Source organism: Leucoraja erinacea, chromosome 28, assembly GCF_028641065.1.
Source record: "Leucoraja erinacea ecotype New England chromosome 28, Leri_hhj_1, whole genome shotgun sequence".
Classification (NCBI taxonomy): domain Eukaryota; kingdom Metazoa; phylum Chordata; class Chondrichthyes; order Rajiformes; family Rajidae; genus Leucoraja; species Leucoraja erinaceus.
The window spans coordinates 31,966,544-32,172,956 of record NC_073404.1 but is presented as its reverse complement, the minus strand read 5'-3'; the positions used below and the strand labels follow the sequence as shown (position 1 = coordinate 32,172,956).

The 206,413-nt window shown below is 44.7% G+C and overlaps 2 protein-coding genes across 3 annotated transcripts; both read right to left on the bottom strand.

Moving 5' to 3' along the window:
- Positions 1-561: 561 nt before the first annotated feature.
- Positions 562-113,865, bottom strand: LOC129710483 (nuclear pore membrane glycoprotein 210-like). The gene is made up of 40 exons (XM_055657437.1): positions 113,462-113,865; positions 112,044-112,180; positions 103,720-103,851; positions 95,877-95,973; positions 94,940-95,090; positions 85,101-85,233; positions 78,291-78,449; positions 75,315-75,383; positions 74,222-74,328; positions 71,831-71,971; positions 68,268-68,390; positions 61,400-61,555; positions 60,379-60,577; positions 57,004-57,149; positions 51,999-52,220; positions 49,843-50,016; positions 44,764-44,966; positions 42,922-43,051; positions 38,166-38,273; positions 35,614-35,715; positions 35,409-35,537; positions 34,889-35,016; positions 29,577-29,709; positions 27,360-27,422; positions 25,896-26,075; positions 24,966-25,046; positions 23,130-23,261; positions 20,250-20,408; positions 18,844-18,935; positions 17,912-18,086; positions 16,707-16,882; positions 12,002-12,222; positions 10,246-10,382; positions 8,848-8,974; positions 7,882-8,028; positions 6,575-6,828; positions 5,471-5,681; positions 3,932-4,039; positions 2,229-2,297; positions 562-1,558 (listed from the first exon to the last, which is right to left on the bottom strand). The coding sequence occupies exons 1-40, from the start codon at positions 113,611-113,613 to the stop codon at positions 1,485-1,487; spliced, it is 5,637 nt and encodes a 1,878-aa protein (XP_055513412.1). The 5' UTR covers positions 113,614-113,865; the 3' UTR covers positions 562-1,484.
- Positions 113,866-117,798: 3,933 nt separating this feature from the next.
- tlcd1 (TLC domain containing 1) lies at positions 117,799-164,955 on the bottom strand. Of its 2 annotated transcripts, XM_055658194.1 has the most exons (4): positions 164,628-164,879; positions 154,220-154,302; positions 144,453-144,535; positions 117,799-123,181 (listed from the first exon to the last, which is right to left on the bottom strand). In XM_055658194.1, exons 1-4 carry the CDS (start codon positions 164,813-164,815, stop codon positions 122,789-122,791), a joined length of 747 nt encoding a protein of 248 aa, XP_055514169.1. In that variant the 5' UTR covers positions 164,816-164,879; the 3' UTR covers positions 117,799-122,788. The 2 variants fall into 2 exon arrangements, with proteins under 2 accessions (XP_055514169.1, XP_055514168.1); XM_055658193.1 differs by lacking the exon at positions 154,220-154,302 and having other exon boundaries at positions 164,628-164,955.
- Between the last annotated feature and the right edge of the window lie 41,458 nt (positions 164,956-206,413).

The following is a 206,413-nucleotide window of genomic DNA, read 5'->3' as shown; positions in this document are numbered from 1 at the left end:
CAATAAACTAACCGAACGTCTGCGTTTGGCCCATATCCCTCCAAGCCTGTCCTATAAATGTACCTGTCTAACTGTTTCTTAAATGTTGGATTGTCCCTGCCTCAACTATCTCCTTTGGCAGCTTGTTCCACACACCCACCACCTTTTGTGTGGAAAAAGTTACCCCTCAGATTGCTATTAAATCTTTACCCCTTCACCTGAAACCTATGTCCTCTGATTCTCGATTCACCTACTCTGGGCAAGTGACTCTGTGCATGTACCCGATCAATTCCTCTCATCATTTTATACAAGATTTTCTATAAGATCACCCCTCATCCTCCTGCGCTCTAAGGAATAGATTCCCAGCTCTCAATCTCTCCCAAAAGTTACCCCTTATTAAATCTTTCCTCTCTCACCTTGAACGATGTTCTCTGGTCCTCGATTCCCTTGCTCTCGGTCAAATACATCTTAAAATCATCCTTTCAAATGGATCTTTCAGTGAGCTGGATTTATTCTCAGCGATGTGTAAAATATATTTATTGAATCACTACATACACATAAATCTGCTACATTGTAAGTTGGAATCATTTGAAATTAAAATAACCTTTTTATTCCCAATGTATGAAGCCAAGTAAACTGAATCACAAAGATTCAGTACCAAACTCCACATTCTAAATGTAACCATACATGTTGTTCATTTCCCTCTGAATTTTATTGCACCTAAATTAAAGACATTCAACTTTAAACTACCTACCACAATAAACATGCTCGGTTTTATAACAATCAAGATTGAATGACTAATGTTACTACAAGGTCAAATGATCACAAGATAGCAATATTTAAATGATGCAACTTCCAAACAACAACTTAGGATAGATTCAGAAGTACAATTAACAGAGAGATGAGGAATAAATAATTGCTTTGCCAGACATGTAACGCTATATAAAATACAACAATGAACAACATTTTGTAGCCAGTGGATAGCACTATGTTTCTATACAGGGTACGATGATTATTCATTTGTCACTCATGAAGCCATCACCTAAATGTTTGATATAAAAATAACAACCAATGCTGTATAACTTTTCTTTGGCTGATTTTCTTACGTGAGAAATGACGTTCTCCACAGTACGCAGTAATTACACTCCTGAAATTCATGCTCGTTATACGTATTTATGCCACCAGATATTAACAAAGTACATTTCCTCCCAAGGCAGATTACAAATCAAATTGAAGAGGTAATGAGACCATATTGCTGGATAATGTCTGGGATTACAGTGAAACTGATAGTGTGTCTCAATGTACCCTGAAGTTACAATCTTTAACGTGATGTTGTAAATGCACTCAGTGTCATAATTTAGATGTCTGCTTTGAACAAAAGCTTTAATGAAGACAAGATTAAATTTGCTTGAATTTTAAACACAACTGACAAAATGCAATCATATTTTACAAAAGTAATTCTTACTGCTAACTAATTGCACTGGTTCTTTCTCCACAACAGCTTGTCAACGAACACTCCACAGCCAAGACTGCAGATATCGCCTCCGTGGGTTACTACAATGAGGTGCTGAAGTGTAACCTAAACAACAAAGAGAAATATGAAAGTAAACCTTTGATATCTTATAAATCGTTTGTATCAAAATACAACTACATGACATATTTTGTCAGAATGGGTTTTCAGTATTAAATAAAATAAAGTGCTGGAGGAAGTCAGTGGGTCAGGCAGCGTGTGTGGAGGAAATGGACAAACAAAGTTTTGGGTCAGGACACTTCAGACTGATTAGAGTCGGGGGGGGGGAGGGGGGAGGGGGATGACTGGAAAAGTGAGGTGTGGACGGAACAAATCCTGGCAAATGATAGTAGGATACAGGTGAGGGCTAGATTGATTGGCAGATGAGAGATGTGATAAAGGCTAAGTGAAATGTAAAGCTGGAGGAGTAATGTGGGTGGAAAGATTTGGGGGAAAGAGGGGAAAGAGAGAAATGGGGGACCCGGGATTGGGAGATGTGTACAAAGGAGAGGAAACGAGCAGGGTGACTTGGAGAGGGGGGAGCTGTGGGAAATGGTGGAGAGATGGGAGCACAGCAGGGTGGTGTTGGGGGACATGGGAAAGAAAGCGGAGTTACAGGGTTACAACAGGAGAAACTGTACCCTCTTGTTAAGTAATTTCTGCAGTGGGCATAGTTACATTTGATTACTAACCAAGACCCAACAGTAAACAGTATGACTGTGGCAAAGTCCTTCTTTACCTGCTTGCTGTGGTGCTGAAACATAAATTACAGGAATAGTCTGTATCCTTGTCAAGAAGGCGTTGTAAGCTACAATAAGAATATAAGTGATTACCATTTATTTTCTTGCACAACACAGTACCAGTTTACAACACAGTTAGTTTAATTTTCACTACTGTAGCTCACATCAACTTAAAAGGTTATTCCCTTAATTTCCTTTAGGTAAAAATCGCTAACAGAAAACAATACAATATAACCAACTCGCTCACTAGAAGTTCAAACATCAACATGGAATTTAAAGGCCACATATGTTGGAACTGTATCAACTATTTCCATGATTGAATAAGCTGTGGCGTTGAGTATAAGAGGAGGTCATGTTGCACCTGCACAAGATGTTGGCGTTTTGTGTAGGGTTCTACTCATCATGTGGGTGTGAGAGAAAGTGCAGGAGAGATTCACCAAGATGTTGTCTGGAATGGAGGCTAAGTGGTGACCAGAGGGGCAATGATATTTGGCAAGTTTATAATATGTTTAATGCAAGAGCTTATATACCGGGAGAGTTTTTTGAGAAAAGAGGCCAACATAGTGAAGGCAACTTTAAGGTCGTACTAGGAGAGGCAATAAATAATTTAGGAAGTGTTTAGATTGTAAAGCATGCTAGCTGGAGTAAAGATAAAGATAGGCAGTTGTAAACCAGGTTGAGGGCAATAACAATAACAATGAGCAGGAAGTAACAGAAGTCCTTTATTGCAACCATTTGTCAGACAAATGGGACGATGGTATTCTAAATAGGGATCATAAGGTTGAAGATAATTCTGGGAAAAACCAACGATGAAATACAGAAGAGCACTGTTTATTGATGAATTATTCCAAAAATGTTAAATTTGCATATAACCATTGTGTAGGAAGGAACTACAGATGCTGGTGTAAACCGAAGATAGACACAAAATGCTGGAGTAACTCAGCGGGACAGGCTGCATCTCGGGAGAGAAGGAATGGGTGACGTTTTGGGTCAAGACTATCTTTGTTATAACCATTGTGTAAGAAGTGTGTAAAAAGCCTGTGATGCAGTGAATCATTGAAACACTTTGTTTTCTCCTAGAGCAGTTCCCAGTGTACACTGTAAGGCCTTGAATCAACCTTGTTTGAGAAAATCATCACAGATCTACAGGATTTATTTTTTATGTGCTGTCCATCCAGGTCAAACAAACAATTCCCTCCATCAGGCACAGATAGGATGGTGGCTCTAGATAATAAAGGTGTAGAGGGATGTGGGCCAAACGCAGACAGTTGGGAGTAGCATAGATGGGACATCTTGGTCGGTATGGGCAAGGTGCGCTGAGAGGCCTGTTTCCATGCTCTATGCTTCTATGACTCAATAGGGCATAGCTTTAACGTCAGAGGGGGAAAGTTTAATGATGTTTGGGGCAAATTTTATTTTATTTTAGAGAGGGTGGTTAGTTGCCAGGGGTGGTGGTGGAGGCAGATACGATAGTGGTGTTTGGGAGGCTTTTTGATAGGCACATAGATATGGAGGAACTAGAGGGATATGGATCACATGTAGGCTCAGGAGATTAGTGTAACTTGGCAGCATGTCCGGCACATATATTGTGACCAACAGGCCTGCTCCCATGCTGTACAGGCCTAATGTCCAAGTTTAGAGGAACAAGAGGACATCTCTAATTGCACATGATGCACTGAAAGTAACAACAGATGGTCTTTACCAATAAAAATTACAGCTGTTGTAGCCAGGACTGCAAACAAGGTGAACATCAGCACCTGGTAGGATTCCACGAGCTGGTCAAAGAAAGTAGGTTCCTCAAAGGACAAATCTATGTAACATACAAAAAAATGTCATCTGATAGGCCAAAGTTATCAACTGTCATATTGTGATTCTAAATAATATGCTACACTTGGTTCAGTCACATTGTTGTAATGTAAATTGAATAGTTTTGAATCTGTACAAAAATGGGACTTACAAAATGCATATCACACACAGCTTTTTTGACTGTGTGCAATGCCTATGGAATGACTATACCCTTAAAATGCCTGCCATTGGGAAAAGGCAATGTTTTCATTTCCATTGCAAAGATAGTGTTATTGGATATTCTTTTAAAATTCAACTAATAAAGAATTTTAAACAGCATTAACTCCACTTTGATATTAATAAATTTAGTTTGATTATTGCTAAATATGTGAAATAATTGGGCAGTGGTGTTGGAGGAGTTCCCAACCAATGTGTGAATAAATTAATGTAAATACACAATATGCTTATACTGTCGAATGCTGATATATATATATATATATATATATATATATATATATATATATACTGGGGTAGTGTTACCAGCATCACTCTCCAATATCTTTATGAGAATTTATGTTTAATCAAATATATATTTTGATTATTAAAGAATTAGTTACAATGATCACAATTTTCGTTAACCAACCAGGGTGAGTGAATATAATTGTTTTAATTTAGAATAGGGTGAAAGTAAAAATCATATCAGTCACTGAAGAAATAGTGACCAAAGGAAGGGAACTTTGAAAGTGCAATTATATTGCGAGAGTCCCCCCCCAGCTCACCAGAGACCGATACAGAAGTGTTGGAAGATAGATATAACAATGAGGTGGAAATAGATGTTCTGGGCCAATGGTATTATCTTGGGCATTTGAATGACAGGGTCAATAGGTAACCACGTATATTAGTTTGGGAATTTATATGAAGCGACAGTTTAGAGGAGGGCTCAGACATAATGTTCATAGAGAGCATGTACTGAATGTTGTTATGCCGAGATAAGACGTCTCTGGCCGTGATGACTGAGGAAGGAAAGCAGTGAGGTTGATTAGTTGAGCCTGCAAGATGATCATTCACCGACCCCTGGTGATTTACCCTCTCTAGTGTAAGCATCTAGAGGCAGACTCAGATAGCCAGGAAGGTAAAGCCTCTGGAAATCCCAAGTGTGATGCAACAGAGGGGTTTTACAAGTCCGATTCCTTCACCTTATTTTGCTGTTCCACGATTGGAGAACACAACATCTCCATGCACAGAGCAGAAGACATTCCACCATAACAACTTCTATGACATTCATTACTCACAGATCATGGTTCTGGGAAAGATGGTTTTGAATAGAGGATAACCGTTTTTAAATGTTTGAGAAATGCAGTTCTAAAACTGAAAGTATGAACTAAATACATTTGTGAAGAAACTTTCACTTGACAGAGCTCTACAAAGACGGTTGAAAGGAGGTGCTGAATCTTGCCTCGTGTTCCGCTGCTGGATCCAGTGCGCAGCACTGTGACGGCCACATGCATCACCTGCCGTGTCAGAGGGCTGGACACGCTGATATTGGTGCATGACATGCCCTGCTGGAGAAGGCTGACATTGGCAGGGCTCAGTGTGTAAACAATATTGGGTACTGCAAGTAGTTTGATGGGCTCACTCACTACAATGGCAGATGATTGAGATTGGACCTAAGATTTAAATTAAATAAGGTAATACAAATGCAATTAAACATATACAATTTCAAACACAAAATTGAAGATAACTATGATGACTAGCATAACACATTCTGGTTAGAGTTCATTGATGCAATGTGCACAATAATCTGACATCATTGCAAACAATATATACCTGACCTGAGAGTCACAAGTTATGAACAGGAAAGCTCGGTAAAGATCCTGTCTCTGATCACTATGTGATAATAGTTGTTGATTACTTATTAGTGAGGTCTCACAGTTAAAAAGGCTTTCTACTATTCACATGAGTAAGATGTCAGATATTAGTGTGGCTGGTACTGGAACAATTAAATCCCAATATTAGGTAAATGTTTATGTAAACAAGGAGGAGAGGGAGAGAAAGGGTAAATATAAATAAATAAAATATATTAAATCATATATTTTACTATATTATTATTTTTGTAAAATGTTTTAAGGTTATTCAGCTATATACCAAAATGTGGTTATTTTGCCTCCACAATTACCAAGTTACCTCAATGCATAGATGATGAAGCTCCAGTAAGCACCTAGTGAATTCCCTACTAAATCCCAAAGTAGAAGTATACTTTGAAGCAATTATCTAGCTATTCATTCCTTTTAACGTGAAAAAAATATTTTCATGCAAATTAGTAGGCTGGGAATTTCCTTGCATCCAATGACAATCTGATGCAGAAAGTGCTCAAAGTAAGTGGTGTCAAGAGGGTTTCTTTCCCTCATGTTTCAGTTGAAGTTGTAACTCAGCAACTTTCCACTCATGGCCGAGGAGAAAGTTGATATTTGTAATGCTGTCAAATTGACATTGCAATCCCAAGACTTTCTTCATGAATTCTATAGCAATCAGGTTGAACTTAACAGTACTTTGTGCTTACCTCCAGTTCATTCAACACTCTATCTATGCCAAAAATAGTGATGTTTATTAGTGGTTCTTTATGGCTGAGAGAAACAGCTGATTGGTTCATATAAAATCCAGGGATGAAAGGAATCTCTGTTCTTCCCACTTGGCCCGCGTAATGTCCTCCGAGAACAGAGGCTTTGACAGAGACATAGGTGTCCCCACCTGTGCTCAACTCCCGAAACACAGCATCTGGTAGTTCTTTTATCATGACTGTACAGCTGTACTGACCTACAATTAGAAAGGCTCTTTGTAAACATGATAACAAAAGGCACCTATTATAGATGTCAACATAGTAAACCCTCGTTTAATGGACCTCAGTTATAGATGATCAAATCTGTTGTGGACCAAGTTTGCCGTTTCATGGAATAACCACTAGGTGGATGGAGTTTAGTTTAGGAAATAAACTATTATCCTATTCCTAATATTAGGTTAATGTGTAAGATAGAACTAGTGTACTGGAGCCACCTGGAGGAAACACATGTGGTCACAGGGAGCACCTGAGGTCAGGATTGAACCCATCTTTGGCGCTGTGCAGCAGTGGCTCTTACCAGCAATTCACAGAAGCCAAAGAAACTACAAATTTACAATGTGGGAGGAAACCCATGCTGTTGCAGGGGAGCACCTAGGGTCAGGATCGAACTGGGGTCTCCGGTACTGTAAGGTAGCAACTCTACCATGGCGCCACTGTGCCGTTTCGAGGCATTGTGTATTTTGTGTTCTTTATTGTTTATTGTGTAGTGTGTGTTTATCGGCTGTTCTACATATTAACCCTCTTATTCGGTTATACCGAACAATCGACAATAACGGATACCATCTCCTCCGTGAGGACCGTTATGGCAAGGATTTACTGTAATTTCAGATTGTAATTGTGGCAAATTTTAAATCCATTCTGATATTGATTTATTTTTATAAATGCACTGGTTTTTCATTATATTTTCCACAATCTTGTTGAAATATCTTTAAGGAATACAAAGATGTAAATTAACCGGTGATATCCAATCATCAGCATTTTCAATTCCAATCACAGCTTCTCAACAAAGGAACCCGTGAATATTGATATGCATCAAGAGTTGGCAATCTGCAGGCATAAATCTGTAAGAGGCAGCTAATCCTGTCACTCCTCATGAGGTTATAGGCATGGGAAATCAATGCTGGCCTTGCTAGTAAAGGTAACATCTGGAGAAAATTACATTATTTCTGGCAATAATTATTTTAACATTAAAATTGGCGTAGAACAGTGAACGATCATATAATTCTAGAAAAGCTTTTAGACTAATTTACCTGTATCTGCAATGAATTCAGGTTCCACAGAGAAAACAGAGCCTGCAAAGACTTGTAATACAATATTATTAAATCGCACAGAACAGGCAAGGTTTGATTCTGGCTTTAGTTTTGATGTAGCTTTAATCTGAGCAAAACTGCAGTCCCCTGGGCAAATAAAAAGGCATTATATCATTAACGTACAATGGACTACATTTACTTTGAGATAATTTGCTAACAAAATGCTGTCAGCCAGACCCAATTCAACATGAGCTCCTGACTTCAACCAACCAGTAGGGGTGGGGAGAGGAACAGGAAAAGAGGTAGAATGATAATTAAGTTTAACGTAAGCTGTCTGTACTCCTTCATGTGAAGAAAATCCTTCCAATATTGGTGTTAGCATTACTATCCAAGTAGTCTGTTCTTCAAATTCCACCATTTCATACGTGATAGGAGTAGAATTAAGCTATTCGGCCCATCAAGTCTACTGCTCCATTCAATCATGGCTTGTCTATCTTTCCCTCTCAACCCCATTCTCCTGCCTTCTCTCCAAAACCTCTGAAATTTTTTCTTCAGGATTAACCATTTCTATATTAATTAGAATGTTATGCTCTCAGTCACCAACAAATATTTTACTCAATAATGCACGATCACATTTATTACTCAATCTCCTTCACATGGAAGTTGAGAAGTCAGTGTGTGGTGAAACAGGAGTACACAGTGGAGAATGATTTCACTAGGATGTGCTGACAGGATGTAAATCACTTCCCTTCTAAATCATATATTGCCACTATTATAAATCTGAAAGTGAAAATGTAGAATGTGAATGTTGCAGATAAAACTGTTGGCTGTGACAAAGCCCTGGTTCGTTCTTCTGATGGGCAAGTATAATTAGTGTCATTGAAATATAGCCCTAGTCTCTTAAGGGTTAAGTCTCTCTACACAATTGTAGTTTCCCATTTGTGGATAGAAAGAATGAGCACTCACCCCTCAGGCTGCTATCTTTGTTCATTGTAGTCACAATAAATCTGTACACATTAAACTTAGGAAGGCCGACAATATGTTTGAAACCGTGAATGGAAATGGAGGCTTTTCCTACACCAGTAACTGTGAGCTGAAATGGAGATGGGAGAATTATTGCACAAAATGCACTAACAAATCCAAGGCATAGTTCTTATCTGAAAATAGTGCATGCAATTTATGTTGAAATGCTGAAGGCTTCAGTACACTTACATTTTTACGAGTTTCTGTTTTAGTTTGACAATTAGTAATATAAGCACAATGTGAACTATGTAATGAGAATTTATGACTCATTTCTAAGATGACAGATGGGTTGAAGGAGGAAAGAGATCATTCTAGGCTCTTACTATTTTTTGAAACTCAGCGGGTGAGGCAGCATCTATAGAGCGAAGGAAATAGGCGACGTTTCGGGTCTGAAGAAGGGTCTCGACCCGAAACGTCGCCTATTTTCTTCGTTCCATAGATGCTGCCTCACCCGCTGAGTTTCTCCAGCATTTTTGTCAAGCTAAAAGGTAAATAGTTTTCCCTTAACTTGTTACAGTAGCTCTCAATTAATTACTTATCTCTATCAGACACGGTTATCCAAAAGTAAAATGATGATTTTATTTTTTATTTTTGTCTTGTTAAATGTATGTCTTGAGTTAGTTTTTATTAATTTTTTTTAGCTGTGTACATGTGGGGGTGGTGGGGGGGCTGTGGGGGAAACCGTTTAAATCTCTTCCCTGTGCGGGGACCCGACTATTCCCTGTCGTTGGGCCTAACATCATGGAGCCGGCGGCGACCTCCGGCCGGGACTAACATGGGGGCTCCAGTTGCAGAGCCTGCGGAACTGACATCGCTGCGGAGCTGGCCAACTTCGGAGCGGGAAGAGTTGTGGTGGCGTGCGGCTGCGACCCGACTTTTGGAGTTCGGAGGCACTGGCCGCAGACCCGGTGGACGGGAACATCGGGAGCTCCAAGTCCTTGGTGGGAGACCGTTTTTCCGAGCTCCGCAATAGCGACTTCTCCCGCTGGAATTGCGGGTTTAAGGACATGGAGCTGGGGCCTAACATCGCCCGGCGTGGCTTAAACGGCCTCAGGACTTACCATCGCCCGCTGGGGGCTTTAACATCGGAGCCCCAGTTCGCCTCGACACTGCAGTTGGACTGCTGGACCACGGGAGAAGGAACAAAGGGAAGAGATATAGACTTTGCCTTCCATCACAGTGAGGAGATGTTGGAGACTCACTGTGATGGATGTTTATGTAAACTGTGTTAAGTGTGGGTCTTGGATTGTTTTGTAATGTAAAAAAACTGTAGAAATAATATTTCGTTCAAACCTAGGTTTGAATGACAATAAATTGCATTCTATTCTATGATAGCCTTACCTCTCTGTAGGTTTTCACAATTCCTGGAATTTCGTAATAGACAGTGGTCGACCCAGTGCCCCTGGTAACTCCCAATCCTGTGCCACTATCGATCTGCAGAACTTCATTTGATAAGACATACCAGTTCCCAGGCTCACCTAAATTAATGGTTCAGTATGTAAGTAGCTTTGAAAAGATTCAGCAAAAACACTCATTCAGCATTCTGGCAGACCACTCGGAACACATCAGTCACAGAAACAATTTCAACTGTAATATTCCGCGTTTGTTAAAAATTATAAGCAAAGGAAAGGTAATGGAAAATATTTATGTTGAAGTCAAAGTCCTTCAACATGCTATTATAAAAAAGTTACATTTTACCACTCCAATGTGTGTGGCATTTAGTGTTCCAAACAATCCGTTGGACCCACAGATAAGAATGTTTTCTTCCTCGAGCAGCTATGGGGATTATAAATACTGCAAATTATAATTATTGGACAAAGCAGGCAACCACAAAGTAAAGTGCAGCACCATAACACATGTAGATAGATCCGATTTACCATGACTATGGTACATACATAGGGAGAAACAGTTTGTGAAATTTCTATGATTATCAGGTAGTTCAGCAATAATTAACCAACTGCAATACATAGAACAGTACAACACAGTAACGGGTCCTTCGGCCCACCATGTCCGCACCAACATCCGCCCATACGTGGTCTATATCTCTCCATTTCCCGCCTGTTCATGTGTCCATCTACATACATCAGTCATAAGCATTACCCTAAGCAAGCTACTGGCCTGCTGAGAGCTTCCAGGATTTTCTGCCGTTATTAGCAGTAATAGAATCCTTGTTTCTGAGAATGTTGAGAGTTCAAGTGTCTCTCAAGACTTGAACATTTAACATGGGATGACATTCCAGTGCCATGGAGAGGGGTAATGACTATTCTAGTTGCAGTCATTTGGATGAGATGGTAAATTGCTCTTTGCCCTCTCATGATTTTGGGGGTTGGAGGGAAGCTAGCCAAGGAAAATTTACCTTACGTTGAAGAGTTGAGAAGTCATAGAAAGACACAGAGTCATCCAGCACAGAAACACTCTTCGGCCCAACTGGTCCACGCCGACCAAGATAGCACATCTGACGTAGTCCCATTTGCCTGCATTTGTCCGTATCCTTCTAAACTGTTCTACCCATGTACCTGTCCAAGTGTCTTTTAAATGTTACCATTGTACCTACCTCAACTACCTCCTCTGGCAGATCATTCCATACACCCACCAACCTCTGAGTGAAAAAGTTGTCCCTCAAGTTCCTATTAAATCTTCTACCTCTCACCTTAAACCATGTCCTCTGGTTATTGAATCTTCTACACTGGATAAAGAATTCCCCTCAACATTTTATACACCTTTATAAGATCATCTCTTAGCCTCCTGCGCTCCAAGGAATAAAGTCTTAGACTTAGCTTTGGCCCTCGAGTCCTGGCAAAATCTTCGTAAAACTTCTCTGCACTCTTTCCGGGTTATCGACATCCTTCTTACAGGAGGGTGACCACAACTGAAGACAATACTTCAAATGCAGCCTCACCAATGTCTTGTACAACTGTAACACAACATCTCAATTTCTATACTCAATACCCTAAAAGTTGGCCAAGTGTGTCGGAAAATCAATCAAAACAGAATACTTTGTTGATAGATTGTAAATATTCCAGAAAACCATGGGCTGTGCTATTTGAAGCCTTCAACCCAATTAGATTAAATTCTTCTTTTCAGACAGATGACTAACCTTCCTGATTCACCAGGACGCTGGAGAAACATATGACATCACTCAATACCACGTGTTCTGATATGTTGGGCCAGATGGCGTACTGGATAGGTATGGGGATGTAGTCAGCAATGCCAGGATGCTTGTTGTCCCAAACTGCCAGTATGGTCAATCCTACATTGGCAGCTTGAGCCACATAGGTGTTATTACTGGTGCCCGGTCCAATCAACAGCAGATCATCCCTACATTGATTTTGAACAAACACATTAACATTTCAGGCAATGTTTATAAAATTGTTACTTTCAAATTTTATTCCTGTCACATTTTCACTTTAATCAAATGTAATTAAACATGTAAATATGAATGGTGAACTGTGGAATTAGGTTGACAACTTTGCCAAAGGAAATCCATTTGGTAATGATAACTTCAGGCTGATCTGCATTATGTAGTGGAATCATAATCTGCCTGTCACCGTGTTGGGCTCTGTACAATCAGTTAAGGCAGTGATTCACCTCACAAAGTAAATCAACATTTGTCATAAATAAGCACCTTCCATAACTTTGTTCTAGGAAAAAAATCATATCACTTTGGTACCCAGAGCAACACAATAAAGATTCAGCAGATAAGTTTGAACCATCTTCAGGCATTGTATTGAATTTATTGTAATTATCTCACATTTTGTTGTCTCTAATATGAGATAATGACAATAAATTGAATACAATACAATACAAAAATGGGTGAGAAATCTATGGGCTCCAGTGTACTCCTGCTATAACTCCAGTGTACTGCTGTAACTCCAATGGATGAGTGAAAATGGCCTACTCCTGCACCTATTGTCTAAAATGATGCCAGTGATGTGGAGTGTAAGGGGCCATTTATTTTTTAGATGCCACTGCCAGCAGCACCATCATCTCCAGGGATCAGCGTGTGTCAGCAGGACATTCCTGACCCTGCAGTGCGGAAGATGCTTCTCTCCATCCCACTTGCTTTAGTACAAACTAAATAGTTTCTACAACTTCAGAAAGCTGAACTGACAGCAGTCGAGTTTCCCAGGATGCATTCTGGGTGAGAACGAAGGATTATTAGACAAGAGGATGTTGGCCTCCAACCAGGGGCGGAAGGCCAGAGGGGACACGTCCCCCCCCATGTTTTGTAGGCGAGTTCCGCTCTTGCCTACAACCATTATCATCAACGATTCTTGTGTAAACCATTTACAAGTTAATGTCAATGCATTCATTGGTCAATCTGGATCTCACCTCAAGTCTGCATAGCAAATGTTTCAACTCAAACAAAATGTACAACTTTGCTCAGTGATCGTGTTTCTCCTCTATTCCACACTCTTTATACCATAGGGGCACAGCAAATACATATAACTTAGAAGATGCAGTTCTAATATAAATGGTAGTATGCTCTGCCAAAGACATTGTGGAATGCAGGTGCCAAGTTCAATCAGTGTTTGATTTGGTGAATGAGAAATCTCAAATGACCTTGTGCAACCTGACTGGGACAGTAAAGATTGGGCAGAGAGTACATTTAATATACCAACCCCCCCAACAAAAATATCCTGGTTGTTAACAATCAACAATGTTAACAATGAAGTAACTAAAACAAATCAGCAATTGTGCAAGTTTAATCTCAACGAGGAACCAGCAAGATTGTGTAAGAAAGAACTGCAGATGCTGGTTTAAATCAAAGGTAGACACAAAATGCTGGAGTAACTCAGTGGGTGAAGCAGCATCTCTGGAGAGAAGGAATGGGCGACGTTTCACAAGGACATGGCAGACCAATTGAATAACTACTTTGGTTCTGTCTTCACTAAGGAAAATATAAATAATCTGCAGGGGAAATAGCAGGGGACCGGGGGTCAAATGAGATGGAGGAACTGAGTGAAATCAAGGTTAGTCGGGAAGTGGTGTTAGGTAAATTGAATAGATAAATCTCCAGGACCAGATAGGCTGCATCCCAGGGTGCTTAAGGAAGTAGCCCCAGAAATAGTGGATGCATTAGTGATAATTTTTCAAAACTCTTTAGATTCTGGAGTAGTTCCTGAGGATTGGAGGGTAGCTAATGTAACCCCACTTTTTAAAAAGGGAGGGCGAGTGAAAACGGGGAATTACAGACCAGTTAGTCTAAGATCGGTAGTGGGGAAAATGTTAGTCAGTTATTAAAGATTTGGAAAGTGGTGAAATGATTGGACAAAGTCAGCATGGATTTATGAAAGGTAAATCATGTCTGACGAATCTTACAGAATTTTTCGAGGATGTAACTAGTAGAGTGGATAAGGGAGAACCAGAGGATGTGTTATATCTGGACTTTCAGAAGGATTTTGACGAAGTCCCACATAAGACATTAGTTTGCAAACTTAAAGCACACGGTATTGGGGGTTCAGTATTGATGTGGATAGAGAACTGGCTGGCAGACAGGAAGCAAAGAGTAGGAGTAAATGGGTCCTTTTCACAATGGCAGGCAGTGACTAGTGGGGTACCGCAAGGCTCAGTGCTGGGACCCCAGCTATTTGCAATATATATTAATGAATTGAATGAAACATCTCCAAGTTTGCAGATGACACGAAGATGTCGGGGCAGTGTTAGCTGTGATGAGGATGCTAGGAGGCTGCAAGGTGACTTGGATAGGTTGGGTGAGTGGGCAAATGCATGGCAGATGCAGTATAATGTGGATAAATGTGAGGTTATCCACTTTGGTGGCAAGAACAGGAAAGTAGACTATTATATGAATGGCGGCCGATTAGGAAAAGGAGATGCAACGAGACCTGGGTGTCATGGTACACCAGTCATTGAGAGCAGGCATGCAGGTGCAGCAGGCAGTGAAGAAAGCAAATGGTATGTTAGCATTCATAGCAAAAGGATTTGAGTATAGGAGCAGGGAGGTTCTACTGCAGTTGTACAGGGTCTTGGTGAGACCACACCTGGAGTATTGCGTATAGTTTTGGTCTCCTAATATGAGGAAAGACATTCTTGCCATAGAGGGAGTACAGAGAAGGTTCACCAGACTGATTCCTGGGATGGCAGGACTTTCATATGAAGAAAGACTGGATAGACTCAGCTTGTACTCGCTGGAATTTAGAAGATTGAGGGACGATCTTATAGAAACTTACAAATTTCTTAAGGGGCTGGACAGGCTAGATGCAGGAAGATTGTTCCCGATGTTGGGGAAGTCCAGAACAAGGGGTCACAGATTAAGGATAAGGGGGAAGTCTTTTAGGACCGAGATTAGATTTTTTTTTTTCACACAGAGAGTGGTGAGTCTGTGGAATTCTCTGCCACATAAAGCAGTTGAGGCCAGTTCATTGGCTATGTTTAAGAGGGAGTTGGATGTGGCCCTTGTGGCAAAAGGGATCAGGGGGTATGGAGAGAAGACAGGTACAGGATACTGAGTTAGATGATCAGCCATGGTCATATTGAATGGCGGTGCAGGCTCGAAGGGCCGAATGGCCTACTCCTGCACCTGTTTTCTATGTTTCTATGTTGAGACCCTTCTGTCCAAAGAAGGGTCTCGACCCGAAATGTCACCCATTCCTTCTCTCCAGAGATGCTACCTCACCCGCTGAGTTACTCCAGCTATAGATTGTACCTAGATAAGGAGAAACTAATCATATACAGAAAAAGTAAACCAAAAAGGTAAACCAAAGAAAAATATTAATCACGCACTCTTAAAATGCTTTATATTATTACTGGCGAAATGTGGGAAAAGACATGTCTTTTGGGTTATAAGTTAACAAACAGCCCCGCCTGGAGTGAGTTTGAATGGAAAACTAGAATGAGAGTATTTAAGACTCCTCTTATGTTAGCAAGATACAGCAACACCTCAGATTTATGCTGGAGAAAATGCGGGAAGATTGGCGATCATACTCATATTTTTGGGGATTGTCCCAAATTGTATCAATATTGGAGAGACATTCAGGCGGAGATCAAGCTAATCTTGGGGTGGATCTACCTCTGGAGCCGGCATGTTTCATACTAGGAGAGACTCCAGAAAATATAGATATCAAAAATCAGACATACTTGCTTGGGGTGTTGCTGTTGATTGCAAAGATGATGATTAGTGTCATGGAGAAATGTAAAGCCACCAAATGTTCAACAGTGGAGGGAAAGACTGAAAAGTGTATATTTGATGGAAAGTGTAACAGCTAAACTCCAGTTAAGGACGGATGCTTTCAACATTATTACTACAACTGCCAACAGTATTACTTAAACTGCCAAGACTGATTAAGGACACGAATTCTCCATAGCCGCAGTGGAGGGGAGGAGTTCGACTGGTAATGTATACGTGTATTTGGAACCATATGTACAGTCATGATTGTGACTGTGTATAAGTACGCACAATGACAAAATAAGTTCTTCAAGTGGCATACAAGTGTCTGGTTTAACATAACGGGTGATTATATATTAAGTAGGATTAAATATGATGAGCTTGCGTGGGTGCCTGTGAATGTGATGCTTCTGTGACAGAACTCTAGGATGATCTGATGTGATGCTGACAGCTGCTGTGTGATTTGTATATCTTGCTTGTACGTGTACTTTGTCTTGTTAATAAATGTTGAGTGCAAAAAAAACCCCCAAAAAATGCTTTCTACTTAGCTCTAATCAAATGAAGTTAATCAGATTTTTTAAAAACATAAAAGCATTATATTTAGATAGATTTTATAAAATAACTGGTTCCTTTAATCTTTCATTTAAGATAACAATATCAGTCATTTCTTGCTCACCTGTTAAGAGCTAAATATAATTCTGTATTGTGTGCATGAAACTGGTCTCCACTGAGATCATAAAAGTTGACTGTGAAAGTCAATGTCATTCCAAGAGGAAGGGCAGTCAGTTCTTCATTCTTGGTTATGTACAACATTGGACTGGTCACAATACTGAGGTATGCCACTGGAGCCACCTAATATTACAATGGTAATTAATATCAATAACTGCATGTGAAAAAGTATTTAAAATTACCGTAAATCTTGATTAATATCTGTTAAATACATCAACTTTTCACAACCTTTTTGGTAGGTACTCCGACTCCGATGAGAATGTATTTATTCATTATCTATTTATATTACTAAAACTCTGTTCTTGACCGGTTTTGGCTTTCTGTGCTGCGGTTTCCGAGAGAACGCCGCCACCCAAGGCCGTCATTTTTGGCCACCTCGCTCCGAGCCCCCCTCCGCCGTATGTGTGCCGAGGATTTTTCCCGTCGATGAAAATTGACAGAGATATTAATGTTTTTACAACATTCCCCATTCTCTCTGCTGCCCCTGCTAGAGGGAGGGGGAAGGACTATAAAACCAGGAAGTGGTGTGCCTCAATCAGTCTCTGCAAGTGGTGTGCCTCAATCAGAGCTTTGAATGACACTGACAAATGTCTACAGCACTGTGAGTACCCTTAATTTGGTTTGAAAATGAAAATATGGTTAGAGGTAAAAAAGCACTGCCTGCAAATGGTTGTTTGGGTTTGGGTTGAAGTAAAAAGGCACTCTCTCTCCCCTCCCCCCTATCCCTAATCAGCCTTAGGCTATCCAACTGCATATATATCTTATCCCTCAGAATCCTCTACAGTAACACAGATGTTAGACTCACTGGTCTATATTTCACAGGCTTTCCTTGCATTCCTTTGTCGAGGCACAATATTAACCACCCTCCAGTCACCTGGCACCTCACTCATGTCTAACGATGACTCATATCTCCATCAAGACTCCTGTAATTTATTTTACTCATCTGTGTTATTAAAAACTCCATCTCCATTTTGTCTATTGATATTACTTACTGTTGTGATCAGGACTTTGCTGTACACATTATCAAACTTCATTTTTGGATGCCATCAAAGAGTTTCACTGAATAAATCCATTTTTAATTTCACGTCAGAAACTAAGGATCATTTTACTCGGGTTATAATTAATTGCATAATGAAATAGTAAAAAGCTTACCCTCACTCCAGTTACAATGGTTTGGTTCAATCCAAAGTATTCGCGCGATGTTACTGTCAGGGCAGAAGAACCAGTTCTGTGTCCGGACATCAAAAGTCCATGCCCATCCTCCATAATCACAGACTTATTATTTGGACATTTGCGTACTTCATAGCTCACAAGAGCTTTCCCATCCCTGTTCATTTCAGACAGAGAGCTTTAGAAGTACCTGACTCTGTGATATACTTTAAACCTTATCCATTAAAAGAAACGGTTTCAAGAAAGCAAGAAACAGCAATTTTCATAATTTCACACATTTAAATATTATTTCCTGAGGAGCAGGTCGGTGCAACACATTATATGTCAGCCTTCAACTCTTAAAACTCGGCTCCATCAGCCTAGTTTATTCTGATGAAAACTTTCCATATTTGCTGTCCGCATGGCCGGATTGTGATATCAGGTAGTTACGGAAGATAGACACAAAATGCATGACTAACTCAGCATCATTTGGTGTGAGCAAGTTCATGCAAAATTACCACAACTTCAGAATTAAATTGGCCGAACTAAAGGGAAAATGATGAAAGTGAATATTATGTTTGTCATAAATGCATCACCGGATCACCGGATAACACCTTCCATTTATATACTGGGTACTTGTTTGACATTCAATTTAGAATGTTGGCATTGGTGTTTGAAATGGATGTTTTATTTTCTATGATGAAAGCAAAGGTTTAAAAAGAAGCAACTTGGATTTTACACTTTGTTTCCATTGCCAAGTTAATGAGTAAACAGCAATCTGTCACTGACACACTGACACACTGAGTGGAAGCTGAGGAGGGTTTGAGCAGCATTGTTATGGGCACAATTACTGCCCCGGGTGAGAAGTTGGTGCTGCTCACCTTCCTACACTTGTACTCCTTGGGCAATGTGAGTCCAAGAAAGAAGAGACTCACCGAGACGTTTGTAACTTCAATTGGGAATTTGGTGACATGAGGACTTCCTCTGCTGGCAGAGAGAGAGGTAAGAGTTGTAGTATTCCAAACACCTGCATCAAGGAGAATATGTTGTCATTAATCTAGGTGCTGGTATTATTATGTCACAAACTTGAAAAAAGCAAATATAAAACTCCTATTATTTTTCAGTTTTTGGAAAGATGCTTTCCAGCTGTATTTTTCAGGAGTAACTACCTGGATTCAATCAGATCAAAATGATAGGAATTATATTTCATAATAACTAATTTACCATGATTACACTTCCTGTTGTAGAAAGTACACAGATTTTATTCAATTATTATTCTCATAATATTATAATTCTACGAATAATTTAGATATACAGGGACTGGATTCTCAATTGTGCATATTGTACGTCAGAAATGAACAATTTTATCATATAATATTTAAAAACTGTTGGAAAATGAACTGAATTCAGAGACAAATGGCATGGCCCTTCAGCCCAGCTTGCCCACACCAACCAAGATACCCCATCTATTCTAGTCCCACCTGCCCACTTAGGGGCCATATTCCTCTAAACCTTTCTTATCCATGCACCCAGTTCATCAGTCATAAGAGCAGAATCAGGCCATTCGATCCACTGAGTCTACTCCGCCATTCAATCATGGCTGATCTATCTTTCCCTCTCAACCCCATTCTCCTGCCTTCTCCCTGTAACCTTTGACACCCTAACTACTCAAGAATCTGTCAATCTCCATTTTAAAAATACCAATGATGACGTCTGTGGCAATTAATTCCACAGATTCATCACCCTCTGACCAAAGACATTACTCTTCTTCTCCTTTAGTAAAGGCACATTATTTTATTCTAAGGCTGTGCCCTCTGGTCCTAGACTCTCCCACCAGTGGAAACAGTCTCTCCACATCCACTCTATCCAGGCCTTTCACTATTCAGTTTCAATGAGGTCCCTCCTCAACCTTCTAAACTCCAGCGAGTACAGGCCCAGTGCCATCAAACGCTCATCATATGTTAACCCAATCATCCCTTGGATCATTCTCATAAACCTCCTCTGGACCCTCACCAAAGCCAGCACATCCCTCCTCAGATATGGGGCCCAAAACTGCTTGAATTCACAAAGTGCTGTTTACCAATGCCTCATAGCCTTAGCATTACCCTGCGTTTGTATTCTGGTCCTCTCAAAATAAATGCTAACATTGCATTTTCCACTTTTACTACCGATTCAACTTGCAATTTAATCCGTTGGAAGAAACTGCAGATGCTGGTTTAAACCAAAGATAAACACATGAAGCTGGAGTAACTCAGCGGGTCAACTGATCTAACACATTTCAGAGTTCATTCTAAACTGGCTCCAATTATTATTAAATTACACCCAAAAACATTTGACGTACCATAATCTGAATCTCATCAGAAAACATGTCAACGTATTTTTCAAACTGTCCTGCAGATGGATCCTTTGCGTTTACCATGACCTTCAAACCCGTTTTCCCTTGTGCTCGGCAGTGCAGCAACATGGCAAAATTATACTCTGCGGAGAGCTCCAAGGAAATCTATAAATGAAGCATAAAACATACAGAAGTATTATTCACATGCAGCTAGTGTTTTAAAATCTATTCACTATTATTAAAGTTAGCCCATAAGCCTGCTTGTAGCTCAAAGGGATGGTTGGGTTTTCCCTGGTCTCAGTAGAATTGGTCAGTCTAAACATGCCAAGTGGGAGGAGGCATTTTATAATTAAAAATAAAATCTTCAATTCTAGCCTTGCATATCCTCCAAAACCTCAATTAATTGTATGATGTTCTAATGCAGAAGAGCAGGAATTTCAGCACAATGACAAGAAAGTCAAGAGTAGAAACAGAGAACTGCAGATGCTGGTCAATACACAAAGTGCACACAAAGTATGCACAGATCAGAGTGCTGGAGTAACTTAGCAGGTCAGGCAGCATCTGTGGAGAACATGGATAGGTGGCGTTTCACAGAGTGCTGGAGTAACTTAGCAGGTCAGGCAGCATCTGTGGAGAACATGGATAGGTGACATTTCTGGTTGAGACCCTTCTTCAGACTATGGGATGGGGGGCAGAAGAAAGCTGGAAAACAGGAGAGGCAGAACAAAGCTAGTCAGGTGGACACAGGCGAGGGGATCTTTGATAGGCAGATGGTTGGAACAAAGGCCAGAGATAAGAGCAGAAAATATGAGCAGGTTTGAAGAGTTGTGGATGTGAAGTCAGACGGACGAGAGTAGGGGGATGGGGAGGAGAAATAGGTGAGAGTTCAGGTGGGGTATAGGGGAGGCGGTGTGGGGGATGTGGGTCAAGAGTGTTTAATTTTCATATGTACTGACAACAAAACAACTAAATTCTCACCTGCAATTGCTTAATGGGCTCATAAATACAATACACACAAATAAGATAATTTTAATAATTAATAACCATATTTGTGGTGCAAAAACCAAAGTCCGTAGTGCAACGAGAGACACTGTCCGTAGAAGATCACAGTTGCTGATACTTGCTGGGAAGAAGCTGTTCTTGAACCTGGAGATCACAGTTTTCAGGCTCCTGTACCTTCTTCCTGATGTCAGCAGCAAGATGAGAGCATGGCCAGGGTGGTGTGGGTCTTTGATGATATTGACTGCCTTTTTGAGGCAGTACCTCCCATTGATCTTGTAGATGGTGGGGAGATCAGTATCTGTAATACTCTGGGCTGAAGCAGTACCTCCCATAGATCTCGTTGATGGTGGAGTGGTCAGTATCTGTAATACACTGGGCAATTATACACCGCTCCCTGTAATCTCCTTTGTTCCTGGGCATTCAAGTTGCCGGAAGACATGGAGTCTGCAATAGTCATGACTACAACTTGTTGGTATTCATTGATGTTACACAATGAATATGCCACAACCTTTGGGAATTCAAAGCATAGATACTTTAATATGAAAATACTGAAGTTGCTGTTAGTGATTCAGAATTTCAATGCAAAACAGGCTTTTTGTAGTCTTCCCCAACATGCGAAGGAAATCAACGAAGGGATGAAAATGTCACGTTTGTACAAACAAGTTTTGCTGCATTGCATAAAGTCCAAGGAACAGTAATTTCCTGGTTTAAATATTACAATGTACATGGAATATAATTGCTTGGATAAATACTTCAAAATATAAAGGTGTATTTTATTTAAATATTGCAATGCAGCCATAATCTGAATGTCAACCTTATCCTGTTTATGGTAAAATATTAATTATTACAAATTTTGCTTTTTTCTTCCTGGTTTGCCATATGTGAAAATTCTTGAACATAATAGACAATAGACAATAGGTGCAGGAGTAGGCCATTCGGCCCTTCGAGCCAACACCGCCATTCACTATGATCATGGCTGATCATCCACAATCAGTACCCCGTTCCTGCCTTCTCGCCATACCCCCTGACTCCGCTATCTTTAAGAACTGTATCCAACTCTCTCTTGAAAGCATCCAAAGAATTGGCCTCCACTGCCTACAGATGCTCAGCAAGCCTATGACATGACTGTTTCTGAATGGCTGGAGTTTCACTGAACAAATACTGTAGTCAGAAAAGAAGTTCAGAGATGATGGGATATTACTGGGCATCAATCTTCATATTAAAAAAAAATCAAAGAAGGTAATATTTCCCAGGTTAGTTATGTCCACCACTAGAGGGCATAGCTATAAGGTGAGAGGGGGAAACGTTTCATGGAGATGTGTGGAAAGCTTTTCATGCTGAGAATAGTGGAACACACTGTCAGATGTGGTGGCAGAGAACGATATGGTAGTGGTGTTTAAGAGGCTTTTAGATAGGCACACAGAAGTATGGTTCATGTACAAGCACAGGAGATCAGTTTAACTTGGCATCATGTTTGGCATGGACATTGTGGACCGTGTACTGTTCTATGTTCTGAAGATTCACCCAGGCTGCTGTTGTATGTGTGGAAGTACTGAGGGAGAAATTAAGTATATTTATAAACGAAGAAAGAAAGATAAGAAAAAAAATCACTTTTCACATAAAATAAAGTAAAAGCTGCAAGATCCCCAGTCTAAAAAGATGACTATTACATTGTTCCCTTACACTGTTTCCAAACTAATGTTTCTCAAATATTTAGTTAGCTTAATCACCAAAAATCATCTATAGAAATGTTAAAAAAGAAATTAGAATTGAAGAAGGTCGCTATTTGAAGTACTTGAACACTGGACGGTAAATTAACACATGTACTTGGCTGAGCATTTAAGCATGGATATCGGCTCTACATGTGAGGAAATAACACCTTACTTCGGAATGTCGGGTGACAATCTCGATAACCTCCCGTTTTGTTGTCGTCCAGTGAAAGGTTAGGCCAGGAACCCCATTACCAAAGGAAAATGGAGTCTGGGAACTGGTGATTCCTGTCACATACACCGGCACCTGAAGAGTTAAAATGTGACAATGTTTACAGCTCGTGTATCACGTCTAACAAATAAATCAGACATTCAACTAGCTACTTATCCCTAATGTTCTGAATACAGAACTTGTTATGCAATAAAAGCTAAAACAAATGTTTAACATTTTAAAAGGCAATTAAAGCTAACAAAATATAATCAAAATGTAATTCAAAAGTCTTATCTATGAAGATTTTATTGATCAAAGCAAAACAGATGGGATTAAATTATTTCCACATTTTGCAGACTACAGGTGCACAACCTTTTATCCGAAAGCCTTGGGACCAGACACTTGTCGGATTTCGGACATTTTTGGATTTCAGAATGGAAGATTTTTAGCGTAGATTAGGTAGGTAGCGCGGGCGGCTTGAAAAGTCTGGAGCAGCTGCCTCCTCCCCGGAGACCGGGAGAATCATTGCATAAATGTTAGTCAGTTAGTTTGGAGGGATTTTATGTGGTGGTGGTGGAGTAGGGGTGAAGGGGGAAACTTTAATTCTTAGTCCCCTACCTGGTCGGTGACTCCCAACCTCGCGGAGCTGGGGGCTCCGTCCGGCCGCGGGCGGCGCCGGTTGTACCTCCGACCCCGGCAACTCTACCCCTGGCTGCGAGGCGCTCCAAATCCAGCGCGGCCCGCGGCCGGACGTCCCAGCTCCGGGAATGTCGGGAGTCGGCGGCGTCGCAGCGCTGGGATACCAGCGGGGAGCGGGCAATGCCTTACCGGGTCGCCGTGCGGCAAGCTCCGGAGCGCTGTGGCCGCCGACTCCCAACATTCGCGGAGCGTCGCTGGATTTGGAGCCGCGGAGCTGGGGGCTCCGTCCGGCCGCGGGCGGCGCCGGTTGGAGCTCCGACCCCGGCAACTCTACCCCTGGCTGCGCGGCTCCAAATCCAGCGACGCTCCGCGATGTTGTGTGTCGGCGGCCACAGCGCTCCGGAGCTTGCCGCACGGCGACCCGGTAAGGCATTGCCCGCTCCCCGCTGGTATCCCAGCGCTGCGACGCCGCCGACTCCCGACATTCGCGGAGCTGGGGCGTCCGGCCGCGGGCCACGCTGGATTTGGAGCGCCTCGCAGCCAGGGGTAGAGTTGCCGGGTCGGAGCTACAACCGGCGCCGCCCGCAGCCCCACCGGCCACAGCGCTGCGGAGCTTACTGCACGGCGACCCGGCAAGGCATTGACCGCTCCCCGCCTCTCCGACCAGGTAGGGGACTAAGAATTAAAGTTTACCCCTTCACATAAAAGCCCTCCAAACTAACTGACTAACATTTAAGCAATGATTTACAGATGTTTAAGCGTCTCCCGGTCTCCAGGGAGGAGGCAGCCGCTACAGTAGTACAGACCTGGGTTGACCGTGGGTCGTTTTGGGTCAAGTTTGGCGCCAAACGCGATCTTTGGTGCGCAGACGACATCTGGAAAAAATGGCCGGTTTTCGGAGCTTTTCGGTTTCTGGAACTCCGGATAAAAGGTTGTGCACCTGTATAAAGATTCTACAATTCATTCCATCAGGACACATTGTGTCTTTCGTTGGTTTAAACCAATCTGCAGTTCCTTCCGACCCACCATGAATCATTTTGATACAAAAAATAAATTTCTCTTTAAAATCTGTCTCTTCATGTTCTTGATACATTTCAACATCCACCATGTCACATTCCATTAGGATCTCATGTATTTCTATAAGATCATAACACACTATACCTGAGTTCCAGTCCTCAGTCTAGTTACTGGAGCATGGATCTTTATCCCTTTTAGCCGAATCACCTCTACGGTCACTTCATCCTTTTTATCAGAAAAGCTTGAGTTATTCTCAAAAGTTAATCTTACATTAGTGCAGCTTGTTGGAATCTGCCGGTTGATCTGAGCATTTGTCCAAACCACCGTAAAATGACATTCTCACCCACTTCAATACAAAATACATTGGCTGAGATTGACAACACCTCCCCATCTCTAACACAGGAGGCTGCCTGCCTGCCATAGTTGAATGTACAAAGTGATAGTTACTGCACGTGCAAGCAGTATGATTTCATCAGTGACGGTGGTGAGGATTTTGGAAAGACCAAGGTAATAATCTGTTAACTCTGTTGTATTTCCAGCAGCTTATTGAACGAGCAGTCTTCAGGTTAAGAGCCTTTGTTATAAAAGTAATGCTGCTCACTGTCTGATATATTGTGCTTATATAATATATGAGAAAGGAATACTGACTGCACGGGGTGGGAGATTGCAACCTTCACGTGGTCCGCCCAGTTTCGACAAATGCAATCCCCGTGCACAATCAAATAAGATCAAATACAACACGTTGTCCTACAACTTTAGGCTGTGCACGCCATACGCAAGAAGAAGAAGACTGCACCATCAGGCCTCCCAGTTGCCACCATAAGTGTTGCATGATAAAAAACAAACGATTTAAAGAAATTTATCTTTCAGGAACTCTCTTGTTTTACTCCAAATGATTTTGTCAAATTAGATGCTGCATTTACTGTGTCAATATACTAATCTGTAGTTAACAAGAATAACCTATTCATCAAACACCCATATAGCACAGAAACAGGCCCATTGGCCCAATTTGAAAGCTGGGTCTCTGGGCAGAAACACGTTTGTAGAGAATTCAAAGGCAAAAAGTAGCATTACCTGAGAGAAAACAACCACTCTTCCTGTGTCATCGTCAACAGCCTGGACAATACCAGTCATTTTTGCTGTTCCAACCACCAAGGCAGTAAGCTGCCCTAATTTATTTACCTTGGCAATAGTGTGATTATTAATAGAGAAATAAATATTGGACTGTGGTTGTGGACCACCTTCAGACATCACCTGCAATTGATTGCAACAAAATTAGTAAATGTGCAATACTGTAAACTGTTGAACTATTTTTAGGAAAACAATTAGAAAAGTATTTTTTCTCCGTTTTCTTCACAAAGCTAGTTTCCTGTCTTTGTGTAAGAAAGAACTGCAGATACTGGTTTAAATCAAAGGTAGACACAATAAGTGGAGATGGGAGGATGTGGCCAGTAGTGGGATCCCATTGGAGGTGGCGAAAATGTTGGAGGATTATATGCATATATCTTCCCATCTCCACCCCTTTCTGCTTTCCAGAGACAGTTCCCTCTGAAACTCCCTGGTCAACTCATCCCCTCCCACCCAAACCACCCCCTCCTCATCTACTGTATCCACTGTTCCAGGTGTCAACTTCTCTACATCGGCGAGACCAAGTACAGGCTCCATTCAGTCCACCTTAACCAACCTGATCTCCCGGTTGCTCAGCACTTCAATTTCCCCTCCCATTCCCAATCTGACCTTTCTGTGCTGAGCCTCCTCCATTGACAGAGTGAGGCCCAGCGCAAATTGGAGGAACAGCACCTCATATTTAGCTTGGGTAGTTTACCCCCCAGTGTTATGAACATTGACTTCTCTAACTTCAGATAGCCCTTCTCTCTCTCCATCCCCTTCCCCTTCCCAGTTCTTCCACTAGTCTTACTGTCTCTGACTACATTCTATCTTTGTCCCGGCCCCTCCCCTGACATCAGTCTGAAGAAGGGTCTCCACCCGAAACATCGTCCATGAGACCCGAGGGGCAACTTCTTCACATAGAGGGTGTGTGTATATGCAACGTGCTGCCAGAGGATGCTTTAGAGAGGGGTAGAATGGTGCCTTTTAAAATACATTTAGACTGGTATATGGGTAGGACAGGTTTAGAGGGGTAGGGGCCTAATGCAGGCAAATGGAACCAGCTCAGTTATGGAAGAGTTGAGATTCCATGCTTCACGACACAATGAGCAGTGAAGTGTCCAGTTTATCAGCTTCATTGATGTCTGCCATAATTGGCATGGACTATGAATGTTTTGGTTTCGCCACCAAGAAGAACCATGACTGGTTTTGATGATAATGACGAGGATATCATGGAGTTAGTTGATCATGAAAGTTCCAAGCACCACTTCTTCATCCATTACGATTCTCAACTGTTCTAAATCTACATTGGCTCTCAATTCTTTGCATGCTACATATTGTGCTCTTGTTTAGAAAGCATTTGTTTCCCTGTCACCACTGGATATGCTTGGAGTTTATATCCATGCAATAAATAAGCTTGATTCTGCCTACCTGTATCATACCACCAATGATCAATGTCACTCTTCGTGGGATTAGTCTGAATGGTGGGAATACCTGGTGCCAAAGAAAAGTGTGGGTTATACATGGGATATATATTACAAAAGCTAATTTTTAATCCATGAAAATATAAAGTATACAATTCATGCAAGTGTACATTCAGCCTTGTCATTGATATGAAAACAACATTGCTTTTTGATATGAAGATCAAAGGGACAATTGTCAAGTAGGTGCCTCAGTCTACCAAATCTACCAAAATTCAACAGCATAACAAAAGCATATCCTCTCTTACCTCAGCAATAGCTACTTTAAAAATCTGACTAGCTTCTCTTTTCCCATGTACTATTTTAATCAACACCGTTACAAATTATAACTGCAATACTTTCATGAAGCATGTTTTTTTTTCAGGCAACCATAGTGTCATCGCTAGGTTTCAATGTATTCTGCATGCATATTAAACAAATAAAAATCTGCAATTAAAACAGAAAACTCTGGAAGTAGTCAAGTCGGGTAGTGACTTGGTTGATGGTTCTACATCTGGACTGAGTGTTCTCACTAAGTACAGCAGTTGGTACAGAGTGCGTTATTTTCCTTTCTGACACCTCCATGCCTTTACACATTTTAAAAATGTGTTACATCTCAGATATTCGCAGGCTATGATGCATGGCCTGCATGTGGTTGGAACCTGACCGGCAAATACCTCCAGCATTCTTTGCTTTTATTTATTGTCGAATGATATTTTGAGCAGGATTCCTCTCCGTGTACTGAAGAGTACTGGGTTGGGAGGTTTATGAGCTGTAAACCCAGTCAACGTTCTCCCTCGGGCTCATTTAATTATACAGGACGGCAACATTACTGCAAGACTGAAGACACTGCTGCAAACAGGGCAACATGCAATGAGCACCACAATCACATTACTCTTGAAATACCAAAGGTATATCTACTCTTAGAAGGGAGCAAGCAACACAACAAAATAATTTCTTAAAAAATAATACGGACAGGATCCATAAGAGAAAAGGCGAGAGAGATAAGTCCAGTATTAAAGTCCCATTCTTCAAACATGCTCCAACAAGCGCAAATTGGAGGAACAGCACCTCATATTTCGCTTGGGTAGCTTACACCGCAGTGGTATGAACATTGACTTCTCTAACTTCAAATAGCCCTTGCTTTCCCTCTCTCCACCCCCTCCCCCTTCCCCCACCAGTCTTACTGTCTCCGACTACATTTTATCTCTGTCCCGCCCACTCCCCTGACATCAGTCTGAAGAAGGGTCTCTACCCGAAACGTCACCCATTCCTTCTCTCCAGAGATGCTGCCTGTCCTGCTGAGTTACTCCAACATATTGTGTCTGCCTTTGATTTAAACCAGCATCTGCAGTTCTTTCCTACACTTAAGGTTAGTCCAGGACCTATCCTAGCATCCTATACTTGAGTAAAAACTGATCATGACTCTTGTATCTTGTATCTTGTATATTGTGTCCCATCATTATCTACAGGACTCAAGACATTGATGGAGCAGCTAGCGGTTTGTAGTTCAGGAGAGAGAAAAAATGTATTCAAGCTTGTATATCCCCAAGTCCTGTTAATAATGCTTTTGTTCCCCCCCACCCCCTAATTTGTGGTGGAAAATGGGGGTAAATCCATGCCTAAATCCATGCTTTGGCTTCAGAAGTAAGTTTGCTCCATTAGCACAAGCGTTAACCTATATAAAGGCTTTGCTACTTTGTTATACAAAGAAAGTGACCAGATTGGGTAGATGCACAGAATCTCTTGCCCAAAGTAGTGGAATCGAGGACCAGAGGACATCGGTTTAAGGTGAAGGGGTAAGGAACTGAGGGGTAACTTTCACACAAAGGGTGGTGGGGATATGGAACAAGCTGCAAGAGGAGGTAGTTGAGGCATGGACTATCCCAACATTTAAGAAACAGTTAGACAGGTACATGGATAGGACAGGTCCAGAGGGATATGGGCCAAACGCAGGCAGGTGGGATGAGTGTAGCTGGGACATGTTGGCCGGTGTGGGCAAGTTAGGCCGAAGGGCCTGTTTCCATGCTATGTCGCTCCAGGTCTCTCTGAGCCTCCTGTTGGAACTCTGCACAACATTCTCAGCAGGAACCATTACTTTCTGTTCAATGGCTAAAGCAGATGCGTGTATGAATGCTAATGCTAGCAAACGTACATGCATAAGAACCTGCCAGACGGACACACTCACCTCTATCTGACGTGGAGAGGAGCTCAGCTTGCGACAATTCTTGTCTTTGACAGTTGCAACTAGCGTTGTTTGGCCCAGGGTCACAGCTCTCATCATGTAACTTGCAGCATGTTTATCCAAGTTAGAAATTGCTCTGAAAAAAAGGTTTTAAAATTATGAAAATAGTCATACTGCACAGAAATAGGCCCTTTGGCCCAACTTGCCCATGCTGACCAAGAAACCCTATCTATATTGGTCCTGCCCGCGTTTGTGCATATCCCTCTAAATCATTCGTATCCAAGTACCTGTCCAAATGTTGCTGTAGTTCCTGCCTCAACTACCTCCTATAGGAGCTCGGTCCATATACTCACCACCCGCTGTGTGGAAAAAGTTGCTTCTCAGGTTCTATTAGATCTTTCCCTGCTCACCTATGTCCTTTGATTCTTGATTGCCCTGCCCTGGGTAAAGGACTGGGTGAAATCACCCGATCTATTCCCCTAATGTTATGTACCTCTATAAGACCATCCCTCAGCCTCCTGCCCTCCAAAGAATGGTTCTAGCTTGCCCAATGCATCACTATAGCTCAGGCCCTCAAATCCTGGGAATCTCCTCTCCTAATCATGTATAGCCTATTGTAATCATGCCATTTTGATGATTGGATAGCATGTAACAACAAGGCTTTTCACTGTGCCTTGGAATGACAATGATAATAATGTTTCTCGGGGTATCTAAATCTAAATTCTATTAGTTATTTAAGTTATGACATTGGATGGAAGCTGCAAACCCAAATCTCGTTGCACTTATGTGGACTGACAATAAAAGATATTATTATTATTATTATAAACTAAACTAAATCTTCACTGCACTCTTTCCTACACCGCTCTGCTACACCTTGCCTTCTTTTTATTAGCTGCTCAATTGGCCAATTTTGCCCATCTAACTAATCCAACTGCCTTTTGAAATCTCCGGTCACCAGCGAAGTTAAGAACATCAGAACGAATATTCCCTCCCATCCGTGACCTAGCTATCTCATTGGTCTGTTCTTCAAAATTAGACGGTTTCCAACCCCTTATGCTACCCTCCCTTGTAAAGCTGGTCTCCTCTATGAACCCTGCTACCTGCCCCCTCGACGTTTTCTCCACTGGCCTTCTGAAGGATGTCATTACAATAGCCAGTCCCAGCATCCTCGCTATCATCAACAGTTGTCTGGCCACTGGCACTGTTCCTACCTGCTTCAAGTACACGGTGGTCCAGCCCCTCCTGAAAAAACCTAACTTAGACCCCACCTTGCCTAGCAACTACAGACCTATTTCCAAACTGCCTTTCCATTCAAAAGTCCTTGAAAAGGTAATTTAAAATCAACTAATGCCTTACCTGTAGATGACATATGCATGTGACCCTTAATATAGTTACCTCATCACTACTAACCACTCCCCATATCACAAGTATAATTACAACCTCCCCACCCACATATCGCCCTCTAGTTTCCGTGACAGACCACGTACAGCCAGTGCTCTCTGTAATGCCACAGTATGAATGTAATAAAGAAGTAAAGTCACAGTGTGTCGATAACACCTCTTTACATTACCTACACCAAAATACCATCCTGGAAATTTTCCAATCAGGTTTCAGGGCCCACCACAGCACAAAGTCTGCCTTGAAGGTACATAACGACCTGCTTCTCACCATTGACTCCGGCGACTGCAATCCTGCTCCTTCTCGACCTCAGCGCAGCATTTGATACAGTGGACCACACCATCCTAATTGACCGTCTCCGATACGGGGTTGGTATTGATGGCACTGCCCTGAGCTGGTTCATCTCCTACCTCATAGATAAGAGTTTCTCTACAAACATAGGCAACTCATTCTCCTCCCCAGCTAGCCTTAGCTGCGGGATTCCACAAGGCTCCATCCTAGGCCCCATTCTCTTCTCCCTGTATATGCTCCCCTTAGGCCAAGTCATTCAAAGGCACAGCATTTCCTTCCACTGCAATGCAGACGATACACAACTCTACCTCCCCCGAAACCCAACAACCGATCAAATCTACTCAGCCTTATCCACTGCCTCGAGGATATACAGTGTTGGATGGCCCAGAACTTCCTCCAACTAAACGAGAGTAAGTCTGAGGTCATCCTACTCGGCCCCTCGGACTCCATAGCAGGCAGCTTTGGAAGCCTTACCCCATTACTCAAACCTCACGTCAAAAACCTTGGCGTGATATTTGACTCCGCGTTGAAATTTGACAAACAAGTCAATGCTGTGGTAAAAGCTAGCTTCTTCCAGCTTCGGACGATAGCTAAATTAAAACCTTTCCTCCAATTTGACGACCTTGAAAAGATCATCCACTCATTTATCTCCTCCCGCCTTGATTACTGCAACTTCCCTTACACTGGCATAAGCCAATCATTTGAATTTAAATTTGAATTTGATTCCTTTATTGTCATTCAGACCTTTCTGTCTGAACGAAATTACATTGCCTGCAGTCATACACAGTAACAATAAATAACAAAACATACAATAAACACAAATTAACATCCACCACAGTGAGTTCACCAAGCACCTCCTCACTGTGATGGAGGCAAAAGTCTTAGTCTCTGTCTCTTCCCTCCTTGTTCTCCCTCTGCGCTGAGGCGATCGATCCAGGTCGAAGATGCCGCTCTCCAGTCCAGCGGACCTCTATGGTGATGTCGCCGCTGCCGAAATCCGGAACGCCGTCTCCGCTCCGAGTCGGCCCGCCACAACTTCAGCGCCGAGTCCCGCTGCATCAGCTCCGAGTCCCGCAGCCTCAGCTCCGAGTCCCGCAGCCTCAGCTCCGAGTCCCGCAGCCTCAGCTCCGAGTCCCGCAGCCTCAGCTCCGAGTCCCGCTGCCTCAGCTCCAAGTCCCGCTGCATCAGCTCCGAGTCCCGCAGCCTCAGCTGCCCCAGCTCCGAGTCCCGCTTCCCCAGCTCCGAGTCCCGCAGCCTCAGCTCCGAGTCCCGCTGCCCCAGTTCCGAGTCCCGCTGCCCCAGTTCCGAGTCCCGCTGCATCAGCTCCGTGTCCCGCTGTTTCAGCTCCGGGCCGCTGCCGAAAGCTGGAACGCCGCATCAGCGAGTCGGGCCACTGCTGCCTCGGCCCCGAAGATGGCCAGCCTCGCGTTGGTAAGTCCTGGCTGGCTCTGACTCCGGAGCCTCGAGGTCGGTCGCAGGTTGGAGACCGCCAGCTCCGCCATTAGACCTCAGCGCAGACGGAGGCAGAGAAGGGGGATACGACAAGAAAAACTCACATTCCCCCGAACGGAGAGTCAAAAAAAAAAAAAATGTTTCACCCCCCCCCCCCCCCCCATAACACAACCTAATAAACCAAAACTTAGCCAAAACAAGACAAAAAAAAAACAACACAAAGTAAAGACAGACGGACTGCAGGCGAGCCGCAGCTGTTAACAGCGCCGCCACTTCCGGACTTCCTGTCCCACATCCATGTCCCACCTGCAATTGGTCCAAAACGCCGCAGCGAGACTTCTGACGGGCACCCGAGAAAGGGACCATATCACCCGATTCTGTCCTCTCTTCACTGGCTCCCGGTGCGGTTCCGAATGAATTTCAAGCTCCTTTTTGTTATCAAAGCCATTAACGGGCTTGCCCCCAGCTACATCTGCTTACCCACCATACCACCTCCAGGTCCCTCAGATCGGCCGACGGAGTTACTGACCATCCCGCGGTCCAGGCATAAGCTCAGGGGCGACCGCGCATTTGCGGTTGCAGCACCTAGACTATGGAACAGCATCCCTCTTCCCATCAGAACTGCCCCCTCCCCCTAGACTTAAAACTTATTTCTACTCTCAAGCCTTTCTTGAGGTCCTCTGAGGGAGCGCTGTACGTATGTATTTATATATGTATTGTTGATCTATGTACCACTGTTTGTAGCACGTTAGTACCTGCACTAATGTAAAGCACTTTGGTCAACGAGAGTTGTTTTTAAATGTGCTATAGAAATAAAATTGACTTGACGACTTGCTGTGCCACTGAAATAGACTCACTCGCTCAACCAATCCACCAGCTGCCTTTGTATATTTGTCATTTACAACATATTTAACCATGTTCCAAAAATAACTACAAGGAAACACATCCCAGTACAATTATTCAATGGACACTATAAACAAGTGCATCGCCCCACATTTCCTGTTAGTACAATTAAAATTAAATTGGAAAACTATGTCTAACCTTTTAAGAGGCACGTACAAACCTCCTAATGCTCATTGTAAATTGTTAACATTTATACGTTGTTGTAACTAACAAACTTTCACGATTGCACATTACTAAACAGTTACTACATTGTACCCCAAGCAAGAAAAAACATTATTGATCATGCATATTGCAATTAAGCACATTGATAACATTACAATGTGAAATCCCCAATGACATGATCCATTTGAAAACATACTCATATATTAGAAACATAGAAAATAGGTGCAGGAGTAGGCCATTCAATATGATCATGGCTGATCATCCAACTCAGTATCCTGTACCTGCCTTCTCTCCATACCCCCTGACCCCTTTAGCCACAAGGACCACATCTAACTCCCTCTTAAATATAGTCAATAAACTGGCCTCAACTACCTTCTGCGGGAGGGAATTCCAGAGATTCACCACTCTCTGTGTGAAAAATGTTTTCCTCATCTCGGTCCTAAAAGATTTCCCCCTTATTTCCCCCTATTATTAGCATTCTCGCTCATTAACCATGTTCCCTCTATCTCTCGCTCCATTATCCTAGATTTCTCTTCGTTTTGACTTCCATTGTCCACTATATTTTTGACTTTCACTCTTGTCCAATTTCTCCTTCTTTACTTCCTACATTGTATTTCTCCCCCACTTTTCATATTCCTTTTAGTCTTTGTCTTTCTCATCTGAAATGTGTGGAACAGTGGTGCAGGTGGTGGAGTACTGCCTCAGTTTGACAGTGGTGCAGGTGGTGGAGTGCTGCCTCAGTATGGCAGTATGCAGGTGGTGCAGTGGTGGTGGAACAGTGGTGCAGGTGGTGGAGTACTGCCTCAGTTTGTGGAAGCCAATTAACCGATGAATTTGTATGTCTTGTTGTGAAGTTCAAGATTAAATGGCAGACTTAGGATCGGGTTAACAAGTAGAGGATATGTGTCCAAAGGCTTGTGAACCCTAAACTAAGTAAGTAGTGAAAATTATATCAAAATATACATCGGCTTGACCTGAAAGTGAAGATATTAGTGGCAATAAAGAGATCAATACAGCTTTTGAAAGAAATATGTATTATGTTTCTGATCTATTTTGGTGGTCTACCTAAAGTGGTAAACTGCAACTTTGGAACCTTGCTCTGTACTTACTCTAAGGTGACAATTGGGGAGGCTGCCTGCAGGCTTATATTCATGCAGTGAAAGTATCTGTTCAAAAAGGGTTGCTTGAAGAAATCCAGGATTCTCACATTTACTGCAACAGACTTTCCAACTTCAATCTGAGGAAAAATGACGCAATGAAATAACGTACTTATTTACTGCTTCCTCTGCATTTGTCAAACACATTCTCGTTTAGATTCTTCAGATCATCCCTGAGCCCCTTCCTTCAGACTCAAAGTTCTACTGATCTGGTATCAGAAGTTCATGTTCAGCAGTAATTACTACAATAGATGTTTTCATTAACAATACGTTGAACGGTCTCTTGTGCTGTCAGGTTTCTTTGTGACTGTGCAGAAAATGAACAGTATAAATTGCATGCATCTTTAATGTTTGAAACTTTAGGTATGAGAAAATGACTTTTATTTGGTCAACAAAATGACCAAGTGTTCAGAGAAAGTAGGAGTTTAGTATTATACATTTCACAGCACTTACACATTCTCATTTTGCTTACCTTATGAATAAGGTCCAGCTCAAAATCCAATATATCCGATACATGGATCTCAGCTCTGGCAGGACCTTTGCAGGTCAGGCAAAGGTCATAAGCTTTCAGTGTCACTATTCCCGGTTGCAGTGGCTTTACCTGCGGCAACAAGTGCTTTCAGTATTAACATCGTCACTAAAGATGTAAATAACATTTTTCATAACCAGATACTAACTTGGATATAATTTTTGGCTTCCATATATGTGCTGGTTAAAACCTCAGCGTCTGTCGTATTAACAAAAAAATATCCAGAGCCTTCAGTTAAATAGATTACTTCCTAAAGAAAAAGAAAATGTAAATTACTGGGTTTGTTTCATTCATAAAATGTACAGGTTAAGCTATAATTTGCTCACAAAGAAGGGAATAAACACACAATATTTTGCAATATCATATTACAAGAAATGTTCAAAGTGATTGTTTTGACAAGAGATGGATCTTGCTGCAATAGGACTATTATTTATGTGTAGGAAGGAACAGCAGATGCTGATTTACATCAAAGAGACACACAATTCTGGAGTAACTCAGCGTGTCAGGCAGCATCTCTGGAGAAAAGGAATAGGTGACATTTTGGGTCGAAATATTTCTTTAGACTGTGAGTTAGTGAGATAACTGAAATGTCACCTATTACTTTTCTGCCAAGATGCTGACCCGCTGAGTTACTCCGTTTTGTGTCTTTCTTAGGGCTATTATTTAGTTCTGTGTCTCCTCACACTTCCACACTCTTCAACTGCAGCAGCTGAGCAGAGATACAAAGTGTGCCTCACACATAGAAACAATCCACTCGTATCCTGCAGTCCAGCTGCACTGAATACAACATATAACAATGAATGATTCCCTAACCTTATACCCTAAATGGTGATGGTAAAAATATACATTTCTGATAGAACACACAGGGTTGTAGTGGAAGGACAATATTAGGCTGGAGGTCTCTGCCAAGTGAAGTTCTGCAGGGATCTGTGTTGGGACCTCAACGCATTGTAAAATACATAAATGACTTGGACGTAAATTTAGATATGTTTTCAGTAAATTTGCAGATGATACCAAAATTGCTGGGGTTGCGAACTGTGAGAATGGCAGTCAAAGGTATACAGTAGGGTATAGATCAGCTGTAGAAATGGGCAGAGTAATGGAAGATGGGGTTTAATGAATGGTGTAAATATATGATCAATAGCATGAGTCTGATGTACAGAGAATCTTGAGGTCCAAGTTCATAACTCCCTGAAAGTGGCAACACAGGTAGAAAGAGTGGAAAAGGCGTGAGTGGTATACTTGCTTTCTAATTTGAGGCATTAAGAGTCAGGAAGTCACATTGTAGCTTTATAGGACTTTGCATAGGCTGCATTTAGTATTGTGTACTGTCCTGAACAGCCCAAAATAGGCTTGGAAAGAGTACAGAGGATGTTTACCAGAATGATGCCAGGATTCGGGAGTATTAGCTACAGTGAGAGGTTGGACAGCCTTGGACTGGATCGCCGAGGGAGGGGAGAGACCCGATGGAAGTATATCAAATTGTGAGGCATAGATGGGGTAGACAGACGGAAGCTTTTTCAAGGATCCATTGCAAGGATGGAAAAATCATAAACAAAGGGGAATAGCTTTAAGGTGATAGGGGCAAAGTTTAACGGAGATGTAGGGGCAATTTATTTTACACACTGACAGTGGTGAGTGCCAGGAACATGCTGCTGGGATGGTGGTCGAGGCAGATACCATAAGTTCATAGAAACATAGAAAATAGGTGCAGGAGTAGGCCATTCGGCCCTTCGAGCCTGCACTGCCATTCGATATGATCATGACTGGTCATCCAACTCAGTATCCCATCCCTGCCTTCTCTCCATACCCCCTGATCCCTTTAGCCACAAGGGCCACATCTAACTCCCTCTTAAACATAGGCAATGAACTGGCCTCAAGTTCATAAGTCATAGGAGCAGAACTGGGCCATTAAGCCCAGAGTGTACTCCGCCCATCAATCATGGATGAGAGAGGCATTTAAGAGTCTTTTTAATAAGCATTTGGATTTGCATGAAATGGAGGGATTATGTGCAGGCTGATAAGAATCAGTCTTGGTATCATGATTGACACAGACATTGTGGGCCAAAGGGCTTGTTCTTGTGCTATACTCCTTTATATTGTATCTTGCTTCTATAGGAATGACTTCTGCACACGTGTAAATCCTGGAGATTCTTTACTCTACAGGTTCACTATGGAACTGAATGATCCCATCAGGCCCTGGGGACATACACCTTGAAGTTCTTCAAGAGTCTCAGCACCACCTCCTTCTCGATCTCAACCTGCCCTGGGATATTTGTATTGTCCTCACTGATCTCGCTGTCCTCCATGTCCTTCTCATCAATGAATACAGATGTCAAGCTCTCATTTATCACCTCAACTACATCCTCAGACTCCAAACATAGATTCTCTCCATATCCTTGTGAATTAACTTACTCCCAGGTTTATCTGCCTAGTTTCAGATGGAAAGGTACAAGGTAAAGCTAGTAGGACTCCAGCCCACGGTTCAAATAGCAACCAACAACCATACAGCATTCCCCTTGTACCTCACTATAATTCCTAGGGTTATTGCTTAGAATTAAGTCACAGATTTATCACGGCCAGTTTATCAAATTAAATTTGAATGAGATTTGTGAATTTACATCACTATTTTGTGGACTGTGTCCCTATACTCTATTAATTTTATTGTAAAAGAAACCTTGAATTAAATGCGTGTCCTACCAATATATCGGGATGGTTGTACACAGTGAGGTTTCTGGGGACCAAGGACACATCATCCACCAGTAATAAATCAATGCTGGCCGTTATTGGCACAAACAAGCTATTCACCTGCAGAAAATATATTTGGACAATGGATTAGATTACTAAATAAAGAGGCACAACTGTATACTTCAGTGCTTAACTCAAAGTGCAGATAACGACAGATTGAGATTGTAATGATGCAACTGGACTGGCCCAATTACACCTGGTGCAGAAAGCACACAGAATTAATATTTATTCCCCTTATTATCATGATTTCAGTTCCCAATCAGCTCAAACAATGCTGGCTATTAACTTGTGTGGGAAGGAACTGCAGATGCTGATTTAAACCGAAGATAGACACAAAATGCTGCAGTAACTCAGCGGGACAGGCAGCATCTCTGGAGAGAAGGAATGCGTGAAGATAGGTTGGGTGAGTGGGCAAATGCATGGCAGATGCAGTATAATGTGGATAAATGTGAGGTTATCCACTTTGGTGGCAAAAACAGGAAAGTAGACTATTATCTGAATGGTGGCCGATTAGGAAAAGGGGAGATGCAATGAGACTTGGGTGTCATGGTACACCAGTCATTGAAAGTAGGCATGCAGGTGCAGCAGGCAGTGAAGAAGGCGAATGGTATGTTAGCATTCATAGCAAAAGGATTTGAGTATAGGAGCAGGGAGGTTCTGATGCTCAGACCACACCTGGAGTATTGCATACCGTTTTGGTCTCCTAATCTGAGGAAAGACATTCTTGCCATAGAGGGAGTACAGAGAAGGTTCACCAGACTGATTCCTGGGGTGGCAGGACTTTCATATGAAGAAAGATTGGATAGACTCAGCTTGTACTCGCGGGAATTTAGAAGATTGAGTCAAGAGTCAAGAGTCAAGAGTCAATTTAATTGTCATTTGGACCCCTGGAGGTCCAAACGAAATGCCGTTTCTGCAGCCATACATTACACACAAATAGACCCCAGACACAACATAATTACATTTTACATAAACATCCATCACATAGCTGTGATGGAAGGCCAAATAAACTTATCTCTCCACTGCACTCTCCCCCCCCCCCGATGTCAGAGTCAAAGTCATAGCCCCCGGCTGGCGATGGCGATTGTCCCGCGGCCATTAAAGCCACGCCGGGTGGTGCGAGGTCGCACACCGGGTCTTGATGTTAGAGCCCCCGGTGTGCGCTCGCAGAGTCCGCGGCCATTCCAGCCGCGCGGGGCAGTGATGTAGGCCCCGCTCCAGGAGCTCTTCAACCCCGCAACTCGGGCGGGAGAATTCGCCGTTGCAGGAGCCCCGAAAAGCGGTCTCCCTCCAGGGAGCCGCGGGCTCCCGGTGCCGCCGTCCACAGACCTGTCGTTGGAGCCTCCGACTCTCCGGTAGCAGCAGCAGCAGCAGCAGCAGCGCTCCTCCACCGCTCCACCCGCTCCGGACTCGGCCAGCTCCGCGACGGTGAGGTGAGTCGGCACCAGAGTCCCCGGCTTCTTCCTGTTGGAGGCCGCTCCTCGTTGCGGCCTCAACGACACCTGAGACCCGACGAGAAAAGGTCGGGTCTCCAGTGCAGGGAGAGATTCAAAAAGTTTCCCCCCCCCCCCACCCCACCCCCCCCCCCCCCCCCACACACACACCCCAACATAAAATAACAAAAACTACATAAAAACACAGACAAAAAATAATAAAAACGCGGACAGACTGCAGAGGCCGCTGCTGGCCAGAGCCGCGCCGCCTACCGGAGGGGGGATCTTATAGAAACTTACAAAATTCTTAAGGGTTTGGACAGGCTAGATGCAGGAAGATTGTTCCTGATGTTAGGGAAGTCTAGAATAAGGGGTCACAGTTTAAGGATAAGGGGGAAGTCTTTTAGGACCGAGATGAGAAAAACATTTTTCACACAGAGAGTGGTGAATCTCTGGAATTCTCTGCCACAGAAGGTAGTTGAAGCCAGTTCATTGGCTATATTTAAGAGGGAGTTAGATGTGGCCCTTGTGGCTAAGGGGATCAGGGGGTATGGAGAGAAGGCAGGTACGGTTATACTGAGTTGGATGATCATATTGAATGGCGGTGCAGGCTCGAAGGGCCGAATGGCCTACTCCTGCACCTATTTTCTATGTTTCTATGAAGGGTCTCGGCCAGAAACATCACCCATCTTTCTCGGCCAGAAACATCACCCATTCCTTCTATCTAGAAATGCTGCCTGTCCCGCTGAGTTACTCCAGCGTTTTGCATCTATCTTCTGGCTATTACTTTACTGTGGGTCCAGGGCATCTAATGTAGTAATTAACGAGCACCAGTTGAAGCTGGCCAGTGCTGATTGATGCCATGCCTCCAGTTTGTAAAAGGGAAGAGTTCTGTTGCAAACTGATGCAGTCATCGCTGAAGCTTTGGCAAGTGGGTGGTTTATGAGCAACCTGATGGTCATTAACAGCCCCAACTCTGACAGGTCCCATCGGCAATCAGTTATCAGTGTTTGGGAAGACAGATATTTATCAACTCTGTGTCCTCAGTCAGGCACAAAGGACAGGAGACAACCAGCTCAAAGAATAAAGAGTGGGTTCACCTTCTTGAGGAAAAAACTAAAAGAGGAACACTCTCATCCATTCAGAATAACTAGTCTACCAAAGATAGACACAAAACGCTGGAGTAACTCTGCCAGTCAGGCAGCATCTCTGGAGAAAAAGGATAGGTGATGTTTTGGGTCGGGACACATCTTCAAACTGAAAGTAGGGGGTGAGGTGAAGCGCTGGAGGCGAGAAAAGAACCTGGACCAATCAGGGCTTCAGCCACAAATGTGCCAAGCAGGGCCCACTGTTGGCTAGGGAAGGTGTGATCTCAAGAGGGATACAATCGGGTGAACTGTGGAACTGGTTAAATGACTAGGGTGAAGGGACGGGGTGGGGAGTTTAGGTAGAAGTTACTTAAAATTCAACGCTCATACCACTTGGTAAGCTGCCCAAGCGAAATATGAGATGCTGTTCCTCCAATTTGCATGCGGCCTCACTTTGGCAATGAAGGAGGCCCAGGACAGAAAGGTCAGGATGGGATGGGGAGTTGAAATGGTTGGCACCCAGGAGGTCCCATAGCCTTGGTGGACTGATGCCATTTGGCCCATCATCTGCTCCGCCATTCAATCATGGCTGATCTATCTCTCCTTCCTAATCCCATTCTCCAGCCTTCTCCCCATAACCCTACACCCGTACTGATCAATAATCTATCTATCTCTGCCTTAAATATATCCATTAAAGTGGCCTCCACAGCCTTCTGTGGCAAAGAATTCCAGAGATTCACCATCCTCTGACTAAAGAAATTCTTCCTGCAAGAATGTCCTTTAATTCTGAGGCTATTACCTCTAGTCCTAGACTCTCCCACTGGTGCAAACATAAGTTTCTGAGCATGTGTTCAGTGGGAAAGAGAATTAGGATGGACTTTTGGTCAGTAGTTCCTGGGGGTGCAGATCAGTCTGCACCTGGTCACAAAACATCGCATCACTAGTTAAGAGAGCGCAGCAGCGGTTGCACTTTCTGCGCCGGATGAGAAGAGCTCACCTCCCCCATCCCGTCCTCACCACTTTCTACAGGGGCACCATAGAGAGCATTTTGACCAGCTGCATCTCTGTCTGGTTTGGGGACTAAAGCCTCCGACTGGAAGTCTGTGCAGAGAGTGGTGAGGACGGCTGAAAAAATCATTGGGACTTCTCTTCCTTCAATCCGTGCTAACGTTGCCTGCCCAAGGCCAACAGTATTATAAAAGACCCCACACATCTCCATCATGGTCTGTTCACTCTGCTGCCCTCGGGCAAAAGGTATTGCCGTATAAGGAGCAGAACGGCCAGGTTCTGCAACAGCTTCTTCCCCCGAGCCATCAGACTCTTGAATTCAGACTCTTGAATTCTATATAATGTGCCGCCACTATTATCTATTTTATCTTTTTATCGATTTTATCCTTTTGTTATTTTATGTTGCACAGTGAGCCAGATGAAACTAAATTTCGTTCAGATCTGCATTTGTTGGTATATTTTTGAATGACAATAAAGTCTTTGATTAATTTTGGCAGTGGGATATGGGCCAAACACAGGCAAGTGGGACTAGTGTAGATGGTACATGTTGGCCAGACTAGTGTAGATGGTACATGTTGGTTGGTGTGGGCCGAAGGGCCTGTTTCCACACTCTATGACACTGGACAAACTCCGCACAGACAGCACCCGTAGTCAGGATGGAACCTGGGTCTGGCGTTGTGAGGCAACAACTCTACCGCTGCACCAGTGTGCCGACCCTTGCCTCTATCTGGCTCACTTCTATATGCCGGCCATCATTCCCTATATAATCTCACTCCTCATGCAGGACATCAACCCAAAATGTCGACCTCCGCCTTCCCCTACCATTGTTGAATTTTTCCAGAAGTTTGTTATTCATTCCAGATTCCACAATCTGCAGTCAATATCATTTAGGAGGTTGGTCAAGTTTTATAATTGAAGAATTACACAGAAATGTTCAAAGAAAATGTAAATAAGAATATGTGATAGTATATTTCCCAAATGAAATCTAAGTCCTAGATGTTGCTATAAAAGGTAGAGAAAAGTTCATCTCATATTCTACCAATTTATTTATTACAGGATTGACAATATAATCTAGATCTTTGACAACTTGGTTGGAAATAGTTTTAAACTGTGTACACAAGACAGAAATGTAAAGGCATAAATGAATTTGCATAACTCAAAGCTATACTGTTAACTTACTTCGGGGAAGAAGTCAGGCTGAGTCTTTTGATACCCAACCAAATATACTGAAATGGACACAGTTCCTTTCTTCCTGTAAACTGTAACCATTCTATGACCTGTTTTTAAAAATGAAAATATAATATATATACTCAGTGAAAATTACAAGAAAATGTTTTAGCAAAACAAAAGTACAGCACAAAACGGGCTCTTCAACCAACTGAGTTTGTGTCGACGGCCCACCACCCATTTATCTTAATCCTAAGTGAATCCCACTATCCTCCTTGCATCCTCAACAACTCCCTCCAGATTTAACCACTCATCTTTACTCGAGGTTTTGTACAGAGGCCAATATATCCTATCGACCTGCACATCTCTGGGATGTGGCAGGAAACCAAAGCACCCCGAAGAAACCCCCCAGTCACAGGGAGAATGTGCAACTCCACAGGCAGCACCAAGATGAGGACTGAACCCCATGAGGCAGCGGGCGGGTCTATGAGCTGCATCACCCTGCCACCACCCATGCTGGTCTATGAGCTGCATCACCCTCTATGGTCTAGCTGCATCACCCTGCCACCACCCATGCTGGTCTATGAGCTGCATCACCCTGCCACCACGGCATGTTGGTCTACGTGCTGCATCACCCTGCCACCACCCATGTTGGTCTACGTGCTGCATCACCCTGCCACCACCCATGTTGGTCTATGAGCTGCATCACCCTGCCACCACCCATGCTGGTCTATGAGCTGCATCACCCTGCCACCACCCATGCTGGTCTATGAGCTGCATCACCCCGCCACCACCCATGCTGGTCTATGAGCTGCATCACCCTGCCACCACCCATGCTGGTCTATGAGCTGCATCACCCTGCCACCACTGCCCACCACGGCATGTTGGTCTATGAGCTGCATCACCCTGCCACTACCCATGTTGGTCTACGTGCTGCATCACCCTGCCACTACCCATGCTGGTCTATGAGCTGCATCACCCTGCCACCACCCATGCTGGTCTATGAGCTGCATCACCCTGCCACCACCCATGCTGGTCTATGAGCTGCATCACCCTGCCACCACCCATGCTGGTCTATGAGCTGCATCATGCCACCACCCATGCTGGTCTACAAGCTGCATCACCACCCATGCTGGTCTATGAGCTGCATCACCCTGCCACCACGGCATGTTGGTCTACGTGCTGCATCACCCTGCCACCACGGCATGTTGGTCTATGAGCTGCATTACCCTGCCACCACCCATGTTGGTCTATGAGCTGCATTACCCTGCTGCCACATACATGCTGCAGACCTGTACATCACCCTGCCACCACGGCATGTTGGTCTATGAGCTGCATCACCCTGCCACCACCCATGTTGGTCTATGAGCTGCATTACCCTGCTGCCACATATTGGTCTATGCGCTGCATCACCCTGCTGCCACATACATGCTGCAGACCTGTACATCACCCTGCCAACACCGCATGTTGGTCTACGCGCTGCATCACCCTGCCGACCTGTACATCACCTGGCGCCGCCACATGTTTAGTTTCATTAATTTTCTAGACTGACCTTCTACAAGACCTAGACATACCAGTTTATATTCTTCAACTCACTACACCTTGATGGAGATATCGTCTTGCTCAAAGATCATAGAGCAGAGCCCCTGATCTTTGGTCTTGCTTCTACAGGGAAGAATTCCTGGAATTTAGGTCAGTAGTTCTGTTTACCAGATTTCATCCTTTGAAATAGCTACTTTAACTTGCTTTTGTATTATACAGATCAGACCCTGGCATTTAAAATAATATTCTTAGACAATCTGTTCTCCCACTGTAGCTTTTTGCAATATATTAAGGTGCTTGTGCTCAGCTCACAATACATTACCATGTAGCCTCTTCTGTCCACTTCCGTCATCTCTTAAAATCATTTCCATGAGTAATGTAGGATGAAGACTGCCCAGAGAAGAGTTGGATGATTTCCAGTTAATGAACAGAGAGGTAAAGTTATCAAACTTCCGTCCATATTGGTCATATGCAGTTAGTTCCAAAATGGTGTTTCTGCAGAAAGAAACGGGTACCTGCTCAAACAAAAAGACATAAAATTATAATTAAAAGTAACAAATACAAAACATGAAACTTTAATATATATATTGAAACAAGCAGTATTAAGACAATGCTTAAGAAAAGCACACTTTTCACAAGGATAAGAAATTGTAAATTTCAGATTAATATTAAAACAGCAGTTCTTTAAAATCATATAAGCAAACAATTTTAATTTTTGAGAGTCTAAATTAACAGATTTTTGATTAAGTGATAAAGTGAACAAACGTTTGAGAGACCAGCGAGATGGATTTGCCGGCTGCTGCAGGGCTGCAGGCAACAAAATAAATTCAATGCTAGCATTTATTTCAAGAGGACTTGTATACAAAAACAGGGATGTGATGCTGAAGCTCGATAGGGCACTGGTAAGGGCTCATTTGGAATATTGTGAGCAATTATGGGCATCATATCCGAGGAAGGATGGGCTGGTACTGGAGAGGGTCCAGAGGAGGTTTTCAAGAATGATCCCAGGAATTAGTAGTTTAACGTATAATGAGGGTTTGTCGGCACTGGGCCTGTACTCGCCGGAGTTTAGAAGAACTTCATTGAAGCATATAGAATACTGAAAGGCTTGGATAGAGTGGATTTGGAGAGGATGTTTCCACAAGTGGGAGAGTCTAAGACAAGAGGCCATAGCCTTAGAATGAAAGGACGTTCTTTAAAAAGGAGATGAAGAGAATTTTGTTTAGTCAGAGGGTCGTGAATCTGTGGAATTCTACCACAGAAGGCTGTAGAGGCCAAGTCAGTGGATAATTTTAAGGCAGAGATAGATAGAATATTGATTAGAATAGGGTGTCAGAGGTTATGGGGAGATGGTATGGGAATGAGTTTAGGAGGGAGAGATAGATCAGCCATGATTGAATGGCGGAGTAGACTTGATGGGATGAAAGGCCTAATTCTATTCATGTGGCTTATGAACATCGACCATGTGGGTACATTGTGTGTGGTTGCATTTCTGATTTGTGAACTGGTCATGCCATGAATAGTTCTCGGGAACAAACCCTGCTATAACCATATAACAATTACAGCACGGAAACAGGCCATCTCGGCCCTACAAGTCCATGCCGAACAAATTTTTTTCCCCTTAGTCCCACCTGCCTGCACTCATATCATAACCCTCCATTCCCTTCTCATCCATATGCCTATCCAATTTATTTTTAAATTATACCAATGAACCTGCCTCCACCACTTCCACTGGGAGCTCATTCCACACCGCTACCACTCTCTGCGTAAAGAAGTTCCCCCTCATATTACCCCTAAACTTCTGTCCCTTAATTCTGAAGTCATGTCCTCTTGTTTGAATCTTCCCTATTCTCAAAGGGAAAAGCTTGTCCACATCAACTCTGTCTATCCCTCTCATCATTTTAAAGACCTCTATCAGGTCCCCCCTTAACCTTCTGCTCTCCAGAGAATAAAGACCTAACTTATTCAACCTATCTCTGTAACTTAGTTGTTGAAACCCAGGCAACATTCTAGTAAATCTCCTCTGTACTCTCTCTATTTTGTTGACATCCTTCCTATAATTGGGCGACCAAAATTGTACACCATACTCCAGATTTGGTCTCACCAATGCCTTGTACAATTTTAACATTACATCCCAGCTTCTATACTCAATGCTCTGATTTATAAAGGCTAGCATACCAAAAGCTTTCTTTACCACCCTATCTATATGAGATTCCACCTTCAAGGAACTATGCACGGTTATACCCAGATCCCTCTGTTCAACTGTATTCTTCAATTCCCTACCATTTACCATGTACGTCCTATTTTGATTTGTCCTGCCAAGGTGTAGCACCTCACATTTATCAGCATTAAACTCCATCTGCCATCTTTCAGCCCATTTTTCCAAATGGCCTAAATCACTCTGTAGACTTTGGAAATCCTCTTCATTATCCACAACACCCCCTATCTTGGTATCATCTGCATACTTACTAATCCAATTTACCACACACCTTCATCCAGATCATTGATGTACATGACAAACAACAAAGGACCCAACACAGATCCCTGAGGCACCCCACTAGTCACCTGCCTCCAACCCGATAAACAGCCATCCACCATTACCCTCTGGCTTCTCCCATTCAGCCACTGTTGAATCCATCTTGCTATTCCTGCATTTATACCCAACAGTTGAACCTTCTTAACCAACCTTCCATGAGGAACCTTGTCAAAGGCCTTACTAAAGTCCATATAGACAACATCCACTGCTTTACCCTCGTCAATTTCCCTAGTAACCTCTTCAAAAAATTCAAGAAGATTAGTCAAACATGACCTTCCAGGCACAAATCCATGTTGACTGTTCCTAATCAGACCCTGTTTATCTAGATGCTTATATATATTATCTCTAAGTATCATTTTCAATTAATTTGCCCACCACTGAAGTCAAACTAACAGGTCTATAATTGCTAGATTTACTCTTAGAACCCTTTTTAAACAATGGAACAACATGCGCAGTACGCCAATCCTCGGGGACTATTCCCGTTTCTAATGACATTTGAAATATTTCTGTCATAGCCCCGGCTATTTCTACACTAACTTCCCTCAATGTCCTAGGGAATATCCTGTCAGGACCTGGAGACTTATCCACTTTTATATTTTTCAAAAGTGTCAGTACTTCTTTTACTTTGAACCTCATAGTATCCATAGCTACTCTACTAGTTTCCCTTACCTCACATAATTCAATATCCTTCTCCTTGGTGAATACCGAAGAAAAAAAATTGTTCAATATCTCCCCCATCTCTTTTGGCTCTGCAGATAGCTGTCCACTCTGTCTCTCCAATGGACCAATTTTATCCCTCGTTATCCTTTTGCTATTAATATAGCTGTAGAAACCCTTTGGATTTACTTTCACCTTACTTGCCAAAGCAACCTCATATCTTCTTTTAGCTTTTCTAATTTCTTTCTTAAGATTCTTTTTACATTCCTTATACTCCTCAAGCACCTCATTTACTTCATGCTGCCTATAATTATTGTAGATCTCCCTCTTTTTCCGAACAAGATGTCCAATTTCCCTTGAAAACCAGGGCTCTTTCCAATTTTTACTGTTTCCTTTCAACCGAACAGGAACATAAAGATTCTGTACTCTTAAAAATTTCCCCTTTAAATGTCCTCCATTTCTCTTCTACATCTTTCCCATAAAACAAAATGTCCCAGTTCACTCCTTTTAAATCATCTCGCATCGCATCAAAGTTAGCCTTTCTCCAATCAAAAATCTCAACCCTAGGTCCAGTTCTGACCCTCTCCATAATTATATTGAAACTAATGGTATTGTGATCACTGGACCCGAAGTGCTCCCCAACGCATACCTCCGCCATCTGTCCCGTCTCATTTCCTAACAGGAGGTCCAGCACTGCCCCTCCTCTAGTCGGTACCTCTATGTACCTACTAGAGGAGCTGCAAAAAACTATCCTGCACACATTTTACAAACTCCAACCCATCCAGCCCATTTACAGAATGTGTTTCCCAGTCTATGTGTGGAAAGTTGAAATCTCCCACAATCACTACCTTGTGCTTACTACTAATCTCTGCTATCTCCTTACATATTTGCTCTTCCAATTCTCGTTCCCCGTTTGGCGGTCTATAATACACCCCTATAAGTGTTGCTACACCTTTCCCACTTCTCAATTCCAGCCAAATAGCCTCCCTAGATGAGCCCTCCAATCTATCCTGCCAAAGCACTGCTGTAATATCTTCCCTGACTAGCAATGCAACACCTCCACCTCTTGCCCCTCCAATTCTATCACACCTGAAGCAACCCAAGGAGGATCTGAAGCACATAGATGGGTTTGACTTAGAACAAACAACAGTACCACACAGGAACAGGCCGTTATGACCAACTCTTATCTGCCTGCATATAATCCATATCCCTCTATTCCCTGCACATCCATGTACCCATTCGATGTCCCTTCAATGAAACTTCTCTCCCAATCCATATTGCAATGCGTGGAGATTAAACCAGCTCCTGACATGCAAATGGGAATACTGAATATCAGTTTGGAATATCAGTTAAGTGATAAAGTTTAATCATAATTTCAGTTTGTTGTAAATCTTTCCAATCTGATGTTATAAACTGTCCAAATGAAAATTGTGGATTTACAGGTTGAATATTTAGCTTTACAGAAATGTTTGTACAATGATCAGACAAAATTCTTAAAATATTAGGATCTCTAAAACTTTGGATTGAATGGCTGATCTGTGCTTAAATTCGACATTATGCTGAGAATGTCTCCTTTCCATGATTTCAGTGACAGTCTACCAGTTTTATTATGGACCACTGTATTTCTTCAGCAAATTAGTTCGTTATCTCATTTGAAACCAGACATCACACGCCACAATAGCCTTTAAAAATTGATAATGTTATTATTTTAGAAAGAAGGAACTGCAGATGTTGGAAAATTGAAGGTAGACAGAAATGCTGGAGAAACTCAGCGGGTGCAGCAGCATCTATGGAGCGAAGGAAATAGGCAGTGTTTTGGGCCGAAACCCTTCTTCAGACTCAAATGACAGATGCTAGTTTATAAAAAAGACACAAAGTGCTGGAGTAACACAGTGGGTTGGGCAGCATCTCTGGAGAACATGGGTAGGTGACGTTGCAGGTCAGGACCCTTCTTCAGACTCTGATTAATTTTCTCTGCACGGACTCTGCCGTAAGGCTCGGTTTGGAGCTCATCAGCTGACCCAACTCCTGGAGCCAGAAGCCTGGCACCCTTCAGGTGCATAATTAAAGGCTTGCATGATGGTGAAATATCTTCTTAGCAATGATACAGATACATTTTGTGTTTTGTAAAATTTCTTGCCTATGTATTGCATAATTACACATCAATATGACGTGGGCTAACAAACCTTGAACCTTACCAATTGCTTGTTGTGTTGCAGCAGAGGGCATGGAAGACCACGTTCTCGTGACTTATACACAGGAGCCAATGTCACGCTGGTGGGAACAGCACAGACCAACTTCACTTTTACATCTTCAACGGCAGGGTTGAGATTCAGCAAGCTTGGCTGGTTGCCAACTTTAAATGTCAAAAACTACCATGCAAAGATTCAAACGTTTATTTCAAGGACCACAAAAGCAAGATTTATTTTAATCTCTAAAATAGTAACTTTACATTCAAAATATTTACTAATGTTAATTCTAAATAGCTCAGTAAAATGGTTTGTTTCATTCATACTTTTTCTTGATATTCAAAACTGAAACTTTTGTTGAAAAGGACCTTCAATCCATTAAAACTAATGGATTGATGTCTGAGGAAAGGTTTCAACCTGAAACGTCACCCATCCTTTTTCTCCAGAGATGCTGCCTGACCTGTTGAGTTACACCAGCATTTTGTATCTATCTTCCATTAAAACTAATTTTGAATGGGTGCAATGAATACAAGGCAGAATTAAGATGGCGGGAATCTCACAACAGGGACATAATGGACAGTATTATGTATCATCAGATTATTATCCACAGATGTGCTACCACTCCCTGGCAGACAACTGCTAAAGGATTTGTGGCCCAATGGGGTTGAGAATCAGACATGTAGAAACAGGGAACCGCAGACAGTAAACATAGACAATAGGTGCAGGAGTAGGCCATTCGGCCCTTCTGGCCTGCACCGCCATTCAATATGATCATGGCTTATCATCCAACTCAGTATCCTGTACCTGCCTTCTCTCCATACCCCCTGATCCCTTTAGCCACAAGGGGCACATCTAACTCCCTCTTAAATATAGCCAATGAACTGGCCTCAACTACCTTCTGTGGCAGAGAATTCCATAGATTCACCACTCTCTGTGTGAAAAATGTTTTTCTCATCTCGGTCCTAAAAGACTTCCCCCTTATCCTTAAACTGTGACCCCTTGTTCTGGACTTCCCCAACATCGGGAATAATCTTCCTGCATCTTGCCTGTATAACCCCTTAAGAATTTTGTACGTTTCTATAAGATCCCCCCTCAATCTTCTAAATTCTAGCGAGTACAAGCCGAGTCTATTCAGTCATTCTTCATATGAAAGTCCTGACATCCCAGGAATCAGTCTGGTGAACATTCTCTGTACTCCCTCTATGGCAAGAATGTCTTTCCTCAGATTAGAAGACCAAAACTGTATGCAATACTCCAGGTGTGGTCTCACCAAGACCCTAGGGTCTAGGTAGGATGGTTTACACAAAAGAACACAGTCAATTGTCACCAGTGTGCAGGATAGTGCTAGTGTACGGGGTGATCGCTGGTTGACATGGCCTCGGTGGGCCGAAGGAACTGTTTTGCCTGTAAAGTCTAAAGACACAAATTACTGGAGTAACTCAGCGAGTCAGGCAGCCTCTCTGGAGAACATGGATAGGTGACGTTTCGGGTTGGGTCCCTTCTTCGGACTAACGAGTATCAGACATACTAATGGACCAGGAAGGTACAAAAATCATAAATGGTTTTGCAATACATAGAAAATGTTGAAAACATTGTGAAGGTTGAACTGTAGTTGAAAGGCAAAAGAGAATCTTGTTTAGATCATCTGTTGAAGATCTCAGTGACATTATCTTCACGTCTTCAAGCGTTATCATAACCTCCTTGCTTTAAAGACCATATTTTAACAAGCCTAATTTATTTAAATACTATTCATCTTTGATTTTACTTTTAAATTTTATTTTTCAAAAACTAGGGAATGTCATTCCTTCTACTCCTGAAGCAACCTAACAGAGCCCCTAGATCAATGAAGCTGTCACTATGCCTTCAAATAACATCTGGTAGGAAGGAACTGCATATGCTGCTTTAAAGTGAAGATAGACAGAAAAAGCTGGAGTAACTCAGTGGGACTGGGAGCATCTCTGGAGAGATGGTATGGGTGACGTTTTAAAAAAAAAATCTGGCTACTCTCCACTGCAACAATTTTTCAAATTCTATAAATTAATACCACATTTCTCTTTGTCAAATTTAGAGAATGGTATAATCAATCTCTGTTCAGAAAATTACAAGGTTTCAGAATTGTGGAAAATTGGGATTGAAATGACATTTGCATGTAATCTCTTTCTTACCTGTTCTCCTAAGGCTACACAGGTGACTCTAAACCCATGATGACTTTTCTTTTTCATGGACGGAGCCCATTGTTGTTCAATGGTTATCTTATTCTTCTTTTCACCAGTCAGATCCATGAAGAATCCTGATGGCTCCAGTACCCAAGGCCTGGGACCTCCTTCAAACAGCATTTCTTTTGAAGAGGTTAGAGTGACTATTGCAACAGCAACTGGATCAATAGCCTGACATTAGGAGCAGAATAATAAATGTCTTGGAATCATTCTCCTGAGATGAAATCTAAAGTATTAATAAAAATAGGCTCATGGTTCTTGTTTGTGATGTTATTAAAGTGAAGGGGGAGATGTGATGTATATGTAATGTAATATGTAATGTAAATGCCACTGCGCTGCCCCGGACCATCACCCACGCCCAAAGATCTGAGCCCACAGCTGCCGCCATGTTCGAGAGTCTCTAGAGTTTGAGGTTAAAGTGAAAAACTCTTAATTGAGTCTAGTGTAAATCCTTATGTGGATATTAGGGGGAGATGTGATGTATATGTAACGTAATATGTAATGTAAATGCCAGTGCCCCTTGAGGCCAAAAGCAGAAGCTGGCAAATGTACCTGTGCCTCGTGACTGAGGTCAGGTGACCTTCTGGAAGTTTCAGTCATTGCAGATTAAACCTTTCCTACAAGATGTCGGACATGTATTCATTGTGCTAGTCTAAGGTCATACAGAAGACATTACATTGTTAATAGAATCTTTATATTGTTAAAATATAAATTCATTTATGTGATTCGGATGAGATCATATTTGGTATTTGGTATGTTATGGAAACACATGTTATCATTGACCTATCTGCATTTAAATCAATGGGAAGCTGTATATCGATTGTTCTTGACCAAGACATGCATCAAAGAGGAATTTTGAGAAAGTTTTAATTGTGAGACTAAAACAGCTACTTCCCTCATCATAGCTCGGAAGATAATCATAACACACAATCACAATCTTAAATCAGAGGGGAGGAGCCATCTTGGAGGAACGACTGCTAACCAGCAGCCGTCCATTAAACTCGCTTTTAAAAAAAAAGTTTTTAGTTAGTCCTGTCTCGTCCGTTTGGAGAAATGGACTTTTTAATGTGGGGGGTAGGGGGCAATTTTATTTCTAGGTCCCTACCTGGTCGGTGAGGCAGCTTTTTCTCCGGGCTGCCCGTCGACCCGTCCTCGCGGCCTACCAGCGGGCTTGGAGCGCCGTTTCCTGGCGGGGACCGCCCAGCACCCCGGCCTCGGTGGCGGCACAGCGCTGGAGCGCTATCATGGAGTGGAGCGGGCGATGCCTTGCCTGGGTCGCCGCGCTGGAGCGACGCGCTGGAGCTCCAGTGAGCTGGACCACCGAGAGCAACACCTCTAGGGCTGCGGGTCTGCGGAGCAGTGCGGGCAGCGCCGATTTCAACATCGGGAGCCTGGGAGCTCCATCCGGCGGCCTTGTCAGCTCCGGTAGCCGCGGTCTGCAGCTTGGAAGCGGCCGTTCCAGGTGGCCCAGCCGCTGAGAGGACTCTCCCTACGCCGGGGCAAGACCACCCGGTGGGAATGGCCAGGAACATCGGGCCTCTGTAGAGGCAACTGCGGTGGCAGGCCTGACTTTGGGTGAACTTGGGGTTGGGGATTTGACATTGCGCCTTCCCCCACAGTGGCAACCATTGTGGGGGGGATGATTATCTGTCTCTACATAATCCTGTTAGTCTTTGTCCAAGATGGCTGCCGTGAAGGGAGAGTGGACGCTGGCGCGCTTTAGCTGCCGCTGCTCTCTCTTCACATTGTGTTTTTGATTTTTTGTTTTCGGACTGAATTATGTTTTTAATTTGTGTTTCTGTGATGTCTTTATTATTTATTTTATTCTGATTATATGTTTTTTATTCCAGTCAATCTTTGCAAGGTGTCCTTGAGATGTCTGAAAGGCACCCAAAAATAAAATTTATTATTATTATTATTATTAAATCGTTTTCACTCTGACTGCTATGTTAAATTTTAACCCGAGCAATCTGGTAGAAGTTGTAGCTGTCATGACTTTGCCACAGGAGTCGGGGGAAGTAGATCTCAGGCTGAAAGGAACTCTCTCCATGGTGGCCTCAGTACAATAGCTTAAAGGATGCCAGACATGTGAGTGCACGTTGTGGAAGGGAGGGGAGGGAGGAAATGTGTCTACATGTGTGTTGTTTCATCACGCCTCTCCACCTATAATCGACAACGCATGTAGTTCCAAACAACCAGTGGCATAGACAAATCACTGCAGATCTGCTATGCCAAGCAACAAGTGTGCCTCCTTGGTGCAGCAGGTAGTGCTGCTGCATAGGCTCCAGGCTTCATCATGATGTTACATGTTGTTTGTGTGGAGTTTGCTGGTAGCACATTCTTTATGTGGCTACAAGGATTTCCTCCACTTCCCAAAGACTTGCTGGTTGGTTAATTGGCTGCTGTAAATGACCACTGGTGTGGCGGGTGCCGAAAAAGTGGAAAATTGTTGAGCACTTTAGACAATGGATTGCATAGACATGGTGGTTGAAGTGGCTCCATCTGTGTGGTAAGAAGATATGAAATTGACACTGGTCATGATACATGAAATGTGCACAGGGGGTCATTACAAGGAGGGTATGTGATGCGCATTTGATCAAGTGTGAATAAATAGGCTTTAAAGGCGTAAAACAAGCTGCTGGAAGAACTCAGCGGTTCAAGCAGTACCTGTGGAGACAAAGGGATGGTCAAGGCAACAGGACTGAAGGGGTAGAGGGAAGGTAGTCAGCAAATAGAAAGATGGATGGGTGAGACAGAGGCTGACAGAGAAGGTGATAGGTGCAAGCAGGTGGGAGTGGGAGGGGGATTGGGATTGGGAATGGGAGGGGGAGTGGGAGGGTGAGGTGGGAGGTGGAGGGGGTGTATTGGGTCTGAGGCTGGAAGGTGATAAGTAGAACCAGCATATTTACTCTCATTAGGTTTGTTACAAAACTTACCTTCAGCGGCGCTGCAGTTCTGCCACTGGCCGTGTGCGCTATTTTGGCACCTTTGAGGGGGGGGGGGGCGGGGTTAAAATGCCGTTTCACGTACCTGTCCTGGATTATATTTTGTTGGAGTGCAAGCTTTTGCTGAATAATTGTTCCGACGGGCGTTTTGTGACATTTTATTTATTTATTTATTTTTTAAATCGCTTGACAAGTTCAGCGCTGGAGTAATTTAAAAATCAGTTTCTAAAGCCGTCAATGCCGACAACGGGGACGGATTTCACGTAGGGGACAGGTAAAGGAAAGCCGTTTATTTTATGTATAAAAGTGCTCCTTAAGATGTCTTTAATTCACATTTTACGTTGCGAAACGGTGATTTATTCCCCCATACGAACTGGCAGTATTTTTTCCTGCCAATATGGGGTTTAAATTCACCACAACCGCAATGTTCCAAATGATCGCATTCCAGAAAAACCCACTCGCAAGATGATTTAAATGGCCATTCATTTGCAGGTATTAAACACTAAATTCCTTCCATTTGGCCTATAAATCCATGACAATGAAATTTAAAAATCATGTTATATTGTGAATTCTTGTGTGTATGTTATTTGGACACTTATGCCCCTGTCCCACTTAGGAAACCTGAACGGAAACCTCTGGAGACTTTAATAATAATAATAAATTTTATTTTCGGGTGCCTTTCAAATCTCAAGGTCACCTTACAAAGATTAAACAGAAGAGAAAAAAAAAAACATATAGTCGGAGAAAAATAAATAATAAGGACATCATCAATACACAAATTAAAGATAGGAATCGCTCCAAAGACACAAAATCAAAAAAAACCAATGTGAAGAGGGAGCAGGGGCAGCTAAAGAGCGCCAGCGTCCATTCTCTCTTCCGACAGCCATCTTGGACACAGACTAACAAAGTACCTTACACACAGAAAAATCATCGCCCCACAGTGGTTACCACTGTGGGGGAAGGCACAAAAGGCCAGTCCCCAACCCCAGTTCTCCCAAAAGTCAGGCCTATTAAGGCCACCGCTGTTGCCTCAACGGAGGCCCGATGTTCTTGGCCGTTCTAGCCGGGTGGTCTTGCCCCGGCGTCGGGAGAGTCCTCACAACGGCTGGCCCACCTGGAACGGCCGTTTCCTAGCAGGGGATTGTCGGCTTCCGAAGCCGACAAGGATGCACCGAGTTGGAGCTCCCAGGCTACCGATGTTAATGTCGGCGCCGCCCGCTCCGCTCCGCAGACCCGCAGCCCAGAGGTGTTGCTCTCGGCGGTCCAGCTCACCGGAGCTCCAGCACTTCGATCCAGCGCGGCGACCCTGCCAAGGTTTCCGTGCAGTTCCCGGAGGTTTTTGTCAGTCTCCCTACCTGCTTCCACTACCTGCAACCTCCGGGAACCGCACAGAAACCTTGGGTGGGGCGCAAAGTCTCCAGAGGTTTCCGTTCAGGTTTCCTAAGTGGGACAGGGGCATTAGGCTATTTAAAAATGTTGATCTTTTCTTAAGAAATGGATAGATGTTTAGATCAAGTAATTGAATTATATAATTAGCTACAATTGGGTAACTAACTAATTATATGCTTTAATTTCAGGTCATCCAAGTAAATTGTTTCATATTTGTTTCAGAATGCTTCAACCTATAAGAACTGAAAATTTCTTTCAGTTCTCTTAATTTTTAAGAAAGTTATGGGCTTTTGACTGTCCTCGATCACAGCTTTTGCGTTAAGTCAATGGAAAAGCAATAGGGAATAAGATGCTAATTTCCGAGTATGAAAATGGCCATAACTGTTTTAATACTGACGATATGAAAGTGAATTAGGTTTCAAATTAAACTTCTTTTTGTGCTTTATCTGATGGGATAAATTGCAGACTTGATTTTTTAAATCTCAAAATGTTGTAACATTGCTACTCTCATGTCTCCAGTCCACTTAAAGATATTAGGAATCATTCTCATATAAGATTTGGATCTCTAGAAGCTTTATTTCTGAATCTGTGCTAAGCATCAATATATCATAAATACTTACTCTAAGTCGATGGTAAGAGGCAATGCTTATGCTGCTGCTAAAATGGACCTCCAGAAATGCAGCACTTGCTGTTAGTAATGTGTGGCCTGGTGTCTCTGCCTGTACAGATATCCCAGTGCAATGAGTAGCATCTGCCTCTAATTTCCCTGGTGGGAAAAAAAGAAAAAATAGATTGGTCATAAAACTGTTATTTAGTAGAAGAATACAAGTCCTACAATACTCGACACAATTAATTTGGAATGTTTTTATTATATAGGGTGCATTGAAAATATTATTGCCAGCCATCACTGTATCAAACTGTTCTATTATCAATGTTTGGTTATTAGAGATTAAAGTTTAATTAGCTTCACGTTTTCGATTTAAAAATCCTTCATATTTGGCACAAACATTCCTTAACTGCAAATATATTTTAATTGTCTTGTTTAAGTTCTTCACAACAGACATTACCTTTGTAAATGTTCTGACTTTTATAAGGGCAGATTTATGCAACATGTGTTCTGAGAAGGTAGATAAGGTAGTATCTATAAATGTTATTTAAATTAACCTCAAGGTATTTGGTGAAGTGATTTGGAGCAAAATGTAACATATTATGAAATTAATTGAGAAAATGTTAGGTAGATAGTGGGAGTAATAGATTATGCATTCTATTTGACAACATATAGTCAAGAGTATCAGTATAGTGCAGGGATTCTTTACTGGAGATTAGCTATCTACTATTTCAGAAATGTCTTAGATGAAGAAAAAGAAACCTACATTTGATAAGGATACCGAGTTAGGTCGCACATAGAAACATAGAAAATAGGTGCAGGAGGAGGCCATTCGGCCCTTCGAGCCAGCACCGCCATTCATTGTGATCATGGCTGATCGTCCCCTATCAATAACCCGTGCCTCCCTTCTTCCCATATCCCTTGACTCCACTAGCCCCTAGAGCTCTATCTAACTCTCTCTTAAATCCATTCAGTGACTTGGCCTCTAAGAACATAAAGAAGAACATTGATTTAAAGGCCAGCAATAGTCTAAAGAAATGTGTGGAGAACTGCATCCCAACAAAAACCTTCCAAGTGTTTCCTAACCAGAAGCCTTGGATGAACCATGAGATCGGGGTCGGGGATCATGCCAGCAAGCAGCTCAAGAGCGGGTCAGCGGGCGATGGATAAGAGGACAGTGAGCGATGGAGCTTACTTCATGTGTCAGTGCGAGTAACCTCAATTAGTCCCTTGTTCACGCCGACACAGAAGCAAGCTCCACTGCCCTGTATCCATCGCCCACTGACCCCCTCCGCTCTATGATCTTTGCTCTTGAGCTGGACCCCTCACTGTTCAGATGGAGAGCACTGCCAGAGGTGAGTGGACCGGCAGAAGGTGCTGAGGTCCCGGTAGCCACAGCATGCCACCACAGCTCCTCCCACTCCGAACTCGGCCAGCTCCGCAATGGTGGGTAAGTCCGCAGGCTCAGCGGCTGGAGCCCCAGGTCGTTCCAGTTGGAGGCCGCTCCATGGTGCTAGGCCTCAACGACAACGGAGACCCGACAGAGAAAAGGTCGGGTCCACTGTACAGGGAAAAGTTTTTAAAGTTTCCCCACCCACACATACCCAGTTAAAAAACCACTGGAAACTACACTCAAACGAGACAAGAAAAGGGTGGTTAATTAATTTTCTCACAATCTCATGTTTTTTTATCACCATTACTGATTATATCTAATCTTATAGAGCTGTACAAAATCATGAGAGGAACTGATCGGGTAGATACATAGAGTCTCTTGCCCAGAGTAGGGGGATTGAGGACCAGAGGACGTAGGTTCAAAGTGAAGGGGAAAAGATAGAATAGGAATCCGAGGGATAACTTTTTCACATAAAGGGTGGTGGGTGTATGGAACAAGCTGCCAGATGACAAGGCTGGGACTATCCCAACTTTTAAGAAACAGTTGGACAGGTACATGGATAGGATAGGTTTGTAGGGATGTGGACCAAGCGCAGGTAGGTGGGACTATAGCAGCTGGGACATGTTGGCAAGTTGGACCGGAGGGCCTGTTTCTGCACTGTATCACTCTATGACTAGATATTTATTAAATTCCAGATTTATTCAGTGGTTGAATTATAATTATCAGCTGCCACTCTGTAATTTGAACATATCTCAAAGCTATTATCCAATGAGTCTATCTTTTTGCCTTCTTTTGTTATGGTTTTGGATGCCAGTGTGCAGTTATTTCCCTGATCACGGGTAGGCAGTAATATTTCCAGCAGCAGGTGACAGATCCTTGCTGTGAGTCACTGCGAGCACTGAAGTACTGAAGAGGGAACAATAGATTCAGGAGAAACTCAGTGGGTGAGGCAGCATCTATGGAGCGAAGGAAATAGGCAACGCTTCGGGCCGAAACCCTTCTTCAGACATTTTGGCCTGAAATGGTGCCTATTTCCTTCTTTGCATAGATGCTGCCTCACCCGCTGAGTTTCTCCAGCATTTTTGTCTACCTTCGATTTTTACATCATCTGCAGTTCCTTCTTAAACAATCGATTCAGGAAAAGGATCTGCAAATCACACAAGTTGTACAAATAGCATCTGTGGATCACAGCAACAGTGACTGAGTGGAGAGAAGAAGGGTGGACCTTGCAGAAATCTGTTCAAATGGTCTGTGTAAGTATGGTATTATATTTTAAAAGAGAGCAATTTAATAAATCAACGAAATATTAACTTCACTTACTTAGTGAATAAATAAGTGTGGGTATTAAAGCTGTCCCTCATTACCTGCATTATATCAAGGTTGCACTATATTACATAGGGCGGCATGGTGGTGCAGGGGTAGAGTTGCTGCCTCACAGAGCCAGAAACCCGGGTACGATCCTGACTACGGATACTGTCTATACGGAGTTTGTACGTTGGGTTTCCTCCGGCATCTCCGGATTCCTTCCACACTCTAAAGACATGCAGGTTTGTAAGTTAATTGGCTTGGTAACATTTGTAAATTGTCCCTAGTGTATAGGATAGCGTTAGTGTACGGTGATTGCATGGTCGGCGCAGACTCGGTGAGCTGAAGGGCCCGTTTCCATGTTGGATCTCTAAACTAAACTAAAAAACTGATAATTGCCAACATTTTCCATAGACCTTGCAGAGTTATGTTAATCAGCTGCTACATGGTGTGAAAATCACAATTTTGATTTGGAAATTCAGTAGCATTCAAGGCCCAAAGGGCCCACCTACTTACGGAAATGTTGAATTATCTATTTAATGTAGAGAAAAGGTGCTGTTGGAAAAACAGTTGCATCTTGTTCTGAAGATATGAAATACAGCAAAAACTAAAACAAAGAGATGTTTAATAAAAACAAAATATCTTATTTTTAGCAGCTAACCATAAAATTGAATGATGATTTTGATGTACCTTGTATGACTTTGAACACCCCTTGCTTGTCCATATCCACCGCCAAGTTCATTAGTGAGCAGTCATTCACTGGAACTGTTTCCATGTCATCCGTCTCCTTGAGTCCATAGACCATAATCCACAAGTAAAGATACTGAGCAACCTCAGCCTCTACTCGGGATTGGACAAACTCTATACTGACTGGCCTGAGCACATTGACCTACAATTAAACAAATGATCAATTCATTTTTAAATCCATGTTAAATAATTCCAAGATAATGTATTCACGTGGTCAATAAGGATGGAGCAAAAGTAAGTTAATTTCCACAATGAACACCAGAAATATGTTGGCCTCCCAACAGAAATAGTAGAGTAACACATGATCTACATAATCTACACAGTGGACCAAGGGTTCTCAACCTGGGGTAATGTTACCCCCAGGGGGTACATTTGTTGATTCTGGATTTGTACATATTTTTCTCATTGACTGACTGTGTTAGGTTCTGGTATATCTGTTCATCATTAGTTGTTCATAAATAAGTGAAATAACTTTGTTATGCGCTATTAAAGTTGCCAGGGGTAAACAGGACGAAAAAGGTTGGGAACCCCTGCAGTAGACTATGTGTAGAATCATGAAAGGCCCGTTTACCTGCACGATTCATGCAGGAAAAGGCTATTTTAAATTTCAATAAAGCACAAATCTGAAATGGGTTAGTGTGTCACTGTACAATGTATTGTGCCTCCCACTGTGTACTGTGTTTACATGTTCTGTGCTGCAGCAAGTAAGAATTGCATTGTCCTATCTGGGCATATGACAATAAAACACTCTTGACAACTTGAAAGCCATTTACAAGGGCAAGAATAGATAATAAATACAATTTAAATGAAAATTGAGTGAGCAAGGGCTCAGACCTTTCCACTGATATTGTTTCACACCAATAGATTTATTTTAAATTGGTTACATATTAAAGCAAAAAAATGGAGCTTAGAAAGCACGATCATTGGTGTTAGATATTTAAGGAAGTCACTATTTACGACTTACTTGCATTTCGCCGAAGTGAATAGCATTTTCCACATCCCTCGCCCGTATAATGCTGAAGCCTCGGCTGTCACCAGTTGCTATCAAACCTTTAACTGTCACCAGAGCAACAGTTTCATTACTTGATGACCATGTAAAGTTCCCACTTCCTCCTATAACCTGCAGAATAAAAATGCAGTCAGTTTATGATATTTTATAATACTCATTTAAGAGTTTGCTGCCTGAAAACAACAAGGGACCATTTTAGGACAATGTGGTCCAGATGTTGCACTGGTTCTGTTGGGTACCCCAGGTGTGACGTACTAATTCCATGTGCACTACATTGTGGCTGTACACTACATTATACTTGCTCATCTCTAACTATTGAGCTAATGTTTGTGACAAGTGAGTTACCCTATTTACAGCAGGAGACTGAGAAGCATGCTAGCAATTTTACTTCGGAGTCACGTGAGTGATTCCGTGAAGACCCCAGCCCAGTGCGCAGTTGCGGCATTATCGCACAGCTGTGCACACGCGGCCAGCGGGAGTCGGCGCTCCCGCAACCAAGGAACGTGAGGTAAGTACTTACCTTAATCGGGCCTTGTGGTTTTTGCTCCAGGGTGAGCAAAGCAGCAGAGGAAGCGGCCCCCGTTCGACTACAGCGAAGAAGCCGACAGTGGAGGGGGATAGGCGCAAACGGGACCGCACACGCTGCGGACCGCTGACAGGGAGCTGCGCTGATGCCGGTCCGCTGAACAGCTGTTTGGTAACAGCAGCGGGTCGGAGGGAAATTTAAAAACCCGACCGGCAGCCCTGCAGACTCCTGACAAGGAGAATCGCCGCCCGGGAACCGCTACAATGCCGCCTAAAAAACGGCAGGCAGCCTCTAACTACACGTAAGACAAAACCTTACTAAAACTACAGGTTCTATAGGAATCAACTTTCCTCCAACACTGGAACAGGTGGAGACAGCAAAAATAAGTATATCTGTCTCCCCAAGCCAGAGGAGGTCATGGAGTTCAAAACCTCCAGGAAAAACGAGGGGTCACTGGCTGAATGCCAAGGGAGCTGACACTCCTACCCCAGAGCTATTGCACTAGCCATCTCCCTTGTCGAGGGATTGATGCAACAACGGAGTTTGAGCTATGCCTCCTCCAATTTACAGCACACCCTTTTGCTCCCTCTTTTGAGGCTAGCTAAGGAGGCCAGGGCTGGGCTGGCTTAAACGCTGGGCAGGCGGACGAGAACAGCAGTATGCCAGGGGAGCAGGATCAGGAAGGAAGAGCTGCTGGGTGTCATGGGCCACTACATGGCTCCTCCACGCGACCATCTTCCCAAACAAAGCCCTGCAGGAGTAGGCCTTTCTAGAGGCAAATCTGCAGGCAGCTGGGTCAGCAGACTCGCAGACAAGAGCTAAAAGCAGCGAACTTTGAAGCTCCTAACAGAGGGTCAAGATGTCACCGCCTTTGCTCGTTTTTTCCACGGATCATACTCACCTGGCAGGCGAGACGCCATGATCACCAAGGTGGTTCTCCCAGGATGAGACTATCCCGTTGCACTACGAGTGTGCTGACGCCTAAGATGTGCCCAAATTTGGGATACTCGACTGACATTTGTGCATATAAGACCTGCCCTCAACCCCAAATATACGGGGCTATGCAACCGCTGCTGCGGGAAGAGAGGCAGCTAAACCTGTGCGCCTCATGAGGGCAGGCCATGGAACGAGCAGGACATCGCATCCAACACCCAGCTGGCAGCACCCCTCGGCATCCACCAGCAAATATCGAACAAGGACTGGTAAAAGCCTGGCGAGCGCTTCACATTACCCCCAAAGTTCTTTTTAGACAGGGGCCCAGAGCGGAGCTGTGGGAAAATGCGCCGCCCCACCGACAGCACCAGCATACCAGCAAAACTAAGCCTTCATGAAAAAACAATGAACATGGAGGTAGGTAGTCTGGTTCCTCCCAGTTTACACAAAATAAGGGTGTTCTACTAACTGCGGGGGGGGGGCATTTACACTTGTTGATAAAAGCATGGGGTGCTGTCACAAATAACTAATATATACTCAACAGTATTAGTGGATAAAAACTTGAATTCAAATTGGGCATATTACTGCCAGTTCAGCAATGCGCCCAAAGGGCATTTTCTCCCTCTAAGAAAGAGAAGCGAGAAGGTCAAGCTGAACTAGAAAGGCTCATTACTAAACGGATCATGGGAATAAACATGAACCGTTGGAATTTGTATCGAATATATTCACTAAAACTACAAAAGATGGTGAATGTAGCATCATCATTGATCTAATATCACTAAATAAATCTGTTGAGTATATACACTTTAAGATGGAGACGGGGTTTTTGTCACTGCCAGACATCTGATCTCCAAAGGATACCTTATGGCAAGCATTGATATGGAAGATGCAAACTATCTTATACCCATACACTAGGATCATTGTAGATACCTTTAAAAAAAAAAAAAAAAAAAAAAAAAAAATTTACCTGGATAATGGATATCCCGGTTAGGGCAACTATGGGAGTATAGAGCATTCCCAATGGTCTAACCTCAGCCCTAAACTATTATAAATGTTAAAAATGGCCATGAAAATATTAAGAAAACAAGCATAATCATGGCATATATTGGATGATATCCTCATATTAGGGAAAACAAAGGAATTAGCTGTGGCAGCAGTTCTAGCTACGAAACAGCTCCCTAAAGCACTGAGGTTCATCCCACGCCCAGATAAACCAGAATTGAAGCCGTTAACTACCATGGATTATCTGGGCTTCAATATCAATTCCATCCATATGACTGTCACTTTGCCAAGGTACTTGGGTCACTATAATCAAATCATGAATGTACCCACTGAAGCTATATCACAATTACAGTGGTGGGCAGACATATGTTTGGCATAGTTTTCAGCCCTATTATTATCACCAATCCCAACTTGGTTATTTAAAAAACCGATGCCAGTACTTTAGGCTGGGGAGCAACTAAACTCCATATCCAGCACAGGTAACAGATGGACCAATTCAGAATCATCGTTACTACACACACCGGGCATCAACTATTTGGGATTGGTGATCGCCTATTGGGCTAAAAAGCATATGCATTTCAAATGCAGCACGTACGTATGCGGTTACGGATTGATAATACTATGGTGGTGGCTTATATCAACCATATGGGGAGCATAAAATCATTATCGTGCAACAAATTGGTCAAACAGATCTGGCAATGGTGTGTCAAAAGACATTTTAACTATCAGCTGCCTATTTCCTAGGAAGCTAGAACACAGTGGGAGACACCACGTCACGGGTAAAAAGTTATGACAACATTGAATAGATGTCAAACCCAAAATATCTGCTAAAGGTATTAAGCAGTTTGAAAGCCAGATATCAATTTGGTTGCACAAGACGGAATCACCAGTAACCTATGTATGTGACTTAGGAACCAGATCAGAGGCAGCAGCGATAGATGCCTACACGCTGGAAGCGGGAATTCCAGCTTTGCCTTCCTCCCTTCTGCCTCATCAGTCGGGCACTTCGCAATACAGATGGAATCTGTCTCCGAGATATTGAACGTGCCCGACCGGCCTACACAGCCATGGTTCCCAGTTCATCACGACATGGTGGGCGAGTCACCTATGGATTTCCCTAGTGGACCATGGTTGCTGACTCAACCCAGTATCAGGCATAAGCCACCCATGCCAGAAAAACATCAAACTCCTGGGTGCAGGTTTTGAATAGACCTTACCAGGGACTGGGATTATCCAAAGGAACCATTACCACCATGTCGGCATCCCTGCGAACAGTCACCAAGAGCTAACATGGGTAAAATACTGCCACGACGCAGGGACAACATACCAAACTATTCAACCACTGACGTATTGGAGTTCCTGGAACATCTACACCATGACTAAAAGGTGAGTTACAGTGCCGTAAATACAGCATGGAGCGCCTTGTCTGCTTATCTAAAACAGCAGGACAGCAGAGCATGGGATCCCATCCACTGAAGATAAACTTATGAAGGGCAACTATAATAATAAGCCCCAAAAACCCAGGTATACCCATGTATGGGATATCGGTGTGATATTGACATATCTCAGAGAATGGCACCAGCCAGATCCCTCAGTCTTGCTCAATCTATGTTAAAAACGCTCATGCTTATGGCTCTTGTATACGCTCACAGAGTCCAGTCACTCCATAAAACTAGACTGGATAACATGGTGATTACCCCAGACGCATCACGTTCATCATTCTAGGTCTGGTAAAAACCTAACTCGCAGGTATATGGGACTAGGCGAGATTATGAGTTCGGCACGGACTAGTAGGGTCGAGATGGCCTGTGTTTTCCGTGCTGCAATTGTTATATGGTTATATGGACCAGGAACGCCCAATTCACTGGTGGGATTCCGGGCCTACCCACCAGAGTCCAGGTTGAGTGTGGTGACCCATCTACTACAATATATAGACACAACCCACAATCTTAGAGGGAGAGGAAAGCCTATGGGTCAACCACAGAAACCCCAAGACGGGGTACGAGCCAAACCACTCCAAGGTGGCTCAAACAGGTACTGAAAGCTGCCGGAATAGATAATAATACATTTTAATCCCATTCCACTAGGGCAGCATTGATATCAGCGGCTGAACGAATGGACATCCCGGTTGACCACATTCTCAATACGGCAGGATGGTCAAGGGAAACGACGTTCAGAACATTTTTTATTGTAAACCGTTGATAAGCCTGATTTAATTGCAGAGAGAATATTACAAACTGCAATATTAATTTAAGCTCAGGGGAGCTATTTATGTTGTTATTGTTAACAAATACCTTTCTGTTTCTTGTGAAAGCAGATCCATTGGTTGATTACGATAACACTTCCTCCCTCAAAAACTTTGGCAGTGAGTGAAATAAAAACTGTTACACGGTTTGAAATCACAGACCTTTGAAGTCTTCACGGAATCACTCATGTGACTCCGAAGTAAAATAGTAAGATTAAACGAGTACTTACCAGTATGAAGTTTGATCTGTATTTTATGAGGAGTTACGATGAGGGATTACGTGCCCTCCGCTCCCACCCTCAATATATAGATCAAACTAATAAACTGATGTCTCATGATCTTTACTATCTTACTTCAAATATTGTGTCTATCCTGTGATTTCACACCGCTGCTTCGAAGTATGCCACAACTGCGCACTGGGCTGGGGTCTTCACGTAATCCCCCATCGTAACTCCTCATAAAATACAGATCAAACTTCATACTGGTAAGTACTCGTTTAATCTTACTATTAGAGAGCAGCATTTGTATCTGGGCAGTCTAGAATGTTATCCAATGTCTACTTTCCATTTGTTTTTAAATAACAGTTTGAGTAGCTTCATAAAACGATATGGGAAAAGACAGTTGGGCAAAAAATACTCCTGGGGCATAAAAGGAAGCTGTAGGAGGGCGATGTTTCAGATCAAGACCCTTACTGTGGACTGGTCAGTCATCAACCCAAAATGTCATCTGTCCATTCCCTCTGCAGATGTTGTCTGACCCGCTGAGTTCCTTCTGCAGTTTGTTTTTTGCTCCGGATTCCAACATCTGCAGCATTTTGTGTCTCCATTTAACTCATCATGTCTATGTGGCACTTTGAAATGGACTTCCAAATTGTCCCTCTCTTCTGCTCTTTGCCCCTAGCTCTGCAAAATTCAAATGTTTTCATATTCTTTCAGAGATTTGCTTTCAAGATACAGGTAGTTCTACTACAGCACATGTTTCCATAACACGAATTGAATATAACACAAATAATGAACTAGGGAACATTATTTGCTGAATTTTGATTGGGACCTAGAGAGAAACACTTAAAAGTTACTTTGGAAATTGACAAGTAGAAAAAAGCTTGGATTTATGTTCATAGTGACAGGAGCAGACTAAAGCCATTCCTCCTCATCTCTTTAAGGAGCGTCCTTTAATTCTGGGGGGAAAAAAATCTGTTTTTTATTAAACTGCCCTACAGTAATCAGACACTATTGTCTCTTAAGAACACAGACTATTGCTATAACTCGGATTGGCCACTGAAAATTGACAAGCAAGCAGTTCTCACTTCTACTGACACTTAAGCAACAATACTCTGTTAAGCAATTTAATGTACAGCCTTTAATAACTTTAGTTTGCAATAACAAAACTAAACTTACTGCTATTGAAAATACTTTTATTTTTGATAATCCTAGTCCTGTAAAAAAATAACTTTGTTATTGCAAGACTGAACCTCTCTAATCCCTAAACCCAGTTCCTCAATTGACACAATTTGTCTTTATAACATGATTTTCTATAACGCAGCTATACTACCCGTGCTGAATTCCAGATCAAAACTCATTGCTCAAAAGAATATTCTATTTTTTACTCAAGAACATTTTAATTTAATTTCATTAAATGTTATTAATTTTATTAAATCGGCATCCATTAGTTTCAGGCTCTTAGCAATTTCTTGATACAAATCTTTCTTATTTTGAACATCTGCAATAAAAGAATCCATGAAGCACGTTATCAATGGCTTCAAACTTGGGATGCTGAGGAGACGCACTCATGAGTCTTCCATATTTAGCACCAGAATTATTATTGAAAACAATGTTACAAACCTCTACAAAGATCTTTTTATTTAGGGTGTAAGGGTGTAAAAAGCTCAGGTTTAAATTGTCATCTCTATTTTATTCACCACCCATCCCAATTTGCATTACTTGAAAATGACATTTCAATCCATCATAATAGAAACATAGAAAATGCAGGAGGAGGCCATTTGGCCCTTCGAGCCTCCACTACCATTCATTGTGATCATGGCTGATCATCAACAATTGTGTTTTCTAAATTCAGTTTTCACTTTGTCTATATTGTGAAAATCAAAAGTCTCATACTACCTTAATGATATGTCGATAACATCGAGGCTTGGGGTGCCAAGGGAAGACAAGAATACTTGGCTCCAGTATTATTGAGTTATAAATAATTACTGCTTGGCTGTTGGTAATAGGTGTAGTCAGATACTATAAGATAAAAAAAGTTACATAAGTAAATAAATCAAAATGTAATACTTGAACTCCTTCCAAATCAAGTTTGTAAGGATATGGCAGATGAACCAAGTTGATCCTCTATAGCTGGGTGTGCTCCTGTGAAACAGGAATCAAGCAGCAACTAGGATTCGTTTGGAAGATCCTGAGGCCCTGTCCTTAGTCTGAAGAAAGGTCCTGGCCCGAAACATCACCTGTCCATTCCCTCCAGAGATGCAGCCTAACCTGGTGGGCCATGCGGCAGGATGGAAGTACTGGCGGACGGTGACCCGTAGAGGGCAGCCACCAAGCCCAGCACCTGCCCGTCCACTGAGGACCGGAGAACCAGTGAGGAGGAACCTATCAATGGCGGACGCAAGAGCTAGGGCTGGTAAGAGCATGAACCTTCTGCCCCATCAAGTCGGCTGCGGGAGGCTCCCCTGAGGCACAAAGGCAGTATTGCAGTTAGCTGGACTCAGAGAGGGATGACGGCTCACTGGACGATCTGGACTGGAGGCCTTGCGGCAGCCTGGGACCTGCTTAGATTGGGGGCCGCTCCAGGTGACCGAGCACATGGACCTGACAGTACTTTGAAAATGGCGCCAAAACCTGCCGACTCTTGCACGCGGTCTCAGTGGACTAATTCTATGCACATAGAACTAATCAGGGATTGTGCTTATGGCAATACTCACTGAACTATAGGCAGAATAAGAATTTCACTGTATGTCTGTACATGTGATAATAAAGAACCACTGAACCATTGACCTCTTGCAGATCCTCCAGCACTCTGTGTTTTACCCTGTCCCTTAGACATTGTCTTGTCAGTTTCCAGCTCTTCAAGTCATTTGAAATATTCTTTAACAATTCTGATAACCATAAACTTTCAATATTCTAATTGTTGTTAAATAACTAAATTAAAATACAAAGACATTTAATTAAAAACACTTAAAAAACTTATAGTATCTATATTACTAAAATGCTGATCTTGACCGCTTTTGGCTCGCTGTGCTGCGATTTCCGAGAGAATGCCGTGACCTACAGCCGTCATTTTTGGCCACCTCGCTCAGAGCCCTCCTCTCCCTTCCGGGACTAGAGGATTTTTCCCATCGATGACAAATCAGAGAGATATTAATGTTTTTTTTTAAATCACCATTCTCTCTGCTGCCCCTGCTGGAGGGAGGGACTATAAAACCAGGAAGTGGTGTGCCTCACTCAGTCTCTGCAAGATGGATGAAGCCAAAGGGTCACGTCTCTCTGAGCTCTGAATAACTGAACAAATGTATACTCAACTGTGAGTCCCCTTAATGTGGTTTGAAAATGAAAATATGGTTTGTTTGAAGTAAAAAGACACTGCCTGCAAATGGTTATTTGGGTGCTTTGGCTTGAAGTTAAAAGGACTACTTACTGCAAATGGTCTCTTGTGTGCTTTGGCTTGAAGTAAAAAGGCACTACTTACTGCAAATGGTGGCTTGGGTGCTTTGGCTTGAAGTTGAAAGGCACTACTTACTGCAAATGGTGGCTTGGGTGCTTTGGCTTGAAGTTGAAAGGCACTACTTACTGCAAATGGTGGCTTGGGTGCTTTGACTTGAAGTTGAAAGGCACTACTTCCTGCAAATGGTGGCTTGGGTGCTTTGGCTTGAAGTTAAAAGGCACTACTGCAAATGCACTTACTTCCTGTTTGCACTGTATATTGATTTTAGATAAAACGCTACCACTTACGGCTGTGATTTTTGGCCATCTTACTCAGTCCTCCTCCACTGAGCAGGTGCAGAGAATTCTTCCCATCAATGAAAAATAAAAGTGTTATTAGTGTTTAAAAAATGTTGAGAATCTCTCTCCTGTCAATCACGCCATGAAGGCCATATCTTTTCCGGTGGGAGGGGGACGGGTTATAAAACCCGGAAGTGTGGGTGTGGCTCAGTCTCTGCATGATGGGGGAGGGAAAGGTCACGACTCTGTCGGAGCTGTGAATCAACTGAACACACTGAATGTCTACTGAACTGTGAGTTTGGTATTTTGTGTGGTTTTATGGTGCTTTCACCCTGCATGAAATGGTATGAAACTGCATTTGAATTCGGTGGCCTTGCACCCTGCTTCAAATGGAATGAAACTGCATTTGAATTTGGTGGCCTTGCACCCTGCTTGAAGTGGTTGGAAACCACACTTGAATTTGGTGGCCTTGCACCCTGCTTGAAGTGGTAGGAAACTGCACTTGAGTTTGGTGGCCTTGCACCCTGCTCAAAGTGGTAAGAAACTGCACTTGAATTTGGTGGCCTTGCACCCTGCTTGAAATGGAATTTCAAGGAATAGCCATGAGTCAACTGCCAGCCCACCAGCTGTGAGGTGCCAGCAGATCAGGCTTGAGGGACTGAGCTGCCACCCCAAGAACCCATACCAGCGCTCCAGACAGCCCCCCCCCCCCCCACTGGCCACCAATATTGGAGTAGGTGGGGAGGTGGAATATTGCGTCGGGGGCCCAGCCCTCCCTTGTGAACATGGGACCCAATGGGTCCCACTTAGTCTAGTAATTAAATAAAGAGAAAGAAACACACCTCTTAATTGCACGTACCTTTTTAAACAAAGTCAACGACTCCAAAGACATTGCAAATGCAGAAAGTCTAATTTGGTCTAATATCACAAATCTATTTTCAATTTAAAATTCATCCGCGCAATGCAAGTATTCTACAAGTGAAATCATGTTAAAATGTGTTGACTGATTTTGCATTTGTTGGGAGAAATACGAATCATTAATAACATAAGGACTCATTGGTGCAAGATGTTTGTGTTTTTGACGGCTGTTTATACAGATGGACAAAACTAAAACAATATAAATTTTGGCCCCAAATTTCACTTCCCCATTGTGTTCCATAAACCACAATTCTCCTTAACTTTAAAAATCTTGCTACAAATAATCACGTTTTAGCATTTTCTTACCAACTTTTACTAAGTACTATTCATATTTACAAAATAATTACTGATCAAACCATTTGAAAAATGTAAACAATGGTCAAGCAATTTTAACTAAGTACAGGAAAAGGTTTCATTCTTGCAAACCTGATGTTTCCATGAAATTCAATAGAACCTGTAATAATTTTATGAATGGCAGTTATACGAAAAGAGAAAAAAACACTATTAGATTCATCATTACTTGCTGAGGAGCTGTGAACTACTTGCTGAGGAGCTGTGACGAAAATTGTTGAGTAAAAAGTCAATTCATCAAATTTGCTTTAGTGCATATTATAAAAATGCCATCTATTTCTTAATGCGATTTGGAATAGCGTTACTAAAAAAATAAGCAAATAGGGATAAAATATGCCAGATGGAGCACATTTGCAGAATTACACTCTGTGTTTCTCATAACATTGCTAAACAATTCCATGGTTTTTCTTGTCATATTTTGTGCATGATATCTATTCATTTAAGTATTTTATCCTTACCTGCCCAACCACTCCAAAGAGTGTTGCCTTAATTTCTGTGTGGCCAGCCAACATAACATCCACATAATGATAAGACCCATTCCTCGTTGTTTTCAGAGTTTGGAAATGTGATTGTGGAAGGGCAGTGGCAATATTTAGATTCTAGAAGAAAACAGAAAATTCTAGTCTTACGATTATTTTCCACTTCCAACAACAGGTTTCCTTCACATTTCTAATTTTGTATGCAATATGATTTTTCAAATACAGTGGTTCTATGAATGGAATAAATTATAGTTGCAGCAGCTAAATTTTTCTGTCCAGAAATATAGTGCATTCAGAAAGTATTCAGACCCCTTCACTTTTTCCACATTTTGTTACGTTACAGCCTTATTCTAAAATGGATTAAATTCATTTTTTAATCTTCAATCTACAGACAATACCCCATAATTAAAAAACAAAAATGTTTAGAAATTTTTGCAAAGTAATTAAAAAAATATATCTGAAATATCACATTTACATAAGTATTCACACCCTTTACTCAGTACTTTGTTGAGGCACATTTTGCAGCGATTACAGCTTCAAGTCTTCTTAGGTATGACACTACAAGCTTGGCACATCTGTATTTGGGTAATTTCTCCCATTCTTCTCTGCAGATCCTCTCAAGCTTTGTCAGGTTGGATGGGGAGCGTCGATGCACAGTTATTTTCAGGTCCTTCCAGAGATGTTCAATCGGGTTCAAGCTCTGGCTGGACCTCTCAAGAACATTCACAGACAATCCACTCCTGCATTGTCTTGGCTGTGTGCTTTGGGTCGTTGTCCTGTTGGAAGGTAAACCTCCACCCCAGGCTGAGGTCCAGAACGCTCTGGAGCAGGTTTTCAACACGGATCTCTCTGTACTTTGCTCCGTTCATCTTTCCCTTGATCCTGACTAGTCTCCCAGTTCCTGCCACTGAAAAACATCCCCACAGCATGATACTGCCACCACCATGCTTCACTGTTGGTATGGTATTGGCCAGGTGATGAGCAGTGCCTGGTTTCCTCTAGACGTGATGTTTGGCATTCAGGCCAAAGAATTCAATCTTGGTTTCATCAGACCAGAGAATCTTGTTTCTCATGCCTTTTGGAAAACTCCAAGCAGGCTGTCATGTGCCTTTTACTGCGGAGTGGCTTCGGTCTGGCCACTCTACCATAAAGACCTGATTGGTGGAGTGCTGCAGATATAGTTGTCCTTCTGGAAGGTTCTCCCATCTCCACAGAGGAGCGCTGGAGCTCTGTCAGAGTAACCATTGGGTTCTTGGTCACCTTCCTGACCAAGGCCCTTCTCCCCCGATTGCTGAGTTTGGCCGGGCGGCTAGCTCTATGAAGAGTCCTGGTGGTTCCAAAGTTCTTCCATTTAAGAATGACGGAGGCTACTGTGCTCTTCGGGACCTGCAATTCTGCAGAAATTCTTTCCCAGATCTGTGTCTCGATACAATCCTGTCTCTGAGGTCTACGGACAATTCCTTCGTCTTCATGGCTTGGTTTTTGCTCTGACATGCACTGTCAACTGTGGGACCTTATATAGACAGGTGTGTGCCTTTCCAAATCATGTCCAATCAATTTAATTTACCACTGGTGGACTCCAATCAAGTTGTAGAAACATCTGAACAGGTACTTTGGATCCGTCTTCACTAAGGAGGACACAAACAATCTTCCTGATATAGTGGTGGCCAGAGGATCTGGGGTGAGTGACGGTGGAACTAAAGGAAATCCATATTAGGCAGGAAATGGTGTTGGGTAGACTGATGGGACTGAAGGCTGATAAATCCCCAGGGCCTGGGTCTGCATCCCAGGGTACTTAAGGAAGTGGTTCTAGAAATCGTGGATGCATTGGTGATAATTTTCCAATGTCCTATGGACTCTGGATCAGTTCCTGTGGATTGAAGGGTAGCTATTATTATCCCACTTTTTAAGAAAGGCGGAAGAGAGAAAACAGGGAATTATAGACCAGTTAACCTGACATCGGTGGTGGGGAAGATGCTAGAGTCAATTATAAAAGGTGAAATAGCTGCACATTTGGATAGCAATAACAGGATCAGTCTGAGTCAGCATGGATTGCTTCCTGCACCTATTGTCAATCATTATTTTCTTCCCTGTTTCGTGATTATTTTTCTACATATTAATGTTGAAATCCTTTAAAGGATGGAAGTTGCAATTGTTTAAAACTGCTTAATGCGTGCAAAGACATGGTAGGCGAGAGGGGCTTCTCTGCAAATAAATCTTGGTGTTCCTTCATATGCTGTTAATTTATAAATGAGAAAGTGCAGTATCGCCTAAAATTTGAAAACGATAAGTATTTCAATTTTATTCTCAAGAACATAAACACAGAAAAAAGTTCCAAAAGTGACACAAATGAGTTATGAAATAACTTACATCAGATAAATAAACTTTATTACTCCTTTTGTCATAGATTTCCACTGTAAATTCATACTTTCGTTCTACTTCCAGCACCCATCTTTCTCCAGGCAAGATGAAAAAGCCTGGATGAACCAAAGGACCAATGTTAACAAAATTTCAAGCATCCACTGTAAAATAAATCTCCAGAATAATTGTCCATTAAGATAAAAGCATTTCAAGTGATATTTAAGTGGGAAATTCTTGGTTGTACACAAGGCCAAATAGAAAAATTAAACAGCTCTATATTTGTTTTGGGTGCACAAAAATGCTGGAGAAACTCAGCGGGTGCAGCAGCATCTATGGAGCGAAGGAAATAAGTAACGTTTTGGGCCGAAACCCTTCTTCAGACTGATCTCTCTATATTTGTTTTGCTTTCTTATTATTGATGTGAGCAGTTTGGGAAAAATAAATAATTATTATAAAAAGTTCAGACATCCTATCTTCAGAGCACTTTAAATGGTTCATACCTGGCAGAGAGGCTGTGTAATTAGTCTTGAGACCAAATATTTCCATATTTAACCAATTTAGGTGATATTATGTGAATGCTTCTTTCAAAACAAAGAAAACAAAAAGTAACTAGTTTGAAGATTACTGTGGACAGCTTTATATTTTCTAGTAATGGACAAATTGGGGTCCATGTGCCCTCGGCACAGGCCGGCTCAATAACAGTTCAGGTCTGAATTTACTTTTGGAATCTTTCCACTCTAACACTTATTGGACACTGATGCTTGATCTGAAGCTGTTAAGCTCCACTGTGGAGCAGCAGGTCTTGAAAGAGTACCCCACAAACTGTCACACAGATCGACTTCCATCTGTCCACATTACATGGCAATAATCTCCTATATGATTATTATGCAAGGGAATTTACCTCTTGGAAAGTGGAAAGACAGGGAAGAGTATTACTGCAGAATTAGACACAATAAAGTAGACCTAATTTAAGCAAATCTAAACACATTTAATATGGATAATGCTTTAGTTTAATCAATTTTTAATGAAGCAATTTAACACTTTATCTCTCAGTTAATTGAACATTCTGCCTACATAATAGCCAAAATAATATGATACTAACCTAGAAAGCCAACTTCCACAACAAATATTGTACTGTTAGGTAAATGAGAAAGTGCTTGCATATGAATGTCTACATTTTAGTTAAAGTCATCACAATATTTAAATAATTGCAGATGTATAAATAATTAGTAGTTATTCGTGAATTATTGCAGGTTCTATGTCTAACTAGACTAAGGGGGACCTGTTGAGTCCCATGTTCACACGGGAGGGCTGGTCCCCCAACGCAATATTCCACCTCTCCACCAATTCCAATATTGGTGGTCTGTGGGGTGGGGGGGGACATCCTGGAGCGCTAGTATGGGTGTTGTGGGCTGAAGGGACTGGTTTCCAGAGGGCTAGTATGGACATTGTGGGCCGAATGGATTCTTGGGCTGGCAGCTCAAGCCTGGTGTGCTGGCAGCTCACTCACTCAGGGCTGGCAGTTGACTCAAGGCCATTCTTTGAAATTCCATTTCAAGCAGAGTGCAGGCCACCAAATTCAAATGCAGTTTCCTACCATTTCAAGCTGGGGGCAAGGCCACAAAGGTGACTTCTCCTCCCCCATGTTGCAGAGACTGAGCCACACCCACACTTCCGGGTTTTATAGCCCCTCCCCTCCCCTCCCACTGGAAGAGGTCAAGTCAAGTCAAGTCAAGTTTATTTGTCACATACACATACGAGATGTGCAGTGAAATGAAAGTGGCAATGCTCGCGGAACAACAAAACAACCAAACAAATTATAAACACAATCACAAGGTGTGGCCTTCATGGCGTGATTGACAGGAGAGAGAATCTCAACATTTTTAAAACATTAATAAGTCTTTTATTTTTCATCGATGGGAAAAATCCTCTTGTCCTGCGCAGCGGAAGGGAGCTCCGAGTAAGATGACCAAAAATCACTGCCAGAAGTGGTAGCGTTTTTTCTAAAATCAATATGAAGTGCAAACAGGAAGTGGTCAAAATGAGACTTTTAATTATATAGATGTCTTCCAACATACAATACTCCATTAAGAAATAGAAAATATTTTTAATATCATACCCACTACCATTAAAAACCCAGTAGAGGGTTAGGGGCTAGAGAGTTTGAGACTCATAATATCAAATTATTTATATATAGAACATTGAAGAGTACAGCACAGGATGGGCCTTCGGCCCAATGTTTGAACCAATCATGATGCCAAGTTAGACTGCTCTCATCTGCCTGTACATGATTCATACTCCATTTCCTGAACTTCCATGTGCTTATCTAAAAGCCTTTTAAAAACCACTATCGTATCTGCCTCCACCATCACCCTTGGCAATGCGTCCCAGGCCCTCACAACTCTGTGTGTCCCATACATCTCCATTAAACACTCTCCATCTCACCTTATAGCTATACCCTCCATTGTTGGACATTTCCACCCTGGGGAAATGGTTCTGGCTGTCTACCTTGTCTATGCCTCTTATAATTTTATATAACTACTTTTTATATCTCCCCTCAACCTCTGACGTTTCAGAGAAAACAATCTGTCTATGCAACCTCTCCTTGCAGTTGCAGCTGAAACATTCCAATCCCAACAGCATTCTGGTTAACCTCCTCTACACCCTCTCCAAAGACTCCACATCCTTCCTGAAATGGGGCGAACAAACAGAACGGCACAAAATGCTCCTAATGTGGCCTAAACAAAGTCTTATAGAACAGCATTATGACTTCCTGATTCTTGTACTCAATGCCCCCAGCAATGAAGGCAAGCATACCATACGCCTTCTTAACCACCCTATCTATTTATGTTGCCACCTTCAGTGAGCCATGAACTTAGGCTCTAAGATTCCTCTGCAAATCAAATGCTGTTAAGGGTCGTTCCATAACTGGATACTCTCTCCTTATATTCAACCTTCCAAAGTGCAACACCTCACACTTGCTAATGAGGGTTAAACCCCATCTGCCATTGTTCCGCCCATTTCTGCAGCTGATCTGTATACCGCTGTGTTCTGACAGTCCTCCTCACTGTCTGCAACTCCTCCAATTTCCTTAAATGTCGTCAACAAACTTAGTCACCAACCCATCTACATTTACATCCAAGTTATCACAAACAGCAGAGGTGCAAGCACAGATTCCTGCGGAATTCCTCTGGTCACAGACCTCCAGCCTGAATATCTTTGTGCCACCACAAACCTCTGATCAATTTCCCTCTGGGGATGAATAAAGTTTTATCATATCGTATAAGCGAGTTCTGAATCCAAATAACCAAGTCACTGTAAATCCCGAGCATTGTATTCTTCTAGATCAGTGCAGTATTGCTGCAGTATTTTCAAAAATCAACTTATTTTCAAGAGCAATAAGTTTATTTCTGTTGCTGCAAGCCAAAAATACTAAAACTGTATGCTTATTATTTAATAGTTTAAATATCAATTGAAGCAATTGCCTGTCATATTCAATAAACACCCATGGTGAAACTGACAGGTTGTATTAGACAATAGACAATAGGTGCAGGAGTAGGCCATTCGGCCCTTCGAGCCAGCACTACACAGCACAATGGTGTCTGATTACTACAGGGTGGTTACATAGAAACAGCTTCCCCCAATACCAATCCAAGACAATTTTGTTTCCGCTTGTCAATTTCCAAAGTAAATGTAAGTGATTCTCTAGTTCCAAATCAAAATCGCATTACGACCAATTCAGCAACATAATGCAAAGTTGGCATAATACAGAAATAAAAATTAAATGTTCATCTTGCGACAACAGTACAGGATTTCCTTGTGAGCACATCTGGAATAAACCATAAAGCTTTAATTTCTTTACACCTGCCTAACTGGTGGGGCAGATATGGTTTACGGGATCCTTATATTGTTAATGATGGAATTAGAGATTAAACATAGCTATCTATTTTCAACCTTACAATTTGCAATAATAAAATGTAATATTAGGATAGTGCCTATTGAATAAGATGAAACACCATTGGAACAAAATGATCTGCAGATTACTATCATGGACAGTATGTTTATGGGGAAAGGATACTCTTGTAGGTCAGAACTAAGTTGGCCCGTCCTGTGTGTACTGCTGTGACAATGGAGGAGTCAGAATCCAGTTTAGCAACAGTTGCATTTCCCTCTCCATCAGAGCGCATCTTATCGCTGTGTAACTCCAATCTATACTGTTCAGATGGCATGTTAACCTCTGCAAGAGTAAAGACATTATACACAGGCAAGTTGGAATGTGGGGTAATTCATGAAAACGAGACAAAAAATGTCTCAATGCAGAAATATTAATACTTACATTTGAACTTGGTGCCCTATTAATTCTATGAAATTATTTGCAATAAATGAACATTCACCATTTTCGACGAATTATTGCCAGGATGTGTGTCATGCTGAAATTATCCTCTACCTACCTTTAGTTACCCTGGGAAACTATTGAGGGCTGCACCTATATTTGGTGATCCATTTGCATTATAGGATGCTCTATGAAGAGAATCAACCATGTTTAATGTTGCCCAAGCCTCATATGTGCACCGTGTTCCCTTCCTGGCAGAGATTAAATGTACATCTCGGGCTTCTAATGGCAAGCCAGCATTTCCATGGCCATTTTTTATATCTGCTTGAGCAATTGAGACAAAAGCTTGATAGCAGGTACCACCAGATTAAGGGCAGCTTCTTGCCCTCTCCTCTGGTACGCTAGGGATGAATTCTCCGTTTTCCAATCTATCTCATTGTGACTTTTGCACATTGTTTCACTGTACTTTTCCTTTAGCTATTGACTCTATTCTGCCCTCTATTTATTTTCTATATTGCACTAAATCAGGAACTCAAACATATCACCTGCCTGGATAGCACGCAAAACAGAGATTTTCACTGTATCTCGGCACACGTGACAATCATAAACCAATACCGTTGCACTTAATAATAACCTATCACTATTTCCACCACCTTCCTTCCACAGGATTCCACAACCAGACAAATCATCCCATCCCATCCTAGCATTCCAAAGGGACTATTCAATTTGCAATTCTGAGGTCCACATCCAGTTCCATCAATCGCTCCCTTCGTGGTACTTTCCCATGCAACATCATCTTTTAGCTCATCTCATCTCGGCACGGTGGCGCGGCGGTAAAGTTGCTGCCTCGCATGCCAGAGACCGAGATTTAATCCTGAGTATGGGTGGTGTCTGTATGGAGTTTGTACGTTCTCTCCGTGACCTGCATGGGTTTTCTCAGGGAACTCTGGTTTCCTCCCACACTCCAAAGATGTACAGGTTTGCATAATTGTAAATCGTCCCTATTGTGTGTAAGATAATATTAATGTGCAGGAATCGCATGTCGGTGCAGACACAGTGGGACGCAGGGCCTGTTTCCACATTGTATCTCTAAACTAAACCTTCCTGCCATCCAAGGATCTAAATATTAATTCCAGATGGAACAGAGATTTATTTGTACTTAGTAGAAAATAGGCGAGTTGAACATAGCTTAGTTAAACTAAACACAATTAAACTCGAACTTAACATAGAACAGTACAGCTCAGGAACAGGCCCTTCGGCCTACAATGTTTGTGCCGTACTTGATGCTTAGCTGCACTGATCTCATCTGCCTGCACATGAGCTATATTCATCTATTCATTGCCACTATTGTACCTGCCTCCACCACCATGTCCGGCTGCACATTCCAGGCCCTCACCACTGACTGTGTAAACAAACGTGTCTGGCACATCCCTATTAAAGTTCCCCCATTTCACCTTTTAGCTATGTTCTCAAGTGTTGGACGTTTCCACCCTGGGATAAAAGGTTCTGACTGTCTACCCTAACTATGCCTCTCATCATTTTATGTACTTAAATCAAGTCTCCCTTCAACCTCTGACGTCCCAGAGAAAACAATCCAAGTCTATCTAACCTCTCCCTGTAGATGAAACTACAGAATGCAGCATTCTGGTAAACCTCCTCTGCACCCTCTCCAAAGTTTCCACATCTTTCTTGTAATGGGTTTGTAAGAGTCAATGGAGACATGCTGAATTTCCTCTGTTGAAGTTGACCCCCATTACTTCCGCATTGAATGGTCTGCTTTCCCAGTCAATAACCATGTTGTTTTTTTCTGTGCTTGCTGACTGCTCTGGCTCCTGGTTATGCAGCATGTGAATTTTCACATTTTAATTATATTCATCAGAGACATCCTTGGCTTCACCATCCTTATCTTTGCAACCTTTTCTAACTACTTGCATCTTAATTGTTCGACCATTGGTAGAGAGGCCAGCAATTGTAATCGGCCTGTCCCACTTAGGCGATTTTTTAGGCGACTGTCGGCGAATAAGACACCGAAGTCAGCAACGGCAACAACCTACATCACCTGGCGACAGCCTACATCACCTGGCAACAACCTACATCACCTGGCAACAGCCTACATCACCTGGCAACAACCTACATCACCTGGCAACAGCCTACATCACCTGGCAACAACCTACATCACCTGGCAACAACCTATGTTAACCTGGCAACAACCTACATCACCTGGCAACAACCTATGTTAACCTGGCAACAACCTACATCACCTGGCGACAGACTATGTTACGACTAAAGGTGCTACAGAAATACATGCTGTTGCTGATAAACAACAGAATGCTTCCAAAGCATTTGCTTTGTGCTTTTCGGAAAAGGCCCCAGCCTTCAAACTTGCCAGCCACTTGAACTGTCAGGCACCTCTTGCTGCATCTGTGGAAGAGAATGTGGGTTCCACATTAGCCTCATCAGTCATCTGTGAATGCACAGAACTGGAGTTGAGGCAAGTCACCCTCAATTCCAAGATTGAACGAAGATATATAATAACTTATCAAACGACAATTGATTTATCACTCTTGCTCAGTAATGACAGCACAACTACGTGGAGTGCAGAGATTAGAAATGATGTAATACACCAAGGACACATTGTGAGCAGCTGAATTTCTTTTTCATGGTAACCTAACAAGCCTAGTCTCGCCTAGTCCGCTGTTTATATCACTTGAAAATGCCGTGAAATACTTCACAAATAACAACAGAAAATGTTAAAAAAAATACTCAGCAGGTTAGGTGCCATTGGTGGGAAAAAAGAGTTGACATTTCAGGTCATAAGAAAACTCATTAGTTTAATCTGCAGAGAGAAAGGGGAGAGATGGATAGGAGAAAGGACAAATCTCTGACAGTGTGGGTCCTGCATTGCTGCAAAGATATATTGTTGAAGGTATCTGGTTGATAGATTAATGGGGAGGTGAAAGATGTGAGAAGGAGCTAGAAAATGCCGTGAAATATAGATCAGAGATGTGGGAAATACCCAGTTGATCAGACGGTGTCAGTGGAGAGAGAATTTTACAGATGAGTTACTTTCAACAAAACTGGACAGTTCTGGCCAGGCAGAGAGTTATATATGTAGCCCAGTCCATCACACAGACCGGACCTCCCACCATGGACTCCATAGTAGACCAGGCTGCCTCGGAAAAGCAGCCGACATAATCAGACTTGTCCCACCCCAATCATTCCGTCTTCTCCCTGCTCCCGCCTAGCATAATGAATAGAAGCTTGAAAGCATGCATTACCAAACTCAGTAACAGCTTCTTCCCCTCTGTTACCAGGCTTCTGGACAGTCCTCACATAAGCTAGGGCACTGTTGAATTCAATTCTACCCCATTGAGGACATTGGACTTTGTCTAAGATACTGATGCGCTACAATGTGCTACAATGCCGAGAACTATATTCTGTACTACCCTTTGTTCTATCTATTCTACTAGAGTTTGAACTGATTGTATCTATGTCAAGTATATCTGATCTGCCTGGATAGCACTCAAAACAAAGCTTTTCACTATACCTCAGTACACATGCCAATAATAAATCTGAATCTGCCAATTATTAAAAGTGCACTATGATATCATTCTATTAGGACGGGCATTTTATATACATCATCATTTGCAATTTACTTGTAGGGTGTATTATGCAGAAATATTTAAATGTGATGTTTCAAAGGAAATGGACAAATATTTGAAAAGAAGTAACAGAGTAAAGTGTAAACAGTGTTAAAAAGGAATAGGATTAGGTGGATAGAGTCAGAATGGACCCAATGGGCCAGCAGCCTACTCCTGTGCTGTCGGCATGGCTGCTCATCCTCAACAAGTGACAGAATGGTCTGAAGAAGGGTCTCGACCCGAAACGTCACCTATTCTTTTTCTCCAGAGATGCTGCCTGACCCTGTGGACCCTGACCTGACTAGTGGGGTACCGCAAGGCTCAGTGCTGGGACCCCAGCTATTTACGATATATATCAATGATTTGCACGAGGGAATTGAATGCAACATCTCCAAGTTTGCGGATGACACGAAGCTGGGGGGCAGTGTTAGCTGTGTGGAGGATGCTAGGAGGCTGCAAGGTGGACAGGCTGGGTGAGTGGGCAAATGCATGGCAGATGCAGTATAATGTGGATAAATGTGAGGTTATCCACTTTGGTGGCAAAAACAGGAAAGTAGACTATTATCTGAATGGTGGCCGATTAGGAAAGGGGGAGATGCAACGAGACCTGGGTGTCATGGTACTCCAGTCATTAAAAGTAGGCATGCAGGTGCAGCAGGCAGTGAAGAAGGTGAATGGTATGTGAGCATTCATAACAAAAGGATTTGAGTATAAGAATAGGGAGGTTCTACTGCAGTTGTACAGGGTCTTGGTGAGACCACACCTGGAGTATTGCGTACAGTTTTAGTCTCCTAATCTGAGGAAAGACATTCTTGCCATAGAGGTAGTACAGAGAAGGTTCACCAGACTGATCCCTGGGATGTCAGGACTTTCATATGAAGAAAGACTGGATAGACTTGGCTTGTACACGCTAAGAGAATTTAGAAGATTGAGGGGGAATCTTATAGAAACTTACAAAATTCTTAAGGGGTTAGACAGGCTAGACGCAGGAAGATTGTTCCCGATGTTGGGGAAGTCCAGAACAAGGGGTCACAGTTTAAAGATAAGGGGGAAATCCTTTAGGACCGAGATGAGGAAAACATTTTTCACACAGAGAGTGGTAAATCTCTGGAATTTTCTGCCACAGAAGGTAGTTGAGGCCAGTTCATTGGCTATATTTAAGAGGGAGTTAGATGGGGCCCTTGTGGCTAAAGGGATCAGGGGGTATGGAGAAAAGGCAGGTACAGGATACTGTTGGATGATCAGCTATGATCATATTGAATGGCGGTGCAGGCTCAAAGGGCCGAATGGCCTACTCCTGCACCTATTTTCTATGTTTCTATGACCCATTGAGTTACTCCAGCATTTTGTGTCTATCTTCAGTGTAAACTATCATCTGCAGTTCCTTCCTACACTAGTGACAGAATGTGTCCCAGTTGTCAGAATGGAATTGAGATAATTGGCAGGCATTATTCTGTAGATGTGAAGATGTTGAGAACTGACAAGGAAGCAAATTGTTAAGAGGAATGCCTACTATATTCTGTTGTGCTGAAGCAAAGTAAGAATTACATTGTCCTATCTGGGACACATGACAATAAACTCTCTTTAATCTCTTGAAACTTGAATCTTAATGATTGTCGAGCCAACCGATCATTGATTTTACAACTGTGAAGCTACACCAAATTTAATCCACTCATAGGAAGACTATCTGTTTCTAAAAGTCCTGCGAGGCATTTCTTCTCAATTAATGCATTAAATGACATTGAAAAAAATACAAGGCCACCTATATTAAGTTATTTTGTTCCTTTACCCTCTCCAATTCTTTTGTTAGTATTAACTTATAAAACAAATAACCATAGCTAAAGATGATGAGGTAAAATGTGAGGTAGTGGTATCATGGTGCTAAAAGTAATATGCGAGCAGTGTATGCTGTGAAATGCACTACATATGAAGCCTGTATCCAGACCTCCCATGACATGTACTGCCAAAGCTCAAATGTAAGCCAGCTGGGGGTTCTTTAAATCATTGACTTTACATGACAGCTTATTTTCTTGCAGCATTCCCCTCATGTAAATTAACATTGTTCTAAAGATGAACATTGTTGAAAGCCTTGTCCTACGTTTCTGTATTGCATTTAAAGTTCAGGTGGTGGGGAATATATGAAATATTACCGTTTCTGTATAAAGGATAGTTTTTATGACATATTATCATAACATTAAAGAAACATGCACTTTGTTCATGATCTCAATTCATTGCTAAATACACATTAAGATGCATTAGCCTCTTGGGAGAGGCTAGTCGGGAGCTCCAACAACGCAGAAGGTTCGACCAACCCCGACGTGGGGTTCGATCGCCCGGTGCGGGGGAGCCGACATCCCCCCAATGCAGGAGCTGATCGCCCCGATGTGAACGGCCTAAATGCCGTGGGCTACGGGAGTTAAGATCGTCTCGTCAACAGAAGGCTTGAGGCCCCTGACTGCGGGAGAGAAAGGAAGGGAGGAGATTGAAATTTTTTGCGCCTTCCATCACAGTGAGGAATGTGGAGGAGTCACTGTGTGGATGTTTATGTTAAATGTATTTTGTATGTTTTGTTGCTTTTTATTTGTATGACTGACTTGGCAAATTAAATTCCTCCTATGTTGCAAAACATACTTGGCTAATAAAGTATTATTGTGATTGTGATTTAATTGGAATATGTTTCTTTAATAGCTCAACTGTTACAGTATCTATTGACACTCTATCTGACAACATTTTAAGTAATTCTATGTCAAACAATCCTAAAATAGAGCTGGGTTTCATAGCAGGACACTGAAGAAATCGTTTGTTCTAATCTATTTTGTTTTCATGCTAATCAGAAAGAACATATTACATTACATGCAAATTCAACAAACTCATTATTGGCAGTTTTCAACTTGGTCATTTAATAGTAATTTACCTGTCATTATCCCATTTACTATTTTAGTAACTCTGTAGTGAATAAAAGCTCCCACCAATAGGTAAATATCATGGGCTGGGCTTAAAATAATGTTTTCCAGAATAATGAGGCGTATTGTTGCAGCAGGAACACGCTAGAGAGAAACAAAAACGACAAGTTAGAATAAGTCAATGTGCCACCACTGATGGGGCCATCGTCCAGCTACATCAGAAATACATCCATTAAGGAAGTTCAATTCTCACCCTGCAGAAACATTAATCCAATGTTCTCCATGGCAACAAGATTATAATAGCCGAACATTTGATCAAAGTAAAGGATCAAACAAATGTTACCTAACCCCATGACAAGTACTCTGATGATCCAAATTAATTAACAAGTTAACTAAATTGAACACAAATTAACAGTGAAACAATCTATCTGGTTTTAGTGTAAATCAGTGATTGATGCAAACTCGGTGGGCTGAAGGGTGCATTTCTGTGTTGAATCTTGCAATAACAAATTGACTGCAAAATTATGAATCTGATTTTAATATCTGCTATGTTGTATTAAATAGATATTGCAGTATAGAGATGGACAGATCTGGGTAGACAGATCTGTTCGTGTGGCCTTGAATGCTCGTACCGCTGCCTACAACTCGGGCTTGGCATCAGGAAACATGGACGTCTACAAGGCAGAGTCCTACCGAATGTGAAGGGCGGTGAAGGACGCAAAGAGAAGGTACAGGGACAAGATGGAGTTACAGATGGAGCAGCAGGACACCAGAAGCCTGTGGCAGGGGCTACGGATTGTAACCAACTACCGAAGCACCGCTCCCTCACCCGCATGTGCCGGCACCTCCCTAGCTGACGACCTGAACTCCTTCTACGCTCGTTTCGAGAGGGGCAACACCACTCCAGGTCTGCCGACTATCGACAATACCGACAGCTGGCTGCCTACCGAAGCTGAAGGGAGGAATATGCACACATTCTCGCTGTCCGAGCACGGCGTGAGGAGGGCACTGACACGGGTGAACACAAGAAAAGCTGCAGGCCCCGATGGCATCTTGGGGCGAGTACTCAAGTCCTGTGCTACGCAGCTAGCTCCGGTGCTCACTACAATATTCAACCTCTCCCTGGACAAGTCCGTGGTCCCTGCCTGCTTCAAAAAATCCATCATTGTACCGGTACCAAAAAATGCCTCCCCAGCCTGCCTGAATGACTACCGTCCGGTGGCCCTTACCTCGGTAGTCATGAAATGCTTTGAGAGGCTGGTGAAGAATCACATCTGCGCCTTCCTCCCTCGGAACATGGACCCGTTGCAGTTCGCATACCGTCCGAACAGATCCACGGACGATGCGGTCTCCCAGGTTTTGCACACCGCTCTCTCCCATCTGGACAGCCAGAAGGGGGGCTACGTGAGGATGCTGTTCATAGACTACAGTTCAGCCTTCAACACGATAGTCCCCACCAGACTGGCCGGGAAGCTACGGGAATTGGGGCTCAACACCTCCCTGTGTGCCTGGGTCCTGGACTTTCTCACCGCCAGGCCCCAGGTAGTCAAGATGGGAGGGAATACATCGAAGTCCCTCACCCTGAGCACAGGATCGCCCCAGGGTTGCGTCCTCAGCCCCCTATTGTACTCCCTGTACACACATGACTGTGTGGCTAGGTTCAGCTCCAATTCAATAATTAAGTTTGCTGATGACACTGTGGTGGTGGGCCTGATCTCAGACAATGATGAGAGGGCCTACCGGGAAGAGGTGGCTGATCTAGCACTCTGGTGCCAGGAGAACAGCCTCCTCTTGAACATCAAAAAAACGAAGGAGCTGATCATGGACTTTAGGAGGGCACATCATCCGAGGACGTACACTCCATTGAGTATAAATGGGGATCCTGTGGATAGGGTGAACTGTTTTAAATATCTGGGAGTCCACATCTCTGAGGATATGACATGGTCATCACACGCCTCAGCACTGGTGAGTAAGGCAAGGCAGCGCCTTTACCACCTCAGGCAATTGAGGAAATTCAGAGTGTCTCCGAGGATCCTCCAGTGCTTCTACGCAGCGGCGGTGGAAAGCATCTTGTCCGGGAACATTACCATCTGGTTCGGGAATTGCTCTGCCAAGGACAAGAAGGCTCTGCAGAGAGTAGTGCGTTCGGCCGAACGCACTATGGGAACTTCACTCACCCCCCTGCAGGAACTATACAACAGGAGGTGCAACTCCAGAGCAAACAAAATCATGAGAGACCTCTTCCACCCCTGCAACAGACTGTTCCAGCCGCTATGGTCAGGCAAACGCCTCCGTTGCCATGCAGTGAGAACGGAGAGGTTGAAAAGGAGTTTCTTCCCAGAGGCAATTCGGACTGTAAACGCCTTTCTCACCAGGGACTAACTGTACAGAACGTTTTTCCTTCTATTATTTATTATGTAAAATAATATGTGTGTTATGATTGTGTTTATAAATTGTTTGGTTGGTTTGTTGTTCCGCGAGCATTGCCACTTTCATTTCACTGCACATCTCGTATGTGTATGTGACAAATAAACTTGACTTGACTTGACTTGACAATAGTTGGTGTTGTCAGGAAGGGTGGAGAATTTGGTTTTAAATTCTCAAAAGCAAACCGAATAGTTTGGTAATATAATACATTTTTTTTATATCTGCAGAATGATAATCGACCATAGAAATGTGTTAATAAATAGTAAGATTAAACGAGTACTTACCAGTATGAAGTTTGATCTGTATTTTATGAGGAGTTACGATGAGGGATTACGTGAAGACCCCAGCCCAGTGCGCAGGTGCGGCATACTTCGAAGCAGCGGTGTGAAATCACAGGATAGACACAATATTTGAAGTAAGATAGTAAAGATCATGAGACATCAGTTTATTAGTTTGATCTATATATTGAGGGTGGGAGCGGAGGGCACGTAATCCCTCATCGTAACTCCTCATAAAATACAGATCAAACTTCATACTGGTAAGTACTCGTTTAATCTTACTATTTTACTTCGGAGTCACGTGAGTGATTCCGTGAAGACTTCAAAGGTCTGTGATTTCAAACCGTGTAACAGTTTTTATTTCACTCACTGCCGAAGTTTTTGAGGGAGGAAGTGTTATCGTAATCAACCAATGGATCTGCTTTCACAAGAAACAGAAAGGTATTTGTTAACAATAACAACATAAATAGCTCCCCTGAGCTTAAATTAATATTGCAGTTTGTAATATTCTCTCTGCAATTAAATCAGGCTTATCAACGGTTTACAATAAAAAATGTTCTGAACGTCGTTCCCTTGACCATTCTGCCGTATTGAGAATGTGGTCAACCGGGATGTCCATTCGTTCAGCCGCTGATATCAATGCTGCCCTAGTGGAATGGGATTAAAATGTATTATTATCTATTCCGGCAGCTTTCAGTACCTGTTTGAGCCACCTTGGAGTGGTTTGGCTCGTACCCCGTCTTGGGGTTTCTGTGGTTGACCCATAGGCTTTCCTCTCCCTCTAAGATTGTGGGTTGTGTCTATATATTGTAGTAGATGGGTCACCACACTCAACCTGGACTCTGGTGGGTAGGCCCGGAATCCCACCAGTGAATTGGGCGTTCCTGGTCCATATAACCATATAACAATTGCAGCACGGAAAACACAGGCCATCTCGACCCTACTAGTCCGTGCCGAACTCATAATCTCGCCTAGTCCCATATACCTGCGAGTTAGGTTTTTACCAGACCTAGAATGATGAACGTGATGCGTCTGGGGTAATCACCATGTTATCCAGTCTAGTTTTATGGAGTGACTGGACTCTGTGAGCGTATACAAGAGCCATAAGCATGAGCGTTTTTAACATAGATTGAGCAAGACTGAGGGATCTGGCTGGTGCCATTCTCTGAGATATGTCAATATCACACCGATATCCCATACATGGGTATACCTGGGTTTTTGGGGCTTATTATTATAGTTGCCCTTCATAAGTTTATCTTCAGTGGATGGGATCCCATGCTCTGCTGTCCTGCTGTTTTTAGATAAGCAGACAAGGCGCTCCATGCTGTATTTACGGCACTGTAACTCACCTTTTAGTCATGGTGTAGATGTTCCAGGAACTCCAATACGTCAATGGTTGAATAGTTTGGTATGTTGTCCCTGCGTCGTGGCAGTATTTTACCCATGTTAGCTCTTGGTGACTGTTCGCAGGGATGCCGACATGGTGGTAATGGTTCCTTTGGATAATCCCAGTCCCTGGTAAGGTCTATTCAAAACCTGCACCCAGGAGTTTGATGTTTTTCTGGCATGGGTGGCTTATGCCTGATACTGGGTTGAGTCAGCAACCATGGTCCACTAGGGAAATCCATAGGTGACTCGCCCACCATGTCGTGATGAACTGGGAACCATGGCTGTGTAGGCCGGTCGGGCACGTTCAATATCTCGGAGACAGATTCCATCTGTATTGCGAAGTGCCCGACTGATGAGGCAGAAGGGAGGAAGGCAAAGCAGAAATTCCCCCTTCCAGCGTGTAGGCATTTATCGCTGCTGCCTCTGATCTGGTTCCTAAGTCACATACATAGGTTACTGGTGATTCCGTCTTGTGCAACCAAATTGATATCTGGCTTTCAAACTGCTTAATACCTTTAGCAGATATTTTGGGTTTGACATCTATTCAATGTTATCATAAATTTTTACCCGTGACGTGGTGTCTCCCACTGTGTTCTAGCTTCCTAGGAAATAGGCAGCTGATAGTTAAAATGTCTTTTGACACACCATTGCCAGATCTGTTTGACCAATTTGTTGCACAATAATGATTTTATGCTCCCCATATGGTTGATATAAGCCACCACCATAGTATTATCAATCCGTAACCACATATATACGTGCTGCATTTGAAATGCATATGCTTTTTAGCCCAATAGGCGATCACCAATCCCAAGTAGTTGATGCCCGGTGTGTGTAGTAACGATGATTCTGAATTGGTCCATCTGTTACCTGTGCTGGATATGGAGTTTAGTTGCTCCCCAGCCTAAAGTACTGGCATCGGTTTTTAATAACCAAGTTGGGATTGGTGATGATAATAGGGCTGAAAACTATGCCAAATATATGTCTGCCCACCACTGTAATTGTGATATAGCTTCAGTGGGTACATTCATGATTTGATTATAGTGACCCAAGTACCTTGGCAAAGTAACAGTCATATGGATGGAATTGATATTGAAGCCCAGATAATCCATGGTAGTTAACGGCTTCAATTCTGGTTTATCTGGGCGTGGGGTGAACCTCAGAGCTTTAGGGAGCTGTTTCGTAGCTAGAACTGCTGCCACAGCTAATTCCTTTGTTTTCCCTAATATGAGGATATCATCCAATATATGCCATGATTATGCTTGTTTTCTTAATATTTTCATGGCCATTTTTAACATTTATAATAGTTTAGGGCTGAGGTTAGACCATTGGGAATGCTCTATACTCCCATAGTTGCCCTAACCGGGATATCCATTATCCAGGTAAAAATTTTTAGGTATCTACAATGATCCTAGCGTATGGGTATAAGATAGTTAGCATCTTCCATATCAATGCTCGCCATAAGGTATCCTTTGGAGATCAGATGTCTGGCAGTGACAAAAACCCCGTCTCCATCTTAAAGTGTATATACTCAACAGATTTATTTAGTGATATTAGATCAATGATGATGCTACATTCACCATCTTTTGTAGTTTTGGTGAATATATTCGATACAAATTCCAATGGTTCATGTTTATTCCCATGATCCGTTTAGTAATGAGCCTTTTTTAGTTCAGCTTGACCTTCTCACTTCTCTTTTTTAGAGGGAGAAAATGCCCTTTGGGCACATTGCTGAACTGGCGGTAATATGCCCAATTTGAATTGAAGTTTTTATCCACTAATACTGTTGAGTATATATTAGTTATTGTGACAGCACCCCATGCTTTATCAACAAGTGTAAATGCCCCCCCCCCCCCCCCCCCCCCCCCCGCAGTTAGTAGAACACCCTTATTTAGTGTAAACTGGGAGGAACCAGACTACCTACCTCCATGTTTATTGTTTTTTCATGAAGGCTTAGTTTTGCTGGTATGCTGGTGCTGTCGGTGGGGCGGCGCATTTTCCCACGGCTCCGCTCTGGGCCCCTGTCTAAAAAGAACTTTGGGGGTAATGTGAAGCGGTCGCCAGGCTTTCACCGGTCCTTGTTCGATATTTGCTGGTGGATGCCGAGGGGTGCTGCCAGCTGGATGTTGGATGCGATGTCCTGCTCGTTCCATGGCCTGCCCTCATGAGGCGCACAGGTTTAGCTGCCTCTCTTCCCGCAGCAGCGGTTTGCATAGCCCCGTATATTTGGGGTTGCGGGCAGGTCTTATATGCACAAATGTCAGTCGAGTATCCCAAATTTGGGAACATCTTAGGCGTCAGCACACTCGTAGTGCAACGGGATAGTCTCATCCTGGGAGAGCCACCTTGGTGATCATGGCGTCTCGCCTGCCAGGTGAGCATGATCCGTGGAAAAAACGAGCAAAGGCGGTGACATCTTGACCCTCTGTTAGGAGCTTCAAAGTTCGCTGCTTTTAGCTCCTGTCTGCGAGTCTGCTGACCCTGCTGCCTGCGGATTTGCTTCTAGAAAGGCCTACTCCTGCAGGGCTTTGTTTGGGAAGATGGTCGCGTGGAGGAGCCATGTAGTGGCCCACGACACCCAGTAGCTCTTCCTGATCCTGCTCCCCTGGCATACTGCTGTTCTCGTCCGCCTGCCCAGCGTTTAAGCCAGCCCAGCCCTGGCCTCCTTAGCTAGCCTCAAAAGAGGGAGCAAAAGGGTGTGCTATAAATTGGAGGAGGCATAGCTCAAACTCCGTTGTTGCATCAATCCCTCGACAAGGGAGATGGCTAGTGCAATAGCACTGGGGTAGGAGTGTCAGCTCCCTTGGCATTCAGCCAGTGACCCCTCGTTTTTCCTGGAGGTTTTGAACTCCATGACCTCCTCTGGCTTGGGGAGACAGACATACTTATTTTTGCTGTCTCCAGCCTGTTCCAGTATTGGAGGAAGTTGATTCCTGTAGAACCTGTAATTTTGGTAAGATTTTTGTCTTACGTGTAGTTAGAGGCTGCCTGCCGTTTTTCAGGCGGCATTGTAGCGGTTCCCGGGCGGCGATTCTCCTTGTCAGGAGTCTGCAGGGCTGCCGGTCGGGTTTTTAAATTTCCCTCCGGTCCGCTGCTGTTAACCAAACAGCTGTTCAGCGGACCGGCATCAGCGCAGCTCCCTGTCAGCGGTCCGCAGCGTGTGCGGTCCCGTTTGCGCCTATCCCCCTCCACTGTCGGCTCCTTTGCTGGAGTCGAACGGGGGCCGCTTCCTCTGCTGCTTTGCTCCCCCTGGAGCAAAAACCACAAGGCCCGATTAAGGTAAGTACTTACCTCACGTTCCTTGGTTGCGGGAGCGCCCGACTCCCGCTGGCCGCGTGTGCACAGCTGTGCGATTATGCCGCACCTGCGCACTGGGCTGGGGTCTTCACGGAATCACTCACGTGACTCCGAAGTAAAATTAACTAATCATTTTGATATCAATATGCAGTAGTCACTCAGTTTCTAGTTACATGTTCAAATAGATGTCATGAAACTACAGAGAAGTGTGAGGTGTTGCATTTTGGGACGTCTAAGAGCAGAACCTACACAGAGAATGGTAGACCTTTGGGGAGTGTGGTAGAGCAGAGGGATCTAGGAGTACAGGTGCATGGTTCCTTGAAGGTCGAGTCGCAGGTAGATAAGGTGGTCAAAAAGGCTTTTGGCACATTGGCCTTCATCAGTCTGAGTATTGAGTATAGATGTTGGGAGGTCATGTTGCAGTTGTATAAGACGTTGGTGAGACCGCATTTGGAATATTGTGTTCAGTTCTGGGCAACATGTTATAGAAAGATATTGTCAAGCTTGAAAGGGTTCAAAGAAGAATTACGAGGATGTTGCCAGGACTAGAGGGTGTGAGCTATATAGGGATATGTTGAGTAGATCTATGAGGAATAGATCGGGTAGATGCACAGAGTCTCTTGCCCAGAGTATGGGAATCGAGGACTAGAGAACATAGATTCAAGGTGAAGGAGAAAAGATTTAATTGGAATCTGAGGGGTAACTATTTCACACAAAGGATGGTGGGTGTATGAAACAAGCTGCCAGAGGATGTAGTTGAGGCCGAGACTATCTCAATGTTTAAGAAACAGTTAGACAGGTACATGGATAGGACAGGTTTGGAGGGATATGGACCAAGTGCAGGCAGGTGGGACTAGTGCAGCTGGCAGATGTTGGCTGGTGTGGGCGTTGGGCCAAAGGGACTGTTTCCACACTGTTTCACTCCATGACTCTAACTCCTAGGCCAATTCTGTTTCAGAATTAATCAGAAAGAAATAGCAAATGTTATATGATTTAGAACCACAACATACCTCCCCCCTTGACTCCATTCAAGGACCCAAGCAGTCGTTCCAGGTGCGACAGAGGTTTACCTGCATCTCCTCCAACCTCATCTATTGCATCCGCTGCTCTAGATGTCAGCTGATCTACATTGGTGAAACCAAACGTAGGCTTGGCAATCGCTTCGCCGAACACCTCCGCTCGGTTCGCAATAACCAACCTGATCTCCCGGAGGCTCAGCACTTCAACTCCCCCTCCCATTCCGAATTCGATCCTTCTGTCCTGGGCCTCCTCCACAGCCAGAGTGAGGACCACCGGAAATTGGGGGAGCAGCACCTCATATTACGCTTGGGCAGGTTGTACAGTATGAACATTGACCTCTCTCCAGGTAGTCCTCACTGTTTCCTCCCCTTCTCAGCCCTCCCTCAGCCCTCTGGCTTCTCCTCTTCCTTTCTTATTTCCCGCCCCCCCCCCCCCCCCCCCCCCCCCCACCCTACATCAGTCTGAAGAAGGGTTTTGGCCCGAAATGTTACCTATTTCCTTTGCTCCATAGATGCTGCTGCACCCGCTGAGTTTCTCCAGCATTTTTGTCTACCATTAGTCAAATAGAAACGGCTAATTGAAAATAAGCTGGATGGACATCTCAACTAAGCATATTTAATGATGAGTATGAACAAGGTTAATGCCCTCATGAAATTAGCTTAGGCCCCTTTGAAAATATATATATTGAAAGAAGTTAACAGACAACAAAAGGCCACCTAAAGCTGCAGAAGAAAAAATGCAAGTCAGAATAAGCAATAATTAATAATGTTCTGCTTAATAACTGCTCACTTTTATGTCTATAGAAGTCTTTTCAGCCAGGGCTTCTGCAATTTCCTTTTTAATTTTCCGATAAAATCTGATATATCTGATCAGGCCCGGGTGATTTGTCTACCTTCAATCTCAACAAAACCTTCATCACCTCTTCGACCGTAATACTGACTGCTCTCAAGACACTTCCATTGACTACCCCAAATTCCTCAATCCTCCTGTCTTTCTCCATGGTAAAAACAGAGGAAAAATACTCTGAGTATTACTCATTGCCCATCTCATGTGGCTCCGCACAGAGTTGACCGCTTTGATTCCTCAGCTGTCCCACTCTCTCTAGTTTCCCTTTTACCCTTTATGTACATATAAAATCTCTTGGGATTATTCTTAATACTACCTCAGAGCTATCTCCTGTCCGCTTTTTGCCCTTCTGATTTCCTTCTATAGTTTACTCTTTAGTTCCCAAAACTCCTCCAGGGATACACTTGATCCCAGTTGCTTATACCTGTCCCATGCCTCCTTCTTACCCTTGACCAAAACTTCAATTTCCCTTGTCATCAAAGCCTTACGTTTGCCTGCCGTGCCCTTCACTCTAACACTCTAATATTAAAAAGAGCTAAATAACTTTTTAAATAATTGGTTTTGTGCTAAACTAAAATTAGCAAAATAACCAGTACCTTATATATAGTTTCATGCAGTCGTGCATTCAGGTTAGCAGTACCAGTCATTAACCCAGATACGAGAATAATGTCTCCTTGCTTTCCTTCTCTTTCCATTTTTTCTATGTGTGCAGATGGTAAGTAGGGGGATTCCGAAAACTTCAGTATTCTGACCAAAATTGTGAAAATATACAATATTTATAAGATGAATTTGATATGTATCAAACTAAGAGACCTAAAAACTAGATTGGATTTAAAAAAATTTGAATTAAATATCCTGCAACAAAGAAGTGAGAGCCATGACGAAATATCTCCCAACAGAAAAGTCACCATGAATTCAAACAAAATTATATATAATTAAGTTTCTAAGTAACAAGTTGAATTTATTTCACATCGCTCAAACAACAGCAAAACATCTTGTTAACAAGAAAATATACCAGGACGCAAATTCAACCCTCCTTTGCTTTTATATCCAGTTTTGCATCACTGCATTCAGGTTAGCAGTACCAGTATAACCCAGATACGAAAGAATTGCTTTCCTTCTCTTTCCATTTTTTCTATGTGTGCAGATGGTAAGTAGGGGGATTCCGAAAACTTCAGTATTCTGACCAAAATTGTGAAAATATACAATATTTATAAGATGAATTTGATATGTATCAAACTAAGAGACCTAAAAACTAGATTGGATTTAAAAAAATTTGAATTAAATATCCTGCAACAAAGAAGTGAGAGCCATGACGAAATATCTCCCAACAGAAAAGTCACCATGAATTCAAACAAAATTATATATAATTAAGACTTCTAAGTATGACAAGTCAGAATTTATTTCACATCGACAAACAACAACAGCAAATATACCCACAGCAACAACCTCTTGCTTGCTTTTAATCCCTTTATTGTCAATCGATATGAAAGAATTGATTAGTATTTTGTTAGATTTCCAGTTGCTGCCTACCGAATTTTACGTGGCGACTCAGCGTTATTATCCGAGTTTTCATTCTTCACAATGCTCCAAACGAAAATAAATCCTTCCAAGCTGCTAAATGTATTTCCTATAAAAAACATTCCACATTATTTCTACGTTCATTTTCAGGATTGTGGTGTTGGTGGCAATTCAGCATTTAGTACCCATCACCAATGACCCCAGGAGGTGATGGCAAGCCTCCTTGCCTCTGGATTGTCAGCCTGTTACCTTAAGTACTAAACCACCATCTGAAGACGGGTTTCGACCCAAAACGTTGCCTATTTTCTTCGCTCCATAGATGCTGCCTCACCCACTGAGTTTCTCCAGCACTTTTGTAAACCACCATTAAGTTTAGTTTAGTTTTGAGATACAGAGGGGAAACAGGCCCTTCGCCCCATCGAGTCCGCACAGACCAGTGATCTCCCCGTACACTAGCACTATCCTACACACTAGGGACAATTTACAAAAGACAAACAAGCTGCAAACCCGCACATCTTTGGAGCGTTGGAGGAAACATAGAAACATGGAAAATAGGTGCAGGAGTAGGCAATTCGGCCCTTCGAGCCTGCACCGCCATTCAATATGATCATGGCTGATCATCCAACTGAGTACCCTGTACCTGCTTTCTCTCCATACCCCCTGATCCCTTTAGCCACAAGGGCCACATCTAACTCCCTCTTAAATATAGCCAATGAACTGGCCTCAACTACATTCCGTGGCAGAGAATTCCACAGATTCACCACTCTCTGTGTAAAAAATGTTTTTCTCATCTCAGTCCTAAAAGATTTCCCCTTTATCCTTAAACTGTGACCCCTTGTTTTGGACTTCCCCAACATCGGGAACAATCTTCGTGCATCCAGCCTGTCCAACCCTTCAAGAATTTTGTAAGTTTCTATAACATCCCCCCTCAATCTTCTAAATTCTAGCGAGTACAAGCCGAGTCTATCCAGTCTTTCTTGATATGAAAGTCCTGACATCCCAGGAATCAGTCTGGTGAACCTTCTCTGTACTCCCACTATTGCAAGAATGTCCTTCCTCAGATTAGACCAAAACTGTACGCAATACTCCAGGTGTGGTCTCACCAAAATCTTGTACAACTGCAGTAGAACCTCCCTGCTCCTATCCTCAAATCCTTTCGCTATGAATGCTAACATACCATTCTCTTTCTTCACTGCCTGCTGCACCTGCATGCTTACTTTCAATGACTGTTGTACCATGACACCCAGGTCTTGTTGCATCTCCCCTTTTCCTAATCTGCCACCATTCAGGTAATAGTCTACTTTCCTGTTTTTGCCACCAAAGTGGATAACCTCACATTTATCGACATTATACTGCATCTGCCATGCATTTGCCCACTCACCCAGCCTATCCAAGTCATCTTGCAGCCTCCTAGCATCTTCCTCACAGCTAACACTGCCCCCCAGCTTCGTGTCATCCGCAAACTTGGAAATGTTGCATTCAATTCCCTCGTCCAAATCATTAATATATTTTGTAAATAGCTGGGGTCCCAGCACTGAGCCTTGCGGTACCCCACTAGTCACTGCCTGCCATTCTGATAAGGACCCATTAACTCCTACTCTTTGCTTCCTGTCTGCCAGCCAGTTCTCTATCCACATCAATACTGAACCCCCAATGCCGTGTGCTTTAAGTTTGTATACTAATCTCTTATGTGGGACCTTGTCGAAAGCCTTCTGAAAGTCCAGATATAACACATCCACTGGTTCTCCCTTATCCACTACTAGTTACATCCTCGAAAAATTCTATAAGATTCGTCACTCATGATTTACATTTCATAAATCCATGCTGACTTTGTCCAATTATTTCACCACTTTCCAAATGTGCTGCTATCCCATCTTTAATAACTGACTCTAGCAGTTTCCCAACTACCGATGTTAGACTAACTGGTCTGTAATTCCCGTTTTCTCTCCCTACCTTTTTTAAAAAGTGGGGTTACATTAGCTACCCTCCAATCCTCAGGAACTACTCCAGAATCTAAAGAGTTTTGAAAAATTATCACTAATGCATCCACTATTTCTGGGGCTACTTCCTTAGGTACTCTGGGATGCAGCCTATCTGGCCCTGGGGATTTATCGGCCTTTAATCCATTCAATTCACCTAACACCACTTCCCGGCTAACCTGGATTTCACACAGTTCCTCCATCTCATTTGACCCCTGGTCCCCTGCTATTTCCGGCAGATTATTTATGTCTTCCTTAGTAAAGACAGAACCAAAGTAGTTATTCAATTTGTCTGCCATGTCCTTGTTTCGCATGATCAATTCACCTGTTTTTGACTGCAAGGGACCTACATTTGTTTTAACTAATCTTTTTCTCTTCACATATCTATAAAAACTTTTGCAGTCAGTTTTTATGTTCCCTCCAGTTTTCTTTCATAATCATTTTCCCTTTCCTAATTAAGCCCTTTGTCCTCCTCTGCTGGACTCTGAATTTCTCCCACTCCTCTGGTAGGCTACTTTTTCTGGCTAATTTGTATGCTTCATCTTTTGTTTTGATGCTATCCCTGATTTCCCTTGTTATCCACGGATGCACTACCTTCCCTGATTTATTCTTTTGCCAAACTGGGATGAACAATTGTTGTAGTTCATCCATGCAGCCTTTAAATGCCTTCCATTGCATATCTACCGTCAACCCTTTAAGAATCAATTGCCAGTCAATCTTGGCCAATTCACGTCTCATACCCTCAAAGTTACCTTTCTTTAAGTTCAGAACCCTTGTTTCTGAATTAATTATGTCTCACTCCATCCTAAACTGGAGAACTGGGAGAAAATCCACGCGGTCACAGGGAAAACGTACAAACTCCGCACAGATAACACCCATAGTAAAGATTGAGCCTGGGTCCCTGGAGCTGTAAGGCAGCAACTCTACCTGGGAAAAAGATTCTGACTGTCTACCCTATCTATGCCTCTTATAATTTTACATACTTCTATCAAGTCTCCCCTCAACCTCCAACAATCCAAAGAAAACAATAATTTTACCCAACCTCTCCCTGTTGTTGAAACCCTCTAAACAAGGCCACATTTGGTAAACCTCCTTTTTGGCATTTTCATAACATTTTGCCATAATAGCTGGTGAGCCTGGGGTTACCCTTGGTTACTGGGTAACATTGTTTACCATTGGGGTAATTGATTGGTTGCCAAAGCCATTCAGAGTGGAGATGGCCATTTATGGTCTAAAAGGCCCTATCTTGTTGATCAGCTTGGTGCTGATCTCCCACAGAATATTGAGCCCCGGATACACAGGCCAAGATGATTTGCTTGTTATTAAAAAATCTAGCCGGATAAAGATAAGCTGGATAAAGAGATTGGGAATAGACGATTATATTTACATCCTTTCATGAGGTAGGATGGGATTAAAGATTGTATACGATAGCAGAGTCCCCATCTTAAATCCCTTCATGATCTCGCACCATTCTATTCCTGCCACTTCCTTGCTTCTTCCTAATCTCCTCCATTGCTGGCCTCTTGAGCACCTGAAGTTACTTGCTCGACCACTGGTATTGTGGCATAGGCTACCAAAAAAACAAGCTCTGTAATTCTCTTCCTTATATCTTTTATCTCTCTTTTATGTTGATGATTGAGTAAAAACTCTTTCTTTGCCCGACCTTTTGGTGAACTTCTCTAATATTGCTTCCAAATTTATCTTCGATAATACAACAAAGAAGTGCATTGGAACATTTCTGCTATGTTAAAATAATACAAATAGATTTTCCTGCTGAAAGATTGTGCCTTTTCATAATTGTCACATAAGCACAATGGACCAGGAAAGTACTTAGTCCAATCCTGAGCCTCTCTGAAATTAGCTGCTCTTTGCCAGAAGGGCTGTAGCACTCCAATTGGCCTCAATAGTTTCACAGTACAACAATGGAGACAAAAATCCAAGATATCCCACTTCTGTGATACAGCAATCTCTGATATCTACAGTTACATTCCCAGCAGAAAAACGTGGGCCTGACATCAGTTGCGATGTCCATTGAAGAGCGTCTCCCTCAGGAGCTCCATTCCCGAGAACTGTGTTATAAGCAGAACTGTTTATGAATTGGAAATGGGAGGTCATGGTGTCGGATGGTCCTCCAGACGTCCACATCTGCACCAGGTGCAGCAAGATGGGGCTTCTAAGGGGCCGTATTAGGATCCTGGAGCAGCAGCTCGATGACCTCTGTCTGGTCAGGGAGAGTGAGGAGGTCATAGAGGGGAGTTATAGGGAGGTGGTCACTCCAAAACCACGGGAGAGAAACATGTGGGTCACGCTAAGGAAGGGCAAGGGGCAGAGGCAGGGACGAGTGAGTACTCCAATGTCGGTACACCTTGCAAATAAGTACTCCTGTTTGAGTACGGATGGGGGTGACAGCCTGCCCGGGGGTAGCGAGAGCGGACGGGCCTCCAGCACAGAGACCGGCCTCGTTACTCCTGAAGGTAGGGACAAAAAGAAGAGGGCAATAGTAATTGGGGACTCTATTGTTAGGGGCTCGGATAGGCGATTCTGTGGACTCAGTCGGGAGACCAGGATGGTGGTCTGCCTCCCTGGTGCCAAGGTCTCGGACTTGTCTCAACATGTCCAAGATATCCTGAAATCAGAAGGAGAAGAGGCTGAGGTCGTGGTACATATAGGTACCAATGACATAGGTAAAAAAAGGGAAGAGGTCCTGAAGGGAGGATTTGGGGAGTTGGGAGGAGAGTTAAGGAAAAGGACCAAAAAGGTAACAATCTCAGGATTACTGCCTGTGCCATGCGACAGTGAGAGTAGGAATGGTGCGAGGTGGAGGATAAATGCGTGGCTGAAAGACTGGTGCAGAGGGCAGGGATTCAAGTTTCTGGATCAGTGGGACTTATTTTGGGGAAGGTGGGACCTGTACAGAAAGGATGGGTTGCACTTGAACCCGAGGGGGACCAATATCCTAGCGGGGAAATTTGCAAAGGCTACTGGGGAGACTTTAAACTAGAATGGTTGATGCGAGGGACTCAAATAGAGAAAGCTAGTAGACAGAATGGGAGGCAGGAAGCAGAAAAGGGAAGCACTCGGGCACAAGAGGAGAAAGAAAAAAAAGGAAATAAACAGAGAATAAGAGGCGGGGGGTTTCTTAAATGTGTATATTTTAATGCTAGGAGCATTGTAAGAAAGGTGGATGAGCTTAGAGTCTAGATAGACACCTGGAAGTATGATGTTGTGGCGATCAGTGAAACATGGTTGCAAGAGGGCTGTGATTGGAAACTAAATATTCCAGGATTTCGTTGCTTCAGGTGTGATAGAATTGGACGGGCAAGAGGTGGAGGTGTTGCATTACTAGTCAGGGAAGATATTACAGCAGTGCTTTGGCAGGATAGATTGGAGGGCTCATCTAGGGAGGCTATTTGGGTGGAATTGAGAAGTGGGAAAGGGGTAGCAACACTTATAGGGGTGTATTATAGACCGCCAAATGGGGATCGAGAATTAGAAGAGCAAATATGTAAGGAGATAGCAGATATTAGTAGTAAGCACAAAGTAGTGATTGTGGGAGATTTCAACTTTCCACACATAGACTGGGAAACACATTCGGTAAATGGGCTGGATGGTTTGGAGTTTGTAAAATGTGTGCAGGATAGTTTTTTGCAGCAATACATAGAGGTACCTACTAGAGGAGGGGCAGTGTTGGACCTCCTGTTAGGAAATGAGACGGGACAGGTGGCGGAGGTATGCGTTGGGGGGCACTTCGGGTCCAGTGATCACAATACCATTAGTTTCAATATAATTATGGAGAGGGTCAGAACTGGACCTAGGGTTGAGATTTTTGATTGGAGAAAGGCGAACTTTGATGAGATGCGAAATGATTTAAAAGGAGTGAACTGGGACATTTTGTTTTATGGGAAGGGTGTAGAAGAGAAATGGAGGACATTTAAAGGGGACATTTTAAGAGTACAGAATCTTTATGTTCCTGTTCGGTTGAAAGGAAACAGTAAAAAGTGAAAAGAGCCCTGGTTTTCAAGGGAAATTGGAAATCTTGTTCGGAAAAAGAGGGAGATCTACAATAATTATAGGCAGCATGAAGTAAATGAGGTGCTTGAGGAGTATAAGGAATGTAAAAAGAATCTTAAGAAAGAAATTAGAAAAGCTAAAAGAAGACATGAGGTTGCTTTGGCAAGTAAGGTGAAAGTAAATCCAAAGGGTTTCTACAGCTATATTAATAGCAAAAGGATAACGAGGGATAACATTGATCCATTGGAGAGACAGAGTGGACAGCTATCTGCAGAGCCAAAAGAGATGGGGGAGATATTGAACAATTTCTTTTCTTCGGTATTCACCAAGGAGAAGGATATTGAATTATGTGAGGTAAGGGAAACTAGTAGAGTAGCTATGGATACTATGAGTTTCAAAGTAAAAGAAGTACTGACACTTTTGAGAAATATAAAAGTGGATAAGTCTCCAGGTCCTGACAGGATATTCCCTAGGACATTGAGGGAAGTTAGTGTAGAAATAGCCGGGGCTATGACAGAAATATTTCAAATGTCAAACGGGAATAGTCCCCGAGGATTGGCGTACTGCGCATGTTGTTCCATTGTTTAAAAAGGGTTCTAAGAGTAAACCTAGCAATTATAGGCCTGTTAGTTTGACTTCAGTGGTGGGCAAATTAATGGAAAAGATACTTAGAGATAATATATATAAGCATCTGGATAAACAGGGTCTGATTAGGAACAGTCAGCATGGATTTGTGCCTGGAAGGTCATGTTTGACTAATCTTCTTGAATTTTTTGAAGAGGTTACTAGGGAAATTGACGAGGGTAAAGCAGTGGATGTTGTCTATATGGACTTTAGTAAGGCCTTTGACAAGGTTCCTCATGGAAGGTTGGTTAAGAAGGTTCAACCGTTGGGTATAAATGCAGGAGTAGCAAGATGGGTTCAACAGTGGCTGAATGGGAGAAGCCAGAGGGTAATGGTGGATGGTTGTTTGTCGGGTTGGAGGCAGGTGACTAGTGGGGTGCTTCAGGGATCTGTGTTGGGTCCTTTGTTGTTTGTCATGTACATCAATGATCTGGATGAAGGTGTGGTAAATTGGATTAGTAAGTATGCAGATGATACCAAGATAGGGGGGGTTGTGGATAATGAAGAGGATTTCCAAAGTCTACAGAGTGATTTAGGCCATTTGGAAGAATGGGCTGAAAGATGGCAGATGGAGTTTAATGCTGATAAATGTGAGGTGCTACACCTTGGCAGGACAAATCAAAATAGGACGTACATGGTAAATGGTAGGGAATTGAAGAATACAGTTGAACAGAGGGATCTGGGAATAACCGTGCATAGTTCCTTGAAGGTGGAATCTCATATAGATAGGGTGATAAAGAAAGCTTTTGGTATGCTAGCCTTTATAAATCAGAGCATTGAGTATAGAAGCTGGGATGTAATGTTAAAATTGTACAAGGCATTGGTGAGACCAAATCTGGAGTATGGTGTACAATTTTGGTCGCCCAATTATAGGAAGAACAATCGGTTGTTGCAATTCAGGTGGGGAATAGAAATGCCCCATTCCCACACAGCAGAAGGTCCTTGCAACCTGGCAGCATCCTGTCAGTCTCCCAAATGGTTGTTTGTATGTACAGGTTGTCCATAAGTCAGGCATTCATAACAATGACGGATTTGCAGATGATGAATGACTACTGAAAAATAATGATTGGTACTGAGAGTCAGATAAATCGTCAGATAAAACAGAAGAAATCTTCCTGGGAAATGAGTTTAGGAGAAAATTACATTCTGCAATCAGTAGATCAGGCATGGGAAATTATAAACAAGACAACAGTAAATAAATAAGATAGATATATCTCTAGAGTATGAGAAAGCAACCATACCTTCTTCATCCAAGGCTCTAACTGTTAATTTTAACAGTGAGTCATCCACGTACAACTCCCGAGTTGTTGATAAAATTTCAATTTGATTTATTTTGTCCACCATTACATCACAGCGCAACACCTGTCCTGTCACTGAAATAAAAACACATTACTGCTTTACACATCATTTTCAATTGTTTATCCAAGATTCTTTCATTATATTGAAAATATTGTGAGGTTCATTACTTTAAAAAAAATCACCAATCCATTAAAGATAAACTTTATGTCCCTAAATTCATCTAACCACAAAATAGAAATGTGATTATTTACTTTCCTTTGCCCCTAAGAATCACACAGCATCTGTAAGTAAGAAGATAAGAAGAGTCTAGTCAAGAGAGTTTATTGTCATGTGTCCCAGATAGGACAATGAAATTCTTACTTTTGCTTCAACACAACAGAACATAGTAGGCATGAATATAGAATAGATCAGTGTGTCCATATACCATTATATAAATATATACACACATGATTAGGTAAACGGATAAAGTGCAAATAAACAGATAATGGTCTATTAACGTTGCTTAATATTGCTTAATTTACGACTCAATCAGGCCATTTCTTTTTCAGCCTTTTTCCTTTTGTTTTATCATGCCAATTATATTCCGCTTGTAACACATCCCAATTCTTGGGTATACCATCCTTTTTAATCTTTTCTGCCTTTTTAACAGGTATACATTCCATATTCTTCCAACTGGCCAAGATTCATCTCACAAACGTTTGGTTAGCTTATAATTTAATATTCTATAGTCTTTGTAACTTTTAGGATTCAAATACACGTGTTGGATGGGCGTTCCCCCGTAATTCTTATCCTAATTATTCCCCATAGTCGCGAGTTTCTCTCTGCCCGGCAACTTCTACCTAATCTAGCCCTACCTAACCTAGCCGCAAGGTTTCTCAGCCCGGCTACTTCTACTTAACCTTGCCCCAAGTGTCTCAACGCGGCTGACTTCTCAACCGAATCGCCCCGCGTATCTCAACTCGGCAGACTTAAAAAATACATACACAAAATCTGGCCCGCGTTTCTCTCAACCCGCTGATTTAATAAAAATAATTTTAAAAATACACACAATTGGGCTGTATCTAAGAACCCTCGGCTGGTAAGCATATCAACTTCAGATGAAGGATCACATATGTTCCTGGGAGTTTCTATGGAAGTCGGTCTCAAAAGGTCCGATAGAGCTCAGTTTCCAATCCCTTCCAACCCCGGTAACTTCTTTTTTTTTTTAATTTTATTTTTATTAGCAGTACAGTAAATCACATTAATACATCGCATATATCTTATTACATTATGTTGTACCACTTCATTTTTTGAGCTTTAAAAGAGAAAGAAATAAAAGAAGTAAGAAAAGTAAGCAAGAATTGTGAAGGTGCAGGAAAATGTTGGGAGAAAAGAACCCCTTAGGGAAAGAATTAGAGAAGGAAGCAAAGAAAATAATTAAGACCCTAGAAAGAAAGGAAAAAAAAGGAAAAAAGGAAAATCCGTCGCTCTATTGTAACACAAAACTCCGCAAAAAAGGATCTACCAACCATGTTTTTATAAAAAATGTATTTTATACCCCCCATTACCCGGTCCTGGTAGCCTTTATATTTTAACTTATTATTGCACCTTAGCTTGTAATAGTTCCATAAATGCAGACCACGTCTTTTGGAAGTGATCTGCTTTACCTGCTAGGAGGAGTCTCATCTCTTCCAAGTGTAATGTTTCGAACATGTTTGAAATCCACATTTTTGTTGTTGGTATTGGAGCATTTTTCCAAAATTTAAGTATAAGCTTTTTTCCGATTATTAGCCCATAATTAAGTAAGTTCTTTTGAAACATATTTAATTCAGGGTTAGCTTCCGATATTCCAAAAATGATCCATTCTACTCTAGGTAGAAGTTTTGTTTTAAATAATTTTGTAAAGATTTCAAATATTTCGTTCCAGAATTTTTGAATTTTTGTACAGAAAACAAAAGAGTGCGCTATGTTAGCTTCTTGTACCTGACATTTATCACAAATGGGTGAGACATTGGGGAAGACTTTATTTATTTTAGATTTTGAATAATATAGTCTGTGTAATGTTTTATATTGGATTAGAGTATGTCGTACGTTGATCGAGCATTTATGCACATATCTTAAACGTTTATCCCAGCTCTCTTTTTTAATTTTTATAGCTAATTCTTGTTCCCAATCTCTTCTAATATTATCTGTTGTAGGTATTTCTATATTCAATATAATATTATATAAGTATGATATTAGATTTGCTGATTCAGCCTTTATCTTCATGGCTTCATCTAATAAGTCTGGGGGCATATTATAATAGTCTTTTGTATATTTTTTCAGATAATCACGAATTTGAAGATATTTAAAATATTGATTATTTTTCAAGTTATATTTCAGTTGTAATTGTTGAAATGGTAATAATTTCCCTAATTCATACAGGTCTCGAGCGTTTTGATTCCTGTTCTTTCCCATTGTGTAAATGATTTATCTATAATTGAGGGTTTAAACGAAGGATTATTGGCTATTGGCATTAGCAGAGATAGATTTCTTAATTTTAAGTTCTGTTTTATTTGTTTCAGATTCAGATTCAGATTCAATTTTAATTGTCATTGTCAGTGTACAGTACAGAGACAACGAAATGCATTTCTGATTCCAAGTTCTGATTGTACTATGTATCATTGGATTTTTATTATAATATTTGTTATTCAAATTCGTTGGTGAGAGGAGAGTCGCGCCTGTATTACCAGGAGCGCAGTTCTCTCTCTCCATTATAATCCAGTCCACCTGCTGGGCAGAGTTTTCCGGTAACTTCTGTTACCTCTTGCACATTCATCTGTTGACTGTCAAGTCAAGTCAAGTTTATTCGTCACATACATATTCGAGATGTGCAGTGAAATGAAAAGTGGCAATGCTCGCAGAGTTTGTGCAAAAAACAAACAAATAAACAACCAAACAAACAGAATGGAACAGCATCACATATTCTTTTACATATTAAATATTGTGGGCGGAAGGAAAAAGGGAAATAAAAACAGCAATTTAAAAGAAAGCAGTAGAGTGGTACAGTAAAGTCAGTCCCTGGTGAGATAGGAGTTTACAGTCCTAATGGCCTCTGGGAAGAAACTCCTTCTCAACCTCTCCATTCTCACAGCATGGCAACGGAGGCGTTTGCCTGACCGTAGCAGCAGGAACAGTCCGTTGCAGGGGTGGAAGGGGTCTCCCATGATCTTATTGGCTCTGGAGTTGCACCTCCTGATGTATAGTTCCTGCAGGGGGGCGAGTGAAGCTCCCATAGTCCTCGGATGATGTGCCCTCCTAAAGTCCATGATCAGCTCCTTAGTTTTTTTGATGTTCAAGAGGAGGCTGTTGTCCTGACACCAGTTCCAGATCAGCCACCTCCTCCCGGTAGGCCTTCTCATCATTGTCTGAGATCAGGCCCACCACCACAGTTTCATCAGCAAACTTGATTATCGAGTTGGAGCTGAACCTAGTCACACAGTCATGTGTGTACAGGGAGTACAATAGGGGGCTGAGGACGCAACCCTGGGGGGATCCTGTGCTCAGAGTGAGGGACTTTGATGTATTCCCTCCCATCTTGACTACCTGGGGCCTGGCAGTGAGAAAGTCCAGGACCCAGGCACACAGGGAGGTGTTGAGCCCCAATTCCAGTAGCTTCTCGGCCAGTCTGGTGGGGGACTATCATGTTGAAGGCTGAACTGAAGTCTATGAACAGCATCCTCACGTAGCTCCCCTTCTGGCTGTCGAGATGAGAGAGCGGTGTGCAAAACCTGGGAGACTGCATCGTCCATGGATCTGTTCGGACGGTATGCAAATTTAACGGGTCCATGTTGTGAGGGAGGAAGGCGCAGATGTGTTTCTTCACCAGCCTCTCAAAGCATTTCATGACTACCGAGGTGAGGGCCACCGGATGGTAGTCATTCAGGCAGGCTGGGGAGGCATTTTTAGGTACCGGTACAATGATGGATTTTTTGAAGCAGGCAGGGCCCACGGACTTGTCCAGGGAGAGGTTGAATATTGTAGTGAGCACCGGAGCTAGCTGTGTAGCATAGGACTTAAGTACTCGTCCTGAGATGCCATCGGGGCCTGCAGCTTTCCCCGTGTTCACCCGTGTCAGAGCCCTCCTCACATCGTGCTCGGACAACGAGAAAGTGTGCACATTCATCCCTTCAGCTTCGTTATCCAGCCCGCTGGCGGTATTGTCGATATTGTCCCAGCGAGGCCTGCCGACTATTCGACAATAAAAAAGTTCACTTCTTAAAAACAGACAACTCACAAAACTCAAACTTTACTAATTATCGGCCGATGGAAGTGGCGAGGATTACACCATCCAGGTAAGCAACATAGGCACTTGACTCTCCTCGTGTCACCACTTCTATGAACAAAGAATTACATGGTATTTTATACTGTTTTTTTTTGTCACCTAAGCACATTCCAAAGATGTTAGTCATGGTCAGAGGTAAAGTCAATACACATTTACCACAGGATGCGTCTGAGTTTGTCTCTTGTCAATCAGCAGTTGCATATCAAAGGCATCCTATCAGTTAGTACTTTCAAGATAAGACATTTCAAAGGCATCGGTCATTGTCTCAATACACTTCACTGGGACGTCTGGGCCTCTCTCTCTCTCATCAATTAGTAGACGCATTTCAAAGTCACCGGTCATTGCACATTTCAAAGGCATCAGACATTGTCTCAATACCCCACACTGGGCTTCTCTCTCTGGGCTTCTCTCTCTCTCTCTCTCTCTCTCTCTCTCTCTCATCAATCTACTAGAGAAAGCCTGCTTGAGGAGAAATATAAGTTATAATAGTCAGGGCCAGATTTACGTATAAGCTAGACAAGCTTAAACTTAGGGCCTCGAGATCTAGGGCGGCCTACTCACCTCATTGCCTCACCGGACCCATCAAACCTCGCCGCCCCACCGACCATCTGCCCACCGGGACCTCCTACTCTTTGCCCGCTGACCCTGGCCATTCCACCGCCCTCCAACAGCCCGCAGCCGTCGCCTTACCTGCAGCCTGGACTCAGCACCGGGCCTGAAGTTTCCACGGTGCAGACTAGGCAGAGGAGGAGGGAAGAGACTGCAGACCTAAGACTTTTGCCTCCATCACAGTGAGGAGGTGCTAGGTGGATTCACTGTGGTGGATGTTAATATGTGTTTATTGTTGAGGTTTTTTTAATTGTATTGTATGTATGTATGACTGCAGGCACGAATATCCGTTCAGACTTCGGTCTGAATGACAATAAAGGAAACCTGTACCTGTATAACCTGTATAACTACCACTCCCCTGACCTCCCCCTCTCAGTTACCGAACAGTCTGTCCTCAGCTGAGGCCTCACCTTTGTCTCCCTCCATCCCCACCTCAATGAGTTCCGCGCCCGCTGCGATTTGGAGCTCTTCTTCCGTCGCCTCCGCCTCACATCGTTCTTCCATGGGAACGAGTTCTCGCCCCCATTGATGATACCTTTTCCCGTCTCCAACGGACCCCTTCCTCTTGGACCCCCCCTCATGGCCATTGGTACAATGAAATTTGTGAGGTCACCATCCGACGTCGGAACGGGAGAACATTCTCAGCGGCTTGGACTTCCGAATCGGCCACTTCTTACCGGAGACCGCTGCTCCTGAAGTCCACAGGCTGAACTGGGTGGAGATTCACGCTGGCAGCCCTCGGCAAAGGGTTCCCAGGACACCAGCGATGTTGAAATCAGTGCGGCCCGAGGCTGGGAGCTCCGCAAACCATAGCTGATGTTGAAGCAGCAGGCCCAACACTCCAGAGCTTCAAACGGAGATAGGTAAGGCATCGCCTGCTGCACGGTGAATCCAATATGTATTTTAAAACCAACTGTTTAATGACAACATACTGTAGGATCTAAAAGTGTCACACTGTCACTGTCGGGTAGTCATGGTCCTCTCAGTTACCGAACAGCCTGTCCTCAGCTGAGGGGGTGGGGGATTGGGAGGGGGGGGGCTCACAAGTGAAATTGCTTAGCTTCTCTAATAGACATTTTTTGCAAGCTTTAGAAAACCAATAGACATTTTTTGCAAGCTTTAGAACCAATAGACATTTTTTTGCAAGCTTTAGAACCAATAGACATTTTTTTTTGCAAGCTTTAGAACCAATAGACATTTTTTGCAAGCTTTAGAACCAATAGACATTTTTTTGCAAGCTTTAGAACCAATAGAGCCACTTTTTGCAAGCTTTAGAACCAATATACACTTTTTGCAAGCTTTAGAACCAATAGACATTTTTTGCAAGCTTTAGAATCAATAGACATTTTTTTGCAAGCTTTAGAACCAACAGACATTTTTTGCAAGCTTTAGAACCAACAGACATTTTTTTTGCAAGCTTTAGAACCAATAGAGACACTTTTTGCAAGCTTTAGAACCAATAGAGACACGTTTTGCAAGCTTTAGAACCAATAGACATTTTTTTGCAAGCTTTAGAACCAATAGACATTTTTGCCAGCTTTAGAACCAATAGACATTTTTTTGCCAGCTTTAGAACCAATAGACATTTTTTTGCAAGCTTTAGAACGAATAGACATTTTTTTGCAAGCTTTAGAACCAATAGACATTTTTTTGCAAGCTTTAGAACCAATAGACACATTCTGCAAGCATTTTAGAACCACTAAGGGCACTTACATTTGAGTAGACATGTGTTCAGTGTTATTCACAGCTCAGAGAAACGTGACCCTCTGCCTTCCTCCATCTTGAAGAGACTGTGAGGCACACCACTTCCTGGTTTTACAGTCCCTCCCCCACTCCGCCAGCAGGGGCAGCAGAGAGAATGGGGAATTTGTAAAAACATTAATATCTCTGTCATTTTTCATCGACGGGAAATGCGGCGGAGGGGGGCTCTGAGCAAGGTGGCCAAAAATGACGGCCGTAGGTGGTGCCGTTCTCTCGGAAATCCCAGCACAGGTGGCCAAAACCGGTCAAGAACAGACTTTTAGTAATATATATATATATATATATAAGATAGATAGAGGATATTTAAAAGCATTTGACCTTTTCACTAGCGTGTCTAAACCCTTAATAATCTTATATGTTTCAATAAGATCCCCTCTCATCCATCTAAATTCCGGAGCATACAAGCCCAGCTGCTCCATTCTATCAACATATGACAGTCCTGCAATCCCGGGAATTAACCTTGTGTACCTACGCTGCACTCCCTCAATAGCAAGAATGTCCTTCCTCAAATATGGAGACGAAAACTGCACACAATACTCCAGGTGTGGTCTCACTAGGGCCCTGTACAACTGCAGAAGGACCTCTTTGCTCCTATACTCAACTCCTCGTGTTGTGAAGGCCAACATGCCATTTGCTATTCATTCAAATATACTAGTGGTGACACCAGTGGCTTCCTGGAAAATGATCCATGTCACAATTTCCCTAACGGCATACTTTAAAAAATGGAAATTGAATTTTGTGTTTGTTTCAAACTGTTTCACACACCTTGGGCGCCTCCTCTCAAATAAGGCGGAAAGTGCTCATGAAATTCAGTCACCTTCTGTGCACTAACATGGCCTTTGCTGTTCTAAAAATAAGTATTTTGAGAGTTAAAGTCTGCTGGGAAGAAATTATCCACATGTGGCTCTGAATTATTGACTACCCACAGTAGATACCTCAAAGCACTGGAAATAACTCCACAAACTCTTTCAAATTCACTGGTAGGATAAGCAAACCAACATAGTATCCCCCCCCCCACCAGATCAACTTTCTAGAATTCTGGTCATAATTATACTCAGTTAGCACGGAATGCTAATCTTTACCTGTCCAATCCTCAACTCAAAAACAAAAAAAACACTGTCAATGGTGGTTACAAGTTGGAAAACAGAAACATTTAAGAATTCTCTTACAGCTTACTTGAAAATGGTCACCATTTCCACCGACTCATGAGGATCATTAACCCATGATTACTTAAGCGAGAGTGGTATTGGGATGACATTGGCAATCACAAATCCATTCTTCAAGAGACCACAAAAAAAGGTAGGTGTATAGCACCTAACAAACCACCCACTCACTCTCTTATCAAACACCTCCGTCCCCATGCACGTGTACAAATCTCACATTTCAGCTACCTCAGAATCTATCGAATTGTAGTGACAACAAGACATCCTTCATCCTGAGGAATTGTCTACAAAGGATTTGAAATATCTATTTTAGATGATTAATGTCAAATGTCCATTTCAACAATGACCACATACCAGATTTGTCTTCTGAGTTATATTTTCATTTCATGTCAGCCCAATAAAGTAATTATTATAATAATTCGATATTTACCAGTTTCCTCTGCTATGATTATGCTGGTGAGGCGAGTACGCTGAGTAGAGCGAGCAGATATCACCGCTGAATTGGAACAGTCAGTATTATTCTGATACACAGGTTCAATGGTTGCTATATCTGGTCGGGTTGAAAACCTGTCATGAAAAAGAACTATTCAGTTCTCTGACTTTTACTCACACATTATTGCTTAAGGTATTCAATTTACTAAGTGGGTTTAGCTCAAAATGTGTTAACTGAAATAATTTTTTTATACATACAATGTGAATTTCTACCAAATGTATAATTTATCAGTGGGGTGTGTGTGGAATTCTCAGCCTCAGAGGGTGGTGGAGGCAGGTTCTCTGAATGCTTTCAAGAGAGAGCTAGATAGGGCTCTTAAAAATAGCGTAGTCAGGGGATATGGGGAGAAGGCAGGAACGGGGTACTGATTAGGGATGATCAGCCATGATCACATTGAATGGGGGTGCTGGCCAAATGGCCTACTTCTGCACTTATTGTCTATTATAAATACTATAGGTTAAAATATGAGTTGCATGAATTTACTCTTAATAAGCATGTCAGCTCTAATTAATTCAAAGACAATATATATCTGGACTTGTCCTTCTCAATAGAATTTACACCCTTTCAAAGTAAGAACAGTTGAACTACCTAAAGTCAAGATTGTTTGTCATAGGTCCTGAAACAGAACAATTAAGTTCTTACTTGCAGCAGCAACAAGATTACTTATTGTATGTGACGGCCGGTGGGGTGAAAGGTGAGGACAATGAACACAATGAATGGTGGTGCTGTCTCGAAGGGCCGAATGGTCTCCTCCTGCACCTATTTTCTATGTATTAGATAGGCACATGGATATGCAGGGAATGGAGGGATTATGGATTGTGTGCAAGGAGTAGTTTAAATTGGTACCATGGTCAGCACAGACATTGTACCATGGTCAGCCGGTTCCTGTGTTGTGCTGTATTGTTCTACGTTACATTTCTTGATTGTCTTATAAATTGTTTGTCTACTTTTGCCTGATGTTGTCTACCCAAAATTGAACTAATTATTTCCCCAATGTCAGGCGTTAGCGAACTGGACTATAGCTTGCTACTTTCTGTCTCCCTCTTTTTTTTAGAGTGGTTTCACATTGGGTGTAGGAAGGAACTGCAGATGCTGGTTAAAACGAAAGATAGACATAAAATGCTGGAGTAACTCAGCGGGACAGGCAGCATCTGTGGAGAGAAGGAATGGATGACATTTCGGGTCGAGACCCTTCTTCAGACTGATGTTGGGGGCAGTTCTTCATTTCTCTGGTTGCTCCGGATCAGTGTGACAGCTGTCAGGCAGTGATGTTCGCTCCGGAGCACTGGGCCTCCCCTTGCCCGGTGCCCATTCGCAGTCCCCGGCCCGCGGCGTCGGCCTGAAGCGCAGCTCACCATCCATAGCACCCTTCGTCCGCCTGCAGGGTGAAGTTGACCTTCACGGTGCTGGAGTAGGGCAGTAACACCTTGGGGACATTGAGTTTGGCTCCGGACATGTGACGGGGAAGCAGCGCCATGAGCAGCAGCGGGGCCCAGCCCATCGCCATGGCAACGCCGCCTCGCAGCGTCGAGTGGAGCCGCCAAACGGGCGGGTAAGTGAGGAATGCAGCTCTACTCGAGGCCAGCCGGGATCCCCTCCACGATCACCGCCTGGGTGTGGCAGGGAAGCGGGCCGGGGACTGAGGGGGCGGTGAGGGAGGGAGCTGTACTCGGGGTCGGGCCAGGCCGGGCCGGGCTCACCACGATGGCGCCGCCATGTGCAGCACGTGACCCTGGAGCCGCCCCGCCCGGCGGGTCACGTGCTCTGGCGGAGTTTCATCCCGCGCCTGCGCGTTGGCGGGAAGGAGAAGGCGGGAGATCGCCCTTTGCTCTCAAGGGGGGCGGGGCCAGACTAACGGCGCCTGTTCATGTGTCCACTCCGCAGGTAATGGGGCCGGACTGACCACGTCCCCAGACTGACCACGTCCCCAGACTGACCACGTCCCCAGACTGACCACGTCCCCAGACTGACCACGTCCCCAGACTGACCACGTCCCCAGACTGACCACGTCCCCAGACTGACCACGTCCCCAGATTGACCACGTCTCCAGATTGACCACGTCTCCAGACATAGATACACAAAGCTGCAGTAACTCAGTGGGACAGGCAGCATCTCTGGAGAGAAGGAATGGGTGACGTTTCGGGTCGCGATCCTTCTACAGACTGCTCAGGTTTAGACCTTGAATGTAGTTACAATTGTGTTTATTACGGGATATCTTGTAAATATAATTAATGACTATCTGAACAATGTAGTAACTTCATCATAGTTATAGATTGGCATTATACCAGTACATGATGGAACCAGATTAACCATGTCCCCAGAGATGATCGAGCTGAACTATTGGCCTGTCCATATCTCCAGAGATGCTGCTCGGCCAGCTGTGTCTTTCAGACTCCAGCATGTTCCAAGGAGGAACATCTGACTCTGCAATGGGTGTAAGATTGAGAACCCCTGCTTAGCTTGCAAATGTTCACCTAAAATGAATGTCCCCAAAATGTAAAGTAGCTGACTGACCAGAAGACAATTTGGAGAGACAAAAGGATTGATTTCACTATAACCACGTACAATAAGACTCACTGAACATGTTTTTTTATGACCGGCTGCAAACTGTCATGTCCCCAGACTGACCACGTCCCCAGATTGACCACGTCCCCAGATTGACCACGTCCCCAGATTGACCATGTCTCCAGACATAGATACACAAAGCTGCAGTAACTCAGTGGGTCAGGCAGCATCTCTGGAGAGAAGGAATGGGTGACGTTTCGGGTCGCGATCCTTCTACAGACTGCTCAGGTTTAGACCTTGAATGTAGTTACAATTGTGTTTATTACGGGATATCTTGTAAATATAATTAATGACTATCTGAACAATGTAGTAACTTCATCATAGTTATAGATTGGCATTATACCAGTACATGATGGAACCAGATTAACCATGTCCCCAGAGATGATCGAGCTGAACTATTGGCCTGTCCATATCTCCAGAGATGCTGCTCGGCCAGCTGTGTCTTTCAGACTCCAGCATGTTCCAAGGAGGAACATCTGACTCTGCAATGGGTGTAAGATTGAGAACCCCTGCTTAGCTTGCAAATGTTCACCTAAAATAATGTTTAAAATGTAAAGTAGCTATAAGAAGACAATTTGGAGAACAAAAGGATTGATTTCACTATAAACATACAATAAGACTCACTAACATGTTTTTTTATGACCGGCTGCAAACTGTCATGTGAACTCAGATATCACAGGATTTTTTAAACCAGCATAAAGTCACAAGGAATCACTGCAGCAATAATCAAGAAGATAGTCTGTTCAACTTTCATAATTTTCTATTCATGGAAACGTAGTGAAATTATTTATTTCACTTTGGAAAACAAAAGGCATACATTTTACATCAAAGCTTGACATGGAAATCAGAGCTTTATAAAATGATTCCACCCAGTTGAATTCTCTGATCACAGTATTTTGCTCTTGTGAAAACAGATTGTATTTACTGTGTAGCGGGGACTCGCAGGAGTCCAGCTAGAAGCACAAGTTGTGTGCACTAGATGTGTTTATTCTCTCCAACACAGCTCCCTACTCCTTGCAGGACACGGGCGTTGCCCGGCCTTAAATACCAACTCAGGTACCAACCCCGTGTCTAGCGCCTCCCACACCAAGACGCTGCCTTCTAGAGCCGATGATTTGTTGTGCCCTTGGGTTGCCACCAGGAGCCGCCACATGAACCCCACCCTCCGAACCAGAGGCACCGAACCGGACGGGACGCCGAACGAGGCGGCCCGAACACGTAGAAATAATCCCATGCCCCGGGGGCATGCTGAGTTTGGAAGGTCCAAGTGTGCTGGATTCAAACGAGCCACAGACACAGTTTCACTAATAGATTTATTCTGCTATAATTTTTAGAGTTACAGTATGACTTTTTATAGGGAGGTTGAATGGCAGTCGGGTCACGACCCGTGACCCATACTGTTGCTACACTACATCAACTGGAGTACATGCGATGAACTGCAGGTAAGCATTGGCCATTGTTTTCAGCGTAGCGGGCCCGTTAAAACCTGCCGAAATGGTCAATTTTTGCGCTGTAAATAATTATGGAAATCGGCATAAGCATGAGAGACATTTATCCTACTTCAGAATTCAAAAAGTGAGGAGAAATGACGCTAGATAGAAGCGAGAGCTGAAAGGACACCAACAGCCAAAGTGCTTGGCGAACATTGACCGTGCAGGTATCGAGATTTAAAATACAGGGAATTATCGCGTTTGCTCACTGCTTTCATCAACAGGAAGGCATTATTTGTGTTTTTTATTGATTCCTTTGGCATCTAAAAAGTTTCAGAAGTGATAAATCTGGCTGTAAAATGTTAAAATTGTCCATGGTTCTTAAGTGGGTTTTTACATACAAAAAGAAACCGCCTCTGAAACAAAATTTCTCATTAAAAAAAAAAATTGCAAACCATACATGAATTTTGAATTACATTTTACTCAGATGCAAGCCAAGGAATGGCATAATAGTTAGCTGTTAATTGGACATAATCAACCTCAGCAAATTGACAATATCCTATTGAAAGGGAGTGGGTGTTTAAGCTGTCAGAACATTTTATTATTTGCCAATATATACATCTCAATAGCATAATGATAGAAAACTTACTTTTCCACACACCACTCGTAAGTCTGGAGATTTTTCAGAAACATTTTCTTTTTACATGTAAAAACCCACTTCAGAACCATGAGCGATTTTAACATTTTACAGCCAGATTTATCACTTCTGAAACTTTTTAGATACCAAGTGAATAAAGGAAAAACATACATAATGCCTTACTGTTGATGAAATGCCGTGAGCAAATGCGATATTTCCCAATATTTTCCAATTTGATATCTGCACAGCCAATGTTCGCCAACCACTTTAGCTGTTGTTGACCCTTCAGCTCTCGCTTCTCTTTACCTTCATTTCTCTTCACTTTCGGAATTCTGAAATAGGATAGATGTCTCTCACGCTTACCCCGACTTCCACAATTTTTTACAGTGGAAAAATTCACCATTTTGGCGGTTTTTAACAGGTAGGAAGGTACAAGTTTTGTGTATTAACAACATATACTGGAAGCTGCGATGTCCTCCAAATGGATTGAGCGGTTCCATGCGTCAAGCCCTTTGATCCGGTGACCTTACGTGCAACCCCCTATATCCATGCATTTTTTAAGCAGCAAGATGAAACAGTTGGGACGATTTTTTAAAAATCCGTATTTTACAAAGCAAAACCGTACATCCGTATTCTTATCGCATTTCCGTAAAAAATACGGAAAATCCGTACTACTTGGCAGCTCTGCTGCTCCCATGTACCCTCCCGAGCTTCTGCCTAAAAATGTGGAAGTTTACCTGGCTCCAGTTTAGTACCTACCCACAAGTTCCAGCATTCTCCCTATTCAAAACAATCTTCAAATTTATGAACTTGTGGTCTCAAAATGCTCTTCCACTGTAGCACCAGTCACGTGTCCAGGCTCATTTCCCAACACAAGGTCCAGTATGTTCCCTTCTAGGGTTAGACTATCCACATGCTGTTTCAAGAAACCCTCTTGGGTACATTTCACAAATTCTGCCTTGCCTAAGCCTTTGGCACTGAGTAATACCTGAAATATTTACAATTCCTGTGACCAATGCTCATTTCACAAGGTCACGTATGAAATAATAATGTATTGAAGTTAATAGAATGCAATTTTATTTGTCAAAGATTGTGAAAAACATAGAAAATTTTACATTTTGTCTCTTTTTACACAAGGCAACAAATCCTGTTGGTTGCACCAAAGAATTTAATGAAAGTAGACTCCTCCAGTACATCTATATCCGTAATATTCCAACACTCGCTCAGCACACAGATTAATTAAAAAGGTAAAATTTGTTTCTCACTTGCAAACTAGATTGAAGTGTAACAGTGATGATCATCAGATGGACGATATCCTGTTGATGGGATCATTCATTGATAATCTCATCTGACTGATAGCTTTCGTCTATTTAACCTTTAGTTTTTTTTGATGTACAGTGAATGCAGTCTCTTTAAAATTAGATTTTCCATGATTTACAATAAAGTGAAATCCCAAACAATTACAGATTATAATTAAATGCAATTTTTTATCATAAATCATGAATTTTGTCAAGCTATCATAATGTGCCGTGATTTGCAGCAATCATTTAATATCAATCGGTTATATATGGTCTCAGGGAGAACAGAGTCTGTCCACTTTTATCCATTGGATATCACTGCCTGTCGCATGATAACTAAAAACGATTATCTTGTTTTCAACCAAGAGGATTGGGTGCTGGGCAATCAAAGAGTGAATTAAAAATTGATATGTACACACATGTACACATACAAAGGTAGAAACTGAAACACGCCTAAAAAGATATTTTCATTTCAAAACCATTGAATTTACAAATAGTTATGCTGACAAATCAGACGACACATATAAAATTAGAGTTTCAGGGTTAGAAGGGAGTTTGTGGCTTAGTACACCGTTAAGAGTTTAGCTGCATTTCATTCAACAAGGCGTAGATTTCACACAAAGATAGTTCATCAAATCTTTGATTTGCTATGGCAAAGGTATCAACAGCAGCCCCATGGAGCGGCAATGTCAGGTCCCGTGGAGGAGCTGGGTATAACGCTCGGCAACATCCCGTTACTACACTTCATTCATGCACGTGTGGTAGCATCACTTTCATGGCATGTGGCAAACTGATAGTAGCATCATCCAACCACAAAACCCTGCAGTGTTTGATATAGTTTTAGATTTAGTTTTAGAGATAAAGCGTAGAAACAGGACCTTCTGCTCACTGTCAATGTCAACAATCACCCACACACTAGATCTAGTCCGACACACTAGGGACAATTTACATAAGCCGATGAACTACAAACCTGAGTGTCTTTGGAATGTGGGAGGAAACTGGAGCTCCAGGAGAAAACCCACGTGGTCACAGGTGGAATATACCCGTAGTCAGGATTGAACACAAGTCTTTGTTGCTGTAAGGCAGCAACTCTACTGCTGTGCCGTCAACATATAAAGTGAGGATGTGTCATAAAAATAGTAGTCTTCATTATTATTGAGAATGTTTCTTTGCCATTTGGAGAGAGTGGTTTTGTAACAGATGTTAGATTTAATGTTAACAAAATGGAAGACTTGTGTGTGGGAGCAATTCACCAGAGACCTGAAACACATTTATAAAAAACAGCCAGAGGCTACAGGCAATAATGGAGGGCTGTTCCCCCAGGACAAAGCCCCCAGGGTACCACCACCACCACAGAGGTGTTCCAAGAGCAGTACAAATCCTGCAGCAAACAGTTAACTCAGATTCCCCTCCCAGTTCTTCTTGCTTTATCCAGCTTACTCTTATTGGCAGCCACGTGTCTTCAGGAATGTTTGGCTGCTGAGGCAGAAATTTACTGTTTAGAAAATTTTGGAACAGCAAGAGAGTGCTGATGAAATCCAACCCTGCTGACACTGAGAACACATTTGTCTGCAAATTTGGAAACTACAAAATATAAATTCTGTCCATCTGTTTTATTTCTACAAGATGTAATTGTGAAACAGTAACATTGTGTTTCTGCTGTGATATATGATATCAGTAGGGCTGCCTCAATAACAAACAAGAAATTACCAACCATGCAGCACCTTCTCAATCAACTTGCAACATACTAGAAATGGCTTTAAACCACGGGCTGGAGAATTACACACACTCCTGCTTTCATTCTCAGCACAAATAGGACTGTAGCCCGTTTGCCAAATTAGTACACAAACTGATTGAATATTCTGGTGCTCTCCATTGAAATGTCTCCTAATGCAAGTAATATAAATGTTATCAATTTTAAATTGTAATAGTGCCATTAACACCAAAAGCACTTAATATAATATGATGTTATGAGGTCCTCTGCAGAAGGACAGCAACCACAGAATGGAATTTCATTGGTGAATAAACCAGAAGTTGACAGCAGTTGACATTTCACTGTTGACATACACTTTTTTTCTTAAGTTGTGGGATGTTTTATCAAAGTTTATAAAATGAGTTAGAAGCCGCTGCTAATTTATGAGTAGCACTCCTAACCATCCCCTGCTGGAAGACGCACTCGGGCTTTGAACATTGGCAAATTTATTATTATTGCCATAAATAGGTATGAATAAATTGCTCAGTGGATTTCCTACCATTATATTGCTCACAATCCTGGAATGTATCGATGTTTTAGTTAATCCAACCAGCTTTACAACGGATAGCTAGCAGTGATTTTAATGCTAAAGAATAAGAAATGTCTAGCCAATGGCAAAACAGTTATGTGCACAAAGACACTTCTCAAAGCCAATTTTTAACTTTAATTTAAAAAATTGAATAATCTTCCATTTCCATTCTCAACATCCTTTCCGGGCAGAGTCTGTCCAAAGTTCTGCTGAATACTCAAATCTGAAAATTGACAAGTGTCATTGGAGCTGTGATGTGCTCCTCCCTCGCCAAAGCCTTGCTATCCAGGGTCCACATCTGCAGCCATACGGAGGGGCCACAGTGTGGGCATATTAATTGATGCAAGCTGCCCCAAACCTGCTGTACATTTGACACACACCATTACTGGATAGCTATCATCAGTGTTACTTTGCTGCCTTAAACCAGGAATGCAATGAATCCCCAACATCACAGTAGAGATTGGTCCAGAGATTGGGTACCAGATCAAAATTCCTTATTGATTTACCAGATAAAAGGTGTTTTAACTTTCAGAGGAACTCAATGAGACCTCTTTAAATGTATTATTGCACTCTTTTACTTCCCATGTTACTGTGAATTATATGAAAACATTCACGTAACGTTTAACCTAACAATTACAGCACAAAGTGTTTTTTTCGTTAAAGTTCCTACCCAATCTAGCCATATTGGCTAACAAAGAATAATACATAGTCAGTAGTCACCCTGGCTGTGTTATGTTCTCCTTTTCTGGAGTAGCCATGTCATTGCCTTTACATACATCACATTAAAATGCAACCTTGTACAAACGCCAATGTTAACATGTAAGTAATTTTACTCCAGTACTTATAATTTATTTATTTGCCTCTGTACTCCACAATTTGAGATTTGTAATTGAAATAATCACATGTGGGTAAAGTGCACATTGTCAGATTTTATTAAAGTGTATTTTTATACATTTTGGTTTCACCATGTAGAAATTACTGCTGTGTTTATACATAGTTCCCCCCCATTTCAGGGCATCATAATGTTTGGGACACATGGCTTCACAGGTGTTCAGGTGTGTTTAATTGCCTCCATAATGCAGGTATAAGAGAGCTCTCAGCACCTAGTCTTTCCATCACCTTGGGAAACTTTTATTGCTGTTTATCAACATGAGGCTAAAGTTGTACCAATGAAAGTCAAAGAAGCCATTATGAGACAGAGAAAGCCAACCCTTACGCTTACAAAATCAACTGTTTGGAACATCATTAAGAAGATAGAGAGCACTGGTGAGCTTACTAATCGCAAAGAGACTGGCAGGCCAAGGAAGACCTCCACAGCTGATGACAGAAGAATTCTCTCTTTAATTAAGAAAAATCTCCAAACACCTGTCGGACAGATCAGAAACACTCTTCAGGTGTGGATTTGTCAATGACCACTGCCCACAGAAGACTTCATGAACAGAAATACAGAGGCTGCACTGCAAGATGCAAACCACTGGATAGCTGCAAAAATAGGATGGCCAAGTTACAGTTTGCCAAGAAGTATTTAAAAGAGCAACCACAATTCTGGAAAAAGGCCGTGTGGACAAATGAGACGAAGATTAACATTTCAGAGTAATCGCAAGAGCAAGGTATGGAGGAGAGAAGGAACTGTCCAAGATCCAAAGCATACCACCTCATCTGTGTAACATGGTGGTGGGCATGTATGGCGTGGGCATGTATGGTTGCTGAAGGTACTGGCTCACTTATCTTCATTGATGATACAACTACTGATGGTAGTAGCATAATGAATTCTGAAGTGTATAGATACATCCTATCTGCTCAAGTTCAAACAAATGCCTCAAAACTCATTGGCCGGCAGTTCATTCTACAGCAAGACAATGGCCACAAACATACTGCTAAAGCACCAAAGGAGTTTTTCAATGCTAAAATATTAACATTTCTTGAGTGGCCAAGTCAATCACCCGATCTGAACCCAATTGAGCATGCCTTTTATATGCTGAAGAGAAAACTGAAGGGGACTAGCCCCCAAAACAAGCATAACATAAACTAAAGATGGCTGCAATGCAGGCCTGGCAGAGCATCACCAGAGAAGACACCCAGCAACTGGTGATGTCCATGAATCGCAGACTTCAGGCAGTCATTGCATGCAAAGGATATGCAACAAAATACTAAACATAACTATTTTCATTTACATGACATTATTGTGTCCCAAAATTATGGTGCCTGAAATGGGGGGACTATGTATAAACACTGCTGTCATTTCTACATGGTGAAACCAAAATGAGTAATAATACCCTAAAAATACCCTCTGACAATGTGCACTTTAACCACATGTGATTTTTTTTCCATTACGAATTGTGGAGTACAGAGGCAAATAAATAAATGATAGGTCTTTGTTCGAAACATTATGGAGGGCACTGTAGTTCACACAGATTAATTCAACAATTTTGTTTTTGTTGCAAACCTTGGTTTCAAAAGCTGGGGTCTTTTAATCATCCACAAACTTTGTGTTATTGTTTCCATTCTGTAAGCAGTGTTTCGGCTTACTGAAGAAATCTGTACGGATCAGGCGACAGAAGTAAACCAGGATCATGATGTTGACCGAATTCAAGGACAGATTGATGTAGGCGGCATGCGGGAGGGCTCCAAGACTCTTCAGCATAAACCAAGTGAGGTAAAACTGGGGTGAGAGTCGAAAAACAATGTAGGTGAAAACATTGATATACTTATTGTAGTGGTAGAGCAGAGAGCCCTGTGCATTTGCCAGCTTCAGGAGCAGTCGGGCATGGAGGAAGATACTGTTTACTTCAACAAACAAGGCAATGACAGCTCCAGCCACGTAGCGTTGGGTCAGGACTATATACAGGAAGGTGGAAATCACCTGGGGAGCAAAGAAAAATCATCGTTAGATGCCAGCTGATGTATTTTTGCACATTTCAGGTCATCAGGTTCAAATAATTTCCATCAATTCAACAACTTGGAACATTAACTGCTTTCCTCTGCACAAAATAACTCAGAATGTGTGTCTGTAGTTAGGATCTATACTATTTATACTATTTATACTACTATACACCTGTACCAATCCGGGCTATTTTATTACAATTTTTGAGTGGAGGTCAAATAAATAGCGATATCTTCACAAATTATATACCTAGGATTATAATTTACATTTCACACACATCCTGTTCCATTGAAGAGCCTGATATATAATTGTAAGCAGGAAGAACAATTATACACAACATTTAGTTTGTTATTTACATTTAAAAGGTTTATTGTCAGTAATAGGCTTCAGAGGCAACTGAATTGATACTAATAATATTTTTGATATTCCTCTTCAGCACCTCAGATTTGCTTCATCGGTAACAAGTCCTCTAGGATTCAATATAAAATACTCAAATCTGTAAAGTCAAAATTACTTAATCAAAATGATCCAACCTATCATTACGTATTCAAATTGCAATTCTGTTACATCATTTGCATTTTCAAAAATTAACCTGAGGTAGTTAAATTTTTTGCCCCAAAATACAAATTGTCAGTTATCTTTCCACAACACAAATTTGAAAAGATCGTTCGAGTATAAAAATATTAATTACATTGCTGTCTGCGTTCACAGTTCAAATGCACACACACATGAATTTCACACACCAACTATAATGTGATTTATAACATAATTTATGTGAAATCATTCACTGAGCTGGAAGTCAGTTATTTTGCTCGGCAGGAGTATCACAATCGTGCAGTCCTTTTAATCCACGAACAATACCCTGGCATATCTTTACCGTGGTTTAACTCTACATTGTGAGCACATACTCTCCATCTTCTCACATTCTTCCCTTCCCTCCATTGACGAACTGTACACTACAAGGGCTAGGAAGCGAGCGGGCAAGATCATCTCTGACCCCTCTCACCCTGGCCACCAACTCTTTGAATTACTTCCCTCTGGAAGGCCACTCCGGACTGTCAAAGCTGCCACAGCCAGACATAAAAACAATTTTTATCCACGAGTAGTTGCTCTACTCAACAGCCAAAAATCTGTAGCCTCCCTTTGATCGGTTATTTTCTTGGTTCACATGCTTGATCAATGGTGTTTTATCATTAATATTTTATTATTATTAATGTTTAGTGTTTTCTGAGTCATTCATAACTGTCACTGTATGTCATGTTGTTATTTGTGGGCGGAGCACCAAGGCAAATTCCGTGTATGTGAATACTTGGCCAATAAACTTACTTACTTACTTCTCATGTGACATAGGAAGAGGACATTTGGCCCATCTGGTGTTTGCAAGCTCTCAGACTAATCCTATCAATCTCATTCCCTAACTTATTTATCTGCAATCAACCCTAGGCCCATAAATGACCCCAACACTTCCCACCTACACTAGAAGCAATTCACAGTAGTCACTAACCCAGCTACTGGATGCCAGGGTGGGGGGGGGGGTGGGGGGGGGATGCTCACAGAGTCACAGAATGTGTAAGTACCCAGTGCTCAAGGCCAATCGGACCAGGTGGATGGAATTGTGAGGCAGCAGTACAAACTGCTGTGCCACCATGCCACCCATACACATTCAATTATGCTCAGAGTTCTGCATAACTCTGCGTATAATTCTGTGTTAAAAGCTCTCTTGAAACGTTAGGATAATGTTCATAATGAGATGAAAAATTCCAATGCTTCTATTTTTCAACAGTAAAATCTCTGGAGATTGTTGGAGAATATTTTACTGGATTGTTTACACAGCAGCATAGGTCTGATCTGCAACAAATTGTGATTACATCAGCGGCAACTTGTGTTTGATATTTACTGCTGCCTGTCAGTCTGAAGAAGGGTCTTCTTATAAATGTGAGGTTATCCATTTTGGTGGCAAAAACAGGAAAGCAGACTATTATCTAAATGGTGGCCGATTGGGAAAGGGGGAGATGCAGCGAGACCTGGGTGTAATGGTACACCAGTCATTGAAGGTAGGCATGCAGGTGCAGCAGGCAGTAAAGAAAGCGAATGGTATGTTAGCTTTCATTGCAAAAGGATTTGAGTATAGGAGCAGAGAGGTTCTAATGCAGTTGTACAGGGTCTTGGTGAGACCACACCTGGAGTATTGCGTACAGTTTTGGTCTCCAAATCTGAGGAAGGACATTATTGCCATAGAGGGAGTGCAGAGACGGTTCACCAGACTGATTCCTGGGATGTCAGGACTGTCTTATGAAGAAAGACTGGATAGACTTGGTTTATACTCTCTAGAATTTAGAAGATTGAGAGGGGATCTTATAGAAACTTACAAAATTCTTAAGGGGTTGGACAGGCTAGATGCAGGAAGATTGTTCCCGATGTTAGGAAAGTCCAGGACAAGGGGTCACAGCTTAAGGATAAAGGGGAAATCCTTTAAAACCGAGATGAGAAGAACTTTTTTCACGCAGAGAGTGGTGAATCTCTGGAACTCTCTGCCACAGAGGGTAGTTGAGGCCAGTTCATTGGCTATATTTAAGAGGGAGTTAGATGTGGCCCTTGTGGCTAAAGGGATCAGGGGGTATGGAGAGAAGGCAGGTACGGGATACTGAGTTGGATGTTCAGCCATGATCATATTGAATGGCAATCAGGCTCGAAGGGCCGAATGGCCTACTCCTGCACCTAATTTCTATGTTTCTATGTTTCTATGGTCTCAATCCGAAACGTCTCCTATTCCCTTCCTCCAGAGATGCTGTCTGACTCGCTGATTCCTCCAACTTTTTGTGTCTATCTTCGATGAGAGCTGGAGCTGGGTTTGAACTGGGACGTCAACACCTGGAGTGGCTGGAGGAGTGCTCAACTGGCCTCTCTGGAAGAAGCATTTATATTCCCACCTGTGACACTGATTGTGATCAGGTGCTTATATCTGGAGTAAAGACCAAGCCCTGCGCAAGCCCCTCAGAGTTACAGACAAGAAACATAAAATTGCGAAAGTAATGCTGAATTACTACTTAATGCCTAACTTGCAAACATTAATGGGCACAGGAGTCTCATGGTATGAGGGTAACTTTTTAAATGACACAAACTCTTTTCTCACACTTTGAAAACATTTTGTATCTGCTGATATTTTTATCAAATAAACATCTATCCTGAAGCAACTGTAACAGAAGGTTTTAGCTGATTGACATAGAGCACTGACATGAAAAAAACCTGGGGACAGCACAGGTGTGGGTGCACACAGGTACACAAATATTGAGCCTTTGTTCCCCTGGGGTGTGGCAAGGCAGTTCCTGCAGCAATAAGTGTTTTGCTTCCTCTGAGCAAATCTTGCCACCAGCAGATCAGGGAGGAATGACACAGGGGTTGGGTTTGATCTGGAGGAACCTTGGCTTTTCCTGACAGTAATCATTCCAGTTGTCCACCAGGTGATTTCTACTTACATCAGTCTGAAGAAGGGTCTCGACGTCACCTATTCCTTCGCTCCATAGATGCTGCCTCACCCGCTCAGTTTCTCCAACATTTTTATCTACCTTCTACTTACATCAGGACATTTCTCATGCCTTCATCATTTTGACAACTTAGAAATGCGTGGTCCCAACAGGATCATCTTTACTTTTTTATCTTTGTCTACATACCTCCAACTCCCATTCTTGAATGAAGACCCAACCAGTTCTCAACTAACATTCCCTTCGCTGACAGAACTTGCTATTATCATCAACGAGGGGTTGGTCGGGCTACCAGTATTGCAGCAAGCGAGTAGGGGTGCTGAAGGTGGCCCGGGGGGCTTGCAGGGCAGTGCTGCTCCCCACCATCATCACCACCAGGACAGCATGCTGCCCGAGGTTGATGCGCTGTGGGGCCACACGTACGGAGACTGCAGCCGGTCCAAAAGCGGCTCCACCAGCCGTGGGCAGCTCTGGAAGGGGGGGGGGGGGGGGGAGTTAGGGTTAAGGTTAGCATTTTCCTGTCAGTGGAAGATGCCTTAGCCTTCCCCCAGCCTAGCACTGCCCCAGTCCAACTTTGGCCATGACCCCCACTCAGCACACTGCGACAGTCTCATTAAAAATAAAAACCTCACAATTATATTCATTATATTATTTGTATATAATATAATTATACATAAATATATATGATTAGTCATATTCACGAGTCATGTATATATATCTATATATCTATCTATCTATTAATATATAAAACTCTCGTGCCATCCGACCGGTTGCCGTCCGGCTGCCTTTCTGCCTTTTGATTCGTTCCATCGTGTGATGTCACAATGCCCAATGCTTGCAGATGTCCAATTGGAATGGCCGATGCTCGCAGATGTCCAATCGGAATGGATCCATTTACATGTACGGTTGCCGGCTGCATTTCTTCCTTTGATTCCTTGCCACGCCGAATCCAGATGCACAATCGCCGAGATCTTTTCCATTTCGGTAGAGATTTCACTTTTCTTTCTAAGTATCCGCTCCTCATTACATTTCGTCGTGTTTAAGTACACGCTTTTAATCAAATCCTTCTCCCCCACCCGCCAATATTTCAAAAACTGGCTTCTCACCCATAGAAGCAGCCATTTGGGTAGACATTTCACTTTTCATTCCAACTATCCACTCCTCATTAGATTTTGTTATGTTTATGTCCACATTTTTCATTAAATCCTTCTCCCCCCCCCCCCAACTCACTAATTTTGTCGCCTCCTGCTGGCCAGCAACCATAACGGCTGCTGGCGCCCGCATCTCGCCTCAAAGACGCCATTTAAAACCAGCCGCACTGCTCATTCCTGAGCCGCTTGAGTTGGAGGACCACGTCTCCCATGGGGGCTACGGGTAGGGAACGGCTGCGTTTGGGGAGCAGACCCAACGGGTCTGCCCTTGGTCTAGTATATCTATAAAACTCTGTGCCTGACGTCTGGCTGCCTTTCTGCCTTTTGATTCATGCCCAATACTCGCAGATGTCCAATCGGAACGGCCGCTGCTCGCAGATGTCCAATCGGAACGGCCACTGCTCGCAGATGTCCAATCGGAATGGCCGATGCTCGCAGATGTCCAATCGGAATGGATCCTTTTACTTTCTTCCTTTGATTCACTGCCACGCCGAATCCAGACGCTCAATCTCCCAGATCTTTTCCATTTTGGTGGAGATTTCGCTTTTCTTTCTAAGTATCCGCTCCTCATTACATTTCGTCGCCTTTAAGTACACGTTTTTAATCAAATCCTTCCCCCCCCCCCCCCACTCACTCATTTTGTCGCCTCCTGCTGGCCAGCGACCATAACGGCTGCTGGCGCCCGCATTTCAACCTCAAGAGACGCCATTTAATTCGGCCTTTCAAGAACGGCTTCAGTTCAAGGACCACGTCTCCCGTGGGGGCTGCGGGTAGGGAACGGCTACGGGTAGGGAATGACTGCGTTGGAGGAGCAGACCCAACGGGTCTGCCATTGGTCTAGTATGGTATAATAATATATGGTTTAAAGAGACTGCAACACGGAAATAGGCTCCCCATGGTGTAATATGGGCATTGGACACCAGATGGCGCTTACTTTTTCGATCTCATTTGCTGATTAGTTTAATTAATTAATGTGCAACTTTTGGCACTGACGAGTTATGACTTCCTTCTCGATTATATTTTATCTAAATCTGTGCAAAATTTCATGTAGTTCCGAGACATGGGTCACGAAAGTTGATTTCTAGACACATTTTTGATGCTCGGCCCACAGCCTAGAAAGCCAATGGCATGTTGGCCTTCATTGTGAGAGGTTTTGAGATTAGGTGCAAGGAGGTCCCACTGCAGTTGTACAGGGCCCTGGTGAGACCGCATTTGGAGTATTGTGTGCAATTTTGGTCACCTAATTTAAGGAAGGACATTCTTGCTATTGAGGGAGTGCAGCGTAGGTTCACCAGGTTAATTCCCGGGTTGGCGGGACTGACATATGATGAAAGAATGGGTCGACTGGGCTTGTATTCACTGGAAGTTAGAAGGATGTAAAGGGATCTTATGGAAACATATAAAATTCTTAGAGGATTGGACAGGGTAGATGCAGGAAAAATGTTCCCGATGTTGGGGGAGTCCAGAACCAGGGGTCACAGTTTAAGAATAAGGGGTTCACAACTCTCACCCATCTGTAAATGTGAAATTCTCTGCCACAGAATGCAGCGGAGGCCAATTCACTGGATGTTTTCAAGAGAGTTAGATTTAGCTATTAGGGCTAACGGAACCAAGGGATATATGGGGAAAAAGCGGAACTCATTTTGGATGATCAGCCATGATCAGATTGAATGGCTGTGCTGGCTCAAAGGGACGAATGGCCTACTTCTCCACCCATTCTCTATGTTTCTATTCAAATGAACAGGCGACATCTGTAAAATGTCATGCAAGATAGACTGAATAGTTGTCTTTTAAGCACATTTACCAATTTATCGACTGCCGAGCAGCGAGAAGTTGCTGCGTGAGGTGTCCTGACAACAGAGTAACTCGGGTTCACTGGAGGCTGAACAATGGAGTCAGTGTGAAAGTACCGAGAACAATTTAAAGCTGTAGTACCAAGGACGGTGCAATTCTGTACCAGCGAGCTATTCATTTGTGCAGCCTTGGGTAAGTCACGCAGCTGGGTCCACAGGAACACAATTCACTTAAATTAAATGCTGTGGGTGGAGTGACATTTGAAACACCCTGCTGTTTATTTTCTCCACTTTAACTCTGCCTCCTTCAGTACATTCTCATTAGTAAATTTAGCGGGTATTTGGATTTGCAGTACGTGTCTGGGAATCATCTTTGCCCTTACAAATATTTATCACATGCTTTGGTTTGGTCCAAATTATTCTAAATCGTATGGAGAAACATGTATTAACATCTCTAGCAATTTGCAATCCTTGCTTTTGTTTGTTAGTGTGGGAGGTTTGGGTGAAGGTCTTACATTATATGAATGTGAATATGTATATTTTTAAAAGCAATAATTCCATAATTAAGCACTGAAAAGATATAGTTTTGTTTTAAATTGGGAATATTCATTTTGTAGATGTTCCTTTCTGGGCATCAGTCATGAATGCCGATTACCATGTACATTATTCTGAGAATCTAAATACATCTTATGATTGGTGCTAGCTTCATACGTAATTCACGCAAGCCTTCACAGCTTGGAGCTCGAAACTCCATGGCATCTGCACAATCTTAGAACCCAATATATTTTACACTTTGTGACTGGCACTCAGACTTGTCTAGAAATTCACCACTTGGTGGTTGCACTGGGATAGAAGTGGAATGTGTTTGACAGAGTCCAAGTGGGAACACCACCACTAGAAGTGGAGTGTGTTTGACATGCAAGGTCCATGTGTCAACACCGCCATAGAACATATTTAGCACCACTGAGTGAATTACCAGGCAATACAGTTTCAAACCCTATAAATAGTATTTCCATTTCCTTTAACTCAATCTCAAAATACCCAATGAATCTTAGAAACAAACACATGAATGGTGGGGGTTCTTCAAACATACGTGGCTGTGTTGTAAAATTCAATTAAGCACAATGAATGGATGGATGAGTGGAATTGGCATTTCTATGGAGGGATACAGTGTGGAAACAGACCCTTCAGCCCATCTTGCCCACACCGGCCAACATGTCTCAGCTGCACTAATCCCACCCGCCTGTGTTTGGTCCATATCCCTCCAAATCTGTCCTTTTCATGTGCCTGTCTAACTGTTTCTTAAAACATTGGGATAGACCCAGCCTCAACTACCTCCTCTAGCAGCTTGTTCCATACACCCACCATCTTTTGTGTGAAAAAGTTACCCTTCAGATTCCTATTAAATAATTCCCCTTCACCTTAAGCCTATGTCCCCTGGTCCTCAATTCACCTACTCTGGGCAAGAGACTATGTGCATCTACCCGATCTATTCCTCTCATGATTTTATATACCTCTATAAGATCACCCCTCATCCTCCTGTGTTCCAGGGAATAGTGTCCCAGCCAACTCAACCTCTCCCTACAGCTCACTTCCTCTCGTCCTGACAACACTCTCGTAAATATTCTTTGTATCCTTTCCAGCTTGACAACATTTTTCCTATAACATCGTTCCCAGAACTGAACACAGTAGTCTAGTTGCGATCTCACCAAGGTCTTATACATCTGCAGCATGACCTCCCAACCTCAATACTCAACATTCTGACTGATGAGGGCCAATGTAGCAATGTCACCTTTGGGAACTTTTAAACATCATTAAGAAGAAAGAGAGCACTGGTGAGCTTACTAATTGCAAAGGGACTGGCATGTCAAGGAAGACCTCCACAGCTGATGACAGATGAATTGATGATACTACTGATGGTAGTAGCATAATAAAGTCTGAAGTGTATAGATACATCCTATCTGTTCAAGTTTAAACAAATGCCTCAAAACTCATTGGCCGGCGGTTCATTCTACAGCAAGGCAATAATCCCAAACATACTGCTAAAGCAACAAATCTAAAAAATGGTCAATTCTTGAGTGGCCAAGTCAATCACCTGATCTGAACCCAATTGAGCATGCCTTTTACATGCTGAAGAGGAAACTGAAGGGGACTAGCCTCCAAAACAAGCATAATCTAAAGATGGCTGCAATACAGGCCTGGCAGAGCATCACCAGAGAAGACACCTAGCAACTGGTAATGTCCATGAATCACAGACTTCAAGCAGTCATTGCATGCAAAGGATATGCAACAAAATACTAAACATGACTACGTTCATTTACATGACATTGCTGTCCCCCAAATATTATGGTGCCCTGAAATGGGGGGACTATGTATAAACACAGCTGTAATTTCTACATGGTGAAACCAAAATGTATAAAAATGGCCTTTATTAAAATCTGACAATGTGCACTTTAACCACATTTGATTTTTTCTATTACAAATCTCAAATTGTGGAGTACAGGGGCAAATAAATAAATGATGGGTCTTTGTCCCAAACATTATGGAGGGCACTGTTTGTTTTCATCCAAATCATTGATGTATATGACAAACAATAACAGGCCCAGCACCGAACCCTGAAGCACACCATATGTCACAGGCCTCCAGTCTGAGAAGCAACCTTCCACCATCACCCTCTGCTTCCTTCCAAAAAGCCAATCTTCCATCCACTCAGCTGCCCTCCTTGTATCCCATACGATCTAACCTTCCAGAGCGGCCTACCATGCGGAACCTTGCGATTGGAAAATTGCCAATATCACCCCACTGTACAAGAAGGGAGAAAAGCAGAAGAGCAGAAAATATAGGCAGGTTAGCCTGACTTCGGTGGTTGGTAAGAATTTAGAGTCAATTATAAAGGATGAGGTTACGCAGTACTATGGAAATTCACGATAAAATAGGCCGAAGTCCTGCCTGACATTGTTTGAGGAAGTTAAGAGCAGAACAGACAGAGGGGAGGCTGTAGATGTTGTTTACCTAGATTTTCAGATGGCCTTTCAATAAGGTGCCGTGAGCTAGGCTGCTAGGGAAGATGAGAGCCCATGGTATTAAAGAGAAGATACTAGCATGGATAGAGGGTCAGCTGCCAGTGACTAGTGGAGTTCCGCAAGGGTTGGTGCTGGGGCCGCTTCTCTTCACATTGAATATTAATGATTTGGATAAGCGGATTGCAGGCTGTGACCAAATTTGTAGATGATGCTCAGACAGGTGGAGGGCAGGCAATGTAGAGGCAGCAAGGACTACAGAATATAGAGAGAATCCAGAAATCGGAAGTGCAAAGGAACTTGGGAGCGCTGGTGCAGGACTCTCAAAAAGTTAATTTGCAAGTCGAATCGGTAGTAAGGAAGGCAAATTCAATGCTGGCATTTACATCAAGAAAACTGGAATACAAAATCAGGGATGTAATGCTTAGACTCTTTAAGGCACTGGTCAGGCCACATTTGTAGTACTGTGAGCAAAATTGGGCCCCATATCTGAGGAAGGATGTGCTGGCTCTGGAGAGGGTCCAGAGGAGGTTTACAAGAAAGATTCCAGGAATGAGTGGGTTAGCATATGATGAGCACTGGGCCTGTACTCGCTGGAAGGTTGAGGGGTGAGGGGTGACCTCATTGAAACTTATAGAATGATGAAAGGCCTGGATAAAGTGGATGTGGAAAGGATGTTTCCACTGATGGGAGAGTCTAGGTCATAGTCTCGGAATTAAAGGACGTTCTTTTAGAAAGGAGGTGAGGTGGAACTTCTTCAGTGAGAGGGTTGTTAATCTGTGGAACACATTGCCACAGAAGGCTGTGGAGGCCAAATCAGTAGATATTTTTAAGGCAGAGATAGACAAATTCTTGATTAGAACAGGTGTCAAGGGTTATGGGGAGAAGGCAGGAAAATGGGGTTAGGAGGCAGAGATCAGCCATGATTGAATGGCGCAGTGGACTCGATGGGTCGAATGTCCTAATTCTACTCCTATAACTTGTGAACCTTGTCGAATGTCTCACTGAAATCCATGTATATAACATCTACAGTTCCGCCCTTATGGAACTTTTTGATCACATCTTTAAAAAACAATCAGATTTGTGAGACACGACCTCTCACGTACAAAACCATACTGACTATCCCTAATCAGCCCTTGTCCATCCAAATGCCTGTATAACCTATCCCTCAGAATACTCTGTAGTAAGTTTCCAACTACAGATGTTAAGCTCACTGGCCTATAGTTCCCAGCATTTTCCCTGCAGCTCAATTAAAGACGACGTGTATATTTCAACCAGGGCTTCCGCAATTTTCTCTCTAGTTTCCCGCAATGTCCTTGGATATCTGATTAGGCCCTGGAGATTTGTCTACCTTCATACACAATAGTACCTTCAACACCTCTATGATCTAATGCTTGAAACCATCATGCACAGCTCCCTATCAATGGTGTAATCAGTCCTGCTGAAATGACATCTGCATTTCAGACTGAAACTCGGGGCACAGGATCAGAGTCGGTCATTTAGCCCTTCATCCCCATTCTAACATTTAATGTAACCATGGCTGACCCATTTCCTGACTCCATCCACTTACTGGCTTCAACCATTCATTATAGAACTGCTACTTTGAAATTTAGGACAAAAAGGAGAAGATAAGTTAAAGCAAATGTAGGTCCCTTGCAGTCAGAATCAGGTGAGTTGATCATGGGGAACAAGGATATGGCGGACCAATTGAATAACTACTTTGGTTCCGTCTTCACTAAGGAAGACATAAATAATTTGCTGGAAATAGCAGGGGACCGCGGGTCAAAGGAGTTGGAGGAATTGAGTGAAATCCAGGTTAGCCGGGAAGTGGTGTTGGGTAAATTGAATGGATTAAAGGCCGATAAATTCCCAGGGCCAGATAGGCTGCATCCCAGAGTACTTAAGGAAGTAGCTCCAGAAATAGTGGATGCATTAGTAATAATCTTTCAAAACTCTTTAGATTCTGGAGTAGTTCCTGAAGATTGGCGGATAGCAAACGTAACCCCACTTTTTAAGAAGGGAGGGAGAGAGAAAATGGGGAATTACAGACCAGTTAGTCTAACATCGGTAGTGGGGAAACTGCTAGAGTCAGTTATTAAAGATGGGATAGCAGCACATTTGGAAAGTGGTGAAATCATTGGACAAAGTCAGCATGGATTTACGAAAGGTAAATCATGTCTGACGAATCTTACAGAATTTTTCGAGGATGTAACTAGTAGCGTGGATAGGGGAGAACCAGTGGATGTGGTGTATCTGGACTTCCAGAAGACTTTCGACAAGGTCCCACATAAGAGATTAGTATACAAACTTAAAGTACACGGCATTGGGGGTTCAGTATTGATGTGGATAGAGAACTGGCTGGCAAACAGGAAGCAAAGAGTAGGAGTAAACGGGTCCTTTTCACAATGGCGGGCAGTGACTAGTGGGGTACCGCAAGGCTCAGTGCTGGGACCCCAGCTATTTACAATATATATTAATGATCTGGATGAGGGAATTGAAGGCAATATCTCCAAGTTTGCAGATGACACTAAGCTGGGGGGCAGTGTTAGCTGTGAGGAGGATGCTAGGTGAATTGGATAGGCTGGGTGAGTGGGCAAATGTTTGGCAGATGCAGTATAATGTGGATAAATGTGAGGTTATCCATTTTGGTGGCAAAAACAGGAAAGCAGACTATTATCTAAATGGTGGCCGATTAGGAAAAGGGGAGATGCAGCGAGACCTGGGTGTCATGGTACACCAGTCATTGAAAGTAGGCATGCAGGTGCAGCAGGCAGTGAAGAAAGCGAATGGTATGTTAGCTTTCATAGCAAAAGGATTTGAGTATAGGAGCAGGGAGGTTCTACTGCAGTTGTACAGGGTCTTGGTGAGACCACACCTGGAGTATTGCGTACAGTTTTGGTCTCCAAATCTGAGGAAGGACATTATTGCTATAGAGGGAGTGCAGAGAAGGTTCACCAGACTGCTTCCTGGGATGTCAGGACTGTCTTATGAAGAAAGACTGGATAGACTTGGTTTTTATACTCTCTAGAATTTAGGAGATTGAGAGGGGATCTTATAGAAACTTACAAAATTCTTAAGGGGTTGGACAGGCTAGATGCAGGAAGATTGTTCCCGATGTTGGGGAAGTCCAGAACTAGGGGTCACAGCTTAAGGATAAGGGGGAAATCCTTTAAAACCGAGATGAGAAGAACTTTTTTCACACAGAGAGTGGTGAATCTCTGGAACTCTCTGCCGCAGAGGGTAGTTGAGGCCAGTTCATTGGCTATATTTAAGAGGGAGTTAGATGTGGCCCTTGTGGCTAAGGGGATCAGAGGGTATGGAGAGAAGGCAGGTACGGGATACTGAGTTGGATGATCAGCGTGATCATATTGAATGGCGGTGCAGGCTCGAACGGCCGAATGGCCTACTCCTGCACCTAATTTCTATGTTTCTATAAAGTCCTTTAATATTAAAATACAATTTTAGTTGCTCTGAAGAACAACAGCCTTTAACATCTTTATTATACATTGCAAATTTTACCCTGCAAAACATCCTCCTAAATGATTGCAGTTAATTACATCAGGCCCAGCTGCATGAAGCAAGCAAAGCAAACAGTCCACAATCAACGTCCCTCACCCTCAGCCAGCCAGGCACGTAGGCCAAACCTGCCCTAGTGCTACAGTGCGAAAATAATGGAGAAAACATTCAGCAAAGGCCCTGGATCATCCAAGACTAGCTAATGCTTAATACACAACAATAGATGTGTCTGGAGCTTTGATGATTGCCATCTGGTTGAACTTGTTGGCCTCCCGTCCCCACAAGAATAAGCAACATATCCAGAATGTTGGCACAGTATTCACAATAATCCACAGATCACTTAGTGGTGTTATCATCTTTGGAACTGTTTAAATTGTGTGTTATTTCTAATTCCAAAGAAACATTGGAAAAATAGCAAGGACTCTAATATTTTATGTCATTTTTCAAAATAACTACAATCTTATAATAACCGAAGAAGGGTTTCGGCCCGAAACGTTGCCTATTTACTTCGCTCCATAGATGCTGCTGCACCCGCTGAGTTTCTCCAGCTTTTTTGTGTACCTTATAATAACCCAACTTGATGTGTTCTTTTTTTAATTCTTTACCTTCTGAGCTGCCAACATGTTAATTCTAAACGGATTCCTCAATTATTGGACCAAATGGTTCAACAACTTGCACAACAAAATCATTGCAGAATGTTGTAGGGTGCAGAGACAACAAAAGAGACATAACATAATCCTCCGAATTTTCCGCCACCTCCAATGGGATCCCACCACCAGCCACATTTTCCCAACTACACTTCTTTCCTCCTTCCACGGAGACCGTTCCCTCCGCAACTCCCTGGTTAACTCATCCCTTCCCTGCAAAACCATCCTCTCCCCATGTACCTTCCCCTGGAACCGCAGGAGATGCAACACCTGTCGCTCTATCTCCTCCCTCAACTCTGTCCAGGGACCCCGACAGTCCTTCCAGGTTAGGCAGAGGTTCACTTGCACCTCCTCCAACCTCATCTAATCTATCCGTTGTTCAGGATGTAGACTCTTGTACATGGGCGAGACCAAACGTAGACTGGGTGATCGTTTCACTGAACACCTTCGTTCAGCCCGCATGAACTAACCTGATCTCCCGGTTGCTGGACACTTTAATTCTCCTTCCCATTCCTACACAGACCTTTCTGTCTCCTCCATTGTCAGAGTGAGGCTAAATGCAAATTGGTGGTAAAACATCTCATATTTCGCTTGGGCAACTTACAGCCCAGTGGTATGAATATTGATTTCTCTCACTTCAGGTAGCCCCGGCATTCCCTCTCTCTCTATCCCTCCTCCACCCAAGTCGCACTAGCTTCTCGTTTTCACCCTACAAACAGCTAACAATGGCCTATTTCCTTTAACCGTTACTTTTTTGCATATCTTTCATTCATTGTTCTTTATCCACATCACTGTCAGTATTTCTCGTTTCTCTTATCCTTAACCAGTCTGAAGAAGGGTCTCGACCCAAAACGCCACCCATTCCTTCTCTCCACAGATGCTGCCTGTCCCACTGAGTTACACCAGTTTTTTGTGTCTATCTTCGGTTTAAACCAACATCTGCAGTTCCTTCTTACACAAAAGAGACTGCCAGTGGTAGACATTTGTTTTGGAGAGCAGGTTTGAATCAAGGGTGTAGCGTGAATACATCTCCAATATTGTGCTCTAGGGAGAATAATTAAAAATTCACACTGCAAGCCTCATCCAATTTTTATTTTAAATACATTTTGGAGAACTCTTCACAGGCCCTTCCCAGAACCTCTGAGCTGTGTTGTCAAGAACAAGACTAGGCACTATATCTAGATAGCAGAATTCTGAGAGCTAATGGCACCAGTCTACGCATTTCACCCCCAATACCATTATAAGTTGCTGCATTTACATTAGCCATTTTCCACTTCTGATAATAACAGAAATGGCACTGTTCATAGTTCCACTGGTATCACAAGGGTGTGTGTATTAAACAGTCTTCACATTGGGTTCAGGACGAACAATGATTTCACTGATCTCTTGTGATTTCTTTAATGTCTTGTTGCGGGCTGATTGTCATTATGTAAATTTATCTGCTGCCTGGCTGATCTGTAAGATTCCAAACTGCTGTGATCTTATGATTAACCCACATACTAATGTTAAAATTTACATGACAGATTGTCAGCAACTTAATCAGACATAGACTAAAAATAAACTTGAAGGCGCTGTTTATTCCAACAGTGAAATGCTAACATCATTATACTACCCTGTAGATCTCATGATTAAGATGCTAATATTTTCAACACTGAAAGTCTTTCCTGCTGCTCTATTTTATTCATTTGTAAAGAATAAATCTTTGCCATGTGGGTTTGTACTAAGTTTATCTTTGTCATCTTAATAAGAAAATGTAAAAGTAAAGGTACACAAAAATGCTGGAGAAACTCAGCGGGTGCAGCAGAATCTATGGAGCGAAGGAAATAGGCAACGTTTCGGGCCAAAACCCTTCTTCAGACTGATGTGGGGGGGGTGGTGGGGAGAAGAAAGAAAAAAGGAGGAGGAGGAGCCTGAGGGCTGAGGGAGAGATAGGAAGGGGAGGAGACAGCAAGGGCTAACAAAATTGGGAGAATTCAATGCTCATGCCCCCAGGATGCAAACTCCCCATATGAGGTGCTGTTCCTCCAATTTCCGGTGCTGCTCGCTCTGGCCATGGAGGAGACCCAGGACAGAGAGGTCGGATACGGAATGGGAGGGGGAATTGAAGTGCTGAGCCACTGGGAGGTCAGGTTGGTTAATGCGGACCGAGCGGAGGTGTACGGCGAAACGATCGCCAACTTAGTCTCACTTAGTCAGCTGACATCTAGAGCAGCGGATGCAATAGATGAGGTTGGAGGAGATGCAGGTGAACCTCTGTCGCACCTGGAACGACTGCTTGGGTCCTTGAATGGAGTTGAGGGGGGAGGTAAAGCGACAAGTGTAGCATCTCTTGCGGTTGCAAGGGAAAGTGCCCGGGGAGGGGGTGGTACGGGAGGGAAGGGAAGAATTGACAAGGGAGTTGCGGAGGGAGCGGTCTTTGCGGAAGGCAGACATGGGGGAGATGGGAAGATGTGGCGAGTGGTGGGGTCACGTTGGAGGTGGCGAAACTGACGCAGGATTACTTGTTGTATGTGACGGCTGGTGGGGTGAAAGGTGAGGACTAGGGGGACACTGCCCTTGTTGCGAGTAGGGGGATGGGGAGAGAGAGCAGTGTTATGGGGTATGGAAGAGACCCTGGTGCGAGCCTCATCTATGGTGGAGGAGGGGAACCCCCGTTCCCTGAAGAATGAGGACATTTCAGATGCCCTGGTGTGGAATGCCTCATCCTGGGAGCAGATGCGGCGTAGACGGAGGAATTGGGAGTAGGGGATGGAGTCCTTATAGGAAGCAGGGTGGGAAGAAGTGTAGTCTAGATAGCCATGGGAGTCAGTGGGTTTATAGTGGATGTCAGTCAAAAGTCTATCACCTCCGATGGAGATAGTGAGGTCAAGGAATGGTAGGGAAATGGTCCAGGTGTATTTGATTGATGGATGGAAGTTAGTGGTGAAGCGGATGAAGTCAGTCAGTTGTGTGTCGGTGCAGGAGGTGGCCCCAAAGCAGTCGTCAATGTAAAAGTAAAACAGACCACATAAGATTACTGATTTCGAACCACTGGCCCTCTTTCAGTCCCAGGGTATATCCCACCCAGTTTGTTCAAATAATAGGTCACTGACTTGAAACATTAAAGTTTCTCCTTCCATAGGAGCTGGCTAACCCACGATTACCAGCATTGCTGATTTAATTTCAGATATTCTTTTGTATTAGGTCTTCACAACATTTAGGTTTCCTATGTAGAAACAATGAAATACAGATGCTGCTTTTCCAAGGAAAGACACAGAGTGCTGGAGTAACTCAGTGGGTCAGGCAGCATCTCTGGAGAGCATGGATAGATGAAGTTTCGGGTTGGGAACCTATTTAGGATTAGGGTTCCTATCCATATTTTGCTTATCAAGAGGAAGGAAAATAATTATTTATTCTCTATTCATTTTTAGTGTACTGGAGTTTGGCCAGTGTATTGGAATTTGACCATAGTGTATTGGAGTTTGGCCATAGTGTATTGGAGTTTGACCAGTGTATTGGAGTTTGGCCATAGTGTATTGGAGTTTGGCCATAGTGTATTGGAGTTTGACCATAGTGTATTGGAGTTTGACCATAGTGTATTGGAGTTTGGCCATAGTGTATTGAAGTTTGACCAGTGTATTGGAGTTTGGCCAGTGTACTGGAGTTTGACCATAGTGTATTGAAGTTTGACCAGTGTATTGGAGTTTGGCCAGTGTACTGGAGTTTGACCATAGTGTATTGGAGTTTGGCCAGTGTACTGGAGTTTGACCATAGTGTATTGGAGTTTGACCAGTGTATTGGAGTTTGACCATAGTGTATTGGAGTTTGGCCATAGTGTATTGAAGTTTGACCAGTGTATTGGAGTTTGGCCAGTGTACTGGAGTTTGACCATAGTGTATTGGAGTTTGACCAGTGTATTGGAGTTTGGCCATAGTGTATTGGAGTTTGGCCATAGTGTATTGAAGTTTGACCAGTGTACTGGAGTTTGGCCATAGTGTATTGGAGTTTGGCCATAGTGTATTGGAGTTTGACCAGTGTAGATTGGAGTTCATTGAACAGGTGATATGTGGATAAAGGTGGGTGTACTGCATTTTGATATTCTGAAGGCATTTGAAATAATACTATTTCCAAGTATATTGAAGAAAATTAAAATCTGTTGTATGAAATAATATATTAGTATGGATTGGCTTACTAGCCGGAAACAGAAAGGAGATAAAAACAATTCTGTTTGGCAAGGCGTATGTTGTTTAAATCCCAGACTTGAGCGGGCAAGCGACTTACTCCTTTTCCCGATTCATACACTTGTATCTTCTGGATGGTATTAGGTTTTTTGAGAGTTACTGAGACTACCTCATCCCAGCAAGGGGCAGGTGCACCATCAGGCTTCTGACTTGCAGCCTGTCGATGGTGGGAAGGTATTGGGCTTCAGGAGCTTAGTCAACTGCAACAGATACCGAGCCTGCTCTCAATGCCATGTTGCTGGTGTAGCTGAGTTGACAGTCAATGGTGATACCATTGATGTTGATGGTAATGCCACTCAATACCGAGGGAGGTCTTGTTGGAGTTCGCCAGTGGTGCACCATTTATGAAGCAAAGATTATTTGCCGTTTATCTACTGATGTCTGAATGTTGCCTTCATACGGGCTGTCCCCTCTGCTGAGGAGCGGGAAATGGAATCAAATGTTACAGAAGCAGCAGCGCACATCTGACACTTAATGGTCTGAAGAAGGGTTTCGGCCCGAAACGTCGCCTATTTTCTTCACTCCATAGATGCTGCTGCACCCGCTGAGTTTCTCCAGCAATTTTGTGTACCTTCGACCTTCCAGCATCTGCAGTTCCTTCTTGAAAACTTTGACACTTAATGGTTGCAGGATTTACCAGAAACATTGAGGCATTTAGTTTCCTGATATGAGAACCTGTGAGGAGCTCCCCTGAACCAGTCTACATGATGGTGGTTACATCCCACCTCCATAAAGGGACTGCAAACTCTGCAGGTGTAGGTCAGACAGATGTGTGGATGTGCTCCCTCAGTTCTTCCTGGCTAATTATCTCACATGAGGTGTCTGCCTCCCGTCCCATCCACACACCAGTGCTAGTGACACCATCTCAGCAAGGAGATCAAAGGGGCATAGAAGGTGGCAGAGTGGTGTGGCATGACAGTGCAGGAGTTGGCGGTGTTACCACATCATTCCCGTGGTTTCAACCCCCACACTGGCTGCTGATTGTGTGGAGTTCACATGGTTCATCCTGTGTCTCTGTGGGTTTCCGCCCACATCCCAAAGGCACTGTGCAGGTCCCTGGTCTCATGACCACGTACTGTATGAAGCCAGTGGGTGGGAAACTTCTTTACTCTTGCTATTTTCTTCACTGTTCAATTTGTTGATGATCCAGATCTTTGAATATGCATACTGTTTTTCTAGCCATCTGTGGCTTTTAAAATATGTTTTAGCATGCTGTCAGGTTAAATGGTTACAGTAGCATCCCCAAGTGAAGGTGGACAACAGGAGAATGAGGAGATGAGTGTGAGCAAAGAACAAGGAAATGAGCTGACAGCCAGTAGAGACTTAGTGGACCAAATGGCCTCCTCCCATACAGAAAGAAAATACGAGAGATAATCTGGTAGAAGGGAAAGGAGTGGGACCATGCTGATGGGGAGAGGTACCAATCCCTGGTGAGGGCAGACATCAGAGACGAGGAGGAGGAGGAACAGAAATAAGTGAATAGATTGGCTCCAGTTAACAAACTCATGCCCATAGTGTCAGAGTGGGCCATCATACATCCACGGCCCTCAGCCTCAGTACCGGAATAGATTGGCTCCAGTTAACAAACTCATGCCCATAGTGTCAGAGTGGGCCATCATACATCCACGGCCCTCAGCCTCAGTACCGGCTCTCCACAGGGCTGTGTACTGAGCCCCCTGCTCTACACCATCTACACACATGACTGCACCCCCGCCCACCACAGCAACACCATTGTCAAATTTGCGGATGACACTACGGTGGTGGGACTCATCTCCGGGGGGGACGAGTACGCCTACCGGGATGAGGTGGAGCAGCTGACGGTGTGGCCTGTCTGTCTTTTTTATTTTTTGTCTAGTTAAATGTAGTGTTGGTGTTTTTTTAATACTAGTTTTAAATGTGTATATGTGTGGGGGGGCGGGGGGGGAGGGGGAAACCGTTTAAAATCTCTTCCCTGTTCGGGAGACCCGTTTAAAACCTTTTCCCTGTCGGTCTCCGTTGTCGTTGGGGCCTAGCACCGTGGAGCGGCCTCCAACCTGAACGACCCGGGGGCTCGGGAGACTGCAGAGCTGCGGACTACTCACCATGGTGGGGCTGGCCGGCCTCGGAGCGTGGAGAGCGGTGGTGACTCGCTGCTGCAACGCGACTCCTGGGGCTCGGAGGCTCCAGCAACGCAGCCGCAGGTCCGGTGGACTGGGGCATCGGGAGCTCGCGGGTCCGGGGGGAGAGAGAGACCGCTTCCCGGAGCTCCCGCAACGCGACTTATCCAGCCCGTGTCGCGGGGTTGGAACGACCCGGAGCGGGGACGTACATCGCCCGGCATGGCTTCATGGCCGTGGGACATTCCAGCGCCTGCCGGGGGCTCCAACTTTGTGACATTTAGACCGGGAGCGGGGCCGTAAATCGCCCGGCACGGCCTAAAATGGTCGTGGGACTTATCATCGCCCACCTGGGGCTTGGATATCGGGAGAGACATGGAGAACAGGGGAGAGAAAAGACTTTGCCTTCCATCATGGATGGATGTTTGTGTGAATTAAATTGTGTGTATGTCTAGGAAATTGTCTTTGTTTGTATGGCTGTGGAAACAGAATTTCGTTTGAGCCTCACTGGGGCTCAAATGACAATAAATTGTATTGTATTGTATTGTATTGTATTGGTTTCCATCCTAGCAGACATTCCAATGCTCACAACTTGAGTCTGTAGAAAGGTGTCGACCCGAAACGTCACCCATCCCTTCTCTCCAGAGATGCTGCCTGTCCCGCTGAGTTACTCCAGCACTTTGTGTCTATCTTCAGTTTAAACCAGCATCTGCAGTTCATTCTTACACATCACTCACAACATATGTTCTAACTTTTTTTCCAGCTTTGATACACGGTTATCTTTCACTTTCCAGATCCTACCGACTGCTGAGTATTCCCAGCATCTGCCATGTTATTTCTGAAGATGAGTTGTTGTATTGAGATATAACAGACTGTGCAGTGGGCTGAGTGGCTACAGTCGTGCACCACATCATCAGGAGTTCTGGGTACGTGATTTCATCAAACAAAGCTCCCTGCTGACACCGTGACTCATAAAATTACACCCTGTGATACAACAGCAGATAACACTGACCGTTGCTATGACTACTGATGCATTCTCAGTGTAGTACTTGACTAGGCTGGGGAGAGAAAGTTTTTACAACCCACAACCCAATTCACTTTGTTCAAGAAGGAAATGCAGATGCTGGAAAAACGAAGGTACATAAAAATGCTGGAGAAACTCAGCGGGTGCAGCAGCATCTATGGAGCGGAGGTGACGTTTCGGGCCGAAACCCTTCTTCAGACTGATCCATGCGACCCAATTCGACCCAATTCACTTTAACCCCTTTAATGCTACAAGCTGATTTGAAATGCCGTCTAATTCCTGAGCTCAAGGGCATAAATACCAGGAGATGGTGTAAAAGGAATTCCCAGGAAGCTCGAGACTGTCCATTCAGGATGATATCAGCCACGTCTTGGAGAAAATAGCCTGATGACAAAGAACAGAACAAGAAGCTATTAACGCATCATTTAAAAGCCACAGGTAGACAGAAATGCTGGAGAAACTCACCGGATGAGGCAGCATCTCTGGAGCGAAGGAAATAGGCAACGTTTTGGGCCGAAACCCTTCAGCCCGAAACGTTGCCTATTTCCTTCGCTCCATAGATTTCTCCAGCATTTTTGTCTACGTTTGATTTTCCAGCATCTGCAGTTCCTTCTTAAACATTTAAAAGCCACAGATGACTGGAAAAATAATATACTTATTCAAAGAGCTGGATCATCAACAGTTGAGAAAATAGCAAAAATAAACAAGTTTCCCATTCACTGACTTCTTGCGTGGTCATGCGAGCAGGGACCACACAGTTCCATCAGGGATTTAGCCAGAGATTGCTGCTCATATTGTCTTCACGCTGCGTAGGCCAAGGCTGATGCTTCTTCTTGCTACTTAGCTGTCAAATTCACAGAATCACACAGAATGAATACAGTCCCTTTGGCCCATCAAGTCCACACTGACCAGCAAGCGCACATTCATACGGAGTCGTATCGACCCGAAACATCACCCATTCCTTCTCTCCAGAGATGCTGCCTGACCCGCTGAGTTACTCCAGCACTCTGTGAAACGTCACCTATCCATGTTCTCCACAGATGCTGCCTGACCCACTGAGTTACTCCAGCTTTTTGTGTCACTCATTCTTACCGATCTGTTTATTCTATCCCCTTTCCTATTAACTTCCCCTGGATGCTTCCACTCACCTGTACTAGACACCTGTACTACACACCTGTATTAAACACCTGTAATAGACACCTACACGGTTGCCAATGATCATACCGGCATCTTTGGAAAGTGAGGTGACCTCGTGAGGAAACCCACGCAGTCCTTGGTAATGCAGGTTTATGGGAAGAATATTGTCCAGTATTTTCAGAACTATTTAAAAATATAGTAGCAAAGGATCTATCTGTCTACTGAATTGGCAGAAGATGGCTCAGTTAGTTGAAGAGTCATAGTTGTATAGAATATAGAACAGTACAGCACTGGAACAGACCCTTCGGCCCACAATGTCTGTGCCCTCCATTCCCTGCATATCCATGCGGTATCCATGCGCTTCTCCAAAAGCCTCAACATATGCAGCACGGAACCGGCCCTTTGCCCCAACTTGTCCGTACAGAGAGGTGGCCTAACTGAGCCAGTCCCACTTGCATCATCTCTGTTAATGCCAAACAGCCCCTGTCCTCTCAGGTGGAGGTGACAGTTCCCACAGCACTTTCTTAAAGACAATCAGGCACCTTATTCCTGGCAGCTTGGCCAGCATATGCAGTTCACTAACAGCATATCTGATCATTAATAAATTGAGATTCATGGGAATACATTATAATACCGATTATGCTTGAAATGTTCTTAATTGGCCATGTAGCACTTTGCAACTTCTTGAGATAACTAATAGCATTATATGTCTTGTTCTTTAATTTAGCACTGAAATATTTCCTTTGTCTATATTTCTGGTCAAAATGTAATGTGTTTTTGAACAGAGTGACTACAGGACAGAGCTAGATACTCCACATTCAATAATCTTCTTGCATTAACTACAGAAACAACAGCAATGTTTAATGGTGCTAAAGTGAGTATTGTGACACATTTGATTTGTTCAGCAATGATCAATAACTCTGCAATAGCAGCTCAGGGTAAAAACAATCTTGTTTCATGCATAGTTTTGTGGAAATATTTTTATATCTTGGTGCAGAGAGTTATTATTTGGCTGAGTAAGTTACACATTTACTGAAGAAGTTTGGAATTTGACATCTTTGTTCTCGTCTGCTCTTAGTCTGTACTATAAAGCACACACGTTCAGTGCTCAGTTGTAACTGACCTTCCAGATGTTTCCACTGGTGGGTCAGTGGGCCATGGAATATTACCGTCAATAACTATCAGGATCAGCACACATTCATTAGATGTCTGCTTATTGTGAGGAAGCACAGATACTCTTCCCCAATACTGCACTCGTGAGGGTTAGGGTTAACTGCATTCGAGCATCATACTTCCCGATCTCCTCTGTCCGCCACATGTGATGCTTGGCTTGTTGGCCGATACAGCAGCTTGGATCGTAAGATCATAAGTGATAGGAGCAGAATTAGGCCATTCGGCCCATCGTCTACTCCGCTATTCAATCATGGCTGACCTATCTCTCCCTCCATTCTCCTTTCCTCTCCCCATAACCCCTGACACCCGCACTAATCAAGAATCAATCTATCTCTGCCTTAAAAATTTCCACTGACTTGGCCTTCACAACCGTTTGTGGTAAAGAATTCCACAGATTCACCACCCACTTATATGCTGTGTATCAGTGGTGTTGCATATATTTCCCTTCTCTCGCCTCCTTTTAATTATCATTGTCTAATTAGTTCTCCACTAACTAATGTGTCTGCCTCTGCCTTTTATTTCACTACCAATGTTCAATCAAGAGCTTTGCTCCACAATAGCCAGGACAGACTCACTAGCATGCACTCAAGAGTTATTACACCACAAAAGGCAGCCATTTGGCCCATTGAGTCCGTGCTGGCTCCCACAACAATCCATTTCCTCACTCTTTCCACAATGCTCTGTAAATTATTCTTTCTCAAACACACATCCAGTTCTGTTTTGAAGCCTTTGATTGATTTTGTTTCCATCACTTTCACATGCAGGGACTTTCTCCATAAATGCCGGGCATGAGTGGGTTAACATATGATGAGCATTTCATGGCACTGGGAAACCTCATTGAAACTTAACGAATAATGAAAGGCCTGAATAGAGTGGATGTGGAGAGGATGTTTCCACTAGTGTGAGAAACTTGGACCAGAGGTCATGCCTCAGAATTAAAGGATGTTCCTTTAGGAAGGAGATGAGGAGGAATTTCTTTAGTCAGAGGGTGGTGAATCTGTGGTATTAATTACCAAAGAAGGCTGTGGAGGCAAGTCAATGGATATATTTAAGGCAGAGATAGATTCTTGATTAGTGCTGGTGTCAGAGGTTATAGGGAGAAGGCAGGAGAATGGGGTTAGAGGGAGAGATGGATCAGCCATGATTGAAGGATGGAGTAGACTTGATGGTCTGAATGGCCTAATTCTGCTCCTATCACTTCTATCTGAGTGGAAAGGTTTTCCCAAAGTTTCCCTTTAATCTCTGCCCCCAAACATCAGTATTTGTTCACGGTGTATACAGACCTCCAGCAACTACAGCGTCTCTGTACAACCACAGTCTGTGGAATCAGGAGTCACACCTGGCCAGCAAATCTTCCCTGTGTCATACCTGTCAACCCCTAGGGCCCTCAAACACCATCATACGGCAAATATGTATTGTACATGTTTGATTTCAAACAAATGTTGTCATTTGGATATAAACTCTCTACCTGTGCTGGTGGAACCCAGGCCCAGATCCTGGGTTGACAGTACAGGTCAGATACATACCCACTGTCATATCAGATATGCGGTCTTTGACTGGATCAGTCAGGCTCCTCAATACACTTCAACCAATCTTCCCTCAACCTTCTTTGCAGCTTAGTGTCTCCAGTTTAAACTTATAGCTGAAATCTGTCATCCGTGGAACGATGTTAATCGAATGCACCCACATTAGGACAATCACAACCAGCTGTAAGTGTGTTGATCAGATACTCCATTTGTAACTGAAGTTTATCAAAACTTCTTCAGAATCGCATCTATTGTACTGGTACCCAAAGAGACTACCGTCTGATAGTACTTACATCAATTGTAACAAAGTACTTCAAGAGGTTGGTTACGGCAGAAATCAACTCCCGCCTCACAAATAACCTGGATCCATTTCAATCTGCCTATCATCGCAACAGTAGATAATCTCACTGGCTCTCCATTCTGTTCTGCATCCTCGACATAACAGGAATACATACATCAGCCTGCTGTTCATTGTTTACAGAGAGTAGTGAACTCAGCCCGGACCATCACAGGCACAGTCTTCCCCACCAATGAAACCGTCTACACAAGGGAGCTGCCTCAAGAAGGTGACATTTATGTATTTTTTGTCTGCTTTTGTTCTAAATGTGTGGGTTTGTTGGTTGTTGGCTTCTGGACATCTGAATGTCCCTGAGGGGATCAATAAAGTATTTATTATTATTATTATTAACTTAAGGAACAGCTCTTACATAGAGAGGTACAGCACAGATTCAGGCCTTCAACCCACAGAATCTTGGTGGGTCGAATATCTGACATTTTCTCCCCCATATATACACAGTTACAAACTTAGTCTGTAACTTTTATCTCAAAAGTGAACCTTCGCTGAAACTGTATGTCCAATTATTGTGGTTATGTCTTAAAACTGAAGGTTATCTGACATCCTGACCTTACCTCTCTGTTGATTTGCTGTTGGTTATGTCCACTCCTGGAATAAATTACACATCACAGATCTCTCCAGTATCTTCTGGTTCATCTCTTTGTGTAATCACTTGGCCCATCAGGGACACTCACCACATGTCCTCCAATTTGTACTAAGCATCCTCTGATCCCAACTCAATGTACCAGTGTATTAGTTCCAGCACTCCACTGCACCTTGCAACACAAAGGCCTTCTTTTTGTCAATTCCCCACTGAGTTATTGAGATGCGATTACTACACTTGCATTTGTTTGAATGGCTGACCCTCCACTCCCTTGTCCGTGGCAAGGCTGCATTAAAGTCGCACTTTACATGGATAGGATAGGTTTAGGGGGATATGGGGCAAACACAGGTAGATGGGACTGGTGTAGATGGCACATGTTGGGTAGGTTGGGCCAAAGGGCCTGTTTTCACGCTGTAAGATTCTACCACTTTAAGTCAAGTCCATTTGAGATCGACGGCAGGTGAACAGTTCTGCTGGGATGATTCCTATACTGGAACGCTGCTCTGTGTAATACCTACATAGAAAGCTATCTCGATGATGATGGTGAAGATTACTGATGCTCCTTCTTTAGTGTTCAGATGTGATGTGACAAGGACAATTGTCTAATACACCTTCTTCAGGTATGCCACAAGTTGTAAAAAATGATCACTACCCATCTTCCATGTTGAAATTAGATGTTAGAAATCTTTATCATAGCTGAGAAATGGATAAATCCCCATGTTGTGCAGGCATGGTCTGAGAAAGGCTGTAGTGAGACTTGACTTCTCACAGACCGAGGGATGTGTGTTTCTGCCCCACTTGAGACATCTGCAAACAATGATGTCTTCCGTTTATAGTAAAATAATTGTAAATCCACATTTGAATATTTATCAGTTGATCCAACCTTTGCTGATAATTGTCGTAATAATTTATCTGCCGTGAATGAAAAGTCATCTTCCATAAGTTGTATGGCAGGTAGACACAAAATGCTGAAGTAACTCAGCAGGTGAGGCAGCATCTATGGAGAGAAGGAATGCGGTATGGCAGGACTGTGTCGATTTTGCATTAATATCGTCATGTGGCTAATCATATTCCTCGTATGTTGCAAAACATATTTGGCTAATAAAGTACTATTATGATGATGATGTTTGCCTTCAGTGATCACATCTTCCCAATTGATGCCTCATTCCGTTATTGTTCCTTGCCAAGTAATGGCAGTTGTTCTATGTACGTGGCCACCATCATTGAAAAGCACTATGCCAACCACGTTCTCTTTGTGCCTTTGCCCCTTACCAGTGTATGTCTGGAGACAAGAGGAGTTTTCCTCTTGGTCAAAGTGCCTTCATCATTATGCAAAAGTCATTTTGTCCTTCTACATTTCTACTGACTAACAGTTGATCTACACTGTAACTGTAAAGCCTTCTTGGTTCCTGTCATTTAGACTCATAGACTAACACTCTGCAAGTCTTGCTCTTTTGTGTCTGGTTCCATTTCACGTTATGAGAACTCCATCACTATTCTTGTTCTAAAGCCCTCCCCTCTGTGATGAGATGGCACTGGTACCTTGCTGCAATCTGTTACTGTGGGCTTGGATTTAAATGCCACCATCATGTCCATTCTATGGACTGTGATGTAGGGTTGCATCAGTTTATACATACATGCCAACTAAATCCACGTGACCTGACGTTGGTTTGGGGAATGGAGCTTATGCTGATTCTGCTGACTAAACAAGTCAGGTTTGTGTCTGGATGAAGTTCTTTCCATCAAGTTTGCAATTTGAGAAGCCAGGTCAAATGCAAGGCTCTGTGTGCTGAGCATCTGTCACCAAATCCCTCATAATTCAGGCCGTGTACAGAATTATTCCATGGGCATTGTTTAAGGAATCACCAAAGTTGCACTGCCTTGATTAATCCTTTAAAACAAGCAAACTTGAGAACACATTCTACCTGTTTCAGGAACAGCTTCTTCCTCACAGTTATCTGACTACTGAACGGTCTTCCCATAAACTAGGATAGAGCCGCTCTTCCAACCTACCTCAATGCAGACCTTGGATTTTTTCTCTGTAACTATAATGCTACAACACAGTAACACTATTCTCTGCACTCTGGTATTTCTCTTTGCACTACCTGTTATACTTGTATATGGCATGAGTGGCCTCGACAGGTCATAGGTAACGAGATCCACTGGTTCACCATCCTCTCAATTAAGATATTTCTCCTCCTCTCAACTCCAAATCTATTGCCTTGTGACCTGAAACTATTTTTTGATTGAGATCCCACACCCCTCCTCTGCCAAGGAACACACTATTTCCTTCGCTCCATAGTTTCTCCAGCACTTTTGTCTACCTTCGATCTTCCAGCATCTGCAGTTCTTTCTTAAACACTTTGTCAACTCCACTGCGATATCTCAAGGTATGCCTACTTTGAAGAAGTTCTCCACCTCCCTCCGAAGACAGTTTAACAACCTCCTCTCTCACTGCCCCCCCTCTGTGATTCCCCCTTCCCTCCAACTCAATGACCACATCCGTTACCACAGCCTCATTTGCTTCCTCGGCACTTGCCTGCGCCTCCATCTTGTACCTCATGGCTTCAGTTTCCTACCTCCCAGTTCGGACCCAAGCCGGACTATCGATACCGACTAACTATCTGCCACCATACTCAACAATTCTACTTCGGGGCACTGAGATCTACCCTGGCTGCGATGCGCCGGCACCAGCAGGACCTCGCTTTGATTCTCCCGAAACTTCAGGCCTCACTCACCCAGACCTGCATCGGACCCCAATTCTACTTCATCCTCCGGAAGATCCACGTCGTCAATCAATCGTTCCTGGCCCACCTTAACTCCACCAAGGACCTAAAACTAGCCCACCTCCAGGCTTCTCCTGCCACCGACACTCCGTGACTTGACCGCCTGCAGGCCCCAGGCCACTACACTGGCCCACGCTGCCTGCCCGAGTCCAGCTACGCCATCCTGCCCACGAGGAGCAGCACCAGCACTCACTAGGTCGCTGCCTTCGCCGACGCTGCCACCGACCTTCACCAGCCTATCGATGACGCCGAGCCTCGCTGCCTCACCGGTAACTCTATCTCCCCCTCCCCGATTCCTCCGACTATCGCCACCATAACGTGACCGCCAAACCTCGCCACCGCACCAGGGCCTACTCACATCGCCGCTACGCCGGGCCCACCGAACATCGCTGCTGCAACGGGCCCACCGAACATCGCTGCAGCACCGGGTCCACCAGACATCGCCTCGGCCTCAGTCCACTCACCTGCCTTCCTCCGGCCCTAACCCCCATCCTTGCCATGTGTTCACCATCCCCCCTGGCCTCCCCCTCTCAGATACCAAACGGTCTGTCCTCAACAGAGACCTCACCTTCATTCCCCTCCATCCCCACCTCAATGAGTTACGCGCCCGCCACGACTTGGAGCTCTTCTACCGTCGCCTCCGCCTTACTATCCGTCACAGACAACAAATAATCCTCCGTCATTTTTGCCACCTCCAACGTGACCCCACCACTCGCCACATCTTCACATCTCCTCCCTGTCTGCTTTCCGCAAAGACCACTCCCTCCATAACTCCCTGGTCAATTCGTCCCTTCCCACCCGTACCACCCCCTCCCCGGGCATTTTCCATTGCAACCGCAAGAAATGCTACACTTGTCGTTTTACCTCCCCCCTCCATTCAAGGACCCAAGCAGTCGTTCCAGGTGTGACAGAGGTTCACCTGTATCTCTTCCAAGCTGATCTACATCGGTGAGACCAAGCGTAGGCTTGGCGCTCGCTTCGCCGAACACCTACGCTCGGTCTGCAATAACCAACCTGATCTCCCGGTGGCTCAGCATTTCAACTCCCCCTCCCATTCCGAATCTGACCTTTCTGTCCTGGGCCTCCTCCATGGCCAGAGTGAGGACCACCATATTTCGCTTGGGCAGTTTATACCCCAGCGGCATGAACATTGACTTCTCCAATTTCAGGTAGCCCTGTCTCCTCCCCTTCTCAGCTCTCCCTAAGCCCTCTGGCGCCTCCTCTTCCTTTCTTCTTTCCGGCCCTCACATCAGTCTGAAGAAGGGTTTAGGCCCGAAACGTTGCCTAGTTCCTTCGCTCTATAATACTGCCTCACCCGCTGACTTTCTCCAGCACTTTTATCTACCTTCCACATCTAATCTTCAGCCCCGACAAAATGTTGTGAGATTCAATTAGATCCCGTCTCACTCTTCCAAATTCCAGTGAGTGGACTTGAAATGCAATAGAGAAAAAAACCCACAGGTGCATTGCGTAAAATAACACATTTTCCAATGTAAATTTGAAAACGTTGTTGATGCTATGACCAGAACAGGATTGGATCAATGATAATGAATTCTCTGGAGAGAAGGAATGGGTGACGTTTCGGGTCGAGGCTCTTCTTCAGACTGAGAGTCAGGGGAGAGGGAGACACAGAGATATGGAAGGGTAAGGTGTGAAAATGAGACATCAAAGGGGACATAGATCAAGGAAAATGTACATAGATCATTGTTAGCTAGGGGATGGTGACAACAAAGTATACCTAGTTCTCCCACAGTCTGACTGTCCTCCTGATTACATTTTATGCTTCGTTGTCACTTTCCCCAGCTAATAATGATCTATTCTACATTTTCCCAAATCTACATCCCTTGATATCTCATTTTCACATCTTACCCTTCCATATCTCTGTGTCTCCCTTTCAGTCGAAACGTCATCCAGTCTTTCTATCCATTGATGCTGCTTGTCCCGCTGAGTAACTCCAGCATTTTGTGTCTATCTTCGGTGTAAACCAGCACCTGCAGTTCCTTCCTACACATATTGAACTCTTCATTTTGCAGTGAAATGAGTTTCATTAGAGGCTCATTCATCCAGATGTGACAGTGACACTTATATCTCTGGCAGATCACCATGGGCATTGGGAACAGTATACATCACACAGATATGGCACCGCCTTCTCCCCATAACCCCCGACACCCATGCTAATCAACAATCTATCTATCTTTGCCTTAGAAATACCCATTGAGTTGGTCTCCACAGCCGTCTATGGCAATGAATTCCACAGATTCACCACCCTCTGACTAAAGAAATTCCTCCTCACCTCATTCCTAAAGGATTGTCCTTTTATTCTGCGGCTAAGCTATGACCTCTGGTCCTAGACTCTTCCACTGGTGGAAACATCCTCTCCACATCCACTCTAACCTGGCTTTCTGCTAGCTGGGACATTTGTCTGAGTTTAATGTCAGGAAGAACCTCTGAATATGGCCATTATTTGTTTACACTGTTCATGACATTCCCATTGACAGAGATTCTCACCTGTGGAAAAACAGACAAGCGAGTACGAAAAGGAACTTTGGAACGCAAAAATGTCAGTTAACATTTCAGGCGCGTTGTAAACACTGCAAGAGAGGAGAAAGAGACATGTTACTGAACTGTGCTTTACATAAGGTGATACAGTACACAGTATTAGACTCAAGACGAATAACGTAGATTGCTGCATAGCATCAACAAAAGGAATTTATTATCCTTATTATCTCTATTTTTGGGTGTACGATTGTGCAAGCTGTTTACTATGGGATTGGAATTAATTGCTATGTTTTGTCAGCAGCGTGTGAAATTGCAACGTAGTCCACCCTATTTTGACGAATGCAAGCAACTTGCCGTGCACAAACAGAAGATCAAACAGAGCAAGTTGTCTTACAACTTCAGGCTGTGCACGCCATATGCAAGAAGAAGACGTTTTGTCAGCAATTCGTCTCAGCCAAAGATTCACAGGTAGGTGAAACCAAACAGGAATGTCACTGAACCAGTTAGCTTTGGTGGCATTCTGATAGTTTTCATTCCCCCTACTTTCTACTGTCATCCCACAATCTTTGGGATTTATGGAACCTAATTAGCTAACGGAGAAATAGGAATTCCCAAATCACTATTGCTGGTCACCTGTCACAGCAGATGCTCAGGAAGTTTCCATGGGAAGATCATGGTTAACGTTACACGTGTATTCACAAAGATGATTCATTTCTCCTTTGCTGTGTTGCTTCTCTTGGTGTTGCCCATGTGAAAGTTCTTGTTATTCTCAAACATGACTCTGGTTTATATGGCCATGAAATCAGCAAACAGTGGTTATCTATTGGGGGACAGAATTAAACAGTAGTAGAACTTACATTAACTGCTTTAAGGGCCTGTCCCACTTAGGCGATTATCTCTGCTACTGCCAGCAATTGCCACGGTCATAACACGTCGTCGATAAAGCGTCGACTGGAACCCACTTAGACAATGTCTACGACAAGCTACGACAATCTACCACCTAGTCGACGTCAAACTACGGCAAGCTACCGACAACTGGCGACCCATTAGGACATCCACCTACGACCACACAGGCGACAACCTACGTCCACCCGCGACAAGCTACAACAAGCAACGACCATGTCGGCAACAACGGAAGACAATTCAGTCGCCGATACCTGTCGCCGGTCGACGTAGGTTGACGTAGGTAGTCGCCAATGGAATTCACCAAAGTCAGTACCCGGTGACAACCTACATCACCTGGCGACAACCTACATCACCTACATCATCTGGCGACAACCTACATCACCCGGTGACAACCTACATCATCTGGCGACAACCTACATCACCCGGTGACAACCTACATCACCCGGTGACAACCTACATCACCTGGTGACAACCTACATCACCCGGTGACAACCTACATCATCTGGCGACAACCTACATCACCCGGTGACAACCTACATCACCTGGTGACAACCTACATCACCCGGTGACAACCTACATCACCCGGTGACAACCTACATCACCCGGTGACAACTTACATCACCTGGTGACAACCTACATCACCCGGTGACAACCTACATCACCCGGCGACAACCTACATCACCCGGCGACAACCTACATCACCTGGTGACAACCTACATCACCTGGTGACAACCTACATCACCTGGTGACAACCTACATCACCTGGTGACAACCTACATCACCTGGTGACAACCTACATCACCTGGTGACAACCTACATTAACCTGGTGACAACCTACATCACCTGGTGACAACTTACATCACCTGGTGACAACCTACATTAACCTGGTGACAACCTACATCACCTGGTGACAACCTACGACAGGCGAAGACAAGCTACGTCAAGCCCACATTCGCCGAAACGTTTTGAAAATCTCAAAATCCAGTGGCGACCAGAAAATGGTTACGACTCGTTAGGCGACTTGAGGAGACTACTCACAACCATCCAGGCATCACCCCACGACCATGTGGCAACAGCCTAGTTGCCTGTAGTCGCTGAAGAAAATTGCCTAACTGGGATAGGGGCTTTAGGAAACATGGTCAGATCCTGCATGGAGCACTGTGAAGAAACCTGGTTTCCACATCATAAGAAAGGATGCAGAAAAAGAACATCACCAGAGACTGATTCCATGAATCAGGAAAGATCAAACAGGATGGAGCTCTTCCATTAGAAATTATAAACGTCTTCTTAATTTCAAAGGATTGTATTGTTATCAGAATTATAATCTGAGGGGGACCAACATTCTGGCAGGCAGGTTTGCTAGTACTACACATGTGGGTTTAAACTAAATAGCGGGGGGGGGGGGGGGGGAGTTGACAAATTGGGAGTATATGGATAGAGTTAAAAGGAAAGAGTATATAGGAAAAGAAGGACACCCGAATTAATGGGACGGAAAGTTCAAGGGATAAGAGTAAGGTCAGGTGAAATAGGAACTGGTGTGAGAGGGGAGGTGAATACCGAATTAAAAGTGTTATAAGTGAATGCGTGAAGTGTAAGAAATAAAGTGGATGAGCTTGAGGCTCAGTTAGCGATTGGTAGATATGATGTTGTGGGAATTACAGAGACGGCTGCAAGAGGGTCAGGGGCTGGGAACTGAATATTTAGGGGTATACGTCGTATTGGGGGGGGGGGCAACTAAAGTAATGTGTACTGTGTACTTTGTTACATGTATTCGCACTGTGTTAGCACATCTCTGGTGCTTCTGGTCTTCCCGATAGCAATGACTGCGTACGTTGCTCCCATGGTAACCTGCTTGCTCCGACCCCTCACATGTTCACTTAAACAATGGGCGTGCTGTTATGCAACGCCTTTTATATCCTCAGTAATATTCATTCTTTCATGTTGAATAAGGTACTTGTTGTAAAGAGAAGTCACTCTGGCAAATCATCACAGCTGACATGGACATGGCATAAACCCAGAGATTACCAAGAAGCTAAATGACCAGATAAATCACCTTGCTCAGGTCACGAACAGGAACCCATGTTTTTCTGTGAACAGTCCTTTAGGAACTCCATTCACACTTCCTGGGTGTCTCCATGCAGCATGTCTGAAACAATATGGCACGCGATGGGAGGTGTCACAAAAGACAACAACCATCTTCAACAAGGGAGTCCCCACGCCCATTGTTAACACTCAGATAATAATAATAATAAATTTTATTTATGGGGGCCTTTCAAGAGTCTCAAGGACACCTTACAAAATAAAAATTAAAAAAAATCATGTCATCGAGTCCTCCATCGCCCATCAGATATAGAGGACCAGCCATGGACTAGACACTAGACTGCTACAAGAGAGGGTTTGTTCTATTGACCTGTTGCACCTTCTGCAAGTATTGCCTGGCCTGGTGAGTGCGTCCAGCATGATCTGCTTTTACAGGGAACTGATTTTTTTGTCACTGAACTGCGTGACGATTCCTACAAAATCTACATGGCACTGGTCAAGAGCAAAATACTCGTCACTTGCCTAGAGTGAGTGCAGTTACGACACTCAAATCAGTCAGTTTTCCAAGGCAAAGCCGTTGCCTTGGCTGGTAATCCATCCATCTCCTTACATCCTCCATCATTGAAGCACAGTAGTTGTAACTTGCTACATATCCAAAAGGCACCACATTTGCTCACCAAGGTCATGGAGCTGGTCCAAGCTTTTCTTTGGATCCACACACAATCCTGTCTTGGAAACATATCCACTCCCCATTGATGCAGAGTCTGAATGGCCTCCCTCCCCAACCACATCAATGGGCCTGCACTGTCTCTCAAGTGTAACTGGGGCTGGCACCAATGCTTCCATCGTCAATCAGATCCCCCATTGCACTCAAACTGAGAGGTACAGGGCTTAAGAAATCATTCTAAACATTATCTAGGATTAGGGTTAGGTTACCTGATAATAATGGAAATTAGATAGACAGACATGTCAAATCATGCCTTTCAGGAAGACCCAGACTATTTAATTGACAATTAGCTGTTTCAGATGTAATGTTAATCTGTTCACTGCCAAGATTTTTTTTCACTATTGGGAGTGGCCTTATTGAGGTGAAGTGCCTTGGGAGGTAAAGTGTGAGTCTTCGGCGAGGAGGCTACACTTGAATCGGTTCTGCGTGTGTCCGATATTTATACTTGTGACATTGCAGTGCAGGAGGCTATTGGCAGCAGAGATGGGAATAGGTTTCACTCAACTCTGAGTCTCATTTGTAATTTGTGATTTTGTCCACTGAAGTAATGACAGGCAAGTTGTTACAGTGTCTCTCCTGCAGGATGTGGGCTGTCAGGGACACTGCTGGTGCCTCTGGCAACTACACCTGCAGAAATTGCAGAACAGCTGAATGACCTCAGGATCATCCGGGAAACTGGATAAGAATCTCACTGTAGGTCTTGGGCCACCCTCTTGGGAGCTGTCGGAGCGGACGACACGACAAGATTAAGTGGCAGCCAGGACTGTGACTCCAACGCTGGAGCTGAGGCACAATGGGGAAGAGTGACGTCAGGCTGGGCCATAGTGTTCGGGGACTCAATAGTCAGAGGTGCAGCTGCCAGCGAGACCCTATAATGGTGTATTGCCTCCCTGGTGCCAGGGACCAGGACGTCTCGGAGCGGCTGCCTGGCATCCTCAAGAATGAGGGGGAGCAGCCGGATGCATGTTGGCACAAATGATATAGGTCGGGAGTGGAAGGAGGTTCTGCAACACGAGTTTACGAAATTGGGTAAAAGACTGAAAAGCAGGACCTGCAGTGTAGTGATGTCAGGATTGCTTCCAGTACATCGTGCAAGTGAAGATAAGAACAGGAAGATAGGGGAAATGAATGTGTGGCTGAGGAGTTGGTGCAGCAGGCAGGGTTTAGATTTCTGGATCATTGGGATCTCTTCTGGGGCGGGGTGACCTGTACAAAGGGGACGGGTTGCATCTTAACTGGAGGGGGACTAACATCCTAGCGGAAGGTTTGCTAATGCAACGCGGGAGGGTTTAAACTAGATTCGCAGGAGGGTGGGATCTCGTGCAGGATGTGTGAGAGGCTAGACGTTGGTATGGAGGGTGGTGTGGGAAAGGCTAGTGGACAGAATAGGCAGGTGAAAGGGAGAGCGAGGAAGGAGGGTTGGTTTAAACTGCACATATTTTAATGCAGGGGGCTTGACGGGTAAGGCAGATGAGCTTAGTGCATGGATAGCTACGAGTGACTGGGACATTGTAGCTATGACTGAAACCTGGTTAAGGGAGGGGCAGGACTAGCCCCCAGAAGATTTGTCAATCATGATTTCTCTTCATAAATCCATGCTGACTTGAACCAAACCTGTTACTCCTATTCAAATGTGCCGCTATTACATCTTTGATAATCGATTCTAGCATCTTCCATACCACCGATGTCAGGCTAACTGGTATAAAATTCCCTGCTTTCTCTCTCCTTCCTGTCTTGAAAATTGGAATAACATTAGCTACCCTCCAATCCACAGGAACATTTCCAGAATCTATAGAACATTGGAAAATGATCACCAATGTGTCCACGATTTCTAGAGCCACCTCCTTGAGTACCCTGGGATGCAGATCATCAGGCCCTGGGGATTTATCAGTTAATTATATCAAGATTATCAAGTTAATGAAGTGTTTGTAGAGGAGCCTTTTGAGACCAGTGATCACAGTTGGATTAGGTTTAAATTAGTTATGGATAGGGATGGACAGGGGCCACGTGTTAAAATGTTCAACTGGGGTAAGGCCAACTTTGAGGGTATGAGTCAAGTCAAGTCACATTTATTTATATAGCACATTTAAAAAACAACTCTGGTTGGCCAAAGTGCTTTACATTTGTTATAAGAATAGTATAAACAAACTACATACATATATACATATAACCCTCGTTCAGTGGACGTCAGGAAAGGCTTGGGAGTATAGATAAGATTTTAGTCTTGACTTAAAGGAGTCGATGGAGGGGGCAGTTCTGATGGGAAGGGGGATGCTGTTCCACAGTCTAGGAGCTGCAACCGCAAAGGCGCGGTCACCCCTGACCATATGCCTAGACCGCGGGATATTCAGCAGCCCCAAGTCGACCGATCTGAGGGACCTGGAGGTGGATTGGTGGGTGAGAATACTTTTAATGTAGGAGGGGGCAAGCCCATTGAGGGCTTTGTAGACATAGAGGAGGGTCTTGAAATGTATACGGAACCGCACAGGGAGCTAGTGGAGAGAGGCCAGGATCGGGGTGATGTGGTCCCTTTTTCGGGTGCCCGTCAGGAGTCTCGCTGCGGCGTTTTGGACCAGTTGCAGGCGGGACAGGGAAGATTGGCTGATGCCAGTGTAAAGAGAGTTGCAGTAATCTAGGCGGGAGGAGATAAATGTGTGGATGATCTTTTCAAGGTCATCAAACTGGAGGAATTGTTTTATTTTAGCTATCGTCTGAAGCTGGAAGAAGCTAGCTTTTACCACAGCATTGACTTGTTTGTCAAATTTTAGTGCTGAGTCAAATATCACGCCAAGGTTTTTGACGTGAGGTTTGAGTAGTGGGGTAAGGCTTCCAAGGCTGCCTGCTATCATTTTGATTGAGTCCGAGGGGCCGAGAAGGATGACCTCAGACTTACTCTCGTTTAGTTGGAGGAAGTTCTGGGCCATCCAGCACTTTATATCCTCGAGGCAGCGGGTAAGGTTAAACAGATTTGATTGGTTTTTGGGCTTCAGGGGGAGATAGAGTTGTGTATCATCTGCGTAGCAATGGAAGGAAATGCCGTGCCTTTCAATGACTTGGCCTAAGGGGAGCATATACAGGGAGAAGAGAATGGGGCCAAGGATGGAACCTTGTGGAACCCCACAGCAGAGAAGGTCTTGCTCAAGTTGACTAGAGCAGATTATTTGTGGGGAAAGGAACATCGGCCAAGTGGGATGTTTTTAAAAGTGTGCTGATGAAAGCTCAGGATATGTACATCCCCGTTAAAGCAGGCAAACGTAAGGAAGCTTGGCTGATGAAGGAAATTGAGGCATTGGTCAAAAACAAGAAGGATGCATGGGACAGGTGTAGGCAGCTGGGATCAAGTGCATCCCTGGAGGAGTTTTCGGGAACTAAGGAGTAAACTGAAAAGGAGATCAGATGGGCAAAAAGAGGCCAGGAGATAGCTCTGGCGGGCAGCATAACGGACAATACCAAGATGTTATAAATACATAAGGGGGAAATCGGTAACTAGAGAGAGAGTGGGACCTCTCAGGAATCAAAGCGGTCGCCTCTGTGTGGAGCCACAGGAGATGGGCAAGGTCCTCAATGAGTATTACTCCTCTGTATTTACTGAGGAGAAAGGCAGTAGGACGGAGGAACATGAGCCAGTCAATGGAAGTATCTTGAGAGCAGCCAGTGTTACCGTTGAAGAAGTACTGAAGGTACTGTCGTGTTTGAAGCTAGACAAATCTCCAGGGCCAGATCAGATATATCCAAGGACATTGCGGGAAACTAGAGAGGAAATTGCGGGACCACGGTTGAAATTTACGAGTTTTACAATTTACAGGAGAGGTGCCGGAAGACTGGAGGGTGGCAAATGTTGTGCCTCTTTTCAAGAAGGGCTGCAGGGAAAATGCTGGGAACTATAGGCAGGTGAGCTTAACATCTGTAGTTGGAGAGTTACTAGAGAGTATTCCGAGGGATAGGTTATACAGGCATTTGGATGGGCAAGGGCTGATTAGGGACAGTCAGCATGGTTTTGTACATGGGAGGTTGTGTCTCACAAATTTGATAGATTTTTTTGAAGACGTGACCAAAAAGGTCGATGAGGGCAGAGCTGTAGATGTTGTGTACAACAACCTCTTCCACCCCTGCAACGGACTGTTCCAGCCGCTACGGTCAGGCAAACGCCTCCGTTGCCATGCAGTGAGAACGGAGAGGTTGAGAAGGAGTTTCTTCCCAGAGGCAATTCGGACTGTAAACGCCTTTCTCACCAGGGACTAACTCTACAGAACGTTTTTCCTTCTATTATTTATTATGTAAAATAATATGTGTGTTATGGTTGTGTTTATAATTTGTTTGGTTGTTTTGTTGTTCCGCGAGTATTGCCACTTTCATTTCACTGCACATCTCGTATGTGTATGTGACAAATAAACTTGACTTGACTTGACTACATGGACTTCAGTAAAGCATTCGACAAGGTTCCACATGGTAGGCTGCTCTGGAAACCTAGATCGCATGGGATCCAAAGAGAGATAGCTGAATGGATAGCAAATTGGCTCCATGGAAGGAAGCAGAGGGTGATGGTGGAAGGTTGCTTCTCAGACTGGAGGCCTGTGACTAGTGGTGTGCCTCAGGGTTCAGTGCTGGGCCCGTTACTGTTTGTCATCTACATCAATGATTTGGATGAGAACATACAGGGCAAGATTAACAAGTTTGCTGATGATACAAAAGTGAGTGGTTTTGCAGATAGTGAAGATGGTTGTGAAAGATTGCAGCAGGATCATGATTGATTGGCAAGGCGGGCGGAGGAATGGTTGATGGAATTTAATACAGAGAAGTGTGAGGTGTTGTATTTTGGGACGTCGAACAAGGGCAGGATCTACACAGTGAACGGTAGGCCTCTGTGTTGTAGAGCAGAGGGATCTAGGAGTTCCTTGAAGGTCGAGTCGCAGGTAGATGAGGTGGTCAAAAAGGCTTGAGAGGAATAGTTCGGGGAGATGCAGAGTCTCTTGTCCAGAGTAGGGGAATCGAAGACCAGAGGACACAGGTTCAAAGTGAAAGGGAAAAGATTCAATAGGAATCAGAGGGGTAACCTTTTCACACAAAGGGTGGTGGGTGAATGGAACAAGCTTCCAGAGGAGGTAGTTGAGGCTGAGACTATCCCAACGTTTAGACAGGTTAATGGATAGGACAGGTTTGGAGTGATATGGGCCAAACGCAAGCAGGTAGGACTAGTGTAGCTGGGACATGTTGGCCGGTGTGGGCAAGTTGGGCTGAAGGGCCTGTTTCCATGCTGTATGACTCCGAATGTTCCAATGATGGGAGAGTAATGTTGCCGAGATTCACCAGCACCCTGACCCGCTCAGGCACAGTGGCACCTGACTGACATCAGACGGGAATGTGGGACTGGGAGAAGGAACACAGGAAGGGGCATTTGCTAATGTGTTCACCTGTAGCTTTATCTACAGTACCTATTACATGGTCATTGTTTGTAAATGTTTGTAGTCTCATATTTCTGCAGCCACAGCGGAATCCTATTGTGGAGCAAGGGCAAGACCTACACTGGGCAGGTTGGGCTGTCGTCTAGTCAGGGCGAGGGGCAGAGGGCAAGGGGCAGAGGGCAAAGGGTACAGGGCAAGGGGTAGAGGGCAAGGGGTAGAGGGCAAGGGGTAGAGGGCAAGGGGTAGAGGGCAAGGGGTAGAGGGCAAGGGGTAGAGGGCAAGGGGTAGAGGGCAAGGGGTAGAGGGCAAGGGGGCAGAGGGCAAGGGGCAGAGGGCAAGGGGTACAGGGCAAGGGGTAGAGGGCAAGGGCTATAGGGCAAGGGGTAGAGGGCAAGGGGTAGAGGGCAAGGGGTAGAGGGCAAGGGGGTAGAGGGCAAGGGGTAGAGGGCAAGGGGTAGAGGGCAAGGGATACAGGGCAATGGGTAGAGGGCAAAGGGTAGAGGGCAAAGGGTACAGGGCAAGGGGGCAGAGGGCAAAGGATACAGGGCAAGGGATACAGGGCAAGGGGTAGAGGGCAAGGGGCAGAGGGCAAGGGGTAGAGGGCAAGGGGTAGAGGGCAAGGGGTAGAGGGCATGGGGTAGAGGGCAAGGGGGGCAAGGGGCAGAGGCAAAGGGTACAGGGCAAGGGGTAGAGGGCAAGGGATAGAGGGGCAAGGGGGTAGAGGGCAAGGGGCAGAGGGCAGGGGGTAGAGGGCAAAGGGTACAGGGATAGAGGGCAAGGGGCAGAGGGCAAAGGGTACAGGGCAAGGGGTAGAGGGCAAGGGATAGAGGGCAAGGGGTAGAGGGCATGGGGTAGAGGGGGGGTAGAGGGGTGGGGGAAGGGCACAGTGGGGGCCACTGGAAAGAGGGTGGGTGATTGTGGTGGAGGTGGAGGAGACAGAGGGTGCGTGCGGGTCACGGGGTGGGGGGGGGGGGGGGGGGTGTAAGGGGTTTACTGTAGGGGTGTGGGGGATGGGGATGAGTGGGGAGCGGGGGGGGGGGGGGGGGGGGGGGGGCACACAAACCGCGTTGTGTGATCCAGTTAACAAATAGGAAACTTCGACATCACCGGTAACTCCTTTCAGCTAAAGACGATGAAACTGCGGTCAGGTTTGTATTCAAGCCCTGCTGGTGTTCGTCAAGCAAGTTTATTTTCAACCTGTAAGAGTAGAATGAATGTCCATCGCTGGCGGCACCAGCGCCGGGGTGGCGTGGAGTCGCCTGTGGACAATGAGCGGGCACCTATGGGTGGCCCCGGGGTGAGTCAGTGGGTGGGGTGGGGTGGGGTGGGGTGCGGGACTCACCAGAGCAGCGCCCATGGTCCACTGAGCGCCGAGTGGAGCAGCGAGACGTGCAGGTTGATCCATCTCCACGCCCGGGTCGGGTCTGTGAGCGGAGGGGCCAGTCCCCGTGCCCGAACCGCCGAGCGCAGCGCCTTGAAACCCAGCGCCGACAGTAGGATGGCGAGCAGCGGGTGGCTCTGGGCGACCATAGCCGGGCTGGGGGCGACCGCGACTCCGTGCTAGCTGGTGGGCGGTGGTAACGCCCGGGTCCCGCCCCGGGATCAGACCCCTCCCGCCGGCTCAGGCGGAGCGGAGAGAGCAGGGAGCGGCGCATCTTGCATTAACCCCTGGGCTGCCTGTGCCGTGGTGGAGAGACCGCTCTACTGGACCCCCCACTCACACCCCAGCCTCCTGAACCCGCCACTGCAACCCGCTCCCAACGGCGGCTCAACTTTAACTCAATCGAAACATTCAGATTAGAATGTTTAAGAAGGAACTGCAGATGCTGGAAGATCGAAGGTAAACAAAAATGCTGGAGAAACTCCGCGGGTGCAGCAGCATCTATGGAGCGAAGTTTCGGGCCGAAACCCTTCTTCACATCAGATTAGGATGAAGCTTGTCACAAGTCAACCCTTTCCCAATCTCACAGTGACACTCTGACTCTAAACGCCACCCATTCCTTCTCTTCGCAGACGCTGCCTGACCCGCTGAGTTACTCCAGCATTTTGTGTCTATCTTAGATACAGGATTCCTTCATGCAAATTGTTGATACACGTTGGTAGCAGCTATCCCCGGCCAGGCTCCCCCCGTGGAACCACACTGGTTACACCAGTTTAACTTGAAAATCTCCTGTTTATTCACGATGTCTAGTTTCTGGCTGTCGGCAAGGCCAGCAGCATAGTCAAGGACGAGTCACACCCCGGCCACTCCCGCGTCTCCTCTCCCATCAGGCAAGAGGTTCAGTGAAAAACACACCTCCAGATTCAGGGGCAGTTTCTTCCCAGGTTTTATCAGGCAACTGAACCGTCCTATCACAACCAGAGAGCAGTCTTGAACTATTATCTAAGGTAGATAAAAATGCTGGAGAAACTCAGCGGGTGAGGCAGCATCTATGGAGCGAAGGAATAGGTGACGTTTCGGGTCGAGACCTTTCTTCAGTTTCTCCAGCATTTTTGTCTACCTTCGACTTATCCAGCATCTGCAGTTCTTTCTTGAACTACTATCTACCTCATTGGTGACCCTCGACCTGCCCCTTCGATTCACCCCTTATCTGACTTGACCCCACTCCTCCCTCTGAGTTTCCCTCACCCTGAGGTAGTGGGCTGTGGGTCTTACTTACTGCCCGCTGCACCTATCGCTGTCCACTCACTCACCTCCACTGACCATGGAGATCCTGCTGCTGAAGGGGGAGGGGGAGGGACATTAGGATAATTGTTTACACTTTAGTTTATTGTCACATGTGTACAGTAAATGTACAGTGTATAATGTGTACAGTGAATGTACAGTATATGGTGTGTACAGTAAATGTACAGTGTATAATGTGTACAGTGTATGGTGTGTACAGTGTATGGTGTGTACAGTGAATGTACAGTGTATAATGTGTACAGTGAATGTACAGTATATGGTGTGTACAGTGAATATACAGTGTATAATGTGTACAGTGTATGGTGTGTACAATGAATGTACAGTGTATGGTGTGTACAATGAATGTACAGTGTATGGTGTGTACAGTGAATGTACAGTATATGGTGTGCACAGTGAATGTACAGTGTATGGTGTGTACAGTGTATGTACAGTGTATGGTGTGTACAGTGAATGTACAGTGTATGGTGTGTACAGTGTATGTACAGTGTATGGTGTGTACAGTGAATGTACAGTGTATGGTGTGTACAGTGTATGTACAGTGTATAATGTGTAGAGTGAATGTACAGTGTATAATGTGTACAGTAAATGTACAGTGTATGGTGTGTACAGTGAATGTATAGTGTATGGTGTGTACAGTGAATATATAGTGTATGGTGTGTACAGTGAATGTATAGTGTATGGTGTGTACAGTGTATGGTGTGTACAGTAAATGTACAGTGTATGGTGTGTAGAGTGAATGTACAGTGTATAATGTGTACAGTGAATATATAGTGTATGGTGTGTACAGTGAATGTACAGTGTATAATGTGTACAGTGAATATATAGTGTATGGTGTGTACAGTAAATGTACAGTGTATGGTGTGTAGAGTGAATGTACAGTGTATGGTGTGTAGAGTGAATGTACAGTGTATGATGTGTACAGTAAATGTAAAGTGTATGGTGTGTACATGTACAGTGAAAAGCTTGTGTTGCAAGCTAACCAGTCAGCAGAGACAATACGTGATCACAATTGAGCCATTTAGAGTACAGGTGCAGTGTGGTGGAGGGGGTGGGAACGCATGGGACTGGGAGAAGGGGGTAGTTGGTGGCCAGTCTGTGAGGCACGGTGGCGCAGCGGTAGAGTTGCTGCCACACAGCGTCAGGGACCCGGGTTCAATCCTGACTACGGGTGCTGTCTGTACGGAGTTTGTACGTTCTCCTCGTGGTCTGCGTGGGTTTTTACCGGGTGCTCCGGTTTCCTCCCACATCTGAAAGACATACAGGTTTGTAGGCTATGTGTAGGAAGGAATTTACACTGAAGATAGACACAAAATGCTGGAGCAACTCAGGGGGTCTAGATAGAAGGAATGGGTGACGTTTCGGGTCGAGACCCTTTTTCAGACTGCCTGTCCCGCTGAGTTACTCCAGGATTTTGTGTCTATCTGAGGTTTGTAGGTTATTTGGCTTCTATAGCTCTTTATTTTGTTCCAGATCTCGTGTTGACAACCCTGTGACTTATTTTCATCAGTGCTCAGACAAAATATGCAGTGACTTTAGTTTAGTTTAGTGATAGTGCGCTGAAACAGGCCCTTCAGCCCTACTAGTTTGTGCTGACTAACGATTCCTGCACACTAGTTCTACCCTACACACTAGGGAGAGTTTACAGAAGCCAATTAACCTACAAGCCTGAACGTCTTTGGAGTTGTTTGCCGGTGAGAAGCTTGCCATATTGATCAGTCATGTGAGCTACACACTCGATCATCGTTCACCAGGAGACGGCCTAATTCTCCTCTACATGTATGAACATGACCTGGAGCCCCAGTGCACAGCTACTCCTTCAGAACACGCAGTCTGGGGCTCCCCACTCACTAGTCCAATCCTTCATCAGGGCTGGGAGTGAATGGGAACTTTGAGGGCAATGGCCGTGGATTTCCTGATACCCTGGTGAAGAATCGGACGGGAGAGTGGTGCAGCCCCAGACTGTGTTCTGTGGGAGAAGCTGGGCACACAGCTCCAGATCATGTTCATACGTGTAGGAGCAGAATTAGGCCATTCGGCCCATCAGGTCTACTCTGCCATACAATCATGGCTGAGCTATCTCTCCCTCCTAACCCCATTCTCCTGGCTTCTCCCCATAACTCCTGACACCTGTACAAATCAAAAATCTATCTCTGCCTTAAAAAATACCCACTGACTTGGCCTCCACAGCCTTGTGTGGCAAGTAATCCCACAGATTCACCACCCTCTGATTAAAGACATTTCTCCTTTCCCTCTCAACCCCACTGGGGTATGGAGGAATGATGCAGCTGTGATCACACATGACCCGCTGGAATGTGGCGTGAATGTCAGTACCGACAGTGTGGTCTCCATCCCACACGCGTGACGGGTGCTCTGTCCTATACGTCGAACTGGCACGCTACAGAACCACAGGGCTGTGACCCTTGACCCCAGCCTCCAGCGTGAAGAACCGGCACGCTACAGAACCACAGGGCTGTGACCCTTGACCCCAGCCTCCAGCGTGAAGAACTGGCAGGCTACAGAACCACAGGGCTGTGACCCTTGACCCCAGCCTCCAGCGTGAAGAACCGGCACGCTACAGAACCACAGGGCTGTGACCCTTGACCCCAGCCTCCAGCGTGAAGAACCGACACGCTACAGAACCACAGGGCTGTGACCCTTGACCCCAGCCTCCAGCGTGAAGAACTGGCACGCTACAGAACCACAGGGCTGTGACCCTTGACCCCAGCCTCCAGCGTGAAGAACCGACACGCTACAGAACCACAGGGCTGTGACCCTTGACCCCAGCCTCCAGCGTGAAGAACCGACACGCTACAGAACCACAGGGCTGTGACCCTTGACCCCAGCCTCCAGCGTGAAGAACCGACACGCTACAGAACCACAGGGCTGTGAACCTTGACCCCAGCCTCCAGCGTGAAGAACTGGCACGCTACAGAACCACAGGGCTGTGAACCTTGACCCCAGCCTCCAGCGTGAAGAACCGACACGCTACAGAACCACAGGGCTGTGACCCTTGACCCCAGCCTCCAGCGTGAAGAACCGGCAGGCTACAGAACCACAGGGCTGTGACCCTTGACCCCAGCCTCCAGCGTGAAGAACCGGCACGCTACAGAATCACAGGGCTGTGAACCTTGACCCCAGCCTCCAGCGTGAAGAAATCCCTCAGGACGAGGAATCCTCTCGTAAATTCAAACGCCGTGCGCTCCTCTCCAGAGCATGTTTGAACAGCGGCACGGTGACGCAGCGGGTAGAGCTGCTGCCTCAGTGCCAGAGTCCTGGGGTTGATGCTGACCTCAGGTGCTGTCTGTGTGGAGTTTGCACGTTCTCCCTGTGACCAGTAATTGTCCACTGTACATTGCGCCGAATGCACGGGTAAGTTGCAGAATGTGAGATGAGGCAATAGGGTTGTGGGGAGAATAAAAACTGAGACCAATGTGGGGGTGGGGGTGTGTGTAGGGGTGTGTGGGGGGGTGTGTGTGGGGGGTGTGTGTGGGGGGGGGTGGTGTGGGTGGGTGGGTGTGTGGGGGGGTGTGGGTGGGGGGTGTGTGTGGGGGGGGGTGTGGGGGGGTGTGTGGGTGTGGGGGTGGGTGGGGGTTCGGGCGATGAGGGTCCAGGTTTGTTTCCGTGCTGTGTCCCCCTCACCCCGTATCACCTGCAGCGGAGGAAGGTCCGTGTGCCACCTGGAGCCTAGAGCTGTCGCACGTCACCTGAGGTGGGCTGGTGTGTGGGGGTGTGTGTGTGGGGGGTGTGTGTGTGGGGGTGTGTGGGTGTGTGTGTGGGGGGGGGTGTGTGTGGGGGGGGGGTGTGTGGGGGGTGTGTGGGGTGTGTGTGGGGGTGGGGCTGAGAGGAGACGGTAAATGTTTACATCCAAGGTGACTGTACATGTATGATGAAGCCCTCATCCCTGGGGTCAGTGCCAGTAAACACTGTCGTCCACCTCATCCCCTTCTGCTGGTGTCTGGTGCAACCGTGCTGTAGGGTCAGCGGGAGGTCACCGTCCAGGGGTTAGCGGGTGGTAAGGGTTCAGGGGTCAGAAGGAGTTGAGGGTCCTGAGGTCAGAGGGAGGTCTGGGTCCAGGGGTCAGAGGGGGGTCAGGGGTCAGAGGGAGGGGGCGGTCACTAGCAGATGTGGGCAGACTCTGGAGAATGTAATGAGATGCAGGGAACTCCCTCCAATGAATTCTTAGTTCAAGGAGGCTGGTGCCCCATCGACCTCACCCAGGTCAACATCTGCACCTAGGATTTTACTTGGCCACGGGCGGACGCGGAACGGACACGGGAGAGATGGGGGAACATATGGGGGGGGGGGGGGGGGGGGGGGGGGGGGGGGGGGGGACGTTTACAGGATAGGGGGATACTAGGTCAGAAAAGGGCAGAATGTTCCCAGCACTGGGTCCTGGTTCTGCATCAAATATAAAACATACCCGGAGTGCTGAGGAAACGTGAGACTATCAGAAATTACCTGGGAAAGGCCCAGCTTGTTAAAAGTTTGTTACATGTGTGCAGTAAACCACGTGTAGGCTGCAGTATGTTGCATGTAACCTCCTGGGAGTTTCTGCAACACAAATATACATTCCCAAGTTTCCAGAATTCTGAAAATGTTAATATTAAACATTCAAGCTGAACAAATATGCTACAGTCGTTACAGACTTCATAAAGAAATGTGTGGAGGGCTGCATCCATACAAAAATCTTCAGAGTGTTTTCCAATCAGAAGCCTTGGATGAACTTTGAGATCTGCACTCTTCTGAAGACCAGACACCGGGCATTCATGTCTGATGATACAGTGGTCTACAAAAAGTCCAGATATGACCTTGGTAAGGCCATCAAAAAGGCCAAAAGGGACTTCTGCTCCAAGCTGGAGGATGAGACTCCAGATTCAATTAAAATTGAATCTGAATCTGAAACAGATGTTCGGCAGTTGTGGCGGGGCCTGAATGAATCACCTCCTACAAGGCGAAACCAGGAGGTAACTCGAATGTCGGCGAAACATCACTCCCTGACGAGCTCAATGTGTTTTACGAAAGTATTGACAGGGAGAATACTGATGTGCCTTCTCGATCCCCCATTCGCTGTGATGGCATTTCAGTCTCAGTCACAGAGGCCGACGTCAGAAAATCCTTCAGAGGGGTGAACCGTCGAAAAGCGCCTGGACCTGATGGTATACCCGGTCGTGTTCTAAAAACCTGTGCGGACCAACTGGCTGGAGTTTTTACGGACATTTTCAACCTCACACTTCTGAGGTCTGTGGTCCCCACCTGCTTTAAAAGGGCATCAATTATACCGGTGCCCAAGAAGAACAAGGTGACGTGCCTCAATGACTGTCGACCAGTGGCACTAACGCCAGTGGTGATGAAGTGCTTTGAGAAGTTGATCATGGAGCAAATCAACTCCTACCTCGACAAAAACCTGGACCCACTGCAGTTCGCTTACCGCCACAACAGATCAACGGTGGATGCGATCTCGCTGGCCCTCCACTCCGCTCTAGACCACTTGGACAACAAAAACTCATATGTCAGGCTGTTATTCATTGATTACAGCTCAGCATTTAACACAATCATCCCCTCCAAACTGGTTAACAAACTCGCAGAACTGGGTCTCTGCGCATCCCTTTGCAATTGGATCCTCGACTTCCTCATTCACAGACCACAGTCTGTCCGTATTGGTGGAAATGTGTCATCCTCAATAACAATCAGAACGGGAGCACCTCAAGGCTGCGTGCTCAGCCCCCTGCTTTACTCACTCTATACCCATGACTGCGTAGCCGGGCATAGTGCGAACTCCATCATCAAGTTCTCTGACGACACCACTGTTGTGGGGCGTATCACTGATGGGGAAGAGTCAGAGTACAGAAGTGAGATCAACCGACTGACCATATGGTGCCAGCACAATAACCTGGCCCTCAACACCAGCAAAACCAAGGAACTGATTGTGGACTTTGGAAGGGGTGGGATGGGGACCCACAGTCCCATTTATATCAACGGGTCGATGGTAGAGAAGGTCAAGAGCTTCAAATTCCTGGGCGTGCATATCTCTGAAGATCTCTCCTGGTCCCAGAACACTGATGCAATTATAAAGAAAGCACATCAGCGCTTCTACTTCCTGAGAAGATTACGGAGAGTCGGCATGTCAAGGAGGACTCCCTCTAACTTCTACAGGTGCACAGTAGAGAGAATGCTGACTGGTTGCATCGTGGCTTGGTTCGGCAACTTGTGCCCAGAAGCGGAAAAGTCTACAAAAAGTAGTAAACACTGCCCAGTCCATCATTGGCTCTGACTACAGGTGCTGTCTGTACGGAGTTTGCACGTTCTCCCCATGACCGCGTGGGTTTTCTCCGGGTGCTCCGGTTTCCGCCCACACTCCAAAGACGTGCAGGTTTGTAGGTTACTTGGCATTGTTTGATTGTAAATTGTCCCTAGTGTGTGTAGGATAGTGTTAGTGTGCGGGGATCGCTGGTCCGAGCGGACTCGGTGGGCCGAAGGACCTGTTTCCGCGGTATATCTCTAAAGACTAAAAAGTGTGCCACTCCCCTTCAGCCACAGAGAATGCTCATTGATGTCACCAGCACCTGAGCAGGGAGCCAGCTGATCATTGTAATGGAAGCAAAGCTTGCAAGGAAGGCACAGGTCTGCCAACAGTTGGCAATGTAATCCTCACTCCCTCACCAGTCAATGGCCACGTGTGGGAGGTTGCAGTATCCAGTGTCAGTCACAGGGTGGCGCTATAGGTCAACATTTAATCCAGCGAAGGTTGAAGATAAAAAGTGGCAGCAAGGAACTGCAGGCGCTGGTTTATGAAAGACGGAAGTGGTGGAGTAACTCAGTGTGTCACAGAGTGCTGGAGTAACTCAGTGTGTCAGGCAGCATCTGTGGAGAACATGGATAGGTGACGTTTCACAGAGTGCTGGAGTAACTCAGCGGGTCAGGCAGCATCTGTGGGGAACATGGATAGGTGACGTTTCACAGAGTGCTGGAGTAACTCAGCGGGTCAGGCAGCATCTGTGGAGAACATGGATAGGTGACGTTTCACAGAGTGCTGGAGTAACTCAGCGGGTCAGGCAGCATCTGTGGAGAACATGGATAGGTGACGTTTCACAGAGTGCTGGAGTAACTCAGCGGGTCAGGCAGCATCTATGGAGAACATGGAGAGGTGACGTTTCACAGAGTGCTGGAGTAACTCAGCGGGTCAGGCAGCATCTGTGGAAAACATGGATAGGTGACGTTTCACAGAGTGCTGGAGTAACTCAGCGGGTCAGGCAAGAGAATGTGGTTAAGAGGGAGAGATAGATCAGCCATGATTGATGAGCCGAATGGCCTATTTCTGTCGCTCATGAACGTGACAGCAGGGGCAGGCAGAAACAATGGGTCAGCCAGGGCGGTCCTGTTTGTGGACTTTAGGATGGACGTAGAAGACTGCAGGGCTGGGGAACGATGGCCGGAGGTGATGAGATCAGAAACAGTCTGGGAGATGGTGGTCTGGTGTTTGACTGTGGGGTGATGGTCAAGGGGGTGGGTATGAGGTGTCCGAGAGCTGGTGCCTGGCTCCAGTGCGGTCGAGGTCAGTCACCAGACTGCTACAGCACCTCCCTTGCTAGTGGCAAGTGTTGGCGTAGTTCAGGGTGGGTCAGGGTCACTGTTCCTCCAGCACATTGTGTTGTGCTCAGGGTTCCAGCAACTACAATCGCTGGTCAATATTTAACCTCCTCCCTACCTACACTAACAGGGAGCAGAGCAAACAGTCAGAGATTACATCCCTGGATGTGATTGGTGAAGCTCAGGGTAGTGTTGTGAAAGGTAATACAGCCCTGTGACTTAGCTACAGTTCTACACAAAGAGACTTTCACACACAATATCGTGATTGGAATGTGCAGATTCCTTGCATTAGCTCCAGGCTGAATCACTCTCCCATTCACCTTCAGACTGAAAGTGTTTTTGTTGATGAGCAGCGCTTGGTCAATGCTTAAATGTGGACCTCACTCTGACACAAGCCCGTTGCTGGTACATTCTCTTCACAAGTTCCAGGTAGTGAACAAAACACAGTGCTGGAGGAAGTCAGTGGGTCGGGCATCATCTGTGGAAGGAGGTAGACAGGCAACATTTCTACCTGTGTCTACCTGTGTAGACAGGGTAACGTCCACAACCATAGTCAGAACTTCATCTGATTTTCAGTTCACAAGTTATAGGAGTAGAATTAGGACATTCGACCCATCGAGTCTACTCCGCCATTCAATCATGGCTGATCTCTGCCTCCTAACCCCATTTTCCTGCCTTCTCCCCATAACCCTTGACACCTGTTCTAATCAAGAATTTGTCTATCTCTGCCTTAAAAATATCTACTGATTTGGCCTCCACCGCCCTCTGTGGCAATGTGTTCCACAGATTAACAACCCTCTCACTGAAGAAGTTCCACCTCACCTCCTTTCTAAAAGAGTGCCCTTTGACTCTCCCGCCAGTGGAAACATCCTTTCCACATCCACTTTATCCAGGCCTTACATCATTCTATAAGTTTCAATGAGGTCCCCCCTCAACATTCTAAACTCCAGCGAGTACAGGCCCAGTGCTCATCATATGCTAACCCACTCATTCCTGGAATCTTTCTTGTAAACCTCCTCTGGACCCTCTCCAGAGCCAGCACATCCTTCCTCAGATATGGGGCCCAATTTTGCTCACAGTACTACAAATGTGGCCTGACCAGCGCCTTATAGAGTCTAAGCATTACATCCCTGTTTACGTATTCCAGTTTTCTTGATATAAATGCCAGCATTGAACTACCGATTCAATTTGCAAATTAACTTTTTGAGAGTCCTGCACCAGCCTCACAAATTCTCGTCCAATTAGCAAATCGGTCTCCTCCCGTCCAATCAGCCTCTGTCTCCAAGGGCATTGTGTCTAATCACATACTGCGCTGGTCACTCGATAGCCAATCAGGCACAGTCTCCAAGGGGCGTTGTGATCAATCACTGACCTGCTTCCCTCACCGAAGTAGACAATGGCTGCAGACAACACAGCGAGCGAGAGAGAGAGATGCAAGCAAGCACAATAAACTGTATTACAAATACCCATAAACAAGTTATGCATTCTTGTACTCTTACATGGGTATGACCACACAACCCCCCTCCCCCCCCCCCAACCTCAGCCTCACGGACCTTAGCGTACCCATTTCCATCACTGCTGATGGGATTTGTGTACCAGCGACATTTATAGACTGGATGGGAGGAATGGCCTCATTTGGTGCAGTAACAATTACACAATGCCACATCTACTGGGACATGTGGACCTGCTGCTGCCTGTGGTAAACTACTCCTGCACATTGATCACTTCCTTCCTGTACAATCGAGCTATGATGGAGGCGGGGCATTGTAATTTAATGTGGCCTTTTGTTAGATTCCTTACACATTATGAAAGCATGATTTCAATTATTCTGCCAACCCATTTTCAAATGACTTCAGGAAAAGAGCATTTACATTTTAATCTTAGAAGACACATAAATTCATATTAAGATAATGGCAGTTGTACATTACAGGTTGTGAATAATATTTGACACTTTCTTCAGATTAAGCATAAATTAATAACATTAACAATCGGACCATATATATCATAGACGTGGAAAATTCTCTCCGTTTCAATCTCTTTGCGGTTCGTGCAGCATTGGCCCTGGGGAACTGATTGGCCATGCCCAAACTGGAATATTTAAGAAGGAACTGCAGATGCTGGAAAATCGAAGGTAGACAAAAGTGTTGGAGAAACTCAGCGGGTGCAGCAGCATCTATGGAGCGAAGGAAGTAGGCAACGTTTCGGGCCGAAACCCTTCTTCAGACTTCTGAAGAGTAGATGTCCACTCTATATTGAGAAAATCCCCTCCCCCTCCCATTCCTAAATTGGCCTCTCTGTCCTGGGCCTCCACCATTGTCAGAGTGAGGTCAAACCCAATTTGGAGGAACACCACCTCATATTTCACTTGGGCAGCTTACACCCCAGCGGTATGAACATTGACTTCTCTAACTTCAAGTAGCCCTTGCTTTCCTTCTCTCTCCATCCCAAGTACTAGTTTCAAAGTCGTCTTGTTGAGTCTCATTGTCTGTAACTCGTCTGTAACAACGGCCTGTTTCTTTTATCATCGTTACTTTTCTACATATCTTTCATTCATTTATTCTTCATCTCTCTACATCACCGTCTATATCTCTTTATTCCCTTTCCCCTGACTCTAGTCTGTAGAAGGGTCTCCACCCGAAACGTCACCTATTCCTTCTCTGCAGAGATGCTGCCTGTCCCATTGAGTTACTCCAGCTTTGTGTGTTTATGTTCCGTATTGGGAAAGGATAGTTTGTTGGCTCTTTGTCATTTTACCAGCGTGTACATAAATAACACATTGATGCCTGAGCTGCTGGAGATCTGAGTTTGGAACCTGCATTGTGTTCAGTGATAAGATCTCAGAGTGCGTGCGTTTGAAGTCTCACCAACTGCCTTAATGAAGGAGATTAAAGATTCAAGGTGAAGGGGCCTGTACTGGCAATCTACTGCTATGTTTATTGTCGGCATTATAATATCATGGACTCATTTCAAACACTTGATGTTTATCAGTGACTGAAGTAGAGTTAATTCATCTATGGGCCAAGGGGCATCATGGTTCAGTTTAGTCTATAGTCACGTGTAACGAGGTATAGCATCGACACTAGGCACTGGCTACCACTGACTGGGAGAGGAGGGGCAGCCAGTTTGGGGTGGAGATGTCACCATGTCTCCATCAATCTCCACGTCACACTGAGCCAGCTCTGCGTGTGTGTAAGTCAAAGTCAAAGTATCCTTTATTGTCATTCAGACTTTTCAGTCTGAACGAAATTGTGAAACCTTGCAGTCATAACATAGAATAAAATAACAAAACACACAATAAACACAGTTTTAACATCCACCACAGTGAGTCTACCAGGCACCTCCTCACTGTGATGGAAGGCAAAAGTCTTAAAGTCCTTGTCTCTTCCCTCCTTGTTCTCCCTCTGCGTTGAGGCGATCCAGGCTTTCGATGTTGGGCCCCCACCGGACGATGGTAATCAGTCCCGCGGCCGAATCCGAGCTCCGTGAACGGGCTGGTTCGAACTCTGCGGCCCGGGGCGGCCAAAGCTGCCACCCTCCAGTCCAATGGACGAAGCTGTTGCGGGAGCTCCGGAGAACCGGTCACCAACCTGGGACCTGCGAGCTCCCGACGATGTCGTCCACTGGGCCTGCTGCAGAGTCCACTGGGACCGCTGCCCGAAGCTCCGAGGCTCCGAAGTCGGGTCGCCGCCACTGCAACACCACCACAGCCCCGAAGTTGGTGAGTCCTGGCTCTGCCTCAGCAGCCTCGAGGTCGGTCCCAGTTGGAGGCCGCCAGCTCCGCGATTAGGCCTCACGCAGACGGAGACGGAGACGGGGGATACGGCAGGAAAAGGAAGAGACTAAAATCAAGTTTCTCCCACCCCCCACACGTACACAACTAAAATAAACTGAAATAAAACAAACAGGACAAAAGACAAACGGACTGAGGGCAGCGCCGCCACTTCCGGACACTGTAGCAGGCACTGCTGGAGAACGGGGGGGTTCAGACCTCCCTGTGTCCCCCTGGTTTTAGATTAAAGATCTAGCCAGGGGGTTTATCTGAACCCAGGGAGATGTGTCACCTTCCCCTCTGCTAACATTGAACCAATCTACATTTCCTTGACCATCGTCTGCTTTGATCTGTCTTTTTCACACCTTACCCTTCCATATCTCTAGTTTTCCTCCACCCTGACTCTGTCTGAAGAAGGTTCTCGACCCGAAACATCACCTATTCCTTTTAGTTTAATTCAAAGATACAGTGTGGAAACAGGCCCTTCGGCCCACTGAGTCCGAACCGACCAGCGATCCCCACACACTAACACTATCCTACACACACTAGGGACAATTTATATTTATACCAAACCAATTAACCAACAAACCCGCACGTCTTTGGAGTGTGGGAGGAAACTGGAGATCTTGGAGAAAACCCACGCAGGTCACGGGGAGAACGTGCAAACTCCGTACAGGCAGCACCCGTAGTCAGGATTGTCTCCGGAGATGCCGCTTGACCCACTGAGTTATGTCTCTCGAGAGCAGAGTGTGAGGAGGGAGGGTGAGGGCATCATTCAGCTCAGTCTTCACGCCGGTCCCTCTTGTTCCACTCACTCACACGTCCTAAAGCAGAGGTGGGTTTTACCAGCCTGTTGTTCTTTGTCACTGATGTTGACTGGACTTTAGTGGGTGCCCTACACAGGCACTGACCATGTCCTCATGTGTAGGAACTGTCCTCACAGACAGTGTACTGTGCTACATAAAAAACTGCATGGACACGGTCACAGTGGACAAACAGATCCGGGTCTACCCCAACCAGAAGCCCTGGATGACCCGGGAGGTCCAGCGGCTGTTGAAAGAGAGGAACACCGCTTTTAGGTCTGGCGATAGGGCTTTATACAGCACGGCCCGAGCTAACCTGAAGAGAGGCATCAGAGAGGCCAAATCAAATTACAGGAGGAAGATAGAGGACCACCTGGACAGTAATAACAGCAGGCAGGTGTGGCAGGGGATCCAGTATCTCACCAACTATAAGACCAACCTTGGAGCTGTTGAAGGTGATGCCTCGCTGGCAGAGGAGCTGAACCACTTCTTTGCTCGCTTTGAAGTGGAGCCACCCGAGACAGCCACATCACAGCACATGGTCCACAGCAGCCTACCCCTCAAGATAGAGGAGCATGAGGTGAGGCGCACTCTGCGGGCCATCAATCCAAGGAAGGCCACTGGTCCGGACGGCGTATCTGGACGCGTGTTGAAGGACTGCTCAGACCAGCTGGCTGGAGTCTTTACAAGGATTTTTAACCAGTCTCTGGCCCAGTCCACTGTCCCACCCTGTCTGAAGTCCTCCACCATAGTCCCCTTGCCCAAAAAAACCAACATCTCCAGCCTCAACGACTACCGGCCAGTCGCACTCACACCAGTGGTGATGAAGTGTTTTGAAAAACTGGTCCGGGGTCATATCACATCACTTCTGCCCCGAAGCTTTGACCCCCACCAGTTCGCGTACAGAGCGAATAGATCCACAGAGGACGCTGTAGCCACAGCTCTCCATGCTGCACTGTCTCACCTGGAGCAGCGGGGGAGCTACGTGCGGATGCTCTTTGTGGACTACAGCTCTGCTTTTAATACCATCCTTCCCCACAAACTGGTGGACAAACTGGGGGACTTGGGACTTCCACACTCCACCTGTACGTGGATAAATAGCTTCCTGTCGGGTCGAAGCCAGAGAGTCAGAGTGGGCCATCACACATCCACGGCCCTCAGCCTCAGTACCGGCTCTCCACAGGGCTGCGTACTGAGCCCCCTGCTCTACACCATCTACACACATGACTGCACCCCCGCCCACCACAGCAACACCATTGTCAAATTTGCGGATGACACTACAGTGGTGGGACTCATCTCCGGGGGGGACGAGTACGCCTACCGGGATGAGGTGGAGCAGCTGACAGTGTGGTGCGAAGAAAATAACCTGCTCCTCAACACCTCAAAGACGAAGGAGGTAATAATAGACTTCAGGAAAAACAAAACGGACATGGTACCACTGACCATCAGAGGGGACTGTGTAGAGAGGGTGGCGGATTTCCGCTTCCTGGGAATCCACATTGAGGAGGACCTGACGTGGAGCGTGAACACCACTGCGCTGCTGAAAAAGGTCCAGCAGAGACTGCACTTCCTGAGGGTGCTCAGGAAGAATAACATCACTCAGAGACTGCTGCTGTCCTTTTATCGGTGCTCCATTGAGAGCATACTAACATACTGTGTATGCGTGTGGTACACCAGCTGCACAGCGGCTCAGAGGAAAGCGCTCCAGAGGGCCATTGACAACGCCCAGAGGATTGTCGGCTGCCCTCTCCTTACCTTGGAGGACCTACACAGTTCCCGCTGCACCAAAAAAACCCAGAATATAATAAAGGACATCTCCCACCCCGGACACTCCCTGTTTGAACTGTTGCCGTCAGGCAGACGGTACAGATCCACAAGGACAAGGATAAATAGACTAAAAAACAGTTTTTACCCCACTGCTATAAAAGCACTAAATGTAGCCGCCAAGGAACGCAGGGGCGATACAGACTAAGGGACTGTGGTAACGGTGAAATCGACAGAAGGATGGAGGGTTGGGTGTGTATGCGTGCTTTGTCTGTGATATTTATTTATTTGCTTATCTTTATTATTTTACCGTGGATGTTTCGTTAGCTTTAGAAATGTTTGAATGCTGCACTGACTGGCTGACATTTTAAATTTCGTTGTACATGGCCCATGTTACAATGACAATAAAGAAACTATTCTATTCTTCTTCTAGGAAGGAACTGCAGATGCTGGTTTACTGAAGATAGGCACAACATGCTGGAGTAACTCTGGGTCAGGCATTAGTCCAGCGATGCTGCCTGACCCGTTGAGTTACTCCAGCATTTTGTGTCTACCTTTGGTCATGTCCAGATACCTGAGTCACCTGTGGGACCCGGTGAGGGAGGGACTGCTCTTTCCAGGGGCTGGGAGATGAGGGGACAGGTACCTGATTGTCCATAACATCCTGCAACTTTCACCACTGATTATCCTCAGTATACATTCATAAATTCATAAATAACAGGAGCAGAATTAGGCCATTCGGCCCATCACGTTTACTCCACCATTCAATCATGGCTGACCTACCTCTCCCTCCTAACCCCATTCTCCTGCCTTCTCCCCATAACTTCTGATGCCCGTACTAATCAAGAATCAATCTCTGCCTTAAATATACCCACTGACTTGGCCTCCACAGCCGTCCGTGGCAAAGAATTCCACAGATTCACCACCTTTGGACTAAATAAATTCTTCCTCATCTCCATCATAAAATAACTTACTTTAATTCAGAGGCTGTGACCTCTAAACCTAGACTCTCCCATTAGTGGAAACATGATAAGGGAATAACCAGCAAAGTCCGATCAAGGATTGTCCGAGGGTCACCAATGAGGTAGATAGTAGTTCATGACCGCTCTCTGGTTGTGGTAGGATGGTTCAGTTGCCTGATAACAGCCGGGAAGAAACTGTCCCTGAATCTGGAGGTGTGCGTTTTCACACTTCTGTACCTCTTGCCCGATGGGAGAGGGGAGAAGAGGGAGTGGCCGGGGTGAGACTGGTCCTTGATGATGCTGCTGGCCTTGCCGAGGCAGCGTGAGGTGTAGATGTAGTCGATGGAAGGGAGGTTGGTTTGTGTGATGGTCTGGGTTGCGTCCACAACTCTCTGTAAGGGGGTCTGCAGAGTCTACCTGCCAGCGAGCCCCCATTGTCCGGGGTAACCCCAGTCCCGTCCGCCTGTCCGCTCATGTTACGGGGAACTACAGCCGTGGGTTCCAGCTGAGAACCGTGATGCGCAGATTTAACACAGTAATTTAAGCCAAGGTGTGTCTCAGCCTCGATGTCCAGATGTGACACAACCTGGAATGTAACTGAACCGATCATTATTGAGGTTATTGACGGCCTTGTGTACTCCAGGTACATGACACACCTGGTGCCCCAGGCAGCCCACTGGAACATTCAGCAAGAATCACATTACAAAGCCTCATTTACAACCTTCATTTTTCACTCAAACACAAAGGTTGGTTTATAAAACCAGAAGACTGTAATGATCCACATTGGGTTTCAGGAGCACTGCAGCAGAGTTATTAGCGCTATGTTTGCTATTTGTGAACAGTAGAATATCTCATGTCATCATCACCAGTCCTGTCCACACTGACCCCTCTTAAGGAAGTAGCCGCAGCAATAGTGGATACATTAGTGATAGTTTTTCAAAACTCTTTAGATTCTGGAGTAGTTCCTGAGGATTGGAGGGCAGCTAATGTAACCCCACTTTTTAAAAAGGGAGAGAGAAAACGGGGAATTACAGACCAGTTAGTCCAACATCGGTAGTGGGGAAACTGCTAGAGTCAGTTATTAAAGATGGGATAGCAGCACATTTGGAAAGTGGTGAAATCATTGGACAAAGTCAGCATGGATTTATGAAAGGCAAATCATGTCTGACGAATCTTATAGAATTTTTCGAGGATGTAACTAGTAGAGTGGATAAGGGAGAACCAGAGGATGTGTTATATCTGGACTTTCAGAAGGCTTTCGACAAGGTCCCACATAAGAGATTAGTATACAAACTTAAAGCACACGGTATTAGAGTAGGAGTAAACGGGTCCTTTTCACAATGGCAGGCAGTGACTAGTGGGGTACCGCAAGGCTCAGTGCTGGGACCCCAGCTATTTACAATATATATTAATGATCTGGATGAGGGAATTGAATGCAACATCTCCAAGTTTGCGGATGACACGAAGCTGGGGGGCAGTGTTAGCTGTGAGGAGGATGCTAGGAGGCTGCAAGGTGACTTGGATAGGTTGGGTGAGTGGGCAAATGCATGGCAGATGCAGTATAATGTGAATAAATGTGAGGTTACCCACTTTGGTGGCAAAAACAGGAAAGTAGACTATTATCTGAATGGTGGCCGATTAGGAAAAGGGGAGATGCAACGAGACCTGAGTGTCATGGTACACCAGTCATTGAAAGTAGGCATGCAGGTGCAGCAGGCAGTGAAGAAAGCGAATGGTATGTTAGCATTCATAGCAAAAGGATTTTAGTATAAGAGCAGGGAGGTTCTACTGCAGTTGTACAGGGTCTTGGTGAGACCACACCTGGAGTATTGCGTACAGTTTTGGTCTCCTAATCTGAGGAAAGACATTCTTGCCATAGAGGGAGTACAGAGAAGGTTCACCAGACTGATTCCTGGGATGGCAGGACTTTCATATGAAGAAAGACTGGATAGACTTGGCTTGTACACACTAGAATTTAGAAGATTGAGGGGGGATCTTATAGAAACTTACAAAATTCTTAAGGGGTTGACCAGGCTAGATGCAGGAAGATTATTTCCGATGTTGGGGAAGTCCAGAACAAGGGGTCACAGTTTAAAGATAAAGGGGAAATCCTTTAGGACCGAGATGAAAAAAACATTTTTTACACATTTTTTACAGAGAGTGGTGAATCTGTGGAATTCTCTGCCACAGAACGTAGTGGAGGCCAGTTCATTGGCTATATTTAAGAGGGAGTTAGATGTGGCCCTTGTGGCTAAAGGGATCAGGGGGTATGGAGAGAAGGCAGGTTCGGGATACTGAGTTGGATGATCAGCCATGATCATATTGAATGGTGATGCAGGCTCGAATGGCCTACTCCTGCACCTATTTTCTATGTTTCTATGACCACAACAGCACGGGGCCACGAGCAGATGCAGGACATTGATCAGTAATCAGACCAATATGAATCAGTGTAAAACACAGTCTTTTGTTCTGTTGCATTGTGAGATCTTGCATGACTGGAGGAAATGGAGGATTATTGATTTGGCGATGATGTGACATTCAGAAACATGAAAGCACTCTTGTCTGGTCACGTAGGGCTGCACACACACAAAGTGATCAGATTCCAGTCAGGCAAAAATAGTCTCAGCAACCCCCACAATGCCAGAGACAACAGCAGCATTTAACACTTTCTTCTCCCCTCCATTGTTCCAATTGATTGCATTTGAGCTAAGATATTTTGATCCGTTTGAGTGTTGGTTTTCTCTGGCGCGTCTACCTGTTTGAGAAGCCGGTGCTGGAGGTGCGTGGATGTTCCAGTCTCCATAAGCTGTTCCCACTGACCAGAGGCGGTGGTCTGGTGGTCAGGTCACTGCCCCTTCCAACTCTCTGTGCTCAGGCTGTTCCTGACCTTTCACCTGGAATGTCCAGTCACCTCTCAAACCACACTTCTCCCTGCTAATATTGCAGCAAACCTACCTGGGATCACCTAGACCAGCACACACCTGAACCTTCTTTATCCAGGTAAAGCTCTGAGGTACCATCCAGCACACACCTTGAACATGGAATACAGACCCAGCACATCGAGCACAGACCTTGCACAGACCCTGAACATCCAGCACACACCTAAATCTTCCTCATCCAGGTAAACCCCAAGGCGCCCATCCAGTACAGTCCCTGAACATGGCGCACACACCCAGCACCTTCCTCAGGTAGACACAAAATGCTGGAGTAAATCAGCTGGACTGGCAGCATCTCTGGATAGAAGGAATGGGTGTTGTTTCAGGTCGGGTCTGAAGAAGGTTCTAAACCTGTAACATCACCTATTAATTTTCTCCAGAGATGCTGTCTGACCCGCTGAGTTACTCCAGCTTTTTGTGTCTATCTTTAGTTTAGTTTGGTGTCATGTAGGTAGATAGTAGTTCAGGATCACTCTCTGGTTGTGATAGGATGGTTCCGTTAGAAACATAGAAATTAGGTGCAGGAGTAGGCCATTCGGCCCTTCGAGCCTGCAACGCCATTCAATATGATCATGGCTGATCATCCAACTCAGTATCCTGTACCTGCCTTCTCTCCATACCCTCTGATCCCCTTAGCCACAAGGGCCACATCTAACTCCCTCTTAAATATAGCCAATGGACTGGCCTCAACTACCCTCTGTGGCAGAGAGTTCCAGAGATTCACCACTCTCTGTGTGAAAAAAGTTCTTCTCATCTCGGTTTTAAAGGATTTCCCCTTTATCCTTAAGCTGTGACCCCTTTTGCCTGATAACAGCCGTGAAGAAACACTTTGGAAGAGGGCGAGGCACAACGAGGGAGAAGTAGGTCATTGAAGGAGCTACATTCATCATGCTTCACAGTCAGATGTCAGACGTGGACTCATCTCTCATTTATTGTCTAAGCAATGCCACATGTAGTCAGAAAAATGAGGAGAAAGGACGTCTTATCGTCAGATAAAATCAAATGCTGGATTCCATGGAGATGTGACAGTGATCTGAGTTAGTCTGGCTGAACTATGAACCCATCCAACTACTGATGTGGAAGCAAGGCCGGGTGTGTAGGCCTCATCCACAGCCTGTACTTTCCACCCAGCTGATAACGAGACCATTTGCCTGGTGCTGGAGTGGCTTGGACATTTGTTCAGCTACAGTGAACAGAGCATTCCAGACAACCATTAAAAACATTGCATGGTACGCAGCATTTTATTGGCCTCTGTAGAATCCCGTACTAATCCAATGTGGATAGAGACAAGGTGCTGGAGTAACTCAGCGGGTCAGGCAGCATCTGTGGAGAACATGGATAGGTGACGTTTCACAGAGTGCTGGAGTAACCCAGCAGGTCAGGCAGCATCTGTGGAGAACATGGATAGGTGACGTTTCACAGAGTGCTGGAGTAACTCAGCGGGTCAGGCAGCATCTGTGGAGAACATGGATAGGTGACGTTTCACAGAGTGCTGGAGTAACCCAGCAGGTCAGGCAGCATCTGTGGAGAACATGGATAGGTGACGTTTCACAGAGTGCTGGAGTAACCCAGCAGGTCAGGCAGCATCTGTGGAGAACATGGATAGGTGACATTTCACAGAGTGCTGGAGTAACTCAGCGGGTCAGGCAGCATCTGTGGAGAACATGGATAGGTGACGTTTTGGGTTGAGACCTGAAACATCACTTATCCATGTTCTCCAGAGATATGTAGGAAGGAACTGCAGATGCAGGTTTACACTGAAGATAGACAAAGTGCTGGAGTAACTCAGCGGGTCAGGCAGCATCTCTGGATAGAAGGAATGGGTAGCGTTTCAGGTCGAGACCTTTCTTCAAACTTCTTGAATTCTTCAGACTTTTCGACTAGAGATGCCCCGACCCGCTGAGTTACTCCATCACTTTGTGTCCTTTTACATATTAGCCAGCATCTGCAGTTCCTTGTTGCTAAATAAGAACTGGTCCCGGTGTGAATGGGCGTGAGTAACAGACAAGGTTGGACAGACTCAGCAGATCGGGCGGGGAGTGTCCCTGATGGGACAATGCCTCCTATTGTCCCCAGGGGTGGGGAATCTTGTGATGTTTCCCAGCTGCTCTGTAATGATCTTGTCTGCCAGGAGGTGGCAGTGTCTGTCCAGTGAGATCTGTTCCATCCATCATCAACTCTGTCAAATGTGTAACCAACTACAACCAGAGTTCACTCCCAAATGATTCAACTGGTCCAAATCTGCACCAATGGAAACGTCCATCACCCCCGAAAACTTGACCCCCCCTCACACGCACACATACGCACGCACACACGCGCACACATACGCACGCACACACACACACACACACATGCACACGCACGCACACATACGCACGCGCACACACACACGCACACATACACACACGCACACACGCACACATACGCACGCACACACGCACGCACACATACGCACGCACACACACACACACATACGCACACTCACACACATACGCACGCACACACATGCACGCACGCACGCACACACATACGCACGCACACACACACACGCACACGCGCGCACACACACGCACACACACACACACACATACGCACGCACACACGCACACACACACACGCACACACATACGCACACACACACACATACGCACGCACACACACACACGCACACATACGCACACACACACACACACATGCACACGCACGCACACAGGCACACACACATATGCACACACACACACGCACACGCACGCACACACACACACATACACACACACATACGCATGCACACACACCACACACACACACATACACACACACACATACGCACACACACACACGCACGCACACACACACACACACACACATACACACACACACACACACACATACACACGCACACACACGCACATACGCACGCACACCCACACACATACACACACACACTGGGGGTAACAATGTACACACACACACACATACACGCACATACACACACCCACACGCCATACACCACACACACTGGGGGTAACAGGTTTCACACCAGCAGCCTCTGGCAGTGAGGTTCATCCTGGTGAGGACAGCAATTCCCCTTTGACCATTCCCTCTCCTTCAGTCTCACTGAATAACTGCAGGTGTCTCGTCACTGAAACCCCACTTCTAATCTGCCAAAAAGTGCAGAAAGGAACTGCAGATGCTGGTTTATACCGAAGATAGACACAAAGTGCTGGAGTAACTCAGCGCGAGAGGCAGCATCTCTGGAGAGAAGGAATGAGTGAAGAAAGGTTCCGACCTGATACGTCACCTATCCATGTTCTCCACAGATGCTGCCTGACCTGCTAAGTTACTCCAGCACTCTGTGAAACGTCACCTATCCATGTTCTCCACAGATGCTTCCTGACCCACTGAGTTACTCCAGCACTCTGTGAAACGTCACCTATCCATGTTCTCCACAGATGCTGCCTGGCCCGCTGAGTTACTCCAGCACTCTGTGAAACTGTGAAAGTATAGATACATTATCCTTGATATTGACATCTTGAAAATCTTTGGAAACTCAATAGTGCAACAAAAACTGCATTAATTTTACAAAACTCATTTTTGCCGCATTATCGTTCCCTGAGATGAAGATTTATTTTACCAGGAAGTTCCTAATGGTTTTCAGAAATGGATATTTTTCACCAGGGGAGCAAATTCTCTGCAAATGCACGACACATCCTAATTCCACTCCAGATACATCGTTCATTGAGCAGCAGAGATGACCAGGGTCAGAGCGGTTTAGATAACAAGCTATAATCCAAACTGAGTGGCTCGTTGATGTCCAATCTCTGATCTAATACTGTGTTTAGCATTCCCATCCAGTACCGATTTGTACAAGAACCTGCCAATTCCAGCAGTCTTTGCTGGATCCAGATCTTCCTGGCCCTGAGAAGGAATGAGTTTAGTTTATTGTCACAGTGAAAAGCTTTTGTTGCGTGCTAACCAGTCACTGGAAAGACAATACATGATTACAATCGAGCCATTTACAGTGTACAAATACAGAATAACGGAATAACGTTCAGTGCAAGGTAAAGCCAGTAAAGTCCGATCAAGGATAATCCGAGGGTCACCAATGAAATAGATAGTAGTTCAGGACTGCTCTCTGGTTGTGGTTGGATGATTCAGTTGCCTGATAACAGCCGGGAAGAAACTGTCTCTGAATCTGAAGGTGTGCGTTTTTACACTTCTGTACTTCTGCCCAATGTGAGAGGGGAGAAGTGAAGAGCAAAGATCCTATAGCGGAGCAAGATAGACCACTCCTGCTAAATGCAATGGGCTGACGTGTAGTACGCAACGGAACGGAACGTGGGCCTTTTTTTCGTCCATTTCAGTAACCCGACCCGACTTTGTAAATCCCTCTCGGCGTTGCGGGGGAACAGTTTGTGTTAGATTCATAATGCTATGTGCTATGTTTGAGTTGATTTGTGTATTACACGCACTCTGTAATTCATCTAATCACACTGTTCACAACTGCGGTATTTGGAAAAATAATAGCAATATGAAGATTCCAGTTGCTCTAGCCCTGGAATATTCCTTGATGATTTTTTGTATCTATGGCATTGTTTTTCAACAATAAAATGGGTCTGGTCTTCCCAATAGCCAGAGAGTGGAATGAGATCTGTCTGTAATGGTGGGGTTATCTAAATCAAGCATTTAACAAAATAACATTTGTTTTGAGCTCGATTAAAAAACAATGTATAAATGAAGGATGATTTTATTCAGCGATCATACAACTGATTAGATTGTGTAGGAAAGAACACACATACACACACATATATGAATGTGATATAGATGTATATAATCATATAACACACACATATATATTTCTCCAGATTTTTATATATAACAATCAACTTTATTTCAGATTCAAGGCCCAGACAAGGGACAACATTACATAAAAATACATTGCAAACCTCCCCTGGTGTCCCAGCTGTGTTGATCCGGGCCAGACTTCACACAAGCTGTGGAAGGAACAGAGGCATCTTTTTGCTTTTTATTGTGGCAGAGAGGCAGAAAGAAAATGAGGTGAAGATTTTTTACCTAAGATGTTTGATTTTTACGAGGATGTTTCGGAAACCGGCTTCTGTCTGCGCACCAGTATCTTTGCTCCGCGATGGCGGAGACGGAAATGGGGCCGAAATGTACCCATGAATCTGCCTATGACCGTACTATGTCTTTTTCGTCGAGTCGGCTATCTTGCTCCGCTAAAGGATCATTGGTGAAGTGGGCGTAGTTTAATAAATGTGCCTTGGTGTCCAGAACATCCACTGGACATGTGATGTGCAGCAGTGGCTGGGAACAATGGGAGATTGTGTGGGGATTCATGATCTCACTGGGGGGTAGCAGAGCAGGCAACTGCTTCAGGCAACTGTCTCCAGAAAATCACCTTCATGATTTGCAAAGAGCCAATCCTTTTTCTTAGCAGATAGTGGAAAGCTTCCTGTGTGATTGTGAATTCCTGCAGCAATAGGCAATGGCTCACATCTCACTTACACACACACACACACACACACACACACACACACACACACACACACACACACACACACACACACACACACACACACACACACACACACACACACACACACACACACACACACACACACACAGAAATGTATGGACATTTTTACATCTCACTGCAATATGTCCTCTTTCTATATTCTGTAAGCTCAGAGTTGAGTTGGGGAAGTGGCCAGGATTTGTTCAGTTGCCTGAAAGCAGCTGGGAAGAAACTGTCCCTGAAACTGGAGGTGTCCGTTTTCACACCTACACGGTTTGCCCGATGGGGGAGGGAAGAAGAGGGAGCGGCCTTGGTTCCCCTACTCGGGGTAAAAGACTACTGGAGCCTACCCGATCAATTCCACTGTGGTCAACAGTGAGGTTGCTGCACTGGGTGGAACGGAACAATTTGCTGTAAATGACAGGAATGTGATGCTCAGTTTGTGGTTTCTGTAATGACGCTGCAAGGATGTGATTGTCTTAAAGCTGCTTTGTTGAGGCAGACAGCAGGAATGTGAGCCACACAATGAGGCCCAAGAACATGATTTATAGCTGGTGTATTCTGTAGCTTACCTGAGGTTGTATGTAGTCATTCAGCACCTTAATGCATAGCCAGCTGTAGACATTTCTAGTAAGTTAATATGAAAAAGGGATATTTGAATTAGGAGTCTGAATTCTTGAAGCTAAGGCTGATCTTTATCTGGTTTATGTTAACAATGAGTGTCAACTGGATTGATAATGTATAGTCAAATGTTATAGAAATCTGCACACTATTTTCACAATCGGTTTCAATACATTATTGTGTCAGTTGTTAATATAGTTCATCAATCACTTCTGTGCTTAATATAAAATATACTGAAGGGTCTCGGCCCGAAACGTCACCCATTCCTTCTCTCCAGAGATACTTCCTGTCCTGCTGGATTATTCCAGCTTTTTGTGTCCAGTCTGAGCCATAGACACAAAATAGTAAATAAAGAACAGCTTTTATTCACTTAAGACAGACACAAATTGCTGGAGTAACTCAGCAGGTCAGGCAGCATCTTTGGAGAACATGGATAGGTGACGTTTCACAGAGTGCTGGAGTAACTCAGCGGGTCAGGCAGCATCTGTGGAGAACATGGATAGGTGACGTTTCACAGAGTGCTGGAGTAACTCAGCGGGTCAGGCAGCATCTTCGGGGAACATGGATTAGGTGACGCTGCAGGTTGGGACCGTTCTTCAGACTATATTTGGTGTTGGTCAGGGCAGCACCACGTGCAGTTAAAGGCTCACAGAGAACACAGTGGCCTCCAGGGGTCTGGCACTGACCCAGCCCAAGCTCTGAGGACCCAGCAGACCAGGGCCTGGCTGGGGTAGGTGGGAGGACGGGGACCGAGGTTGGTCCACCGCACCGTTCTTCGAGACTATCCCACCCTCTGGGGAACTGGTGGAGGAGAGGGAGAGGAATGTGGTGCAAGGAGAAGGCGATGGCTGGACCTTGCACAGCCTGGATCGGGCCTCCAACTGGAGGGACTGGACTTGGACAATGCCACCCATGGGCCCCCCATGCAGCTCAGTGGACTATGTCCGTACACTCGCTAATCGGGGATGGTATAGTAATACTTGACTGCACTGTTGGTGAGAAAGAAATGCCACTGTGTCTGTACCATTGTAGTGACCATTCACCATTGTAGTGACCATTCACCCTTTAATTCTGAGGCTGTGACCTCTGGTCCTAGACTCTCCCACCAGTGGAAACATCCTCTCCACATCCACTCTATCTAGGCCTTTCATTATTCTGTAAGTTTCAATGAGGATCTCCCTCATTCATCTAAACTCCAACGAGTAAAGGCCGATTGCCAACAAAAGCTCATCATATGTTAACCCTGGGAATCATTCTTGTAAACCTCCTCTAGACTGGACTGGACTGGACTGGACTGGACTAGACTGGACTGGACTGGACTGGACTGGACTGGACTGGGTTGGACTGGACTGGACTGGGTTGGACTGGACTGGACTGGACTGGACTGGACTGGGTTGGACTGGACTGGACTGGACTGGACTGGGTTGGACTGGACTGGACTGGGTTGGACTGGGTTGGACTGGACTGGACTTCTGACAGAGCAGCTTCCTTCAGTACGTGCGGCACGGTGGTGCAGCGGTAGAGTTGCTGCCTCACAGCGCCAGAGGCCCGGGTTCGATTCCGACCTACGGGTGCTGCCTGTACGAAGTTTGTACGTTCTCCTCGTGACCGCGTGGGTTTTCTCCAGGTGCTCCAGTTCCCTCCCACACTCCAAAGACGTGCAGGTTTGTAGGTTAATTGGCTTGTGGTATGTGTGAATTGTCCCTCATGTATGTAGGCTAGTGTTGGTGCGCAGGGATCGCTGGTCAGAGTCAACTCGGTGGGCCAAAGGGCCTTTTTCCACGCTCTTAATTAAACTAAACTAAAGATCTTTAGGCACAGTTTGTCTTACATTTGCATGCAGTTCCCAGCGTCTCGGTAAAGATCTGTGTTGAAGAATGATGTTGCCCTGTGTCTCCGGGCCAGTTGTTGTCTCCCACTGTGTGCAGTGAGTGGGGAGTGTGCACAGTAAATACTGTCCACATCTGGACAGCACCAGAGTGTAAATCCATGTTTGTAGACATAGTCAATATTGAGCAGTGTGCAGAGTTAAATAGTTCATTATCACTAACACATGTTAACTTTGCTCTCCACAAAGAGCACAGGACAGGATCAATATTATATCACCTGACCAACCATAGCGGCTCTCAGCGTATTGATCCGGTCTGTAACGGTGAGAGGGGGTGCAGCTTGTTCACTTTGCCAACATGCTTGTTGACTGTGTGTGCGTTTGTGGTCAGTATGCGTGTGTGTGCGTGTGTATGCATGTGTGTGAGTGTGTACGTGTGTGTGAGTGTGTATGCGTATGTGTGAGTGTGTATGCGTGTGTGTGAGTGTGTGAGTATGTATGCATGTGTGTGTGCACGTGTGTGAGTATTTATGCATGTGTGTGCACGTGTGTGCGTGTGCACATGTGTGTGCACGTGTGTGAGTATGTATACATGTGTGTGTGCACGTGTGTGAACGTGTGTGTGTGTGCATGCGTGTGTGCGTGTGCATCTACGTCTTGTGTGTATCATAGAGTCACAGGGTGATACAGCCCCTTCAGCCCAACTTGCCCACACCGGCCAACATGCCCCATCTACACTAGTGCCACCTGCCTGCGTTTGGCCCATATCCCCCCAAACCTGTCCTATCCGTGTAAGTGCAAAAATCTGAAGAAGGGTTTCGGCCCGAAATGTTGCCTATTTCCTTCGTTCCATAGATGCTGCCGCACCCTCTGAGTTTCTCCAGCACTTTTGTCTACCTATCCATGTACGTGCAGGTTTGTAGGTTAATTGGAATTGTATAATTGTAAATTGTTCCTAGTATGTAAGATAGTGTTAATGTGCGGGGATCGCTGGTCGGCACGGACTCGGTGGGCAGAAGAGCCTGTTTCCGCGCTGTATCTCTAAACTAAACTAAAATCAGTTGCTGAAATCTCAGAAGACTGCAGACAGGGAGAGGTATGGTGTGGGAACTTGGGGTACTGGTACTGCTTTTAATCAGCTGCTGCAGCATCCAGTCTGAAAGACATCTTTGAATCATGAGCAAGTTAACATGGAACTTCAAATGATCTCCAATTTGGTTAACAAGATCATGCCATTTAATTCCAAATTGCCAATCTTGCAATTGTAGCTTTACTGGAGTTGCCTCCAGGTACAATCTCATCAGTGGACGATTTACTCATTACTCATTAACCCCTTAATGGCTGTACTGGCAGTGTGGTGTATGACATGGGATTATCATCACAACCAAAGATCTTAGAGCAGAGCTCCGCTACAAGATCTTTGATCACAACTGCCCAGCCCTGCTTTGTGAAGCTCTCTGTAACAATGTCTGGGACATCTGACAATAAAACGCTCTTGACTCTTGGTCTCGTCTCAAGGGAGAGGATTGAAGAGCAATCGTGGACTCACCCGTGACAAAAGGCATTTCCATGGTTGGATACAAACACAGAGTGCTGGAGTAACTGAGCGGGTCAGGCAGCATCTCTGGAGAACATGGATAGGTGACGTTTCACAGAGTGCTGGAGTAACTCAGCGCTCAGGCAGCATCTGTGGAGAACATGGATAGGTGATGTTTCACAGAGTGCTGGAGTAACTCAGCGGGTCAGGCAGCATCTGTGGAGAACATGGATAGGTGACGTTTCACAGAGTGCTGGAGTAACTGAGCGGGTCAGGCAGCATCTGTGGAGAACATGGATAGGTGATGTTTCACAGAGTGCTGGAGTAACTCAGTGGGTCAGGCAGCATCTGTGGAGAACATGGATAGGTGACGTTTCACAGAGTGCTGGAGTAACTCAGCGGGTCAGGCAGCATCTATGGAGAACATGGATAGGTGACGTTTCACAGAGTGCTGGAGTAACTGAGCGGGTCAGGCAGCATCTGTGGAGAACATGGATAGGTGATGTTGCGGGTCGGGGAGGTGCAGGTACCAACTGGAGAAATGTTGTCCATGTCAGCAGCAGTGAAGATGTGCGGGGGAGAGTTGGGGTGGGGGGGGGGAATCGGATTGGTCCACAGGAGGAATAATTCAAAGCTCTGAGCAAAGAGACTATGAGAAGTGCTCAACTAGGAGCTGGCACAGATTAGATGGGCTGAATGGCCTTCCACAGTGCTGTAACTATCCATTGACTCTGGGTTGATCTGTGCACATGTAACAACGTTGTCCCAAAATCCATTAAACTCTCTGTTGATAAGTCGTGCTGAATGCAGAAGCCAGCAGATTCGCCCACTCCCCAGAGAGGTCTGGTCCCCAGCACTGGACACTGGGCACTACTGGGGAGTGGACACTGGGCACTGGGCACTGGGGCTTGGACACTACGGAGTGGACACTGGCACTGGCACTGGGCTACGGACTGGTGGACACTGGGCTACAGAGTGGACACTGGGCAGTGGCACTGGGTTACAGAGTGGACACTGGCTCTGGCACTGGGTTACAGAGTGGACACTGGCTCTGGACACTGGGCTACGGAGTGGACACTGGGCACTGGCACTGGGTTACAGAGTGGACACTGGCTCTGGACACTGGGCTACGGAGTGGACACTGGGCTACAGAGTGGACACTGGGCTACAGAATGGACACTGTCACTGGGCTGGAGACTGTGCATCCGCTCCACCTAAAGAGGCTTAGCCAACCCGCCTGAGCTGACACGCACTGACCGCCTGAACACAAGTGACACCAAGGTTGCGCTCGGCGGCATTTGGTTTAGGGTCAGAGCCGCCATCACGTTCCTGTTCTTTAACCTCAGAGTCATAGAGTGAAACAGCACGGAAAGAGGCCCTTCAGCCCCACTTGCCCACCCCGACCAACATGCCCCATCTACACTAGTCCCACCCCGACCAACATGCCCCATCTACACTAGTCCCACCCCGACCAACATGCCCCATCTACACTAGTCCCACCCCGACCAACATGCCCCATCTACACTAGTCCCACCCCGACCAACATGCCCCATCTACACTAGTCCCCCACCCCGACCAACATGCCCCATCTACACTAGTCCCACCCCGACCAACATGCCCCATCTACACTAGTCCCACCCCGACCAACATGCCCCATCTACACTAGTCCCACCCCCACCAACATGCCCCATCTACACTAGTCCCACCCCGACCAACATGCCCCATCTACACTAGTCCCACCCCGACCAATGCCCCATCTACAACACCCCGACCAACATGCCCCATCTACACTAGTCCCACCCCGACCAACATGCCCCATCTACACTAGTCCCACCCCGACCAACATGCCCCATCTACACTAGACCCACTCCGACCACAATGCCCCATCTACACTAGTCCCACCCCGACCAACATGCCCCATCTACACTAGTCCCACCCCGACCAACATGCCCCATCTACACTAGTCCCACCTCGACCAACATGCCCCATCTACACTAGTCCCAACCCCAACATGCCCCATCTACACTAGTCCCACCCCGACCAACATGCCCCATCTACACTAGTCCCACACCGACCAACATGCCCCATCTACACTAGTCCCACCCCGACCAACATGCCCCATCTACACTAGTCCCACACCGACCAACATGCCCCATCTACACTAGTCCCACCCCGACCAACATGCCCCATCTACACTAGTCCCACATCGACCAACATGCCCCATCTACACTAGTCTGCGTTTGGCCCATATCCCTGTAAACCTGCCCTATCCATGTACCTGTCCAAATGTTTCTTAAACGTTGGGATAGTCCCAGCATCAACTACCTCCTCTGGCAGCTTGTTCCATGCACCCACCACCCTCTGTGAAATAGGTACCCCTCAGATTCCTATTAAATCTTTTCCCCTTCACCTTAAATCAGCATCTGCTGTTCCTCGATTCCCCTACTCTGGACAAGAGACTCTGTATCTACCCGATCTATTCCTCTCATGATTTTATACACCTATAAGATCGCCCCTCATCCTCCTGCGCTCCAGAGAATAGAGACCTTCCTCTACAATGAAACTCATGAGCACCGACCGACTGACTGCTTGGTAATCTGTCTTGAGTTTCTGCAAGGCTGGTATTGGAATGGTTGATGACTGATTAGCTTTTGTTCTGTTTCATCTTCCCCCCAGGGTGAAATGCTAAATTCAATTTTAATTAAATATTCCAGTGTAATTGAATTTGAGCCCAGCTTAGTCACATCACAGACAAACATAGGGCTGTAGATTAACCCTTGCCCACCTCCATGGAGCTGAATCTTTGATCAGCAGTTCCCTGTGGAGATAAGCAAACAACACAGGCAAACAGATCTATACTGACAGCACGGAGTGCTGGAGTAACTCAGCGGGTCAGGCAGCATCTGTGGAGAACATGGATAGGTGACGTTTCACAGAGTGCTGGAGTAACTCAGTGGGTCAGGCAGCATCTGCGGAGAACATGGATAGGTGACGTTTCACAGTGTGCTGGAGTAACTCAGCGGGTCAGGCAGCATCTGCGGAGAACATGGATAGGTGACGTTTCACAGAGTGCTGGAGTAACTCAGCGGGTCAGGCAGCATCTGAAAGGGTTCGAAGGTCAGTTTATTGTCACGTGTACCACTTGATTACCATACAGCCATACTAAAAAAAGCAACAAGACACACAACTACATAAAAGTTAGCATAAACATCCCCCACAGCAGATTCCCCACATTCCTCACTGTGATGGAAGGCAATAAAGTCCAATCTCCTTCCATCTTTATTCTCCCGTGGTCGGGGGAGTCAAACCATCCATGTCGGGGTGGTGGAAGCTCCTGCAGTTGGAGCTCCCGAACTTGGTCCCTAACCAGGGACGGTCAGCTCCACGATGGTAAGTCCGCAGGCTCCCACGTTTCGAGCTCCTGAAGTCGATCCTCAGCTAGAGGCCGCCCGCTCCATGATGTTAAGCCGCAGCGTGAACGGATATATGATATGGCATCTCCATCGAGGTAAGAGATTTTAAAAAGTTTCCCCACCTCCCCCCCCTCCCCGCATAAAACAAGCTGAAGAACACTAAAACATACCTTTAACACATACTAAAAAGCAACAAAGGACAGACAAACTGTTGGCGAGGCAGCCACTCCAGATAAAAGCAAAGGGTCACTTTTTGAATCAAGAACCTATGAAGAAGAGTTCTCAACCCGAAACGTCACCTATCCCTTGTCTCCAGAGATGCTGCCTGACCCACAGAGTTACTCCAGTATTGTGTCTACACATATTGTCTTTCCGTTGACGCCATAAGCCCCTCTGAGAAATTTTGTTTAACTCTGAAATTGAAGATAGATAGACATAAAGCTGGAGTAACTCAGCAGGACAGGCAGCACAGCGACTCTGGAGAAAAGACCCTTCTTCAGACTGAACTGAACTCTCGTCGGTGAGAGTACTTGTGATTGTCTGAAGAAGGGTCTCGACCCGAAACGCTACCCATTCCCCAGTGCCTCCGCCCGTCCCGCTGAGCCACCACAGCCCCCCGTGTCCACTTTCAACTCTCCAGAGCCAAACAAAAAACACAGAGTGCTGGAGGAACTCAGCGGGCCAGGTGGCACCCGCGGAGGGAACGGACCAGGAGCCGCCACGGGCCAGGACTCCCCCCCCCCCCCCCCAACAGGAAGGAACCGCAGATGCAGCCGTCACCGCAAAACGTCAAATGATTCCGGGAATGCCGTGGCGACGGTGAGAGAGAGGGAGCTGCAAGACGGCTGCCCTGCCAGCAGCGTGTTCGTTTTTTCTACTTTTTGTGTTTTTCAGGTTGTCCCAATGTGTGTTTTTAATATTTCTCGGTGTGTCTTGTGTGGGGGGGTAAGGGGGAAACCGCTTTGGTCGCCTCCTCCACGGAGAGGTGACTTTTTCCATGTCGCCTCCCTCACGGCCTAACACAGAGGATTGGTGCGGCCCTTCCTGGAGACGCGCCCGGGACTTCAGCAGCGGAACTGGAGCGGACGAGCCCTCGCCGGTGGTCGCAGGAGGGGAGCGCTCCGTTCGCTGGCCCGCGGCAGCCTGAAGCCGCGGTCTTCGGAGCTCCAGCTGGCAGCGTCCTGAGCCTGGGATCCCTCGTTGGGGGCCCCTGGAGAGGAGCTCCGACCGCCGGCCCTGCGGTCTGTGATGCTTCTGGCTGCGGCGCGGCGGGGACTTTAGATCTTGACCGCCGGCCTGCGGCCTACACCATCTTGAAACCGCGGTCTCCGGTAGGGAAGCACCGATTCGGGAGTTACCTTGTTTACACATCTGTACGCCCGCAGCGGCGATAGCGGAGGGTTGTGGTCCCGACCACGGGGGAAAATGGAGGAGGACTGACCAAACTTTGTGCCTTCCACCACAGTGATGAATGTTGTGGTGGATGTTTGTGTTACATTTTTTATTGTGTATTGTGTGTTCTTTCTTTAATTGTGCCACTGCTGGCAAACTCATTTCACTGCACTTTATGTGCATGTGACAAATAAATCTGACTTGATGGAGTGAGAGAGCGAGAGAGAGATGAGATGGGGAGCGGGAGAGAGAGTGGGAGGGAGGGAAAGAGCGAAAGACAGAGAGACACAGCGTGGGTCGGTAGGTGAATGACTTTACCTGAACACCAAGAAGAAGCCCGTGCTCACGGTCTGGAGCACTCAATCATGAAGTGAGTTTTAATAAATTCTCAATGTATCATTAATACATCGATCTACATTCCTCAGTAAATATAATTGTGTTTTGACCAAGTATTAATGATAACCCCGTGAATTTTATTCAAAGGAACGCGGCGTTATTAATACTTGGTCAAAACACAATTACATTTACTGAGGGATTGTGGATCGATGCGTTGTAACCTACATTTACTGAGGATTGTGGATCGATGCGTTGATGACACATTGTATAACTACGTGTTAACTACTGGCTGCTAACAAGTGCTAACAGTGGGAGTTAACAAATCGTTTTTCTCTGATGGCCGGTGCAGTGGTTTTTATCCATGTTCGTTTTTAACAAGGCAAATGGTTTTTTTTAATCTGTATTTAACAATGCGAATTCGCATTTTTGTACGAAATACGGAAAATCATCGTGGGGCCCAATTGGGAGCAATCGGTCCAACCGGCCCTGGGTACACGTGACAATAAATTAAACTAAATACCATTAACCTCCTGAGTTGTGATTCTGGGACTGACCATCTTTGGATCTGGATCTGTAAAATTCCTCTTCATTGCGGTTCCAGCTCTGCAGCATCTAAATAACTCAGCGATCAGCCCACCAATAGACTGACACATCCAGACTTTCACCCACTCACAAGCTCCTAACTTTATTGTGATTTTGTGTTTCTAATTTTCCATTATTCATTTTATAGTCAAAAGTTGTTTTGGTGCCTGAGTCTTTAACAAGTGCAGTGATCTCTGGCGCAGATTACTTTGGTATTCCTACATGATTATTCTCTCTCAAACCAGTCTCTGAGCCACTAAAATCTGCATTCAGTGGACCTTAATTTTAACACCCAGTTCCTTTCACAAAATCTTTAACAATTGCTTTCTGGAACTTTCCTGGAGATATTTCTGCTGTAGATGTGTTAATGTTTCCACTATAAACCCAGTGACCCAAGATGGGATGGGAACCACAATCCAACAGGCGTGAGACATCGCAGACGATGCATCTAATGCAGGTACATGGGGTTAGTGTAGACTGCTGTAATGGTTGGCAGGGGTGTGGTGGGCTGAAGGGCCTGCTTCTGCGCTGTATCTCTAAACTAAACTAAACTAAAAGATGCACACCCTGACTCAATTATTTTGTTTTTGGACATTTCCCATCTGATGTTCACATTTGCCTGGTGACAGGAGATATAAGATAAGATACGATACAACTTCATTTATAAGGTGAATCTTCTCCTGTAAAGGCCACACTTACATTCCCCAGCACTTGCTCATCCCACTTTGTCATCACCAACCTCCCACCAGCAATGTCTCTGTGTCTCACCCCACAGCACAAGACAAGCATCAGTGTATACACACAAGCTGCAGCTTGCACTTTGTACAACATATTTCTGTTCACACTCTTTCATAAAGTTGTTCAGTGTTGACATTGTCATCAATAATTAAAGAATTGAAGGTCACAGTTTATTACAAATGTTTATTACAAAATATGATACGGATGAAATCCATCGCACAAAACTAATAACATTTGCAGCAATTACATTGAAAGTCCCCACCGCGCGGTGCTGCCAAGGATTTGAAGTTAAGAACTTTCTAACAGAAATTAGGATAAAGGAGGAATTTAGTGCTTGGAGTCTGGGGATGAGGGCGAGGTACTAACGAGCACTTTGCATCTGGCTTCACAGAGGAGAAGGACATGGAGGACAGTGAGATCAGTGTGGAGGACACTGACAGAGTGCTGGAGTAACTCAGCGGGTCAGGCAGTATCTGTGGAGAACATGGATAGGTGATGTTTCACAGAGTGCTGGAGTAACTCAGCGGGTCAGGCAGTATCTGCAGTTCCTTCCAACACAATAGTCGCCTGGGTTGGAAGAGTGCGAGACCCTTGGCGTGGCCAAGAGTCTTATATTGGCTGCCCCACCCACTGTGAGAGAGGTAAACTGGAGAGGAGAGGAGAGCTCTCAGTACAAAGCAAAGCCTGACTTTAACCAAGCCACAGGTTGCTCCCCAGTCACACGTTGACCAGCACTGACCTCTGGTGTTCCTGATGCTTGTGATCCCCACATTCAACATGATGGGGTGATGCAGGGTCTGTTGCTGTATGCTGTTTCCCAGGCTCAGCCCAAAGTTGTTCCCAGTTATCCACACCTTGCCCACAGTGTGTGTACACCAGCCATGGGAACCAGTGAGGATATTGGATTTCACCAGAGCTGCCAACTAAATAAATGATCACCGCATATCCGTAAATGTTATATGTAACAAACAATTCACTTGATTGAATTTCTTCATAAAGGCAGTTACTTAGCCCTTCTCTCTGTCATTAATTGTATATCTTCCAAAGTCAACATTAAAACAAGGGTAGAGTCAGAGTGATAACAGTGTTGGGGCATGTGGCCAAATACCTTCATATGTATATCTTTATTGTCATTTGTATTTGTATATGAACTGGGCTGTGGTTCATATACTCTGCTCATACCATATCTGAGGAAGAATGTGCTGGGGGGAGAGTCTGGGACCAGAGGTCACAGCCTGAGAATTAAAGGGCGTTCCTTTAGAAAGATGGAGAGGGATCTCTTTAGTCAGAGGGTGGTGAATCTGTGGGATTCTTTGTCACAGACGGCTGTGGAGGTCAAGTCAATGGGTATTTTATGGCAGAGATTGACAGATTCTTGATTAGTGCAGATGTCAGGGGTTATGGGGAGAAGGCAGGAGAATGAGGTTAGGAGGGAGAGATAGATCAGCCATGATTGAATGGCGGAGTAGACTTGATGGGCCGAATGGCCTAATTCTGCTCCTTGAACATAAGAACATATGAAGATTGACATTGAAATGTTAGAATGCATGGAATATGGTGTTGGGACTGCGCGAAATGATCAGGTATCATCCAGTAGATGGCTGTAACAGCTGGAAAGGCCATGGCACCCACTCCTGCCCCCCCCCCCCCTCAGCCATGTCCCCTCCATGTGCTGGGCGGCCTGTCCATGGCTGTGGTCTAGGCTGCGTTAGAGCACACACTGGGCTGGGTTAGAGCCTACACTGGGTTAGAGCACACACTGGGTTAGAGCACACACTGGGTTAGAGCATACACTGGGCTGGTTAGAGCCCACACTGGGTTAGAGCACACACTGGGCTGGGTTAGAGGCTGGGTTAGAGCACACACTGGGCTGGGTTAGAGCACACACTGGGTTAGAGCACACACTGGGCTGGGTTAGGGCACACACTGGGTTAGAGCACACACTGGGTTAGAGCACACACTGGGTTAGAGCACACATGGGTTAGAGCACACACTGGGTTAGAGCACACACTGGGTTAGAGCACACACTGGGTTAGATACACACACTGGGTTAGATACACACACTGGGTTAGAGCACACACTGGGTTAGAGCACACACTGGGCTGGGTTAGAGCACACATTGGGTTAGAGCACACACTGGGTTAGAGCACACACTGGGTTAGAGCACACACTGGGTTAGAGCACACACTTAGCTGCGTTAGAGCACACTGGGTTAGATACACACACTGGGTTAGAGCACACACTGGGTTAGAGCACACACTGGGTTAGAGCACACACTGGGTTAGAGCACACACTGGGCTGGGTTAGAGCCACACTGGGTTAGAGCACACACTGGGCTGGGTTAGAGCACACACTGGGTTAGAGCACACACTGGGCTGGGTTAGAGCACACACTGGGTTAGAGCAACAACTTCACAGATTCCAAGCACGACTTGAGCTTTGCAGCCAATTCCAGCCAACATCAATGTAACAAGCGGAATGATGGAGTTATGGAAACAATCACATCCGTCCTACACTGACTTACAACAAGCAAAGGCTGCAGTGTGTTTCAACAATGATGATTGGCTTTTAGGAACTCCAGGAGCTGTGCAGCAAACACTACACAACAATGATCTATTTAGACATTAGACAGAGATCCAGCGTGGAAACAGGCCCTTCGGCCCATCGAGTCCGGGCCGACCAGTGATTACAAGTGATCACCTGGAGAAAACATAAGCAGTCACAGGGAGAACGCGTGGACTCCACACAGACAGAATGCATTTCGTTGTCTCTGTACTGTACACTGACAATGACAATTAAAATTGAATCTGAATCTGAATCGGACAGCATGGAATTCTACATCCAAAGTTATGAGTACGAATGGCAAAATAATTCAACCTGTGGCAGTTCGGGGGGGGGGGGGGGGGGGTGGGGGTTGTGGAAATCATTTGTCAGCAGCCAAGGAGATACTTAGTGTTGGAGTAATTCATGGGTCAGGCAGCATCTGGTCCCAGTGGCAGGTGAGGCAGTGGGGGGGCTGGCATGGCTTTGGGGTGAAGGCATGTCCTGGCGACTGGAGTGGACGTGTGTTTGACCACTTGTCTCATGGTCAAATGTGACACCGAGCTTGTGAACAACATCGGGCTGTTTCAGTTCAGTTGAGTTTATTGTCACGTGTACTGAGGTACAGTGAAAAGCTTTTGTTGCGTGCTAACCAGTCAGCGGAAAGACAATACATGATTACAATCGAGCCATTTACTGATAAGGGGTCACAGTTAAAGTGAGAAATGTTGCTGTAGGAGTAGAGATTGAAGTGTGGAGTGATTGTAATATGTAATTGTAGATCTGCATCTGTAGGGAATGCAGTTGGGGCAATTGAGCAGTGTTCACACTCAGTAGTGCACTCTCATACCTCTCCTTCACGTACACCCAACGACAGAGGTGTTCGGGAGCAGTGGGCTGTCCCTAATCAGACGTTGTTGCCCTTGGCACTCACAGCTCATCCCAGCTGCCTGGCAGTTGTTGAAGGTGTGGTTCCCCAGGTACAGAAGTGTGAAAACACACACCTCCAGATTCAGGAACAGTTTCTTCCCAGCTTTTATCAGGCAACTGAACCATCCTACCACAACCAGAGAGCAGTCCTGAACTACTATCTACCTCATTGGAGACCCTAAGATTATCTCTATCTTTGATCGGACTTTACTGGCTTTATCTTGCACTTAATGTTATTTACGTTATTTCCTTTATCATAGAAAATTTTACTCTGTGGGTATCTCGATTGTAACCTGTTCAATTTCAGTTCAGTTTATTGTCACATGTACCGAGGTGCAGTGAAAAGCTTTGGTTGCGTGCTAACCAGTCAGTGGAAAGACAATACATGATTACAATCGAGCCATTTACAGTGTATTGTCTTTCCTCAGATGCAAAGAGAGAGAGGGAGAGCAAGGGTTACTTGAAGTTAGATAAATCAATATTCACACCGAAGATAAACACAAAATGCTGGAGTAACTCAGTGGGGCAGCCAGCATCTCTGGAGAGAAGGAATGGGTGACGTTTCGGGGCGAGACCCTTTTCAGACTGGTCTGAATATGAAAATCAATATTCATTCTGCTGGGGTGTAAACTGCGCAAGCGAAATTGAGGTCCTGTTCCTCCAATTTGCCTTTGTTCTGGGGTTGTAAACTAAAAGACCACAATTACAATCAGATCATTGTGATGTTGAAACTCCTGCAGGTTGAAGCTGTGGACTGGTGAGGAGAGGAGTCATCTATTTGACTCTGTAAATCTCTTTGTTGTCCTGAGGATTCTCACATATATTGGTGCATTCAAAGATCTATCACTTTGGCCTGAAGCTTTATGACCCTTGTTTGTCCCTCTGCCCACTTCACTGAACTGACAACAATCCACTCACATTTGTGTCGCACTTTAATTTATTTCAGGCAGCCAGCACTCTGCGATGCGACTTCAAACTGGCATCTAGAATGATCTTTTAACCCTAATCACTTCTCTCAAAAGTCAAGACACATTTTAGTATCGACAAGAAAATTGAATTATATGCAGTGACTGATTGTTTCGTTGTGTTTGAACTGGGCTCTGAATGAATATGACATTCTGAGAACGGATTAGTTTTCACCTTTGGTTCTACAAAATTACAGATCCACCTAATTTGCCTGATCTCAGACTGTGATCTGCCTAACCTTTGGAAACGCTTGTCAAAATCTGAGACAAGATGTCAACTGGGTTTAATTATTTAGCAGACAGACCTTAGCCTGTGGGCTTGCTGCAATACCTTGATGTGTAGTGAAGGGGAAGGTGCCAGCACCATGGGCCTACTCTCCCACCATGGGCCCAGTCTTCCAGCACAGGCCCAGTCTTCCAGCACAGGCCCAGTCCCCCCCCACCACAGGCCCAGTCTCCCCCCACAGGCCCAGTCTTCCAGCACAGGCCCAGTCTCCCAGCACAGGCCCAGCACAGGCCCAGTCTCCCCACCACAGGCCCAGTCTCCCCCCACCACAGGCCCAGTCTCACAGGCCCCCCACCACAGCCCAGTCTCCCCCCCCAGGCCCAGTCTCCCCCCCACCACACAGGCCCAGTCTCCCCCCACAGGCCCAGTCTCCCCCCACACAGGCCCAGTCTCCCCCCACGCCCAGTCTCCCCCAGGCCCAGTCCCCCACCACAGGCCCAGTCCCCCACCACAGGCCCAGTCTCTCCCCACCACAGGCCCAGTCTCCCACCACAGGCCCAGTCCCCCACCACAGGCCCAGTCTCTCCCCCACCACAGGCCCAGTCCCCCCACCACTCCCCACCACAGGGCCCAGTCCCCCCCCCACCACAGGCCCAGTCTCTCCCCCACCACAGGCCCAGTCCCCCACCACAGGCCCAGTCTCCCAGGCCCACAGGCCCAGTCTCCCCCACCACCACGGGCCCAGTCTCCCCCCCCAGCCCAGTCTCTCCCCCACAGGCCCAGTCTCCCCCACCACAGGCCCAGTCTCCCCCCACCACAGGCCCAGTCTCCCCCCACCATGGGGCCCAGTCTCCCCCCCCGCCCAGTCTCCCCACAGGCCCAGTCTCCCCCCACCACAGGCCCAGTCTCCCCCACCACAGGCCCCCCACCACAGGCCCAGTCTCCCCCACCACAGGCCCAGTCTCTCCCCCACCACAGGCCCAGTCTCCCCCACCACAGGCCCAGTCTCCCCACCACAGGCCCAGTCTCAGTCCCCCACCACAGGCCCAGTCTCCCCCACCACAGGCCCCCAGTCTCCCACCACAGGCCCAGTCTCCCCCACCACAGGCCCAGTCTCCCCCAGGCAGCCCAGTCTCCCCACCACAGGCCCAGTCTCCCCCCACCACAGGCCCAGTCTCCCCCCCACAGGCCCAGTCAGTCCCCCCACCCAGGCCCAGTCTCCTCCCACCACAGGCCCATCTCCCCCCACCACAGGCCCAGTCTCCCCCCACCACAGGCCCAGTCTCCCCCCACCACAGGCCCAGTCTCCCCCACCACAGGCCCAGTCTCCCACTACCAGAGGTCCAGAGGTACAGTACACTCTCCCAGCACCTCAGGTCCACTCTCCCCCACTGAAGAAGGATCTCGAACCGAAACGTCACCCATTCCTTCTCTCCAGAGATGCTGCCTGTCCCGCTAAGTTACTCCAGCTTTTTGTGCCTATCTTCGGTTTGATCGCCCTGGCGCGAGTGCCCAAACGCCGCTGGCTACGGGAGCCAAGATCGCCCTGATCGCTCGAGGCCCCGACCGCGGGAGAACAGAGATGGGAAGAGGTTAAACATTTTTTCACCTTGCAGCACAGTGAGGAATGTGGAGGGGTCACTGTGGTGGATGTTCATGTTAAAATGTATTTTGCGTGTTTTGTTGCTTTTTATTGGTATGGCAAATCAAATTCCTCGTATGTTGCAAAACATACTTGGCTAATAAAATATGATTATGATTATTATGATTATATGCTGCCTGACCCACTGAGTTACTCCAGTGTTTTGTGTCTATCTTCGGTTTAAACCAGCATCTGCAGTTCCTTCCAACACATAGTTTGCAGAGTTTCCATACTAGTTTAGTTTAAAGATACAGCGTGGAAACAGGCCCCTCAGCCCACCGAGTCAGCGCCAACCAGCGATCCCCGCACACTAACACTATCCCACACTAGCGACA

Excerpts from the sequence above, each read along its gene's own strand:
- LOC129710483 (XM_055657437.1), bottom strand. The coding sequence starts at position 113,613 with ATGGCGATGGGCTGGGCCCCGCTGCTGCTCATGGCGCTGCTTCCCCGT. Across the intron at positions 8,029-8,847 it reads CAAAGATAGCAGCCTGAGGG|GGGACTGCAGTTTTGCTCAG; the intron begins GTGAGTGCTCAT and ends TTATTTGCCCAG. Across the intron at positions 5,682-6,574 it reads GAGTGTTGAATGAACTGGAG|GTCCAATCTCAATCATCTGC; the intron begins GTAAGCACAAAG and ends TTTAAATCTTAG.
- tlcd1 (XM_055658193.1), bottom strand. The coding sequence starts at position 164,940 with ATGCGCCGCTCCCTGCTCTCTCCGCTCCGCCTGAGCCGGCGGGAGGGG. Across the intron at positions 144,536-164,627 it reads GGACCATGGGCGCTGCTCTG|GCTATTTTCTCCAAGACGTG; the intron begins GTGAGTCCCGCA and ends CTTTGTCATCAG. Across the intron at positions 123,182-144,452 it reads TCCTTTTACACCATCTCCTG|GTGATTTCCACCTTCCTGTA; the intron begins GTATTTATGCCC and ends TTTGCTCCCCAG.